Here is a 238,758-nt window from a genome sequence, read left to right on the forward strand (position 1 = left end):
TAGAGGATTGTTTTTGTGATTATGTACCTGCGATTAGTAGTTTTCCACAGGGACTAGTGCTGAGACCTTTACTGCTTGTAATATACATGAATGATCTGGAAGTTGATTTAGGTTTTATGATTAGTCAGTTTGGAGATAATACAGATATAGATGGAGGTGCTGAGAGAGTGCGGGGCGGGGTGTGGTATCTACCACTGTAGGAAGGGATCATTGTGTTTGTTAAATGAGCTGAGAAATCGAGTGTAATCTTGATAAATATGAGGCGCTGCATTACTAAAGGAAGCTAGGGGAGTATTGCAGAGCAGATCCAAATCTCCTGGAAGGTGGCAGGGCAGGCAGGTGACATGGTTAAGGAGGTATATGGGATGCAGCCTTTGTTAGGTAAGTCAGTGAACCCAAGGGCAGTGAAGTTATACTCCAGCTCTGAAGTCTGACCAATGTTTTATAAAGTGCCACTTGCAGTTCTGGTCGCCGCACCATAGGAAGCATGTGATTGTGATGGAAAAGGTGTAGAGGAGATTCATCAGGATATTGCCAGATGCGGAGTGTTTTAGTTATGAGAAGAGACTGTTCTCCCTTGAGCTGAGGAAGCTAAAATGGGCCATGAGTGACGTGTATAAAATTTGGAGGGGTATCGATAGGCTAGACTGCAGGCAACTTTTCCCTTTATCAAAGGCAGATAAGACCAGAGGGCATAGATTTAATGTTAGGAGTACGAGCTTTAGAATGGATCTGAGGGGGACCTCTTTCACAAAGATTGGTGAGAACCTGGTATGCACTACTAAGAGAGAGGTGAAGGAAGTTGCTGACAGCACTGAAGAGGCATCCAGATGAGCATCAGAATTGCCAAGCATTGACGTTATGGGCCAAGTGGTGGACGAAGGGGTTAATACAGACGGCTGCCCTCTGGTTAGTGTGGACATGGTGGGCTGAATGTGCTGTTTTCCTGCTGTATGACTCTGTTATCAGGACTGCACAGCCAGTAGAATGCCTGTAGGTGGTTCCCTGCAGACAGGACAATGCGGTAGCACTGAATGCACCCACATTGCTTTGGTGCATGTACCGTACCATCAGCTTGGCATCTTTGAGCACTATCATGGAACACCTACAATGCATAAGGAAGCTAACCAGCCCATTGAGTCTCTACAGGTTAACAAAGAGCAAACCACCCTCACCCCACCTTCCAGCACAAGATTAGACAGCTAAGCTAGTCAAGACTCAAGTACTCATCAATGTACTGGTGTAAAGAGAAAGGCATTCCATTTCTTCAATGTCTTATTTTTTGGCATACAGTGACAGGGTTGTTAGCATACCAGACCCTATATTATAATCCAAGTGTGAGTTCAAATGACCCCACTGCCATCAGTAAATAAAACACCAGTTTCAGAGATGGTGATTGTGGAGGGTTGCTTTGACCACCTAGCCAATTCTCATAACAAAAATGATTCATTCATTGTCATCTTTAAGTGAAGGAAACTTGGCCATGCTTACACAAACTGGCTCATGCAGAACTCCAGTCCAATGGCAAATGTGGCTGGCTGCCAACTAACTTGGCAGAAAACTCACTCCTCACATCCTTTCCCAGTGCAATTAGTATTGGTAATAAGTATTGCTGTTGCTAACCGCACCCATGTTTGGAAATTAATAAAGAGAAAGTTTGATTAATTAGGTCACCAACATAAACAAATGCTGCATTGAACTGAACACTTTCACAATCATCTGGAAATGTACCTTTGAGGGTATTCTGACTGGTGTGATATGGCAACTCAAATACGAAGAAATGTAAAAAGCTGCGGAGAGTGACAACTTAATCCTATACATCACTGTCATATTCCCCCCCCGCCCCATTAGAAGTAGCTACATGGTGTGGTACTTCAAAAGGCAACATTTGGGCCTTGCCATCTTCTTGCAAGTGTATAGAATATCAGAATCAAAATCAGGCTTATTGTCACTGACCTTATGACGTAACATTTGTTCTTCTGTGTTTAGAGTACAAGGCAAAGACATAAAAGTTACTATACAGTACAAGATAAACAGTGCAAGAAAAGGAGTAATGAGTAGTATTCATGGGTTCATGGACTGTTCAGAAATCTGATGGCAGAGGGGAAGGCGCTCTTCCCAAATTGTTGAGTGTGGGACTTCAGGCTCCTATACATCCTCTTCAATGGTAGTAATGTGAAAAGTGCATTTCCAGGATGGGGTGGAAGTGTTACCTTAATGGACGCTGCCTTCTTGAGGCATTGCCTGTTGAAGATATCCCCACTGGGGGGTAGGGTTGAGCCCTCGATGGAGCTGGTTGAGTCTATCGCCCTGTGCAGGTATTTGTGTCCTTACGAAGCTGTGATGGAATGTCAGAATGCTCTCCAGTGTACTTCTGTAGAATTTGCAAGAGTCTCTGGTGACATATCAAATCTCCTCACGCTCTTAATGAAGTAAAACCACTGTGCACCTTCTTCCTGTTTCATCACTGTGTTTGGCGCAAAGTAGACCTTCCATGCCATTGACATTCAGGAGCATGAAGCTGCCTACCTTTTCCACCACGGACCCCTCAATGCAGACTGGTGTGTGTTCTGTGGAATTTCCTTTCCACAATCAATTCCTTTCTCTTGCTTGGGCTGAGTTGTGAGTCTGTTGATGCAACATCACTGGGATCAGTGTATCTATCTCATTCCTGGATGCCTCCTTGTTACCGTCCGAAATCAGACACCACCAGGTTCGAGAGCAGCTGCCTCCCTTCAACCATTCAGTTCTTGAACCATCCTGAACAATCCTAATCACTATCTCAGCATAGTTACACGATTACCACTCTGCACTATATTGGGCTCTTTTTGTTCTGATTCTGTTCTTTCTTGTATAATTTTTATACAACTTATATTTTTCAGTGTTGTGTATTTGACGCTCTGGTGTCTGTGCTGCTGTTGCGAATCTTTTTTCATTGCACCTGCACATACATGTACCTGTGCATATGGAAATAATTTTGACTCATGACTTCGATTTTGAACTTGGTGTTATTCACCTCTGGAAGGGCAGGGTGCAACAAATGCACGGGGTAGGGTTTCTGAAATCTGTCAAGTTTCATTCTCCCACTCCAGTCTGCTGTGCCAAGCAGGGAGTACTACCTGGGCTGAATGCCGGCAGACAGGGCGTCCTGACAAGAGTCTGGAGGAAGGTGTAGAGTTGGCATATGAATGGGGTGGGGGGGGGTGCAGGAAGCTAATACCAATATTACATGCCAAGCAGACTGAGTGCTACCACTGTCTGCAACCCTCCGGAGTAACTCAGCCAGGGGCACTAACCTTGTATCCAGACTAATTATTAAATCTTCACAGTGATTTGGGACGAACCTTTATTGCTGAGTGAGAAGAAAGGAGGAAGCACAGTGGGTGGAAAGGCTGTAACTTCCTGAGAAAACTCTGTTCAGGAAACTACTCCATCACAGGGAACTCAGAGGAGACCGCTTTACCCTGACAGAGGTGAGAATGGATACTTCTGGGAATAATTGAAGTGAATTCTGTAGATATATTAAAAGGAAGACCAGCCCCATTAGGGTAGTAAAGGTCCACTATAAAAGATTTAGATGAGGGAAGTTAAGGAAGGCTCAAATAGAGAAACTAACTTGTTGAACTGAATGACCAACTCATTTGGCATATTCTGTGTAATTCCCAGTGTACCACAAGCTCATTAACTCTTGTTGATAAGTGTCCTCCTGACTGCCTTCCTCTGCCCTGCCTTGTTCCTGATCAAAATGGAGCCAAGCTATGGTCTCTGTCAAGATCAAGGCTCAGACTTGGTTTTAAGTTCATAGGGATGGTGTTAGAGACAAAGCGGGGAGTTAGGGGTCAGATTTGAGTTTAGGGCCAGAGATGTGGAGGAGTTAGAGATCAGGCCAGAGCCTAGGCTTCCACTCCATGTTCCGGTGTCCGTGACATGGATGGGCGACAAAAGGCATCTGGAATCTGGGCCTACGCTCCGCTCTCCCCCTTTGACGTCCAGTGGCATGGACAGGTGATGAAGGACATATGGAGCCTAGCCCTCTGCTCGGCGCTCAAAGGGTAATGACATGACGTGGGATGAAGGACATATGGAGCCTAGCCCTCTGCTCGGCGCTCAAAGGGTAATGACATGACGTGGGATGAAGGACATATGGAGCCTAGCCCTCTGCTCGGCGCTCAAAGGGTAATGACATGACGTGGGATGAAGGACATATGGAGCCTAGCCCTCTGCTCGGCGCTCAAAGGGTAATGACATGACGTGGGATGAAGGACATATGGAGCCTAGCCCTCTGCTCGGCGCTCAAAGGGTAATGACATGACGTGGGATGAAGGACATCTGGAGCCTAGCCCTCTGCTCGGCGCTCAAAGGGTAATGACATGACGTGGGATGAAGGACATATGGAGCCTAGCCCTCTGCTCGGCGCTCAAAGGGTAATGACATGACGTGGGATGAAGGACATCTGGTGTCTATGCCTCTGCTTTGCATTTGAAGGGCAACGACGTAGACAGGTGATGAAGGACATCCAGAGTTTAAGCCTCTACTCTGCGTTCAAAAACCCGTAATGTGAATATGGGATGAAGGACATCCGTGGATGTTGGACTGTCCCAGGTCAGTGGATTGGATATCTCTGCAAGCAGGAAGCACGATGGCTGGTCAGTTGGTGAGTCTGGAGTTCACAGCATGGAGTTTGGGGTCCTGTCATTGGTTAGTCTGGGGTCAATACAGAAATTGAAATCTGAAGGTTGGTTGAAAGTCTGATGGCCAAAGCCTGGAGACTGTTGACTGGGGCCTGTCCTGGAGTTGGAGAACTGTCCATGTGTGGGTGGGTGGGTGGGACGGAGGGTTGGAGATAAGAAAGGGGCTTGTTTTGCTGTTGTTCTTCTATTGTTTGTTATGTTCAGTTTTGTGTTTCTGTGTTGTTCTGTTGAGCATTGTGGATGTGCTATGTTGCTGCCAGAGTGTGTGGTCACATTTGTGAGCTGCCTCCAGCACGTCCTTAGGTGTGTTTGTTGTTAATGCAAATGATGCCTATCACCATAAGTTTCATTGTACATATGAGAGATAAATCCAAATCTGAATCCTTTTTGAGCTTATCCTCACTTTATGACTGACATTAAGATCAGAAGCCAAAGTAAAATGCTTGTCCATAGCTGGGAATAAATGTTCTGGTGATAATCTCATGAGATGCTGCTGGAACTCAGTGGATCAGGCAGCATCTATGTCGGGAAACCTGAGGGTGTCTGACTTCAGAAGATGATGAGGAGGCATACAGGAGTGAGATAGATTGGCTGATTGATGGTTTTGCATCAACAACCTCACACAAAATGTCAGCAAAACCAAGGAACTGTTTATGGACTTCAGGAAGGGGAAGTCAGGAGAAAACGTGCCAGTCGTCATCGACTGTGGGGGGGAAAGGTGAGCAACTTGAAGTTCCTGAATGTCAGCATCTTGGAGGATCAATCCTGGGCCTAACACATTGATACAATCATGAAGAATGAACACCAGCAGCTCTACTTCATTAGGAGTGTCAGGAGATTTGGGATGTCACCAAAGGTTCTCGTAAATGTCTACAGATGTGCGGCGGAGAACATTCTGATTGGTTGCATCATCATCTTGTATGGCAATTCCAATGAACAGGATTGAAAGAGGCCGCAGTGCTGTAGACTCAACCAGCTCCATCACGGGCACATCCCCACCACCAATGAGGACATCTTTAAGAAATGGTACTCAGGAAGGTGGCATCCATCATCAAAAACCCTCACCATCCCAGACATGCTCTTTTCTCCTTACTATAATTGGAGTAGGGGTACAGGAACCTGACAACCTACACTCAACATTTTAGAAACATCTTCTTTCCTTCTACCATCAGAATAGTCCAAGAATAGTTCATTATTCTTCTTCTGTAATATTTATTTACTTTTGTAATTTATAGTCATTTTTATGGAAATAATTCGGAAGATGTGTAGCTCGGTTGGTTGATGGTTGGGTTGAATTGTTCTCCGATCTTGGTAATTTACTTGCAAACATTTTGTCAGCATGTGAGGAGACATCATCAGAACACTGTTGATTGTGGTGTGGCCTCTGAATGCTTGGTCTTTATATACTTCTCATTCTGCTGATTGGACATCATTTCGGAAACTCAGTTATGATGTGGGGAGGAGATCTCGTCGCAGATTGGTTGTGTGGTGAACTTCGTGCGTTGTGGTCAGGAATTTTGCCCGCATTGGCTCATAAATAGGATCGAGGTCTACGTGTTCATTTACAGAATTGTTCTCGGAAAACCACGCTTCTAGGAATTCTCTTGCATACTGTGTGTTCACTTGCACCATGACTTTCACTGATGCCCGGTTGAATTTGTGCCCACATCACAACTAACTTTCCAAAATGATGTCCAATCAGCTGATTGAAAAGTAAATAAAGGTCAAGCGTTCTGAGGACACACCACAATCAACAGCGCTTTGATAATGTCTTCTTGCATGGTGATAAAACGTTTGCAAGTGAATTGCCAAGATCAGGGAACAACTCAACTCAAGCAGTCATTTTTATGTCTTGCATGGTACTGCTGCTGCTGAACAACATATTTCATGACATGTGTCAGTGGTAATAATAATAATTCTGAAATATGGCTTCTTCAAGTTAAGTCCTCCCCAAAATTAGTGGACACAACTTCTTTATCATGAAGGAGGACAAGCAGTAAAAACACGCCCAGCAATCAGCTGTGGTTATCTCCATGCATGCAGAAGACTGTGATTACAGGCTCAAAATACTCCAGAGTCCCACTAAAGGAGCTTAATCATTTCATTATAGCGTTTGCCATCAATGTTTAAAATGTGCCATTTCAAGGCAAGTTTTCATGCTGTAATTATAGGACAGACTTTCTCTCTCCCCCAACCAAAAAAGGTTTTCTAAAGAGTGTCCATAAAGTTGAGTCTGGTGATGATGATGGGAAAGGCTATGTGTGACACACAGGGGCGTAAAACTTACCATAGCTCCTGTTTGGAATTCTTCCTGCTGTGTCACAAATCAGATCATTTCTGTTTGCTATGTGTGAATTGATGGCTGAGTTCCCTTCAACTTAAATAAAGGTACTTGATTGGCTTAAAACCCCGTGGATGTCCTGAAGTCATCAATGTTGCTCTAGAAATGCAAGCCTTTCATTCTTCCAAGCAACAGACACAAAATGTTGGAGGAACTCAGGAGGCCAGGCAGCATCTATGGAAAAGAGAACAGTTGACATTCCGGGCCAAGTCTCTTCATCAGGACTCATTCTGCCATCGGTTCTTCCCTGTATCTTGGGCCTCAGTCAGTTGTTATGGCTGAGACTCAACACTTTCAAAGAGTCACCTATTTCCATAGGTGGCATAAGGATCTCTTAGCTCAGCTGTACGAGAAGTAAGAACTGAGTGAGTTCGAGGCTTCTGATTTAATGTCTGCATTGCTTTGTGAATCATGCTGATTGAGTATTTCCTAAAGATCAAATTCACTTGACCTGAAGGAAATTAAATCCAAAGCAACTTTTTAACATTGGCTTCAAGAGTGGTATTGCTCGAAGGAATAAAAAGTAGTAGACAAGCTTCACTTTGGACGCCACAGTAACAAAGCAGTTAGAATCAGAATCAGAACCAGGTTTAATACCGCATATGTTGTGAAGTTTGCTAACCTTGTGACAGCAGTACAATGAAATATATGATAATAGAGAAAAAAATTGAATTATAGTAAGTTTAAAAATGTATATTAAATAGTTAACTTAAAATTAGTGCAAAAACAGAAATTAAAAAAGTAGTGAGGTAGTGTTCAAGGGTTCAATGCCCATTTAGAAATACGATGGCAGAGGGGAAGAAGCTGTTCCTGAATCGCTGAGTGTGTGCTTTCAGGCTTCTGTACCTCCTCACTGATGGTAACGATGAGAAGAGGGCATACCGTGATGCTTCAACAGCTCGGGGATCCGGGTTCAGAGCTCAAATCCGATGTCATCTGTAAGGCTCTGTACATCCTCTCTGTGGGGGTACATGTGTTTTCTCTGGGTGGTCTGGTTTGCTTCCACAATCCAAAGAGCTACTCGTTAGTAGGTTAATTGGTCATTGTCAATTGTCCTGTGATTAGGCTAGCATTAAATTGGGGGTTCCTGAGTGGTGTAGCTCAAAAGGCCAGAAGGATCCATTTGGCACTGTACCTCAATAAATAAATAAGTAGAATATATTCTACTTTGAAGTTTTGCTAGTTACCAGTACCTCCTTCTCCGGGTGTAGCTTTTCATTCCAGTTTGTTTAGTGAACAAAATTATGAAGGCAAAATTTGACAGAATTTCTTGTTAGGAATGTGCTCTCTGCATTACCTGTAGGTGCTACCCAGCATTGCTGAGATGAGACATCTTGCAATTGGTTCACAGGGCATCAGTCTGCTGCAGCAGTTGGGGCTTCACGTTCCATAGGTGCAACTATTCTGTTTTATAGTGAGGACTTAGAATAAGTAACCCAGCGAAAGTTCGCACACCCTGATCCTGCTGCAGTGGTACAGTTCTATTGCTCAGCCTTCACTGAAGTATAAAATACCGTGATGGGTATTTTTATGAAAAATGAAACTAGAATTTGGTAACTTGCCTCTTGATTAACACCCTCACAATATAACTACCATGTTTTGGTAGCTCTCTTTCTGTCAGCACCTCCCTACACTCAATTTACTGTACCTGCAGAAGTTTCTTCAAGTTAGAAATTAGAACCAATGTTAAAAAGATGATTATCATTGTCTATTCCGGTCATTAAACCATAAGTGACTTGGTTTCAAAATTCATGGTTCTATTTTTGAAAGTTGAACTAACTTGAAATTCTGTCTCCCTCAACCTTTCTTAATTGTGGACTTGCTTTAATCCCCAGATGAATGTAGTTTCCAAGAGCTTATAAAGGCATGTCTTTCTTGGACTTAGATGGTCCCAGAGTGCTTTAAAAACAAACACTGAAAATCCTTTATGTTAACATCACATAAATAAACAGTTTAGAATTTGTTTTCTGATTTTTCTTTGAAAAGATGTGCTGAAATGTCTAGAGGCCAGGGAGAGATACTTCATCAGTACAAGTGACTGAACAACTCTTGAAAAACTGAGTCCATCACAAATTCTCAGGGAGCAGCATCTGAAGTCAGCTCCCAGAATAATAGTGGAGGCTCATGAAACTGCAGATGCTGGAAATCTGGAGCAACACAACCAAACTCAATAGGTCAGTCAGGCAGCATCTATGGAGCCAACGGAGCAATCAACGTTTCAGGTTAAGGTGAAGGATCTCAACCCAAAACTTTGTCCATTTCCCTTCAGAGATGCTGCCTGACATTTGTGTTCACACAGTTTATTGTGTGTTGTTCTAGGATCATAACCCCACACAAAGACATTGAGTAACTTCAGATTTGTTCTCTTCATTAGAACTTGCTGAGGTTTTCTGGCATCTTACCAAATATTTCCAGCATCTGCAAATTTATTTTGATTTTTATTCACAAGAAGCACTCAGGTGTTTGGAAGGGGCTGAGGACATGAAAACATTTTTAAAAAGTACATTATAACTGCTCAATTTAATCATGTCATTGTCAGATGAATGTTTTAAAATTTTAATTGAACAAAAACTCTTAAGACTGAGAAAATGTGTTTTTTTCTGATTCTACCACAGAATGGTGGGCAGCAATGCAAGCCTAGCATTTATCACCCATCCCTAACTGTCCTTGAACTGAGTGGCTTGCTGGGCCATTTTAGAGGAAGTTTAAGAGCCAACCAGATTTCTGTAGGTCTGAAGTTAAATTTAGACATGACCAAGTAAGGATAGTACATTTCTTTCTTCAAGAGAATTAGTGAACTAAATAGGATTTATAATAATCTGGCTGGCTGTCCCAGAATTTATTTACAAAACAGCCATAGAAGGATCTGAGAACCTATGTTTATGTCATTAGTCTAATGGCTGGTTAGCCCGAAACCAGTCAACATACAAGATGACATAATCTGTCACCAAATAACCATTATGATGTGCATTAGACTATGAAAAGGATTGTGTCACTTTTAAATTAACTCCATTCTCATGCTGGTTTGGCATGTCATAGAGTTATAACATGGGAAGATGTTCTTCAGCCCATCTGGTCAATACCAGCCAAGATGCCCATCCAAACAAGCCCTATTTTCCAGTGTTTGGCCAGTAACTTTCTAAGCCTTTCTGATCCATTTACCTGTCACCAAGCACTCTATCAATCTTCTACAGATGGACTGCTGAAAGTATGCTGACTGGTTGTATCATGGTCTGGTACAGCAATTTGAATGTGTACGAACATAGAAGCTCCAAAGAACAGTGAACTCAGACCAATATATCAAAGGGCACATCCCTCTCCATCATTGGTAATATGTACCACGAGGCACTGCCATAAGAACGTACTGTCTATCATCAAACACTCCTACCATCCAGGCAACATTCTCACAGCTACTATCCAGCAGGAGGTACAGGAGCCTGAAGTTGCATGCCACAGGCTTCAAGAACAGCTACTTCCCTTCAACCATTCGCTTCTTAACCCAACCTGAGCAACTTTAATCGCTACCTTGGTAAAGCAACACTGTGATCATGTTGATCACACAATGTAGTGATTTTTTTGTCTAATTATGTTTTGTTGCACAGATTATGTATAATTTATGTTTTAGCTTGTGAATGCTGCTGATTTGATGCAATGTGCCTGTAATTGCTGCTGAAAGTAAGTTTTTCATTGCAACTGTGCTTGTGTGTGTGACAATAAACTCAGCTTTGGAATCACAGGTCATCCAGATACTTAGAATGTGTTTTCAGTACAATGAGAAGCTACATACTGATGTACATTTATAAGATCAGTGAACAATTTAAAAACAAGAATATCGATTTATTTCTCTTAAAGCAAGATGCATACCGCAGATGCTAGAAATATGAAGTAAAACAAAAAATATGAAGATATTCAATATAATTTGTTTATGGGGAAATATAATGTAAATGACTTTTTATCATGGGAGTCCACATATTTTTTTTCAATGGCAGCACTGACTCAAGGGCTGAAACCTAGGTGACCAAGCCTATCCCACCGACGCCTGGACATATAACATTAATTCCAACATAGCATCCCTACAATGAAAGTGCCGCCAGTACTTACTCCAGGTGAGAATGCCTCTGTCCTCTCAAGGTGAAGTCCTGTGGTCTGATCTAGTCACTGGGCTTATTTTAAACTATTCTCAGGTGATGTGGATGTGGATTGCGGAACCCTGTGGAATATTGATTCCAGGAGTATCCAGTCAGTGGCTGAGGGACAACAGCGAGAGGAGCAGCACGATAAAAATCAGGCATCATCAGTTCCAGATGTGGCATGCTGCAGGAGGTACACAGTCATAGCCAAGGGATTCCCATGAATGTGTTCTCACAGAGAATCTTAAGGAAGCCATCCTCCTTGGCACCCCACTGCAGTTGAGAAACATATTCCTGTATTGGATTCATAATGGTGAATGGACAAAGTTGAAATCATACAGGGACCTGGCCAATACCCCATTCAAAACCATTCCAACTCATGATAAGGAGATGGATGAGAGGGCACTCTATTAGTGCAGGGCTGGGCACTCAAAACTCATCTCAATGACACACTGTTTATTGCATTGTGTGTCATTGAAATCCTGTACAGGCATATTATTGGGTGTAGTACATAATAAAAGTTTATCAAATCAATAAGGTTTCAAAGAAACCCCTTGGACCTATTGCTGTAGACCACTGCCAACGTGTAACAAGGAAGGCATAAAGCGTTATGGGGATAAGGTATTGTGATCAAAGGACTTTGCTAAGGCAATCGGGCTGCTGTTCATCAATCTCACTGAAAGATGACTGTTCTGGTACAAATATCCTGTTTTTCATTACAAGGCAAATCCTGACATTCTTTTGAAGTAATAGATTTAGTTAAAATATCTGATCTCCCAGGTAACATTTTTTCCAGGATGAGCAGGTGTTCGTCCTTAATGTTTTGGCCAATATTGTTCACTTATTACTGTAATTAACCATGTCTGATCTTTTACCTCAGTGTCAGTATTCTGGCCAACTTAGAGTTTCCCTCAATATCTAAAAAACTAAATCTCTTGGATATGCTCAATGACAGTTTTTTTTCCCTTTGGAACTACCTTGATATGTCGTTGGATGCAATGATCTGTCTGGATGTCAAGCAAACAAAGTTTTTCACTGCACGTGACAATAATAAACTGCCTTACGGTAAATAATTCCCAAGTTTTACGACTGACTTCGAGATGACATTCCTGTTCAATTCTGTCTGGAATGGCCAACCATTTTGAAACTATGACCTCATCCAAGGGAGAAATCAACACTGCATCTCCCCAGTCGAACTCAAGAATTGTCTACAGTTTATTAAAATCAGCTCTTATCCTTCTAAGCTCAAGAGCATCCAAGTCCAGCCTGCTTAGTCTGTCATCATGTTTAAATCAGGTTTAAGTTGCTCAGGTGTGAGCAAGGCTGGACACAGTCGTATAAAATATTCAGTCCTGAAGAAAGGTACTGGCCCAAAACATTGACTGTTTATTCATTTCCACAGATGCTGCTTGACCTGCTGAGTTCCTCCGGCAATTTGTATGTGTTGCTTCATATAAAATAATCACTATTAATGTGACTCTCCTGTACAAGCTGACAGAAAATGTACTATGGTCATGAATGGTGAAAGAATAGAAATAAACAAGATTTACAAGAATGACAGTAGAAGGGTCTCAACTCAAAACGCTGACTGTCCCTTTCCCTCCATAGATGCTGCCTGAATTTCACCAGCACCTTTTGTGTTGCAGTAGAACTGATGAGGAGAGGGGTAGTTGGAACTATCAGGAATGGCTAAAAGGGCTGGGGTTTATTTTTCTTGAAAACAATGACAATTAAACAGAGTAGATCCAGAGAAGCTGTGATTCAATGCCAGAGCCTTGAATATAAGATAATCACCGATATATCCATTTGGGAATTCCAGTTCCCAGTCAGAGAATGGAAGCAGCTCCCAAAGGAAGAACAGCAGGAGGAAAGCCCAATAGACACTTGAAGAAAGAAGTTCAAGTTCAATTATCATTCAATCTGACATGAATACATCTAAACAAAACAGCATTAGGGGCAGATCAATTGATTCACAGAGAGAAAGATTGAGAGAGAGAGAGAGAGAGAGAGAGAGAGCGCTTTGCACAGATTGGGGAGAAGAGTTTAAAAAAGAAATGTTTTGTGGGGCTTGAAGCATTAGCGGCAGACCAATTGATTCATGATTCATTAGCAGGAGCAAATAAAAGTAAAGCAGGGTCAAAGCAGAGCAGACACTGTGTGAGTGGACCAGTGTAGGAGTGGGAAATTGAGGCTCTGGGGAGGAGGCACAGATAAGTAGCAGGTAAGGCTTTTGTAGTGGTTGAATAAAGTCACTAAATTACAGCTAACTAAATAAAGTAAGGATGATGCAGGATCAGGTGATGTGCTGTAGCTGCTTGATGTGGGAGCTGTTGGACTCCATTGTGGTTCCTGGTGACCCCCTCTGCAGCAAGTGTTGGCTGCTCGAGGAACTCAGGCTCAAAGTTGACGATCTGGAATCTGAGCTTCAAACACTGCGGCATTCAGGTAGGGGGAGAGTTACCTGGGTTCTCTGTTTCAGGAGGTATTCACACCCATTAGATTAGCTGCCTCAAATTCAGTCTGTGGTCAGGGACAAAAGGGTGTGACTGCAAGTGGGATCCAAGAGACAGTGCTGGAGGAGCCTCAGCCCTTGAGCTTGTCCAACAGTTTGAGATTTTTGCTCCCTGTGTGGACGAGAGTGGGACTGTAGGAAGAATGAGCAACCTAACTGTGGCACCTTAGTTCAGGGAGCCATTGTAGTGGTAATTGGGGATAGTATAGTCAGGGCAAGTTCTCTGTCGCGAGGATAGAGTGCCCTGAAGGCTAAGTTACTTGCCTGGTGCCCGGGTTCAGGACACCTTATCTGACCTGCAGATACTGGAAAGATCCGGTTGTCATGGTCCGTGTGGGTACCAATGACATGGGTAGAATGAGGAAAGAGGTTCTGTTGAGGGAACATTTGAGCAGCTAGGGACTAAATTAGAAAGCAGAACCAAAAAGGTGGAATTACTACCTGAGCTATGTGCAAATTAGCATAGGGTCAAGAAGATTAGAGAGTTAAATGCGTGGCTCAGGGATTGGTGGGCGACAAGTGGGTTTGAGTTCATGGGAAATTGGCACCGGTATTGGGGAAGGAGGGGGCTGTACCAATGGGACGGGCTCCACCTGAACCGTGATGGGACCTGGATCCCAGTGAATTGCATAACTAGGGCTGTGGATAGGGCTTTAAACTAAATAGTAAAGGGTGAGTTCACAGATTGGAGAAGTATGGATAAAGTAAAAAAAAAGTGTGGATAAAGATAAAGTAAAAGCCAAAGATAAAAATGAGCGAAGTAAGAGTGGAGTAAAGAAAAGTCAAGTTCAAAAGAGTAAAAGATTACAAGATTTTAAAAGCACAATGAGTGTCAGGGCACTTAATATCTGAGTGCCCGCAGTATTCGAAACAAGGTCAGTGAACTTGTGGCACAGATCAGTACAAAGGGGTATGATCTAGTGGCAATTACAGAAACATGGTTGCAGGGTGGAGAGGATTGGGTATTAAATATCCAAGGATATCAGGTAATACAGGAGAATAGGCAGGAGGGTTAAGGAGGTGAGGTAGCACTCTTAATCAAAGATGAGATCAGGGTGATAGTAAGAGACAATAAGATCTAAGGAGTAGGATATTCAATCCATCTGGGTAGAGATTAGGAATAGTAAAGGGAAAAAAGTCATTAGTGGGAATTGTCTATCGCCCACCAAAAAATAACATTACAGTGGCATAGGCAATAAACAGAGAAATATCTGAGGCATGTAAGAATCGAGCAGCAGTTATCATGGGGGACTAACTTGCACATAGTTTGGGTGAATCAAGTTGGTCGAGGCAGTCTTCAGAAGGACTTCATAGAATGCATCTGTGATGGCTTTCTTGAACAGCATGTTACCGAACCTACAATGGAACGTGTTATCTTAGATCTGGTCCTGTGCAATGAATCATGTAATATTAGTGATCTTGTACAAATGTAATTAGGGACCCTCTTGGAAAGAGTGCTTGCAGTATGATTGAGTTTCTCATACAAATGGAGGGTGCAATAGTTTGATCTAAAACTGGTGTATTATGCCTAAACAATGGAGACTAAAATGAGATGAAGGAGGATTTGGCTAGTGTAGACTGGGAACACAGGCTATATGGTGGGACTGTTGAGGAACAGTGGAAGACTTTCAAAGAGATTTTTCACAGTGCTCAACAAAAGTATACTCGAGTTAAAAGCAACGACAGTAAAGTTGGGGAGAGCCAGCCTTGAATAACTAAGGAAATAAAAGAAGCTTTTGTGTACAAATTCACCAGGAGTAGAGGGAAACTGGAAGACTGAGACTTTAAAAAGCAACAAAGAACCACTAAGCGAGCAATAAAGAAAGAGAAGCTAGATTATGAAAATGAACGAGCACAAAACACAAAAATGGATAGTAAAAGCTTTTATAATTATATAAAGGAAAGGGGTGGCTAAATTGAACATAGATCCCCTGGAGGATGAGAAGGGGGAATTGATATTGGGTAATGAAGAAATGGCAGAGGCTTTGAATGACTATTATGTGTCAGTCTTCACAGTGGAGTTCACGCCTAACATGACAAACAGAGATGTTATGGATGCAATGGGAGGTGAGGACCTCAGTACAATAGTATCACTAAAGTAGTGCTGAACAAACTGGTGGGCCTAAAAATAAATAAATAAATCCCCTGTTCCTGATGGAATGCAGCCCAGGGTACTGAAAGAAATGGCAGAGGTTATAGTAGAGGCTTTGGGGGTGATAATTTACTAAAATTCTCTGGACTCTGGGCAGGTCCTGGCGGATTGGAAGATGGCAAATGTCACACCACTGTTCAAAAAAGGATGTAGAGAAAAGGCAGGTACTGTAACTATAGGCCGGTTAGTTTAACATCTGTATTTGGGAAAATGCTTGAAGCTATCATTAAAGAAGAAATAGTAAGGATGGCATCTGGAAAGAAATGGATCCATCAGGCAGATGCAGAATGGATTTAGCGAAGGCAGATCCTGTTTGACAAACTTACTGGAGTTCTTTGAGGATATAATGAGTGCAGTGGATAGTGGGGATGTTACTTACTTGGACAGAGTGGATAGATGGACGTTATTTACTTGGATTTCCAGAAGGCGTCCATAAGGTGCTGCATAAAAGGTTTATACGTAAGATAAGGATGCATAGAGTTGGGGGTGATGTATTAGCATGGATAGAGGATTGGTTAGCTAATAGAAAGCAGAGAGTTGGGATACATGGATGTTACTCTGGTTGGCAATCAGTGGTGAGTGGTGTGCTGCAGGGGTTGGTGTTGGGTCCGCAACTGATCACAAAATACATTAACGATCTGGAAGAGGGGACCGAATGTAGTCTATCTGAGTTTGCTGATGATACTAACTTGAGTGGAAAAGCAAATTGTGCAGAAGACACTGAGAGCCTGCAGAGAGTTATAGATAAGTGAGTGGGCAAGGGTCTGGCAGATGGAGTACAATGTTGGTAAATGCGCAGTCATCCACTTTGGAAGGAAAAATGGAAGAGCAGATTATTATTTAAATGGCAAAAGATTGCAGCATGCTGTTGTGCAGAGGGACTTGGGAGCGCTTGTGCATGAATCACAAAGGGTTGACTTGCAGGTGCAGCAGGCTATCAAGAAGGCAAATGGAATGTTGGCCTTCGTTGCTAGAGGGATTGAATTTAAGAGCAGGGGGATTATGCTGTGACTGTACAGCATACTGATGAGGCCACACCTGGAGTACTGCGTGCAGTTCTGGTCTCCTTACTTGAGGAGGCAGTGCAGAGGTGGTTCACCAGGTTGATTCCAGAGATGAGGGAGTTAGACTATGAGGAGAGATTGAGCTGCCTCAGACTGCACTCACTGGAATTCAAAAGAATTAGAAGAGATCTTATAGAAACATACTAAAGTATGGAAGGGATAGATAAGATAGAGGCAGGAAAGTTGTGAGGCTATAGCTAGGGGACATGGCCTCATGATTCGGGGGAGTAGATTTAGGATGGAGATGAGAAAGAACTGCTTTTCCCAGAGAGTGGTGAATCTGTGGAATTCTCTGCCTAATGAAACAGTGGATGCTACCTCAGTAAATACGAGGGGTGATTGATAAGTTCGTGTCCTAAGGTGGAAGGAGTCGATTTTAGAAAACCTAAGCACACTTACTTTTCAACATAGTCCCCTCCTACAATTGCACACTTTGTGCAGCGGTCGTGGAGCATACGGATCTTGGACCTCAGTGTCTGCAGATGGGTGATTGATCGGTTTGTGGCCTAAGGTAGAAGGAGATGAGTTATACGGCTCTCATTACATGTTCATGCAGGTCAACTCTTTGAGTGATTATGCAGAAAGTTTGAAGTTAATAACTCATCTCCATCTACCTAGGCCACAAACTTATCAATCATCCCTGATGTTATTAACTGATGAGTTATTAACTTCAAACTTTCTGCATAATCACTCAAAGAGTTGAACTGCATGTGCATGTAACGAGAGCTGTATAACATCTCCTTCTACCTTAGACCATGAACTTATCAATCACCCCTGCTGTGGACACTTTCTGGAGGTCCAAGATCCGTATGCTCCACGACCGCTGGACTGTGTGTGTAAATGTAGGCGGGAGCTATGTTGAAAAATAAATGTGCTAGGTTTTCTAAAATTGACTCCTTCTACCCTAGGCCACGAACTTATCAATCACCCCTTGTATATTTAAGAAAAGGTTGGATAGATTTTTGCACAGTAGGGAAACTAAGAGTTATGGGGAAAAGGCAGGTAGGTGGAGATGAGTCCATGGCCAGATCAGCCATGATCTTATTGAATGGTGGAGCAGGTTTAACGAGCCAGATGGCCTACTCCTGCTCCTATTTCTTATGCTCTTATGTGTTCCTCTGGAGCCAAGGTGAAAAACACATTACCAACAGCACATAGCACATAGCTATGATTTCAGAAAAACATACAGTCACAAAGAAAAACATAATATAGCCCAAGTCCCTGAGTGGCATGATTTTAGATTGATGGTAAGATGTCCTGTTCTTCCACCGAACAAATACTGGAGAGCAACACAGACATAAGGGGCCAGGCCCCAACCCAGTACAGATTCTATTGCACCCACAGAAGCCACTGCACTCTCCCATACCACCTCGGTGTACTCTCCCCTGGGCGACAGCCACAAGCAGCCTGTGGCAATGCAGCTCCTCCTTAGTCAGTCTCACCAATGAACTGGACTTGTAAAATTCTATGTTACCAATGTCCAACAGTGTCTTGTGATCACAATAAAAACATCCAAGACAAGAATATTGTCCAAGACAAAGAAAGGTACTACATAATAATGGGAGCTGGTGATGCCATTTGTGTGGGTGTCTGGTGGTGGGAAGGATGGGGTGGGTGGTGAATAAGGCAGAGAAACCAGCAAATCAAAAGTATTTGACTAGGCGCAGTTGGTCAGAGTTGCAATTTCCATAAGCATAGAAAAATACAAATCATATCGCTGAAAGTTTCTTTGGGAGAAAAACAAAATAAGTTTTGTGTGTTGCTATGGGAACACAGTCACGGTTGAGAGTATGTGGGCTGGGCCCAGCTGATAACAATAATGTATTGACAGAGGCGTGAGTAAACCTTTCAACTTTTTCAGAGTCTCTGTGAATGCAGTGAAGGGGAACTTTTACACTGGAATTCCTCCAATCTACTTATACCAAGATGCAGGATCCCTTATCTATTTGAGCGTAGCTGAAGATTTCAAACATGCAGTGCACATCCAGATGTCTGGTACAATCCAGAACAAAGCAGGACAAGGTAGTTTGGCTTTCTGAAGAGCAACAATTTATTTTTGTTCTGCTGAGCTCAGCGACCTTTTAGGAGCAAAGTATTCCACAGATGTTAAAACAATTACAAACAGCCTTCAAGCTTTTGAGAAAGACATATAATAATGACTGCTTACTCTTCCTATCAAAATATACCACCTCACATTTATCTGTGTTAAACAGAGCTATCAACACTTAACTTTAAATTATAAATGTTTATTGTGAACAGCAGAGGTCCCAGCACTGATCCACATAGAACAGCACTCCAACTCCTTTCACTGCAACTATCTGGCACACATTGCTTTCTGTCCTGAAACCAACTAGCAAACTGATTTTCTGCTTGTCCTTTGACTAAATTCTCTGACCTTAATCATTGTTCTGACATGGAGAACTATATCGATGACTTCTTGAAAATCTAGATAAATTACATCTAGTACATTATTATAGTCTACTCTTTCTGTAACCTCTTCAGAAAATTCAGAGCTGGCCAACTGAAAACTTTTCTTTTGAAATCTGTGCTGACTATTCCTTATTATATTTTTATTTCAAAATACTCGACTGTCTTCTTATTAGGGAGGCTCTTCATTTTATATTCGCCCACCGATATTAATCTGGCATTAATTTACTTGGACACATTTTATGCCACGTATCCTTGTACTCGTGTACATTCCACCTCTGGCTGAGGTCAAGCTAGCATTGGAGAGCTGAGCATCGGCATGATACAGTGCACTCTGATGCCTTCCCGATCATTGTGGGGGAATTCATGCAGGCCAGCTCTCTGGCAAACTACCAACATTATGTCACCTGCAGAACCAAAGGAGCCAACACCTTTGATCACTGTTACACCACCATCAAGAAAGCTTACAGTGCCATCCTGCACCCGCACTTTGCAAGTCCAATCACCTGGTTGTACTCTACATTAAGCATATAGGCAGAGACTGAAGTCAGCAGCACTAGTGGTGAGGACTGCGAAAGTATGGTCAATGGAGGTGTACAATTATTTACAGGAACTGCTTAGGTGAATTGGGCCATACTAAAGGATTCATCTTTGGATCTGAATGAATAAACCACGACCATCACCAGCCTCATTAAGAATTGCATGGACGAGCGTGTGCCTTCACAAAGGCAGGTGATGGGACTTAGTTGCATTCAACAGGCTGAGTATCAAAACATTAGGGATGCAGAAACAGAAATGGTAGCAAATTTGGTACTCAAGGTGTTGTATCTAAATGTGCGTAAAATAAGAAATAAGATCTTGTTGCACTATTACAAATTGCCAGGTATGATGTTGTGGCCATCACTGAATCGTGACTGAAGGATGGTTGTAGTTGGGAGCTGAATGTCCAAGGTTACACGTTATATCAGAGGGATAGGGAGGTAGGCAGAGGGGGTGATGTGGCTCTACTGGTAAAGAATGGCATCAAATCAGTAGAAAACAACAGGATGTGACCTAGGATTGGAAGATTTTGAATCCTTGTGGGTTGAGTTAAGAAACTGCAAGGGTAAAAGGATGATATAAATGGCAGTTATATACAGGCCTCCCAAAAGTGGCTGGGAGGTGGACCACAGGTTGCAACAGGAAACAGAAAAGGCGAGTCAAAAGGGCAATGTTATGGTAGTCATAGGAGATGTTAACATGCAGGTTAATTGGGAAAATCCGGTTGGTAATAGATCTCAAGAAAGTGAGTTTGTTGAATGCCTAAAAGATAGCTTTTTAGAGCAGTTTGTCGTTGAGCCTACTAGGGGGTCAGCTATACTGGATTGAGTGATACGTAATGAACCAGAGGTGATTAGAGAGCTTAAGGTAAAAGAACCCTAAGGGACCAGTGATTGCAAGATGATTGAGTTCAACTTGAAAGCTGATAGGGATAAAGTAAAGTCTGATATAGCAGTATTTCAGTGGAGTAAGGGAAATTACAGTGTTATGAGAGAGGAGTTGGCCAAAGTAAACAGGAAGGAGTTGCTGCCAGGGATGTCAGCAGATTAGCAATGGCGTAAGTTTCTGGGAAAAATGAGGAAGGTGCAGGACACATGTATTCCAAAAATGAAGAAATACTCATGGTAAAACTTCCAGGGCTGACAAGGGAAGTCAAAGCCATTGTAAAAGCAAAAGAAAGGGCATACAAGAAAGCAGATTAGTGGGAAGACAGAGGATTGGGAAGGTTTTAAAAATCTATAGTTTCTATGTTTTCTATGTTTCTATGTTTCTATGTTTCTATATAGAGTGCAACTAAACAAATCGTTAGAAGGGAAAAAGTGAAATATGAAAAGCTAGCAAATAATATCAAAGTGGATAGTAGAAGATTTTTCAAGTATGTTAAAACTAAAACAGAAATGAGGATGGATATAAGATCACTAGAAAATGAGGCAGGAGAAATAATAACTGGGGAAAAGGAGATGGCTGATGAACTAAATAAGTACTTTGCATCAGTCTTCACTGTGGAGGACACTAGCAGTATGCCTGATGTTGTAGTGTGTGAAGGAAGAGAAGTGAGTGCAGTTACTATTACAAAGAAGAAGGTGCAGAAAAAGCTGAAAGACCTAAAGGTACATAAGTCACCAGGACGAGAGGAACTGCACCCTGGGTCTTCGGGCCCACAGCAGTAGATTTTCCAACTTCCCCGACGACACACGGGTCTCCTGCCATGACACCGACCCTTGATCCGCCCGTCTCCAGAGCCCCGAAACCTTAGGCTTCCAAATCCTTGCTAATGTTGTTTACTAATACCATTGCCACTATTACAATCTGCTGTTGCTGTTAAGTATGTATGCTTGTTCCATGATGTTATATTTATGGGTTGGTACCCCAGCAGCACACTGCCCTCATTGAACCAAAATGGGTCCTTAGCTTTATGATAACTTTATGGTAGAGTGAGGGAGATGTTGAGCCACCTGGCTTAAAACTATTCATTCAAATTGCTCCAGTTTATTCTGGAAAGAATTTACCAAAAAAACCTCAAGAAAGGTAACATTATATAAACATATTCAGGTCTACATCTTCCAGCTACACAAGAATCAAAATGTGGTGTACCATCATGCCTGGTCTAGTCTTTGAAGTACAAGGATTGACGAAAGATTTGACATCACTTAGAACAGTGTTCCTGTTAACATCAACCAATGAATTGCAGGTAGTGTGGGCCATATGATGGAGCACATGGCCAATGACTTGCAGCAAACAGTCAGTGTAATCAAATACTGATTAGCCAATGAAACATAGCACATCCGCAAGAAGAGAAATGGGGTCAACGTTTCAGGTCAGAAACCCTTAATCAGTTCTGAAATGACTAGTTTTCTCTTCCCACAGATGCTGCATGACTTGCTGAGTAATTTCAGTATTTTCTGCTTTTGTTTTAGATTTCTAGCATCTGTAGTTCTTCAGTTTTTCAAAGAAACTGAACTTATGCAACCATTCCAATAAATACAGTTAATTTTGCCAAGTATGACAGAAGGAATTAAACTAAGCTAATTATTTACATAAAACCCATCTCAGTCTTCTATAGCAATGTGTCGCCAGGAAATTAGCCAATTATCTCCATTCTGGCAAAGGAGAGTAATCATGCAGTTACAGCTCTGAGCATGTCTCAGATCTTTATTAGTAATAGTCAAAAATAACAATTCCAATCAACAGTAGAGCTAAAAACAAACATTATCCTAATAGTTGCACAAGTGGTTACGTTATTAAGACCAGTGGTGTAAATTCATTTCAGAAGATCATTGAGATCTTTGACCATTCACTCCCAACATGCTGATTCCTGCCAAATAAAACTTCTGAGGTATTATATTTCATTCTAGGTTATGACACTACAATCTCCTCCAAAGCTTTCTGACCCTAACTCCATCCTGGGCAATTAGTTCCTGGCTGCCATCCCTATTTGAGTGAAAAAGTTCTTCCACATCTCCTCTCTAATCCTTCTGCCAATGATCTGCGTTTATACCCTGTAAGGGCTAAGGAAAAAAAGCCCCTTATATCTTGGTCTCTTATAATTTTATGTACTTCCTTTAAACCACCACACAACCTCCCCTGTTCTTTGAATTTAGAAAATTAAGGGGTGATCTAATCAAAGAGCTTAAGATGATTAAAGAATAGAAGAGTTACAGAGATACTACCTTCTCTAGTGGGTTTCATCAAAAACAATTGATTTAACATTAAATTCATTCAAAGACAATATAAAAGGCAGTTCTTCACAAGCATAATCACAACCTCGAACCCTCTCCTTTAAGAAAGTTTTGATTAATGGCTTGGTAATACATACAGTGGTTAGACAACTGCACTATGATCCAAGAACCTGGACCATTGATGCAGCAACATGACTTCCAATTCCATCATATGTCTCAACAATCAGAATTTAGTTACATGGTATATTTATATTTTGTCACGGAATGATTAAGTATACTAAAGTGTACAGCAAAATATTACTCGGAGAAATTCAATTCTGAGCGGCATGAGAAGATTTTGGCACAGATGGAGAGGATCTTCTTCAAAGAGGTAAGTTTTGTGAAATGTTTTAAAGGGGAAGAGTGAGGTGGAGAAAGGGTTTGTGGGCCAGAGAGGGATTTCCAGAGCGCAGGGCCTTGGTGCCTGACAATAGGAGAGCAGTGGAAAAATGGAATGCACATGGAAGATTACAGGGGAGCAAATACCTCAGAGCATTGCATTTCTGGAGAGGATTACAGAGACCCAGAGCACCAAGATCCTGGAGGAATTTGAAAATAATTGAAGTGGTTATTCTGCCTCTTGCCTCTATTTCGATGGCTTAAGGTAGAGAGAGCAGAAACACCAATGTCGAAGAAGGACACGTTTAGCAGACATTGTTCACAAGTGCTCACCTCTCTAAAGCTAGGAAAAATGTAGGACAACAGGCTCCATTACCTTGTTTGATGCCGCTATAATTATGGCAATTAGAGGCTATTTATTTGAAATGTCCATTCATGCAATATAATAAATAACCAGCATATTCCCATGAAAATCTGCGGAGTTCGTGGAAATGATATGGGTGAAATCGACCATTGGTAATGATGGCTGTATTTCAGTAAGCCTGTTCGCAGAGCATAATTTGTCATTGACAGGTAAACCTTTATGTTTTGGAATACTGAAGCATTACCTCCACTCAAATGCAATTTAGCATTTGAACTTTTATGCTGCCTAGCACGAGGATTTTCCATGTCCCAGGAGTTGAGGAGGCTCTTATCTTTCTTATCTTGCTCACATAGAAATGCAAAGCTTTCAGGATTCTGTTTCAAATAGTATATCATCTCAGATGACCCAGCATAGTTTATTCACTACAAACAGCATAATACCCCCATGTTTGCTGTTTGAGGTTACTGTGCATTTCTTCCACATTAGCGACACCCTGTTGCCTAATAATTAGCAAGGAACCATAGTCAATAGTGTTAGTGCCTCTGAGTCATAACTTTGTTAGTTGAAGTTTTACTTCGGAAACAAAGGGTCAAAAACCTGATCTGCCACTTGACTGCAGTGCTGAGGGAGTGCTGACTGCCAGAGGGGCCATATCTTACAAACGTTAGATGAAATGCTAAACTGTGGCCCAAACTGACCTGAGGGAATTTGAAAATAAGGCTCATTTGAAGTGATAGCTCTGACTCTGCCTCAGATTGGATGGCTTAGCATAGGGAAAGCAGATACTAAAGATCCTGTGGCATTATTCTGAAGATGAGTAAGGGAATTCTCCCGGATGTCCTGGCTAATTAGTCCCCCAACAACCATTGCTAAAAGCAGGTTACCTGACAGTGAGTGTTCTAGAGTTTATGTGATCTGTTATGAATGAACTGGCTGCCATCTTCTATTTTGTGTCAATAGCCATGCTTCAAAAGTAGTACATTTTGGGGTGTGGGGGGGGGGGCGGTAAAGCACAGGGATGTGACAGCTGTTTTTTAATGCAATTCTTTGCTTCTTCATTGCTAGCATGGAAGGGCATTGACGGGGATGCTGGTTTTGTTTTCCTCTTTGGCTGAAATGTCCCTCTTCATACTGCGTAAAAACAATAGAGGTGTTCATTATTTTTAGTGAAGACTAAAACCATGCATCAGTCTGTTTATCAGTAGATCTGATTTACATCATTATACAGTAAAATAAACAGGGGAAAAAATCTCATGGTCTATCTTCAAATTCCTGTGTTAATTCTCTGCAGTGAACAGGTAAATAGTCATAGTCATAGTCATACTTTATTGATCCCGGGGGAAATTGGTTTTCATTACAGTTGCACCATAAATAATAAATAGTAATAGAAATAGTAATATTACTATTAGTAAATAGTAATAGTCATGGAAGTAATAAATAGTAATAGAAAAATAGTAATAAATAGTTAAATAGTAATATGTAAATTATGCCAGTAAATTATGAAATAAGTCCAGGACCAGCCTATTGGCTCAGGGTGTCTGATCCTCCAAGGGAGGAGTTGTAAAGTTTGATGGCCACAAACAGGAATGACTTCCTATGACACTCTGTGCTGCATCTCAGAGGAATGAGTCTCTGGCTGAATGTACTCCTGTGCCCACCCAGTACATTATGTAGTGGATGGGAGACATTGACCAAGATGGCATGCAACTTGGACAGCATCCTCTTTTCAGACACCACCGTGAGAGAGTCCAGTTCCATCCCCACAACATCACTGGCCTTATGAATGAGTTTGTTGATTCTGTTGGTGTCTGCTACCCTGAGCCTGCTGCCCCAGCACACAACAGCAAACATGATAGCACTGGCCACCACAGACTCGTAGAACATCCTCAGCATCATCCGGCAGATGTTAAAGGACCTCAGTCTCCTCAGGAAATAGAGAGGGCTCTGACCCTTCTTGTAGACAGCCTCAGTGTTCTTAGACCAGTCCAGTTTATTGTCAATTCATATCCCCAGGTATTTGTAATCCTCCACCATGTCCACTCTGACCCCTTGGATAGAAACAGGGGTCACCGGTACCTTAGCTCTCCTCAGGTGTACCACCAGCTCCTTAGACTTTTTCTACAAATAACTACAAATTGACAACCAAACAATTCTGCTTGGAAAGGAGTCTTCCAACTTTGACTTTCTGCCTTGAAGCAATAAATGATATGGATTGTGAAATTTTTATTTATTTTCCCGGGATGTTTGACAGATGGAGTCAGGTGAATAAGATGAATGGAAGGAAAGAGAGTTTGGGGATACTGTGGGAGTAGATGACAAACACAGGTGTGGGTTACCTGAAATTGGAGAATTCTATATTCATACCACTAGGATGAAAACTATCCAAGTGGACTATGAAGTATTCTTCTAGTCTGCATTTGGCCTCACTGTGACACTGAAAGAGGCTAATGGCAGACAGGTCATTGATGGAATGGGAATGGGAAGGGAGTTGAAATGACATGAACAAGAGTTCAAGATCCCATTGCAACAAAGCACAGGTGCTTTACATAAGGGTCATCTCACTGATGTCGAGGAGGCTACACTGTGAGGACTAAATGCAATAGACCACTTTGGAAGAGGTGCATGTGGGATTAGACAATTAGAAGCTATCATAATTGTATAGAGCATAAGTGGAGTCAGCAAAGTGGGTGGGAAGAGTCTGGACAAGGAAGACAGTGTAGAGTGAAGATATAGTGTAGAAGTTCCTCAATGTGTAGAAAATGGGGATGCATGTATCAAACCCATAATCTGTAAATGAAAAGACAACTGCACTATAAACCTTCATCTTGGTGGTGAGACAGTTACTATGTTGAGGACATTGCCTAGAAGTCAGGCAAAGGCCCAACTATTCTGAAATACTTAAAATAATCCACATTTGTAAGCAGTATGACAACTAATTAATAATGATTCCTTTCTACTTATGGACTCTAGATTTACATTGGGAAGACATATTTCCCTTGCCACTCATTGAACCCATTCATTACACTAAACTCCTGTTATTTCAGCTCCTAGTCTTGCTCAAGGACTTAGCCTGTTCTCTTCTCTGCTGGTTATACTCTCAGCTGCAGTGTCCACTGCTGATTTCCAAGCATGAACCCAGTTTTTGTAATCCCACATTTCTGATTTCTGATCATAAACATAAAGACCAGAGCTTCCCTGGCAGGAGGGAGGAAAATGAATAGAGAGGAAGGTTAATTGACTGTTGTAAATAATGTGGATATGAATAATTATCACAGACTCTCAGCTTAACGTCACTTGAATGGAGCTTGATGTGCATATGTTAACCAATGAGACAGAATGCTATACTTAAAAGAGATCAATTTTATTGGAACTTATTTCAAAGGAATAAAATATTCAAAGGTTTTGTTATTGTTTACTAAGCCTTTGAAAAATCAAATCCAATTTGTGTTGACAGTTTTACTATAAAGTTTGACAATTTTTAAATAAGTATCGTGTTACAGTATGAAATGAAGATATTGAAACTGGTGGTTCAGTTGCAAAGTCACCAATTAATTTTAATCATGAATGAGCCCATAATCCCTTACATTACAGGTCAACGTGTTGGTCATATCTTCATTGTGTTCATCAGAAGAGTAAGGAGTTGCATTTACTATAATGAAAAGCTAATTGCCACAACTTGGAGTGCCCAAGTAGCAATAAACTGTCCTGCTGTATAATTCAGTAAGATTCATGTAAGAATAAAGCACCCAGTGCACTGTAATTAAAGAATAAGTGAGATTAAAAACAGAGGCAGGAATGTGTCACATGGGCCTGCAAGTTTTCAGTAAGAGCACATCTGACTCATGACACCACGTCTCCCTCCCATCTTCCATTGATCAGTGCTCGAGAGTGTATATTTCTCAGTATACATCGAATATAGGTTTCAAAGTTTCAAAGTACGTTTATTATCAAATAATGTATAAATTACACAGAGGTGTGAATGGATAGTTAATCTTGCAGGCAGATTTCATCCTAGAGTTGAACAGCAAGGCTTTGGATTGTACAAGGACCAGGTGCAATGTGGGTTAGGGTATACCCTGCCCACAAAACATTGCTTGACGGGAAAGTCTTGTCCCCCGGCTTGCTGCCTGTCAAAGTCATTAAGATTCCTCAAAGCCTTGCAATCCCCTGACATTCAGAAACATTTAGAAACTTACAAAATAAACCAATTGATTTCTAATATTAGAAATTTAAAAAATAAAATCACCAGAAATGCTTTTGAACAAAGAAAAATATTATATCATTAACTAAGCATAGCTTATTCCTGCTTTTATTCAACTTGAAAAAATCTCATTCTGATTAAATAGCAGGTGTAACCTGGTGCAGTGTCTAAGATCATGGCCCACTGCCTAAAGAGTTCTGTAGCATTAACACCACACAGAGTCCAGACAGGAGGTGGAACTTGGCTGGGGTTTAGGGCCTTCTGCATTTGCAATAGGAATGCTGAGTTTGCCAATACTTTTGCTGAGAATTGCCAGTCAGTCCATACAGACTGGCTGGTACATCCCTGTAAAATCTGAGCCAACGAGTGAAGAACCTTCTCTTATCTCAGTCCAAAATGACCAATGGTTTGTGTTGAAACTGGCTCTAAATAGAAGAGGAAGCGTGCAGTTAAACCTGGAGAGGTGGCAGCAAAATCTGCCTAAGCTGAAAAATTTAGCCTTTAGAAACAGATGAAATGTGCAGAGGGCTTAGTCTGATATCCATACTCTCCCCACTTTGCAGACTGAGAGAACTGCGCTACCGTGCTCTCTTCCTCATCCTGTACTACGTGCAGCCACAGTTCTGAGTAGATTTGGTTTATGTTAAGGAATTTGCTGTACTTGGCTGAAGACTGATGGCAGTGCTATAACCATACTGCAATCCAGTCGATAACATAATCCTGTTGTCTGCCTCCTGTCCTGTCTAGGTAATATACTTCTTTGCAATGGGTCTGAAGCACAGTCATTAGTAGTGTAGAGCAGAGCGTCTTTACTCTTGCACGTATTTAAATTGTAGTGAGGTGAGTGAAGCACTCTGTAACTCAGATCTGTCACTACTGAATCAACGTGCTGTGTATTCTCAGAAGGATGCGGTAGGGAGAAGCAGAATAACCCACAAGACAGCGCCATCATTCCGAATGGAGGAACAAACTATCTGCTGGAAGAACTCAGCAGTTCAAGCAGCATTCATGGGAGGAAAGGAACTGTCAACATTTTGGTTTGAAACCTTGCGTCAGGACTTGTGAATCCATCCCCTCTCTTCATTGCAAAGGTCATCTCCACTCAGAGAAATACTTTTCTGTTGTCTTTAGATTTCTAGCCTACACAGCTGAATTGCCTAAGCCAACACCTTGTTGGGTATGGAGGACAACACTGTGCAAAGTACAGCTGTACCTCCATCTCTCACTTGGAAGATCATATTTTTAAGTTCTACTCAAGCACAGAGAGCTAAGAAGACACTTTGTTGCAGCACTGAGATGCTGCTGCTCTTTGGAAATGTTAAACCAAAAGCACTTGGGTAGACATAACAGATCCCAAAATAGTTATTCCAAAGAAATATGACAGGGATATTTCCTTAATTACCTCTCAAACAACATCACTGAAAAAAAGAAATTAACTGGCCATTAGTATGTTCTCCTTCTGGGAATTTGCCACACGTGAATTGATTGTTCAGTTTCCTACAAAACTGTGATGGCTCTCTCTGTAGTTGCTACACCTTATCTTGCGTTCTATTATTGCTTTACGTTGTACTGCCTCAATGCAATGAATTGATCCGTATCACAGTATGCAAGACAAGTTTTTCACTCTACCTCGGTATATATGACAACAATAAACCAATTGCGATTCCAGAATTCCACAGAGTCAGGACACAGAACTCCTGATAGAAACTGAAACAGCACCCTCCTGTAAAGGCAGGCTTATTTTTAGAGCAAGGTGCCATAAATGGAGGATTATTACATAGTACAAATCCTCAACATAAAATTGATCCAAACACTTGAAGCAACAAAATCAGGGAAACATGTACTGTAGTCTTTAGCAAACTACCTCTGTAAATCAGAAATTGACACACTAGAGAACTATGCTGCATTGCATTAAATGAAGTAACTTGCTGCAGGCAATCTCGAAGATATGTGGTGCATCAAGCCGCTTTCTACAGATCTACTCATATCTTTTATTATAATCGTTTTACTCTCCAACAGCTAAATTCTAAGCCTTTCTCTTGTGCTATCTCTACGTACTGATGCCGTGAACTGACCTGATGGTCAGCGTGCAAAACAAAGTTTTTCACTGTACCTCGGTACATTTACAGTAATAAACCGATGTACATTTCCATGTGGCCTCTCGCACCCAGTGTGCATGGAGGGATCTGTTAAGCCAATAATGTGTATAGCACTCAGCAGAGAACGTTGAAAGTTCATCGCACAGTGGATAACACTCTCATTTTACAGAGCTTGTTTCATACAGAGGCTACCGGTTGGGTTGGAGTTGTGATTCTTCCTCTGTCACCAGCTACGCAATCTCTAGAGAATGTCTACACGTTTACTCAGCAGACTCTGCTCTTTAACAGGCAGAGCGCCTGTGGAATCCTGGTGCAAGTCGAGCTTTCATGCTAATTGCTGCACTCAGTCGCGGCACAAATAAATACAGCTATTCACAAGTGGAATCAATGGGAACGGTCAAGTTGTAGAGGCTCTTTTTCCCCAGACACTCTGCAAGCCACGGTTTCCTTTTGTGTCCACAACACCTTATTGTTGAAAGGAAGGCAAATGATTTCCATATGATTTAATTTCTTTTTCTTAAACACAGTACTGTTGTAGAGAAGGTGAACTCTAATAGCTGCTGTGTTGCTGTGTTGTCTGCCTATTCCTTCTATATATAAACCTCTTATTAATAATGTAGAGGTCCAGTCTTGGGGACCCTCAGGCAGTCAAGTGATCCATCACTCAATCTGACTGCTATCTCTAAGTCATGAGTGGCTTGCGAGGATGAGAAGCTACTTTGGGTGACCAACAAAGCAAAGGAAATCTGAAAAAACAATCTATCTGGGAAACAGGGCAAAATGGTACCTTCACACAGGTGAGTAATCAGTGACCTGGAGTATTGGTGCAGGAGTTCAAATTCTGCTCTGGGGAATTTAACTTCCATTCATTACAAATCTAATTTCACTAGTGGTAACTTTGAGATTACAAAATCTGAAAGATTCCTGCCGCCGTCCGTTAGGAATCTGTGACTGCTTGGGTTTTCTCCAGGAGCTCCGGTTTCCTCCCACAGTCCAAAGACGAAGGTTAATGGTCACATGGGTATAATTGGGTGGTGTGGGCTCAATGGGCCCCAAGGGCCTGTTACAGTGCTGCATCTCTAAATAAAATAAATCATTACTTGTGTCCTCCTTCTTTGGGAATGAAATTCTAGTCTGGTGAATACATAACGCCAGACCAACATCAATGCAGCCGACTTTGTGTAACAAAGTGTAACAACTGGTTAGTTCGGAGGTAAGGAGGGCCGGCCAATGAATGCCGGACACATCCCGTGTAAGGATAACAGGGAATTAACAAAACTATACTCTGTTCAATATCCTGGACTAAAATGGCTTTGCTCTTCAACTCTCTGATACCTGGGTCTGACTGAAGTGTTCAAAACAGTCCCTCATTATTGTTTGGACAACATCATAGGGACTAGAAACTCTTTGCTGGGTTTTTCCTGTCCGTTGCATCACTTCTATAATTTGGCCTGTTCTTTCTGAAATGTAAGCAAGTGCTTAAACATTTAACACTAGTCTAACAGTTCAATTCTATATTGGGGTAATTCTCTCTCTGAAAATTGGCCGAAGTTTTCCAGCGGAAATTCACCTGCACAAATACCTTTTCCTCTAATATTTATTTTTGAATAAGAAATACTACCAATATTTTAAAATTGCAACTGTGGTTAATAATTTCAAAGTTGATAGATTCAACCTAGGTTACAGAATCTGACAATACAGACCATTCAGCCCACAGTGGCTATGTTGCCTTTGAAAGAACTCACTGCCTTCTCTGTTGCCAGAACCCACATGATATCCTGTCTGGCACATTTCTAATTCTCATTAAGTCCCTTTCATCGTGGTTGGAACAATCTGCTGCCAGAAGAAAATCTTAGTTTTTGCCCCCAAAACTTTTGCCAAATATTATAAATTAGGATCGTTTGATTACTTAACGTCCCACTATTGGAGATAGTTCCCCTTTTCTTCTTTATTGAAGCCCTTCATAAAATGTCATCATAGATAACTTATTGAAAGTCCTATAATAATTGCAAAACATGTTCCAGACAGACATTAGGAGGGAAGTATCTGTAAAATTCAGCTTGAACTCGAGTGTCTTGGTTCTATAGTGCAGGGCCCCAGCTGGTGAAATGGAGATTTTGGGGTCAGAGTATCTAAGTGTCTGGTTGGCATGGCACGTGCTCTCACCGTCCAAAGTTAGACATGGTCAGGCTATCAGGGCAGCTGCTACAACACTCATCAATCTCGCAGGGTACACTAGTACGGAGGCCAGAGGTGAGTCAGACCGGGAGCGCAGTTGCCATCTTCTCATGCATACGCTTCAGGATGCGGTGAATGCTGGCGAAGCTCGGCCTGTCTGAGGGCATGTGGCTCCAGCAGAGGCGCATCAGGTTGTACAGCTCCGGCGGGCAGTTCCCGGGGCAGGACAGGATGTTGCCGTCTCGGACGTAGTAAATCACCTCCTCGTGCGCCATTCCATAGTAGGGCTGCATGCCGGATGAGAAGATTTCCCAAAGGACCACGCCATACGCCCAGACGTCAGATTCTGTGGTGTAGCGGTTGAAGAATATGGACTCTGGAGGCATCCACCTGATGGGGATGGCATCATTCTCGTTGGCCTTGTAATAGTCAGCGGAGTAGATGTTCCTGGAGAGGCCAAAGTCAGCAATCTTCACCACCAGATTCTCTCCGACCAGGCAGTTCCGGGTTGCCAGGTCCCGGTGAACAAACTTGCGCTCTGACAGGTAGCTCATGCCGGCTGAGATCTGCTTGGCGATATTCAGCTGGTCGGCGCAGCTGAGGGGTGCCAGGAGGCCACCCGGGCCCGTGGTCCACTCAGCGCAGCTGCTGTGGCTGACCGTGAGGCCACTGCTTGGTGACCGCCTGCGCAGATATTCGTTCAGGTCACCGTACGCCATGTACTCGAAGAGCAGGCACATTGGCTTTCCAATGGCGCACACTCCTGTGGAGAGAGACAGCAAGGAATCAGAGACACAAGAGATTCTGTAGACGCTGAAAGTCTTGAGCAACACACGGATAAAGTTGGAGGAGCTCTGTAAGTCAAGCAGCATCTGTGGAGGGGAATAAATAGTCAACGTTTCGGCCGAGATCCTTCGAGACTCAGGGTCTCAGCTTGCAATGTTGATTGTTCAGTTCCTTCCATACATGCCGCCTGACCTGCTGAGTTCCTCCACTGTTTTGTGAGAGCAGGAAATGCTTGGGTATAACATCTTCCTGTGTGAGAATAGCTTCTGTGGAAAAAAAAAGTAGCTTCAGATTGAAGACCCTTGATTAGATATGAAAATAAAACAAGTTAGTTTTAAGCAGGAGAGAGGGTGGAAGTGGGATGGATAGGAATTAGGAAATACTTCTGATGGGTTATGGTCCGAGACACTGCCATGATTCAGTTGGTTACAGCATTGCCTGATTAACAGGTCAATGAGGGCAATTGGATTGAGAAATTATTGAGGGATAGTCTCATTAAAACACACACAATTATTAATGAACTGATGTCTGGGGAGTCTAAATAAAGTGATTGCATTCTCAAAATAAATGTTGGGTCACTCAGTACTGGAATGGGAAGCAATTTCTTCATCTTAACTATTGTGAGTCTTTGGAATTATCTTCCCAACTGGTTTAGTTGCTGAGTAATTTCTGGACAGAACCCCATGGACTTTTGGATTGTTACGTATTCGATGGGTTATGGGGACAGTAGCACTGAGGTAAAAGAGCATCTGTGATTATACTAAGGAGCTATGGCAGGCTGAATGGCCTGCTCCTGCTTATATTTCTTGATGTTTTTAGTCCTTCAGCAGGCCTAGGTTCTTCTGGACCAGTTGGTGGGCAACAGAGGAGTCCGGAGGAAAATGCTAAGGGCAGAGCCTGTGGCAACATAGTCAAAGGACAACAGGGAGAGGAGGAAAAGGAGGAGTCAGGAGGAAGAGAAGGAGTCAGGAGATATCCAGCAGAAGTAGGTTAGTCTGTACTCACAGAGAGAAAATGCAAGGCAATACCACAGAGGGATGACAGATAGAGAAACTGATCTTCAGAAGTTATAGAATTCAACATTGTAGAACTTAGACTTTATCAATGATATTACCTCTTTACTTGCCGTCATTTCACAGCTTTTGTTTATGCTGTTTCCCCCTTACGGTCTCCACTTAACCATTAATCAGATGAACTTGTCTATAACTAACCCGTGCAGTAATCTATCAAAGATATTCATAGTTCCAAGTACATTTATTATCAAAGAATGCATACAATATACAACTTTGAGTTCCGGCTTCTTACAGGCAGCCACAAAACAAAGAAACCCAATAGAACCCATTAAAAAAAAGACCATCATACACCTAAAGTGTGAAAAAAGAACAAATCATGCAAACAATAAAAAATAAGCAAATAATACACAGACTAAATTTCAGGAAAGTGAGCTCACAGCCACAAAGCTAGTTCATCACTGCAATGGATCCAGGAGCCCATTAGTTACCGTCCGTAGCCTTAGTTCAGCACAGAGATGAGTAAACCTCATGGAGCAGTGAGCTGAACATTGGCCCGTCCTTCGACCCCAGCCAGAACACCCCGAACTTTTTAAGCTGGCCTTGCGATAAAATCAGCCAAACATCGGTGCGTTCCGTGCTCTTGGACCCTGCTACTTCGATTCGGCCCCAAGGCCACTCCATTAATGGCCAAACGTTGGTTTATTCGACATTCTCAGGCCTGGGCCCCACTGCTTGGATTCGGCCTATACTCAAACTTTGCAATTTGGCCTGGCACTTAAATCAGCCAAACATCAGCTCATTCCTTTACTCTTGGGCCTGGGACCTGCTGTCTCGATCTGGCTCCAGTTCCACTCTAGCGATGCCCAAACATTGGCTCATTCCTCTCTTCTGGGCACTGGCACCTCAATTTGGCTCGTACCCGCCATGCCGCAACCTTACTGCACCATCAAGACTTCAGTTCACACCATAGAGATGCCTGTTCTTACAGGGAGTTTAAAAACTCAACTCCGAAAGAGAAGTTACAAGCTATTGATTGCAATGATCATTGTCCTGAAACAATGTAATTAATAGAGTAGTTAGTAGATTGTTTTGCTGCCAGTAAGGCACTGCCATGTCTCCCAAGCACAGTAATTCCCTGTTTTCCTTTCATTCCATCCACATCCTCTCTGAAATTCTCTCTTTCTCACCTCTGATGAAGGATCTACAATTTGAAAGGTTGACTATGTTCCTCTCTGCAGAGATGCAGCCTCTCCTGCTGAGCGTTCCCGCCATTTGCTGCTTTTCCTTCAGATTTCAATCATCTATAATGTTGTTTTTGATTTGTATTAGGTTATGGGGCAATTTAAATGAAGCTTCCCGAATGTTAATAAGGACTGATGAGATAGATGAAGTGAAATTGAATTGGCTTGACAGTTCAGATGCAGGGAGAACCTTTCTCTTGGTTGAGAAGTCTAGGGCTAGGAGGCACAGATTCAGGATAAGTGGCAGAAAATGTAGGATTGAGGAGAATTTTTTTTTCACTCCATGGTGGACCTTTGAAATTCTTTACCTCTGAAACTTGTACAAGTTGAATTCTAATGTTCATTCAAAACTGAGAATAATGCATTTTTGGGCAGGACATAATTAAGTGATATGATGATAATGGCAGTGATGCAAAAAATCAGCTCTGATCTTGATGAATGACCGGGCAGATTTGAAGGGATATAAAGTTTGCGTTTATAATCTAATTCTTCTGCTTTTAAACCCTTAAACTATTCCTCTGGATTGATAGGACCAAGATTAGGAAGCATCATCCAAAGGAGTGAATTTGGGTTACATTCTAGACATAGATGGTTGTGGTAATGATGCTGGGTCAATTAAATCTGTGACTAAGCAATTCTTAATGTATATTTAAGATAGGGATAAACACTGTGATCTCACTGAATAGTGAGGCAGGCTTGAGGTTCTGTTCTTAATTACTTATATGATCACCGGTTCCTAAACTTCCCGTTACAATTGAGACCCAGGAGACTGTGTGTGCAGAATCTGGAACATAAAACAATCTGCTGGAGGAACACAGTGGATCAGGCAGCAACTGCGGAGGGAAACGGACAGGCCATGCTTTGGGTTGAAGCGAAAGGTCTTGACTGAAAACATTTGATCGTCTATTTCCCAGCCCAGATACAGCTTGACCCACTGAGTTCCTCCAGGGGTTGTTTTTGTTTTGATCTACCTGTTACAATCGCCAGTGCTTCAACTGTTTTCACACTGTAAAAGGACAAAGTCAGTGATGGGTTGGAGATAGAGTAAGTTTAGCAGGCTTGAAGGCCAGATGATAGCTGGTGCTGAGGTCAGGGAGTAACCACAACCAGCACATTTCCAAGTTCATGGCAGCAACTCAGCCAATAAACAACCAGAGATATGGAAACAATGCTATCTCTTCAAGGCTGTGCATCAAGAGCAACAATTTACTCATATAGAATTTATAATGTGGCATTATCCTTCAAACATATTACGATACTGAAAGTCTTAAAAGGAGAGAGCGTCCATGGAAAGAGAAACAGAATTAACATTTTTAGGATGGAGACCCTTCATTCTATAAAGGGTTTTTGATCTGAATCGTTAATCTGTTTCCCTTTCTACAGATGTTGTCTCACCTGTTGTGTGTTTCCAGCATTGTTTATTTTAATTATGCAGCACCTCAGAAGAACCTTAATGTCTGAAAGGCTCTCAGAAATAGGGTGGAAAATGCTCTAGAAATGCTCATCTTTCCATTAAATTTAATCTCAGGGATCACTCCTAGTGCAATCCTCGAGGAAATTGTCTTTGATCACAGCTAGAACCTTGGAACCAGAGTTCTGCACAACTCCATTGAAAAAATAAAGATGAACATCTGGGCATCATTTGTCATTTGCTGATGAGACCTTAACAGCCAGTTGTTAAAAGGAAAAAGGAAGGCACAGTTGCATTGAGAGGCTTTCTCTGGTGTCCTAGATATAACGTAATGTGATTGTATTTATTCGTGTCTGTAGTCAAGGGATTATCTCCTCAGATGGCTGCACTAATCACCATATGTTGTTTTAACTTGGCTTGGCAGTGAGTCACTGCCACTGCCACTGCCACCACTGGAATGGCACCCTTAGAGACCAGGGTTCCTTTCTGTGATAATGGGCAGCAAACAGCTGCAATTTCGTTTAATCACCCAAACTCAACAATTTAAAACTATTTGTGACTGCTTGCATTTTATTTAGCTACCCTCAGTCCTTTGCTGAGGGACCCGAATTAACTTGGCATCTCCCAGCATTAAAGACTAAGTGCACAGCTTTTGAGAGATGTTACCATTAAATCCACTGCAGACACCATTACAGGCAATTCCTATGGAATATTGTGAGCACCAGTTCATTAGAAGAAAGACTATTCTTCTCATCTCTCCCTTCAAATTTTACTGGAGTTAAACATATGTTGATCATAATACCTACAGTTCTGGTAAGAAGCATTTCAGGATATTTTCCCTTACTTTGGGAAAAGTAACCCAGGTCACTCAAAACTGGAAGCTAAACCACCAACATTATTAGCCCCAAAGTAGATTTCATAAACTCAATACAGCTCAATTTCAGACACAGCACCTATGACATTGAAATAGCAGCTGCTTGCGAAGAGGTGAATTGTGGGAATTCTTTTCAGAGGACATGCTCCAGTGCATCATTTCTTTGCCCTTGGTAACACCTTCAGTTTGACCACACTTCTAACTTTGTAGAATTTTCCCACAGGCTTGAAGAGCAGTTTTATAAAATAATGGTGGGGGATGGATTAGACTACATGAGGAGATACTGGGGCAAATGGCCATCAGCTGGGGCAAAAAGTGAGGTTTAAAGGAGGAACAAGAAGTAGAGAGGAGGAAATGTCTGCGGAGAGGGAGTTTCAGAAGTCAGGGCCTTAGAAGAGGAGGCCTATCGTTCAATAATTCAATACTTATGTTCATGGATAATGGAAGGCATGAACGAAAAGGGCAGAGTTGTCAGAGGGAGGAGATCTCAGGGATCAGGAAACCATGGGGGGGCAAGAATTTGAAAGCAAGGAAAAGAATGCAAAATGAGCCACTACTTGAGCAGAAGTTATTGTAAGTCACTGAGCACAGAGGTGATGGGTGACGGGGATGATATTTGCATAACCTCAGGATAATGGATAGCAGAATTTAGTTGATGGACTGTTAAATCTGAAGGCAACAAGGAAACATGAAAACGGATTGAGTGGCAGATGAGTCAACAGAGTTGTAGAGCACAGAAACAAGCCTTTCAGCCCAACTCATGCCAATCGATGTCTCTACACCAATCCTATTTGCATATATTAGGCCTCTATTCCTTTAATCCTTTCCTGTCCAACTACCTGTCCAAATGCCTTTTAAGCATCATAATTGTACCTCCTTTAACACTACCTCTGGTCACTCATTCCATACAACAACTACCAAATAACGTTCCTCTCAGATTTCCTTTATGCCTCTCACCTCACCTCAAACTTACACCCTCTAGTTTAAGACTTCTCAACTCACGGATAAAGACTGTGACTATCTACTCTACATTCACTCAAAAACAATATACACACCAAAAACAATGTCCCCAATACTTATATGAGAACATTTCTGTTGTCTAGCACTAAACGTGGCTCAGTTTAGACATAGTAAAGGGATTAAGAGTATTGGAGTAACGAAAGTTTAAAAAAAAATGGGGCCAGAAATTCTTTTATATAGAGCTTTAGTTTTCTACAGCAGTGCAGAATTAGCCTTCATAACACAAGTACGTTGAAGCAGATCCGAGTTAAAGAAATCTCCAATATCAGGCCCAAGTCAATGGAAACTGACATTTGTAGCCATTTACAGTCATGTGCCTTTAAATCACAATCTTACACCCCAACCTATTCACTACCCTAACCTTCCTCTCCCCAATCACTTACAGGCAAGGATGCATCCCAATAAACCACAATTTTCATCATAATGTTCCTGACACTGAAACGATTGATCCCACTGTTGCCTAAATTTGCATTTCAATGGCGAAGCTATTTCCTCTGTGTAGGAAGATCTTTGTTATTGTGATTTTAAAGCAGATTTTATTAGGTGAACAAGGATTATTTATTGGTCAGATATGGCCCTTGTGGCTACAGGGGTCAGGGGGTATGGAGGGAAGGCTGGGTTCTGAGTTGGATGATCAGCCATGATCATAATAAATGGCGGTGCAGGCTCGAAGGGCCGAATGGCCTACTCCTGCACCTATTTTCTATGTTTCTATGTCAAGTGGACCAGCAATTCTTCTTGTTATGAAGATATTTTATCAGACTCCTATCAGCTGGATTTTATTTTCAAATTTTCTGTCAATAATAAGCACATCATTGTTTCCATGATCTTGGAAATTCACTCGTCATTATTACTGCATTTAATAGTGTTTTTAATTATGTCATCTTGGCTGAACTTACTGATTGGGTAGCATGGTAGTGTAGTGGTTAGCACAACACTTTACAGTACCAGCGACTTGGGTTCAATTCCTGCCACTGATTGTATGCAGTTTGTACGTTCTCCCCGTGACTGTGTGGGTTTGCTCTGGGTGCTCCAGTTTCCTCCCACATTCCAAAGACCCACTGATTGGTAGGTTAATTGGACATTGTGAATTGTCCCATGATTAGGCTAGGGTTAGCTTGGGGGATTGCTGGGCAGCACAGCTCAAAAGGCTAGAAGAGCCTGCTCTGTACTGTACATCAATTGATCAATAAATAAATATTATCTTCTAAGATAGGAATATTTCATCCAAACAAATGCAGAATGAGTTGCTGGTGAATGCAGCAGGCCAGGCAGCATCTCTAGGAAGAGGTACAGTCAACGTTTCAGGCCGAGACCCTTCGTCAGGACTGCAGAATTCCTGTTTTTTGTGTTTTTTAAACTGCAGAATGAAAGGGGTTCGGCTTAAGACAAAGTGTAACTACAGGTGAACATATATGCTCTTGTAGCTACCATACCAGGCTATGGTAATTTCCACAGCCGAGTCCAAAAGCCATTCCTTGTACAACTATAAATAGTGGGGTCATATGTTTCTTAAACAAATATAAAGGTTACTATTGTCACAGTTTCAATGAAAAGCAGGGAAGCTCTCCTGAATTTCTGGGAGCTCAACATTTATCCTGCAATGAACCACACTAGAAACCAGTTCTGGGGTTATTTTTGGGAGCTTGCTATAGACAAATTGGCTTCCAAAGTTCCTGTGTTCCATTCTGAACTTGCGTAATGAACTAAATGAGAGGAACCTCATTGACATTGCATACATAAGCAAGAAAAAAAAGTCATTTTTCTTGCTAAGTTTTAGATTCCCACCCCAAGTGTGCTGGGAATTAGTTGCACTTCTCCCAATTTAGACCAAAATGCATTCAACCATCACCTTCTGCTCGCAATCCATATTACACAGCATCTTGACCTTCCACATCTCAAGCCGTATATTCAAAACCTTTCATGGCCTTACTTCTACTGGAATAGGTGAGCCACTATACCTTTCAAATCTACAGTGTTAGGGTTCTTGAGTGGATCATTTCATCTGGTTTTGGCAGTCTGTCATGGCTAAAGTAGGTAACTAAAGAGCCCTATGCTGCAGGTGGGGCAGGTGGAGATGATGGGTGGGTGAATGGTCAGTGTGAATTGTTGTGCACCCTTTGTACTTGTTCTGCATGTGCACCCATTCAAAGAGATCAGAGGTGCTGAATAGTTTCCTGAATCCACCAGGCTGAGTAATTTGCAGTCAAGTGTTCCAGTATTGAGGAAGTTATATGTTTTTATAAGGGAGATCTTGGTTAATGTTCCATGAATCACTTGCTGGAGAGCTGACTTCAGGAATTTCAGAACGTAGCCTGCCAGCTGGAGCTGGTTGATAGTAACCAATATTCTGGGAGAGTTTGTGACCCCGTTTGCTTACCCTGTAATTAGGTTTAAGGTTCAACATTCAAAGTTCAAGGTGCATTTTTTTTATCAATGTATGTATGCAGTATACAGCTCTGAGATTTGTCTTCTCCAGATGGCCACAAAACACTAAAAGCATGGAAGCCATTCAAAGAAAAACATCAACCACTCCATGCACAAAAAAATCACGCAAATGGCAACAAGAACATCCAAGCCCTCCCATGCACAAAACAATACCAAGTGATTTGTGAAGGGAGTGTTGGTATATTCCTCCATTGCCTTGACTAACCTGCTGAGTAGTATGTCCAAGAGAGTAGAGGTTCACTCTCCGTGGATCACACACTTTGTGGCAGGATATGAGCGCTTGGACACTCCATATGGCTGGCACACTGGAGATGATGAATTTTGTTATTGATGCTTGCCCAAATGGAGAGATAGCTCTCAAGATATGGAAAATAATCTACGTTGACCAAAGTCTTGTCATAGATATTAATTGTTTGTGGATGGTTTGAAGTAACTGGGCAGGATTGTAAAGGAACTTTGCCTTCTGGATATTTAACATAGAGGGTCCACCTTGCTAATAGCTTGGCCTCTGAGTGGGTTGATATGCTAATGTTGTCTTTATACTCCAGCTGAGTGACTGAGGTTGGAATGACATTGGTTCTGCAGTGGAAGAGACACATGCTGAACAGTTTCCTGTTCAACGGAGACATGACAAAATCTGAAGCAACAAGCAACCTGTTGGTGGAATTTAACGAGTCAAGCAGCATCTGTGGGAGGAAAGGAATTGTTGGTATTTTGAGTCGAAACCCTGTAAAGGTCTGGCGTAGCCATGTTTGACCTCGGTCTGTGCTGTTCCACTCACATCCGTGCCAGACCCTTTGGAGCTATTCATGTTGCTGTGAAGCAGATGGAGGATGATGATGAACTTTGAGGAGAGTCAGGTTCGAGAAGGATTCCACAATCCCTCTCAGCTGTCAAAGTAACAGGCTTTCCCATTGTGTTCATCATTAGCAATGGTTTGGCTTACACTGTCAGTGCAGAAACATCAGTTTTGATGATGCATTTTTTTCCTTCTCCTTTGCTACAAAGAATGGCAACTGTATAGACCCTGGGTCTGGGCCCTCTGTAAATTCCAAATGCCAAGCAGAACAGCTGTGACTCCGCATAAGATCTGCATTTTGTCTTACAAATAGCTTAAATACCTTTAGAAATCAATTAAGCACTGTACTGGAATGTAATCCAAAGCACTGGGTCATAAGCTTCAGCAGAATTAAGAAAGTCACATTAATTCCCCTCAACCACCTTCTAATGACAGCCTTTGCTGCTGAAGCTCTTCTACAAGCCTTCCAGCGTCAGTTCCCCTGGTCAGTCTCCATTTTGCACATAAGTATCTGAAACTCTCCTGCTCTGATCCTAACTTGCACTTTCCTTTCGCCAGTTGCATCAGAGTGCATTCAGCGACTTGCTCTTCTTGGAGATGATACAGCAAAGTGGTGCTGAGGTAAAGGATAATCTGTGCTCTTTTTGAAGCAATGATCTTATTTGGCATGGTGCGGGGGGGGGTGGGGGGATAATTGCCTATTCTTGCTTCTAATTTTTCTGTTCTTATTTGGTGCTGAGATCATCCCACTCCGTGGCCTTGTCTTTGGAAATTTCTCAATGGAGCCAAGCTGAAGACTTCATACAGCAGACAATGGCCAAGTGCATGAGCACACAGACCAATCGGATCCTGGAAGGTCCAAGTTCAGTCATCTACATCATGGGCCGTTGCCTGGAGACCTGATAATATTCATAAATTGCAAGAAAATCTAGATCTGGAAGAAGATATTGCCAGTGAATAATGCGACCAAGGGCGACATCCTCCAAATGGTTCACAAAACCACTTCTTTCACACCTTTTATATCTTCTTTTTTCTTTCAGATGTGGTTCTGCTTCTGTTGGGCCTGGTAACGGGGTGTGAGCCTGTGATTGACTTCATTTCTCGCCATCTCGCCAATTAAAGCGTCGAGGAAGATTGAAATCATCAAGCAGAAGGCGAGTGGATGTTCAGTACTTTCTAACAGCCTCTCGCTTGCTGCTGCCAAAGGAAGGTATCTGTGTGTGAAGGCCTGACTCCCCCTCTTTCTCTCGCTTGCTGTTCCCGAAGGAATATCCCTGCATTCGAATGGTCTCCCTCCCTCTCACTTGCTGCTGCCAGAGCATTGCGGTGGAGTCTTTGGGTCTTGCGCAAGGTTTAATCAACATAGTTTACGAATTAGACTCTGTAATTCATGTTATGATGTGTTCCTGGTTTCTGGTCGTTCCTTTTTTTGTTGCTATTTTTTACAATTTTGATTGAGGTGGCCTGCGGAAGGTGAGCAACACAGTGCTAGATTGAATTGCGCTGAATATGCATGGACTCTTTCATTTTGTGTTTTTATATTGTGTTTTTCACTATTTTTGCTGTTTGCATGATTTGGATTTTTTATACATTGGGGGTGGGGGTGTTTGATGTTTTCCCTCAATGGGTTCCAGGATTTTCTTTGTTTTGTGGCTATCTGTGGGAAGATAATTTTCAAGGTTGTTTACTGCATGCATACTTAGATAATAAATACATTGAACTTTGAATTCCTAAATACACCCAGTAGCCGCTTTATTAGGTACCTCCTGTACTCAATAGAGTGGCCACTGAGCATATGTTCATGATCTCCTGCTGCTGTAGCCCGTCCACTTCAATATCTGACATGTTGTGCATTCAGATGTTCTTCTGCATACTACTGTTGTAACACATGATTATTTGAGTTACTATTGCTTTTACGTCAGCTTGAATCAGTCTGGCTATACACCTCTGACCTCTCTCATCAACAAGACATTTTTGCCCACAGAACTGCCAATCACTGGATTTTTTTTTGCCTTTCGCACCATTCTTTGTGAACCATAGAGACCATTGTGTGTGAAAATTCCAGAACAGCTTTTTCTGCGATTACTCAAACCACCCTCTCTGGCACCAACAATCATTCCACAGTCAAAGTCACCTAGATCACATTTCTTCCCTACTCTGATGTTTGGTATGAGCAAACATCTGAACCTCTTGACAATGATTACATGCTTCTTATGCATTGAGTTGCTGCCACATGATTGACTGATTAGATACCTGCATTAACATGCAGGTGTACAGGTGTACCTGATAAAGAGGCTATTGACTCTTATTCACCCACTCTCCCCCTATTATGATAGAGTCAAACAGCACAAAAACAGACCCTTCAGCTCATGCTGACCATCGATTTTTCATCATACTAAGATCATTTGGTCTTGCATTAGTTGTCTACACCCTAAACTGGAATTCTTTTCCTGAACCTGCCTGTCTATTTATTACCTTGTAGATGCTCCTCAAAGCCTATAGTTTTGTTCACCCTTTCGATGAGCTTTTATGGCTTGGCATCAATTTGCGTTATTACATTCTCGTTAGAGCTGATAGTCGCAGGAGTTACCTAATAGCTTGACGATGTTTGGGTGGTCGAACTCTGCCATGAGGGCTGCTTCTCTCTGGAAGTCCGCTTGCATGTCAGGTGACGCTTCTTCCTTCAGCATCTTCACAGCCACCATGGTGGAGGACTCGTGCTGCAGCAGATGAGGGGCTCTAAAGGGAACAAAACAACTCTTTGTAACGAGGTAACTTACTCACAGACCAGCGGTGCTTCGCGCCACAGACAATATGGTCAAGCCGCAATAAAGTACCTGCTCTTTTTTTTTACTTCCTACAAGGCAAAATCTAACATCATGAATGGCTATGATGCTTCTTCCCCAGTTGAGCTCATGCTTTGAAAGGGAGAATAAAGCTAAACCTGTGCAAATCCCTGTAGCATCTGCTAACCCTGTGACCTCTGTCTTGCAGGCCGACTTCAGAGCATCTTTTAAGAGGGTGAACTTTTGCAAAGCATCAGGCCCTGATGGTGTACCTGGTAAGGCTCTGAAAAACTGTATTAACTAACTCGTGGTGTGTTCAAAAACTTCTTCAACCTCTCACTGCTGCAGGTAGAGATTCCCACCTCCTTCAAAAGGGTGACTATCATACCAGTGCCAAAGAGCAGGGTGAGCTTCTTCAACAATTATTATTCTTCAATGATTATTACTCTGTTACATTTACATCTACTGTGATGAAGTGCTTTGTGAGATTGTTCATGGTCAGAATCAGTTCCTGCCTAAACAAGTACCTGGACACACTGTAATTTGCCTCTTGCCACAATAGGTCTACTGCAGATGCCACCTCACTGGCTCTCCACTCCGCCTTGGTTCACCCAGACAATAACAATACTTACATCAGGCTGCTGCAGGCAGCATCCAACACAATCATGTGTTGATTCTCGTCAACAAGCTTCAAAACCTGGGTCTCCGTACCTCCCTCTGTAACTAGATCCTTGACTTCCTCACTGGGAGACACAATCAGTGCGGTTCAGAAATAGCATCTCCTCCTCGCTGACAATGAACACTGGTGCAACTCAACGACGCGTGCTCAGCCTGCTTCTCTCCTCTCTCTACACCCATGACTGTGTGGCTAGGCACAGTTCAATCATCATCTGTAAATTTGCCAATGACATGACTATTGTTTGAGAATTTCAGATGGTGATGAGGAGGCATAGAGGAATGAGATAGATCAGTTGGTTGAATAACAACAACCTTGAATTCAGCAGCAGTAAGACCAAGGAATTGATTGTGGACTTCAGGAAGATGAATTTGAGGGAACACACACCAGTCCTCATCGAGGGATCAGCAGTGGAGAGAGTGAGCACTTTTATATTCCTGGTGTCAACATCTCTGATGATCTATCCTGGGCCCAACATATTGATGCAATTACAACGAAGGCATGGCTATGGCTTTATTTCATTAAGAGTTTGAGGCAACTGGATATTTCACTAAAGACTCGTGAAAACATTTACAGATGTATGATGGAGAGCATTCGGACTTGTTGCATCACTGGCTTGTATGGAGGGGTCACTGCATAGGTTCGGCAAAAAGCTGCAAACTCAACCAGCTCCATGGTGGCACTAGGCTCTCCAGCATCGAGGATATCTTCAAAAGATGATGCCTCAAAAAGGCGGCATCTATCATTAAGGATTCCCGTCACCCAGGACATGCTCTCTTGGCATTGCCACTCTCAAGGAGTAGGTACAGGAGCCTGAAGACACACACTTAATGGCTCAGAAGCCTGTTTTTTTCCCTCCACCATCAGATTTCTGAACGGACGATGAACCCACCCATGAGCACTATCTCACCGTTTTTCCCTTTTTCTTGCTCTCTTTTTACATTATTTATTTAATTTATTTTATACGTAGTTTTTATTGTAACTTGTAGTATTTAAATTAGGTTTTGCAATGTGCTGTTTTTGCAAAACAAATTACATGACATATGCCTGGGTTATTAAACTTGATTCTGAATTCTGATGCTTTTTCAATAGACAATAGACAATAGGTGCAGGAGTAGGCTACTTGGCCCTTCGAGCCAGCACCGCCATTCACTGTGATCATGGCTGATCATCCACAATCAGTACCCTGTTCCTGCCTTGTCCCCATATCCCTTCACTCCGCTATCTTTAAGAGCTCTATCTAACTCTTTCTTGAAAGCATCCAGAGAATTGGCCTCCACTGTCTTCTGAGGCAGAGCATTCCACAAAACCACAACCCTCTGTGTGAAAAAGTTTTTCCTCAACTCCGTTCTAAATTGTCTACCTCTTATTCTTAAACTGTGGCCTCTGGTTCTGGACTCCCCCAACATCGGGAACATGTTTCCTGCCTCTAGCGTGTCCAATCCCTTAATAATCTTATATGTTTCAATAAGATCCCCTCTCAGCCTTCTAAATTCCAGAGTATACAAGCCCAGTCGCTCCAATCTTTCAACATATGACAGTCCCGCCATCCCGGGAATTAACCTCGTGAAACAACGCTGCACTCCCTCAATAGCAAGAATGTCCTTCCTCAAATTTGGAGACAAAAACTGTACACAATACTCCAGGTGTGGTCTCACCAGGGCCCTGTACAACTGCAGAAGGACCTCTTTGTTCCTATACTCAATTCCCCTTGTTATGAAAGCCAACATGCCATTAGCTTTCTTCACTGCCTGCTGTACCTGCATGCTTACTTTCAGTGACTGATGAACATGGACACCCAGATCTCGTTGCACTTCCCCTTTTTTTCCCTTAGCAAATAAATGATTGGTTATGCTCTGTTCCCCATTGTTACCAAAGAGATAGGCAGGCATTTGAGAAACTACATAAACAAAGAATGCAACCAGACTAGGGAGGTCCTAACTGTAACCCTTAGGAATGGTCGGCGGCGTTAGCCTGGGGAAGACAGTACCCTGCTGAGGGAGCCCCCCCACGCCTCCGATGCATTCTCTTCCTCCTCTACTTCTCTGATCAGCTCAACAAATGAAGGAGGGGGCAGTCGGAGACCCCAAGCAATTAGGTCCTGGGACTGGGCACCCTTTGCTATTTGGTCCATTCTTAACTGATCCACCTCAGCCGCCTGAATGGCTCCTCTGTGCTGCAAGCAACTTAGCTGCCTCTCTGGGCGAAAGATGTAGGCAGAAGGCTTCTGCCCCTTCTCCTGACGCATGTTCTGAAACCCCGTCATGAGCTCCATTGGGCCTCCTGTTGTGCCAAACGGATTTTCCAGTGCTTGCATGTAAGCGGCAGCAATGTGGCAATGGGGTACTGGGACTTTATGGTTCTCACAACGTCAGCAGCCCACCCCCTCAAACTCTCAACCAATCTCTGTCATTTTACATCATCAGAGCACCCACTCACCTAACAACTGAGAGGTCTGCTGTGCCCAAGCCTCATACTCCTCTTCCACCTTGGCGGTGGGCGCTATTCCAGAGAATATTTTTAGCTTCCAGTAACTAGGACCCTCTGCCTGTGCACTGGGCCATTTATTCACTAGAGAGGTAAGCTGATACCAACTCAGAACTCTCACTCTTGACTGGGGGACGGGGACTAATTAGACATTCCAAATCCGACCACTCCTCAGAAACGAGAGAACGCTGTCTTTGAAGTCTCCGCCCCCAGCCACGGGAGATCTCGACTTGTGATTCGGCCTGTTCTGCTACACTCCCCTCCTCCCAGAAAGTATGGACAGCCCCCGGCCCCCCCTCTCCTGGGGCCCCAATAGTACCAGGCAGTTCCACTGCTGTTACGTCAGCGCTAGTCTGAACTAAAACGAAGTCTGTGCCCTCCATTTTATCAAATTTCCATCCCACAATCGTAACTTTGCCTACAGCTTTAACAATACTCAAAAGTCGATTAACAATTCATCAGGAGTACGAATATCTACCCCGCTCAACACACACACATTCATTACCAGTAACCCAGTGGATGCACACCACCACTCAACCACGGCAGCATCCATACCAGCACAGACTTAAACACTAGCAAAGGCTCAAATCCACTGGTTCAATGCTCCAACAAAATCAATCCCGGAGCGATACCCCCACAATTGTAGCCCTTAGGTTCGGCGGGTGGTGTTAGTCTAGAGGAGGCAGTCTCTGGCCCCGCCAAACGTGTGAAATCTGAGGTGCAAAATCTCCCATTTGCATGGATGCTGTGTGATGTGTTACCCTTTTACAAATCAGTACCATGAAATAACCAGAGAGTACACCATATGCAATTAAATGAATTAGCTTTATAATTCCTAATTTGACTGAAGAGTTAGTAAAGTAAAACAAAAAGAAAAGGGCCCATTTTAATGAAACAGTCTAATGTGCACAAGATGGAGCTCATGCTTCCCTTCTGCTGGTCCTCCAATCAATTTCCCCGGGCTTCGTCAATACTCCAAGTCCTCTCCCTTCTGTGTCTACAACTTCTCCTTTCTGGCATCTTCTCTCCTCATCTTCCGCCGAACAAAAGACCCAGATCACCTCGGTTGTGGGCACACACAAGAAAAAACACTTCCTTCATTGGACAGCGCACGTTCCAAAGCCCCCCTTATCTCTAGCCGTAACCCTAATATTGCTGCTACAGAAAATCATTTACATTAGCAGTGAAACCTTTCTCGGGGGGTTACATAACTAACATGGGAAGTGAAATATTTGGGAAACTTTTCTCTGGAACCTCATAAAACCTCAAATGAACCCAGGCCATGCTCTCTTCTTGTTGCTGTCATCAGGTAGAAGGTACAAGTGTCTCAGGACTCTCACCAACAGGTTCAAGAACAGTTACTACCCCATAACCATCAGGCTCTTGAACGAAAGAGGATAACTACACTCATTTAAGGCAGACATCCCACCCTGCAAAAACTCATTTCAGAGAGGTAGCACCATCAATTTGCAGGAGACTTCCAGGAGAGGTGGAATGTCTGCAATAGAGTAGCTCCTTAGCAGCTAGCCAGCTAGTTTAAATAACGTTAGCTATGCTAATGAACGAATGACACCTGTTAAACTCACCTCAACATGTCTTTTACAGTCTTAACCCACCATGGGCAATAGAAAAGTCACTGTTGCAAACAGTGCAGCGAGCAACACTGTCATTATTTTTGACCCCTATTAGGCAGGGGTACACTTTAGGGTAGTCTGGGGTGACGTACGTTTTATTTTTTTTTGGAACACTCTGCAATGGCGCGCTCTCTCTCTCTCACTTGTTTTCGCTCTCGCTCACTCGCTGTCTCTCGCTCTCTCGCTTGCTTGCCTTCGTTCTCGCTCGCGCGCTCTCATTTGCTTGCCTTCTCTCTCGCTGTCTCTTGTGCGCATGCTCTCTCTCGTGCTCCCTCTTGCTTTTCTCTCGCTCGCTCTCAAAAAAATTGATTTCCGTGATATTGTATATAATTTGCGGGCATCAGGGAGCCACTATTAATATGCAGGAGACTCCCGGAATTTCCGGGAGAGGTGGGATGTCTGTTTAAGGACTCTTTTATCTTGTTATTTATTGCCATCTATTATCTGAATTTGCACAGTTTGTTTACCATTTACAGTTTCTGATATTTACATTTCACAAATCCTGCTTACATTTACTGTTCTCTGGACTTGCTAAATATGCCCACAGAAAAAGAATCTCAGGTTTGTATGTGATGACATGTATGTACTCTGATAATATATATTGCTTGAACTTTGAAATATGTGACAATAAACTATTTCCAATACTGGTAGTTGCATATTGTATGCAAAGACTTAGACACATGGCTGATGCTTTGTTTGCCCTTTCAAAAGTAAGAAACTTTGCACTTTGAGTAATTATAGTTTTGGCAGCCAGTTTGCTCAAATTGAAGCCTGAGAAGCAGCACACTGTATTGCCCTCAATACCGGGAAAATGGCCGTGTCTTTTGTATTCACTAGACAGGGCACGATGGGATCGTTGTCTGACATCTGATCCCAAGTACTGGCAGTGCAGTAAATGCAGTTTCTGATGAAGTCATTGGAATGAGATTTGAAAGCACAACCAGTTGACCTAGGGTGAGAGCACTGTTCATTGAAACAAGGCTGACATCTGATACATTGCAGTCGAGCTAATCGGAGAAATGATGCCTATTTAATTATGACTTAATGTCATGTGATGGATTTCAGCTGTGAGGTGGTTTGACAAGAAGACATGAAACTTTGAAAGGTATAATCATTAGGGATAAGTTTTGCCAATAAAGCTGTCAATTATCTAATGTAGATGTCCTGTGGTTTATTAAACTAATTCCTCAAATGGATTATCTTTTGGTATTAATCATTTTTAATCCATCAAAATAATAGTGAGTTCTCTTCAGAGTTAGGGACATTGTCAGCTGTAGATAGTTCTGTGACCTAAGATCAGAAGGCCTTGGATTCAAGCCGTACTCAAGGCTTGAGCAGAAAAAAAATTTGGGATGACATTCCAGTGAAGAACAGAACAAACTAAATGATGCCACAACGAAAACACAGATCAAAGTTCCAATAACAAACAAGATAACACCTGCAGATGCTGCAAATCCGAGCGGTGCACACAAAATGCTGGAGGAGCTCAGCAGGCCAGGCAGCATCTAGGAAAAGAGTACAGTTGATGTTTCGGGCTGAAGGCTGAGATCCTTCTTCAGGACTGGAGAAGAAAAGGTGAGGAGTCAGATTTAGAAGGTAGGGAGAGGGGAGGGAGAAATACAAGGTGATACTGGGGGGTGGGGGAGGAGGGGTGAAGTAAAGAGCTAGGAAGTTGGTTGATGAAAGAGATACAGGGCTGGAGAAGGGGGAATCTGATAGGAGAGGACAGAGGCAATGGAAGAAAAAAAGAGGGAGGAGCACCCGGGGGAGGTGAGAGAGGGAAATGAGAATGGGGAATGGTGAAAGGGGGAGGGCATTACAGAAGTTTGAGAAATCGATGTTCATGCCATCAGGTTGGAGGCTACCCAGACGCAATATAAGGTGTTTCGCCTCCAACCTGAGTGCAGCGTTAACACGACAGTAGAGGAGGCCAAGGACTGACATGCTGGAATGGGAATGGGAAGTGGAATTAAAATGGGTGGCCACTGGAAGATCCCACTTTTTCTGGTGGACGGAGCATAGGTGCTCGGTGAAGTGGTCTCCCAATCTATATGGGGTCTCACCGAGACACAGGAGGCCACACTGGGAGCACCAGATACAGTAGATGACCCCAACAGACTCACAGGTGAAGTGTTGCCTCACCTGGAATGACTGTTTGGGGCCCTGTGTAGGGGTAGGTGTAGCAGTTGTTCTGCTTGCAAGGATAAGTGCCACAAAGAAGATCAGTGGGGAGGGACATAAACATTGATTTCTTCATGTCTAACACATAATTTTCAATAACTTCCACCATCTCCAATGGGATCCACCAGCAAGCACATCCTTCCCCACCTCCCCCTCACTTTCCACTTTACACAACTCCCTTGTCCATTCATCCTTCCCCACTGTCTTCTTCCTGGCATTTATTCTTGCAAGCAGAACAAGTGCTACACCTGCCCCCACACCTCCTCCTTCACTACCATTCAGGCTTTTATAGTCTTCCTTGCTCTTCCTACACCCCAATCTTGGTGTCATCTGCAAGTTTACTGATCCAATTAAGCATATTATCAACCAAGTCTTCGATGTGGATGACAAACAACGACGTAGCCAGCATTGATCCCTGCAGTAGTCCACTAATCACAGGCCTCCAGTCAGAGAGGCAAACATCTACCACCTCTCTCTAGCTTTTCCCACAAAGGCAATGTCTAATCCAATTTACTACCCCATCTTGAATGTCAAGCGACTGAACCTTCTTGACTAATCTCCCATGTGGGACCTTGTCCCACATTCTAACGTCCATGTAGAGAACATCCATTGCCTTGCTTCATCAACTGTCCTAGTAACTTCCTCGAAAAACTCTATAAGATTGGTTGCGCATGACCTATCAGGCACAGAGCCATGCTGACTATCCATCATTAGTCCATGTCTGTTAAGAGACACTCCCAACCACACCAGCCTCCAGTAGTTAGACACTTTAACTCCCCGGAACATGGATAGCTGGTGCAGCCCTTTTGAGGGCTCAGTACGGTCCCTCTAATTGGTAATCGTGTTTTGGGCACCAAAAATTGAGTATTTAAGGAACACCTGTATTGTGGTTTGGTGCTCAGTTGTAAGCCTATATGAGATATTGTCTAGCATTTGTTTTGTGCTCAGATCCAGTTTGCTACTGTGTCTTGAACCTTGTTTTGGATACCCCAGCATTGTGTCCAAACCATCCTTGTCAAAGACTCTCGTCACAGTACGATTCAGCCAAAATGGAACCAGTGGGGTATTGGAGCCTTTCATCAGGGGGGGAGGCAAAAGAGGTGGGCACGAGGCACTGTGGATCAGAGATAGTGTCACAGCTGCAGAAAAGGAGGAAGACATGGGGGGGATTGTCTACAGAGTCTCTTTTGGTGGAAGTTAGGAACAGGAAGGAGTCAATAACTTTACTGGGTGTTTTCTTATAGATCACCCAATAGTAACAGGGACACCGAGGAGCAGATAGGGACACAGATTTGGAAAGCTGTAATAATAACAGGGTTGTCGTGGTGGGAGATTTTAATAGAGTGAGGGGTTTAGATGGGGGGGGAGAGTTTGTTAGGTGTATTCAAGAAGGTTTCTTGACACAATATATAGATAAGACGACAAGAGACGAGGCTGTACTTGATCTGGTATTGGGAAATGAACCTGATCAGATGTCAGATCTCTCAGTGGGAGAGCATTTTGGAGATAGTGATCATAATTCTATCTCCTTTACCATAGCATTGGAAAGGGATAGGAACAGACAAGTTAGGAAAGTGTTTAATTGGAGTAAGGGGATATATGAGGCAGGAACTTGGAGGCATAAATTGTGAACAGATGTTCTCAGGGAAATGTACAGAAGAAATGTTCAGGGAAACTGGAGGAGATAGCAGAGGTACACAATGAGTACTTTCCTTCAGTATTCACTACGGAAAAGGATCTTGGCAACTGTAGGAATGACTTACAGCAGACTGAAAAGCTTGAGCATATAGATATTAAGAAAGAGGATGTGCGAGAGATTTTGGAAAGCATCAAGTTGTTTAAGTCACCGGGACCAGACGAGATGTACCTCAGGCTACTGTGGGAAGTGAGGAAGGAGATTGCTGAGCCTCTGGCAATGATCTTTGCATCATCAGTGGGGACAGGAGAGGTTCTGGAGGATTGGAAGGTTGCGAATGTTGCTCCATTATTCAAGAAAGGGAGTAGAGATAGACCAGGAAATTATAGACCAGTGAGTCTTACCTCGGTGGTTGGCAAGTTGATGGAGAAGATCCTGAGAGGCAGGAATTATGAACATTTGGAGAGGCATAATATGATTAGGAATAGTCAGCATGGCTTTGTCAAAGGCAGGTCATACCTTATGAGCCTGATTGAATTTTTTGAGGATGTGACTAAATACATTGATGATGGTAGAGCCGTAGATGTAGTGTATATGGATTACAGCAAGGCATTTGACAAGGTAATCCATGTAAGGCTTATTGAGAAAGTAAGGAGGCATGGGATCCAAGGGGACATTGCCTTGTGGATCCAGAACTGGCTTACCCACAGAAGGCAAAGAATGGTTGGAGATGGGTCATTTTCTGCATGGAGTTCATTCACCAGTAGTGTGCCTCAGGGATCTGTTCTGGGACCCTTACTCTTCGTGATTTTTATATAGACCTGGATGAAGGAGTGGAGGGATGGGTTAGTAAATTTGCTGATGACACAAAGGTTGGAGGTGTTGTGGATAGTGTAGAGGGCTGTCAGAGGTTACAGCGGGACATTGATAGGATGCAAATCTGGGCTGAGAAGTGGCAGATGGAGTTCAACCCAGATAAGTGTGAGGTGGCTCATTTTGGTAGGTCAAATATGATGACAGAATATAGTATTAATGGTAAGACTCTTGGCAGTGTGGAGAATCAGACGGATCTTGTGGTCTGAGTCTATAGGACACCCAAAGCAGCTGCGCAGGTTGACTCTGTGGTTAAGAAAGAACCATAGTGCATTGACCTTCATCAGTTGTGGGATTGAGTTTAGGAGCCGAGAGGTAATGTTGCAGCTATATAGGACCCTGGTCAGACCCCACTTGAAGTACTGTGCTCAGTTCTGGTCGCCTCACTATAGGAAGGATGTGGAAACCATAGAAAGGGTGCAGAGGAGATTTACAAGGATGTTGCCTGGATTGGGGAGCATACCTTATGAGAATAGGTTGAGTGAACTTGGCCTTTTTTCTTTGGAGCAATGGAGGATTAGAGGTGACCTGATAGAGGTTTATAAGATGATGAGAGGCATTGATGTTGTGGATAGTCAGAGGCTTTTTCCTGGGGCTGTAATGGCTAGCACAAGAGGGTACAGTTTTAAGGTGCTTGGAAGTAGTTACAGAGGAGATGTCAGGGGTATTTTTTTTTTAAACGCAGAGTGGTGAGTGCATGGAATGGGCTTCTGATGACAGTGGTGAAGACGGATACAATAGGGTCTTTTAAGAGACTCCTGGACAGGTACATGGAGCTCAGAAAAATAGAGGGCTATGGGTAACCCTAGGTAATTTCTAAGGTAAGGACATGTTCGGCACAGCTTTGTGGGCTGATGGGCCTGTATTGCGCTGTAGATTTTCTATGTTTCATAGACATAGAAACATAGAAACATAGAAAATAGGTGCAGGAGTAGGCCATTCGGCCCTTCGAGCCTGCACCGCCATTTATTATGATCATGGCTGATCATCCAACTCAGAACCCCGCCCCAGCCTTCCCTCCATACCCCCTGACCCCTGTAGCCACAAGGGCCATATCTAACTCCCTCTTAAATATAGCCAATGAACTGGCCTCAACAGTTTGCTGTGGCAGAGAATTCCACAGATTCACCACTCTCTGTGTGAAGAAGTTTTTCCTAATCTCGGTCCTAAAAGGCTTCCCCTCTATCCTCAAACTGTGACCCCTCGTTCTGGACCTCCCCAACATCGGGAACAATCTTCCCGCATCTAGCCTGTCCAATCCCTTTAGGATCTTATACGTTTCAATCAGATCCCCCCTCAATCTTCTAAATTCCAACGAGTACAAGCCCAGTTCATCCAGTCTTTCTTCATATGAAAGACCTGCCATCCCAGGAATCAATCTGGTGAACCTTCTTTGTACTCCCTCTATGGCAAAGATGTCTTTCCTCAGATTAGGAGACCAAAACTGTACACAATACTCCAGGTGTGGTCTCACCAAGGCCTTGTACAACTGCAGTAGTACCTCCCTGCTCCTGTACTCGAATCCTCTCGCTATAAATGCCAGCATACCGTTCGCCTTTTTCACTGCCTGCTGTACCTGCATGCCCACTTTCAATGACTGGTGTATAATGACACCCAGGTCTCATTGCACCTCCCCTTTTCCTAATCAGCCACCATTCAGATAATAATCTGTTTTCCTATTTTTGCCACCAAAGTGGATAACTTCACATTTATCCACATTAAATTGCATCTGCCATGAGTTTGCCCACTCACCCAACCTATCCAAGTCACCCTGCATCCTCTTAGCATCCTCCTCACTGCTAACACTGCCACCCAGCTTCGTGTCATCCGCAAACTTGGAGATGCTGCATTTAATTCCCTCATCCAAGTCATTAATATATATTGTAAACAACTGGGGTCCCAGCACTGAGCCTTGCGGTACCCCACTAGTCACCGCCTGCCATTCTGAAAAGGTCCCGTTTATTCCCACTCTTTGCTTCCTGTCTGCTAACCAATTCTCCACCCACACCAATACCTTACCCCCAATACCTTGTGCTTTAAGTTTGCACACTAATCTCCTGTGTGGGACCTTGTCAAAAGCCTTTTGAAAATCCAAATATACCACATCCACTGGTTCTCCCCTATCCACTCTACTAGTTACATCCTCAAAAAATTCTATGAGATTCATCAGACATGATTTTCCTTTCACAAATCCATGCTGACTTTGTCCGATCATTTCACCGCTTTCCAAATGTGCTGTTATCACATCCTTGATAACTGACTCCAGCAGTTTCCCCACCACCGACGTTAGGCTAACCGGCCTATAATTCCCCGGTTTCTCTCTCCCTCCTTTTTTAAAAAGTGGGGTTACATTAGCCACCCTCCAATCCTCAGGAACTAGTCCAGAATCTAACGAGTTTTGAAAAATTATCACTAATGCATCCACTATTTCTTGGGCTACTTCCTTAAGCACTCTGGGATGCAGACCATCTGGCCCTGGGGATTTATCTGCCTTCAATCCCTTCAATTTACCTAACACCACTTCCCTACTAACATGTATTTCACTCAGTTCCTCCATCTCACTGGACCCTCTGTCCCTTACTATTTCTGGAAGATTATTTATGTCCTCCTTAGTGAAGACAGAATCAAAGTAATTATTCAATTGGTCTGCCATGTCCTTGCTCCCCATAATCAATTCACCTGTTTCTGTCTGCAGGGGACCTACATTTGTCTTTATCAGTCTTTTCCTTTTTACATATCTATAAAAGCTTTTACAGTCCGTTTTTATGTTCTCTGCCAGTTTTCTCTCATAATCTTTTTTCCCCTTCCTAATTAAGCCCTTTGTCCTCCTCTGCTGAACTCTGAATTTCTCCCAGTCCTCAGGTGAGCCACTTTCTCTGGCTAATTTGTATGCTACTTCTTTGGAATTGATGCTATCCCTAATTTCTCTTGTCAGCCACGGGTGCACTACCTTCCTTGATTTATTCTTTTGCCAAACTGGGATGAACAATTGTTGTAATTCATCCATGCAACCTTTAAATGCTTGCCATCTATCAGCTGTGGCCAGCCATAGTGAGAAAATCTCAAAGCAGAGCCCGGAGATACACAACCTCTAGGTCGCCATGTGCCAACTAATACAGGGAGGAAGCCAGACTTGCTCAGGTGAGGCTGTCAGTCGCTCTGCAGAGCCAGCCCATCTTCCAACCCCGGAGATATTCGATGGTGACCTGGGTTCCTGCCGCGGTTTCCTCGTCCAATGCTCATTAGTATTGAACTCCGGCTGTCCCGATTCCTTTCAGAGTGTGGAAAGGAAATCTTCATTATCTCTATTCTGACTGGAAGAGCCCTGGCCTGGGAATGGAGGTCAGAGATTTGCTTGGATTCGGAGGAATGCATAGCTGCCATGAGGAAGGTGTTTCATCACCCCACCAGAGCCAGCCAAGTGTTGGACTGCCTGATGAAGATTCAGCCGACTACGTGATCGAATTTCAGACCCTGGCTCAGGGGAGTGGTTAGAAGAAGGAGGGCTTGGCCATGCTATACCGCCATGGACTCCAAGATGAACTGAAGGATGCCTTTGCCTTGGGAGAGCCAGCAGAGAGTTTAGAAGTTCTGATCAACTAGTCTATCTGTCTTGATAATTGTCTGGCAGAGAGAAAATTAGACCAGTTCAGGGAGCAAGAACCTTCTGCAATGGCTCGCTGCGCTTGCCTGAGCATACATACAGGGATTTTATACTCTGATTTGGCCACTGTTTCTACGAGGAAATTGTAAGGTTAGGAAGAGGACACCCCGCCACCTAAGAAGCCTCCGCAGTCGTTCTCAAAGGAAGGAGCAGAGGAGATACAACACCCAATTCGGTCAAAATACCTTCTGTATACAAGGATGAGGAAGAGGTCTTCAACAAGAGAAAGGCCTTGACTCCACCACCACACCAACACTCATCATCATCATCAGGTGCCATACCCAGTTTGAGCTTTGACTGCCATGGCCCACACGCTCCTGTTTCGGGTCAAGTGGATCAAAGCATTGGTATTCATTTCCAGTTCTCTGGCTTCTGTCTCCATCATCATTTGTCTTTGTCTTCCTTTTGCTTTCTTCCCTTCAATCTTTCCCATAATTACCGTGCATTCTAACTCCTCTTTCCTAATCACATGTCCAATGAAGTTACGTTGCCTTTTCATGATCTCATACATGATTTCTCTTTTTGTGCTTACACTAACATTACAACTGTGCTATAGATCTGCTGCCCGGAATTTATCCCTTGTGGGGTCGATTGTATGGACTCTCAGGCCCAGAGAGAAGTACAATGGAGGAGAACATAAAGGAAGCTCTTGCCACGGGCTTCATTCAGCCCTCCACCTCACCTGCTGGTGCAGGCTTCTTCTTCGTACAAAGCAAAGATGGGAGCCTGCGACTGTGCATTGATTATAGGGGATTAAATTGCATAACAGCCAAGAATCGCTGCTCTCTTCCACTCATGAATACGGCCTTCAAGATGCTTCACAAAACTCAATCTACGGAGTGCATACAATCTGGTCTGTATTCAGGAAGGTGGTGAGTGGAAGTCTGCATTCAATACACTGACAGAACACTGCAAGTACCTAGTTATGCCCTTCAGCTTTGTGAATATTCCAGCCATTTTCCAGGCCTTTATAAACAATGTGCTCCGGGATGCTCTCCGTAAGTATGCCTTTATCTACTTGGATGATATCCTAATCTTCTAGAAGTCCATAGAGGAGCATGCTGCTGATGTTTGGGACATTTTGAAGAGGCTTCTAGACCATGGACTTTATGTTAAGTTGGAGAAGTCCAAGGTTCACGTGATGACTGTTTCATTTTTGGCTTCATGATCTCCAATGGCAATCTCAGGATGGACCCTACAAAGACCCAGGCAGTCAGAGACTAGACACCACCATTCAGTATCAAACACGTCCAGCGACTCCAGGTGTTTGCAAACTTCTACTGGAAGCTCATCAGCTCAGTGGTCGCTTTGCTGATGGTGCTAACTAAGAAATCCGTGGGCCCTTTTATCTGGATGACTGAAGCAGAGGCTGCTTTTTGCAGAGCATAAACAGCAGTTCACAACAGCTCCCATCTCCTAACCCAGACCTTCCTTTTATCGTGGAGGTGGAAGCCTCAGACATCGGAGTAGATACCATCTTGTCTCAACGATCACCTTCAGATGGTAAACTGCACCTGTGTGCATTCTTCTCCAGGTGGCTATCTCCAGCAGAGAGGAACTATGACATCAGGAATTGGGAGCTTCTTGCGGTTAAGTTGGCACCGGAGGAATGGTGTCATTGGCTAGAAGGGCTAAGAACTCTTTTATCATTTGGACAAACCACAAGAACCTGGCTTATATTCAAGAGGCCAAGAGGCTGAATTCCAGGCAGGCCAGGTGTGCTTTGTTCTTTAACCACTTTGAATTCATCCTGACCTATCGACCGGAGTCTAAGAACCAGAAGCCTGATACCCTGTCCTGTCAGTTTAATGAACCAAAACAAAAGGAGCAGCATACCACCATTTTGCCCAAGCCAGGATGGTGACAACAATTCACTGGGGAATCAGTGCTTTTGGTCACAAGGCCCGAGTGCAAAGGGGGATTTCTAACCACGGTCTTCAGAGTCGTCTGTTTGCTCCAAGTTCTGTCTCGTCCCAGGTACTCCAAACGGGGCATTCATTGAGAACGACCACACACACCCAGAGATTGCCAGGACCTTTGAGTTTATCAAGAGGAAGTATTAGTGGTCCAGGATGACGAAAGAGGTTCGGCAGTACGTGCAGTCATGCGAGATGAGCGCTCAGAACAAGGAGCCACATACCCGACCCCAAGGGCTCCTCCACCCCCTATCTGGGCACACATCTTCATGGAGCTTGTCATGGATCACCTGCCATCATGGTAGTTGTCGATCGGATTTCAAAAGCTTGAAAGTTCATTGCCTTGGCGAAGTTACCATCTGCAACAGAGATGGCCGAAATTCTCCTGGACCAGATCTTCAGGATCCGCAGATTCCCAGCGAACAATGTCTCGGTTCATGGTCCACAATTCACATTACACTTCTGGAGGGCATACTGTAAACTGATAGGGACAACAGCAAGTCTTTTCCCTGGGATTCATCCACAGTCCAATGGCCAGACAGAGCAGACCATCCAAGATTTAGAACATACCCTAAAATGTCTGGCCTCGGAAAGACCTGATGAATGGTGTGACTATTTGAGGAGGGCAGAGGTCACCCATAAAATCTTACAGCACGGTGCATGGGATATCACCATTCGAGTGCCAGTTCGATTACTGTCTGCCTTTCTTTCCGGAATAAGAGGCCGAGGTTGGGGTCCCTGTAGCTGAGGATCTCATCCAACGCTGCAAGCAAAATTGGATTAGGGAAAGAGAGATTTTCCTGGAGTCTACTCTGAAGTGGAGACCAAGATGAACCAAAAGAGAAGACAGGGACCTGCTTTAGAGCCTGGGCAAAAGGTCTGGCTGTCCACTCATGATTTGTCTCTTTGGGTGCAGTCTAGAAAGCTGGTGCCCAAGTTAATTGGACCCTTCAAAATCCCGAGGAAAGCAAACCTGGTGGCTTACACTTTGCAGCTCCCCAAGACCCTAAAGATCAATCCCACCTTCCACATCTCTAAATTAAAATCTGTCTGCACCAGCCCCTTGGTCCCACCACCATCGGCTCCATTGCCACCCAGGTTTATCAATGGGGAACAGATCTACACAGTGAGAAGACTTTTGGACTCACGTATTTTTCTAGGTGTTCGGCAACACCTCATGGATTGTGAAGGATTCAGACCCGGGGAGGAGCCTGAAAGAGACATCTTGGATCCAGCTCTCATTAACAATTACCTCCACTGTCTCTCCAAACAGACAGAGTCATCAGGAGTTGGCCGTAGGGGAGAGGTTCCTGTTACGAGATGCCCTCAACTGTGCCAGCTTCTGGGATTTAGGCACTCTAACTCCCTGGAGTACGGATAGCTGGTGTGGCCCCTTTAGGGGTTCAGGACAATCCAGTTAATTGGTAATCGTGTCGAGTACTTAAGGGGCCCCTGAACTGCTGTTCAGTGTTGAATTGAAAGCCTACCAGTGACATCGTCTCGAGTTTGTCTTGTGCTCAGATCCAGTTTGATACCATGCCTCAAACCTTGCTTCAGGTACCTCAGCATATGGGTCCAAACCATACTTGTTAAGGACTCCCGTCACACACGTCCAAATACTCTTATACTGTATCTGGTCCCTTAGAATATCTGCCAATAACTTTTGCGCTACTGATGTCAGGCTCGCGGGCCTCTAATTTCCTGGTTTATTTTTGGAGCTTTTCTTAGTCAGTGGAACAACATTAACTATCCTCCATTCCTCTGGTACGTCACCTGTCGCTAAGGATGTTTTAAGTATCTAGCTTGGTCCCCTGCAGTTTCTGCACTTGCCTACCACAGAGTCCAAGGGAACACCTTGTCACGTCCTGGGGATTTATCCACCCTAATTTGCCTTAAGACAGCAAACCCCTCCTCCTCTGCAATCTGTCTCGGGTCCCTGACCTTACTGCTGCTTCGCCTCACTCCTATAGATCCCGAGTTCATCTCCTGAGTAAACACAGGTGTAAGTAATCTATTTAAGATCTCCCTCATCCCTTTTGACTCCTTTTACTTTTCACCCTTAACCTATGACTTCTAGTTCTAGACTCACCTAAGCTCTGTGGTAAAAGCCTGTTTGCATTTACTCTATCTATACCTCTCATAAAGTTGTACACCTCTATCAAATCTCACCTTCATTCTCCTGTGCTCCTGAGACTAAAGTCCTAACCTATTTAAACTTACCCCGTAACCCTGTAATTCCTTATATCGCCATGTCACTCCTGTAGGAGTCCCAAACTTGGAGAGTCCCCGCCTGGAGAAATGCCCACAATTTCTAAGTAAACATCCATTTATTTGCTCAACAAACAGCTTCTGAGAATGGATGATCATTGCTCAGGTCAGGCTTTTACATGTACTCACCAGCCCTGCCTCACTAATAGTCTTTCAAATGAAGTTGAGCAAATGGGAAGTCCCTGTGCTGTGTCATCTTCACTAGACAGCTGTCTGGCAGGCTGACAGTTTACAGCCCAGCCATCCTCAGAGATGGAGTTTCCCTCTGCTGCTGACCAAGGTCGTGCAGTTTGTGCTCCTGTGTCTGGTCAATCTCAAATCAGATGTTAGTACTGTACAACAACGCCCCACTTAAGCCTTCTGTACAGATACTTCTTTAGCTGAATATTTCCCTTTCTCTTTGGGCTTCATATTAACATAGTAAGGCTGTTATTTGATATCTGTGAGGTCCTGAATCTTTACTAACTAGGAGGCACATGTTTAGATAATTGGTAGAAGGATTAGAGAGAAATTGATGAAGAAGTTCAGAACTCACTGTCTGCAAGGGTGGTCGAAGCCAAAACCTGCACTTGGTTGAAGAAGTGCCTAGATTAACCTTTTTACATGCGTAAAGGAGAAGATTATGGATAATAGGATTAGATTCAATAGCTCCTTTCATCTACCACTGACACATTAGGTTGAATAACTGTTAATTTCTACGTTTTTGTGATCTTACAGCAGAGGTTTTTTCTAAATAATAAAATAAGCTGGCGTTGCATCCTGTTAAGCAGAAACCTCTCTTTCGTGTGAATGCATAGGGGCATAAGGTGCTGCAGAGAATGGTGAACTCAGCCCAATACCTCACTGGCACATCTCACCCCACTATAGGAGGTATCTCCATGAGATGCTGACTCAAGAAAGTCGTCGTCGTGGCTATCTTGGAAGTACAGAGTGAAGATGCTGGGTACCAGTCACACTCCAGAGATTTGGGAGCAGACACCTATGCAGACACTCTACTCTCGTACTGTCAGAGACTTTATCTTTCGAGCATCATATCATATAAAGGCCCATATCTCTTCTCAAATGAAAATAAAAGTCCCACAATGTTATTTCACTGAAAGACAGTAAAGACATTCTGGGGGCTTTCCATCAATGTTTCTTCTCTGTAAGCAACACTAAAGCAGATTTTCTGGTCATTGTCATACTGCTGATAGTTAGTGTTTGCAATGCAAATTATCTATTGGATTTCCTACACTAGTTCTCTCATGGAGAAGCAGGACATTTTCCTGTCCTCTTCCTCTGATGATAGACCAGTTTCTCCCTGAACTACCCTCTACCAAAAAGATTCAGAGAAACTGAACTCCAAGTAGTCTGAATCAATTCAAGGAAACAGGTCAACAAACGAGAACAAGAAGAAAACCATTCATGTAGATGAATGAGATGGCTCCCAAGGAAAGTTTGATGCAGTAAGGTGGAAGAATACAAAAAGAATCGCTGTGAGTAGGCACACAGTGATTGAAGCCATTGGTACCAACAATGAAATGAAGATGTTCAGAAGTCTAGGCTGAGGAACAAGTGTGAATACTTCATCTGCTCAAGAGAATTGCAGAGACAGGCTAAATGAGCCTGTGATGAGAATTTTGACAGAGGGCAGGGAATTTACATTCATGATAATGGCAGATCTGTACAATAGGAACAGACTGCACTGGAGGAGAACCAAAATCCTGAGCAGGAAGTTCACTAGTGCTATTTGGGAGGGTTTGGCAAAAGAGATAGAAATCAGAGCACCAGGACAGAAAGTGGAGGGATTGAGAGAAACATCATGACCAGTAAGAACAGAGCAAAATAATAAACACAATGGGTTGGACGAATTGAAGGTTGTGTATTTTAATGTTAGGAGTATTATGGGTAAGGGTGGTGAATGTAAAGTACAGATCAGTACATGGAACTATGCTGCTGTGGCCAATCCAGGGACTTGACTGAGAGAGAAACAAGAATGGGTGCTTAATGTTCCATGGTTTCAATGTTTTAGAACAGATAGATCGGAAGCTATATGGTTGGAGGGTGGGTGGTTGTGAGAGACACACTATTAATCAGAGACACTGTCACAGCTGCACCCAGAGGGGAAATAATGGAGGCTTCATCCATGAATTTATATGGGTAGGATGCAAAACTAAGGAAGGCATAATCACTCTGATGGAATTATTCTATAGACACCATACCACCCCCTCACCATAGCATTGGTGGAACAGATACATGCAGGCAGATTAGGAAAAAGTGTAAAAGCAACAGGGTTGTGTTAGTGGGTGATTTTGACTTCCCTAATATAAGCTGAGTCGTCCTAAGTGCAAGAGGTTTAAATGGGCAGAATATGTTAGTTGAGGAAGGTTTCCTTAAATTAATATGTAGATAGTCCAAGAGGAGAGGGCATACTGGACCCAGTGTTGGGTAATGAGCTTGGCCTGGTGACTAACCTTTCAGTGGGAGAACTGTTATGGATCAGTGATCACAACTCCTTAACTTTTAAGATTGCTATAGAGAAGAGTAACTGTGGATCTATGAGAGAGTATTAAAACGTGGCAGGGCAAATTACAAGAATATTAGGCAGGATTAGGGACAGTTAATTGGAAACAGTGCTATATTGAGCCGATGGGTGGTCCCCAAGTCCAGGATGTTTCCAGCTGCCCTAAAGTCTGAGAAAGACATTCACCTCTTGTCAGTTCATACCCCAGCAGACCTCTGTCCTCAGCATGACACCAAAATCCGTGAGGCTGGCAGTAGTGGCTACTGCCATCACAGTCCTCCCAATACTGGACGGTCTGAACAGTTCTCCCGACAGCTGCGGCTTAGGGCACTCGGCCCACAGGTGACATGCTTCCCTGCAGTAATGGCAGCAATGTCCACTCCAATGGCGGAACCTTCTCTTTGGCAGAGATTCTTATATGACCGATTTGCAAGGGCTTGACAGAGTCCTGAGCAGGAGATGGACTGGTGACAGTCCAAGATCGGGGGATGAAGCAACAATGCGATGAGTCTGGGCTCACGCTAGCCCTCTTCAACCTCTCGATTTAGTCTCACTTACGCTCTGCCAGATGATTATCAAGATGAATGGACTAATCGATCAGAACTTCCAAGTCCTCAGTTGCTTTTCCCAAGGCGAGAGCATCCTTCAGTTCATCTCAGAGTCCGTGGTGGTATAGTGTGGTCAAGGCCTCCCCGTTCCAGCCACTGTCTAGGGCCAAGGTCTGGAATTCAATCATGTAGTCCACCCTGTTGAATTTTCATCAGCCGGTCCACCATTTGGCTGGCTCCAGTGGAGTGATGGAACATCTTCAATGCGGCCACGACTTCCTCCAAATCTGGGCAAATCTCTGACCTCCGTTCCCAATGTGCGGTGGCCCAGGCCAGGACTCTTCCAAACAGAAGCGAGATAACGAAGACCACCTTCCCACGCTCCGAAGGGAACCGAGATGGCTGGAGTTCAACTACTAATGAGCACTGGATGAGGAAACCGTGGCAAGAACCTGGGTCACTGTCGAATCTCTCCAGGGTTGGAAGATGGACTGGTTCCTCAGAGTGACCCACAGCATCACCTGAGCGCCTTTGGCTTCCTCCCTGTAATAGTATGCTCATGGAGATCTTGAAGTCATGTATCTCTGGGCTCTCTCTGGAAATATTTTTGCTATGGCTGGCCACAGCAAACGACAGGCTCCGATACCCCGCTGGGTCCATGTTGGCTGAATCGTACTGTGACGAGCCTCCTTGACGAGGAGGGCTTGGACCCAAATGCTGGATTATCCGAGACTAGGATTGAGACACAGTTTCAATCTGGATTGAGAATTGACGCAGCAAACAAACACTAGACAAAGTCACTAGTAGGCTTGCGATTGAGCCCTGAACTACAGTTCAGGTGTTCCTTAAATACTCAATTCCTGGCACTCAGAACATGATTACCAATTACCTAAAGGGCCCGCGCCAGCTATCCGTGCTCCAGGGAGTTTGAGTGTCTAAATCCCAGAAGCCGAGCGGTTGGGTGCATCTCATAACAATAGAGATTCCATACTGGGATCTCTGCTGGTTGCGACCTGGATGAGAATATAGATGAGGGGTTAGTGAGTTTGCAGACAATACGAAGGTTGGTGGTGTTGTGGATAGCATAGAAGACTGACAAAGGTACAGAGGGATATAGATCATTTGCATGTATGGATGGAGAAATAGCAGATGGAGCATAACCTGGCCCAAATGTGAAGTGTTACATTGTGGGAGACCAAATGAAAAGGGACAGCTCACCATTAACGGCAAGACCCTTAACAGTGCTGATGTGCTTTGGAAAGGGTGCAGAGGAAATTTACCAGGATGTTGCCTGGATTAGAGGGTATTTGTTATAAGAACAAATGTGGGTTGTTTTCACTGAAATGGTAAAAGCTGAGGGAGATCTGATAGAGGTTTGAGAGCCATAATATAATAGGTAGCTGCTATCTTTTTTCCTCAGGGCTGAAATGTCTATATGAGAGGGCATGCATTTAAGGTGAGATAAGGTAAGTTTAAAGGAGATGTGCGGGGCAGAGTGGAGAGTGACTAGAATGCATTGCTAGGGATAGTGGTGGAAGCAAATATTCAAGAGATGTGCAGGAAAAGGAAGCATATGGACATTATTGAAGGACATGGCAGAAGGAATTTGCTGAGCATTTGATTACTAATTTAATTGGGTCGGCACAGTATTGTGGGCCAAAGGACCAAAGGACCTCTTTCTGTGCTGTAGTATTCTATGTTCCATGTCATGCTTCTTGTAAAGCAGGAAAATGAATGACAAGTTTCACCACAAGAGAACTGGTGTCCAGTATAAATTGAGATTGGTCGAGGAAAGGAGACTATGTAAACAAAATAATCTATTTTGTTAACATAGTCATCTTTCCTAAACCAATGACAGACCAGGGTGAAGATTTATTAGTCTGTAGATTAATGATGGAGGTCTAGAGGCCCCTGAAGGTCTCACAGCTGTAAAAGGGCTGCCTCAGTCATGTGCAGCAGTTTGGATTTGAAACTCGGCTCATCTTTAAACAGGGTATCTAGAAATGTAAACACGTAATAAATCTTCACATTAGCAAAAATTGGTTAAAATTATTTATGGCTTTTGAGAAAGCTAACGAACAGACTTGGGATCCCTTGCCACCTGCTTTGCTTGCACGTGACCTTTAAGAATTGCTAACATCACTTGGTGCTTATTTTTTATTCTGGCTTCACTCTGGCCACAAGTCATGTGGAAGAGCATCTGTTCAAGGTTCATTAATGTTTCTTGCTTCCCCTATAGACTATATAAATTCTGCACCATCCTCATGGAACTACGACACCCTTTTTGCAATGACTCTGTTACTTTGAAACTATTGGCCCTCCTCTTGCCATATGTACTTTCATTACAAGCTCTAATGCAGACATAAATGTTTTCCCTGCCATAAATTTAAAGCTAGGATCCACAATTCTCAACAACATTGACGTCAGCTATATCTGAAAAGCAATTAGATAAAATACAGCCGTTACATTTTCCCTCATTCTTAGTTGTGAATTATCTTGAATTTACAGACTTATATAATTTATAATTGTTATTGCGTTGCTTCTGGGAGGATTGTTTATTTGGAGTTTGATACCGTTGACTGGTTTTGGTGATTTCTCAATACTATTCCCACTATTTGCACGGAGATATTGTGCAGCTGTAGCCCTGTGTCTAGTGGCAAAGAGGACAATCAGAAGGCATTTCTCATTGCTCTTCCTCAGACCTCCTAGTGACTCAGCCAGCTGTAGCAAGTTGTAGAAAGGCCAGAGAACAATAGCCAACCTACAGTACACACTGTATTAACACAATAGGAGTCTGTCGTAAGCTCAGTTTTATTGTAAGAACCCAACCAGCTCACAATAAGGAAGTCTGCTTGCTTTACCTGAGCAGGCCCAAATAGAAATCTTGCAGATGCTGGAAATCCAGGTAAAACACACAAAAATGCTGGAGGAACTCAGGAAAATCTATGGCAGCACCTATGGAAAAGAGTAAACAGTCGACGTTTCGGGCCGAGACCTTTCAGCAGGACTGGAGAAAAAAAATGAGGAGTCAGGGTAATGGGGGGGAGGGGTAGGGTGAGGGGAGGGGAGGGGGAAACACAAGGTCATAAGTGAAACTGGGAGGGGGAGGGGTAAAGTAAAGAGTTGGGAAGTTGATTGGTGAAAAAGACACAGGGCCGGAGAAGGGGGAATCTAATAGGAGAGGACAGAAGGCCATGGAAGAAAGAAAAAGGGGAGGAGCACTAGAGGGAGGCGATGGGCATGTAAGGAGATAAGGTGAGAGAGGGAGATGGGAAGTGAGGAATAGAGAAGGGGAGGTGCATTACTAGAAGTTGGAGAAATCGATGTTCATGCCATCAGGTTGGAGGCTACCCAAATGGAATATAAGCTGTAGCTCCTCCAACCTGAGTGTTGACTCATAGTGACAGTAGAGGAGGCCATGGATGGACATGTCGGAATGGGAATGGGACGTGGAATTAAAACTGTTGGCCACTGAGAGATCCCTCTTTTTCTGGTGGTTGGGACGTAAGTGCTTGGTGAAGCGGTCTCCCAATCTACTCCGGGTCTCATTGATATAGGGGAGGCCACACCGGGAGCACTGGATACAGTAGAAGATCTTAACAGACTCACAGGAGAAGCGTCGCCTCATCTGGAGGGACTGACGGGGCCCTGAGAGAGGAGGTGTAGGGGGCAGGTGTAGCATTTGTTCCACTTGCAAGGGTAAGTGCCAGGAGGGAGATCAGTGGGGAGGGACGAAGGGAGTCACGCTGGGTGCGATCCCAGTGGAAAGCAGAAAGTCAGGGGGAGGGAAAGATGTGCTCGATGGTGGGATCTTGTTGGAGATGGCAGAAGTTATGGAGAAATATATTTCCAGTCCTGAAAATGGCTGATGCAATCACCCCCTATCTATTCCCAGCAAGATGTGGCTCAGCATATTCTTTGGATAGCTTGGGATTTGTGCTGTGATTTCCCCCTTTTACTGGGGCATACAATGAGAAAGTGATTACAGTGAGTTCCTGATTCTGATTAATCACATCGGAATCAGTACATTTCGGCTCAATTAAGCAGCTGCCCCTATAAGCCCAAGTTTCATGGAAAAAAGCTAAACTACCATTTGACTGAGTAACAAGTTATGTAATTAAATGAAATACAGAACAAATGGAACACTATCAATACTACTACAGTGCTATAAGACTGTGTATTAATTCCTAATATTTATCGATAGAGGAATTCAGCCAGTATATGCATTCTTTAGATTTACTGTAAGTGAACAAAGTAAGTGTAGGCAACTAGTGTAGTTAATGGACTGTTTTCATTCAATCCTATCCATAATTGCATTCTCCAAATCTGTCTTTTTATTGTAACATTGAAAATGATCATTAATACCTTCAAATTCTTCATAGTTCCTGAATTATTGAAGTAATTAAATTGCTTCTTTCTCTCTCCTGTCCATTTCTCACATCTCCAAACCTCAAATCTTGAAACCGCAGTGAGCAAAACAGTTCTGACTTTTCTTACTGCCTATTTCTTGCCAACTATCAGTGATAAAAGTCACTGCTCTTTGAATACAAGCATATGCAACTGACATTATTTAAGAACTGTTCGCCCTAGGTACGGTGTAGTAACTAAAGGCCACACCAATGCAAACATCTGAAGCTAATTAGATACTGTTCCTGCCCCAAATAAGTGGCATGGTGGCCCAAATAAACGGAGAGAGTTCTGGCTATTTTCTCAATTAGTTTTGTTCTTTAAGAGTTGTCCCAAATAAGCTGCTGCCCCGATTAACCAATAGCCTAAGAAACTGGAATCCACTGTGTAAACATTGTCTGATGACGGGAAAGGTGATGATGGAGGTAAAGAGAAACAGCTGCGATGCATTGGAAGGTGATGCTGCAGTGGACGGTGGTAGTGACTAAGGGATCCTATATGAAGGTAGAGGGTCAGCCATTCCAGGCACATTCAAAGAGGAATTCCTTTTCCTTTATGCAGAAAGTTGTCAATCGCTATACTTCCATATCCCAGGAGGCTCTGTCATTGAACATATGCAAAGAACACTGTGTGATTCAGTTGATATGAAGATTGGGCAGAGGTGTCTTGAGGCACAGGGTCAGCCAGGAGCAGAGCTGAGGGGTCCGTGGACCTACTCCTGCTCCTAAATCACAAGTTTGTGTTGAAAATGGAGACGGTTATGATGATGATGATGATGGGAATGGGGCTTTCACTGATCTTGAGGAGAGGAATATTCACCTCACTCTGCTTAAACTGCAGTCTCTATTGACAATCAATCAGACCAATTTTTGATTGCAGCTTCACAAGTACCAGAATTTTGTCTGCAACCCTCAGCAGAGAAAAGTGAGTACCTACTAATCGTGGACAAACAAACTCAAGATGTACTGAATGGAGCAGGCTGCATCTGTAGAGAGAAAACATTTCCAGGGATAACACTTATCAAGTCAGAATCAGGTTTAATATCATCAGAAAATGTTGTGAAATTTGTTGTCTTTAACATATACATAATAACAGAGAAAAAACCTGTGAATTACCATAAATATATCTGCAGTAACTATATATATATATATATATATATATATATATATATATATATATATATATATATATATATATTCCTGGCATAATTTGCATATTATTATTTAATTATTTATAGTTTTATATTGCTATATTTACACTCTATTCTTGGTTGGTGCAACTGTAACAAAACTCAGTTTCCCTCGGGATCAATAAAGTATGACTATGACTATGACTATTTTGAGGAATCGCTCTTTGAAGATGTCCTGGACACTACAGAGGCTAGTGCACATGATGGAGCTGACTAAGTTTACAACTCTCCACAGCTTACTTCAACTGTTCACAATATCTGCTGTTTTTATTATGACTCATATAATGTGAGCTTTTCAGTTTGAGGATTAAAATTGGACCATATTGTCCTAATCAAAATTGGCGTCAGCGATTCACAAAACATAGAAGAGTACAGCACAGGAACAGGATCCATGGTTCACAATGTCCGGGCAGAATACGATGCCAAATGTTTCATGCCTTGCATAATCCATATCTCTCCATTCCCTGTATACTTATGTGTCTATCAAAAAACCTTTTAAATGCCACTCTGATACCTGCTTCCCACATTACTCACAGCAGCTCTTTCTCAGTACGTACAACTCTCTAAGTAAAAATCCTGCCATACGCATCTCCTTTAAATTTAACCTCTCTTAACTTAAATGCATGTCCTCCGGTATTCCTTGATGTCTAAGGATGAAGAGACTCTGCCCCAGGGTTAATGGAGAGTGGAGGATGCTCAGGCAGGCTGATAAAGAGTGAAAGCCTGGAATGTGGAGCCCTTACCTGTCTCAACATTATGGAACACTGGGAGCTGATATGCACTGAATATCTGGCCAGATCAACTAGTTAGCCTGCAAATATTTGGCAGCTGGTGATATATGTAAGGACAGTGAGGGGTCTGGGTGCTAGTAGCTTGTTTGTTCTATTACCCAGCACATTCTTCACCTCATCCAACTCACCAACATTAGAAAATGGGTAAATAAAATCAGGCAAGACACATCAAGGTTGCTGGTGAACGCAGCAGGCCAGGCAGCATCTCTAGGAAGAGGTACAGTCGACGTTTCAGGCCGAGACCCTTCGTCAGGAGTCCTGGCGAAGGGTCTCGGCCTGAAACGCCGACTGTACCTCTTCCTAGAGATGCTGCCTGGCCTGCTGCGTTCACCAGCAACTTTGATGTGTGTTGTTTGAATTTCCAGCATCTGCAGAATTCCTGTTGTTTGCGTTTTAAAATAAAATTAGTCCATCTTACAACAACTGACTGGTGAATCAAAACTGTTGGAGCAGCATTTGCCTTTGGAAAATTGCTGGATTACCTCCAGCATCCTAATTTGTCCAAGTCTTTTCTGTATTCTGAGCAATATTCAGGGTCAAATCTGGAAGCCAGCTGTCCTAGTAATAGCCTCCAGCTGCATCCTGTTATTTCTCCACCTAACACAGAAAAGAAGTTGTTGATGAAGTCATGACTGTTGGGTCCCAGTTGGTGCGTTGACTTCTTGGTGTCCTCCCTAGTGAGGGAATGAATAAAGGAGTGAAAAATATCTGTTGGCAAGGCAGAAGAAGTAGCCAAAGGATGTGTTTCATAATAGAGCTGATGAAAGAGAAGGAGAAAACAGGCTGGCAAGCAAGGGGAGGAATGGGATGAGCATCAGGGTTAGGAGCATCAGAGTATGGCACCTTCAACTTTGATTCCATTCCAGAGTCCTGAGCACAGAATTAATGCTGATACTTCAATGTAATATGGAGGAAAGGGCAGATGCACTATCTATTGTTAAGTCAAGATTCCAGCTGCCCTGAAGGATGTAAAATATCTCCTGATGCCACAGAATGCAGAAATGTTCTAACTAGTATCCTGGCCATTATCCACCCTTCAATCGACATTATTGTTATTTATTACTTTTTTACTCCGCTCCAGCTAGTAAAAGCTGAGGCACCGGCATAGCCAAGCACACTCATTTCTCAATTGCTAGGAACTTTCAGACTGTATTAGTGGTGTTTAGTATTGTGGCTTTCAGGAGATTTACATAAATATTGCTGTGTGGGCCTAATCGTTTAAAAGTGTTGTGTGGTGACTTTGGGATGATACCTGACGTAGCTATTACTATTGGGACAATGTATACCCTGTTCATGTTCATAAGTTTTTCAAGTTTCTCTTTTAATTCTACGTATTTCTGATGTTCTTCACTTATTGATTTCCGTATGTTCTGTGTGTTTGGAATGATTATATCTATTAAGTAAGTTGTTGTTGCTTGTTATTCTGTATTATTATGTTATTATGGATTGTCCTAGCTGTAATAAAGGATCAGTCGTAATATAATTTGTGGGACTCTGACTCTAAAACTGGAGCGGGCTTGTAGTTATAGTAAGGTATATGAGTTTGTATTCCAAAGCAAGATTTTGGTGTTACTATTATTATTCGTTACCAATAATAACAATGCTCTTCATAGTCAGAGCGGAAATGCTTGGTTAATTATCCTGTCAATCAAGCCAGACAACTGGCCAGCTGCAAGTGAAGGAGGTCGAAATTATACTAACTATACTGTCTGCTTCTTTTAGGGGAAATTAATCTTTTAACAGGAGAATTTGCTGTGGCTTCTGTCATTTTCTTATCCTTTAATTTTTAAATAAACTCTTTGAGCCCTCTCTCTCATCCAAATGATTAGCGGCACTGGTTTGTTAATAGACGCTGTAGTATTCTTGTGAATTGGCTGTTGAACTTTGATGGTGAATTTCCTTCGGCAAGTGTTTTGTTGGTTATAATGCCTATTAGGAAATGTAAAGCTAAGGGGAAGATTAGAGCATGTTAAAACACAGTCCATCCTGGTAAGAGAGGGGATAATTCCTGGACAAGAATAGTTCTAAGACTTTGTCTATATTAACCCTGCAGAGGAAGGAACTAGAGAGGGTCAGGATGATCTAATATAATTGGCATTGGGGAGTGCACAGGCTTAGACCTCGCAGAAGAGGCAGAGCAGAATTAACAGCGGCTTAGAGCAGGAGCAAGACCACAATAGGTCAATTTATTTGTAAGCGCAAGCGTAGAAAGCATAAAGGAAAGTAAAAAACAAAAGCATTCTGGGTTGATGAATTGAGGAAGAGGCAATCTGTTGTTGTCTTGCTGTTGTTAGAATACTCTACCACAGTTTTGAATGTTAGATTATGGAAAGACATCAAAAACTTGGCTCCCATAGGAAATTAGCAAATAATATGATATTATCTTCATTAGCATTATTTATTTATTAATTTATCCCTTCAAATCATTCCACCCAGCAACCGCCGACTTAACCCTTGCCTAATCATGGGATAATTTACAATGACCAATTAACCCACCAACTGGACATGTCTTTGGACTGTGGGAGGAAACCGGAGCACCCAGAGAGAACCCATGTGGTCACAGAGAGAACGTACAAACTCCTTACAGATTATTAGGGTGCTTTTGGGGTTGGGACATAAAGTGAATATTGACTTCAGTGACCAACCTTCAGATCTGAATATGCATTGAAGATTAAATTTGAAATGCAACTCTGAACAATGGGTAGACAATGCTGATTTAAATGTGTATTTGGGTGTCTGTAGTGTGGGTGTGAAGGAGGGAGTTGTGAAAGGGGTGTGCAGTTCAAAGGAAGCATTATAAATATGGATTTGTTTGAATTGTCTTGAACTTCCCTTCGATCTTTAGCATATAAAATGTTGTGTAGTCCTGAGCCAAGCAGACCTTCTTCTACCAAAAAGGGTCTCAATATGATGCCTGCTGTATCTCAATTTGTTGAATAAAGAGGCTGCTTAATTTCTACCAGTACTTTTCTCTGGTGACGTCATTCAGGCAACAACACATACAATGGCAGGAATTGAACCCTTGTCACTGGTACTGTAAAGCATTGTGCTAACCACTACACCACCGTGCTGCCCCAGGCTTTAGGTAGAGTTTAGTAAATAGTAAAATGTTGTCTCACTCCAAAGAATAGAAGCCAGACACAAAACCTAGGCTGACATTCCAGCTGGCTCATCTTTCAAAGATGGTATGAACGGACAGACCCTTCACTGTCTCCCTCAGTGGCTGCGGTGTGCAAATGGGCATAAAATACACTGTAGCAACTGACCAAGGCTTCTTTGACAACACCATCCGAACCTGTGTCCTCTAACTGTTAGAAGGACAGGCACCAGAAACCCAAGTAATGCTAGCAATTTCAGTTCCACCTCACATACAATCCTAATTTCAAAATATATGCACTCAGACATCATTGCCACTGGGTCTAAATCCCAGAAGTTTATGCAATTCTGTTGAAGGTTTACCTTCCTCGCAGATGCTGCAGTGGTTCAAGATGGCAGCTGATCACTACCTTCTTAAAGGCAAATGGGAAAAGATGTTACCTCCTGGTCTGAGCAGCAACCACCTCATCTTGTAATTGTATGAAAATGTGATAGTGCTGTTAGCGCAAATTTAAGCTGAGATATAGGGACACAAAACAAATAGATCACCTTGGTTACTTTGCCCAATATGAATTAGAATAGAACTGAAATTATTGTACAGTTAGCAGATCTGATGGTTACATCATTTTACCACACAGAAACTGGCTATTTAGCCTAACAGATTCATGCTGGTGTATTTGCTACCCACAACCTTCCTGCTGACCCCATTTATCTCAGACTTTTTTCTTCTGATGACCTGGGCTCCTTTTAATTGCAACTGTGATATTTTCCTCAATTGCTTGCATGAGTTACAGAGTCATTGGGTTATACAGAGTGCCATGAGAGTGTGGGATGAGATGCTGGATTTCAATGTTTAAGAGAAGTTTGAATAGGCACATGGCTGGTAGGGGTATGGAGGGCTATGGTCCTGGTGCAAGTCAATGGGAGTGGGCAGTTTAACTGGTTCGGCACAGACTAGATGGGCCAAAGGGTCTGATTCTGGGCTGTACTTCTCTACGACACAGGTCCTTCAGCTTACCTTGTCCATGCCAGACAAGAAGCCCATTTGAGCTAGTCCCATTTGCCCGCATTTTCCCCTTGTCCTGCTTGGCCTTTTTTTTTTAAATCCATGTACCTGCCTAAATGTCTCTTCAACATTGTATTTGTATCTTTTTTGTATTTTGTGTTGGTGAGTTCCCTAATTTATCCACTCCTTGCTAAAATGTTCCCAGCCAACTTCTTTTTACATTTATTATTGACAATCCTCTGACTAAGGATGTAAATTGTGGGGCAATCTGTTTGAAAAGATCAAGCTTTTTGACGATGGACTTTGGTATACTGATCCAATACTGAGCTAACATTTTATACCCAAAATAAATGACCTGAATGAATGAATATGAATAAAAATCTAAAAATAAGCAGCAAAAACTCTCTAAGGGGGAAATAAAAAAATATATAATGATGGAAATTGCAGAGCTGCAGTTTATCCAGTTGACTTTTGGCGACTGAGGGAGAGAGAGAGACAACTGAGATTGATTTTATTAGCAATAATTGAGGTCATCTCTTGCCAACACCTCCCTTTGTGGTGGGCTTGTTGGTTGTAAGTTGGAAATACCGTACTCAGCTCACTCCACAGCTGAAGTAATGATGGCAGCTGTCACCCTGAAGATCTGAACAATATTTGTGTTTAAGGCACAGCACTCCCATGGTAACAAGCCCAGCAAATACACCGTATAAATAGAAAAGGAAGCAATCCGATGATACTCTACCATCATTCACACAGCTGTCTCCATTAGGGGGCTTTAGTCTTTAACACATATTATGAAGGAATTTGAATTTTATTGAAAAGCAAGATACATTTTTGTTGGACTCTTATCCTGTGAACTGATACCACATACTCAGCAGAAAAGCATTTACCATTTGACTCTTATAATTCTGCTGCCTGCAGACATGTTTACGTGTTTAGTTAAGGTAAAAGGCTATCACTGATTCCTACCCCCCCCCCCCCCGTTTATTGCCCTTCCTGGAATGCCTGAGGCCATTTCTGAGGGTAGCTAAGAATCAGCTGCAGTAATGTGGGTCTGCTATCACCAACTGGTGAGATCAGAGAAGGGCTAATGAACCATAGATTTTTTTAAATTTAAAAAAAACCATTAAACCACAAGAAATAGGAGCAGAATAGGCCATTCAATCCATTGAGTCTGCTCTACCATTACGTCATCGCTGTTACATTTTCTCTCTTGATCCCATTCTCCTGCATTCTTCCCGTAATCTTTCACAACCTGACTAATCAAGAACGGATCAACCTCTGCCTTAAATACACCAAATGACTTAGCATGGCATGCTAAGTCCATGGCAGCCTGTGGCAACAAATTCCATACCATAAGACCATAAGGTATAGGAGCAGAATTAGGTCATTTGGCCCATCGAGTCTGCTCCACCATCCAATCATTGCTGATCCTTTTTTCCCTCCTCCTCAACCCCAGTTCTCGGCTTTCTCCCCAAAACCTTTGATGCCATGTCCAATCAAGAACCTATTAATCTCTGCCTTAAATACACCCAACGACCTGGACTCCACAGCTGCATGTGGCAACAAATTCCACAAATTCACCACCCTTTGGATAAAGGAATTTCTCCACATCTCTGTTTTGAATGGATGCCCCTCTATCCTGAGGCTGTGCTCTCTTGTCCTAGACTCTCCCACCATGGGAAACATCCATTACACATCTACTCTGTCTAGTCCTTTCAACATTTGAAAGGTTTCAATGAGATCCCCCCTCATTTTTCTAAATTCCAGTGAGTACAGACCCAGAGCCTTCAAATGTTCCTCGTATGAAAACCCTTTCATTCTTGGAATCATCTTTGTGAACCTTCTCTAGACCCTCTGCAATGCCAGCACATCTCTTCTAAGATTAGGAGCCCAAAACTGTACACAATACTCAAGGCGAGGCCTCACCAGTGCCTTATAAAGCCTCATCATCACATCCCTGCTCTTGTATTTTAGTTCTCTTGAAATGAATGCCTACACTGCATTTGCCTTCCTCAGCACTGACTCAAACTGCAAGTTAACCTTCAGGGGGTTCTGCACAAGGACTCCCAAGTCCCCTTGCATCTCAGATTTTTGGATTTTCTCCCCATTTAGAAAATAATCCACACATTTATTTCCACTACCAAAGTGCAGGACCATGCATTTTTCCAACATTACATTTCATTTGCCACTTTCTTGCCCATTCTGCTAACCTATCTGTCCTTCTGCATCCTACCTGTTTCCTCAACACTACCTGCTCCTCCACCAATCTTCGTATCATCTGCAAACTTGGCAACAAAGCCATTTATTTCATCATCTAAGTCATTTATATACAGGATAAAAAGAAGCGGTTTCAACACCAGCCCCTGCGGAATACCACTAGTTACTGGCAGCGAACTTGACAAAGATCCTTTTATTTCCACTCGCTGCCTTCTTCCAATCAGCCAATGCTCTAACCATCTTAGTAACTTTCTGGTAATACCACAGGATCCAAGTTGGTAAGCAGCCTCATGTGTGGCACTTTGTCAAAGGCCTTCTGAAAGTCCAAATATACAACATCCACTTCATCCCCTTTATCTATCCTACTTATAATCTTCTCAAAGAATTCCAATAAGCTCATCAGACAGGATTTTCCCTGAAGGAAACTATGCTGACTTTGTCCTATTTTGTCCCGTGTCAGTTAGCCTGACCACTGAGGTCAGGCTAACTGGTCTATAGTTTCTTTTCTGCTGCCGTCCTCCTTTTTTAAAGAGTGGAGTGACATTTGCAATTTTCCAGTCCTCTGGCATCATGCCAGAGTCCAATGATTTTTGAAAGATCATTTCTAATGCCGCCACAATCTCTAACGCTACCTTTTTCAGAACCCTAGGGTGCAGTTCATCTGGTCCGGGTGACTTACGTCCTTTTAGGTCTTTCAGCTTTTAGAGCACCTTCTTCATTGTAACAGTAACTGCACACACTTCTCTTCCTTCACACACTACAACATCTAGCACACTGCTAGTGTCTTCCACACATTTAGTTCATCTGCCATCTCCTTGTCCCTGTTTATTATTTCTCCTGCTTCATTTTCTAGTGGTCCTATAGCTACTCTCATCTCTCTTTTATTTTTTACATACTTGAAAAAGCTTTTACTATCCACTTTCATATTATTTGCAGGCTTGCTTTCATATTTCATCTTTTCCTTTCTAATGATTCTTTTAGTTGCTTTTAAAAACTTCCCAATCCTCCATCTTCCCATTAATTTTAGCTTTGTTGTATGCCCTCTCTTTTGTTTTTACATCAGCTTTGACTTCCCTTGTCAGCCACAGTTGTGCTATTATGGTATTTGAGTATTTCTTCACTCTTGGAATACGCATGTCCTTTACGTTCCTCATTTTTCCCAGAAACGCACACCATTGCTGCTCTGCTGACATCCCTGCCAGCAGCTCCTTCCAGTTTACTTCAGCCAACTCTTCTCTCATACCACTGTAATTTCCCTTTTTCCACTGACTTTACTTTCTCCCTATCAAATTTCAGAATGAACTCAATCATTTTGTGATTACTGGTTCCTGAGGGTTCTTTTACCTTAAGCTTAAGCTCTGTAATCGCCTCCAGTTCATTACATAATACCCAATCCAGTACAGCTGATCACCTAGCAGGCTCAACAATAAACTGCTCTAAAAAGCCATCTCTTAGGCATTCAACAAACTCACTCTCTTGAGATCCATTACCAACCTGATTTTCCCAATCGACCTGCATGTTAAAATCTCCCATGACTATAATAACATTGTCCTTTTGACTCGCTTTTTCTATTTCCTGTTGTAGTCTGTGGTCCACCTCTCAGCCACTGTTAGGAGGCCTGTATATAACTGCCAGCAACGTCCTTTTACCCTTGCAGTTTCCTAACTCAATCCACAAGGATTCAACATTTTCTGATCTTATGTCACATCTTTCTACTGATTTGATGCCATTCTTTACCATTAGAGCCACACCACCCCCTCTGCCTACCTTCCTATCCCTCCTATATAATGTGTAACCTTGGACATTCAGCTCCCAACTACAACCATCTTTCAACCACGATTCAGTGATGGCCACAACATCATACCTGGCAATCTGTAATAGTACAACAAGATCATCCACCTTATTTCTTATACTCTGCACATTGAAATACAACACCTTGAGTACCGTCTTTATGATTTTGCATCCCTAATGTAATGATACTCACCCTGTTGGCTGTGACTATGTCCCATCACCTGCCTGCCCTTCCTGACAGTCTGACTGCACGCTATCTTTACTTTTTTTACCACCCGTCCTATCCTGAGCCCCATCACTCCAGTTCCCACCCCCCTGCCAAATTAGTTTAAACCCTCCCCAACAGATCTAACAAACTTGCCCGGGAGAATATTGGTCCCCCTCGGGTTCAGGTGCAACCCGTCACTTTTGAACAGGTCATACCTCCCCCAAGAGACCCCAGTGATCCAAGAACCTGAAGCCCTGCCTCCTGCACCAGCTTCTCAGTCATGCATTCATCTGCCAGATCATCCTGTTTCTACCCTCACTGGCAGGTGGCACAGGTGGCAATCCAGAAATTACTACCCAGGAGGTTCTGCTTCTCAGCTTTCTAGCCAGCTCTCTAAAATCTCTTTTCAGGACCTCTTTGCTTTTCCTTCCTATGTCATTGGTACCAATATGTACCAAGACATCAGGCTGTTCTCCCTCCCTCTCCAAAATGTTGTGGATGCAGTCTGAGACACCCCTGACCCTGGCACCTGGGAGGCAACATACCATCTGGGTGTCCTGTTCACGTCCACAGAATCTCCTGTCTGTTCCTCTCACTATCAAGTCCCCTATCACTTCTGCTCCCTTCTTATCCCTCTTTCCCTTCTGCACCACGGACCCGTGCTCAGTGCCTGTAACCCGGTCACCATGGCATTCTCCTGGGAGGTCATCTCCCACAAAAGTATCCAAAACGGTATACTTATTTTTGAGGGGAATGGCCACAGGTGTCCTCTGCTCTAACTGCCTGTTTGCATTTCCATTCCTCCTGACAGTCACCCACCTCCTGCAACTTCAGGGTGACAACTTCCCTGTAACTCTGATCAATTATCTCCTCACTCTCCTGGCTTCTGGCTAATGAAATTCCTCCTCATCTCCATTTCAAATGGACATCCCTCTACCGTATTCTGAGGCTGTGCTCTCTGGTTTTAAACTCCTGCACTATAGGAAACATCTTCTCCATAAACACTTTGGGCCTTTTAATAATCTTGTAGTTTCACAGTCTTCTTTGCTGACAACATCCTTACTTTAAATTCCAGATCCACTCAATTGCTTAATTTTATATCCCCCACTAAATAGAGTAGGATTTGAATTTACATCATCTTCATGGTGGTCCAGGTCTCTGGATATTTGTTCAATAATTTACCAACAATGGAGTGAAATTATGCTATCATATTTTATTCAGATTCCAAATTCCCATAACGCCACAATAAATCTTATTATAACTAGTGTGTCAAAAGATACAGGAACATGAATTGCGCCTGTATTTAGAGTTAACATGCCAGGTCAGTATTTGGAGCTGTCAGAACATACTGCTCCAGAGTGAAGCAACCAAATATGGTGTATTTAAAACTGTATTGAACGTCTGACTTCATCTAGCAAACTGCAGAACAGGACATTTCTGGTAAACATATTTTTTCGACATTTGATCCCATTTAGGATCAAAACCAGAAAAACAGATGTTTCTAGGTGTAAAGGGTAAGGAACTTAATGAAATCCCTTTTTATGGCCATTAAGATATACTCAAGCTTTGGTCTTTTTTTTTAAAAATCACCTTTCACTGTATGTACGGTTTAAGGAACCGTGCAGAGCTTCTAAAAGCAGTAGCATAGATCAGTGCAAGTATTCCTAATATCCAAATCCATCCAACCTTCTCATGCAAGTCAGCTGAATAGGTTGGCCTGACCCTGTTTGATTATCTTTCCAGTCTTCGCTCAACTCCTCTAATCCCTCTGCTTTTCCAGACAGCTTTGCCAACATCCAGTACTGGATGAGTAGAAATTTCCTTCCACTAGGTATTTACAAGATGGAAACAATTTCATCAGCTCTTGCCAAAAGCTCCATTGTCACTTTTATCATTGACAATTCCAATTTTTAAAAAATTCCAGTGCTCTCCTCACCAGTCTCTCCTCTTTCACACTCAAAACCTGATCAGTTAAACTCTGTTGCTGGCATTATTCCCCTAATACTCCTGAGCTTCTGGATTTTTACTCACTCCTCATCTGGCAATACTTAGTTTGAACTATCCAACTCTTGTTTTCCAAAGCCCTCCACAGTAGGGTTGTCAGAACTCGTAAATAAGGGAGAGGTTATAGCTAATACTCTGTGCTCCCTCTCTCCCTCTTCCTACCCATCTTCCTTTCCCTACTTTTGTTCCTCATTCCTTGCCTCATTTCCCTCTCCTTCTCCTTTCTTCCCTGTTTCTTTTCTCTATCTCTCCTCTTTCTCCCACCATCTCTCTCCCCTCTTCTTCTTCTATTCTCCTCCTTTTCTCTCTCCTCCATTTCTCCCTCCTCCATTTCTCCCTCCTCCATCCTCCTTTCTTTCACATTTTCTTCATATTTCTCCCCTTTTCCATCCTTTCTCCCTCTTCCCTCCCATCCTCCTTCCTGCTTCCTTCCTCACTTCCTTCATATTGCTTCCACTTTCCCTCCTTTCTCCTCCTCCCTCCCACCATCTGCTTTTCTTCCTCTCTTCAAATTCTATCCCACTTTCCCTTCTTCATCCTTCCTTTCTCCAGGTACTCCCCTTTTCTCCTCTATTCCCTCATCCCATTCCCTTCCCAAATATTATCCTCCATCTGAACCCTCCACCCTCCCACCTCCTTCTTGCAGCTCAATATAGGTGCTTGACGGCTTTGAAAGCTGGCTGGAATGTGTTATGTGGCAGCTGGCCTCTCAAGAATCTGTGAGCAGGTTTGGCCTGCATAGCTATGAAGTTTCTCATATGGTCGTGAAATCTGTACTGGACTATTTCTGTGACGTAAGTTTTAATTTATTTTTGACCTCATCCCTGGTGAGAGCAGTATTCTAACCATTGTCCCTGTCAGGTAGCTCTAGAAAAAAGCATGTATCTAACACAGCCAATTTCTCATATTAATATGATGTTCGAGTGGAAATGGAACCTCTTCCGGCCCAGAGACCAACGTCCCCTCTAGCCCGGAGACCAGCGTCTCCCCAGGCCCAGGGACCGATGTCCCCTCCAGGCCCAGGGACAAACGTCCTGACGAAGGGTCTCGGTCCGAAACGTCGACTGTACCTGTTCCTAGAGATGCTGCCTGGCCTGCTGTGTTCACCAGCAACTTTTGATGTGTGTTGATTGGTTTACTTGCTGACATTTACAGGAAAAAGAAAGAAATACAATAGAATTTTTTGAAAAACTGTACATGAACAAGCAGAGACTGACAAATGCCAACAACAGGAATTCTGCAGATGCTGGAAATTCAAGCCCTTACACTTCCTCCCTTACCACCATTCAGGGCCCCAAACAGTCCTTCCAGGTGAGGCGACACTTCACCTGTGAGTCGGCTGGGGTGATATACTGCGTCCGGTGCTCCCGATGTGGCCTTCTATATATTGGTGAGACCCGACGCAGACTGGGAGACCGCTTTGCTGAACACCTACGCTCTGTCCGCCAGAGAAAGCAGGATCTCCCAGTGGCCACACATTTTAATTCCACATCCCATTCCCATTCTGACACGTCTATCCACGGCCTCCTCTGCTGTAAAGATGAAGCCACATTCAGGTTGGGGGAACAACACCTTATATTCCGTCTGGGTAGCCTCCAACCTGATGGCATGAACATCGACTTCTCTAACTTCCGCTAATGCCCCACCTCCCCCTCGTACCCCATCTGTTATTTATTTTTATACACACATTCTTTCTCTCACTCTCCTTTTTCTCCCTCTGTCCCTCTGACTATACTCCTTGCCCATCCTCTGGGTTCCACCCCCCGCCCCCCGCCTTTCTTCCCGGACCTCCTGTCCCATGATCCCCTTGTATCCCCTTTGCCAAACACCTGTCCAGCTCTTGGCTCCATCCCTCCCCCTCCTGTCTTCTCCTATTATTTTGGATCTCCCCCTCCCCCTCCCACTTTCAAATCTCTTACTAACTCTTCCTTCAGTTAGTCCTGACAAAGGGTCTCGGCCTGAAACGTCGACTGTACCTCTTCCTAGAGATGCTGCCTGGCCTGCTGCGTTCACCAGCAACTTTGATGTGTGTTGACTGACAAATGCCAATATGCAAAGAAAGACAAACTGCAAATAAAAATAATATTGAGAACATGAGTTGCAAGGAGCCTTGAAAATTCTGGATGTGGTCAGTCAAATTTCTGCAGTGACGAGAGGTGATCTGCAAAAGGCCAATATAGAAAGCTACTCCAGAAGTACTTGATGTTCAATTGTATGATGTCGAGAAAAAAATGTCTGAGCTGAATTTCCAGGCACATAATTTTAAAGAGGAGTCACTAACTCACTTTAACTATAATTTATGTTTAAGTTGTATATCATTGCCACAGATGTACTGAATTTCGCTAAACATAGAACACAGAAATCAACAGCACATTACAGGCCCTTTGGCCCACAATGTTGTGCTGATCATGTAACCTACTCTGGAAATTGCCCAGAGTTACCCTACCGCTTAGCCCTCTATTTTCCCAAGCTGCAGGTACCTCTCCAAGAGTCTCTTAAAAGATCCTATTGTATCAGCCTCCATCACCACTGCTGGCAGTACATTCCCCGCACCCACCACACATTTCTCTGTGTGAAAAACTTACCCCTGACATCCCCTCGGTACCTATTTCCAAGCACCTTAAAACTATGCCTCCTTGTGTTAGCCATTTCAGCCCTAGGAAAAAACCTCTGGCTATCTGCACGATCAATGCCCCTCATCATCTTATACACCTCTATCAGGTCACCTCTCATCCACCATCGTTTCAAGGAGAGAGGGCCAAGTTCACAACCTATCCTCATAAGACATGCTCCCCAATCCAGGCAACATCCTTGCAAATCTCCTCTGTATTCTTTCTATAGTATCCACATCCTTCCTGTAGAGAAGTGACCAGAACTGAACACAGTACTCCAAGAGGGGTCTGACCAAGGTCTTATATAGCTGTAACATTACCTCACAGCTCTTGAACTCAATCCCACTGTTGATGAATGCCAACGCACCATATGCCTTCTTAACACTGTCAACCTGCACAGCAGCTTTGGGTATCCTATGGACACGGACCCCAGTATTTCTCTGATCCTCCACACTGCCAAGAGTCTTACCATTAATACTATATTCTGCCATCATATTTGACCTACCAAAATGAACCACCTCACAGTTATTTGGGTTGAACTCCATCTGCCACTTCACACTATCTACAACACCCCCAACCTTTGTATCATCAGTAAACTTACTAACCCATCCCTTCTACTTCTTCATCCAGGTCATTTATAAAATTCACAAACAGGAGGGGTCCCAGAACAGACCCCTGCAGAACACCACTGGTCACTGACTTCCATGTCGAATACTAACCATCTACAACCATCCTTTGCCTTCTGTGGGCAAGCCAATTCTGGATCCACAAAGCAAGGTGTCCTTGGATCCCTTACCACCTTACTTTCTAAATGAACCTTGCATGGAGAACCTTATCAAATGCCTTACTGAAATCCATATACACTACATCCACTGCTCTAACTTCATCAATGTGTTTTGTTACATCCTCAAAGAATTCAATCAGGTTCCTAAGGCATGACCTGCCCTTGACAAAGCCATGTTGACAATCCCTAATCAGATTATGTCCCTCCAAATCTGCTCATAAATCAAGCCTCTCAGGATATTCGCCAACAACTTGCCCACCACTGAAATAAGATTTACTAGTCTGTAATTTCCTGGATTACCTCTACTCTCTGTCTTGAACAAGGAACAACATTTGCAACCCTCCAATCCAGGGGTGGCCAATGTTTTATATTCCATGCGTCAATTTTTTCACACACGAGTTTAGATGTGCCATACAACTCTTGTACCCCCACAGTTCTTGTAAAAATGTTAATATAGAACTCGTGCGTGAAAAAATTGACACATGGTATGTAAAAGGTTGGCCACCCCTGCTCCCTTCCTGTTTCCATCCATATTGATGATGCAAAGATTATCACTTGAAGCTCAGTAATCTCCTCCCTCACTACCCACAGTAGCTTGCTGTATAACTCGTCCTGTCCCGGTGACTTACTTAACTTAATGTTTTTCAAAAGCTCCAGAAACATCTTCTTTCTTAATGTCTATATGCTCAAGTGTTTCAGTCCACTGTAAGTCACCCCCACAAGTGCCAAGGTCCTTTTCCGTGGTGAATACTGAAGCAAAGTATTCATTAAGTACCTCCACTGCCTCCTCCGATTCCATGCATTCATTTCCACTATCACACCTGATTGGTCCTATTCTCACACAGCTCATCCTCTTGCCCTTCACATACTTGTAGAATGCCTTGGGGTTTTCCTTAATCCTGCTCACCAAGGCCTTCTCGTGACCCCTTCTAGTTCTCCTAATTTCATTCTTAAGCTCCTTCCTGGCAAACTTGTAATTTTCTAGAACTCTGTCAGTACCTAGTTTCTTGAACCTTTTGTAAGCTTTTCTTTTCTTCTTAACTAGATCTTCCACATCATTTGTACCCATGGTTCTTTTACCCTACCATCCTTTCCCTGCCTCAGTGGAACATACCAATACAGAATGCCATGCAAATATTCCCTGAACATTTGCCACATTTCTGCCATGCATTTCCCTGAAAACATCTGCTCCCAATTTATGCTTCCAAGCTCCTACCAATAGCATTATATTTCCCCCTACCCTAATTAAATGTTTTCCCAAATTGTCTGCTTCTATCCCTCTCCAGCGCTGTGGTGAAGGAGATAGAGTTATGGTCACTACCTCCAAAATGCTTTTCCACCAAAAGATCTGACACCTGACCAGGTTCATTTCCCAATACCAGATCAAGTACAGCCTCTCCACTAGTTGGCTTACCTATATATTGCATCAGGAAACCTTCTTGAACACACTTAACAAACTCCACCCCTTCTAAACCCTTTGCCCTAAGGAGATGCCAGTCAATATTAGGAAAGTTAAAATCTCCCACCACGACAACCCTATTATTATTGCACCACTCCAGAATCTGCCTCTCTCTCTGCTATTTGATGTCCCTGTTAATACTGTGGGGGCTATAAAAAACACCCAGTGGAGTTATTACCCCCTTCCTGTTTCTGACTTCCACCCACACTGACTCAGTAGATAATCCCTCCATGACTTCCTCCTTTTCTGCAGCCATGACACTATCCTTAATTAACCCCCACCTCTTTTGCCTCCCTCCCTGTCCTTTCTGAAACATCTAAAGCCTGGCACACTCAGCAGCCATTCCTGCCCCTGAGACAGCCAAGTCTCTGTAATGGCCACAATGTCATAGTTCTACTTATTGATCCACGCTCTAAGTTCACCTGCCTTTTTTTATGATACTCCTTACATTAAAACAGACACACCTCAAACCATCAGTCTTAGTGCATCTTTGCTCTGTCGTCTGCCTATCCTTCCTCACAAACTCCCTACAAGCTGTCACTACTTGTGCGCCAACCACCCCATCCTCGGCCTCTTCACATCAGTTCCACCCTGCTGCGAATCTAGTAAAACCCCTCCTAAATAGCATCAGCGTGAGATGCGGGAGATATATTTCACTGAATGATTTGAAGGCTCTTATAGCACAGGAGGAGACAGTTCGGCCCATCATGCCCATACCAACCCTTTGTAAGAGCTTGACAATTCATCTCACTAGCCCCTGAGTTTTTAAGGTTCCTTCTGGACATTTGTTTTTAAATTTTGTGCCTTATGAAACTTCCCCTTGAATCTGCGTTCAATGATCTTTTAGGGAATGCACTCCAGATCACAGCAATTCACTGCATCTAAATTTATCTCCCCTCTGTCCTCCCACCAAAATCACTGGTGAATCATTCTCCTAGCACTGGAAACTGCTTTTCCCTAAACACATTTGTACAAACTAGTTGGCTTATCTTTGATTTGTTTTATTTTATACAGTCAGCTCAGCATTTCCATCAGGTAATTTGAGATGCGCACCGTTTTGAGCGGTATGTAACTTGGCCCAATGCAAACCAGCTCTGGTCTTCAGCCCGATTTCTTGCTCACAGTTCTTCTGTTCACGTTTCATACTTTAATTGAACCCACCATTCTCCAGTTGGCTTTAAGGAACAATGGTGCTTGTAAGGGCAATGGGGAACAGGCGGGTGGGGGTGGGGGGGCGTGGTGTTCCTTCAAAGATCCAATACACTAACAAGTTCAGTCTCCATTTTCTCTGCTGCATGAATCCATGAGCTGTAGGTCTGCCAAAAATTCTGCATGAGTCAGACAACAAAAGTTCAGCTGGATGTCTCTTCTCCATGTGTTGCTATGCTAGACAAACCTGTATGCCTTCCAACATGAATTGTTATTCAATCCAGTTAGAAGATGTTAAAAAAAAAGTTAGACTTACACATAGACAGCATTTTTGTTGAACCTGAATCTTTTGGGACATCCCACAGTATTTTACAGCCAGTTAAGAATGTTTGAAGTCTGGTCATTGTGGTAGTGCAATAACAATGAAGAATTGTTTATAAAGATATAATTCGTGCTATTTCCTGGCACAATCGTTAAAGCAAGGCTGCAAAAACTATGTTTCAGAATTGGGAAAAGTTGCAAAAAATCAAGTTGTTTATCACAGAGAAAGTTATACTCCAACCATTCTTGATTCCACTGACTGATTCCCTTTCCACAGAAACCGCCTGACCTATGGAACATTTCCAGCATTTCCTGTTTTACTTTAGATTTCTTTCACAATGTTATTGTTCTTTGTATTTTAGTGTTGTTAAATCCCAAGAAATGGACCCCCCCTCCCCCCGAGGGTTCCCTTCCTTTTCTGAATCACTGTCTTCATCTCAGGAGACAATCTAGCCGCAGGTATCTATTAGAAACCCACAGACTCTTGCAGCTACTTTCTAAGAATGCCATACCATTTTGTCACTTTGTCCACCCCCACCACATTTGTTCTCAAGGTGAGGCTTTCTACTTGAAAACTTCTGAAATGTCTTTCTTTGGGAAAAATGACTCCCCCTCTGCCATAGTTGATGAAGTTCTCACACATTTCCCACTTATCCCCACACCCACCTCCCAGTCTCCCTAGGCAGAACAGTGATGGTGTTCTTTTGATCTTCTTCGTTCACCCCACTAGCCTTTGCATACAGTTCTGCCAGCTCTACTGGGATCCCACCACCAGCCACAACTTTTCCTTTTCTCCCTTTTCTGCTTTCAGCAGGGACTGCTCCCTCTGTAACTTTCTGATCCACCCACCCACCTCTCTCTATCCCTGTCCTTTTTCCCTGTAACAGTAGGAGGTACAAATCTTGCCTCTTCACCTCCTCCCTCACCACCACCCAAGGATCTGAATAGCCATAGCAAAGTTTCACGCGCACCTCCTCCAACCTGGTCTATTGTATTTGGTTTTCAAGATGAGGCTTCCTTGATGTCAATGAGACTAAGTATAGAGTAGGTGACCGTTCGGCAGAGCGCCTGCTCTCTGTCTGCAGCGGTCACCCTCAGCTCCATGCCATTTTACATTCTTTTCCCAATCCCTCACTGACTGTCGGTCCTTGTCCTTCTCTGATGGTGAGGACAAACAGAAAGTGGAGGAATGACACCTCATACTCTGCTTGGATAGCCTGCAGCCCAATGGTAACCCTTAGGAAACCATCACTGACCATGTTCCTTTCCCACTCCCACCTCTCCAACCAGGTTTTCTCTACCTTTGTGCACCTTTATCATCCCTTCCCTTCTCCTCCACTTGACTTCGGCTGGCCCCACCTCATCAAGTTCCATCGTTCAGCTACCAGCTGCTGGCCCATCCATCCCCCATTTCCCTACATCTTCCCCCCTTTCCTTCTGATATACTGAATCTCTTTTGTCAGATGCTAACTGCCCTGAGTCCCTCCACCGGTTTGATTTTGCAAGCAATAGTGTAGGATCTGCTGCAGTACTCAGCTTAAGGTATTCATTGAAGTCAACTGAACAGATCTCCAGAATTTCAGAAGCATCCCACAATGTATCTTATATTTGGCACATGCAACCAAAGACAATTTCTATGCTCTAGGTCTATTGAGTACTGATTGATCTGAAGCTTACCAGAAAACTAGGAAATAGGAGCCCGAGTTGGCTCCTCGACCCTCAAGCCTGTCCTGTCTATGAATGTGATTATGGCAGGTCTGTCCCAAATCCTCTGCTCTGCCTGTTTTCGATATCTCTTGATTTCCTGATCTTTGAAATGTTTACCTACCTCATCTTTAAATAGTCCAAGTGATATAGCTTGCGTTATACTTCTTTATGCTAAATTATGCAACAAGAAACTTTGATGAAGATTATTTTTGTTTTTATGCATTTCTGGTTGCTAAATATAAGAAAATAAACATGTAGGAGCAGCAGTAGACCTTTCACTCCTTGTGCCTTGTGCATCATTCAACAAGATTATAGTTGTTCTGACTACAACTCTCAAATTAACATTTCTTCCTATCTATGGTAACCGTCCACCCTTTGCTTATCAAGTATTCATCAAATTCTGCCTTAAAAGGATACAAAGGCTCTGCTTTCACCACACTTTGAGGAAGAAATGTTCAAGTTGACCTTCAGAGAGAAACCATTTTTTTTTGCCTCATCTCTATCATCAACAGGCAATCCTTATTTTAAAAAAAGTGACTCTCATCTCTGGATTCTCCTAGAAGAGGAAATATCTCCATCTCTACTCTGTTAAAAGATCTCAGGATCTTCTAAACTCCAGCAGGCGCAAACCTAGCCCGTCCAACCTTTCCTCATAAGACAACATGTTCATTCTGTGCATTAAACCAGTAAACCTTCTCTCGATTGCTTCGAGCACATTTATATCCTTCTTTAAATAAGATCAATACAGTACATAGAATTCCAGAAGTGGTTCCACTGATACCCAAAATAACCAAAGCATAATCCCCTATTTTTCTATTCCATTCTCCAGCAATAAACAATATACTGTTAGTTTTCGTAATAACTTTCTACACCTGCATGCTAACCTTCTGTCCATTATACATAAGGACATCCAGATTTTTCTGCATCTCTGAGCTCTGCAATCTCACACCATTTAGATGACCTCTTTTATTTCTCCACATTTGTGTTCTCCAGATCCTTGTCCAGTCACTCAACCTCCCTATATCCCTTTGTGGCCTCTTCTCAACTTACTTCCTCACCTCTATTTCCCAGGCTTTAAAAGATGCCTGAGGGACTTGGAAGTGTTTAATGAAGACACTCCTTCCATCGGAGGTGTTTCTTTTCAGAAAAATAAAAGAAATAGGAGCAAGGGTGATGATTTGGTGCCTTATGAATTCTCTGTTATTCAATAAGATCACAACTGATCTAATCCAGGTCTCGTCACCCCTTGCCTTCTCACTCACTGTAATTCTTGACTCCACTGCAGATCAAAAATTTGCCTTGTAAGTACTCATTGATCCAGCTCCTTGGGATAGGCATTACCAAATTCATATTTAAGACTGCTCTTTTTAGTGCCGGTATCACCCTCTGCTAGTTGTGGGATATGCCAAAGCACGCCCATCCGTGAACATGTGACTGATGCATAAACAGAGCTTGGCTCATCAAACCCAGAAAGGTAGTGAAATGCTTAACTTATTGCCCTTGGCAGCATCATTGGAAGTTCCTTGATGATGCCAGCCCACATCCCACCACCACCTCTCTTAGCCCCTCTCCTACCTCTGACTTAGTAAGTGATTTAGTCTCAGGCTAAATGAGCAGAAATCTCTCCATTAAGTTGCAGGAAAGCAGAAGCCATTGTTTAGTTTGCGCCCCCCCCCCCGCCAAGTTCCTGGCCCACAAACTCCATTTGGTGGTTACCAGTTTCACAAGTCTTTGTCTGAGACTGAACTCGTCTGTTTAGCCTAAGCTTTTCTACTCTGTGTTGTCTTCAGTGCCACGATGTCCTTTTTCCATCTTGATTCTGTGACCTATCCCACACTTGCTTCAGTATGTCTGTTACTGAAACTCATACAACATCTTTGATTTCTTCACATGAGCATTGGAAGGTTTCCATCCTGTATGAACATAAACTAATGCAAAACTTTGTAGCCCTTGTCCTAACCTACACCAAGTCACATTTACCTATTAGTCCCGTGCTCAATAATCTACAGTGACTCCCAACCCAGCAATAGTATTTCCAGTTACCTCCATAATTTTAACTCTTATTAGTTTAGTAAATTCCACCAAGATTTGTGCCCCACGAATTCCTTCCTTTGAATGTCAATTGCACCAACATCAGTGTCTGTCTTTTCAAGTGACTTTCAGGAACTCACTTCCTTGCTTTCTCTTTTTCTTGGTTTCTCTCTAAAATGCATTTCTTCGAACAAGCATTTGGCCACTTGTTCTATTATCTCTTGACGGGGATCGACATCAGAAACTTGCATGAAAAGGTGACTCTGACGTACTTAGTAGTATATTAAATGCAAAACTTAAATCCAAGTTGTCATTATCTTTTCTTGAGCTGTAAAACTTCAATTGACTTTAAACTGTTCAATACCAAGAGCATCAAATGCTTCCTGTTCGTGGGTCAAAATCTACCTTCAGAACTGCTGTAATATATGTTACCAATTTAAGGTTAAGCTGTGATGCTAAAGCTAGTATTTTGCAGAGCCAGAGTTGGCTGCTTGTTAAGAGTAAAATTTATGAGGGTTGATTTCAGGCTTAAAGTAACTAGGACAGGAAGTATTTCCATGGCAACAGGATCCTTTCCAGTGATACTAAAATCATTGGCCTCAAAGCAGAGTTTTAAGATTTTTTTTATATACTGAAGGACTAATGTTTAATCATTTTGCATCACCCAGCCAGTGAGCTACTTTACTGAAATGAATGAGTGTCATTGACTGCCAGTCCCCGAAAGTGGAGCTTGGTGAAATTCACTGTCTGTTTTTCTCTTGCAAGATTATGTTTTACTCTCCTCTCCCGTAAAAACCTTGATCTACACTTCACAATCACAGCCAACATGTGCTTTCTAATCCCACATCAAAAAGGAAACGCAGCCTTCTATTCCTTTCCTGCCTGTGGTGAAATGTGTGACCCCCTCTGAGTAGCATGGGGCCAGGCTAGGACTGAAACACTGAAGCATTACAGGTGGGATAGCATGCCCTGCCACTCCGTACTACAATGCATCTGATCTTTCCTTAGAGACTTCTTCTTCCCTTTGCTGTAGATTTAGTATAAGATCAGCTGGAAGCTGTTGATATTGTGGCATCACAAATTTGGAGTAAGACACAGGCCATTGATAAAACAGAGGCAAGGCTGCAGGTGGCGAGGTGGGCTAGGTGTTATTGAACAGGGCTGATGACACCTCATGAGGGGCTATGGACAAGTGAATAAAATTGACAGCCTCAGAACATGTAAGAAATGGGGCCACTAACTTGTAAATGTCCTCGAGATATGTGATGAAACAGCAACAAAGGGAGGATGTATGAAATAAGAAGGTGGAGAGGACTGCAGAGAAAGATTACCAGAGAGAGCATAGCAGAGTGGGGTGAGCAGGAGAATTCCTCTGATCCTTATGCTGCATCCGTAAAGCAAACAGCATTATGAAGGACTCCACGCACTCCTCATACAAACTCTTCTCCCTCCTGCCATCTGGCAAAAGGCACCGAAGTATTCGGGCTCTCACGACCAGACTATGTAACAGTTTCTTCCCCCCAAGCCATCAGACTCCTCAATACCCAGAGCCTGGACTGACACCAACCTACTGCCCTCTACTGTGCCTGTTGTCTTGTTTATTATTTATTGTAATGCCTGCACTGTTTTGTGCACTTTATGCAGTCCTGGGTAGGTCTGTAGTCTAGTGTAGTTTTGTGTTAATTTACGTAGTTCAGTGTAGTTTTTGTATTGTTCATGTAGCACCATGGTCCTGAAAAATGTTGTCTCTTTTTTACTGTGTACTGTACCAGCAGTTATGGTCAAAATGACAATAAAAAGTGACTTGACTTGTGTACTGTTGCATGGCATCATTTGATGACGATTTAACTCTTCTCAGGCTTCCAGCCAGTACAGGTATCGATTTTAACTGTTGTTTTGATGACAAACTCAGTCCACCTTCATCAGGGATGATGCCTGGGCATGTCTAGTTTGGTGGATTATATGCCCCAGTAGTCCATCCCTCCTGACTGGTTAGTCCTCATCAGGGACTTGAGCTCCCGATGAGGGGGAACCCATCACTACCAGCTATATTCTCACGGTTTCTGGAAGGATTGCCAGGATCCTGAAGAAATACCAGATTAATACCACCCATAAACCTGTAAGGAAGCTGAAATCACAGCTTACGCAGGTCATGGATGACCTGTGACTCAGGACTGCTGGCATTTACAGGATTCCCTATGAATGCGGAGCAGCGTATATCAGCTAGATAGGATGTACAGTGGAAAGCATATCAAGGAGCACAGGAGGTGCATCTGTTTGGGTTACCTGGAGAAATCAATGGTAGCAGAACACTGCATTCGCAATGGCCATAGGATTGACTTTGACAAAACTACTATGCTGAGCCAATGACTTTTGGGACTGCCTGGTGAAGGAAGCCATTGAAGTAAAACTAGAGAAAAAGAATTTCAACAAAGACGAAGGTCTCACTCTAAGAACTGGAATTCGATTGTAAACCTGATTGGATGAGGACTAGCCAATCAGGAGGGACAGACAACGGGGATATAAATACTGCCAGACTAGACATGGAATCATCCCTGATGAGGATGGCAGGGTTTGTCATCGAAACTTCAGTTTAAGTTAATACCTGTACTTGGCTGAAAGCCCGAGAAGAGTTTATTTGTCATACATGCTGGGAAAGCACCAGATCCTTTTTCTTCTTTTTATGATGTTTAAGCAGAACATGAATTTTCTCTTGGGTTTCTTAGAGTCAGAGGCTCATAGAAAATTACAGCACAGAATCAGGCCCTTTGGCCCATCTCATCCATGCTGATCCACTTCCATTTCTTGTTTTCATTTCTTTAATTTTTTTGGGATGTTAGGGACATCTTTTGAACTTCATGCTGCTGGTGGTGACCAAGAGCAGATAATGGAAATCATTTGCTTTTCGTAATATTGTATTGTTCTGATGTGCAAAAGGTGCTGGAAGCAGACTTAGTGTTAAGTAGCAGTCACAGACTTGGACAAATACAGAATGGGAAACAACTTGCAGAACCACAAGGAAGGACTGGGGAAATGGGGCATTTACAATCTGTGTATTGCTGCCATTATCACCCCTGATTCTCCTGAGACAGAGAGCTGTCTTCTTGAATCACTGCAGTCAGTATAGTGAAGGTGTGGAGTTTCAGGATTTCCAACCCAGATACCATGAAGGAATGGAAATACATTTCCAAGTGAGGGAGGTGTGTGATTTGGGGGAGAAGTGGCAGCAATGCTACTCACTTTAGTGACAGGAGTCAGAGATCCAAGAGATGCTGTTGAGGAAACCTTCACAGCTGCTGCAGATAGATGACACACCCAGTAACTATCATCTACCAGTGAGGGAGGGAAGCTGAGCTCAGTGGAGACAGTGAACTAACTGGATAGCACAGAGAGCTGGGAGAAGCAAAATGATTCGCGTGGCCTCTTTCTGTGCTAAATAAGTCAATGTTTTGATTCAAATGGAATGTTCTGCTTTGGCACCTGTCATACATGTCTTCACTATTTTGCTGGGAGAGCCACCTCAGAAGACAGGAGTCAGAGATCCAAGAGATGCTGTTGAGGAAACCTTCACAGCTGCTGCAGATGGATGACACACCCAGTAACTATCATCTACCAGTGAGGGAGGGAAGCTGAGCTCAGTGGAGACAGTGAACTAACTGGATAGCACAGAGAGCTGGGAGAAGCAAAATGATTCGCGTGGCCTCTTTCTGTGCTAAATAAGTCAATGTTTTGATTCAAATGGAATGTTCTGCTTTGGCACCTGTCATACATGTCTTCACTATTTTGCTGGGAGAGCCACCTCAGAAGATGGTCCACTGCGCTGTTACCCTTACTGGAAATGTCTGTCCGAGATGATCTTTGTGGAATTGACAGGAAATGCATTAGTAATTGTGAACTGTTGACAAAATACCCTGATATTTCAAGAGTTAGCAGAACCAATCCATTCCACATTTCTAAGCCTGTGCTTGCCTTACAAGATAACGGCATTGTGTTCTGGTAACAACTGTGCTAAATGTCCATCACATCATTGGACCGGGACTGAAGCCCATAGTCTCCAAGGAGTCCAGGCAGAGACAGAAGGAATACATGGTAAATGTCATGGTTAAGGACTTCCTGAATGTGCAATGAATCTAGAGATTCCACAGATGCTAGTGATTGTCGGGTCAACAACTCTGGTTTCTACACTTACTCATAAATAATTGATTTGGCAGGAGCACTTTCAACCACTGACAAGAAACTGTCTGAAGGGCTACTTCCTACTCGAACAGTATAGTTTGAAGAAGTCTGAATCAGGCATTTGACATAATATTTGATGAACATAAATTTCTCAATCCCACACGCTGCAGGACATACAACTCTGAATCTTTATACAGCCAAGATTCACGGAGTATCAGGATTGCTGGCTACTGGGCAACCAAGGAGCCTGAAGGGTGATTACCCTCACCTTTGTTCAACATGTGGAATCAACCTCATTTTAAAGTGCTAAACAAACTGAGTTTTAATTTGGAAGGTCTGGATAGTCCAGCAGTAAAGTACAAATGGAAAACAACTCTGTGGGGGTTGAGAATGGCCACAGGGCCATTAATAGCTTGGCCTTTTGCTACAGAACAAGTGATGTTGGTATTAAACGAAGCATTCACTCATCCGCTCTAATACCTCCCTGTGCAACTTGGTGTCAAATTTAGACTGATAACAATCTGCAAACATTTCACTTTGTCAAATTTGCCATATAAATGTAGGCTGATAACGCAAATAATTATGCGTAGCAGTATGCAATAATACATTTTCTTAGAAGACAATGTTTTTGTAAGAACATGGTGTTTACAAGGACATGCATCAAGAATGAATATCAGACTTGCTTGACTGTTGTTATTAATCCACTCTGCCAATCCCCATTTGGTGCACCATCAATTTTTTTTCTATTAGTGTTCTCCCTTTTCCTCTTCATCCCCTGCCTGCAGTTCCTACCAGAACTGCAGAAACCAAGGCCAGCAAATAAACTCTTCTCAGGCTTACAGCTGGGCTCAGGTATCCATTTTAGCCAACGTTTCGATGACAAACTCTGCCACATTCATGATATCTGTACCCAGGAAGCCCAAGAAAAGTTTATTCATCGTATATGCCAGGAAAGCACTCAAGACCAGTAAACGTCATTCCACCAACTGTTAATTTCCATTAGCATTTGTACCACAGCTAAGGGGAAGTTCTCACTCTTACTTTCAGTCTTCATCCTCCTGTTCTGCAACATTCAATAACTAGTCCAGCACTTGATGCAATTGCAGTACTTTAACAGCCAATCACTCCAGGTCCTCCAGTTTAGTACTCTGAGATTTCCACTTTCCTCCAATTCTGATCTTTTGTTCATTCCCAATTTCCTTTCCACTCTCCTCCAGCAGCAACACCTTCAGCAAAGTTTGCCTGTTCAGAAGTCCACTTCTACAATTCACTGTGCTTTTCCTTCTCTGAGATGTTTAATTGGAAGCACCTGCTGATCAAATTCTTTAGCTGCCTGACTTAATTGATGTGACTCAATATCAAGTGTTGCCTGGTGGCAAAGTATTGAGGGATCGACATATATTTTACTGCATTATAAATGATGCCAACATATTATTGCAATTGCAAATAAGAGGAACAAGTTTCCATCAATCCCACCAGTCTGCTAATCTCTATACAATCACCGATTTACTTTGTGGCTTATTTAAATAAACATTCTGGAATGCTGTTTTTCCATGTAGATCTATGTAACTTCCACTGCCATTGTGACATCTCAGTTTAGTGTTTACACCTCTGTCTCATGCAAGTGAATCATGAGTTCGGAAATACAGCAGTCATTTCTAGTTGTTCATACAGTACATACCCTTCCTTTCTCTGCATATCCACGTGCCTATCCAAAGCATCTTAAATGCCTCCAGCGTATCTGTCTCCACCGCCAACCCTGACAGCACACTCAGGGCATGGTAATGAAATGACAGAGACAAGTGATTGCAAATGCTGGAAGAAGGATCACAATAAACAAGATGCTAGAGGAAGCCAATGGGTCATTTTTACCCATGTATGGTGCAAAATGGACAGTCAACGTTTCAGGCGGACAGCATCAACCTGAATTGTCAACTGTACATTTCTCCCTATGCATTCTGTCTGACCCAGTGAATTCCTCCAGTATCTTTTTTTTAAATAAATACAGCATAAAAAAGCTGAGGTGGAGCAAAACCAATGCCATTGGGCTAAACTTAGGCCGGAGCAGAACTTAGCAGGTACTTCCCCTTGAAGATGCCCTCATGTGGATTTGATACTCTATGAAGACCATGCCACCCTCACATCCGATCACTTTACCTTGAAGAGCAGGGAAATTATGCTCAATATTTTCCCTTCAAACAACCCCCAAAAATAAAGATTATTTCTACCATTCTCATTTTGCTCTTTGTGAGAATTTGCTGTGGATATATCGCATGCCATATTGCCCATATGACAGCAGTGACCACATTTTAAAGGATATTTTGTCAGTTGTAAATGCTCTGGAATATTCTGTTTCTGGAAATGGTGCCACAGAGGTAAAAGAGTTAACTAAATGAAAGTCTTTCTTGCATCTGTTTGGTCAAATAACCTCCTTTCAGTTCAATGAAATCCTATGTATTAGAACAGCTACAATGTGGACTGGAACATTATAGTTACAAAGGGAGATTAGGTTTATTTTCCATTGAGCGGTGGCAGCCGAAGGGTGACCTGATAGAGGTAGATAAAATTATGAGGGGAGTAGATAGGCTAGTCTTTTCTCTTGGTGGACATACAGTATCTAGTGAAGAGGGCATTTATTTAAGATGAGAAGTACAAGGGATCCAAGAAGAGATTTTTTGCATACAGAGGGTGTTTTATATCTGGAATGTGTGCCTGAACAGGTGCTCAATGCAGATACCTTCATGACATTTAAGTAGTATGTAGATGAGTACTTGAATTACCATGGCACAGAAGGATACAGAGCTAGTGGTGTAACTGGGATTAATGTTGATAGGGATAATCAGCAACTTTGATATCCTGTGCTGAAGAGCTATATGAATCTAAGATTCTACCTATGACTCTATGTTAGAACAGCATTGACTCTGTTATAGTTACTGTTCTACAGGTTTGTTGAGTATGCCCACAAGAAAATGAATCTCAGGGTTGTAAATAGTGACATATATACACTTTGAACTTTGAACAAAGCTTGGCCCATTCGCTCATACTTCCTGAAAGCATCAAGTTGTTAGTTCCACACTGAGGGGGTGTTGACTGAAAATATAAAACCAGAGTCACTTTGGCACCATGTTTCAAACAACGCAACAGTTTAATCGATGGTGGAATGCATTGATGAATCTCACCCTGGCAGTTCTGGACATGACCCTGTAACTGAAGACAGCTCATGGCAGCCTGAGTAAATTCCTTTACACTTGACAGAGGCCAGAATGTCTTGATTTGTAAGGCAGCTTGGCTGACAAGCCCAATGACTCAACTGGCAATCTGCCTCGAGCTGATGGAACTTGGCCTAAGTACATACACCAAATGGATGAAGCAGTTAACCAGTGACGTTCACTTTGCTTTATACGCAAGTAGATGGGAGCAGCTGTAGGTAATGGGATGGATGATCCAATAGTTGTGGACAGACCAGTGACATTTTTACTCATGGAGCTGTGCAGCCCAAAACAGGCCCTTTGGTCCATGCTGCTGCCAGTCACCTACTTATTGTTCCTCTCCGTGTCTTGTGGCACATGGGCTGGCAACCTTGCTGTTTCTTTAGCATCTGTCTGTTTTTTTAAAAATGAGGCCAAGTTGCCAGCTCAACGCTCAACCCAGCGCAGATGGAAAGCATGCAAGGAGCCAGCTGGATTTGAACCTGGGACCACTTGCCTTGAAATCCGGTGCGGATGCCACAACACCGCCGGCCGGCTAATCATCTACTTACGCTCACCCTACTTCACCTGCTGTATTCCTGTTGAACCCCCTCCCCCTCATCTACACGAGGGACAATTTACAGCAGTCAATTTACCTGACAACTGGCATGACCTTGGCACCAGAGAGGAAACCAAGGCACGCAAAGGAAGCCCATGTGATAACCGGGGAGGACGCACAAACTGCACAGAGATTGCCTATAATCAGGATTGAACTCAGGTCTGTGGAGCTGGTAGGCATCAAGTTAAAGGGACTCTACTCTCTCATGTGGTCAGGAAGGATAGTTGTATCCAAGGGAATTATCCTTGTCATAACTGCTCAATTTTAAATCTCACACAATGTTACTGCAAACAGAATAGCTGAGATTTATCAGAGTTGTATGTGAGAGCTTATTGTATGCAGTATGGTTGCAATGTTTTCTATATTACAACAGAGGTGCACTTCTGGAAAGTATTTAATTACCTATAAAGTGTTTGGAATATGTGTAGCACCATTAAAATACAAATGCTTCTCTTTTTTCACATAAGAATTCAACTTCTCCCATACTGAAGATTGGAGACCTGCTCACCTTGCCTGGAACACTCTTCCGAAGGCTCCCTCTCCAATATCCCGCACATATTCTATGTTATTCCTTGGATATTCGAGGCTCAGTAGCTTAGCATTGAGAAGAAGAGGCAGACGCTGATACATTGGGTTGGGGTGAAGTCTGTCCAGAAGCAGCTCTGAAGGAAGAGCTGCAAGAGTCGGGGTCTCATTTCCTCTGTAACTGGAAGACAAAAAGGGTGAATGCATTTGGAATTTTCTAAAGAAAGAAACAAGGAAACTCTAGGTTTGATGTGAACTTGTTATCAGTTGATTGATCAGATTTATCCATTTTGACAAATCAGGATGTTACATCACAGGAGACAATTCCACTTAATGGCACCTGCCATGTCCCTGTGCTAAATTGATCCAATCGCTGCTTTTTCTTCCCTGATGTCCCTGCAGGTTCCTCCTCTTCAATTGTTTCCGATGGAAAAGTCACTCTCCCGGACTACAAGAACTCATTGCATTAAGTTCAATACACTATGAAGAATTGTCACGTTAGAATCTGGGTGGTATGGTAGCATAGTGGTTAGCACAACGCTTTACAGTACAGATGCCCCGAGTTCAATTCCCGCCACTGTCTGTAAGGGGTTTGTACATTCTCCCCGTAACCATGTGGGTTTCCTCTGGGTGCTCCAGTTTCCTCCCACATTCCAAAGACGTACTGGTTGGTGGGTTAATTGGCCATTGTAAGTTGTCCGGTGATTAGGCTAGGTTTAGTTTGGGGGTTGTTGAGCCATGCGGCTTGAAGGGCCAGAAGGACCTATTCTGCACTGTATCTCAATAAATAAATAAATGTTTCTTGACACATCTGTGACCTCTGGATCATCATGCTGATTGAAATATCTTGTTATGACTTTGACTTTAAGAAAGAGTCACAATTTTGAACAACACTCCTCTTAACATACTGCAGTAGAGCAAAACACACTAACAATTCCATTTTCTCCTCAGTTCCTCAGCCATGGGAATGGTTCTCCGAACCTTCACCAAGACCTTGATGCTCCTCCTTCTGCGTAATTCAAGGACTATAGAAATAAGAGCAGGAGCAGACCACCTGGCCTCTCAATCCCTCTTTATGATTCAATAAGATCATTGTTGGTCTGATTCTTGCAATCAATTCCACTTTCCAATCTGTTTCCAATAATGTTTGATCCCATGTGATTCAAAAATCTCACAGCCTCAGCTTGAATATACAGTCTCACCTTCCAGCTCTTTGGTGTGGAGAACTCTAAAAATTCCTCAATCCTCTGAGAGCGGTATTTTCTTCATGTCTCAGTTGCAAATGGGCATCTTTCAATAACATTACCTTAATTATTCCAAAAACCTTAGAGAATATAGAGCCATTACACTTAACCTTTCATCATAAGATCACCCATTCACCCAAGGAATTAATCTATCAAACCTTATGTGAACTGTGTTTAAAGCACATATATCCTTTGCTAAAAAATGGGTCAAAATTCTATGTAGTGTTCCAGTTATGGACTCACCAAAATCCTGTATTGTTGCAACAAGACCTAATGATTTTTTAAAAAATATTTTATTGAGATACAGCACGGAAGAGGCTCTTCCAGCCCTTCGAGCCATGGCACCCACAATCCTCCAGTTTAATCCTTGGTTAATCATGGGACAATTTACAATAACGAATTACTCTACCAGCTGGTACGACTTTGCACTATGGGAGGAAACTGGAGCATCCGGAGAAAACCCAAGCAGTCATGGGGAGAGTGTACAAACTCCTTACAGAGCACCAGCCCTCTTGCAGTAAAGGCTGCCATTTCATTCGCCTTCCTAGTTGCTTGCTGAATGTACCTGGTACCTTTCTACATTTTTTTTAAGCAAAGGCTCAGATTTCTCTGCACACCAGCATTTGTTAGTCTCACAACACTTAAATAATAATCTGCTTTTTCCTTCCTGCTAACACAATCTCACATTTCCACAGTTTATGCACCATCTGCTTTTTTTTTTAGTACTCAATTAAACTACTCATTGTGGAGGCATTTAAATCTCCTCCTTATTTATTTCCCCAGTTGACTTTGTATTGTCTACAAACTTGGATTCAATACACTCAGTGCCTTCACGTATGAAAGTAATAAAAAATGGACTTGGCCCTATGGTACTCCACTTCTTACACCATGAAATTGACCCATTTATTCCTCCTATTTACTGAGAAGACAAATATTGGAGTTGAATAGTACATACATACTTTGACAATAAAATGAACCTTCGAACCTCGCTTTTGTCAATTAACCAATCCTCTACCCCTGCAAGTATCTTGCCCTCAACTTTGTGATCCCTTTCTTTTGCAGTGACTTATTAGGTGGTTCTTTATCAAGTATCTCTTGTAAATCTATACATACCATATCCAGTAGTTCTCCTGCCAATGCAAAGAAGTCAAATAGACTTTGTTAACGTGATTTAAATATAATAAAAACCTTCCTAGAATTGGACCCAGTATTGCAGTCAATGATTTATGAAGGTTCACCATAACCTCCCTGCAAATGGATTATCAAACTGCTCATGATCCCTGCTCTGATGTCAGAAAGAAAAACAAACCTTTTACCTCTTTCTAGTCTGCCATTCCTTCTGGCGACGGTGGCAAGCAAAAATTGTAATTATTAACAGGACGGAGGCTGCAAGGCTTGAGATGATGGAAATGATGATGGTCAGGGAGTAAGTGGCAGAAGTGATGGGCATATTTGCTGTGTCTGCTTTCGGGTTCGCTCCTGATGCTGAGGTTACTGGAAAGAAGAAACAGATTGGAAAAGCAATAAGTACACTGTAAGCAATTTAACCTCAGGTATGGTACTGTGAGGGTTAAATAATTGCGCTAGAATCTTGAATCTTGGTATGAACATAGAATTCTCCAACTTCTGATAATTCCCTCCCCCTATCCCTATGTCACTCTGCTCCCTCCCCCAGCTGCCTATCACCTCCCTCTTGGTTCCGCCTCCTTCTACTACCCATTGTGTTTTCCCCTATTCCTTTTTCACCTTTCCTGCCTATCACCTCCCTGCCTCCCTTCCCTCACCCCTTTATCTTTCCCCTTACTGGTTTTTCACCTGGAACCTACCAGCCTTCTCCTTCCCAACCTCCCCCCACCTTCTTTATAGGGTGTCTGCCCCTTCCCTTTTCAGTTCTGACGAAGGGTTCCAGCCCAAAACGTCGACCGATCTTTTTCACGGATGCCGCCCGACCTGCTGAGTTCCTCCAGCGTGTTGTGAGTGTTATCTTGAATAATGACCTGCAGGCATGAGTCCAAATGTCGTGTGGCAACTGAACCAATTATAACCTATAGGACATTCAGCCTATAGGTTCAAACTCCAGTGCTACTGAATTCGATTATGTATGTATTGAGGTAGAGCATGAATCAGGCCCTTCTGGCCCTTCAAGCCACACTGCCCAGCAACTCCCCATATTTAATCCTAGCCTAATCACGGGACAATTTACAACGAATTAACTTACCCACCGGTATGTCTTTGGACTGTGGGAGGAAACCAGAGCACGCGGAGGAAACCCACGCAGTCACAGGGAGAATGTACAAACTCCGTACAGGCAGTGGCGGAAAATTGCTATTGTTTACTTTAATACCATGTACTCACCATGAAATCCCGTCCAAACAAAAACTTATTAGTCACTGTAAATAATTCTTTTCAGTTGACTCCTAACCTCAGCAATTTTTGCAGTGGAAGAAAGTTTTAGGTTTCTATTCAATTTCTGTGAAAAAATGCTTCTGTTCCATTTAAGTTTCTGCTCTGGGATTAACTATTACAATTTACTCATCATAAAGTTTGAGTGACCCTTTAGTTGCCTGTTTCTCCTATTGTTAAAAGTGCCTGTCTTTCCTTTTGTATTTTTCTGATGAACAGCCCATATCAAGTGTGGTAACACACATTGGACAACCTACATCTCACTGCCTTGCATTGCTTGCCTTTTGCTTTCTGTACTAACTACAATCAGCTCACATATTAAAAGATTAACATTGCATGTTCTTTGATTTAACTAAAACCATCACTACAGACATTCCCAAAGCTGCTGGTTGCATCTGATGTATCCAATGCCCATTATAGCGTCTGTCTGAGCCCACAACTGGCTTTCTTTTCCATTCCTGCTGCTTGTGAACATTTCTCTATGATTCTTACACTTGTTGGAAGCAGCCTAGTTTTTTTTTGTATGGAGAAGTTTAAAAAAGTACCTGCATTTCTCTATCACCCTTCAGGCCTTCAAAACATTCCAAAGTGCTATTGAGCCAGAGATGTGTATTTCCAGTTGTAAGACAACAGCACGAAGGTTAATTTGCTTCCAGTTAAATTCCACAAACAGCAACTTAACAATGAACATCATTTTATTAATAGTCTGTTTATACAGTGCCCATAAAAAGTATTAACCCCCCCTTGGAAGTTTTCAAGTTATATTGTTTTACAACTTTGAATCACAGTGGATTTAATTTGGCTTTTTTGACACCGATCAACAGAAAAAGATTATTTCATGTCAAAGTGAAAACAGATCTCTACAAAGTGATCTAAATTAATTACACATATAAATTACAAAATAATCAAATGCATAAGTATTCACCCCTTTTAATATACACACCAAATCATCATTGCTGCAGCCAATTGGTTTTAGAAGTCACAATTAGTTAAATGGAGATCACCTGTGTGCAGTCAAGGTGTATCAACTGATTGTAGTAAGAATACACCTATATCTGGAAGATTCAATTGCTGGTGAGTCAATATCCTGGCAAATACTACACCATGAAGACAAAAGAACACTTCAAGCAACTCCGCAAAAAAGTTATTGAAAAGCACAAGTCAGGAGATGGATACAAAAAAATTTCTAAGTTACTGAATATTACTTGGAGTACAGCTAAGTCAATCATCAAGAAATGGAAGGAATATGGCACAGCTATAAATCTGCCCATGTGAGGGAGTATTGCTGACACATTTCTGCTCTAATTAGTCTTTTAGATGTGGCGTGAGGGAGACTGCACATGCACCACTGTTGCCTGGGTGCTTCACCAGTTGCAGCTTTATGAGAGAGTAGCAAAGAGAAAGTCACTGTTGGAAAAAAAAACTCATGAAATCTTGGCTCTAGTTTGCCAGAAAGCATCTGGGAGACTCTGAAGTCAGTTGGAAGAAGGTTCAGTGGTCTGATGAAACCAAAATTGAACTTTTTGGCCATTAGACTAAACGCTATGTTTGGCAAAATCCAAATACCACACATCATCAAAAAAAAATCTTCCCTACCCTGAAGCATGGTGGTGGCTGCACTATGCTGTGGGGATGCTTCTCTGCAGCAGACCCTGGAAGGCTTGTGAAGGTAGAGGGTAAAATGAATGCAGCAAAATACAGGGAAATCCTGGAGGAAAACTAGATGCAGTCTGCAAGAGAACTGTGTCTTGGGAGATTATTTGTTTTCCAGCAAGACAATGACCCCAAGCATAAAGCCAAAACAACACAGGAAGGGCTTGTTGTGGCAAAGTTTGCAGATAATATGAAGGTAGGTGGAGGGGTAGGTAGTGCTGAGGAAGCAACGTGATTTCAGCAGGACTTAGACAAATTGGAAGAATGGGCAAAAAAAGTGGCAGATGGCATACAGTGTTGAGAAATGTATGATAATGCATTTTGGTAAAAGAAACAATAGTATAGACTATTTTTCTAAATGGGGAGAAGGTTCAAACATCAGAGGTGCAGAGGGACTTAGGAGTCTTTATGCAGGACTCCCAGAAGGTTAATTTATAGGTTGAGTCTGTGGTAAAGGCAGCAAATGCAATAATGGCATTTAATTCAAGGGGATTAGAATATAACAGCAAGGAGATAATGCTGAGCCTTTATAAGATACTAGTCATGCCTCACTTAATGTATTGTCAACAGTTTTGGGCCCCATATCTCAAAAAGGATGTTGTCATTGGAGAGAGTCCAGAAGAGGTTCGCGAGGATTATTCTGGGAATGAAGGGGTTAACATATGAGGAGCGTTTGGCAGCTTTGGGCCTGTGTTCACTGGAATTTACAAGAATGTGGGGGGGGGGATCTCATTGAAACCTAATGAATGTTGAAAGGACTATACAGGGTTGATGTGGAGAGAATGTTTCCTATGGTGGAAACACCCAGAACCAGAGGGCACAACCTCAAAATTGGGGCGACCCTTTAGAACAGAGGTATGGAAAAATATTTTTAGCCAGAGACTAGTGAATCTGTGCAATGCTCTGCCAAAGACTACGGTGGAGGCCAAGTCCATGTGTATATTTAAGGAAGAAGTTGATAATTTCCCGATCGGTCAGGGCATCAAAGGATAAGGCGAGAAGGCAGGTATATGGGGTTGAGTGGGATCCAGGATCAGCCATCATGCAATGGCAGATCAGACCCCATGGACTGAATGACCTAATTCTGCTCCTATGTCTTAAATCTTATTGTCTAGAAACAACTAATTTAATATCCTGGAGTGGCTAAGTCTAAGTCCAGACCTCAGTCCAATTGAGAATTTGTGGTTGGACTTGAAAAGGGCTGTTCACTCACGATCCCCGTGCAATCTGAGAGAGTTTGAGCAGTTTGGTAAAGAAGAATGGGGAAAAATTGCAGTGTCCAGATGTACAAAACTGATAGAGACCGATCCACACAGACTCAAGACTATAATTGCTGCCAAAGGTGCATTTAACAAATACTGACTTGAAAGGGGTGAATACTTATGCAATCAATTATTTTGTGTTTTATATTTGCAACTAATTTAGATCACTTTGTAGAATCTGTTTTCACTTTGACTCAAAAGAGTCTTCTGTTGATCAGAGTCAAAAGACCCAAATTAAATCCATTGTGACTCAATGTCGTAAAACAATAAAACATGAAAACTTCCGGGGGGGGGGCGCTGTGGATACTTTTTATAGGCACTGTACGTCAATTGAGGTCATGGGAGGAAAATCCTCTGCTCTTCCCCAAGACGATTCCATATGATATTTTCCATCCACTTGGAAGAGGATTCCACAGACGCCTTCAGTAAATTACTGAGATTGTCAGCTGAGTGTTTCTGTTCAATCCTCTAGTGAAAAATGTTTCTACAACCTTTGACTTCCCTTATTTCTGCATGGCAGATACAATTTTTGGTAACACATTTTATTTCTGACAAATGAAATGTTATTCTGTGCACTTCTGAAGGATTAATTGGATATTAGCCCAAGTTCTTGGTTGTTGCTCTCAGTTATGCTTTGCCCTAGTGTACATTGCAACACATACCATTCACACATAGAGGCACGTTGCAAAATTCCCACCGGATGTCTCGATTCATAGTATAGCACCAAGGTCGTTCACTCTCGCCTCCTGGGTTACGGCAAAAGTTGTCGGAATTTGCTAGTTCAGGAAATACCTCTGGCAGCCTCCGATGGAAATGGGGAATCTGTAATGGGGGAATGGTGGGAGAAGGAATTACACCATTAATCAATTCAAACTGCACAGTAAAGGACCAGGCACAAAGTCTTATCACGTAAGGATAAACACCTTAATGGAATTACCATTATACTTAGTTCCTCTGGGGGAATATCTTTACAGGAATTACAATTCGAGTTCAATTGAATTTTAGACAAATCAGCCACTACTGCCTGTTACACTGCTGCTGTTTAGGGCAGCAATGAAGATCCTCCATCTCTGGCGATGTTCAGGGCTTCCTTCATCATGCCAGTAGCTCAGTTTTCACTACTGTCAGTCAAGCAAGTCACAGATGGAGACTCTGGAATACCTTCCTATTCATAGAAACATAGTAAACCTAGCATAATACAGGCACTTTGGCCCACAAAGTTGTGCCGAACATGTCCCTACCTTAGAAATTACTAGACTTCCCCATAGCCCTCAATTTTTCTAAGCTCCATGCACCTATCCAAAAGTCTATCGTATCCACCTCCACCACCATTGCTGGCAGCCCATTCCATACATTCACCACTTCTCTGAGTTAAAAAAAAACTTACCCCTGACATCTCCTCTGTACTTACTCCCCAGCACCTTAAACCTGTGTCCTCTTGTGGCAACCATTTCAGCCCTGGGAAAAAGCCTCTGACTATCCACACGATCAATGCCTCTTATCATCTTATATACCTCTATCAGGTCACCTCTCATCCTCCGTCACTCCAAGGAGAAAAGGCCGAGTTCACTCAACCTATTCTCATAAGGCATTCTCCCCAATCCAGGCAACATCCTTGTAAATCTCCTCTGCACCCTTTCTATGGCTTCCACATCCTTCCTGTAGTAAAGCGACCAGAACTGAGCACAGTACTCCAAGTGTGGTCTGACCAGGGTCCTATATAGCTGGAACATTATCTCTAGGCTCCTAAGTTAAATTCCACGATTAATGAAGGCCAATACACAGTATACCTTCTTAACTACAGCGTCAACCTGCACAGCTGCTTTGTGCGTCCTATGGACTCGGACCCGAAGATCCCTCTGATCCTCCACACTGTCAAGAGTCTTACCATTAATACTATATTCTGCCATCATATTTGACCTACCAAAATGAACCACTTCACACTTATCTGGGTTGAACTCCATCTGCCACTTCTCTGCCCAGTTTTGCATCCTATGAAATGTCCCGCTGTAACCTCTGACAATCCTCCACACTATCCACAACACCTCCAACCTTTGTGTCATCAGCAAACTTACTAACCCATCCCTCCACTTCCTCATCCAGGTAATTTATAAAAATCAAGAGTAAGGGTCCCAGAACAGAACAGAACAGAGGCACACCACTGGTGACCGACGTCCATGCAGAATATAACCCGTCTACAACCATTCTTTGCCTTCTGTGGGCAAGCCAGTTCTGGATCCACCAAGCAATGTACCCTTGGATCCCATGCCTCCTTACTTGCTCAATAAGCCTTGAATGGGGTACCTTATCAAATTTCTTACTGAAATCCATAAACACTACATCCACTGATCTACCTTCAAAAATGTGTTTAGTCACATCCTCAATAAATTCAATCAGACACACTGGGTGCAGATATGGCCATCCGGGAGACTGGGAGACTTCAGGATCTCCCACATCTGACACCGAGCACAGAAAACCGGCCTCTCACACATACTACTTCCTTTCCGCAATTAACACATGTAAACCTACCTCGCCTTGTTTCCGCCTAAGCCCATTGAGCCAAAGCCCTATCACTCTGCTACCCATTCTGAATGCTGCCTGCTGGATATGGCGGTCTTCTTTTTAAACTTCTCCCACTTTACTGGCTGACGCCATGCGCCTCCTCAGTCTTGCCTCTCTTTTACCCCGAGTAGTAAAATGCCTTCGCTCCGGAAATCCTTAGCTGTTCCTCTCGCAGCCTTCTTGCTTTAAATCAGATGTAGGAGGATTCTTCATTGCTGTTTCTGTGGCCATTTTGTTTGACCAGTCATGGTTGTTAGTCCTGAGCAGCATCCCTGAACCTGGAGGACCAGTGGACCACTCTTAGTCTGGCCTCTACCCTTTGACCTGCTGGCATGGGTGACCCTACCAGGAGCCAAAACATAAAGCCCTGACTCCAGCCAGCATAGCTCTCCGGGTCACTGAGGCACACAAGTCTCTAAACCAGAACCAGGTTGTTGTCCTCTTGGAGGAAATCAGCAATAAATTATATGGAAAACGACATGGTGCCTACCACACAGTAAATGGCTGTCTACACCAACTATTCCATGCTGGCATTTGTGCTCTGCCTGAACCTTTTCCATTCCCACTTCTTCTCCAGCACATCAAATTCTTCCTTTCAACTTCACATCATCATGCAGCCTCCCCAACTTATTTCCAATTAGACAGTTGTTTGCTTTATTAACAAGGCTAGAGTAGTCAGCCATGGATTCCACACAATGTAAAAAAAAAAGGCCTGTGTGGCATGAATGAAAGAAATGGATCTATATCAAAATAGACCCTTTGCAAACTACTCCCACTTCTCTTATTTCCCCTTTATTCCTTTTTCTTTTTGGGCAGTTCCTCGAACCATTGTTTTCTCGACTGGTACAAGGAGATGGGGAGGAGGAAGCCAAGAAGCAGAACAATGAGGCACTCAATAAGGGATTGAACCCAGGATCTGCCCCACCCCAACTGACTCTCAATGCCAATTGGACACTCTGGTTAGTTGAGTCAAAAAAAAATGACTCAGATATTCTTCCACTTTCATCAGAACATTAGATAGGAGCAAAAGTTTTAGGGGATCCAACATATACTTCCACTAGAAGGCCAAGAATAAGATGCCTATTCATTCCTCAGTAAGACCAGGGTTCAAAGGTTTATCACCCTGTTTATACAGTCTGTAGCAATGTTAGCAAGCCTGAGGATCTAAACTGCAGGCTATTTCATATTGGCAGCAGCATTTATAGGTTAATGCTAAAGCTGTGCAGACCATTTGGCCCATTGAGTCTGCACCGTCATTTCATCATGGCTGATCCCTATTCCCTCTCAGCTCCAATCTTCTGCTTTCTTCCTGTATCCCTTCATGCCCTGACCAATCAAGAACCATCAGCATTAAATATACTCAATGACTTGGCTCTCACAACTGTCTGTGGCAATGAATTCCACACATTCATCACTCTCTGACTGAAACAATCCTCCTCATTTCCATTCTAAAAGAACACCCCTGTACTCTGAGCTTGTGTTCTCTGGCCTTAGACTTCCCCACTATAGGAAGCATCCTCTCCACAGCCGTTCTATCAAGGTCTTTCACCATTTAATAGGTTTCAATTAGGTTACCTTTCATTCTTCTGAATTCCAGTAAATACAGGCTCAGAGCCATCAAGTGCTCTTCATATCACAAACCTTTCAATTGTGGAATCATTTTTGTGTAGCTCCTTTGAACCCTCTCCAATGTTAGCACATCCTTTAGATAGGGGCCCAAAACTGCTCACAGTGCTCCAAGTGAGGCCTCACCAGTGCTTTATAAAGCCTCAACATTACATCCTCGCTTTTATATTCTAGTCCTCTCGAAATGAACGCTAACATCGCATTTTCCTTCCTCACCACCAGCTCAAACTGCAAACTAACAGAACAGCACGGGAACAAGCCGTTTGGCCCACAACGTTATGCTGAATCTTTATGGAATCCTGCACGAGGACTCCCAATTCCCTTTGCACCGCAGATTTCTGAAATTTCTCTCTATTTTGAAAATAGTTTATCCTTTATTTCTTCAACCAAAGAACATGACCATACACTTTCTGATACTATATTCCATCTGCCACTTCTTTGCCCATTCTCCTAATCTAAGTCCTTCTGTAGCCTCTCTACTTCCTCAAAACCACCTGCCCCTCTATTTATCTTCATATCATCCACACACTTGGCTGCAAAGCCATCAATTCTATCATCCAAGTCATAGATACATAACGTAAAAGGAGGCAGTCCCAGTACAGCCACCTGTGGAAAAGCGCTAGTCACCAGCAGCCAACCAGAAAAGGCTCCTTTTATTCCTTCGGCCATTCGGCCACTGCTTTATCCGTGCTAGTATCTTTGTTGTACTGCACTACCATAGGCTCTTAAGCAGCCTCATGTGTAGCAAGTTGTCAAGGTCCTGCTGAAAATCTGAGAACACAACATACACCAATTCTCCTTTGTCTATCCTGCTTGTTAATTCTTCAAGGAATTCCAACAGAATTGTCAGGCAAGATTTCCCCTTAAGGAAACCATGCTGACTACGGCTCATTTTATCATGTGCCTCCAAGTGGGATTTAGATCAACGGAAAAAAATAATTGAGCATAAATATGTGAATTGGAATTCTATAGCTGAATAAAGAAGTTTAGCAGAGGAAAGTAATGAATGGTGACATTAATTGAAGCTGATATTCTATGCAATTGCATGCATCAAATCTTTGCTAAAATATCCACAGATCTGACCTGCTCGCTCCACTTCTGACAGGGTATGCCCGATGCTGTGACATTCATCGATCCCTGGTAAAACCTCCCATTATTACTGTAGCACATCCCTGTCGAAATAGGGAAGAAAGTAAAAATATTTAAAACTAAGTAGTATATATAAATTATATAAGTACCACAGATATGAAAGCACAAAGCTTGATCAGTAAACTAATATGGAATCAGAGGTGTTAAAAGGCATCATAGATTACAAGGGGATATTGATCTTTCAGGGAAAGACACTAAGGAATGGCAAATGGATTTCAACACAGATAAATGTGAGGTGATACATTTTGGAAAGTCAAACCAGCGTGGATTTATACTATCAATGATAGGGCACGAGGGAATGCAATGGAAAATCAACTTAGGAGTACGAGTGCATAGTTTATTGAAAGAGGCGTCACATATAGGCAGGGTGGTGAAAAAGGCATTTGGCATGCTGGCCTTCATCAATCAGGGCATTGAGTCTTGAAGTTAGGAGTATTATGTTGCAGTTATGTAAGTCATTGGTGAGGCCACAATTGGAGTACAGTGTACAGTTTTGGTCACCCTGTTATAAGAGAAATGTAGTTAAACTACAAAGTGTGCAGAAAAGATTGATGAGGAATTTGCCAGGACTCGCCGGCCTGAGTTACAGGGGGAGGTTGGTCAGAATGTAGGAGAATGAGGGACGACCTTATAGAAATGTTTAAAATGTTGAGATACAGTGGATGACAGTCTTTTCCCAGGGTATGAGAGACCAAAACTGAGAGCATAAATATAGGGTGAGAGGGGAAAGGTTTAAAAGAGATTTGAGGGACAACTTTTTCTTGCAGAAGGTGGTGAGTACAGTATATGGAATGAACTGCTAGAACAGATGGTTGATACGATAGTATCATCTTTCTTTACTTATTGATTGAGATACAGGTGGAATAGACCCTTCTGGCTCTTCGAGCTACACCACCTCAGCAATCCTCAGATTTAATCCTAGCCTAATCACAAGACAATTTATAATGACCAATTAACCTACCAGCTGGTATGTCTTGCACTGTGGGAGGAAACCAGACCACCTGGAGGAAACCTACGCGGTCAAGGGAAGAATGTACAAACTCCTTGGAGCCAGCAGTGGGAATTGAACCTGGGCCACTTGTACTGCAAAGCGTTGTGCTAACCACCGCATTACCTTGCCACCTTCTAAGAAGCACTTCAATAGACATGTGGAGGGGTGGGGCCGAAAGCGATATAGGGTACGGGTTGAAAGCAGGAAACTGGAACTAGCTGGTCAGCAGGGACTCATTGGACTGAAGAGCCTGTATCTGTGCTGGATTGTTTGATGACTCTATAAACTAAGCATTATTTCTGAATGCAAACAGGAATTCTGCAGATGCTAGAAATTCAAGCAACACACATCAAAGTTGCTGGTGAATGCAGCAGGCCAGGCAGCATCTCTAGGAAGAGGTGCAGTCGACGTTTCAGGCCGAGACCCTTCGTCAGGACTAACTGAAGGAAGAGTGAGTAAGGGATTTGAAAGTTGGAGGGGGAGAGGGAGATCCAAAATGATAGGAGAAGACAGGAGGGGGAGGGATAGAGCCGAGAGCTGGACAGGTGATAGGCAAAAGGGGATACGAGAGGATCATGGGACAGGAGGTCCGGGAAGAAAGACAAGTGGGGGGGAGGAACCCAGAGGATGGGCAAGGGGTATATTCAGAGGGACGGAGGGAGAAAAAGGAGAGTGAGAGAAAGAATGTGTGTATAAAAATAAGTAACAGATGGGGTATGAAGGGGAGGTGGGGCATTAACGAAAGTTAGAGAAGTCGATATTCATGCCATCAGGTTGGAGGCTACCCAGACGGAATATAAGGTGTTGTTCCTCCAACCTGAGTGTGGCTTCATCTTTACAGTAGAGGAGGCCATGGATAGACATGTCAGAATGGGAATGGGATGTGGAATTAAAATGTGTGGCCACTGGGAGATCCTGCTTTCTCTGGCGGACAGAGCGTAGATGTTCAGCAAAGCGGTCTCCCAGTCTGCGTCGGGTCTCGCCAATATATCGAAGGCCACATCGGGAGCACCGGACGCAGTACATCACCCCAGTCGACTCACAAGTGACTCACAGGTGTGAGGACTCTCACAGCTATCTGGACTATTCCTCTTCTCACCCTGTCTCTTGCAAAAACGCCATCCCCTTCTCGCAATTCCTCCGTCTCCGCCGCATCTGCTCCCAGGATGAGGCTTTTCATTCTAGGACGAGGGGGATGTCTTCCTTTTTTAAAGAAAGGGGCTTCCCTTCCTCCACTATCAACTCTGCTCTTAAACTCATCTCCCCCATTTCACGTACATCTGCTCTCACTCCATCCTCCCGCCACCCCACTAGGAATAGGGTTCCCCTGGTCCTCACCTACCACCCCACCAGCCTCTGGGTCCAACATATTATTCTCCGTAACTTCCGCCACCTCCAACGGGATCCCACCACTAAGCACATCTTTCCCTCCCCCCCCCCTGCATTCCGCAGGGATCGCTCCCTACGCAACTCCCTTGTCCATTCGTCCCCTTCATCCCTCCCCACTGATCTCCCTCCTGGCACTTATCCGTCTAAGCGGAACAAGTGCTACACATGCCCTTACACTTCCTCCCTTACCACCATTCAGGGCCCCAAACAGTCCTTCCAGGTGAGGCAACACTTCACCTGTGAGTCGACTGGGGTGATATACTGCGTCCGATGCTCCCGATGTGGCCTTTTATATATTGGCGAGACCTGACGCAGACTGAGAGACCGCTTTGCTGAACATCTACGCTCTGTCCGCCAGAGAAAGCAGGATCTCCCAGTGGCCACACATTTTAATTCCACATCCCATTCCCATTCTGACATGTCTATCCACGGCCTCCTCTACTGTAAAGATGAAGCCACACTCAGGTTGGAGGAACAACACCTTATATTCCGTCTGGGTAGCCTCCAACCTGATGGCATGAACATCGACTTCTCTAACTTCCGCTGATGCCCGACCTCCCCCTCGTACCCCATCTGTTACTTATTTTTATACACATATTCTTTCTTTCACTCTCCTTTTTCTCCCTCCGTCCCTCTGAATATACCTCTTGCCCATCCTCTGGGTTCCTCCCCCCCCCTTGTCTTTCTTCCCGGACCTCCTGTCCCATGATCCTCTCGTATCCCCTTTTGCCAATCAACTGTCCAGCTCTTGGCTCCATCCCTCCCCCTCCTGTCTTCTCCTATCATTTTGGATCTCCCCCTCCCCCTCCAACTTTCAAATCCCTTACTCACTCTTCCTTCAGTTAGTCCTGACGAAGGGTCTCGGCCTGAAATGTCGACTGCACATTATTTCTGAATGTTGATTTTAATGGACACAAGATACATGTTAGAGTAATAGATGTTCCCCTGCCAGCTGGACAGACTGTCAGGATTGCTTGATTGATCCCTTTTGTTTCTGTTATGTTGAAATTCTCCTCACTGTTGTGATTGGGCAGATGAAGTTTGGCTTTAACTTCACAACTAACTTGCAACAATCACATAATTGTCAGATACTGCCACTGCACAGGAGGCAGAGTTGGGGGTGGCTGGTTGAGCATATTATCCACTACAGTTCCTCAATCACTGTTTCACTTGTGAGGAAAAGCTAGGATTCGAGCGAGTTTGACACAGTCGAGTTGTTCAATTTACACCTGACTTCAAAAGTATCTTTGCTCCAATAGTTTTATTTTCAGACATGAGGTCATTTTTAAGAGTATTTCTTACTGGCAGTTGGAGTGAATCCAAATTCACACACAGCCAGAACCAAACTGCATCTGTATAATCCTTACCCAGCGGGCAATGTTGGTGAACTTCCACCTCACATAAGCCAACTTACTCAGAACTTCACAGTGGGATATGATGTAAGTTTTTTGCAAGAAATACATTGATCAAACGGAGAAGTTAGAGGCTGGGGAACTGAAGCCCAGAAGACTGATGCTTTTGTTTTAAGTCTGATGATACACAACAGTCTATTCATGAAGCTCTATGTTGCTAAATACATAAATCATGGAGGGTATTCATATTCTGGGGGTGCAAAATGTATTCCAAGAGTAACCAGGGCAATTCAGCTCCTACCAGAGGAGGTAACACATATCACAGTGAACTCTCTTTTTGTCACTGTTACTGAGGAATCTCTTCCATTTGGAATTTATTTTAGAGCAATCAAGCAATCCTGACGGTCTGTCCAGCTGGCAGGGGAACATCTATTACTCTAACATGTATCTTGTGTCCATTCACTCAGCCCTCACACTTGGCCAGAACACAACCACCTATCAGTCAGCCTCACGCTCGCTCACACTATTACAGAGGAAAACCTCAGACACAGAAAAAACATTCACACATGCTCACAGAAAATCGTACACTCACACAGGTACACGTACGCTCAAACATGTATCTGGACACACACAGAAACACACCGCACTGACTGAGACCTGCTCACACACACAACCTACTCACAGACAAACTTGTTTATGCACCTTCACAGAAACAAAGTTCAAAGTTTAAACTAAATTTTATTGTCATGGTACATATATGTCACCATATTCATCCCTGAGATTCATTTTCCTGTGGGAATACTCAACAAACCTATAGAATAGTAACTATAACAGGATCAATGAAGGACTGCCCAGCTAGGGTGTTCAGCCATAGACAGACACACACAACCACAGACAAGGTTCACTGCACAAACAGATGCTTCCCAAGCCCCTAAAAATGATAGAACTCGAAAGGAAATTATCCATTTCAGTTCAGGGTTTGAACCATTTACTCGATGATCTCCTGTAGCTGGCGCAACAACCTACTGGAGGAATTCAGCAGCTTAAGAAATATCTGCAGGGGGGAAAGGAATTATCAAAGATTCAGTTTGAAACCCTGCGTCAGAACCAGATTTTCCTGTAGCTGGATTAGAATGATGCCTTAAGTGAAGCAGTTCATAGGAAAGAAACGATAGTTTGAAACCTATTTTGTTTTCTTTTCTACTATATGTTAGCATTAGGATAAACCATATAACAAACAAAAACCTTATTTATTGCACTTTTAATGTGATAAATCCTAGGGAGTATCAAATAAAAATCAGATTCTGAGCAAGTTTCTAAAAGTCAATTATTCAAGTTTTAAAGAAAGGGAGTCTGAGTTGCTCTGGGAAGAACTTTGAAAGCTGAGGAACGAGGCAAGTTGCAGTAGTGGAGCAATAAAATCCATGAAAATTGGGACTGAGTCAGAGTTCAGAATTGATGGAGTAAGGGGACCTCCAAAGGTTATGGTGTTGGAGGAAATTGCAGAGATGGAGATCACTGGAATATCTTAAATCAAGGCTAGTGAGTTAAAGCATCAAGACCAGTACAGCATAAATTCATTAAGCCATGTTATTCAGAGCAATCAGCCCAGTAAGATACACAACAACAAAAACATGAAACAGCTGAAAAAGATTAGAGATTGTGCTCCACAATTCACTCACGTGACTGATAATTACTGCACATATTTAGCTCTGAAATACTCCCACCAAGTTTACCCAGGCAAGGTAATTGTTTTCACAGAGTAACTGTAACTTATGATCACCGTTTTGTTTTAATGCAGTGATAATGTGTAAGTTGCTTCATAGAGGACAGGAACTGAGACAAGTGTCAATGACATAGATTTTGAGAGGGTTTTGAAGGCTTTGTTAGAGCTGGCAAGACACGGAATTTAAGTCAGTGGAGCCCCTGTGGTTACATGCAACTCTATGGCTGCATGAAACAGTTCAGAGAAATGTTGTCTCGTTTCTATATACGCCTGTGCGTTATATACGTGTATATAGTTAAATGACAATAAACTTGACCTGCCATGCACAAAAAAACTATTTGAATGAAAAACTAAAAGCAACTCTAATCATAAATTGTGTAATAATTATTCCAATATTTAACTGCTCTTCATAGGTACAGACAGAAACATAGTTAACAATAACTGGTAAAATGTAAAATCAAGCACAATTTATTTACTCACTGGTAATGAGTCCTTTCTTCATGTCTGCAAGGATAAATGGAAAATAATTATGAAATTATTCATAATTAGTGGAACATAAGGATTAGAGGAGGTTATTAAAACCCTAGAAAAATTGTTCTGCTATTATCGTGATCACTTCTGATCTGTGACCTGACCCCATTCTCCTGTTCTTTTCCATATCCGTTAGTCTTTGACTAGCAAACACTTATTTACCAATTGTAGAATGCCAAAGTTCCACCCCGTTTCTGTGTGTAGAGATAATTCCTAACTTTGCCCCTGAAATATCTGTCTCTAATACATAGACCATGTCTGCTAACCCTACACTTGGCCATCAGCAGGAATAGTTTCTTTCTATTCACATCTCTTTCCACCCTACCACTAAAAGATTCTACTAAAATCTTCAAAACTGTGATAGTCACTTGGTTTCCAAATGAGCCAGTTAACTGATTTTGACATTGCTTATGAAATTTGGTGAATTAGTTTGAGAAACTGCTTCATCTCAACTGATGATAGTTACCAAGAAAGGAAACTCTGGTGCATGCTTCCGGGTCATGGTGTATACTGGGAAGCTTCTGGCAGTCAGGTAGACTCAGACCTGCAGAGTAAACTCCCTTGCGTGAACTGTCCTCCATTGAGAGCCATTCTTTGTAACAATAAAGCTCTTTCACTGCCAGGCAGTGCTCACTAAAATAAAGAAAAAAAAACAAAATTTAATGCTTGGCTCCCTTTCTTTATAAAAATAACAATTGATCCTAAATGATACAAACAGCTATAACAACACAACACATATTTAGGTTGACCATATTTAATATGATTATTTTCACAATAAATATTTTGAAGGATCTAGATAAAGGAAGAAGTTTTGCTTCTTGCTACTTCAGGACATCTGACTATGATTTAGAGGCAAACGAGTATTTTTCTATGTGCAGTGACTGTGACAATCGAGGATACACAAATAGGACAGAGAGATGATTTGTCTTTAGTGCCAGCTGAATAATAAATATTAACCAGACTCGTGGGTTGACGCAGAGACACAGGAGATGGAAGATGCTGGAATCCAGGGCATTGAACAGTCTGCTGGAGGAACCAGAGTCAGGCAGCATCTGTGAAGGGAAATCAGCAGTTGATGTTTTGGATCAAAATTAAAGGTTAAGATGGAGTCCAGATGAATGGTCTCGAACAGAAATGAGTCATGTTAGCTGGGGGAACTCCCTGTACTTCCATCAGTAGCCAACCTTAACCACAGTGTCAATCGAGAATCTGTGTTCAGGTTCTGAAATGGCACATGTAGACATGATCTGACTTAGCGGGAGTTCAAATGAATGAGTGTGTTGGAGGAGATCCAGTCTAGCACTCTGCTGCACTGAATATAAAAGTCAACCCTGACTCTGTGGGTCACAGACTCATCTCTTAAATTATCAGCTTGTGGAGTCAAGCCCAGCTCCAATGTTTCACTACAAAATTGAACCGAATAAATGCTGAATTTTGGAAGCATTACCTTTTGCATGAGACTTTCAAAGCAAGTACCTACCTGCTGTCTCAGCTAGAGGTGAGGGATGGCATGATACTGTGCTGAGGAAGAACAGGGGAATCATTCCTGGCCAGTGCTAATCTCTCTGGCAAAATCACTGTTTGAGATCTTGGATCGTTTCTGCATGGCGGTTAGTTAGTTAATGAGGCTGTGACCTTTGCTACATAAAGTCAAAGAGCACTACAACACAGGAATAGGCTGTTCCATCCATCCAGTCCATGCTAAACTGTTATTCTTACTAGTCCCATTGACCCACACCTGGATCAGAGCCCTCTGCATCTCTCCCATTCACATATTTGCCCAAACTTCTATTCATCATCATCATCATCATCAGGTGCTATGCCCAGTTTGAGCTTTGACTGCCATGGCCCACATACTCCTGTTTCGGGTCAAGTGGATCAAATCATTGGTATTCATTTCCAGTTCTCTGGCTGCTGTCTCCATCACCATTTGTCTTTGTCTTCCTCTTGCTTTCTTCCCTTCAATCTTTCCCATAATTATCGTGCATTCTAACTCCTCTTTCCTAATCACATGTCCAAAGAAGTTACGTTGCCTTTTCATGATCTCATACATTACTTCTCTTTTTGTGTTTGCTCTGCTCATGACATCCTCGTTAGATATTCGTTTCGTCCATGATATTCTTTGCATCCTCAAAAACCACATTTCTGCTGCTACAATTCATTTCCTCATGTTACTAGATATTGTCTAACATTCTGAGCCATATAACGTAACTGGATAAATGTAACATTTCAGTACTCTGAGGCACGTCGTCATGCCTAATTTAGTATTGGTCAGTATACTCTTCATTCTTGTAAAGGTGTCTTTTGCCATCCCTATTCTTCTTTTGAAGTCCAAGTCGCACCTGCCGTCTGATATCACCCAGCTTCCCAAGTAGCAAAAGTTCTGTACTTGTTTTATGTCTTCCCCGTTTAAGCTCAACCTGCAGACAGGATTCTCCTTCTTTTTGGATATCACCATACATTCTGTCTTTTTGCAATTGATAGATAGACCCATTTTTGCACTTTCTTCAACAATTATATCAATTAAGTTTTGTAGTTCCTCCTCCGTACTTGCAATTAACACAATGTCATCTGTATATCTGAAATTATTGATGTTTTCACCGCCAACTTTGATTCCCAAGATGTCTCTTACTTTTTGTAATATTGTTTCACTGTATACATTAAATAAATCAGGGGAGAAAACACACCCTTGTCTAATGCCTCTCTTGATTTTTGTCAACTGACTCACTTCTCCATGTATTCTTACAGCGGCAGTTTGTTCCCAGTACAGATTTCTGATTAGGCAGAGGTCTTTCGAATCTAGATCTAGAGTTTTCTGTAATATTTAAAATAACTTATTGTGCTTCACTTTATCAAATGCTTTTGTGTAGTCGATAAAACAAACAAATCCTTTTGCACTTGAATAGCTCGTTCTGATAGTATCCTTAACATCAATATGGCGTTTCTTGTACCTTTGTCTTTCACAAAACATTGTTCTTTGCCTATTTCAGCTTGTGTCTTACTTTTAGCTCTCGTCATCAAAATCCACATCAAAATTCTTAGAAGTATCTTGGAGATATGACTCATTAAACTTATGGTCCTATGTAATTCACATCCTATTGCTCCAGCTTTAAGAAGAGTGATAAATACTGACTTTTTCATCTCTTCTGGTATTATTCCAGTCTCATAAATGTCATTGATTAAATCAGTAAGTTCTTCAATTCCATAATCTTCAAGGGCAATAATTTGTTCTATTACTAATTCATCAGGACCTGCTGCCTTTCCTTTCTTCATCTTATTTATTGCATTACGAACTTCAGATTTTAAAATACTTGGACCTTCAATGTTTTTCTTATTCCACACTCTGGGTGAAGAAGTTCCCCTTAAATACTTCACCTTTGACCTCCAGTTCTAGTCCTACTCAACCTCAGTGAAAAAGCCTGCTGATATTTACCCTATCTATACCCCTCATAATGTTGTAAATCTCTATCAAATCTCTCTTCATTCTCCCACACTCCAGGGAAAAAGGTCCTAACCTATTTAAACTTCCCCTATAACTCACGTCAAGTACCACAAATGTTAAGAAAGGTACTTTGTCGTGTATGAAGTGTTTCTGTCCTCCTGAGCTCATGGCATTATCACAGACTTGTATTCTTTTAAGCTCAGTTTTCAGGTTTGCAAAACGTGGCTGTTTGATATGTCAAGAATCGTGAAGCCTCCATTGGTCAGGATCGGCCATGGATTTTGCATCCCAGCTGTCTTGTTAGTACAAGATGGAGAGAAACAGGTTCCCCATGTAGTGAGCTCTCTTCTCCCTGTATCTGATAAACCCAAAGGATTGGCAGAGACTGATATAGTTTGGCAGCGGTAGCATCGCAAGAGCCTGCCAGTCAGTGTCGAACTCAACGTAGGACTGCCTTGGGGACTCCAGCTCTGGAATTTTCCCTTGTGGTTTACTTCCGATGCCCTCCTCATGAGCAGCAAAGGCTTGAGATCAGTCTTCCTTCTCCTAGATGAGCTGCCGACCACAGCTGACGAGCCCCATTAGCCCAAAGCGACTGGTTTTAAGGCATCTGTAACCCACCTTTGCCTCTCCTCCTGTCAGTAGAAATGGTTCCACTGGGCTTAGTAGGTGAGCCTCATGTAAAGGCTGGGAGCTGGACTTGGCTGTCAGAGACTATGTGAGGAGCATGCCATTTGGAGCATTTAGTAGATAGTGGGAGCTTGTCCCCATTACCATCCCCAGCTATAAAACCTTAAGGATACTTCAAGAATATTGTAGTTTAATATTAATTTATTTAAATGATCCATTAACTTATTTATCTTAAATATATTAATTTCTGTCATACTATAACAAATGTGAAATAAATATCATCTGTTAATATTAGTAACAGAACTCTGAATAAGATTATAATGAGATTATTCAGCCCATTGTGTCTGTGCTCCACAACTAACTCCTTTATCCTTTTCTTTCTCCAAGGCTCCGAAACTTTCCAGGTAATCAACTCTGGGACACACCTACCGGCATACAGGTTTGGGAGTAGGTCCCAATCCTGAAGGATTGCAGTCCTGGTAAATGAAATGGCAGAGTAGTGACTCAGCAGCTGGTTTGCACAGCAAGCTCACTCCATCCAACTCTGTCCACATGCTCCTGGCCATCATCGCTTGAGTACCCTCGGCATCTGCATAGGAAGAGTTGAAGAAAACCAGCTTGCCTTTCCCCAGGAGACCTTGACATACCTCACCATGGTATGTGCTGCAATAGCCCAAGTCACCTTTGTACAATCTGAAATCAGAAACAGAGACTTTCATTGAAAACATGTGGACAAGAGCTTGGGAAAGACCCTGGGCAGGACTCAGCGGCTGTAATAGTAGGGAAATCACTGGTAGTTATCATTAGTATTCTGTGAAACCAACTGCAACCCTGGGATTTCTGTGCATGTGCAGTTTAAATTCCAAAGCTTCCCTAAGTAATATATTCAATGCACCTTCACGGGTAGACCCATTTACACTTCTCCACCACAGTCAAGGGAAATCACTAAGATAGACATAAATCCAAGCTCCCTATTAATTATATGCCTGCAAAATACCTTAAGCATGTTACCCATGGTTATGTGAGATCTAAGTGAGTTTTTAAATGGCATTCTCAACCATAGTTTCTGCTTAGCAAACTATCAGCCTCAAAAAAATATAAATAGCTTGAGATGCCTTGCAAAGGTTCATTCAACATAGCAGGTATTTTAGATTTTTAAAAAACATTTGCCCAATATTTCATTTCCAATAACCATGTATGAATGTGCCAATCTTTATTTAGCACAGTGAATATTTTAGAAGTTAATATAAAGTTACCAGCCTAGTGTGCAATGTGAGAGAATTTTTCAGTGTAATCAGATACTCAGCCACCTTGATGACATCACTTCTTCAACTGATGTCTGACAACAGCAGATGTTGGGATAGGGTAAGGTCTTGCCACAGATAATACTGGATTGTTACAAGGAATTGTACTCAGGATCAGCAATTCACAGTATTGCTGTTCTGCTTGAATGCATTTTTCTCTTTCTATTTATTTCACTCCGTTTCTGTCTCAGCCTCTATCTGTTTCTCTCCCTCCCTCTCACTCAGTCAGTTTAGTACCTTTCTGAATTGCTTAAACCCAGAGCACTCATAGCATTTTGCACACTTTACCCTTCTCTAATATTATTCTTTCTATAATGCTACTCAGCCATTCAGCCAATTGAGTCTAAGCTATCCCATCTGACCACCCCATCAATCCCATTTCTCACTCAGATCCCTGTAACCTGGTCTCCCTCTAAGGAGGGGAGGAGAAGATGGCGGCACGTCACAGCGTGCGCAGCCGCTCCAGATTGATATCATATTTGTTAAATAGGGGCTGTGCACAATCCTGATTTGATGGAGACGGACGTGAGAAGCACAGAGGAACATCTGGAGAAACTTCTGAAATGCCTGCTTCACTGCCGCTGCTACTGTGCGATCGAGAATCTCCAGAGGGGAAGGCCCCAAATCCTCAGCTTTGCCTATTGCCTGTTGCCGGGGCCAGGGGTCGAAGTGCTCGGCAGAGATGGTGCTTTGTGCTCAGTGTCGGAGGGCTGGTCGGAGGTTCGAAGTTTTCAGACGGACTCAGAGTCGGACTGTGGTCGGATACTTCCAGGATGCTGCATCGGCAAGTTTGCGGTGCTGGAAGCTCATGGCAGGAAGACTTCCTCCCTTCACCCATCTGCGTGAGATGATGGGACATTTGAGAGACTTTGAGACTTTTTTTTTACCATGCCCATGGTCTGTTCTTCATCAAATTACGGTATTGCTTTGCACTGTTGTAACTATATGTTATAATTATGTGGTTTTTGTCAGTTTTTTTTTTAAGTCTTAGTTTGTCTTGTGTTTCTGTGATATCATTCCGGAGGAACATTGTATCATTTTTTAATGCATGCATTACTAAATAACAATAAAACAGGACTGCGTGTCTTCATAATCTAATCTAATCTTTTACATACGTATGAACTCCCCCCGATTCAGTCTTCAGCCACAAACACTGGGAGTAATTTGTGGTGGTCTGTTACTCCGTAGCACATCTCTGGGCTGTGGAGGGAAACCTGAGCAGACTAAGGACTCCCAGCTAGTGAATGGGTGAGCTCAAAACGTCACACAGAAAGTACCCAAGGTTAGAATTGAATCCACGTTGCAGGAGCTGTGTGTCAGTCACACTAGCTGCTGCACCATAACACTGTTCCTTCCATTCACTTGTATCTGCTTCGCTTTCATTGTTATCCTGAATTAAAAAGGTCAAATTTCAAAGTAAAATTTATCATCGGAGTACATACATGTCACGACATGCAACCCTGAGATTCTTTTTCTGCAGACATACTGAGTAAAACTATGGAACAGCAACTGTAAACAGGATCAATGAACAAACTGTGCAAATGCAGATATAAGTAAATAGCAATAAATAATGAGAACATGAAATAATAAGGAAAAGAGCCTTCACGGATATTTTCTTAAATTTTGTTTACGTAACTGTTAGAAATAACTGCTCAATGAAACCTTTAAGGATATTTAAATTTTCTTTATGTAGCTGTTAGAAATGACTGCTCAGTTTTTTTTTTAAGAAGTTTATATAATATACCAAAATTAACGTTCCAGCAGTAAAACTGACTTTATCATTAGAAAATCAGGGAATATGTGCAATCTAACTCACCAGGTAGAAAAGAGACCATTTAAGGGACAGAGCGTTAACCGCACTGTCACAAAGCATTAGAGACTGGCACCTAGACTAAAAAATTAGTTAAGCTGTATAAACGTTAAAGTGAAATGTCATATGGATTTTAATATTTAGTGTTGCATCTGTCTTTAGTACTGGTAGTGATGTAAGTAAATATGTCACATCATCATAAAGAAATAACTAGGGTAGGACGTAACCAAAAGACAAGCATTTCAAGGCGTTGACAAAAGACTTTGCCAGGATTGAAGAGATCTTTACTCAGTGAGTTTCCATTGCTTAGAATGACTGACTGAAGAGATGATGGAAGCAGAGTTAACCAAAACTTTCAAAAGGGCATTGACTATACAATCGTAGAAGGAACAACTGACATTTATAAAACATATTTGATTGGGTTAAATGCCCCTATATGATCTGCAGGAGTGTTAGATTCCACAGCCGTTAAAAAGATATGACTGGATGGGTAATCAAACAAATAATGAACCTATAAAAGACGAGAGAACAAGTGCTCAGGGGCAGAATGCCCTCCCCTTGTTCCATTTTGGAGTATGTAATTTGTTACAAGATGAAGCAGACTTGCTTTGATTTCCTGTGTGATTTCACTGATCTACCCATCTTGTGTTAAGGAGACCGCTTGTAGGAACTCGGAAGAAGAGCTTTACACACTTTTTTTTAAACTTACATCAGAGTTTCCACTAATTACCACACAGAAAATTCCATGCTTTTAGATGTTCATGGATCACATAAAGTCATAAGAAAGTACTGCACAGAAACAGGCCCTTCAGCCCATCTAGTCAATGCCCAACCATTTAAACTGCCTATTCCCATTGATCTGCACTGGAACCATAACCCTCCATACCCCTATCATCGATGTACCTATCCAAACTTCTCTTAAACGTTGAAATTGAGCTTGCATGCACCACTTGAGATTGCAACCCATTCCACACTCTCACCTGTATATTTTTGAAAGTTTCTGTTTACATTTAACACCTATTTACAATGCTGAGATAACAAACAAGGGAGGGGGCTCATAGATTTCAGCTTTTACTACCTGGAGAGGAGGTGTACTCGGATGGAGTACTCTTGCCTTCTTTACCAGAATCCTGTGTAAATTTCATTCCATCTAAACCCATTAAATTGCAAATTGGGCAATAACACTGAGAATGATCCTCAAACCCAATAACTACAGACTTAGACCAAGATTTAAAATTTAAACCCTACGAGTTTATTTGCATTTAAAATTTAACATTTAACTGCAAATACATTTGGACCCAAAATGTGAAAGAGATATTGGAACACGAGACTGGTCCCTTGGTTAAAGTGTTATGTTTTAAGAAGAGTCTTTGAAGATGAGAGGGAAAGGTAGAGGAAGAGGTGTGGGAGCTGAAGGCAGGAGCACCAATAGCAAAGCAATTATAATCAGTAACATGCACGAAGGCAGAACTGGAGGAAGTCAGAAGAATTGGGTGTTGTAGGGCTGTGGGACTTCACAGTTACAGGGAGAAGTTGAAGCTGTGGGGTGAGTGGGTGTCTCATGAACCTCATGGCATTTAAAATGGTTGCACTTTCCTAACACCTAACAAACATCTGAACAGGCATTTGGTGAAGTGGTGGTAAAGGTGATTGGTAGATGTAGGTACCTGATGGTCAGGATGGGCCTTTCTTTTGTGCTGTAATCACTCCATAATCTATAACTCTAGCTGCTGGGGATCAGAATTCAGTCTGGCTAGGGGTTAAAATGTATTCTTCCTTGTCCTTCGGGAATGGGAAATCGAATTCTGCTGCATTCTCATCAAAGTGTAAGGAATACAGGAAAGGCTTACGAGGATGTTGCGAGGACTCAGACTTGAGACTGAACAGGCCAGGACTTTATTCTTTGGAGTGTAGAAAACTGCGGGCTGATCTTATAGAGGTATATAGCACCATGGGGGGCATAGGCAGGGTGAATGTTCAAATTCAAGTTCAGTTTCAGATTATTGTCATTCAACCATAAACATGCATACCTCCAAATGAAACAACGTTTCTCCGGACCAACTATCTTTGTCTCAGGGCTGGGGAATCAAGAATTAGCGGGCATAGGTTTAAGGTAAGAGGGCATTGATTTAACAGGAACCTGAAAGGCAACGTTTTCACCCAGGGGGTGGTCCGTGAGATGGAGGAACTGAGCGAAATACATGTTAGTAGGGAAGTGGTGTTAGGTAAATTGAAGGGATTGAAGGCAGATAAATCCCCAGGGCCAGATGGTCTGCATCCTAGAGTGCTTAAGGAAGTAGCCCAAGAAATAGTGGATGCATTAGTGATAATTTTTCAAAACTCGTTAGATTCTGGACTAGTTCCCGAGGATTGGAGGGTGGCTAATGTAACCCCACTTTTTAAAAAAGGAGGGAGAGAGAAACCGGGGAATTATAGACCGGTTAGCCTAACGTCGGTGGTGGGGAAACTGCTGGAGTCAGTTATCAAGGATGTGATAACAGCACATTTGGAATGCGGTGAAATGATCGGACAAAGTCAGCATGGATTTGTGAAAGGAAAATCATGTCTGACGAATCTCACAGAATTTTTTGAGGATGTAACTAGTAGAGTGGATAGGGGAGAACCAGTGGATGTGGTATATTTGGATTTTCAAAAGGCTTTTGACAAGGTCCCACACAGGAGATTAGTGTGCAAACTTAAAGCACACGGTATTGGGGGTATGGTATTGATGTGGATAGAGGATTGGTTAGCAGACAGGAAGCAAAGAGTGGGAATAAACGGGACCTTTTCAGAATGGCAGGCGGTGACTAGTGGGGTACCGCAAGGCTCAGTGCTGGGACCCCAGTTGTTTACAATATATATTAATGACTTGGATGAGGGAATTAAATGCAGCATCTCCAAGTTTGCAGATGACACGAAGCTGGGCGGCAGTGTTAGCTGTGAGGAGGATGCTAAGAGGATGCACGGTGACTTGGATAGGTTGGGTGAGTGGGCAAATTCGTGGCAGATGCAATTTAATGTGGATAAATGTGAAGTTATCCACTTTGGTGGCAAAAATAGGAAAACAGATTATTATCTGAATGGTGGCCGATTAGGAAAAGGGGAGGTGCAACGAGACCTGGGTGTCATTATACACCAGTCATTGAAAGTGGGCATGCAGGTACAGCAGGCAGTGAAAAAGGTGAATGGTATGCTGGCATTTATAGCGAGAGGATTCGAGTACAGGAGCAGGGAGGTACTACTGCAGTTGTACAAGGCCTTGGTGAGACCACACCTGGAGTATTGTGTGCAGTTTTGGTCCCCTAATCTGAGGAAAGACATCCTTGCCATAGAGGGAGTACAAAGAAGGTTCACCAGATTGATTCCTGGGATGGCAGGACTTTCATATGAAGAAAGACTGGATGAACTGGGCTTGTACTCGTTGGAATTTAGAAGACTGAGGGGGGATCTGATTGAAACGTATAAAATCCTAAAGGGATTGGACAGGCTAGATGCAGGAAGATTGTTCCCGATGTTGGGGAAGTCCAGAATGAGGGGTCACAGTTTGAGGATAGAGGGGAAGCCTTTTAGGACCGAGATTAGGAAAAACTTCTTCACACAGAGTGGTGAATCTGTGGAATTCTCTGCCACAGGAAACTGTTGAGGCCAGTTCATTAGCTATGTTTAAGAGGGAGTTAGATATGGCCCTTGTGGCTACGGGGGTCAGGGGGTATGGTGGGAAGGCTGGGGCGGGGTTCTGAGTTGGATGATCAGCCATGATCATAATAAATGGCGATGCAGGCTCGAAGGGCCGAATGGCCTACTCCTGCACCTATTTTCTATGTTTCTATGTATGTGGAATGAGTTGCCAGAGGAAGCAGCTGAGGCAGCTCCATTCACAGCATTTATATGATATTCGGACAGGCACATGGATGGGAAGAGCTCAGAGGGATATGGGCCTAATGTGGGCAAATGGCACTGATTTAAATGATCACCTTGGTTGGCATGTACCAGCTGGGCCGACTTAAGCTGGACAATTTAAACACCTGGCCAGATTGAAATGACCACCGTGTCAGGGTCGGAGGTGAGAGATGGGCTCGCTGCTCCAATGGGGTTTGCTCATCTCTGTGCTGGACTGAGGCTGTGGCCTGCAACTAGTGGACTTCTGGATCAGCTGCAGTCAGGCCTGGCATTGCGAACTTCAGCTCTGAATGCAGTTTGCTTGCTTTGATTGTTTGCACGTTTTGTTTTCTTTCTCCCTCTCTGCATACTGGGTTTTGGGATGGTCTCTTGTTTTAAGTGGATTCTATTGGGTTTCTTTGTTTTGTGGTTGCCTGAAAGGAGACGAATCTCAAGGTTGTATAAAATATACATACCTGTACTTTGACCTTTGAACTTTGACTTAGGCAAGCAATCACTATTATACGTGCTGCATGCAGAGATTGTAACCTTACAGCGAAGTGAAGGGAGGCAAAGAGTGCATGCTGGTTTGAAACAGCTGAAGCTGCTGTCCTTTTGTGGTCTCAGCATTTCCTGCCCTGGCAGTAACCTCTCCTGCTAAACTGCAACAAGAACAAAACAAAGCATCCAGCTGCTGGCTCAAAGCCCAACTCCTTGATTTAATTCCACTTAAAGATGTTATTTATTTTATTTTAGCCAATCCTGGATGATAAGTTCAGCCAATAAAAACACTAGTGCCGAAAGTGAAGCGATCTAATCGTTGGGCTTCATGACTGGAGAGCCACAGATGACAAACTTCACCTTCTTGAGTAGAGGCATTCTCTCCAGCATACAGTGTTGTTAAACTTTCGACCCTATGAAGTTAGCTCATATGAATTAAAATCCATTAGCTCATTTCAGGTTTGAATTGTTAATCATAGGTTCCTTTGGCATACGTTAAATTGGCTACTGTCTGTGTTAAAACAAATCATTCACACTCAGACAGAGTTGCCCTGGAAATTAAAGTGACTCTTTCAGAACAACTCAAAACTCTTACCTCCATTCTTCTGGGAAGAAGCAGGTTGCGGGGGAGAGCCGATGTAGTGAATCCAAGAAAGAGAAAAAGAAGAAATATGTTATATTTCTATCCATTAATGACAAATAATCTGACTGTGTGTGTATGTACTACACTGTACAGTAATGTATATGGATCTATATATTGACAAGGTTATACAGCACCTTGCTCCTCTGTGCGCACACACACTGTGTGTGTGTGCATGTGCGTGCGTGCGCGTGTGTGCGCGTGTGTGCATGCGTGTGTGCGACATAAGAATTTGTTCGGATCTCTGATTATAAGGGTATATGTATGCTTGTGATTGCATGTGTATGTATACACAAATGTTCAAGAGGGTGCACGCGCATGTGATTTAGGGGGCCCTAGCTAGGGTTGGACAGGTGTACAAGCAACCAGACCCTGTGACGCAGCATCAGGTTTTCTGAGGTTGCACAGAGGAGACTGTGGTCAGGCCAGCAATATCCTACCACATCCTTAAATGTGTTGGGGGGTGGGGGGTGGTATGTTTTTGCAGGCAAAGCTTAATTGGAACTTGCAGCAAAGCACTGCTTGGTGACATGACTGAAACAGAAACCTAAGCTGTAAACATTGAGAATACACTAGGGACTAGAGCTCCGATGAAGGCAACAGGAAGCTTGGACCACAAGAAATTCAACAATAAGATACGGATGTAATTGATGGCATAAGACTAAAGTCAGAAACCAAGATGTTTTTCAGCAGTGATCCTTGAAAATAGTCATCAGATTTACTTGCTTGTTTCACTGATTAGGAGCAGAGTCAATGGGCCAAATAGCCCAATTCTGCTCCTATATCTTATCTTATTATTTGCATTAATGAGCAGCTGTACAGGTGTACTTAATAAAGTGGCCAATGCATGTATGATCTACAAACTGCACAGGAACAGGCCCTTCAGCCTACACATCTGTACCAGCTATGATACTAATCTAACCCAATCCCATCCACCTGCACGTCATCTATGTCCCTCTATTTCTTGGCTCCTCTGTGGAGAAAGTTGGGACACCACGTTTCTCAGAATGCACATAATGGTCCCTGGTCCCTCAACACCTCCTCTTTAGACAAGAAAGCACAGCAGCGCTTCCACTTCCCGACTGAGGCAAGTGAGGCTCCCTCCAGCTGAATTCTAAGCTATTTTTACAGGAGCACTATCGAGAGTGTCCTGACAAGGTGCATCGCCATCTGGTATGAGAATTGCAAGGCATCTGACCACAAGTCCCTACAAAGGACTGCAAGGACTGCTAACAGGATCCAGCAGGGTTTCTCTTCCACCATTCAGATATTTAGCAGGAGCACTGCATACTCAGGGCCTATAGCATTATCAATGATCTCTCCCATCTGTTCAACAATCTCCTTGACCCCCTACTATCAGTTAGGAGGTACCGTAGCATCAGCACAAGGACTGTTAGGATGGGAAACAGCTTTTCTCCCCAGGCTGTGAGACCACTGACCTACCTGCCACCACCCAGGTCTCATCACATATGAAGCACCAGTAGTGTTATACTGTTCACTTTTTAACTTGCATGATAAATGCACCTTTTTATTTGTTAATTGATTTGTGGTGATATTACTTTATGTGTTTTATGTGAGTTATTTGTACTGTGCTGTGCACCTTGGTCCAGAGCAATATTGTCTTATTTAACTGTATACATGTGTATGGCTGAATGATGATAAACTTGCACTTAATGTTCCTGCCTAAAGGCCTCTTAAACTTTACAACCTTATCTGCTTCCACTAGCTCCCCTGGCAGTACATTCCAAGCACTCTCTGAAATCTCCTTAAAATTTTCCCTTCTCACCTTATAAAGCTATGCCCTGTAGTATTTGATATTTCCACCCTAGAAAAATGACTGACTACCTATTCAATCTATGACTCTCATAATTTTAAATACTTCTATTATGCTACCTGACACTCAGCCTTTGATGCTTCAGAGAAAATAATCCAAGTCCATTTAACCTCTCTTTATAGCTTAATAGTCTCCAACCCAAAGGCCATTCTGGTGAATTTCTTCTGCCCACACTCCAAAGCCTCCACATCCTTCCTATAGTGTGATAACTGGAGCTGTACAGAATACTCTAAATGTGACTTAACTGAAGTTTTATACAGCTGCAACATCTCTTCCCAAAATTTATACCACATGCTCCAACCGATGAAGGTACAGTAAATGTGCCTTATAGCTTCTTGTGTTAACCACTTGTGATGCCACTTTCAGGGAGATATGGACTTGCACCCCAAGATCTCTCTGTATGTCAATGTGGTTAAGGGCCCTACCACTTTTTTGTATACTTTTCGCCTCACCTCACACTTGGCCATTTCTCTGCCCAGTTTCCAACATCTAAATTCTGTTGTATCCTTTGGCAACCTTCCTCACTATCCACAACTCCACCAATTACCTGTGGCTGGTACTTACCCTCTCACTAACCCTCGCCCATCCTACTGCCTATTCCCCTCACTCACTTTCCCTTCCCACACCCAATGTTGTCCCACCATTGCTCATTAGTGATAAAACTACACCACCCTCTCCCTACTTCTTCCTAACACTCAAAAAGCCAGTGCCACAGATCAAGATGAAAAAGCAGCTTTAAAAATATTTCCTTGTTCAGAAACATCTAATAAAAGTAAGCTAAACATTTTCTGAGTTAGATTCTCACAGGTCCGCTCTCCCAGAGAGGCAATTTGAATGAAAACTAACTGCAGCTTCCAGTCCTGGTCATCACAAGTCCAGTTCACTGTGTCCACACTGGATTACAAGCATCACCGGTCAGGCCACAGCTCGATGATTAAGTTTCCTTGTCTGTGAGCCTGTATGATCAAATGCCACTCAAGACTTGAATGCACTTATCTGAGTGAGGAGAAGTTCTACTATATTCTCTTGCCTGAGGAAATAGAGGCCCTGTTTTCTCCAGTGAACACCACTGTTAAACTTCACAAAATAACAGGAATATTTATTTATATATTGGAGTACCACAAAAATAGGCCCTTCCACCACCTCAAGTCACACCACCCAATTTAATCCAAGCCTAATCATAGGACAGTTTAGAATGGCGGAAAGTATGGATATGTAGAGGCCAGAAGGGAAACATATGTAAACGATTGAGAGTCATTGAATGATTTATTGTATCTAATCTTATTTTTGAATAAAGTATATTTTGAAATTATAAAAAATGCATTATACAGCCTATCTGTACTTTCCATTATGGGGAAATGTGATACACAAATAGACTGTTATGTCGTGCATTCAGGAAACTACTTGTACTTCAAAAACTTACTCCAATAATTGCAAAGCACTTTAGTGCTTCCTGGAGCTTTGAAAGGTGCTATATAGATTCAAACTAATATTTTGTTCGAATGGTCAATAACTTTAGGAGATTCCATGTGCACTGACGGGAGATTTACTTGCTGTAGAAAGAGCTCTCGGTTTCTTTTGGAACCTAAGCAGAGATTGGCCCAGCTGCCAGGATATGAATATTCCTTCACACAGCCTGTAAATTCTGACACAGAGCACCCAGAGCAGCAAGATTGCACGCAGCCTGAATGCACTGAAGATGAGAACTTGAAAAAGAGCAACTTTGTTCCAATTAACCACAAAAATTCTGCCTCCAGCTTTTGTTTTAAAGAGCAAATCCTGATCTGATTTATAGCCTAGGTTTTAGTCAGCACTCACATTTCTTTATGCATTCATCAAAAAATTGTTTCTTTTTAAATGCTCTGCACATTCAAAGGCCATTTCAGTGCACCTGCTGCCCAGCTGGGAATTCTGGTCGGTGGCAAATCAATTTGTCATTGGGATACCATTGCTTGAAATAGTTTATAGCCCGATTTCATCCCCAAATGGCTGTATGTTTGCTGAAATTTAGCAAACCAGTCCCAACATTGAGCTTAGAATGGGGAAGGTTAAGAGAAGATTTAAAATGCTTGCCTTCACAAAGCAGCTTCCTAGAGATGCAGAGGCAATTTCACAGCCAATGAGCTAGTTTTGAATTTTATCAGTGTTGTGATATAGGAAACCCAGGGGCTAAGTTTTTCACAGTAAACACTCAGAAGCAGCTAAAGGATAATAAACTACATTACCCAAACACAAGAGATTCTGCAGATGCTGACCATCCTGAGCAACACATACAAAATGGTGGAGGAACTCGGCAGGTCAGGCATCATCTTTGGAGAGGAATAAACAGTCGGCTTTTTGGGCTGAAACTTTAAAAGCAGGTGTAGAAAGATAAACAAGAAACCTGCTGGAAGAACTTACTGGGTCAGGCAGCGCTTGTGGGAGGAAGGGAATTGTCCAAACCCTGCAATGTTCCAGCAGATTTCTTGTTTTGCTGCTCCAGATTCCAGTCTGCAGTCTCCTGCATTTCTATTGAAGGTTAAATATTGGTCACAGCAGACATAACCATATAACAATCACAGCATGGAAACAGGCCACTTCCGCCCTTCTAGTCCATGTCAAATTCTTACTCTCACCTAGCCCCACCGACCTGCACTCAGCCCACAACCCTCCATTCCTTTCCTGTCCATATATCTATCCAATTTAACTTTAATTGACAACATCCAACCTGCCTCAACCACTTCTGCTGGAAGCTCGTTCCACACAGCTATCACTCTCTGAGTAAAGAAGTTCCCCCTCATGTTACCCCTAAACTTTTGCCCTTTAACTCTCAACTCATGTCCTCTTGTTTTCCAGATCTTTAAAGGTCCATGGAAATTTTCTCTATATTGGGAGAAAACTTTATTCCTGAATTATTCCTGTAAAACAGATGATCTGGCTGTAGTCACTTTGCTGTTATGGAAGTTTGTTGAGCACAAATTGACTGCTGCATGTTCCACAAAACAGCAATGAATGCTACTTCATTTTCTGTAAGCTACTCTAGGATGATCTGAAAAATGAATTAAAATGCATTCTTTTTAGAACCACCTTGAGATCAGGGAACTATTTGTTTGGCTCAGTGAGTTGCTCTAATTGAGAATGAGAAGGCAGAAAATAGTGCCGTTCAAAATGGAACTGGGTAAGTGTGTACAGTTTGAGTAATTGGTTTCTCTTTTGAGGATAAACGTAGGCACATTGGTCTGAACAGCCTTCACCAATGATTAGTTCTACGATTCAGTTCTCTGGGTAAGCTCTCTGGTTTGCTGTTCCTGAGGGAAGATCCTTGCATTTGAGTGATCTCTCTCTCCCTCGATGCCTTTGGGGATATAGTGCCAGCGCAAGGTTTAATTGACGCAGATTGTAGATTTAGACTCTAATTCGGGTTTATGATGTGTTCTAGTTTCTGGTTCTAGTTCTGGATGTTCTTTTTTGTTACTTCTTTTTGGGCAATTTTTGAATCAGGGCAGCCTACAGATAATGAACACTGAGGTGAACAGTATTGAAATATGCCTTTTCATAGGGGAATTAAGGGTTATGGGGAAAAGGCAAGTAGGTGGAGATGAGTCCATGGCCAGCCCAGCCATGATCTTATTAAATGGTGGAGCAGACTCTATGGGCCAGATGGCCTACTTCAGCTCTTATTTCTTATGTTCTGATTGTGTGTTTTAGATTGTGTTTTTTTTTGCTTATTTTGCCATTAGTGCAATTTTTTTGCGCGGGGGGGTGTTTGATGTTTTTCTTTGAATTTTGAACAGGGTCCATGGTTCTTCTTTGTTTCATGCCCGTCTGTGGAGAAGACAAATTTTAGGGTTGTGCTGGTGACGTAGAGGCATCAGTGCCAGACTTCGGGACGAAAGGTCCCGAGTTCGAATCCAGCAGCTGGCTCCCCTGCACGCTTTCCATCCGTGCTGGGTTACGAGCTGGTGATCTCTTTGGAAACTCACCCTTCAGAAGGCAATGGCAAACCACTACTGTAACTTGCCTGATATGCCGTTCTCCACTACGTCAGAGAGGCGTGGAGGGAAATCGTCTGCTAACCAGAGAAACTCCGGATGCGATGTACCTTTCCTTATACAACATACATACTATGACAACAAATGTACTTTGAATCTTAGAAGTATTAGTAACAGAGGTGAACTTTTTTCAATGTATTTTCTGATTGCTTAGATATGCACACTGCTTCTTCAGTGGCTGAACGAACTTCCAGTGAATTTTCCAATGTGTGTGTTAACTTGCTCCAGAATTTCTTCAGCAGTGACATTACTTAATAGTTCAACCACCTCTTCCTACATTATCTACTTCTTAGGGAGCTTCAGCAGCTAGCACAAGATGTCACCTGGTGACATTCAGCACATTGCTGTTCTCCCTCTTATTCTGCTCTCCAATCACGAGCATCACAAAGGTTCTAGCCCTGTTCAGCTATCTGCTGGGCTGGATGGAGAATGCTGTGTGAAATGAAAAACAATGAGAGTGAGTAAAATAGATTTTAATGACAGGAAGTAATCAAGGAAAAAGGGAGCTGAGGGGTTAGTCAGCAGAGGTCTTTAAAATGAGGCAGGGTTAAACCAATGAGGTGGACACCGTTTTTGCATGTAGGAGATATCAGATATCAGGATTTGAGGCATAAATAGTCACTAAAAATTCACAAGGAAACTCAGGAGAACCTTTTTTACTCCTGGGAGTGCAGCCAGAATGATGGCTCCGACTGGATGAGGAAACTTGATAGAAAAATATACTTCAGGGGAAGCTGGTTAAAGACAAGGGAGATAAGGGTATATTGCTAGTGAGAAATGAGAAGAGGGAGCTGGTTCAAATTGATTATAAACAGCAAACGGGCTGCTTCTGTACTGTCATGTAAATTGAAGCAAAGAATGCGAAGTGAGCATCTATTGCCAGAGCACCTTTGGCTGGATATTGCTCATAATATGACTTATAAAGGAATTGAGTTGCTAAGGCAGTTCTGAATCATCTTACTGACACTTAAGACAAAATATTCCAGAGCTCCATGGTGACTATATCAATGTCATTTCTTAAGGTCATAGAGTTGATGAATTAATGCAGAGATCATCTAGTGGTCTCTGTCCTTCAACCTCACAGCCATTGACAGCTGTCAGAACTGTGTGTTCCATGGCAAGTGTTAGCAATGGGGTCGTGAACAGTTCAACTGCTACAAGGGATCAGACTCTTGGTGGAAGGAGGGGGGCGGGAAAAAGGCTAGCTATTGTTTTATTTGGCCTCAGGTAATTCCTCAATACTAATGCCAGAAGCTGCAGAACTTCGGAGTTTTGCTGCCTGGTTTATGTTTCTTACTTTGGAAAGCAAATATTTTGGCTGGCTTCCATTGTATTATGCCAGTTTGCTATCTTATTCAGAAGGTTCAGTGCTAAAAAGCACCCCATGTTCATCCCAACCAGCTCCTTTGCAGTATGGTTGAGATAAAGTGCCTCTAAACCACCTTGAACTACTCCAAGGTCATTGTGGGTACAAGCATGAAATGAAGTTATCACTGCTGTAGCTCCCTTTACCACATCCCAAGACGCTTTCTAATCAATTGAGTGCCTTTAGCCGACAGCCTCAGCTATAATGAAGGAATTGCTGAAGTCTATTTGTGTACAGCCACTTCAACAAACAGCAGTTCAACAATGATCAGAAGATCTGTCCTGACTTATATTGCTGACAGGCAGGTACTGTAATATTGGCAATGGAGACTCTTTTCTTCATTATACAGGTGACTCCTGGACGAAGCCAGTCAGATAATGGAAAATCCTTCTTAGTGAATTCACAAATCATTCTCCAAAAATTTCAAATACGCAATAAAATTCGTTATTGCAGAATTTATGTGGGAAAGTTAGTAAGCAAGAAATGCAAAAGGGACAACAAATGCTGTTGATTTTTAGTTTTTCATCACTCAATATTGTGGGGCAATAATATTTGGATCTGGCATCTCAACGCATCTCATCTCAAGATTCAGGATTCAAGATCCAGGTTTGTCATGTGTACATCCAAACATACAGTGAAATGTTTATGTTATTAACAACCTACACAGCCTGGGTGTGCTGGGGGCAACCTGCAAGTCTTGCCACACATTCTGGTGCCTGCATAGCAATGCTCAGCAGATCCCAGTTCATGCCGATCACGGATCGCCAGGCTTGCCAATGACAGAACCCTGAATACAAGGTCTCAAACTCCGGTCTCGTCAATTTGTGATCCCAGGGAGTCAATGGAACTTGTTCTGCCTTCCTGCATGGATCTGACCCCAAAACCACTGACAACTCACTGACCTGACTGTCCACTGTCTGCTGGTCTAAACATCAGATGCCCACGTCCATGTCACTGGTCTTCGAACATGGAGTGGAGATTTAGACTCTGAAATGACCTCCAATTCTCTCCGATCCATAGTTCTAAATGCTAGCCTGACCTCTAACTCCTACTCTGTCCCCAAAACCATCCTTATGAACCCTAAAACACAACTAAATCTGAACTGCGACTCAATGAAGGTCGTAGATCAGCGCCCTCTTGGATTTGATGCCAATTGGGTTGGCAGTCACAGTGGAGTCCCTCCTTTGCTGCACTCTCTCCAGTCCGAGGATACGTGAATGGACAATTTCTCTGATGTGCTCTACTCTCATGCCCACTCCCTAACTTGATCCATGGTTCTTTCACTTCCACCAAGTCACACACTTTAACCCATTATCTTCCGAACTCTTTCTAAACCACCTTTCTCTCATGACCCCCAATCCTTGAATCTCATCTGTCTTCCTGATATCTCTTATCCCTTTCCAAATTCACAAGAGAAAACACCTCACAGTGTGCTGCACTCTGTGGCATTTGTTCATATATCCTTGCACAGGATAGAATGCAGCAAAGGAAGCACTCAGCTGTGACTGTCAATCCAGTTGACACAGCAATGTCCTATTCAGATCTTATTTCCCCACAGAATTGAATGCCTATAAAGAAGAATTTTTTCTTTGCCTCTAGCATTGTCCATCCTTTGAGTCAAATATTGGCTTTAGCTGTTAAAGTAACGGCAATTGGCTTCACTGTCATCATGGATAACCTGGTTCAAGATGAGTGAAAAATGTCACGAATAAACATTTAGGGCGCTTCCTTGGCACAGCGGTTAGCATGACAGCTTGGGGTGTCAGAGTTCAGTTCTAGTGCTGTCTGTAAGGAGCTTGTACACTCTTCCTGTGACCACTCTTTCCTCTGGGTGCTCTGGTTTCCCCCCCACAGTCCAAAGATGTCCTGGTGAGTAGGTTAATTGGTCATTGTACTGTGACTAGGTTGGGTTAAATAGGTGGGCTGCCAGTATGGTTGCTGGGTTGTGCGGCTTGTTGCACTGTAAGGGCCTGTTCTCCGTTTTATCTCTAAATAACTATCCCATAGGAACACACCTCTGTTTATATCAGGAAAAAGAAACTTCATATTACAGAAAGTTGTGGTACGGTCAGTTCTTTATTATGGAGGGCTTCAATTCCTAAAGGGACTTCCCATAGTGTAACAGGATATACTGTATTTATGTAGACCAGAAAGAATCTCGGTTAACATTTCATTCAGTAGTCAGCAACTTCAACCATGGAGTGCTTGTTCAGTGCTGCACTGGAGTTGTCCATCTAGACACTGGCTTATGGGTATCAGGATTGAGACTGGAACCCCAGACAGGAGACAGGAGTGCACCATAGCCTCAGGCAGCAGTTCAAACTTATCCTTAGGCCTGTCTCCATCAGCACTATTGGAAATATGACTGAATGTGTGTACCTGCACTGCACTTTCTCTACAATCACAACTTTAACACTGTATTCTGCTATTGCTTTTCCCCTGTGCTACCTCAACAGCAAGCCTCCTCTTGTCAGGTTTCGGTGGGACTCAGGTGCAGACCAGTAAATACTCTTTCACCAGGATTTATTAGGGAGCACGAAGGCAACAGTCTTTCAAAAACAGAAGGCAGGCACGAATCCAAAATGGCAGGCAGAGGTCTTACCAGGAAAGGCAGTCAGGCGAGGGCAGACAATCCAGAGCGCACAGGCAAAAATCAGGTCCAAGAACAGGCAAAATCCAAAACACAGAATCAGGCAAAATCAGTTGGCAGAAGTCGCAACAATAGGCTAGAACAACACAGGTCAGAACTAGGATGAACTGTCAGAGAATGCTAGTCAAAGCAGGGTTTAAATGGACAGGGTAATGAGTGAAAATTAGAAACAGGTGGGTGCAAATGAGGAGACAAACAGGTAATTGGAGGAAGTCCAAAAAGGAAAGGGAAGGAAAAGGAAAGAGGCTGGGCCAGAACCCACATGGCCAGGTGGAAGAAAACAGAAATTAAAGACTGTCGTGATCCAGAGCTACCAGCAGAGGCCCTTCGACCCAGTGTTCAGGCCGGATCCTTAACAGTACCCCCCCACTCCCACGGGCGTCTCCAGGCGCCCTTCCTGCTGGTAGGGGGTATGAAAGTCCTTAATGAGAGAGGGATCCAGGATATCCCAACCCCTCTCTTCGGGGCTATAGCCCTCCCAATCAACGAGGTATTGCAGTCCACGACTTCTGCGTCGAACGTCCGGTAATCGGCACACAATGAAGGTCTCTGAGCCATCGATGAGATGGGGAGGGGGAGGGGGAGGGGGAGGGGGCTTGGGGGTGGGACACAGGGGGCTGCAGACAAAGGGCTTAATCCTTGAAACATGGAATGTAGGATGGATTCTGCGAAGGGTAGGAGGTAGTTTTAGACGTACTGCCGAAGGGCTGATCACCTTGGTGATGGGGAAAGGTCCAATGTAGCGTGGCACCAGCTTGCGGGAGTCTACCTTCAAGGGGTTGTTCTGACCCTGGCGGTAATGGGGAGCCTCGATGCGGTGACGGTCTGCTTGCTGCTTCATTCTGGCTGTAATTTGAAGCAGCGCCTTTCGGGCTTGTCTCCAGGTCCGTGAACACCTCTGGACAAACGCTTTGGCTGAGGGAACGCCCACTTCCTCCTCCTGAGATGCAAATAAGGGAGGTTGATAGCCAAGACAGCACTGGAATGGTGATAAACCTGATGAAGCAGAAGGCAAAGAATTAATGGCGTACTCGACCCAGGGAAGTTGCTGACTCCAAGAGGAAGATTCCTGAGACGTCACACAACGGAGCATCACCTCCATCTGCTGATTAGCCCGCTCGGTCTGGCCATTACTCTGTGGATGAAACCCAGATGAGAGGTTAACCCTGATCCCGAGTAGTTTGCAAAAGGCCCTCCAAAAGTGGGAGGTAAATTGCGAACCTCTATCGGATACCACTTCAACGGGGAGACCGCAAATACAGAAAACATGCTGAATCACCAGGTTGGCAGCCTCCTTGGCAGAGGGCAGCTTGGGAAGGGGAACTAAGTGGACCGATTTGGGAAAACGATCCACTATGGTAAGAACGGTAGTGTTACTGTCGGACGGAGGGAGTCCGGTGACAAAGTCCAGTGCAATGTGTGACCAGGGCCTTCTAGGAACAGGCAGGGGTTGCAGGAGACCAGTTGGTGGCTGGCTGGAGGCCTTGTTCTGTGCACAGACTTGGCAGGCAGAAATGAAGCTCTCAACATCCTTCCTCAGGGATGGCCACCAAAATCTTCGACTGATAAAAGCCGTCGTGCATCTGATGCCAGGATGACATGCCAGTCTGGAGGTGTGTCCCCACTGGAGAACCTGGGAGCGGACAGACTGGGGAACATACAGTAGATTAGCACAGACTCACCCTGCTGGGCAGACTGGACCACAGATTCAATCTCCCACTGTGCTGCGGCGACCAGACATTGCTCGGGGAGAATGGTCGTAACCTTGGGCGCCTCGTCGGTTGTTGGAAACTGCCTGAAGAGCGCGTCAGGCTTGCCGATCTTAGAGCCAGGACGGTAGGCCAGGGTGAATCTAAAACAGGCAAAAAACAGGGACCATCGGGCCTGGCGGGAGTTGAGGCGTTTGGCTGAACGGATATATTCCAGGTTCTTGTGATCCGTCCAGACTAGAAAAGGAGTAGTTGTTCCCTCAAGCCAATGCCGCCATTCCTCAAGAGCAAGTTTAACAGCCAATAACTCTCGATTGCCGATGTCATAGTCACGTTCTGCGGGCGAAAATTTGTGAGGAAAAAAGGTGCACGGGTGTAGCTTGTCATCCTCTGCTGAACGCTGTGACAGTATAGCCCCTACTCCTACATCAGAGGTGTCAGTCTCTGCAATAAACTACCTTGCAGGATCGGGCTGAAGGAAGATAGATGCCGTGGTGAAATGAGTCTTTAGATCAGAAAAGGCTTTCTCAGCCGCTGGATTCCAGGTGATCTTCGACTTGGAGGAAGTTAGAGCAGTCAGCGGGGCGGCCAGGATGCTGAAATTTCGAATGAATCAGCAATAGAAGTTGGCAAACCCAAGAAAGCGTTGGACATCTCGTTGAGAGGCGGGTTGTGGCCACTCCTCTACCGCCTTGATCTTCTGAGGGTCCATCTGGACTCTTCAAGCACTGATCACATATCCCGGAAACGAATTTGAATTCCGGTGAAATTCACACTTTTCCGCCTTCACAAATAACTGATTCTCCAGGAGTCATTGGAGCACCCAACGGACGCACTGGATGTGTTCAGAGAGGGACCCAGAAAATATCAGAATGTCATCTGAGTACACAAATACAAATTGATTTAGCATATCTGAGGATGTCATTCACCATGGACTAGAACACAGCAGGACCATTAGAAAGTCCGAAAGGCATTACCAGATATTCTTAGTGCCCAGATGGCGTATTGAATGCTCATCCCCCTCTCTTATGCGGACCAGATGGTAAGCGTTGCAGAGGTCGAACTTGGAGAAGATAGAAGCACCCTGAAGCAATTCAAATGCAGATGACATAAGAGGAAGAGGATAGCGGTTCTTAATGGTGACCTCATTGAGACCTCTATAGTCCACGCAAGGACGCAGAGACCCGTCCTTCTTGGCTACAAAGAAGAACCCTGTGCCTGCTGGGGAGAAAGAGGGATGGATAATTCCTGCAGCCAAGGCCTCCTGGATATACTCGTCCATCGCTTCCCTTTCAGGTGGAGACAGGGAATACAGACAGCCCCTAGGTGGCGAGGTACCGGAAGGAGATCTATAGCACAGTCATAGGGGCGATGTCGGGGTAAGGTGGTGGTCCGAGTCTTGCTGAGTACCAGCTCGAAGTCCAGATATTCAGGGGGTACAGAGGACAGATCGAGAAACTCATCTGTTGGTAGAGGAACCGGACTTAGAGCAGCGTGAACAACACGCAGACAATGATTTAGGCAGAAAGGACTCCAGCTTAACACTCTGTTATTAGACAAATCAATGTGTGGACCGTGCTGAGCTAGCCATGGGTGGCCTAACACAACATCAGCTTTGGGGGAATCTATTACATGGAAGGCAATGCTCTCCTGGTGATTGCCAGAAATGAGGAGGCTCACCGGAGCTGTAGAGTGGGCAACCATGGCAAGTTTCACTCCGGTTAAGCCGCTGGCCTCCAGGGGTTGCTTCAGACGGGAGAGTGGCATCCCGAGATTGGCGGCAAAACTGGAACTGATAAAATTTTCCTCAGCCCCAGAGTTGATAAGAACTGAAACGGCACGTCTCCTCCCTTCAGCCAGTATAAAAGTGGGTAACAGGGTTCGAGTGACGGGGAAAAAGGGGGAAGGAAGTACTGCTCGCCCATAGTCCCCTATTTATGAGCGAGTGTTGGCTTTTACGGGGACAGGTAGATACATAGTGACCAGCCTGACCACAATACAGACAGGAGTTGGTACTGACTCTCCTCCTTCTTTCTGAAGGAGACAGACGGGTACGATCAATCTACATGAGCTCCATTGGGCTGGATGGGGGTGACTGAAGACTCGGGGAAGGGGATCTGGGGTGCTGGTTGGGAAGAGGTCAGACACCCCCTGGTGGTTCTTCATGACCCCCGGACATCACACTCCTGCTGACGCTGTTTTATGTGGCTGTCAATCGTAATGGCCAAATCGACCAGCTCTTGGAAGCCAGCAGGTAGGTTGCGGGTGGCTAGTTCATCCTTAACCTCTTCGCTAAGCCCATAGAGGAACACGCCAGTCTGGGCCGCCGAATTCCAGTTAGTAGTGGCGGCTAGTGTGCGGAGCAGAATGGCGTAGTCCAAAACAGAACAGTTACCCTGGCAAACTCGCAACATCTCCCTTGTTGCCTCTCGCCCCTGCTGGGAACGGTCAAAGACTCTTCTCATCTCCTCACAAAAGTCCTTAAACGTGTGGCAAAAAGGGGCTCTGCTGTCCCACACAGCCGTACCCCACTCTCTTGCTCTTCCAGACAGCAGCATGATAACATAAGCAATACAGGATCGATCAGTGGGAAAGGTAGTGGGCTGCAGCTCAAAAATCAGTGAGCATTAAGACAGGAAGGATCTGCAGGTGCCTGGTTCACCATTGTAAAGTTCAGGTGGAGGTAACTGGGGCTCTTGGGCTGGTTGTGTTGGAGTCTGTGGGGCTGTTGGCGCAGCAAGAGAAGGTGGGTTAGAGCTCAGCGCCAGCTGAATCTGCTGTAGCTGGGAGGCTATGCTGGTCAGAGTGGCGGAGAAGGGTTCCATCGACTGGTTGACAGAGGCGAACTGCATTTCATGTCTCCCTAACAACACGCCCTGTCGGGAGAGGGCCTCACATACCTGGTTGGGGTCCATTGAGTCCATCTTGGCCAGTTCGTTCTGTCGGGTTCTGTCGGGTTTCGGCAGGACTCAAGTGTAGACCAATGAATACTATTTCACCAGGATTATTAGGGAGCACAAAGGCAACAGTCTTTCAAAAACAGAAGGCAGGCACGAATCCAAATGGCAGGCAGAGGTCTTACCAGGAAAGGCAGTCAGGCGAGGGCAGACAATCCAGAGCGCACAGGCAAAAATCAGGTCCAGGAACAGGCAAAATCCAAAACACAGAATCAGGCAAAATTGGTTGACAGAAGTCGCAATGACAGGCTGGAATGACACAGGTCAGAACTGGGACAAACTGGCAGAGGATGCTAGTCAAGGCAGGGTTTAAATAGACAGGGTAATGAGTGAAAATTAGAAAAGGTGGGTGCAAATGAGGAGACAAGCAGGTAATTGGAGGAAGTCCAAAAAGGAAAGGAAAGGAAATGAAAAGGAAAGGGGCTGGGCCAGAACCCACATGGCCAGGTGAAAGAAAACAGAAATTAAAGACTGTCGTGATCCAGAGCTACCAGCAGAGGCCCTTTGACCCAGTGTTCAGGCCGGATCCTTAACACTTCTGTAGTGCCTCCTCACTGGCGACACACGGAAACTGAACTCTTTTCGGACTCAGGCTGAACTGCACAGGATGGGGAGGAGGTCTGGCCTCTGCATATGTAGCACGCAGGCCCACTTGTGAACTAGATCCCCAGAGAGACGAAGGCAGCAAATCTGGAGTGGGGCCCTCGGGCAGCTGGAAGTCATTGAACATCCTTCCGGCAGCTCCTGTAGCTAAGCTGGTGCCAAATGTATTGCTTCATAAGCTTTCCTTTGGACTACACTGCTGAGGCCGAGAGGGGGATCTTGACGACTGGGTATCTCAGGGTTTCCATACCTTCCACACAGGCTTGTGATGATGATCATCATCACCCTGTCACCTTCGAGACAGACTGAATGCCAACCAACAACAACCTCAAAGTACTTACTCCTCGAAATAATCTGTACTGACAGCATGAAAAACAAAGTTCTTCACTGTATCTCAATCAATGTAACAATAACAAAGACATTCCCGTTTAAACTGGACATTAGCCAGTCTGAAACATTCAGCTTCAAACTCCGCCAACTCCCATGTGCACCAAGTCTAGGACTTGATAAAATCTGGAGTTCACTCTCACTTGGAGTGGCTGAGATATGTTGAGACTCTGATGGGGAGGAGCTGGATAAAGAACTAAGTGGATTCAGTGGCAATGCCTTTTAATGTTAGGGAGTGATAGCTGGATTTTCTCTCGTTGGATATTGTCATGTCTTGGCACCTGAGCTGCGTGGCCTGCTTTTGTGCTGCACATAACAATTAAATCAGAAGTTCCAATTGTGCCTGCTGTTTGTGGCTCTAGATATTCATCTAACTTCAATGTCAGGAATTCTAGATTTCGAAACGACTCGCAGAACAATGAGACATTGATAGCTGATTTATTCTGTACTATTTATGTAGGTTGCATCCCCGGTGGCTCAGTTTAGAAGGGCGATGCCTTTTTCCAGAAACCTCAGAGCATCGAGTTCTGCCAACTATTGGGGCAAATGCTTGGCTGTCCAAGGCCATCTGCTTCCGGAGAGTCTAAACTGTGGCTTCCGAGACTCCATACGGCTCGATTTGAAGAGGGTCAGCTGAGTGTCTAGGCTCTTGTTTAATACTCCATCAACAATCATGTGCATAGAATATTTCAGTGGTGAACGTGCAGCCCCACTACATGCTGATTGGCTACACTGTTCTTCCTGCACTGAAATAGCAGGTACTTTTCCAAAACACACTAACAGTGGCACACGCTGGAATGGTGAAAGACACAACCTTAACATGATTTTCAGTGTGTTGCTTTGGATTTCCAGCTTTTGCAGACTTCCTTGTGTTTATGAGCTTTTATTGACAGTTCCAGGCTACTCAGGCCCAGCCTTGGCCTGACTGTTGAAGTTGGCCAATTTATGGGAAGGTCCTCGATTTAGAGGAAAACATTCTGAGATCTTTTATGGACTTATTAGAAGTTCTTTAAAAAAAATAAGTCTGGTAATGTTGGCAAAGCCAGTATTTATCCCCTTTCCTTTATTTCTCTTGGGATTTGGTGATGAGCTGGCTTCCAAAACCATTCACCATGTCATGCAGGCTCTCCCATAAGTGTTGTCAGGTCAGGAATTGAGTTGCAGGATTTCAACCCAGACATGACAAGGGAACAGTAGTATGTCTCTAAGTCAGGATCCTATGTGGCATGGGGAGAGGAGGAGGAGGTGGTGTTTACATGCACTTGATGCCCTTAGTTCTGGTATCATCACTATGTTTGCTGTTCTTTGTGCTATTGTCACCACAGACCTGGAGGTTGCCCAAATGCGGCTCCACTAACGTCAGACAAATTTTTGGCTTGGACTGTGCTTAAACTGGCTCGCTTCCTCGCAGCTGCATTTGACCTTTTGGGCCTGCTTGTCTTCCAGTGGCCTCAAGCCCCCTCTGATTGGGCTGCCTTGGAAGCAGAAACTTTGGACTGGGGCAACTAGGCCTTATGTGAGCCTGTATCCTCCTGCTTCGTCCTCAGGTCCCTAGACAGCCGATAGATAGTGTCAAATGACTGATTAGAAACGGCTGAAATAAAATTAAATAGTTTCAAAAATTAAAAGTTGCCTTCAGGGAACTGTGATATTAAAAACTAATAAATGTAGTTAAAATGCACATACATAAATTCACTGAAATAATTTATATTGATTGATATAAAAGGGAATTATAAACAGATACTTAATCTTGGTTGCCAGTTTACTGAAGTTTGAAGATCTAGGTATGTCAAGGTGGCTGGTGTAAAGCTGATGGGTCAAGTATGAGGCCAGCCAGCTCAGGGCGATTAGAAACAATGAGTTCAGAGGCACAGCAAAAGGAACCAGCATCTGACCCCCCCACAATACATTGTATTCTTGCAAGTTGCAATACATGGTATTGGTTAAGGTGGTAGACATGGTCAACACATGAGAATTCTTGGCAGAGCCATCAGTATGATTAGATGCAATGTGTAAATTTGTTCATTGGAAACCTACAGGGTGAAGTTTGTACACACACCAGGGTTTCTGTCTTTCTAGTACCTCATAAGAGGTATTAAAAGGTATTAAGAGATATTTTCTTGTAAGAAGCCTGTCAAAGTCTTTTTTACTTCTCCATAACAGAAGGGAACCATTGGTCTATCGTGCTTGTGCCAGTCTTTGAAACCTATTCAATCTGTCACCAAACCTACTTTTTTCTCTCATTAACCCAGCAAATGATTCCTTGACAAATTTATTAATTGAGTTTGCTCCCCTTTGGATCTTTTACACTTCCCAGCAGTATCTCGGCTTTAGTCCCATACTAATGGACACTTAGAGATTTGTTTTAGGTCATTCTGCAGATTCCTTCCAGGCTAAACATCTGCAGTTGCTTGGATCACGGGAGCAGGATGTGGATATTCAGCCTTTGGAGCCGCTTCAGGCCTCACTGGAATCGTACTTGGTCGGTGACGTAACTCCAAAGGCCTGGCTTTTCTCCAAATACTTTTGCATTAGACAAATATTTTGGTCTCAGATTTAAGCTAGCAATTGATATGTTATCGATTGCCATCTACAGAAAAATTTTGCAAACTTCTAGGTTCCATTGCATGTGGAAGTGCCTCCAAATTCACCCTCGAAGAGCCTGGCTCAAAACCACATCCCTTAGGTCTAGATTCCTCAACCAAAAGATAGAGTTTCTCTTCATCTGCCCTATCAATTCCCCTTATTATCTTGAAAAATTTCTTATTCAATCTTTCCAGCCGGATTTTACCACTTATTCTAGTATTTATGTTGATAATTAGGACCATAAGAAAAAGGAGCAGAATTAGACCTTTTGGAATTAGAGTCTGCTCTGCCATTTCATCATGACTGATCCACTTCCTTCTCAACCCCATTCTCCTGCCCCCTCTCCATAACCATTCATGCCTTGACTAATCAAGAATCTACAGTATCAACCTCCACCTTAAATGTACCCAGTAACCTGGCCTCCACAGCTGCCTGTGGTCATGAATTCCACAGACTCACCACCCTCTGGCTAAAGAAATACCTCCCTCATCTCTAGTTATGTTTGGCTAATTTTACTAAGGTAATGAAAATGACATTGGCTCTTGTTATTATTAAATAACATTGATTCTTTTTGTTTTAAGTACACAGTATGTGTGTTTCTTCTATAAGTCTTTGTATGGTTCTATGGCAGTAAAGAAGACAGCAATCCTTTATACTGTGCTCAGAAGGATATCAGTACAATCTCCCAGTAATTATTGACAGAGTGGTTATGACACTTTAGTTCACAATGACAATCTAGTTTAAATACAAAAGAAAAACGACTCAGCTAATCTATAGAATTTGTGCAAATTGAAACTTATAGAATTGTGCCAAAGATTTACAAGGATGATATTTAATCAGAGAGGTTCCTCTCATCGGGAAAAGTTGAGCATATTGGAGACTGTCCAAATGAGAACTTTAAGGTGGAACGAGTTGAGACGGTTGACGTGGAACTTTAAGATGGAAGCAGCTGAGGGGATTGATGTGGAACTTTAAGGTGGAAAGAATTGAGAGGGTTGACATGGAACTTTAAGGAGGGAAGAGTTGAGAGAGTTGACATGGAACGTTAAGGAGGGAAGAGTTGAGAGAGTTTACGTGGAACTGTAAGGTGAGAAGAGTTGAGAGGTTTGACATGGAGAAAATGTTTGAATTTATGAGGGACAACACCAAGGACCATAAGTATTTAAGAATTCCATGAGACATTCGAGAAACAATGCTCACCCAGACCGAATCTATAAGACTGACATAGCATTCACAACATGATCCCATGATACCATTTCAAAGAGGAAAAACAGAATTCATGTTGGTGCCTTGGCCAAACTTGTATTCACTCCTCATCATGGAAAACTTATCGTTTGGACATTATCATGTTTCTGAAAGAGAGAACTTACTGTGGAAAATTTGGATTAAGTGAGCAATTGCACTCCAACAGAACTTCATTGCTGTCAAAGAGATGCGTGAAGTGCCATAGAAATGCAAGTCCCTTTTTGCATGTCTTTTCCCAATGAGACAGAATACATTTGCAGGCTGGGTCCCAAAAAAAAATTCTATTACTGCACAAGTTTTCCTCTTGAAACAATCGTCCTAAGGTAATGACCATTATCATGAAATAGGGCCAAACATGAGGTAAGTTAAGAAGCTGCCAGCACAATGGAAAATGGCCAGGCACATATTAGTGAGGATCTTTACCAGCTGTCCATTCTTTTTGACTTCACAGCTGAGAGCATAAACAATAGTCTGTGGCCTCCCACACGTTGTTATTAAGTTTTTAATTGCCCACGGGGAGTATTAACACTTCAATGTTGGCCAATGAATTGGAAGCAAGGACAGAGGAAAGAGATTCATTGAATGCCAAGCCAACTGCAGTAAACAGAGTCTCTGAGTTCATAACCATCCAGTCTCCATTGTCTGACACACTTTATTCGATCAATGTCTGACTATCTCATGCAGAGAGTGACACTCTCAGCCTCTCTGCCTAGACACTGTCTGACATTCTCCACCCAGACAACTCTAACCATCTCTACCCTGAGTGTCTGACCTAATCCACTCAGACAGTGTCTTACTCTCTCTACGCAGATAGTGTCTGACCTATTCCACAGAGACAAAGTTTAACGCTTTCCATCCTGACAGTGTCTGACGTTCTCTACCTAAACATTGTCTGACCTCTCCACTCAGACATTGTCTGGCCCTCTCCACACCATGCCTGATGCTCTCCCCACAGTGTCTGACTGTCTACTCAAACAGTGTCTGACCCTCTTCACTCAGACAGTGTCTGAGCAACTTCATTCAGACTGTTTGATCTATTCCATCCAGATGTTGTCTGACACTCTCCATACAGATGGTACCTGCCTGCCTTCAGTCAAGTCAGTGTGTGATTCACTAGTGTTATTGCCTCCATCATTACAATTAGCCAATGTGTCACCATTATGCGACTCTCTGTATCTGACCAGTACAATTCCACAACTAGTCTTATTATTAAACAAATGATCATGTCACCCATTCTGATTGGATCCTGAAGAAGAGTGTCGACTATTTACTCTTTTCCATAGACACTGCCTGGCCTGCCGAGTTCCTCTAGTATTTTGTGTGTGTTGCTTGGATTTCAAGCATCTGCAGATTTTCTCTTGTTTGTAACCATCTCACCCATTCATCAGTGCATTCATCCCATGTTAAAGACTGCATATAGAATGGGCAACTTACAAATTTTTGATGTTGTAATTGTCCAGAACTGTTGTGAAATCTGTATTTATCTGGGATTTATTGCCTGCTGTAGATGGAGTGCTGTAGAGAACGCAAAATTCAATTCCGATCACCTTTTCGCAGTGAGGAAAATTCCTTTCCCAGAACATCTATCTGTGATTGATGCTAACTAAATTATTAAAAGAAACAAAGCACGTATACAGACATTCTGTGTGGAGCGCTCTTCACTGACCTATGATATCCACAGTAGCAGTGGCTTTTGCTGTGGAACTTCCTTCACTGTGTTTGTTGGTGGTCAAGCAAGTGAACAGCGAAGGTCTAGTAACATAAACTCGCAGCCTAGACTCCACCATCTCTCCCTTGATACGATTCTGCATTGACCCCTTGGGGACCTGGAGAAAGCATAAAATAAAAGTGGGGATAACTTCCAGTAATTTCTTCCTCCTCCCCTTTCTTGCTTTTCAATTCCCCACTCTGGCCCTCCTCTTACCCCTTCTCATCACATCCTTCTGGTGCCCTTCCTCCTTCTATTTCTTACATGGTCCACTTTCTTCTCCTATCAGTTTTTTTTATCTTCAGCCCTTCACCTTTCCATCCATCACTTTCCAGCTTCTGACTTCATTTCCCCCTCCTCCACCCACCCATCTTCCCCCCTCACTTATCACCTGCCAGCTTGTACTTCTTTCCCCTCCCCCAATCCCACACCTTATTCAGGATTCTTCCCCCTTCCTTCCCAGTCCTGGTCAATGGTTTTGGCTCGAAATAGTGACTGTTTATTCCCTTCCACAGATGCTGCTTGACCTGCTGAGTTCTTCCAGCAGTTTGTATCTGTTGCTCTGGATTTCCAGCATCTGCCTGAACCCAGTATCAATCAGCCAAGCCTTTCCTCCCTCTTGCCTGTGGGAAATTACTGACTGCACAAACTGCCATATATTGCAAAAGCTGGATTCAAAATCATCACACAATACAGCCCTGGAAGAGGTACTTAGGTCCATTCAGATTGTGACAGCTCATTCTCTAGCTCCTTCTAATATTTATTTATCCTTCAAATTTTTACCCATTTCCCAAAATAGAATACAATTAGATCTGCCCATAAATTACCCCTTGGAGATTTTGAACTCAATGCCTGATCTTAAAGCCTATCATCCAGGGATCTCCAGATGTCATTGCTTTAATTGCAAGGTAAGTGACACATTCTCGTAATGTCTAGTGCAGGAACACAACATGTACTCTCCGGCTTAAAGGATTAGAGTGACTCACTAGCAACCACCAACCACACCATTGAAAACTGCACTAAAGAGACTCACTGCTCTCCCGTTCTCCAACCACCTGATGGTGGGGATTGGAAACCCGGTAGCTTTGCACTGCAGAGTCACTTCGGAACCAAAGCTGACATTTTGTGATGTGGGCGCCTTTACAATTCTTGCAGGGACTATGGGATAAACAACAAAGATATAAAGAACATCACTCAGGTTAACGTTTCAAACAGTGGCCTGGAGGCTAGCTGGCTTTATTATGTTTTCATTGAAATCAGAGGGCATCTTTCATTACCTCAGGCTGTGGCAGGATGAATATTGGCACCTTTGTAATGCAGGAAATAAAGCAGACAATTTCGGGTCAGCAAGCATCCACACACTGGAATCTGATGACAATGTGAACAGTCCTTTTCCCAGTGTTGGTGAATCAAGAATTAGAGAAGGTTGTTTTAAGTTGAGAGGGGAGACATTCAATGGGAACCTGAGGGGTAACTTTTTTTTTCACCCAGAGGGTGGTCAGTGTATGGAATGAGCTCCTGGAGGAAGTGGTTGAAGCAGATACGTTAATATTTAAAAGGTACTTGGACAGATGCACAGCTAGGGAAGGTTCCACGGGATATGGACTAAACTCAGGTAAACGGGATTAGTTTAGAGGGGAATTTTGGTCATTATGGACCAGCTAGTTCAACAGGCCTGTTTCCCGACAATAGGTTCTCTATGACTCCAATAATCATATACTCTGTTTTAGTGGGTCATTAAGAGATTGCACTACTAAACAACTCTCCTGTTCTTCTTATGCCTCCTCCTACACCTCCATTCAGGGCCCCAGACAGTCCTTCCAGGTGAGACAACACTTCACCTGTGAATCTGCTGGGGTCATCTATTGTGTTTGATGCTACCGATGTGGCCTCCTCTACATTAGTGAGGCCCATCGTAAATTGGGGGACCACTTCGTCGAGCACCTCTGCTCCATCCGCCAAAAATGGGACTCCTTGGAGGTCAAACAATTAAATTCCGATTCCCATTCCCATTCAGATGTGTCTGTCTTGTGCCAAGATGAAGCCACTCTCAGGGTGGAGGAGCAACACCTTATATTCCATCTGGGTAGTCTCCAATCTGATGGCATGAATATTGATTTCTCCTTCTGGTAAAAAAAAATCCCTCGCCCTCCCCTCTTCTTTCCACTCTGGTCTTTTACCTCTTCTTACCTGCCGGTCACTTACCACAGGGTCCCCTCCTCCTTCCCTTTCTCCTATGGTCCACTCTCCTCTCCTATCAGATTCCTTCTTCTCCAGCCCTTGACTTTCCCCACCCACCTGGCTTCACCTATTATTTTCTAGCTATCCTCCTTCCCCTCCCCTGATATTTTTATTCTGGCGTCTTTCCCCTTCCTTCTCAGTCCTGAAGAAGGGTCTCGGCTCAAAACGTCAGCTGTTTATTCATTTCCATAGGTGCTGCCTGACCTGCTGAGTTCTTCCGGAATTTTGTGCGTGATGTTTATGAAGTCTTTTACATTCATCAAGAGTACTAGACTGGGCCTTAGTTTGAAGTCTCATTCATATGGAGTCTAGGCTCCAGGATCAAACCTTTAGCGGCAACATTTTGCAACAAATTTAATTGTTTTGGAACTACTTCCTCAGCTTCAGCTGGCAGGAGATCTTCCCCGGCATGCCAGCACTTGGCAATATCATAAGAACAGATTGAATACTTGGTACCGACAGGCCTTCCTGCACTTGGATTTTGCCTGCAACCTTATCCCCAACTGGCAGTGTAAGATTCAAGTAAACGCCCAAGGCATCCTGAAGGGCTGTAATTACAATAAAGTAGAACGCTCTCATTATGGCTGAAGAATAATGTCCAAGGATCCCACTTGGTTGGTAACCCGCCCATAACCGTAACAGTCCACACCCTCCACAGCCAGAGGAAGTGGTGGAGATGGGCACAGATGGTTTTAAAAGACATTGGAACAGGTATATGGAGAGGAAAGGTTGAGAGGGGTATAGCCCATATGCAGCTCAGGTGGGTACGGTGCTTGACATGGGTGAGCTCGGCCAAAGGGAGACACAAGAGACCGCTGATCTGGGAATCAAGAGCAACAAACAATGTAATGACCAATCCAGCAGATCAAGCAGCATCTGGGGAGGCAATGTTTTGGGTCAGGACGTTTCATCTGGACGGAAGGGCCTATGTCCATGCTGTGACAATAAACAACCTTGAATCGTTTACAGGTGAGGTGACCCACGTGGGCTCTGTTCAATGCCTTTACTTGCTAAGTATTCTGATGTAGCACAGAAAAACGTTGCATCCTTCATCAGCCCCATGCTGACCCATTCAATGAGAGGTTTTGCTCTTATTGTTCATGGCCATATCCTCTAATTATTCAATTTCATTTTTCAAATGAGATGGTTTCACTCTTTCAGGTGGAGACTTCCTAAACCCAGCAAATCCATGAATGGAATAAAATCATTTACTTTTTCTAAAAACTGTTGATGCTGGAAATCTTACGCAACGGAAAATGTTGGAAATGCTCACTAGGTCAGGCTGCATCTGCGGGAAGGGAAACAGGCCAGTGATCTTTTATCAGGATCTCTGTTAATATCGACTGTTTCTCTATTGCATGACCTGTTAATTATTTTCAGCATTTTCTGTTTTCATTTCAGTTTGTCTACATTTACGGTAATTTCAGAACATGAGGAAATGCAGGTCAGCAAGCTTAGACTAAAAAGATTGCACTCAGTTGGAGGGAGCTAAGGCAGCAAAAGTTGTAACATATCTGTGAATTTAACAGGAATGATTTGCAAACAAAAATTTTATTCCATTCTCCCTGCTCTATTCATTCTTTGACTGAGGGGCAAGAGCAGGCAATGTAGTCTCGGCAAAGACCACTGGCTCCACAGCATTACCCATGTCAGGCCCCACTGCCAACATCCTCACTCCTGATTTAGTTCTTCCTAGACGAGGCTATTCTGAAGTTCTCCTGGCCCATCTTCTCCCTCGCACATCAGCAGCTCTGAAATGGCCCTGAAATTTAAACTTCATGTCTCCACAGATGCTGGCTGACCTGCTGAGCATTCCAGCATTTTTGATTTTATGTCAAATTTTCAGTATTTACATTTTATTTGCTTTTAGAGCTGGGAAAATCAAGAAAGCTGGGGAAAAAAATGAATCCTCTTGCACTACATTGACTATTCTCTGGTTGTGCTTTTTACACTATTGTCTTGTGCCCTGTGACACTGTTGCAAGTTTTTCCTTGTATCTGTATTCCACCGCAGTTGCACACATGGCAATACATTTGACATGATTTTTGCTGTCTCTGACTTAGCTTACTTCAACTGACTTCATTCTTTTTTGTCAATACTTGCTGACCTGTATTACCCTATGTTCAGAATTTGCCTCAACTGTAGAATCATTGTCCCTATTTTATTTCAAAATTATACTTTATCCATGATAATATATGCAGGAAATTCAATCTGTACATGTAGTTCTCTAAATTCGTTGTGCCATTTAGTTAATACATTCTCTGCAATGCATTAATTCCACTTACTTCTCTATCTTAAGCCATGTATGTAATCCTCATTCCTATTTCCAAGTCCTTCCCATCCCATATCACCTCACTGAGTTCCCGACATCCTGGCTTGCCCTGTGCTTACTTTCAGTTCTAAGTGGAACAAAATACATCTGGGGATGCACAATAATGTTAAATGTTTCCAACATTTACCTAAAAAGCTTGCGCATAATTGCACTGTGCAAAGGACACAAGCCTCAAGTACTGCAACAAATTCCTAACCAGAGGATTGAGACTTGCTGTCAGTTAAAGGGCTGGCCATCTACCAGACTAACACCCATCTATCTCAACTCTCTGCTTTCTAATATTTAACCAATCCTCTATCCATCCTAATACATCACCCCCAACTCTACGCACCTTTTTATGGTCTTTTAAGCGGCACCTTGTCGAACACCTTCTGGAAATCCAAATAAATAATGTCCATCTGTTCCCTTCTATCCACTGTGCTCAGTATATCCTCAAAGAACTCCAGTAAGTTTGTCACACAGGACCTGCCTTCGCTGAATCCATGCTGCGCCTGTCTGATGGATCTATTTCTTTCCAGATGCCTCGCCATTTCTTCTTTAATGATAGCTGTATTTCCCAAATACAAATGTTGAACTAACTGGCCTAAAAGGCAGGTAACTATAGGCCAGTTAGTTTTCACCATCTCTGTCAGAACCTGGTGTGGTGTTGGAGCATGAGGAATATGTGTTGACAGATTATCCATTGTGCTCAATAATGAACTGAATGATTGCTATTTATTTCCCCCTCCCCATTTTCAAACGGCTCTGACTCACAATGGGATGTGCTTCCAACTATTTTATAGGTCCTTAATTAAATCATTCCTGAGAGACTTAATAATGCTGCAAACATCTCAAACACCAGTGGGGAAAATTATTTACTGAGTCCGTGTGTAATTGATGTCAACATATGAACCAAAAGGCTTTCACAATCTTTGAAGATGCCACAAAGTGCTTACAGCTGATGAAGTCTGCATACTATTGTAATGTAGGAAGCATAATTTGCTATGTCCAGTGATAATACCCAGATAATTATCTAGAAATCCTGTTGCAATAACAACTAGCTACAGGTTGCTTTGCATTACTGTAGAAATTGGAACAGCCACTTTCCAGTCAGTAAAGTTTTGTTTGGAGCATTGCCAGGATGTTAGGGAAAGTGAGAGACAAGTACAGAAAGAATGAGCAGGAATAGGCTTTTGGCCCTTCAGACCTCATCAAGGACTCCTACCATCCAGCCCATGCTCTCTTCTTGCTACTAACATTGAGGAGGAGGTACAGGAGCCTTCGGTCCCACACCACTAGGTTCAGTAACAGGCTCATGAACCAGTACGGATAACTTCACTCACCTCAGCTCTGAACTGATTCCATAACCTACGGACTTACTTTCAAGGACTTCACAACTCTTACTCTCAGAATGAAATATTTATCTTTTTATTTGCACATTTTACCTTCTTTTGCACATAGGTCGTCTGTCAGTCTTTGTATATTCTTTCATAAATTCTACTGTGCTTTACTTTCCTATATATGTCTACAAGAAAATGAATCCCAGGGTAGTATATGGTGACGTATATGTACTTTGATAATAAACTTACATTGATTTTGACCTGCTTCATCATCCAATACCATCATGACTGGTCATTCCCTCCACCGCCCTGACCCTATCTGCTCCAATTTGACATGAAGAATTGTGCCTACCTGCTTCTTGAACTAATTTATCGGCTTAGCCTCCACTGCCTTTTGTAGGTAAAGAAACATCTCTTTCTCCCACAAAACAATGGATTTCCAGGATATCTAAGGCAATGAAAATAATTGCGATTCTGATGACTCATCTACAGCATGTGACCAGTTGCTCCCGTGCTGTTGTTGTATTCATTTATTTTTTGAGATACAGTGTGGAACAGGCCCTTCTGGTCCTTTGAGCCGCACTGCCCAGCAACCTCCTGATTTAATCCTAGCCTAATCACAGGACAATTAACAGTGACTTAATTAACCTACCAACCGGTATGTCTGTGGCATGTGGGAGGAAACCAGAGCACCTGGAGGAAACCCATGTGGTCTTTAGGAGAATGTACAAATTCCTTACAGGCAGCAGTGGGAATTGAATCCTGGTCACTGGTACTGTAAAGTGTTGTGCTAACCACTATGCTATTGTACTGTCAATCTCTGTGACCTACGCTCATAAAAAAATGTTATCCTCTCTGTCCGTATGTTTCTTTTAGTAGCAAAGTGCAAAGAACTTTTTTGGCTGCCCTTCTCTATCTACCTCCAGTCTTACACTCTCGTAAACAGGAGATATCATTTTCTCCATTTGCTCAATGCGTGCAAGTTAGTATCTTGACAATTTCAGAGTATTCTTGACAACTGCCCTCTTAACCTTTTAAATTCCAGGGAATCTAACCTTACTCAAGGTGGGAGCTGTTCAACTGACTGGCGTGCCTTATTTCTTAGGTGGATGAAAATAGCTTCAGTCTCTTTCTGTCAAATGGTCTCACCCTATCATTAAGTCAAAAGTAAACAACAATTTGGTGCAGCTCACTAAAACCACAGGGTTACAGTTTTAACATGAAATCTATTTCTGGACTATAGACTTCAGTCTGCCACATCTCTCCACACAGACCCTAACCTGGGCAGCTACTGTACTAGGTCACTGACTAAGTGATCCACGGGAGTCACAGATTTCATGTGTCCTGTCTATGTTGATGGAATAACACTAATTTGGAAATTCTATTTAGAAGTCCTGCTGAAGGGTTTTGGCCCAAAATGTTGACTGTACTTTTTTTCCATAGATGCTGCCTGGCCTGCTGAGTTCCTCCAGCATTTTGTGTGTGTTGCTCAGATTACCAGCATCTGCAGATTTTCTCTTGCTAGTATTTTTATAGTTGACACATCTTCTAAAGAAATATGTGCATTTCTACAGCACAAGTCACTGCCTGTGTACACGCTGTATCATTTTTGCTTATGGGGACCACAGCAGTGAATGTGTGCACAAGAGGATCGCACAGTGTGATAATTACTTGATAATCTGTCACAATAATGTTGATTCAGTGATAAATATTAAATGAGAGAGTAGGAAGAAGCCCACAGCTTCTCTGAAAATGGTTCAAGGAGCCTTTTACACCACCCAAGATGGCGGATGGAACTCGGTACAGTGTCTCATCCAAAACAAGTCCTAGATCCATACAGAACCAGTCCCCTCAGTCGAACGAGCTCACGTTGATCAGCAACCAATCCTACACTAATCCCATTTTATTCTCAGCACACTAACTCTCTACAGATTCAGCACCTACCTACACACTAGGGGCAACTTGCAGTGGTTAGTTAACCTATGGTCAGACAAAGTACCTGCAAACTGCAGCTGGGATCAGGATTGAATCGGGGTCTTTGTAGCTGTAATACATATTCCCTACTACTGGCACCACCACCCTCTCTGGAGAGGGCACCAGTTCTGATAGCCTGGATGTGCCTCTGTAATGCTGACAAGTGTCAGCCCCGGAAATGGTGCTTTGTTCAGATAGTGGTCTTAAACCCATAAGCTCTTATTCAGAGTCTGACGGGCTTCCCAACAGAGATTCAGCTGAGTCGTAAGTGAAAGTGAGCGAGGGACATCTGACATATCTTTGGAAGTGGTGGAAGTAAATGAGGTGAACTGTTACCCGAAGCGGCAGAGAGGCTGTAACGGAGAGTGCTCGGTAAACGCACTCCACACACGTGCATATTTACATGCACAAACGTTGCCTTGCGATTCTGCTGTTGTTGTGCTGAGTGTGCGCACTTCAATGTCTTTCCCCGGTATATTCTAATAATGGGTCCTAAAGTGTTTGGCTTTATGATGCCTTTCCAGCCATACATGTAGGAATGTTCCATTTCTTTAGTAATGTGGATGTGTAAATGGCTTTATATTATTTATGTACAATATTTAAGATAGATAGTTCAGTTTATTTTGTAATATGAATGGAACTACATTGTGGGGTGCATCATTTTCTGATTCCTGCGCAGTCTGAAGTTAACTTTAAAAAGAGTGGTTCACTCTCAGAAGTAGAGGGAGAGAGATCGATTGAGATGTTCAGAGTTTACACTGGATAAATTATGGAGTTATTTGCTGTGTTTTCTGATAGACATCTTTTTGTAAATATTGGCAGTTTTCTTTTTGTTAATTTTTGTAAGTTTGAATGTTTTGACGCACTGAATAAACACACTTGCACAAAAATGCTTAGCGACTCCAGCCATCTTTTGTCCAGTCAAAACCCATGTATGTCACAGTAGGACAGGTGGTAGAGCTGCTACCTCACATCTCTGTGAGTTCAATCCTGATCTCCTCACATATCCAAGATATGTGTCTTGGCATCTTAATTAGTCCCTGTAAAATTTGCCTAGAAGAGTGGTCGAATCTGGGAGAAGTTGGTGTGCTTAGAATAAAATAAAACCAGCATCTGCAGATTTTCTCTTGTTTGTAAAATAGAATTAATGTAGGTTAGTGTAAATGTGCAGATGATGGTCAATATGAACTCTTGTGGCCAAACGGGTTGTTTCTATGCTGTATCTCTCCCTAAGTTAAAGCAAATATTTAACCAACTCAAGTCACGGACATTCAGATATTCTGACTGCTTTTGGAGAATTGATTGAGCTCTCATTGTCCAGTTTCTATTTAAATTCATATGAAAATATGGATGTACACTTAGAAAGGAAAAGAACAGGAAACTTGCACAAAGTGAATGGAAGACAATTAAGTTTGGAAGCAACTTACTGACTTAAGATCATAACAAGATAGAAGGAGGCTATTTGGTCCAACGAGCCCCCACCATGAAACTATAGCAGCATAACTGTTTGTTGCATAGGCCAGATGGACCAAATGTGAATAAGTTATCCTGGCTCTTCAAGGAAAAGTCAGGAAACACCCCCTTATACAAAGGAAAGAGGGAATTTGAAATTCTTTCCCTCCAAAGTGCTCAGGGTTAGTTATAAACATTCAAGACTGAGAATGATGGACACACGAGGAATTCTGAAGATGCTGGAAATTCAAGCAACACACATCAAAGTTGCTGGTGAATGCAGCAGGCGAGGCAGCATCTCTAGGAAGAGGTACAGTCAACGTTTCGGGCCAAGGCCCTTCGTCAGGACTAACTGAAGGAAGAGCTAGTAAGAGATTTGAAAGTGGGAGGGGGAGGGGGAGGGGGAGATCCAAAATGATAGGAGAAGACAGGAGGGGGAGGGATGGAGCCAAGAGCTGGACAGGTGATTGGCGAAAGGGATATGAGAGGATCATGGGACAGGAGGCCCAGACAGAAGGAAAAGTGGGAGGGGGGGGAAACCCGGAGGATGGGCAAGGGGTATAGTCAGAGGGACAGAGGGAGAAAAAGGAGAGAGAGAGAGAGAGAGAGAGAGAGAAAAAATGTGTGTATATAAATAAATAACGGATGGGGTATGAGGGGGAGGTGGGGCATTTGCGGAAGTTAGAGAAGTCAATGTTCATGCCATCAGGTTGGAGGCTACCCAAACGGAATATAAGGTGTTGTTCCTCCAACCTGAGTGTGGCTTCACCTTTACAGTAGAGGAGGCCGTGGATAGACATATCAGAATGAGAATGGGATGTGGAATTAAAATGTGTGGCCACTGGGAGATCCTGCTTTCTCTGGCGGACAGAGCGTAGGTGTTCAGCAAAACGATCTCCCAGTCTGCGTCGGGTCTCACCAATATATAGAAGGCCACATCGGGAGCACCGGACACAGTATATCACCCCAGCTGACTCACAGGTGAAGTGTCGCCTCACCTGGAAGGACTGTCTGGGGCCCTGAATGGTGGTGAGGGAGGAAGTGTAAGGGGATGTGTAGCACTTGTTCCGCTTACAGGGATAAGTGCCAGGAGGGAGATTAGTGGGGAGGGATGGGGGGGACGAATGGACAAGGGAGTTGCGTAGGGAGCGATATTTGCAGAAAGCAGAGGGGGGGAGGGAAAGATGTGCTTAGTGCTGGGATCCCGTTGGAGGTGGTGGAAGTTACGGAGAATAATATGTTGGACCCGGAGGCTGGTGGGGTGGTAGGTGAGGACCAGAGGAACCCTATTCCTAGTGGGGTGGCGGGAGGATGGAGTGAGAGCAGATGTGCGTGAAATGGGGGAGATGCGTTTGAGAGCAGAGTTGATGGTGGAGGAAGGGAAGCCCCTTTCTTTAAAAAAGGAGGACATCTCCCTCGTCCTGGAACGCCCTGGCTCCCCCTTCTGTCTTCTCCTATCATTTTGGATCTCCCCCTCCCCCTCCCACTTTCAAATCTCTTACTAGCTCTTCCTTCAGTTAGTTCTGACGAAGGGTCTCGGCCCGAAATGTCGACTGTACCTCTTCCTAGAGATGCTGCCTGGCCTGCTGTGAGAATGATGGAGTCTGGTTATCCAGATAGTATTAAAGGATATTGAATTAGTTTGGGTGAGATTCATAGCCACCATTAAATTAATTGGTAGAACAAATCTGAAGGAATAAATTGCCTCTTTCTTGTTCCTTTCTTTCAAGTAAAGTGTGTGGAGTGGGCAAAGGTTTAACATGGCAGTACCAGGCAGGCATATACACTCAGTGGCCATTTTGTTAGTTACAGAAGTGGAACTGTGTTGTCTTCTGCTGCTATAGCCCATCCAATTCAAGGTTCAACATGTTGTGCATTCAGAGATGCTCTTCTACACACCACTGTTGTAATGTGTGGTTATTTGAGTTACTGTCGCCTTCCTGTCAGCTTGAACCAGTCTGGTCATTCTCCTCTGACCTCCTTCATCACCGAATATTTTATATATTTTTCACCAGTCTCTGTAAAATCTAGAGACTATTGTGTATGAAAATCCCAGGAGATCAGCAGTTTCTGAGACACTCAAGCTACCCCATCTGGCGCCCACAGTCATACCACAGTCAGAATCACTTAGATCACATTTCTTCCCCATTCTGATGTTTGGTCTGCTCAATAACTTGACCATATCTGCAAACTTTTATGCATTGAGTTCCTGTCACATGATTGGCTGATTAGATACCTGCATTAACAAGCAGGTGTACAGGTGTAGCTAATAAAGTGACCTCTGAGTGTACTTCCATTCTCTCAGTTCAATGAAGGCTATCTGTTCTGCCTAATTGACCAATTTTACTGATTTAGACCAACTTTTATGCTTTCGAATTTCTGATTTTGGTATTACAATATTTTGCAGATAGCCACATTTAATGTAAGATAAAAACAATGTAAATTCATCAAAGCAATGTATCTGGTATGATAATCTATTTCCACTAGACACAGTTGACATGGACATGCTGAGGATACCTTTGAAGTCCTGCAGAGTTTCATTTCCTTCTATCACCATAAAGAAACAAAAAAAATGTTACGAGTAAATCTTCCAGAACACCAGAAGAGAAGAAATAAGGTTAAACGTGGGCACTGTAATCAAAGCTGTTAATCAAGCCACAGGAGCAGATTCGTAAGTGAAACATTAGTCCACACATACTTAACCACCATTATATTGATAATTCACCCTTAAGTCAACAGTGCATCCTGAGATAATGAGATGTGACAGGAGTGGGTTGATGTCTGAGTGTATTCATTGCTCATAGATGATTTGAGATTAGTGCAGAGTGTGGGGGAAGCAGATGATTAGGGGTGGGGGTTGGACAAATGGTAAAACTCTTGAGAATCGGATGTTGGAGGTGTTGATGTAATTCATAGAACGTATTAATGTGCCATGATGGAATTGTTGACTACCTAGTGTTTTGTAGAGATTTGAGATGATACTGATGGTAAGGAAACGTCCTGTCAACATGGTCAAGCAGTCAGCGTCAAGGCTAAAAACAGATGGAGAGCAAGCAAGCTCATTGCCAGGCTAGCTAATTACTGGTGATGATTTTAACAGAGGCAAATATTAGCAGCTATGGTTGAAGATGGCGATTGGTATTAACCCTCTGCATCTCCCCAACTCCAATGGACCAGAGCAAGTGAAGAAGGCATTTAATTAATAAAAAGCACAACACATCTTAAATGGCAGCTAGCATATGCATGCATTGGACAAGGTTTTGCTTCTCCAAGGGAGGTGGCACGCTTCATTACCATATGTAAATCAGCTTCTTACCACACATTTGGGAGCTCGACAAATTCAAATGCATCTGGTCCAGTAATTCTCAATTTTGAGAGGTATGTCAACAGAACTCAGCACTTTTAGGGTGGTTTTCCTTCAGGCTACGGGTAACTGAGGTACAGCTTCATCAAGAATTAGCTGTTCACCAGAAATGACAGGTGTTTGACCAGAATATTTGTCTCTTTATCACGAACTACCTGACTGTTCAGCAAACAGGTATCAGGACCTGCCTATCCTGGAGGGGCCAGTCCCTTCCATATGTCTACTGAGGGCTGAGTGATGGGCAAACTTTCCTTGCCCCTTGCCATGTGGAAGTCTTTGAGTTCTAGCAATGATCAAGCTGGGAAACAGAGAAGTAGAGGTTCCAATGAGGGCGTGACATGAATTCTAACCAACCCTCATACTACACACAAAATGCTGAAGGAACTCAGCAGGCCAGGCAGCACCTATGGAAAGGAGTAAACAGTGGACGTTTTGGGCCTTTATCAGGACTGAAAAAAAGAGATGAGAAGTCAGAGTAAGAAGGTGGGGGTAGGGGAGGAAGGTGTACAAGGTAGTAAGTGATAGGTGAATTCAGGAGCAGGGGAGGGGGTGAAGCAAAGAGCTGGGAAGTTGTTTCGTGAAAGAGATAAAGGGCTGGAGAAGGGGGACTCTGATAGCAGACAACAGAAGGCAATGGAAGAAAGGAAAAGGGGAAGAGCACAAGAGAGATGTGATGGGCAGGTAAGGAGATAGGGTGAGAGAGGGAAATGAGAATGGGGAAGGGTGAAGGGGGCAATTACTGGAGGTTCGCGAAATCAATGTTCATTTATTTTTTTTAAAATATCAGTGGACAGAAGAAATCAGAGAGGGGGAGCAGTGAGAGAAGGTTTCAATAAACTCCCATCAAAGGGAAGATTTAATCTTCAAAAGGGTTTCCCTTGTTTCTAACAGAACCTCTATCACTTGCCCCTTGCCAGTCCACCCAGCTGCCTGAGTTTCTCTATATTTGCTCACATCTTCCACTGCCCTTTCACTCCCTCTCTATGAGCACAAGTATCAGTGTATGGTTCTGCTCTTCAATCACATCTCAAACAGAGAAGGGCAAATTCCTTCACCAAGTAACCTTTATTACCACAAAACCATCAGAGTTCATGGTCTGTATGGTAGGTATGACGGGAGGATTACCCTTCAAAGACAGCTGGATGGCATTTCGTCAATAGTAGAGTAGACTTGCCCAGTGGGGTGATAGTGATACATACTGAATTCAGGCCTAAATGACAAATTAGCCTGTTCTAATTATTCCCAGTTTTGAAGTGAATCAGTAGGATTCAGCATTTAGTTGAATTTAGGATGGTTTTGCCCGAGGCTACGGGTTTGTCTGAGTTAAGGCTTCATTAAGAATCAGTTGTTCATCAGAAGTGACAAGAAGTGATTCGACAGTAGGTTTAGGTTTTCGGCAAAAACTGACCAACTGTTCCCAGCATTTCTACTCTTGTTGAAGAGATTCCACTTTGTAGAGTTTGTAATTTAAAAGGCAGATCCTGACATGGAACTTTATCCGCACAATGTATTGAAATACAGTGTTGCATAGATGAAATGGGCAATTTTGTTTACCTTTCTGAGTAAGTTAAAGTTCAAATTTTAAAGTAAATTTATATTCAATGTACAGATATGTCACTGTATACAATTCTGAAATTCATTTTCTTGTGGACATACTCAATAAATCATTAATAGAATAATAACCACAATAGAATCAATGAAAGACCACACCGGCTTGGGCATTCAACCACTGTGCAAAAGGCACAAGTTGTGCAAATACAAAAAGAAAGAAATAATAATAATAACATAGCCATTTCCAACTCACATAACTTACAGAAATCAGTAAGTGAAAAACACCAGAAATGTGCTAAATTAAAAGAGGAAATTAAAAGACTTTGGAACATGAATAAGGTATACGTTGTCCCAATAGTAAGTATCTACTACACCTGGTGTCATCCCAAAGGCACTACACAATAGCATTAAACAATTAGGCCTACACAGTAATATCTATGTAAATCTCCAGAAAGCCAGAATACTAAACACCACAAGAATAATCCGAAAATTCCTAGAAATTGAGAAATGACCATACTTGGCCACACCCTACCTCAGGTTTTATAACCATATAACCATATAACAATCACAGCACGGAAACAGGCCATCTTGGCCCTTCTAGTCTGTGCCGAACTCTTACTCTCACCTAGTCCCACCGACCTGCACTCAGCCCATAACCCTCCATTCTTTTCCTGTCCATATAGCTGTCCAATTTAACTCTAAACGACAACATCGAACCTGCCTCAACCACTTCTGCTGGAAGCTCGTTCCACACAGCTACCACTCTCTGAGTAAAGAAGTTCCCCCTCATGTTACCCCTAAACTTTTGTCCTTTAACTCTCAACTCATGTCCTCTTGTTTGAATCTTCCCCACTCTCAATGGAAAAAGCCTATCCACGTCAACTCTATCTATCCCCATCATAATTTTAAACACCTCTATCAAGTCCCCCCTCAACCTTCTACATTCCAAAGAATAAAGACCCAACTTGTTCAACCTTTCTCTGTAACTTAAGGTGATGAAACCCAGGTAACCAGCTTCAGGTGAGAAAAAAATAAAGATAATAAATAAGCAATAAATATCATGAACGTGAGGTAAAGAGTCCTTGAAAGCAAATCCATAATTTGTGGGATCATTTCAATGACGGGGCAAGTGAAGTTGAGTGAAGTTATCCCCCTTTGGTTCAAGAGCCTGGCTGAGGGGTAATAACTGTTCCTGAACCTGGTGGTGAGAGTCCTGAGGCTCCTGTAGCTTTTTCCTGATGGCATCAATGCAAAGAAAAGAAGTTAAGCCTCATTAATAAGTTATGGTGGACTCCTTGGTATAATGGTTTTGTGTACCCCAGCACTGTTTTACTAATTTGCAGTTCATCCAGATATCATCAGTGGTATTATAATTGTCAGTGTTACTCCCTGGAAAGAAGGCTGGCGCAGTGGCATAGTTAGGTGGAGCTGCTGTCTCACAGCTTCCAAAGCCACGTTCAATTCTGACCTCTGGTGCTGTTTGTGTGGAGTTTTCATGTTCTCCATGTGCCTCTGGGTGTTCCAGTTTCCTCTCACAGCTCATAGCAACAATTATGCCTATCTGTGCTAATCCCACCTTCCACCATTAAACGGCACAAGTGCCTTTTTAACATTGTAATTATATCTGCTTCTACTTCCTCTCCAGTCAGTTATTCGAGCTATTCATCACCCGCTGTAGGTAAAACTTGCTTCTCAGATCTCTTTTAAATTTCTCCCCACTCAACTTGAACCTAAACTGTCTGATTTCAGACACAACTACCCTGGGAAAAAGACTCTTACTATCTACCCTATCTATGCACCTCATAGTCTTATATATTTCTAATGGGTCAGATAGGATCGTCCCCCAGCCTTGTAACCACGACTCTCAGTTCCCAGCACCATACTAGTGTTTTTCTTCCTCGCCCTTTGTAATGCTACCACATCCTGCTTGTAGAGTGGCAATCGAATCTGCACACGGTACTCCAAGTGCAGTCTTGCCAACATTTTGGAAAGCTGAAACACGACACCCCAGCACTTATACTCAATGCCTCAGCCATCGAGGCAAACATGCCAAATGCCTTCTTCAGCATCTTATCCACCCGTATCACCATTCCCAGCAAACTATGAACCTGCACCTTAAGGTCACTCTGTTAACACTCCCAAGGTCCATGCCATTTACTATCTGTACTCTGCTGGCATTTAACATCCCATTAATACGAAGAAAAATATGCAGGAGAATAATTAAATACCATCACCATCACTAGCGAATTAATATCAAGCAAAATAATGTGTCTTAAGGCTGATAGGTCCCCATTCCTGAAGGTTTTATTCTGAGGATCTCAGAAGTGGTATTTCATATAATGAGTACATTACCTGAAATCTTACAAACATCTTTAGATTTTGGCGAGGTACAGTACTAAAATAAAACAATGTAATACTATTGATCAAAAAAAAAGGAGAGGGGCACAAAATAGGTAACCACCTACTGGATGGCCTAATGTCTATTATTGGAAAAACATTGTTAGTAAGAAATTAAGCATAACATCTGGGAAATCATACACTGATCAAACAGAATCAGTGTGACTTCATGAGACAAAAATCATGCCTGACAAAGTTATTAGAGTTCTTTGAGGAATTAACAACCAGCGTGATGGGGGGGAACTAGCTGATTTAATAAGTTTCGGGCTTTCAAAAGACATTCGGCAAGCTGCCCCAGGAAAGGTTATTTTGCAAAATAAGAGCACATGGCATTGGACGCAATTTATTAGCATGGATAGAGAATTAACTAACGAGCAGAAGCAGTGGGTAAGGTGAAGGGGTTTGCAATCTGTGAGCAGTGGGGTGCACAGGGTTAAGTGCCGGGAGTGCAAGTGTTTGGAATATAAAAATAAGGAGATCTTACTACATCTGATTAGGACAAAACTGAAATGACGTTCAGGGTACTCTGCAGAATTCTAATCACTTTATTTAAATAAAGATTTTGGAAGCAGTTCAGAAAGGCTTTATTAGGATCATCATCTCTTCTGATGAAAGGTTGAGAGATTGGGGCTCTACCCGGTGGAATTTAGAAAAATGAAGGACTATCATATTGCAGCATATAACATTTTTAGGGGCTGGGGAAATGCTGGGAGGATGTTTAATTAAGGAGAGTCTAGAACCAGAGTGCTCACAACTCCTCATTGTTATTATTTCGGAGGACCCTGTCCTGGGCACAGCACATAGATGCAATTACAAAGAAAGCACGACAGTGCCTCTACTTCCTTAGGAGTTCACCGAGATTTGATATGACATCTAAAACTTTGACAAACTTCTACAGATCTCTGGAGGAGAGTATATTGACTGGTGGCATCACAGCCTGGTATGGAAACAGCTACGCCCTTCAAATGGAAAGTCCTACAAAAGGTAGTGGTTACAGCCCAGTGCATCACGGGGAAAGCCCTCCCCACCATTAAGCACATTTACTTGTGACACTGTCACAGGAAAGCAGCATCCATCATCAGGACCCCACCACCACCCAGAACGTGCTCTTTTCTCACTGCTGCCATCAGAAACAAGCCATAGGAGCCTCAGGGCTCACACCACCGAGTTCAGGAACAGTTATTACCCCTCAACAATCAGGCTCTTGAACCAAAGGGAATAACTTCACTCAACTTCATCATTGAAATGTTCCTGCAATGGGCTCACTTTCAAGGACTCTTCATCTCATCTTCTTGCTTATCTATTTATTACCATTATTTCTTTCTTTTTGTATTTGCACAGTCTGTTGTCTTTTGCACAGTGGTTGAACGCCCAGGCTGGTGTGGTCTTTCATTGATTCTATTATGGTTATTATTCTATTACGGATTTATTGAGAATGTCCACAAGAAAATAAATCTAATGGTTGTATATGGCGACACCATATGAACTTTGATATTAAATAAATTTACTTTACTTTGAAAGACACTCTTATTTAGTCTGATGAAGCATTTCTTCCCTTGAAGGGAGCTATGAAGATGAATCCTGAAATGAATTCAAAGCTGAGACAGATTTTTGAATGAATGAATGAATGATGAATGCATGAAATTTATTTCGGTCAGTACAAACCTAACAAAAAACATCAGTTTCAACGATGATTTTATAGGACAAAATTACAACAAAAAAATAGATATTCTTTAAAACAGACCGAAAGGGTGTAGGTTGAAGCTACAGCTTATATTACGCCTACCCCTCTTACTTATACAACAACATATCTGGCATCAATCATCAAATCAAAATGAAAAATTTCATAATCTTTTAACACAAAATCCAATTCCAATTGTCATTTATTTGCATTACTCCCATTGATTTTAAATCATGAGGGAATCAAAAGTTATGGGGAAAGAGAACTTTAGGAAAGTTGGATCAGCCATGATCTTATTGAACGGTGGACAAGCTTGAGGAAACCACTTCTATGCTTACTTTGTGTGGCCTTATTTATTTGCATCACATTTTTAACATCGTGATGTGCTCTGTTGCATTTACTGCAATATTATCAAACTTAGCCACATGGGTATCTCCAGAAACACAAGAGATCACAGATGCTGGAATCTGGCGTAAAACATAAGCTGCTGGAAGAACTCAGTAGGTCAAACAGCCTCTGTTGATACAAAGGTGAGAAACACAAGAGATTCAGCAGATGCTGGAAATCCAGAGCAACACAAACAAATGCTGGAGGAACTCAGCAGATCAGGCAGCATCTATGGAAGTGAACAAGCTGTCAACCTTTCAGGCCGAGATTCTTCTTCAGGACTGGAAAGGAAAAGGGAAGATGTCTGAATACAAAGGTGAGGGAGGGGAAGGAGGACAAACTAGAAGGTGATAGGTGAAGCCAGGTGGGTGGTGGAGGGGGATGAAGTAAGAAGCTGGGAGGTGATATGTGGAAAAGGTAAAGGGATGGAGGAGAAAGAATCTGACAGAAGGGAGTCGACCATAGGAGAAAGGGAAGGAGGAGGGACACCAGGGGAAGGTGGTACTCAGGTGAGGAGAAGAGGTAAGAGGGTGACCAGTGGGGAAAAGAAGAGAGAAGTGGGGGATATTATCGGAAGCTTGAGAAATCAATGCTCATGCTATCAGGTTGAAGGCTATCTAGACGCAACAGGCTATAGTCTTGGTAGCCTCCAACCTGATGGCATGAACATTCTCCAGTCCTGATGAAGGACTCAGCCCAAAACGTTGGCTGTTTATTAATTTCCATAGATGCTGTCTGACCTACTAATTTCCTCCAGCATTTTGAGTGTGTTATTTTGGATTGAGATCCTGCTTTAAAAAATATGAGTGCCATGGCTCCATCTTTGATTTGTAAAAACTGTGATGAATTGAAAGAAAAGTTATTGAGGGTTAGTACATCTTATAGGGTACCAAGTCAGATAATCACAGAGAAAGTTTTCACAATCATCTTAAAGGAAAGTTATCACTGTATGGTCCACACTGCATGGCGGCAACATTTAACCTTACAGGAGATGCCACAGTATTGCATCTTACCATTGCCACATAGCTGTACCAAGACTGCAGTGATGTTGGTGACTTCATGAGTGTGTTTGATGACTATGAGTCTCATGGTACATTGTAGTTTTGACCTATTGACATCCTGTGACTGGAGTGTTGCCATGGAAACATTCAACAGCATACCACTGTTGGGTGTGACTCAGCTGGAAGTCCCTTATTCCAGACCTGGAAGGTTGTGGATTCAGCAAACTCCAGAGGCTGACACTAAGTGTTGAGAGGACATTGCACTGTTGGAGCTAATCAATTTTCATCCCTCAACCAGTTTTACATCGGTCAATATCGCACCGTTGTGTCAGACAGTGCATATTAAAAGTACTTTGCAAACCAACTGGCATGTCTTGAAGAGGGACAAAGAAGGAGTTCTATAAGTGAAAGTATTTTTTCTGTTACTCAAATAGTTTTGGCCATTGGCTATGGTTCCAGCTTCCTTTAGGAAACTGGTTTTCCATAAAGACCAGGGTTGTATTGAGCTGAAGCAGGTTCGCCATTCTCCTGAGATATGAGAGCTAATAGACTTTCATAGACTAAGCTGCTGATATACAGGTCACAAACAAGAGAAAATCTGCAGATGCTGGAAATCAAAGCAACACACACAAAATGCTGGAGGAACTCAGCATGTCAGGCAGCATCTATGGAAAAGAGTAAACAGTCGACTTCCAGGCCAAGACCCTTCATCCCAAACATTGACTGTTTAACCTTCTCCATAGACACCACCTGTCCTGCTGAGTTTCTCCAGCATTTTGTGTGTGTTGATATATAGGTCAGATGGACATGGATGGGAGAAGCTACAGGAATGAATCAGTCGAATGGTAGCTATAGAAACTATGAGCTCATCAGACTTTTGGAAGCATAGCTGACTGTGCAAGAAAGCATTGGCATTTAAGAAAGCAACATGCATATACAGTGAGTGGCAATATGGACAGGAACGTGGTATGGGAAACACTAGGCAGGAAGTGGGAACTTGAATATCAAACCATTCTGGTTAGTTATTCAAACATCATAAGCACAAAGCCAAAACAAGCAACTCAGGCTAAATGAACCAGTTCCATAAAGAATGGTTATTTTATTGAGGAAGCAGAGGCCAGAGCAGTACTTAATTATTATAATCACCTCCTCACTAATAATATAATAATTAATAAAGATTACAGATTATGATGATGAATCAGATTTTCTTAATTCACCAGTCCTAAACTGTCCTAATCCATCCGTTTCTGTATACCTAGGGAGTTCTCCTCCATAATCCTGACCGCAGTTTACGTACCACCAGTGACCAATGATAAACAAGCGGGTGAGATACTGCATGATGCCATCTCCAAACAAGAGGCTGCCCATCCCAACTCATTTCAAATTATCATCACGGACTTCTACCAGGCTTGTCTGAAGAAAGTCCTGCCCAATTACAATCAACATAAGGAGGGAGGAGAAGATGGCGACGCAGCGCATGCAGCCGTTCCGAATGATATCGTATCTGTGAAGTAGGATGCCGTGCACAATCCTGATTTGATGGAGACAGACATGAGAAGCATGGAGGAACATCTGGAGAAACTTCTGAAATGCCTGCTTTGCTGCCACTGCTACTGTGTGATCCAGAATCTCTGGAGGGGAAGGCCCCAGATCCTCGGCTTTGCCTATTGCCTGTTGCCAGGGCTGGGGTCGAAGCGCTCGGCAGAGATGGTGCTCGGTTCTCGGTGTCGGAGAGCTGGTCGGAGGCTCGGAGTTTTCGGATGGACTCAGAGTCAGACTGTGGTCGGATGCTTCCGGAATGCTGCATCGGCAAGTTTGTGGCGCTGGAGGTTCACCGTCTGCGTGAGATGATGGGACTTTGAAGAGACTTTGAGATTTTTACCGTGCCCATGGTCTGTTCTTATCAAATCACGGTATTGCTTTGCACTGTTATAACTATATGTTATAATTATGCGGTTTTGTCAGTTTTTCAGTCTTGGTTTGTCATGTGTTTCTGTGATATCATTCTGGAAAAACATTGTATCATTTCTTAATGCATGTATTACTAAATGACGATAAAGGAGGACTGTGTGTCCTCATAATCTAATCTAATCTAGCATATAACCTGTAGCACCAGGTGTCCCAACATACTAGACAACTGTTATACTGAGATAAGGAATGCCTGCCATTCCATGCCCAGACTGCATCTGGTAAATCTGATCACTTGGTTGTCCTTCTCCCATCTGCATACAGGCAGGGGCAAAAGAGCAAGGCTCCAGAGATTAGGACAACAAAGAGGTTGTCACGGGTAGCAGAGGATTGCTTCAAGTCTTCAAGAGGACTGGGCCATGTTCAAAGACTCATCCCTGGATCTGAATGAACACACCACAGTTGTAATGGACTTTATTAAAACAGTGGTAGGTGAGTTTGTCCAGAAAAAATCATTCAGAGTCTTCCCCAATAAGAAGCCCTCGATGAACCATGAGATCCACAATCTGCCGAGAGCCAGATTAGAGGCATTCAGATCTGGTGACCAAGGAAATTACAAGAGATCCAGGTACGATTTCTGGAAAGCCATCTCACGGGTGAAGTGGCAATGCCAGACTAAATTTGAATCGACAAAGGATGATCAACAGTTGTGGCAGGGCTTGAATACTATCACCGCTATAAAGTTAAATTGTGACATAGGCGACCATCCAGATGACTTCCAGATCACTTCCATCACTTCCAGATGAGCTCCATGCCATCTAGGCTCACTTTGGCTGTCAAGACATGAAGGAACTGTCATAAGCTCACTTGTGTCCAATGAAACTGTGATTTCAGTCTCTGAGGCCACATGTGAGCAGCCTTCAGGAGGGTGAACCTACGGAAAGCATCCAGCCCAAGCAGGGTACCTGGCCTTGCACTAAAGACCTGAGCTGACCAACTGGCTGGAGTATTCACTGAGATCATTAAACTCTTGCTTCAGCAGTCTGATGTTCCCACCTGCTTCAAGAAGGGTACAATTATACCGGTGCCCAAGAACAACATGGTAACCTGCCACAATGACTGTCGTCCAATAGCACTTACATTCTCAGTGATGAAGTTTGTTGAAAGGTTGCTGATAAAAAATATCAACTCCTGCCTGAGAAGTGACTTAGATCTGCTCCAATTTGCCTACTGGCACAACAGATGCACAGCAGGTGCTATCTCATTGGCTCTTCACTCAACCCTGGAACAACTGGACAGTAAAGGCGCATACATCAAGATGCTCTTTATCAACTACAGTTCAGCATTCAATACCATCATCCCTCAAAACTATTCAATAAGCTCCTAGACCTTGGCCTCAGTATCTCCTCGCGCAATTGGATCCTCTATTTCCTCACTTGCAGACCCCAGTCAGTTCGGAGTGGCAACAACATCTCCCCCTCAACCTCTATGAGCACAGGTGCACCACAAGGCTGTGTGCTCAGCCCCATGCTCTACTTCCTTTACACTTGTGACTACATGGCTAAACACTGCTCCATTACCATATTCAAGTTTGCTGGCGACAGCGCTGTCATAGGCTGAATCAAAGGTGGTTGATTCAGTAAAGGAGGGAGATTGAAAATCTGGCTGGTGGTGCCATAACACCTTTAACTCAATGTCAGCAAGATCATGGAGCTGATTATTAACTTCTGGAGAAGGAAACCAGAGGTCCTTGAGCCATTCCTCATCAAAGGATCAGTGGTGTAGAGGGTCAGCAACTTTAGATTCCTCAGTGTTATTATTTCGGAGGACCTGTCCTAAGCTCAGCATGTAAGTGCATTTACAAAAGAAGCGCAGCAGCGCATCTACTTCCTTAGGAGTTTGCGGATAATTGGCACGACAGCTAATACTTTGACAGACTTCTATAGATGTCTGGTGGGGAGTGTACTGAGTGGCTGCATCACAGCCCGGTATGGAAACACCAATGCTGTTGAACAGAAAATCCTACAAAAAGTAGTGGATACGGCCCTGTCCATCGCAGGTTAAGCTCTCTGCACCATTGAACACCTCTACTTGTGATACTGTTGCAGGAAACAGCATCCACAGTCAGAGACCCCCACCACCCAGGACATGCTCTCATCTCACTGCTGCCATCAGGAAGATGGCACAGGAGCCTCAGAAACTCACACCACCAGGTTCATGAACAATTACTACCCCTCAACCATCAGATTCTTGAACCAAAGAGGATAACTTCACTTAACTTCTTTTGCCCCATCATTGAAATGTTCCCACAATCAATGGTCTCTCTTTCAAGGACTCTTCCCCCTGTGTTCTTGATATTATTGCTTATTTATTTATGATTATTCTTTCTTTCTTTTTTTATTTGCACAGTTTGTGGTCTTTTGCACCTTGGTTGAATGCAAAGCTGGTGCGGGCTTTCATTGATTCTATTAATGTTATTATTTTATAGACTTATTGAGTATGCCTGCAAAAAAATGAATCTCAGGGTTATATATAGTGACATATATGTACTTCGATAATAAATTTACTTTGAATTTTGTACTTTCCCACTGCAACATGCACCTTCAATATTTCTAGTGTTTATCCTTTGACCCTCTGGATATTCTGCCTGTTTCCTATGATTTCATTGTCAAAATCGTATCACCTTTCAGCTATCATTTCCTTCTTTAGAAAGTTTACTTTTGTACTTAGATGCCCTAATTGCTGTCCAGTGTTACATGGTTTGAAGCCTCAAATCCAGTGTAGGAAGTTACCATATTCAGTCACTCAGAATATACATTCCCAAAATACTTCTGTTCAGTCTTCAGAAACCCTTGAGAACTGCCCATTTAAATTGGTAAATTCGTAAAATGGTAAGTTGGTTTATTATTGTCATACGGTGAAAAACTTGTCTTGTTTTACATCTATGGAGATCATTTCACTATAACAGGGCATTGGGAGAGTTCAGTGTATAGTAATGACAGAATTCAGATACACTTACGGAGAAAGCTCAGTGCAGGCAGACAAAAAGGTGCAAAGCCATGAGGAGGTAGGTCGTGAGGGCAAGAGTCCTTTTTATCGCGTCATAGTTTTAAGGAGAACAAAATTCATTACACAGGTGGTGTAATTCAGTATTGGAACAGTCAAATAGTTACTGCAATGACATTTTCATTCATGTTCCCTCACTGAGAGTTAAAGGATGACCTGATGGTGGTTGGGGGGCGGGAGTCTTCAAAGTGGTAAAAGGATTCTCTAGGATTGATGCAGAGAAGATGTTTCCACCTGTGGGAGAGAACAAAGCAGGGGTGGGGGGTATCACCATAAGTCAGTCAGAGGAAACGCCGCTATTGCTACTAGTTTCCACAGGGAGCGAGCTTTGCAATTAACAGAGAGATATTTAAGGGGATGTTGTATAAATATGTGAGGGAGAAAGGGAAAAAAGGGATATGCTGATTTTCTGTGATTGGGGGTGATCGTGGGAAGCCTGTTCGAAGCAGATGCACTGATGTGGAATGTTTTGACTGAATGGTTTGTTTCTGTGCTGGACGCTGTGCCATTTCTTTATTTATATTCTATTATGTTGGTGATGCTCCAAAATGTTCGACATCTTTGTGTTTTATGAAATGAGCAAGCTGATTTTCACACCCTAGGTAAACACTCAGTGCATTTTAAAATATTGGAGGCAGCACACAAAGCTTGAGGTGATGAAAAGAGAAGGTGCATGTCTAGAGTGTAGATACTATTTATAATGAATATTAACGGGATACCATATACCCAGGCAATCATAAGCCATTAAGAGCCCACGTGTTCACAGCTGTTTTTGCAAATAGCACACCAATGCAAAAGGAGCAGGGAATAGCAAGCAGCAAGTACAGAGCCAGTGCAAGATGCAGAATTTCTGTCTGTATATTAAAAGCACCTTATTGGGAGAAATGAACCTTGTAAATCAATGTAACTGGCAAAATACTGCCTACTGGAACTCCAGAGAACATGGAAAATCCCATCAATACTCAGCTTTTCCACCTTTCACTGTCATTTAATTCCTCAGTCTGTCATGTCAAACATCTTCCCTTCCTCCCTTTCTCCGCATTTGTAACATGTTTTATTCCCACTTCCAGTGAGAGGCAATTGACCTGGTGCTAACTCTGTATCTCTCTCCATTAATGCTGCTTATCCTGCTGAGTATTTCCAGCATTATTTTCTTATCTGTTGTCTTTTGCAAAATGGAGCTGAGTATATTACCCCTGTATACAATTACTTATGAAGAGCTCTCCCAATAAGTTGTGACTGCTATATTAGTGACACCACTCACAGCACACATGCATTGAGCTGATAAGCAAAATACCTCTTTCAGTTGCATTTGTCATATTAAAATCTGCACAATGAATGAGGGAGAAAAGCAAATAAGTATTGGAAAAATAATCTGTCGTGCAAAATAAAATAACCACATTTGCAGAAAGCAATACTGCACTGATTGAGAGTTTTTGACTATTGATTATCAGGTTATTGATTTGGACCAGGAATGGGTTCTAGGAAAGAGATAGGAACAGTCTGATTCATAAGGCATCTTCAATATAGGAGAATGAGTCAAGGTACCTTACAGGACCTTTAACAAAGAGGCTCATAAAGGGTGATCAGAATGGACGATCAAACCAAGAGTTAAATAGTTAAGTTTCAGAGAGGCGTCTTCAAGGAGATGAAGGAGATAGAGAAGCAGGGAGATTTATGGAGGCAATTCTGAGCTCTATCAGCTGGAAGCACAGCTGCTAATGATTTAAAGGTTTTAATTCAAAGATATGCTTCCTGTGCATGTGTTATACTTGTGATACCACTGTCAACATATTCAATGATTCAGAATTAGTATTCAGTTATTCCAGGCATTCTAATCCCTTTCCTAAAAGCTAAGTGATGATTAAAAAAAGCAGTCCTGTGTCATGGATAGAAATGGTGCTGTGAGAGAGAGAAAGAAAGAGAGAGAGAAAATGAGAAAGAGAGAGAGAGAGAGAGTTAATTGTTCAAAAATATTCCCATTTAAAGATCCTGAACCATATTCATAGAAAATACATTGTAATTCCTGTGCCCATCCATTTTAATAAAGATGTTAATCCATTTATTAACTTTTTAAATAGTATAATACTTATATTATAACAAGGGAAAGAGAAATTTCATAGCTAATCACGATAAGTGATTCAACAGGAACACAAAAGCATTACATTTGTTAGTTCAAAGGACACTGTACTTATCGGGATAATTATTTCCTGAGAGATCGTTCTTTGATACTAGACCTACCTTGTACTTCCAGAGTCACAGATCTGGAATACTCGAAGCCCAGGCTGTTTCTTGCCAAACACCGATACTTTCCTGCATCTTCAAGCTGAACAGTACGAATTCTTAAGTTCCCGGACTCAAGCACTGAAGTTCGAGGCTGGTCCTTCTATGAGCAAATGCATTACTTTGATATTGCATTCAAAACAAAAGGTACAAATTTTTCGTGCTTTACGAGAAGGAAAATAGCAAATAAGTCACATTTTGAAGTCCCTTGTCGTAAAGTCATTTGGATGGTTCAAGAAACACACAAACCTTATAAAGCCAAGGAGGGCCTTTATAAGGCCAGAAAGGCATACATCAATGCAATTTAGAATGTGGAACACTACAGCACAGTACAGGTCCTGAAGCAAGACAATGTTTGCTGATCTTTTAACCTACTCTAAGATCAATATAACTCTTCCCTCCTACACAGCCCTCCATTTTCCTATCACCCACATGCTTATCTATGAGTTTCTACTGTATCTGCTTCTACCACCACCCCTGGCAGTGTGTTCCTCGCACTCACCACTCCCCCTGTAAAAAACTTACCTCTGACATCCCACTATAGTTTCTTTCAATTACCTTAACATTATGGCCACTAGTATCGCCGTTTCCACCCTGGGAAAATGTCTCTGGCTGTCCACTCGATCTATGCCTCCTATCATCTTGTACACTTCTACGAAGTCACCTCTCATCTTTCTTCACTCCAAAGAGGAAAGCCCTAGCTCACTCAACCTATCTTCATATGACATGTTCTCTAACCCAGGCAGCATCCTGGTAAATCTCCTCTGCACCTACTCTAAATCTTCTACTTCCTTCCTACAATGAGTTATCCAGAACTGCACACAACCAGATTAAATAACCTAATTGGAAGGGAAATAGCTTAATATAGACTGACACAATGGACTCAAAATGTGAATGCTCCCAAAGGATGGTCCTTTATGAGTTTTACTTCCAATGATATGGGAATTGGAATATAATCTTGAAACTAGGTCACAAGGAAGATTTTCCAACCAAGTGAAGTTTGACAGATCTTCATTAGAGATTGTCTATACTTTTCAAAGCTGTGCTCTTGTGCATCAAATAGAAACTTAGTCAAATGGGAAGCTAGGTTTTTTTACATATTCCCTTGCTCTCCCACATCCCTCCAGCCCGCTCACTGCCTCTACCCATTATCACAGATTCCACAGATTCCAGCTCCAGTTGATGCCAAATCTCATCCAATGCCCTGATTTTCCATCTCACATTGTCCTGAATTTCTTCCCTATGTGACTCTCCCATTCCTCTTCTCCCATGCCGCAGGACGAACATTATCCAGGAAACATGTAACACTATAATATGGCCTTGGGTTTTGTGCATAATATGATTTGTTTGGAAGGATCTTACATTCATACAGTGGGGAATCAGGCCTTTGACCCATTATGTCAATGCCATCAGTTACTCATTTCCTTCTGCCCACATTCCAACTGTCTTCCTCCCTGATGTTTCTACTCCACCCATTGCATATTGATATGTGATACAACCCTTAAACCATAGAGAAGAAATAAGAATGTTTTGTTACTTTCTGATTCGGATTCATTGCTCTGATTTACCATGGTTGAACGGGAATCTTTATTGAAAGCCCCTACCCCCAGTGCTGCCTTGATAACAGGGTATTTTACCATGTGCGCTCGCCTGTGAAAATAAGAGATTCCTGCGACAATTATACTGAAGAAGGGACTGGAAATACAGTCACATAATTCAGCTTTTTTGTGCACCAGGACATAGCTTTGAAGCCAGAATTGTTTGGTATCTCTGCATGTGCATAATTCACAGAGGATGGTTCTCCAAGCAGTAATGCATGAGGGCCCTTGGACTGTGATGTCAGCCATTGGTTATTATCTGATTGCAGACACTACTTCAGTATTGTAACTCCAGTGAGAAAGGTCTTGAGTTCAGGACCAGGGCCTTCACCACTCCTTCTGACCTGTGCTCTTTCGTGGAGTGCACCACTGGAACAAATGGAGAGTCAATGTTTCGGGCCGAGACCCTCCATCTTGAAATGTACTTTACTACTTCTGTTGCTGTCCAGATCGAATAAAAGCTTGTCCGATTGTCCATTAGAGAATCGTGATGGCCACTCCCATCATGCACCTGCCTCTTTTGGGAAAGCCTTGCATCCAAATAGGTCTCCATTGCTGCAACTTCCCCAAGGGACTGAATCCGAAAGGCTGTGCTTCTCATGCAGATGTTCAGGTGATCCAGACCACAATGCCTGGATGCACAAAGCATTGCATGCCATGTATATAGGATCCCCTGCAACCCAGAGTGAAGGTCACATCTGGTTTAATTCCATCCGCTGCCCACCACAATTTCTGCCCCTCCCACCCTTCTTCCCAAGAGTCAAGTTAGTGCAACTGGACCAGCCTGGAAGAATTTCTGTGCTGAGAGTTCACCCTAATATCCTGGGCTGATATTTCTCCCTCAAATCAACATCAACTGGTCATTTACCTAACAAGTGTTTGTGGAAACCTTCTGTGCAAAATTTGGCTGCAAAGAATCCTGCATTAGAACACATTAATGTACAAAGCTTCGAGGGAAATTTGAAATCATTTAAACTTATAAAATGTATATCTTTCATACTTTCTTTTAACCAGTGAGAAATAACATTATATAGAACAACCTGATATGACACCATTCAAAAGTTTCCCTGAGGTTCTAAATTTTGGAATCTCTGAACTCTTTTGAAATCCGTTCAAGATCAAATCCATTACAAACGATGTGAAGATCAAAATGGAAACCAAAAGAAGATGCAGATGCTGGAATACGAAGCAACACACAAAAATATGGAGAAACTCAGCAGATCAGGGAGTATCTATGCAGAGAAACTGGCAATCGATGTTTCAGGTTTAGGGTCTCCATTGACCCAAAAGATTAACTGTCTATTTCAGGGGTCCCCAACCTTTTTTGCACTGCAGACTGGTTTAATATTGACTTTATACTTGCGGACTAGCCGAGCCGGGGGGGCGGGGGGCGCGGGTAGGGTTGCCAATGGATAAGAGTAGCAGTCAAATACGTTGTGTTTACCCAAGAAAGACTACAATGACCATGAAGCCTTGCGTGGGCACCAGTGTGCGTGCGTGTACCTGCCGATTTTTTTTTCTGCAAATTGTTTTTGGCGATTCTGTTTGGGGAGGGGTTAATCACGTCTGGAATATAGGTGATAAGTGGCTAATACACTCAATTTCGTTTCTAAAAGGGTTTATCTAACGAATTTAATATTAAACACACAGCGCATATTTTCCTCGCATGAATATAGCGATAAGCCAATTATCAGGGGAGAACGGGGAGCTTGAAATAAGTGTTGAACGAACTTCCAGTAGAAGTAGTAGAGGCAGGTTTGATATTATCATTTAAAGAAAAATTGGATAGGTATATGGACAGGAAAGGAATGGAGGGTTATGGGTTGATTGCAGGTCAGTGGGACTAGGTGAGAGTAGCGTTCGGCATGGACTAGAAGGGCAGAGATGGCCTGTTTTTGTGCTGTAATTGTTATATGGTTATATAAGTAAGTTAATAGCATCATAACATTTTAAGTAACATTTGGATATTAAACACACAGCACATATTTTTCCCGTATGAACATATAAAATCATTGCAACACACCAATATCGCTGAATTAGTGGGAGCCCTGGGCTTGTTTCCCTGCAACAAGACGGTCCCATCGAGGGGTGATGGGAGACAGTGATACTCGAAGGGGGTTCCTTATGTCCAGTCTATTCCACAATTTAGTTTTCGTTGCATTCATTGCAGAAAACTTCACTAAGCAGAAAAATGTTGGAAATGGAAGTAACGTTTTCAGTGCTTTCGTGGCTATCTCAGGATACTTAGCCTTGACTTTGATCCAGAATGCCTGTATAGATGTTATGTCAAACATACTTTTCAGCCCGTCGTCATTTGCAAGCTGGAGGAGTTGATCTCCTTCCCACGCTGACATGGATGAAGCGCGGGTAATGACCTCGCGTGCGTTCAAGCTCAACAGTGGGCGTGACAGGGAATGAGGAAAGGTGCAGCTGACTCATATCGCCAAATCATATCGTTTCCTCGCGGCTCAGTAGCGCATGCTTTGCGGCCCAGTACCGGTCCACTGCCCGGTGGCTGGGGACCGCTGGTCTATTTCATGCCATAAATCCAGCCTGGCCCACTGAGTTCCTCCAGCTTTTTGTGTTTAGACCAGAGATGGTTGTGAATGATCTGAGTATCTGAACAGTCCAGAAGAGGCTTTTGAGCTTACCTTCAGCGCATTTTCATCTTTGATCCATGAAATGGTTGGTTTTGGATTCCCCATGGTACTGCAAGGTAACACGACCTTCGATCCCAGCAAAGCTCTGACATCAGTGGGTGGCCTAATAATTTTTGGCTCTGAGGAGACATTGTGTAAGCATAGAGTCACTTAAATGTAGAATTCAAACCTCACTGTACAGATTCTGTACCTATGATGCTCTTTCTGAAGACACTTCATAGTCACTAAGTTAGAATTTTCAGGCTTAGATTCCACTCCAGGGATCTGAGCACAGAATTTCCAGGCCAGTGTCAATCTCAGTACAGCACTGCTTTTTGGTTGTGACATTAAGCCCAGGTGCACATAAAAAATCCCATAGAATTATTTCAGGTTCAAGAACAGCTACTTCCTTTCAACTATTCAGATTTTGAACTAACCTGCACAGTCCTAATCATTACCTCAGTAATTGATCGCTTTGCACTACAGAAGGCTTTTTTTTGTTCTAGTTGTATTCATTCTTTTAAAAATTATGTATAATTTATGCTTAATTTATGTTTTCCTAATGAATGTTGTGTGTCTATCGCTATGTGCCAGTCATGCTGTTCAAGTAAGCTTTTCGTTACACCTGTGCACACATGTACTTGCACTTATGACAATAAACTTGACTTAATCAATGCCAGTAAACCAGATGATCTGGTTATTATCACGTTGCTGTTTGTAAGTTTGTGGCAAGCTAATTGGTTGCAATTCTTCCCATATTACCTCACAGGTGTGAAAACTTTGTGAGATCTTGGAAGTTGTGAAAGGTGCTATAGAAATGCAATTCCTTATTATTTTTAATAGTCTATTGAGACTTTTGTCTCATTGAAACTATCAGAAAAGACTCAGCATTTTCAGTATTTATTTCAGATCTTTAGCTTCTGTACATTTCTTTATATTTTAAAATCTCATTAGGTTATCCTCAGGAAATTATAAAACTGTTCTACGAAGTTCAAGGCTTTTGAATAGTGATTTACCACAGTGAAACACGGGATTTGGGAGGGAAGTGGGTTGGGGGGAGTGGAAGGGAAAGTTTTTGTGGACAACTAAGATTGATCGTTTTAAAACAGGGAAGGTAAAGGGGAGATTTACTAAAGGCGTCGAAATAATACAAGCTGGTGATCGTAAATAGGACGAAGCTATTTCGACTGCCAGAACGTTGCTCATCAAAGGAGACAAATAATTGAAAAAGGTTCAGAATGAAGAAAAGGAGAAATGAGAAGAAAGGTATTGAGCCTTTCAGGTGACTGATGCCATGTACATCAAAGATCAGACTTCTGAGGAACTTAACAGGTCAGGTAGTATCTGTGGAGGGAAATGGGTAATCAACAATTTATATTGAGACCCTTCATCTGGACAGATCAGTAGTCTACATATTCATTAGTCTACACATGAAATGTAGCCAGTGGGTAAGATGTCAAAAGCCGCTTAATGTAAATGGAGACGCAAGAAATTTAAATGCTGCCTGACATGCTAGGTTGCTTCAGCAGTTTTTTTTTGTGGTCCAAATTCCAGATTTAGCTGTCTCTTTTGTCACCATTTATATCAAACAGCTTTTGACATCTTGCTTCATGTTTTTGCCAGTAAATTCTGGGAGTAATATCAATAACTAAGAGCAGGCCTGCCTGACTTTGGGGTCAAAGCTTATGAATCGGGAGTGAAATTCCCAATCTCTATTTCTCTACTCCCACTTTCTGAAGTGCTGAAGAAGGTGCATTGCCAATTCAACCATTTTCATTGACTGAGATCAACTGGCATCCCACAGCTCAGTGAATGGACCCCATTACTGAGAAATAACCTTATATGTAGCACCATAAAAGAGCCAAAAAAAACCTCAAGGCACCTGACAAAAATAGCTTCTCACTAGGTTTAACAGAGAACCTCTTGAGATTTGGGGCTTAATGTAGAAAAGAGAGTAAGTGGCAAAAAGTTATTTATGGCTCAAGGGAGCAAATAGCCTATGCCTACTTCTATTTCTTAAAAAAAGCAGGCTGAGGCTATGTTTTTAGTTGATTCTTAAAGGTAGAGAGGTGTTGGGCAGAGACTCCAGAGATTAGGACCTCAGTGACAGAAGACTCAGCCAACGGTGATTGTTTGATTATATTTAATGATACTTAACAAGGTGCACAGGTGACTCTTTGCCAAACTATTCCACTAATGGTTATCTTGTCCACTTGACAACGTTGTGCTCTTACAGCTGAAGCATTAACTTGTTTACCAAGATTGCAAAGGGTTATCACAAAATAATGAGCAACACATCAGGAATTCTAAGACCAAGGTGTTTCTTTTCTCACATTTAACTACATTTCAGCAAAGCTTCATATGCCCCTGATTCCCTATGTTCTGAATTCTCAAATTTAACCACCCCAAAAAATACAGGTGACAGGAAAAGCTGGGAAGGAGCAGATCTGGCGCTGCCCTGGGGAATCTTATTAGCAGTTGAGGTTTGCTCATTGAATATTCATAGGGAGGCACTGTGAGGCATGATAAAGTTAGAAAGAACCAAAAAAAAATTATAAGAAAAAATGTCCCAGACAAAGGAAAAAAACAACTCACTGAAGATCTCACTTTACTAAAGTGAAGTGATACTGTGCTCAATATTGTGATACTATCTCAGCAAATAACTTACCCATCTCACCAGAGTAGTCTACACCCTGACCCCATGAACATTGAAATTTCCACCTTCCAGTGAACTTCTTCTCCTCTGTCCCATTTCTCTCCCCTCCTGATCTACCCAGTACTTCCTACACTCACCTCAGCCTCCATGACCTGGTTCTTTCCCCTTCTTCACACTCTCCAGCTGTCCAACACCCATACACTCCTCCCGTTTGTTCCCCTCTGTTCCAATTTGCCTTCCCAATCTCCCTCATTTGATTCCGTGCTCCACCTTCCCCTCCTCAGATTCCTTTATCTTCACCCCTTGGCCTCTTCCACCTGTCACCTCTCTGTTTCTGTCACCACTTCCATTCTTTATCTCCTCCATTGCCTATCATCCCCTGCTCTCGATCCACCTATCACTTGCTCCTCTCCTTCCCTCCACTTTTTTATACTGGCTCTCTCCCATTTACCTTTCAGTCCACATGAAGGATCTTAACCCAAAATATTGATTAATCATTTCCTTCCATAGATGCTACCTGATACACTCAATTCCTCCAGCATCTTGTCTGTTTCTCATCTCTCAGATCAAGTGCCATTGCCTTGAGTACACAACGCTAGCCCAACACAAGGGACATCTGAAGTGATGTGGAACTGTTGGACCTGTCATGTTTCAGGTGAAATGCTAAACTAAAGATTGGCTGTGACTCTTGGGAAAACCACAAAGATCCCATGGCATTACTTCAAAGAAAAACAGTAGTTTTCTCCTTGGTATCACTGGCCAATACCTGTTCCTCAAGCGAACAGATTAAACAAAGTTCTGGTTATAATCTCATTTGTAGAGCTTGTAGTGAGCACATTGTCTCCTACATTGCAACAATGAGTACACTTTCTTGGTATTAAAGCATATCTGATAATGGATGGAACATTATGAAAGTACACGTAAGCCTTTTTGTGAGAGGTGAGTTGGATTTTAAGCAGTTGGTTTAAGGAATCCCACAGATGCTGGAAGTCCTGTTTCCTATCACTTTAATCCTCTGTCCCACTCACTCTGTGACCTCTCTGTCTTTGACCTGCTATAGTTTCCAGGAATCCCCAATGTAAGTTTAAGAAATGGTACCAGATATTGCCCTTTGGAATTAGTAAAAACAGAAAAATATTGGAAATAATAACAAATATGTGAAAATCTGCAGATGCTAGAAATCCAAAGTAACACACAAAATGCCGGAGGAAAAACATCAATTGATCTTTCCAAATGCGATGGAAAAGTGTAAACAGTCGAGGTTTCCAGGCCAAGATCCTTCATTAGGAAGAAGTATAAGTTTGCAGGTGATAGGTGAAACCAGTCCTCTCTTCCCCTCCACCTTCTACGCTGACTTCTACCTTTACTTTCCAGTCCTGAAGAAGGGTCTTGGCCCGAAATGTTGACTGTTTACTCTTTTCCATTGATGCTGCCTGGCTTGCTGAGTTCCTGAGCATCTGGTGTCTGCAAATAATCAGCAGGTCAGGTGGCATCTGTGGATATGGTGGCCGTAGTCAGAAAAAGTGAAGAATCATCTTAGCTTAAGTTTTCACAGAGATTAGGAGAAGGGTGGAGAGAACAAGCCAGGGTTACCATAGTGATCCCAGTGTTAACTCAGTGGGTACAGGCAGGATTAACATTAAATCTAACCATTTCAAATAAACACGTCAATTTTTCACAGGTACCCTCAGTTTCTATTTTCTGTGTCACTTTATTTGAACTAATGGTTTTTAAAATGGTTGTTATCTTCAGAATTTTGTTCTGCACCTGACATAAGCATTTTGGTGCCCTCTTCCTCTCTCACTTTTCCATTTCTGAAGGGGAGTTCATTGACCCAGACCCTGTTTTCTCTCCACAAATGCTTTCTGATCTGCTGAGTTCTGCCGGCATCTTTGTTTTTGTTTCTATTTCACATGTCTCTGTTTAGATGAAAAAGTATGAGACTCACTCATTTTCACCTGGAGGGCACCACAGCTTTGAGCAGAACTCCCTACGCCGTTGTTAGCAGTGCAGCAGTACACTCCATTATCTGTATCTTCAACACTGTGGATGGTTAGTATCTGGCCATTTTCTTTTGTACTGTAGCGAATGTCAAAGGGTCTGTGAATTGTGACAAGCATAGTCAAGGAGGGTTAATTCCCAAAATCGTTGCCGTGAACAAAAACGTCTCCAGCTTGAAGCTGATTATTTAGAGAAGCCTACAAATAACATAAAATAGACAAGAGAAAGTTACTCCATTCATACATATTGATCTAGAGTAGCATTCATACTGCATGGGTCTCCTCCCACATCCCAAAGAGGGCATGTTGATCAGTTAAATGGCCACTGTTAATTTCTCATGGTGGATAGGTGAATGTCCAGAAGTCCAGAAGACACAGGAGCAGAATGAGGTAATTCAACCCATCGAATCTGCTCCACCATTCAATCATAGCTTTATTTTTAAAACCTAGTCTTCCATCTTCTCCATCTAACCCCCACACTAATCAAGAACCGATCAATCTCTGTCTTAAATATTCCTAATGACTTGCCCTTCACAGCCCTTCGTGGCAATAAAATTCCACAAAATTACTACCATCTGGCTGAAGAAATTCCTCATTTGTAAAGATATGTCCCTTTATTCTAAGGCTCTGCCCTCAGATGCTAGAATCTTCTACTAATGGAAATATCCTCTCTACCCAGGCCTTTCAGTATTCAGTAGGTTTCAATGAGATTTGCCTCACCACCACTCCCCCATCCTTATGAACTCTGAGACATTGAAGACTTCTCATATGTTAAGTCTTCTATTCCTCAAATCATTCTTGTGATTCTCCTCCAGATCGTCACAAGGGAATAGTAGAATCTTGGGAAAATTTATGGAAAAATGGCAGGATAAAAGATGGGATTAATGTAGGATGACTAACCAAGTGGCTGATGGTTGGTGCAGATTCAGAGGGCTAAAGGGCTTGTTCCATATCATTTTTCTCTACGATTCTATAACTACAATATGATGTTTCACCAGGGTAAGACTCATTTTGCTTTAGTTTTATGTTCAACAGTTCACATCAGAGCAGCAAAGATTAAATGTAACTTTTTTGAGCTAATCAATCCCACTGAAGTGTAAGATGAGAGAAACGTTTTCGATTGGTAGACTGAGGTGACTAGATGTCATTGGCAAAGACAAAGTAAAGGGAATTGTTATTAAAGGCATCAAATTGTGACCTAGAACTCAACATTTCCAAGTCAGATGGTAAGGGTTTCTGAAAAAGGAACTTGATATAAACTTGAAGCGAGCAAAGAAAGCACAAGGAGAAGCTACAATTCTATTAGAGAGTCCATGGAGGTATAATAGATAGAGTTAGCTCCACAATACCTTCTGCGGTCCTACAATTAAATCAAACCTTGTCTTAAATTAGAATTATAAATTCACCCCTGATATTAAGCTTGAAGAAATTGGCTTTACTTGCTTTGATCTTCCAACTAATGTTTTTTCCTCAACATTTGATTCTAGCATATGAGCATCAACAGCAAGGCCTAACTATTTCCATCTAGGTTCCACCTACATTGCTGTGTGGATGGTCCACCTGTACTTCCTTCTGAGAAGTTAGGCTCCCATCATTTCAGTCACTCCATGTGATAACCAGAGTGACCGAGTGTACTGGATACATCAAAGTTAATGGGACCAGACAACCTACTGTGGTGCTAAGGACCTATGATCCGGAACATTCATAGTTTCATTGATCCTGCTTAGTTATAACATCAGCAATTACCTTGGTATTGGGAAATTGATCGGGTACTTCTTTCCACCTATCCTGTTGTTGTAAGCCTATTGACTCAACCTCTTATACGAATTAACCATCCAATCTATCTCATCATCTCATCATGGCCATACACCTTAATATCTACCTACACTGCACTTTGTCTGTAACTGCAACACATTATTCTGCATTCTGATACTGATGTTGTGAAATGACCTGTTTAGATGACCATAAGACCATAAGATCATAAGACATAGGAGCAGAACTAGGCCATTCAGCCCAACAAGTCAGCGCCACCATTCCATCAAGGCTGATCCCAGATCCCTCTCAACCCCATACATCTGCCTCCTCACCATATCCTTTGATGCCCCGGCTGATCAGGAAACTGTCAACTTCTGCCTTCAATATACTCACGGACTTGGCCTCCACTGCAGAACATTCCACAGATTCTCTACTCCCTGGTTAAAAGTATTCTTCCTTACCTCTGTTCTAAAGGGCCGCCCCTCAATTTTGAGGTTGTGCCCTCTGGTTCTGGATACCCCCACCACAGGAAACAACCTCTCCACATCCATCTTATCTAGTCCTTTCAACATTCGATAGGTTTCAATGAGATACCCCCCCCCCTGCATTTTTCAAGATTGCAGTGAGTACAGGCCCAAAGCTGCCAAACACTCCTCATATGTTAACCCCCTCATTCCTGGAATCAATTTTGTGAGCCTCCTCTGGACTCTTTCCAATGACAACACATCCTTTCTGAGACATGAGGCCCAAAACTGTTTTCAATATTTCAAGCGCGGCCTGACTAGTGTCTTATAAAGGCTCAACATTTCTCCTTGCTTTCATACTCTATTCCCCTTGAAATAAATGCCAAAATTGCATTTGATTTCTTTACCACAGACTCAACCTGTAAATTAACCTCCTGGGAGTCTTGCACAAGGACCACCAAGTCCCTCTGCACCTCTGATGTTTGAACCTTCTCCCCATTTAGATAATGGTCTGCACTATTGTTCCTGTTACCAACATGCATTATTGTACATTTCCCAAAACTGTATTCTATCTGCCACTTTTTTTGCTCATCCTTTCAATTTGTCTAATTCTTGCCACAATTGCATTGCTTCCTCAACACTACCTACCCCTCCACCTATCTTTGTATCACCCACAATCTTTGCCACAAAGCCGTCAATTCCATTATCTGAATCATTAACAAACAATGTGAAAAGTAGTGGTCCCAATACTGACATCTGTGGGACTCCACTTGCCACTGGCAGCCAACCAGAAAAGGCCCCTTTATTCCCACTCGCTGCCTGTCAGCTATTCCTCTATCTACACCAGTATCTTTCCTGTAATGCCATAGGATTTTATCTTGTTAAGCAGGATATGCAAAGCAGGGCTCTTCCCTGTACCACACTATATCTTAATAGGCATCCATTAGTCTCATGAGACCATGGATTTGTGCCTTGGAAAGTTTCTGGGCAAGGTTGAATGGAAGACGGGCAGTTGCCCATGCTGCAAGTCTCCCCTCTCCATGCCACCGATGTTGTCCAAGGGAAGGGCATTAGGACCCATACAGCTTGACACCGGTGTCGTCGCAGGGCAATGTGTGGTTAAGTGCCTTGCTCAAGGACACACACGCTGCCTCAGCCAAGGCTCGAACTAGCGACCTTCAAATCACCAGATGAACGCCTTAACCACTTGGCCACGTGCCAACACTATATAGGACAATAATAAACAAATACCAATTACCAAAACTGGGACAAATCTAGTCCAGTCTTTACTGTCCAATTGGTCTCCTGTTAATCATCAGCAAAGTGGTAGTAGTCATTCCCGACAGTGCTTGACAAGTGGCAGTTCCTTTCCAACAATCTGCTCAACAATATCCAGTTTGGGTTTTCTGCTTGAGATTGCTGCAGATCTTACCTTGCTCCCTCAAGATAAGGTTCTATGCTGGGACCTTATTAACCTGAGTTCAGCTGAAACAGCCACATACCTATACTGTGTGCATTGACCGGATAGGCTGCAGGTCCTGTGAGTAGCAACTTGCTTCCTTCAAAATCTTTCCGCAAATCACAGAAGCTCAACGTCTAGCAGGAGAAAGCAACCTTCCTGACTGGCAAACACGAGGAAATCTGCAGATGCTGGAATTCCACACACATAAAAGTTTCTGGTGAACGCAGCAGGCCAGGCAGCATCTCTAGGAAGAGGTACAGTCTACGTTTCGGGCCGAGACCCTTCGTCAGGACTAAGTGAAAGAAGAGCTAGTAAGAGATTTGAAAATGGGAGGGGGGAGGGGGAGATCCAAAATGATAGGAGAAGACAGGAGGGGGAGGGATGGAGCCAAGAGCTGGACAGTTGATTGGCAAAAGGGATATGAGAGGATCATGGGACAGGAGGCCCAGGGAGAAAGAAAAGGGCGAGAGGGGGAAACCAGAGGATGGGCAAGGGGTATAGTGAGGGGGACAGAGGGAGAAAAAGGAGAGAGAGAAAAAGAATGTGTGTATATAAATAAATAACGGATGGGTTACGAGGGGGAGATGGGCATTAGCGGAAGTTAGAGAAGTCAATGTTCATGCCATCAGGTTGGAGGCTACCCAAACAGAATATAAGGTGTTGTTCCTCCAACCTGAGTGTGGCTTCATCATTACAGTAGAGGAGGCCGTGGACAGACATATCAGAATGAGAATGGGACATGGAATTAAAATGTGTGGCCACTGGGAGATCCTGCTTTCTCTGGCGGACAGAGCGTAGATGTTCAGCAAAACGATCTCCCAGTCTATGTCGGGTCTCACCAATATATAGGAGGCCACATCAGGAGCACCGGACGCAGTATATCATCCCAGCCGACTCACAGGTGAAGTGTCGCCTCACCTGGAAGGACTGTCTGGGGCCCTGAATGGTGGTGAGGGAGGAAGTGTAAGGGCATGTGTAGCACTTGTTCCACTTACAAGGATAAGTGCCAGGATATTGATGAGACCCGACGCAGACTAGGAGATCGTTTTGCTGAACACCTACGCTCTGTCCGCCAGAGAAAGCAGGATCTCCCAGTTGCCACACATTTTAATTCCACGTCCCATTCTCATTCTGATATGTCTATCCATGGCCTCCTCTACTGTAAAGATGAAGCCACACTCAGGTTGGAGGAACAACACCTTATATTCAGTCTGGGTAGCCTCCAACCTGATGGCATGAACATTGACTTCTCTAACTTCCGCTAATGCCCCACCTCCCCCTCGTAACCCATCCGTTATTTATTTTTATACACACATTCTTTCTCTCTCTCTCCTTTTTCTCCCTCTGTCCCCCTCACTATACCCCTTGCCCATCCTCTGGTTTTTCCCCCCCTCCCCCTTTTCTTTCTCCCCGGGCCTCCTGTCCCATGATCCTCTCATATCCCTTTTGCCAATCAACTTTCCAGCTCTTGGCTCCATCCCTCCCCCTCCTGTCTTCTCCTATCATTTCGGATCTCCCCCTCCCCCTCTCCCTCCCACTTTCAAATCTCTTACTGACTCTTCCTTCAGTTAGTCCTGATGAAGGGTCTCGGCCCGAAACGTAGACTGTACCTCTTCCTAGAGATGCTGCCTGGCCTGCTGTGTTCACCAGCAACTTTTATGTGTGTTGCCTGACTGGCATCGCCTCTATTACCTGTGCACAGTGGCTACAGTGTATACCATCTACAGAATGCAGTTACGCACTATGATGTGACTGGCAACACCTCCCAAACTATCACTATCTATTGCCAAGAAGAGCAAAGGCAGTAGGGGCATAAATCACCAGCAGCAAGTTTTCATCCGAGTCATGCACCAGCCTGACCTGGGAAATATAATACCAGCCCTTGTGCATCGCTGATTCTAGCTTCCAAAACTCCCTACCAAACAGCACTGTGAATGCAAATGGCAGAAATGGATTTCTGTGGAAGATTGATATGCACATGAGGGAAAAAGGAAGATGGTGATGAGCAGAGATGAATCGAGGTGGGAGAGGCTCATGTGGATTATAAACATCAGCACAAACCATTTGGACTATACGGCCTATTTCTAATCTGTAATCTCATTTAATTCCAATTTGTGTCATCTCTTCCTCTTGGCATCTCCTTCCATTCTTTCCTCCCTTACGCATCAATGTTGTTTGCCCCAGCCACTCTCTGTGGGAGCAAGTTCCAATTCCCGTAGCCATTTGAGCAAAAGGCTTCCTCTTAGTTTCCCTTTGGGATGTGTGAGCGCTTGTCCCTTTTTGTTTTAGGTAATCTGACAAGTAGAACTTACTTCCATTCTGCCAAATCTATTTGAATTTTGCAGACCTCAAATGAACTGTGTTCACCCTTCCCTGTTCTAGAATAGCAATTTCATGATGTTGATTCTTTAATGATGCTAGAAGTTGAAAGACATAAATAATAACGTTCAAAACACATCTGGATAATAGGTGGATAGGAGGTACTCAGGGAAATAAGAGCCAAATGCAGATAAATGAGATTAGCTTGAAAAGCACCATGGTTGGCGTGGATGAGTTGGACTGAATGGCCTGTTTCTATGCTATGTTATTCTATGACTCTATAACACCCAAGTTCTTGATCTGTTATTCTTGTCAATCTGTTTTACACCAAATCAGACTTGGAGTTACTGTGCAACCTGTGCGACAGATGGTTTTATTTAGCTTATGACGTAATAAGTGCCGTTATTTCCACATAAAGCACTATGTGTTATTTTCTTGTTTTTTTTTGTTGCCAATTGCAAGTAATATTAAGCAATAAGGCACATCAAAAGAAAAAAAAACAAAAAAAATTGTGGAATAAAAGTCCATTATTGCACAACCTTCTCTGAGCATATACCACGAAGTGATTCATGGAGACAGTAGCTTCTTCCAGTAGCTCTCTGCTTGCTTAGTGACATTTATTCTTTCATGGCATGTGGGTATCTGTGACTAGGTCAGGAATTATTGGGCACCCATGTAACTGTTCTTGAGAAACACATTGTTGATCCATTGCTTTCCTTCTGTAATCCTTCCTTGCATGATTTGGACCCAGTAGATATGACCATCTCCTTGGCAACTTTGGAAGGTGTGTGAGACTTACAAAGAAATCAAGCAAAAATTTAGGAGGGCTTAAAGGTGTCATGAAATTTCCTTGTCAAGTAGGATTAATCTGACTCTCAAGGTATTTTATGTATGTTATATATACATTTATATTTTTACAGAGGAAGTGGGTGAGATTCTTAATGAACACTTTGCACTGGTATTTACGAAGGAGAAGGAAGTGGATAATTGTGAGATTAGAGAGGAGTATTTTGATATTCTAGGGCATGCTGGTATTCAGAAGGAGGGAGTATTGGCTGTCTTGAAAGACATTAAGGTGATAAGTTGAAAGGGCCTGAAGAGATTTCTCCCAGATTATTGAGAGAAATAAGGAAAGAGTCTGCTGAGGCCTTGACAGATATTAATGTATCCTCCTTACATACGGGCAAAGTGCCAGAGAGACTGGAGAATACAAGATATTTTTCTTTGGTTAAGAAGGGCAACATGGACAAACCAGGATACTATAAGCTACTGATGGGAAGTAATTGGAGAATAATCTTAGGTATATGTTTTACTTGAATTTGAAAAGACATGGACATATTAGGGATGTTCAGCATGGCTTTGTACCGTCAAGTCCTATCTCACAAATTTGACTGAATTTTTGAGGAAGTGATGAAAATGATTAATGAGGGTAGGATAGTGAATGTTATCTACATGGATATTAGCAAAATATTTGACAAGGACCATCTTGGTAAACTAATCCAGGGAATTAAGGTTCATGGAATTCATAGTGAATAGTATAAACTAGATCTAAAATTGCTTTTATCATAGAAGACAGAGAAGGGTGTTGTCATGACAGGATGTCTGTGACTAATGGTTCAACAATGATCAGTGCTGGGACTTCCATTGTTTACAGCATATGTTGGGGAAAATGTAGTTGGTGTAGTTAGTACATTTGCAGACGACAAGAACAACATGGAGTTGTGGATGGTGAGAAAGATTATCAAAGGACGCAGCAGGATGTAAATCAACTGGAAATTTGGGCAGAGATATTTCAGATGGATTTTAATCCATAAAATGTGAGATGTTGTACTTCGGGAAGTCAAAAGCTAAACTATGTATGCAGTAAACGGCAGGAGCCACGGAACAATTGATCTAGAGAGATATGTTGGATGCAAGCGCATAGTTCCTTGAAAATGGCCACAAGTGGATAACATGGTAAAGAAGAGGCACAGTATGCTTTCCTATATTGGTTGGGGCACTGAGCATAAAAGCTTGGATGACATATTGCAATGCATAAAATCTTGAAGTATACTGTGCAGTGCTGATTGTACACAATGGGAAGGAAGGATGTGGTTGCCTTGGAGAGGGTGCAGAAGAGGTTCCGCAAGGTGTTGCCTGGACAAGAGTATATTAATCATTAAAGAAGGTTAAACTTGCTTTTTTTTCTGGACTATCGAGGGTGAGGGCAACCTGATAGAACTTTGTAAATTAAGAAAAGGTTTAAAGGTTCAAAGGTTTATTTATTATCAAAGCATGTCACTCTGAAATTTGTCTTCTCCAGATAGCCACGAAACAAAGAAAGAAGATGAAAGTCATTCAGAGAGAAACATCAAACCCACCCCCTGCCTCTGCACAATAAAAGAACGGCAACCCGATTCATCAGCCCCTAAACCCCTCTCTCCCTGCACAAGATGGAACAGGAACATCGACCCCCCCCAAAAAAAAACCCTCCCTCGCACAAAAAAACAAACAGAACAGAACAGAACATCAACCCCTCCCCAAGCACCGTCCCCTCACTCAACAAAATGGAAAAAGAATGGGCAATCTAAAGCACAGAAAGTAAAAACCATAAGCCTGAAAAAGTCCACAGACAATAAACACAATAGTGCAATCCATAAACGCAGACCGCGATACCATCCTACCATATCACCGACATTCGTCGATTGAGAGGGACACCACATGAGACAGACAGGCCTGCCCAGCTGCCACAGTGACCCACACACAGATAGGCCAAATATAAGGGGCAGAAATAGGGTAGAGAGTCTCCCAGGGTGGAAATGTTGAACATTAGAGAACACAGGTTCGAGGTAAGAGGGGGAAACTTTAAAAGAGATTTGGGAGGTAAGTTTTTTTACACAGAGTTATTGGCGCATGGAGGACACCGCCAGAGACAGGGTAAAATCTTCAAGCGTCTTTAGGCAGCTACATGAACAGGTAAGGGACAGAAGGGTACAGATCAAGTACAGGCAATAGGATTAGTTTAAAGGGGCATTATTGTCAGTGCAAACATAGTGGGCAGAAGGGCATGTTCCTGTGCTGTACTCTTCTATGTTTCTGTGATAAGAGGGTGATGCATTAATGCGGCTAGTTGAGCCACTGCCTTACAGCTCCAGCAAGTCTGGTTCAATCCTGACTGTGGTGCTGTCTAAGTGAAGTTTGTACATTCTCCCTGTGACCAAATAGGCATCTCCTGAGTGTTCTGGTTTCTTCCAGTATCTCAGATGGTGGTGTGTCAGTTAGTTGATTGGTCACTGCATATTGCCTCTAATGTCAGTCAGTAATACAATTCAAGGTGTTTGATTTTTATTTTACTCTTTTTTTGCAACATCTCAGTACCATAATACATTTTCCAGTGAATCTAATAACTCTGAGGGAAGCAAATGTTTTTCATTCATTCAAGGGAGGTAGGGTTTGCAGACTGAATTGGTATTTAATTGTCCAGCCTTAGTTACTCTTGAAGGGGTTTTGGTGAGCTGCTTTTTTGAGCCTCTGCAGCCCTTGAGGTGTGGGTATACCCATAATTCCGTTTAAGGGTATAGCTATAATTCTGTTTAAGGGTATATCCATAATACCCGTAATGCTGATAGGGAGAGAATTCAGGGATTGTAACCAAGCAATCGTGAAAGAATGGCAATACATTTTCAAGCCAAGATGGTAAGTGGCTTAGGAGAGAACTTCTGTGACGGCATTTCTATGCTTCTGCTGGCCTTGTCCTTCTAGCTAGTGACCTACAGGCCATTCTGGCCACAAACTACCCAAATCCTGACCTCCAGTGTTCCGGAGCCCAATCCCAGGATCATCTGCAGGCACGGCCCACAGTCTTGTTCCCAGCCGACACTGGACTCAGGACCCTCGGCTCTTATAAAGGCTAAGTCACAGGCTGAAGCATCAGGAGTGCAGGCAATTGGAATGTGGATCGTTGGACTTTTACTGTGCACAGTAAAATAATAAATATTCCTGTGAACTCGGTAAGGTTCACGGTGAGTTGGAAGGAAGTGCATGAACTATGGAGGGGAATACAGGAACCGGGACCCTAGTGAGTCAGAATAGTGTGTGGGAACAGGACCCAGTGTGTAGAGGGCCAATAAGCTAAAGGGAAATTCAGTAGGCGAAGGGAATTGTTTAGTAAGCTGAACAAGACCAAACGCGCTCACAAATACCTGTGAAGAAGTAGGGAAATTTGGAGACTGCTGGTCTTGGCATTTGTTGACCTTGTGGATCTGTTGACCTTGACCTCCAAGGTAGGAAGGGTTTATGAACTGACAACTTCATTAAAGCTAACCCCCCCCCACCCCCAGTCCTCTTTTCACCCTTACAGTAACTCTCACCTTCCTGCGTCTGCCTGCACAGTGACTGACGGGACTGGTTTATTCTGAGCACATGCCAGAGCAGCTGTGGAAAAATCGCAGAATCTAGGACTGCTCAGGGCACACAGGGGATGAAAGCTGGCAACATCTAAATGATTCTGCATTAAAAAGCGGGGAAAGAGAAGGCACTTGAAGATGAAGTTAAATATAAAAAATGAGAACAGAAAGAATTGGCAAAAATGAATGATTCCTTCATGGAAGAATGATGGACAAATGCAAAGATCACAATAAAAATGCATTCTCTGGTGCGTTGGATCATTTCCTTCCCTCTGGATTTAGAAAGGGAAATTTGACACAAGTTCTGACTCTTGACTGTCATCCAAGGGCCTAATATCTTGTGCGTTCTCACCTTACAGGAATGCTACTATGCATCTTGATATTCTTAACTGTGGTGAAAGGTCTGCCAGCATCCATTCAGTGAGCTGCAGAAGAAAAGCTCCAGCACACGAGTGCCCTTTAGGACAGGAGGGACATTTCCAAGAAATTCCCAACACTGTTCTGCATATTAATTATTTGCTTACGTTTCACTTTGCTTCTCTACTTCTTGCCTCATAGGTTACACTGGACACTGTAGTCAGCATAGGTTCGTTGGGCCAAAAGGCCTGCACCCATGCTATACTGTTCTAAGACTATAATTGCAACCCTGCAATTTTCCCTTTTCATGTTGAATACCGGAGAAAGAATAGAAATTGTCAGTAAAAGAGCTCCTGTAACCTTAAAATATTATCATATCCTTCTTTTTTGCTACCCAAAATTTATACTTTGAGGAGATTTGAGTTGGAAAAACTCCTATTCTTGGCAATCTAGAAGAATGACAGGTAAGTTCCTTTAAAAAAAAAATAAGATTTTTAGAACTGCATGTGCCAAATGACCAGTTCTTGGCTGTAGTGTGTAGAGCTAGAGACATGATATCTGTGTTGGTTATTGAAGACTAAGATAAGCAGAATGTTTATAAATCCCTGGAATTCCAGGGTGTGCTGATGCTCATGTGTTAAGTATATCCACATTTTGGAATTCTGAGCATAAAAGAAGCTAACTAACACGGGGATAGGGAGGAGGTATGTGGGAAGAAGGTCAAAGATCACTTGATCTTTTTGAATAGCAGAGCAGGCCAAGAAACTGTGAGGCTTATTCCAGCTCCTATTTCTCAATGGTAGCATTTTCAGGATACCCCTGGGCTGCAACCCAATCTCAAGGAAAACAAGAATTGCATAGGCCAGAGTCTGACTCTCATGCAACTTTGTTCTACCGTTATCCTGTGAGTTAAGCCAAATCCTACTCCTTTCAGTCATAAGAGTGATCTCACCTTATGGGAATATTATTACGGGTCCAAGTTATCTCGGCTGCTGGATATGAATCCACCGCACACAGGAAAGAGGCTTCTTCCTCAACCAATGCATCCACTGTCTCCAAAGGGCTGCTGATCTGTGGAGCTGGGAGATCAGAAACATTTTCAGCAGTTACAGTTCAACTCATCTGACAGCAAATCTGAAATTTTTATCACTATGCCTTTCTTCTTTTCCCTTTTCCTTTCACGTCCAAGAAATCGTCAGGTTAAAATGAGATGAAATTAAAGCCAGCCATTTTACAGCAAAGATGGCACAAGATAATTGCTGTTGTTCGAAACTTTCATACAGTTCCTTCTCTAACATAGATCTTGGAGAATCCACAAAGTAATTTGGTCTCCTTAAAAAGTTCCTACGGTGAGCTGGAAGACTGAAATTCATGGTCCAAATTAAAAACCATCAAACCACAGCTTTAAATGTTATGAATAACAACTTTCATATATTTCATATGCCTTTAATGAAGTATTCTAGGTGCCTTATGGCGCTACTGTGACAGAGAGAGAATAATGGGCCATAAAAAGAGAGGACAGGTTAAAAGCTGGGTCAAAGAGGTAAATTTGAAGGAGATTCTTAAAGACAGGGAGAAGCAAAGGGAGGGAATTCCAGAAGTTAGGGCCCTGGTATTAGGGGGCTGTTATTGGTAAAGCGATTAAAATTAGAGATGAGGAACAGGCCAGAATTGGCAAAGCAGTTAAAATGGAAAAATTTGTAAGGGTGGAGGCAACTATAGATATATATTTCATGTAACACATGATCTAATGGAAATATGTGATAAAGGCTAGATTATACTGTATTTAGTCTCTCATTTATTGTATTCATGCCTTAAGTAGGTATCACCCAGAACATTGTAGGTACCAGGTTACTGAGAGTAAACCATGTGCTTCAAACTACTTAAAAGGCAACCCTATTGAACTCTACCTCACTAATGCCGCAGGCTATAGAAACACCTGTATATGAAAACATTAGACCCAGTTTCAGTCTGTTCCTGGGTCTGTAAACTTTAGCCTCCAATCCAAGAGCAGACTATTTTAACAGCTGAGGAGTTCAGTGATTTTTTTTTTTAGCAGTCACAACGGAAAGAAAGAAATCCTTTATATTGCATATGGTTTTCATGTGTATAAACAGGGCAAAATCCCATGAGGTTAAACTTAATACTTTATAAAATTCTTCCCAAATGAGCAAAAATTCAGATTTTTAATGATAATATTCATGGACCTTTAATTGATCCAAAATTTATTTTTGTTAGTTCCTTTTCCAAATGGAGGAATTTTTTTAAGGGAAATACTTGAACTTTATGGTTTGGCTAGGAGTGGAAAGATTAGCACTTCACTAATGGACCCACACGTTTCTGGAGCACTTGTTCTGGAGTACTTGTGCAAAGTACCAATAAGCACCCAGGGATCAATGGCATAGAGTACACACTAAACTGGCTCCACATCCCCTCACATGGACACAACATTGCTTACGTTTATCAGATTGATTCCTGGGACGAGAGGGTGGAGGGGTTCATCAATGCAAAGAAACTGAGTAAGACTGGCCTTTTACTGCAGTTTAGAATAATGAGAAGGTATCTCATTACAATAAATAAGGGAGAGTGGTGGGGTCTTACTCCTGAAAGTCTCTTGTATACCCTGTGGGAGTATCTTCACAAAAAGGACTACAGTGCTTCAAGAAGGCACTCACTAAGGGAAATTAAAGATAGACGGTACATACTAGACACAAAGGAATGCAGATGTTGCAATCTGGAGCTGCAAACAGTCTGCACAGGGAACTCAGCAAGTCAAGCAGCATCTGCGAGAGGAAAGGACTTGTCGATGTTCTGGATCAAAACCAGGCTGCAGGGTTTTGACTAGAAATGTCGACGACTCCTTTCCTCCCAGCTAAGTTCCTCCAGCAGTCTGATTGTGCATGCTGACTTTGTCAATAGCACCCAATTCCCCCAAATGATTTATTTTTTAAATGAAGGCTTCAGGGTCAATACCAACAATTATTTCCCATTCTCAGTTGAGAAGGTGATGATGAACTTCTTCTGGAAGTGTTGCAGTCCTCCAGTGGATATCTTTCCAGCACGGTTGTGTACGGAATTCCAGAATTTAAGTCCAATGATGAAGAATGAGAGCCCAGTACTTCCAAGTCAAGAAGCCTCATAACTTGCAAGAAAACCGAGAGGTGATCCATGTGCATCTGCACTTGTCCTTCCTGGGTAGTTGTTGAGACCACTTATTTAGGAGGCACAGTCAGAAAAATGCTGAGAGACTGTCTCTTCTCACTGGAGAGGATACCATTTTGGGATAAAGGACTGCCCATTCATTACTGGGAAAGTTTTGTCAATTCATCTTGCTAGTGAAGGCAGCCATGACCAAATCAATGAGTAACTTTATGATCTTGGGCTTTCGACTCTGTTTTTCGAATCATGCTCATGATCACTGACATAGGTCGTGACGTTTGTTGTTTGATGGCACCAGAAAGATAAAATTAACAAGAAGTTACAATAAGTAAATAGTGCAAAAGAGGAATAGCGAAGTAGTGTTCATGAGTTCATGAACTGTTCAGAAATCTGATGGCAAAGAGGAAGAAGCTAAAACGTTTAGTGTGGAAGTTGCTGCATATTTGCAGTGTAACGGCAGGGATCACCAGCTGTTTAACCTGTCATTGCAACCACCAAACCAAGGCCCTGGAATTCTCTAACATAGATTGCATTTCTGCCTGGTTCCAGTTTCCCCTGGTTTCATGGACCTGCTATTGAACTCTGTGAGGAATCACTGTCAAAATCTTTCAACTTATCCTCTGAAAATACAGTGAAGAGGCCACAGAACCAGTAACAATCTACATTAATGTTGCAGCACAGCTTTGGTCACCCCATTATAGGAAGGATGTCGAGGCTTTGGAGAAGGTGCAGAAGGGGTTTACTAAGATGTTGCCTGGATTAGGGGGCATGTGCTATAACGAGAGGTCGGACAAACTTGGGTTGTTTTCTCTGGAGAGGTAGAGCCTGAGGAGAGATCTGATAGAGGTTTCTAGATTATGAGAGGCATAGATAGAGTGGGCAGGGAGCATCTTTTTCCAAGTGTTGAAATGTCTAAGTTAAGGTGAGGGGGGGTAATTTCAAAGGAGATGTGAGGGCAAGTATTTTACACAGAGGATGGTGGGCACTTGGAATGTGGTGCCTGGGGTGGGGGTAGAGGCAAAAAGCATTAGAGATTTTTTAAGAGTTGTTTAGATAGGCAAATGAATGTGATGAAAATGGAAGAATATGGGCATTGTGTAGACAGAAGAAATGAGTTTAGTTAGCCATTTGATTACTAATTAATTGGTTCGGCAAAACATTGTAGGCTGAAGGGCCTGTTCTGTGTCCTAGACTATTTAACATGTAAAAATCTTCAAATTAAAACAACCTTCAATTTTTTTTTTGCTTGTGCTTTATACTTTAGTCATTAGTGTCCCAGGCTTGATCAGTTTTATGCTAGCATTTGTGATTTGATGTTCTGCAGAGGCTTGAGCTAACAGTTTGAGAATAGGAGTGCCAATTCCACCATGACAACTAGGAATGTGAATTCAGATAATTGAAAAAATTTGGGAATTAGAAAGCTATTATCTGTAATGGAGACCTTGAAACGACAGATTGTTGTTAAAACACATCTGGTTCATTGTGTCCTTTGGGGGAAAAAATCTGCCGTCCACTTGGGCTGTAAAGACTCCAGACCCACAGCTCTGTGTTTGACTCTTAAATGCCCTCTGAAATAGCCCAATAAGCCTCCAAGTCTCTGGACAATTAGAGATGGACAATAATGTGGCCTTGCCAACAATGCTTTTATCCGTTGAATGAATGAAATAACACCTGGATGTTTAAAGTCTGTTGCTCTTCCACAGCTCCTTAACTCTCACCATTAAGAAAATATTCCAGTATATTTATCTTGGATGCAAAGTGAATGACCTCACATTTCTCCATTTGAGCTCCATCTGCCCAGAGTTTTGTGTGGTGACTTCATCTGTCTATCTCCCTTTGAAACTTCCTGTTTGCATCTACACAGTTTCCACTACATTTCTCACTTTTGCTCTTAAATATCTGGATAATGTTCCCTTTCCTCTAACACCTAACATAACTCCCAAATGCATTTTCTTCCGCACTTGGAAAGTTCCAGAATGTGCATCAAGTATTTATACAGTAATTAATTCTTTATTTTTACAGAATTGCATGCAATATACTGCAGAGAATCAGGCTATTCAGCTCAATCAGCCTATTCTGATGGTAATCCTTTGCAGAGTTCTCTTACCTCTCTCTCTCTAGCCCTGTCTTTCTCTCTCTTCCCCCCTCTCTCTCATTAATCTCAGTGCACCTGCATTATATTAGTAATGATTTTTGTACATGTTGTTGAGGTCATTTGAGTGGACTGCAATGAATTCACACTATTTGCTGGCATAATTGATACAAAGAGTTATATTTTCAGCTTCTGGGATTTCCTGAACTGCTTCAAGTCATATCTTAAGCCCCTGCCATATTTCTCATGTCCCTTTTTGTTCATGCAGATCCAATTTGTCTTCCTCTTCCACTCATCCCTCAGATTGAGGGAATTGCTAAGAACTTCAGGAATGCTGTATCCTGCATCTTTGTAGGGAGCAGAGAATGGATATTTACATCATTAGTTAGACCATAAACCTAATATTTCTGTGGCAACAGCTAACACTGAGTGACATCACAATTAATACGGCCTGTACCCATTGGCATCTCCTGGATCATGACAATGAGATTAGACCCTACACACTCATGAGCCTACTTTGCCATTCAGATAGACAACACCCCAACCCCATCTACTCACCTTGATGTCATATTTCTATATCCCTGCTGGTTAAGAAAATATTTTAGCTCTGCCATTCTCAGTTGACACCAAGCCTGTGAGAATCACCAAGCACAGAAAGAGACCCTTGGGCTTTGTCAAAGACCATCCGTCTCGGTTAGTGGGTAGAGAATTTGTGTGGCTGGATGTTCCTGTGCTGAGATTTCCCAGCTTCAGTCCTACCCAGGATCATGTTGCTATAGGTTGAGAAGTGGCATATCTGCCTTTAGATGTCAGCTCACTAGTGGTGCACGTAGGAGGGCATTACAAAGGGCAAAGAATAATTGGACAAAGGGATAGAATTTGGAGCTCCTAGTCTTTGGGCAAGTAGGCACCTGAGATATACCCATTGGGTCCAAGTGCCCAATGCTCCCATGTAGATGAGGTGCCCGCCAACAGATCCTCTACCAAGGTTAATACTAAAGTGTCTCACCAGATGTGCTTTCTGTGTTAATTCTGAGATTGTAATTTATGTACATTTTGGCAATTAATGCCTCAGAACAGCAAATTGCAGCACCAGCTAAGTAATATTTTCTCAGAAACAGAAGCAGAACCGGGTTTATTATCACTGGCATGTGTCGTGAAATTTGTTAACTTAGCAGCACCAGTACAATGCAATACATGATAATATGGAAAGAAAAAAATAACTGAATCAGTAAGTATATGATGGCTGGCTCTTCGTTTGCGAAGATCAGGACGGAAGAGAGTCCTCAGGAGCGATGGCACGATCGTTGGTGACTGTAGAGGTACCCCTTCTCCATCGCTGTAGGACTTTTCTCTTCCCACCTGCGTTGCATAGGTTTATGGTGAGGATGGATGTACTCAGGCTGATTCCACACTCTAGGCCACGAGCTGTTCCACAATGGCGCAGTGAGCTGCGATGACTGCAGCCACCGCACGGCTGTAGGTTGAGTAGTGGAGATTTCTGTTCCCTAGGCAGACTGCCTGGCAAGGCTAACAAGTCTCATCTGCTCAGGTTTGGAACTGGAGTTGTCCTTCTTCTCGGCTGGCTGCCGGTCAAGGCTGACGAGCCCAGCCTGCCCACCCAGTTATACCTCTGGACACTCAGGCATGCCATGACATAGCAAACTCAGCAAGAACAAGGCCACCTTGAGAAGGCGTTGCTATGGACACAGTGGTGTAGGAGAGGCCATATGTGAGTAACCTCTGGCATGGCGAGCCAAACAGTGGTCCTGCAGTGATCTCTACATTAGAAAAGGAGAGGCTATGGAAAACACTTCAGCTTAAGTGAGCACTATATCCAGCCCAGGAATCACCCGTCTACTTCTGATCCCTCTATGACGATTAGTTCATGTTCCCTTGTCTTAGCTTTCCTGAAGTCCACATTCAGCTCTTTTGTCTTACTGGCATTGAGTACAAGGTTGTTGCTGTGACACCACTCAACTAGCTGGTATATCTCGCTCCTTTCATCTCCATCTGAGATTCTATCAGCAATGATTGTATTATCAGCAAATTTATGGATGGAATTTGATCTATACCTAGCCACACAGTCATGAGTATAGAAGGAGTAGAGCAGTGGGCTAAGCACACACCCCTGAGCTGTGTTAGTCTTGATCACAGCGAAGAGAAGATATTATTACCAAGCCGCACAGATTGTGATCTTCCAGTTAGGAAGTCAAGGATCCAAATGCAGAGGAAGGTATAGAGGCCCAGGTTCTGTAGCTTACAATGAGGACTGTGGGAATGATGGTCTTAAACGCCGAGCTATAGTCAAGGAACAGCATCCTGACATAGTGTTTGTATCATCCAAGTGATCCAAGGCCGTGTGAAGAGCTATTGAGATTGCATCTGCTGTAGACTATTGTGGCAAAAAGCATATTGCAATGGATCCAGGTCCTTGTTGAGACAGGAGTTCATTCTAGCTATGACCAACCTCTCAAAGCATTTCATCACCGTAGATGGGAGTGCTACTGGACGACAGTCATTAAGGCAGCTCACACTGGTACAATTGCCTTCTTAGGCAATGATATAATTGTTGCCTTTTTGAAGCAGGTGGGAGCTTCCGACCAAAGCAGTGAGAAGTTGAAAATGTCCTTGAATACTCCCGCCAGTTGGTTGCCACAAGTTTTCAGAGCCTTACCAGGGACTCCATTGGAGCCTGCTGCCATGTGAGGGTTCACCCTCCTGAAAGACAACCTGACATTGGCCTCCGAGACGGAGATCACAGGGTCATCGGGTGCAGCAGGGACCTTCACAGCTGCAGTTATATTCTCCTTTTCGAAGTGGGCATAGAAGGCATTGAGCTCATCTGGTAGTGAAGCCTCGCTGCCAATCACGCTATTAGATATCGCTTTGCAGGAAGTAATGTGCTGCAAGGTCTGCCAGAGTTGACGTGCATCCGATGTCGCCCCCAACCTCACTCAGAATTGTTTCTTCACTCTTGAAATAGCCCTCTGAAAGTTATACCTGGTTTTCTTGTACAGATCTGGGTCACCAGACTCAAATGCCACAGATCTATCCCTCAGCAGCCGACGAACCTCCTGCTTCATTCCTGGCTTTTGATTTGAGAATCTAAAGAAAGTTTTTGTAGTCACACACTCATCCACACAGGTTTTAATGAAGTTGGGAACAACTGTAGCATACTCATCCAGATTCGAAGATGAATCCCTGAATACAGTCCAGTCCACCGATTCAAAGCAGTCCTGTAGGCGCTCCTGTGCTTCCCTTGACCAAACCTTCTTGGTCTTCACTACTGGTGCTGCAGTCTTCAGTGTCTGCCTATACTCAGGGAGTAGAAGTACAGCCAGGTGATCAGACTTCCCGAAGTGAGGACATGCAATCGCACGGTAGGCATTCTTGATGGTGGTGTAACAATAGTCCAGTGTGTTGTTTCCTCTGGTACTACAAGTGATTTGTTGATGGTAATTATTTAATGACTTTTTCAAGCTGGCCTGGTTAAAGTTACCCAAAATGATGGTGAAGGCATCAGCATGTGCTGTTTTGTGCATGTTGATCCCATTGCTCAGATCATCTAGAGCCTGTTTGACTTTGGCCTGAGGTGGAATGTACACTGCTAACAAAATGTTTGCTGAAATCTCTTACAGCAGCTAAAATGGACTGCATTTAATTATGAGATATTCCAGGGCTGGGGAGCAGAATTGGGACAACACTGATATATTTGTGCACAAGAGGAGATGATCATGAGAAGTCTCTGCTTCTGTGAGACTCTACAGTCCTATCCTGACGGTGTATAGTGAACGCGGCAATCTGATTCACTGCACCCGGTACAGAAGGGGTTAACAGGGTTTCCTTGAAACAAAGGATGCAAGCATTCCTAATGTCCTAATGGATAGAGCACCCTAGCTTTGAGATCTTCAATTTTATTTCCTACAGTTGGTACATTTGCCAGCAAGATCATCAGTATTGGGAGTCGAAACCCCATTTTCTTAAACGCACCTATATCCCTGATCAGCAGCCACATTTTCTTCGGGGAGTCTGACGAGACGTATGGCCACAATCAGCATTGTTTCCATCAGTTTTAGGCAATGATAGATAGTTCAATTACATTAAAACATCTTTATTGACTGTATAGACTTTGAAATTGTGATTCTCAGCTGTATCAGGCTGAAACGGGAATATTTAATCGTATCTATCTAGCTGCGTTGCAATGAGATCGCCTCCAAGGTGCCCCGGAAGTACATCAAATCTGTTGGATGTAGCCTTAAAGACACACTGGATGCTTAGGAAAGAGGTCAAGAAGCATTGCACACTAAATGTAGAGATCAAAAATGCCTTCCTCCAAAAAGCTGTAATCAATGTCAATGCCAAGGCTCCCTTTTCTGGCTATTGAAAGCCTGAACACCATATACCTTATTCACCACATTAACTACCTTCAAAGACTTTCAGACTTGTATATTGCTCTGTTTTTGTACGCTATCAATTCTCCCTAATGGTCTAACATATAAGAAACATATAGGATATAGGAAACATATTGAACATATAGGATGTTCAACCCTTCTTTCTGTCCTCTTATCATACATCCTCTCACACTAATCTGGATTGAATTCCAAATGCCATTGCTCTGCCATGTTAACAGCAGACCAACATCATTCTGTACCCTGTGAGAATTCTCTTCACTCTCAACAACAGCAAAATGAATTAGTTTCATCTACAAATTAACCAATCATACCTCTTACAATCATATTCCAATCTTTAACGCAATTATACACAATACAGATTCCAGTCCAATCGCTGTGGTACACCTCTGGTCACAATCACAAAACAACTCTATATCACCACTAACTACACCAGCACATTTTGGATTCAGTGCGCCAATTCACCCTGAATAGTATGAGTACTGACATTTTCAACTCGTTTCTCATGTCAGACTTTGTCGAAGACTTACTAAAGTCCATGTAGACTACATCCAGCACACTATCCTCATTAATGCACTTAGTTACTTCTTTGTTAAAAAAAGTCAGATTAATAAGACGGGATCTCCCACTAACAAATCCATTCCAACTGTATTTGATTAACTCCAGCCTTTCCAAATGTTAATCCTATCCCTCAGAAAGTTACCCAAGCACTGACGTCAGACTCATGGGCCTGTAATTACCAGTGTTTTCCTCATTGCCCTCTCAAATAAGGATACCACTCTACTACATTCCAATATGCATCTTACCTGTGACCAACAAAGATCTTAAAAATGTCTGTCAGGGCCCCAGAAATCTCTACCCCTACCATACATGAACCTCATCAAGACAAGGAGACATTCACTGTTAAGTCATCTTAGACTTGTAATATGTCCTCCTTTTAATGATAACATAATCTAAGATTACATTATCTTACTCTCTGAATTCAATAATTACAATGTTGTTCTCCTTTCACAAAGGAATCACAGAAAAAGGCTGAAAAGGGAGCCTTGGCATTGGCATTGATTACAACTTTTTCAATGTTCTTGCATTTTAGATCTGCACAAGAAAATGGGTATCAGTCTGAACTCAGTTCAACACCCTAGCTGAAGGATAGTACCCGCAATATTCCAGAATTGCATCTCTGCAGGGGGGTTTGCATCCTACAAAGCGAAACCTGACATGAATGTTAGTGATGGTTCACTCCCAGATGAGCTCAGCGCCTTGTATGCACGCTTTGAGAGGGAGAGTAAATTTACAGCTATGAGGATCCCTGCAGCGTCCGTTGACCTCTGTCTTGGAGTCCAATGTCAGAATGTCTTTCAAGCAAGTGAATCCTTGCAAGGTGGCAAGCCCTAATGGACAGCCTAGCAGGGCTCTGAAAACTAGTGCCAACCAACTGCCAGGTGTGTTCAAAGACACTTTCAATCTCTCTTTGCTACAGGTGGAAGTTCCCACCTGTTTCAAAAGGGCAACAGTCATACCAGTGCCCAAAAAAAGCAGGGTGAACTCCCATCCAGTAGCACTCACATCTATGGTGATGAAGTGCTTTGAGAGATTGGGAGCGGCCAGAAACAACTCCTGTCTCACCAAGGAACTGGACCCACTGCGATTTGCCTATCGCCACAAAAGACTCACAGTGGATACAATCTCATTGGCTTTTCCTGCGGCCTTGGATCACCTGGACAATGCTAATACTGATGTCAGGATGCTGTTTATTGGCCTCAGCTCAGCGTTTAACACAATCATTCCTACAGTTCTGATCAAAAAGCTCCAAAACCTGAGGCCTCTGTACCTCCCTCTGCAGCTGGATCCTCAACTTCCTCACCGGAAGACTGCAATCTGTATGGATTGGAATTAGCATCTCCACCTTGCTGACAATCAACAACGGTGTACCTCAAGCTTAGCCCACTGTTCTACTCTCTAAACACCCACGACTGTGTGGCTAGGCACAGCTCAAGTGCTATCTATAAATTTGATGGTGACACAATTATTGTTGGCAGAATTTTGAGTGGTGATGAGAGGGTGTACAGGAATGAGATAGATCAGCTGGTTGAGGGTGTCACAGCAGCAACCTTGCACTCAATGTCAGTAACACCAAAGAGCTGATTGTGGACTTCAGAAGGGGTAAAACGAGGGAACACAAACCAATCCTCATAGAGGGACCAGAAGTAAGAAGGGTGAGCTACTTCAAGTTACTGTGTGTCAACATCTCTGAGAATATATCCTGCATCCAGCATATTGATTCAGTTACAAAGAAGGCATGACAGTGGCTATAATTCATTAGGAGGTTTGAGGAGATTTAGAATGTCACCAAAGACACTCCCAAATTTCTACAGATGCACCGTGGACTGCATTCTAACTGGCTGCATCACCTTCTGTCGTGGAGGGGATCTAGCGTACAGGATCAAAAGAAGCTGCAGAAAGGTGTAAACTCAGTCAGTTCCATCGTGGGCACCAGCCTCCCCAGCATCCAGGACAGCCAGATTTAAGGTGCAATGTCTCAAATAGGTGGCATCCATCATTAAAGATCCCCATCTCACAGGACATGTCCTCTTCTCATTGTTACCATCAGGAAGGAGGTACAAGAGCCTGAAGGGTCACACTCGACGATTCAGGAACAGCTTCTTCCCCTCTGAATGGAAATTGAACCTGTGAACACTACCTCACTACTTTCTTTTTCTCTTTTAACTTAAAAAAATACAAAAACAAAAACAGGAATTCTGCAGATGCTGGAAATTCAAGCAACACACATCAAAGTTGCTGGTGAACGCAGCAGGCCAGGCAGCATCTGTAGGAAGAGGTGCAGTCGACGTTTCAGGCCGACGAAGGGTCTCGGCCTGAAACGTCGACTGCACCTCTTCCTACAGATGCTGCCTGGCCTGCTGCGTTCACCAGCAACTTTGATGTGTGTTGCTTAAAAAAAATACACACTTCTTACTGTAATTTACAGTTTTAATTATCATGTATTGCTGCATAACAACAAATTTGACAACATATGCTGGTGATATTAAACCTAATTCTGATTCTGATTCTGATTGAATTCCTATGTGCTTACTGACACTTCTAATAAAGGAATAAAAGGAGAAAACATTAATACAGATTCTTGTGAATTAGAAACTCCTAAATTTCATCTTAAGTTAGTTCTGTTGACTTACACACCCTTCCTTTCAAGACCCTACATATAGAATGACACAAACCTTGGTCAAATACTATAATTTCTAGGGTGCATAGGTCTATTTGAACGTGAGATATTTGGAGCAGAGGATCATAATATTAACTCGGCTCATCTACTAGGGATCTGTTAATATTGATTCTGATCATGAGAGGTTGTGATATACAAATTGGCTATTGTGTTTCATACATGGTAAGTTACTGCACTTAATATGTTGGGATGTCCTGAAAGGATCTATAGAATACTTGTCTTCACTGCTTGTGTTAAACATTTCTCTCTGACTTACAATATTGGTTATAAAGCCTTCAGAGTCAAAGTAAATCTTAACAGAACACAGAAGTTTTTTGTTAAAATTGGGTCTTAACTATGGCCCAAACAATCCCTGTTTCTTTTCACTAACTTCCTTTACCACAGAAATCTGACATCATACATGGTGGCCTATCTCTCTTTTCCCTTGTTCTGACTGCCTGGATATGCTACCTTATCCAGTGTCCAGGGAATTAATGGGGGTGGGATCCAGGGAGGAGAGTGTGTGGATGAACTGACAGTCAAAATCAGACTCCTTTAATGCATGTTCTCAGCTGCATCTCGGCTGGTCAACTGGTCTACCTTGGCACTGAGCAGGGAGTGGGTCGCTGATGCTGGGTGTGAGATGAACTTTAGGCAGTGAATGAGTGAGAACTGCTCTGCTCTTTATCAAAAGATTCCCAGGGGTTTCATTTCTACCTGATGGGGCAGATGGGGCTTGGGTTTATCTCATCTGAGAAACAGCACCTATATTCCCTTTGTGTTGCACTAGAGTGTGGGCACAGAGAGTTTATACAACACACATCAAAGTTGCTGGTGAACACAGCAGGCCAGGCAGCATCTCTAGGAAGAGGTACAGTCAACGTTTCAGGCCGAGACCCTTCGTCAGGATGCTGCGTTCACCAGCAACTTTGATGTGTGTTGCTTGAATTTCCAGCATCTGCAGAATTCCTGTTGTTTACAGAGAGTTTATATACTGTTTACTAGTTTGTGAGATCCTGTACACAAGTGGGAAGGGACCTCAGGCTGCCCCATGCCCCAAAACATCAGAATGAGGCCAGGGAAGGGCTGCCATTTAGTAGGAGTGGAACAATCTGCAGGCATTCTTGAAAGAAGCAAAGTGATGGGAAAGGGTTAAGCATTCTCTGTCCATATTCTCTGAAGCAACCATTTATCCCTCTGGAGCCAATCACTCCTGCTCTCCCCACACTGCCTGCCTCGGAACAACCCAGGCGTCTGCAGTGAGCTTTAACACATGACTGTCAAGAACACTACAGAGCCCGGAGCTCTCCACCTCGCTATAGCAAGGTAGTCTTATAACAGTTGCTCAGTCCAGTGGGTAGGGGGAATGGATGAGGGTTTCCTTTTACCTAATTCACCTTTTGACTTTCTTCCTCTAATACCAAACCCTTCTGCTCTCCTACAATTCTTTCAGAGGATATCTAGACTTCTTTTTTCCGTGTTAGTCTTATGGCTTCAAAGTTCAAAATATGTATACCTTATATGACCTTGAGCTTCATCTCCTTACAGGCAGCCACAAAACAAAGCAACCCAAAATGGCCCATAAAAAAAAAAGACCATCAAACACCCAACGTGCAGAGAGAAAAATACAGTAAGCAAGTAGCATTCAGAACTAAAGTGAGTCCACAGACACAAAGCCCTGAGCAGGCCATAGCCTCAGCCCCAGTTCAGCGCAGAGCTGAGTAAATGCCTCGGAGTAGCAAGCACAGCCGGACCCTCCTCTGGTCCCGATACCCTGCCTTTCCAATCTGACCCGGTGTTTAAATTGTCCAAACATTGTTCCTCGTTCTAGGACCCGGACCCTGTCGCTTTGATACGTTCTGGGCCGTCACATTTTGGCCCGTACCCAACCTTTCCAAATCAGTCTGGTGCTTAGATCGATCAAACACGGGCCTTTCCTCGGTTTAGGTGGACGGATCTTGACTTCTCCTCGCCTCAACGTTGCCCTGCCTCGACTTCACCTCACCTTTGCCTGTTCAACCCTCAACTCTTCCTTGCCTCTGCCTACCTCTCCATTGTTTCTGGTGATGATTTACCGTAAATTTTACCCGAAAGCATGTTATTATTAAAGTATTCAGTTATATTCTTTGTTTTGCTCACCAATACCATCTTAAAGAGAGGGGTTCACTTAATGGTCATTCGAAATCAAAAACACAGGACAAGCTGTTGTAATCAGCAAACTTCCCAGCCCATTACTCCTGCTACAGATCGAATGGCAATTCAAGATCAATCAAACCAAATATGATTTGTTTTAGTTAATTAACAAACTATGGCATTCTCTATTTAATATATAATTAACACAATATTCCACACTGATAAACTTTGGTAATAAATAATCAAAGAACATTTATCAGAGGAGACCTGAAGCAATAGACATATTGTAATGAGCCACAGAGTGTCCCACTTTTCCCTGGCCTTGTGCTATTTTAACCAACCATTGCATCTTGTTTCAAATAAATCAAGTTTGTTACAGATAAATTAACTCATAAACCTGTAGTTCAAAAGGTTGTTGAGAAACTGTACACAGAAATCTCCACCAAATACAAAGCAATCACTTAATTTAAATTAAACAATTCAGTGACTGAAGCAAACCTTTGGGAAGGTTCCTGTCAGCTGAGTCCCCGGCTATCATAAGGAAGACCATCAGGAGTGGAATGTCGGCTGGGGTAAAGTTCATGATGAGCGCCGATCAGAAGTGATTTTTTTCTGCCCAACAGGCTGATACACCCTTGTATCCTGTGTTCAAATCAGAGTTTTAAAAAGTTAGCTTCTCAGGACTCACTGACAGACCCGTAAAGAGGCCCATGCTGATCAAAGTATAAATAGGAAATTTCAAAAGACTGGGGCTGAGAAGTGATGGACGTGAGCAGATGGTCCTTATCCTATCCAGCTATCTGCTGGCATGTAAGCTTACTGCCTCCTGTATCAAGAGTAAGTGAATCTCTCTTTTAGGCAGCCATGGATTAATCCCAACAATAGGCTTTTGCTAACTTCTCCATCATATTAAATCAACTGTCAGATATAACAAGCCTCCAATTTTCAGCTAGCAATATCATGGTTCAAATCAATTTGGGCCGCTTTAATTAGATTTGGCCATTACTCCATTGACCTCTCTTGAAATATCTTCTTACACTGAATCCAGTAGCCTTTGTGTGGACTTCCACCTGTTTCCTGATTGATGGTGAGTGTAGATTTATTTTGGATTGGGAATGTTGCATTATCATCCTTGCTAAGAGTGATTAACGTTGTTTCATTACACGTTTGAGTGTGAGTCAATGGTGCGCCTCATTACATTGCAAACTATATATTGATGTGTTAAACCATTGACCTAAAAATCTAAATGGAGTTCTTCTGCAATTACTGACTGACATGTTTGTGTTTCTGTGCTATTTATTGACTGGAGGTCAAAGGTTTAAGTTGTCAAAATGCAATGGCCATTAATCTATCCCACTTAGAATGAGCTGATGGTGTTGGGGATATTTCTTTTAACAAGGCTGTGAAAGATCATGTCCCTCATCGGTTAACTCAACATCTGCAATCCCTCTGGATGCAGATGGTGATGTGGTGAATCAGAATAGATATACACAAAGCAACACACACAAAGTTCTGGAGGGACTCAGCAGGCCTGGCAGCATCTATGGAAATGAGTAGACAGTCGACGTTTCGGGCCGAGACCCTTCTTCAGGACTGAGAAGGAACGGAGACGACACTAGAATAAAAAGGTGGGGGGAGGGGAAAGAGGATAGCTAGAAAGAGCCAGGTGAAGACAGGTGAATGGGAAAGGTCAAGGGTTGGAGAGGAAGGAATCTGATGGCAGAGGGGATTGAACCATGGGGAAAAGGGAAGAAGGAGAGGACCCAAGGGGGAGGAATAATCAGGTGGGAAGAGGTGAAAGGTCAAGTGGTTAATGGAGGAAGCGGTGGGGGACGGGGGGGGGGTGGAATCTGTTTATAAACAAACCAGGCGACAATAAATGAGTGGCAGCATGTTTAGTTGCGAATGCAACTACTCTTAAAAGGGAAAGTCAACAGTTGAAGCACAAAGGTTTTATTCTGTATTGCTTCTCACAGCACTAAGTGTTTTACAATGAGCGAGGTACCTCGAAAAGTTACCAAAGGCAGCATTTTTACTTCTCACTTAGAAAGTGGGGGATCAAGTCACAGTCCAGCCAACCTAGGCTGATGACACCAAAGAATGGTCTAACCCAGATGTTACCAACCTTTATTATGCCATGGACCCTCACCACTAACTGAGGGGTCCGTGGACCCCCAGTCGGAAACCCCTGGTCTAACCTCTTCAGCATAATATGGTTTGGTGTACTGCCATTCCCACCAGCTTGAACATTCACTTTCCAACATTGATTCCTTGGACCATCACCACCCCATGCTCCTGGGTGTATCACGCTGGCTTTCAGACTGCCCCACAGGAGACCTCATCTGACATCTCTGGGATGGGGCAGGTATGTGAACTCGTCCACTGGCATCTCCATCTCCACGGGGTTACAGCAGATCTATGTTAGCTGCCATGCAAGGACAAGATACTTTCCCAGAACCAATGGGTGCAAGTGCCAGGTGGCATGAAATGAACTCACTGAATGGGATAGCCCTGCTACCAAGGTAGTATTGCTTCTTTGAGAAAAGTGCAAGGATACCGACATGGGATGGAACACGTGAGAGCAGCATGTTTGAAATATGAGTGTGCTTGTAAAGCAGAAGAAACACTGGAATGAGAACTGGTGGGGTAGGAAAAGAACTGAAAATGAGAATACTCCTGTGCTAATTAATCTTCAAACCTCCACTGTCCATTGTCCCTCAATAATCTCCAGTCCCCACTGACTATTGTCCCTTAATAATCTCCAGAACCCACTGACCATTGTCCCTCAATAATCTCTAGTCCCCACTGACCATTGTCATTCAATAATCTCCAGTCCCCACTGACCATTGTCCACCAATATTCTCCAGTCCCCACTGACTATTGTCCCTTAATAATCTCCAGAACCCACTGACCATTGTCCCTCAATAATCTCTAGTCCCCACTGACCATTGTCATTCAATAATCTCCAGTCCCCACTGACCATTGTCCACCAATATTCTCGTCCCCACTGACTATTGTCCCTCAATAATCTCCAGTCCCCACTGACCATTGTCCCTCAATAATCTCCAGTCCCCAGTGACCATTGTCACTCAATAATCTCCAGTCCCCACTGACCATTGTCCCTTAATAATCTCCAATCCCCACTGACCATTGTCCCCCAATAATCTCCAGTACCAACTGACCATTGTCCCTCAATACTTTCCGGTAATCTTTCAATGACCTCCCAACATCCGATAACAATTGATGCTCAGTTATTTTCAAGCTTCCACTCACCATTGTCTCTGTGGTAGTGTGTGTTACCAATCTTAAGGTCTGAGTTGTGTTTGTGAATAATTGGTTTATAGATTGGATACACTGGGGGCTACAGAGGGGTCAGGGGGCATTCATTGCTGTATCTCTAAACTAGATGTAGCAGGTTATTAAACTTCTTCTTACTTAGGGGAATGATTTTGGGTATTTACCTATCAGTCACCTCCTTTCATTGCTCTTGGTATTTTCCTGCTGGAGTCTTCTGCAGATCTGTACCGAGATGCTGAGGGCTGAGTTTGTGAAGCAGGATGCCTGCTCCATGTCTATGTTTGTGTGAAACTCCACAAACTGTACTCTGAATTCCAGTAATTGTTGCACTGGTCGTTCACCTCCCTTTTAAAAGGTGCAAGAATGCTGTCAATTGCACAGGTTGACTTTAAATGGTGCATTTGATTTCTGGAGTCATACTTAGATTGCATAAATAAGAGAACATAGACATCAATGCTTCCTTGTCTCTCAAGTCCTGAATAAAATGAAGGTATGAAAATCAGCATTTATTCCTTGTTTGTGTCCCATTTCAACATAAGCTATTACACTTCTAATCTATGTGCCACATGCTAATCTAATGACTTTTGATCACCTTCTTTCTTCACGATTGAAATTAACAATGCTAGTTTATTAATAAAAATGGAAAATTCAGGGAGTACTCAGCAATGGCTGTGAAAAGAGAAATTAGATCTGAGGTTGAAGTTTCCTCATCAAACTGTTCTGCTGAATGGTTAACAAACCATTAAATAAATTAACTAGAATGAATCAAACCTTAAAGCAGGCTAAAGACAGAACATGCTGGAAACACTCTGCAAGTTAGGCAGCATCTAAAATGGAGCTAGCATATCGTTAATTCTATTCCAAGTGCTGCTTAACCTAATGAGGTTTTCAGCATGTTCTGTTTTAATTCAGATTTCCAGTATCTATAATCTTTGATTTTCTATATTTTATGGGATGTCCTGATGCTCTTTGTGATAGACACATAGAACATAGAACAGTACACCACAGCACAGGCCTTTCACCCAACGATGTTGTCCCAACATTTAACCTACTCCAGGATCAATCTAATACGCTATCAACCGCACCACCAACCTTGGTCTCATCTGCAAACTTACTAACCCACTATTCCACTTTCTCATCCAAGTAATTTATAAAAATTGTAAAGAGCAGGGGTCCCAGAACAGCTGCCTGTGGAACACCACTGCCCACCAACCTCCAGGCAGATTATGCTCCATCTACTTCCCTCTGCCCTCTATGGACAAGGCTCCTGCCTTTCTGATTGAGCCTACCAAGGGAAACCTTGTCAAACACCTTACCAAAATCTACATACACCACATCCTCTGCACTACCTTCATCAATTTGTTTTGTCACTTCCTCGACAAATGCCATCATGCTCGTGAGGCACAACCTGCCCCACACAAAGCCACGTTGACGATCTCCAATCAGATTATGCTTCTCCAAACGCTTGTAAATCCTGACTCTAAGAATCTTCCTCTACTGATATAAGACTCATGTTCTATAATTATCAGGGTTATTTCTATTAACTTTCTTGAACAAAGGAATAAAATTTGCCACCCTCCTATCTTCTTGTACTGTTCCAGTGGCCTGTGGGGGATGCAAAGATCTTCACCAAAGTTGCAACAGTCTCTTCTCTCACTTTCTATAATAATATAGAACGTAGAACATAGAACAGTACCACACAGGAACAGGCCATTCATCCCACCATGTTGTGCCCAACCAGCTAAAAACCAAATCAAAAATGCCCAAACAAAAATCCCTTCTACTCACACCATGTCCATATCCCTCAATGTTCCTTATATCCATGTGCCTATTTCTTAAAAGTCTCCAATGTATTTGCCCCTATCACCATACCAGGCAGTACACTCCAGGCATCCATAACTCTCTGAGGCATGTCTCATGTCTCATCCAGCCCCAGTGATCTAAGTACTGTATCCTAATGTTTTGCAAAAGTTCCAGCCTATCCTCTTTGACATGATCCATCACATTAATCTGTTCTATGCTGATCTCACATTCATCAAGGTCCCTTTTACTGATTAATACTGAAGGAAAGTATTCATTAAGGACCTCCCCTATATCCACTGACTCCAGGCCCTTTTCCTCTTTTGTTCCTGATTAGTCCTACCCTCACTCTAGTCATCCTCCTGTTCTTCACCTATGTGTCAAATGCCTTGGGATTTTCCGTAATCCTACTCACCAAGGTCTTCTCATGTCCTCTTCTGGCTCTCCTACGTCCATTCCTGGCTTAGTTATTTAAGTCTCCAGATCCTTATTTCCTGAACCTTAAGCATGCTTCTTGTTTCTTCTGGACTAAACTTTCCACGTTGCTTGTAAACAAGGTTATCTCAGCCTACCATCCTTTCCCTACCTCAATGGGACACACCTGTACAGAGTCCCATGCAAGTGCTCTCTAAGCAACCTCCACATTTCTGTTGTGAATTTTTCTGTGTATATCTGTTCCCAATTTATTGTCCCAAGTTCCTACCTAATAGTGTCATAATTTACCCTCCTCAAATTAAATACTTTTCCATACCATCTGATGTTGTCCTTGTCCAAGGCTATGGTAAGATCTGGGAGTTGTATTCACTGTCTCTGAAATGCTCACCCACCAACAGATCTGTCACCTGACCAGGTTCATTGCTTAATACCAGATCTCTTACAGCTCCCCTCCAGTTGGCCTGGACTGTCTACGTATTGTATCAGGAATCTTCCTGGTCGAATCTAAATTTTTTGCACTAAGGAGGTACTAATCAAAATTGGGGAAGTTGAACTTATCCATGACAACAACCCTGTTATTTTTGCACCTCCTGATCTGCTCCTCAGTGTCTCTGTTGCTATAGTGGGGAGAGGTCTATACAATACCAACTATTGAATTCCCTATCTCCACTGCACTCCTCTTCACCCCTCCTTCCTTCTGAGCCATAGAGCCAGACTCAGTGCCAGGAACCTGTTCACAGTGGCTTCCCCCGGTAGGTCATTCCCACATGCAACTCTATCCAAACAGTACGAATGTTATTGAGGGGAGCAGCCACAGGGTTACTCTGTACTATCAGCATATTCCCTTTCCCTCTCCTAACAGACACCCAGCTATCAATGAGTCTGCCTCCCATAGGTCCTATCTGCATTCTCCCAAATGATCCGTTGGTCATCCAGCTCCAACTCTACTTCCCTAACACACTCTGTAAGGATACACCCAGATGCACTTCTCATAGTTGGAGCAATCAGAGATTGGAATTCTCCCAGATCTTGCAAGATGAGCACACCACTTCCCCAGGATCCACTCGCTCTACCCTAGCTATGAATGAATAAAGGAAGAAAAACCTGACAGAAACTTCAATCTAGCCTCCACCTCTCTCGCTGAAGCTCTTAAGCTAAAACCTTAGTTACCCACTCTAACTCCATCCAGTTACAATACAGCCACTCCCACAATGGCTGCTCCTCTTAAACCTGCTTTCTTTTTATTGGCTCTTGCCGAGTGCCCAATTACCCAATGATCTCAAGCTCTGTCAAATATCCCAACAAGCCCCACACATTTTTTAAACCTGGCACACTCACCATAAAGCAATGGTTCCCATGACCTTGGCTCTACAGAATTCAGAATCGGGTTTAATATTAGATTATGAAGACACTCAGTCCTTGTTTATTGTCATTTAGAAGTGTATGCATTAAAAAATGATACAATGTTCCTCTAGAATGATATCACAAAAAATACAGTACAAACCAAGACTAAAACTGACAGAACCACATAATTATAACATATAGTTACAACAGTGCAAAGCAATACCATAATTTGATAAAGAGCAGACCATGGGCACGGTAAAAAAAAGTCTCAAAGTCCCGATAGCCTCATCATCTCACGCAGACGGTAGAAGGGAGAAACTCTCCCTGCCATGAACCTCCAAATGCTGCAAACTTGCCGATGCAGCACCATTGGAAGCACCCGACCGCAGCAGACTCTGAGTCTGTCCGAAAACTTCAAGCTTCCGAGCTTCTGACACAGCCTCTCTGAGCACCATCCTCTGCCGAGCACTTTGACCCCACCCCAGCCACCAAGCAACAAGCAAAGCCGAGGACTCAGGGCCTTCCCCTCCGGAGATTCTGGATCACACAGTAGCAGCAGCAGCGAAGTAGGTATTTCAGAATTTTCACCAGATGTTCCTCCGTTCTCTCACGTCCGTCTCCATCAAATCAGGATTGTGCACGGCACCCTACTTGACAAATAACAGACATCACCACCGGAGTGGCCACTGCGAGTTGCGTCGCGTCGCCATCTTCTCCTCCCTCCCTGAATATCACTGGCATATATCATGAAATTTGTTGTTTTACAGCATCAGTACATTGTAATACATAATAATAAAAACTATAAGCTCCAATAAGTATATTGTAATAAGTCTATTATATAAATATTGATATATATATACATTAAATTAATTAAGAAGATCATAAAGAGGAAAAAAATAGTGAGGCAATGTTAATGAGTTCATTGTCCATTCAACAAACTGATGGCGGAGGGGAAGAAGCTGTTCCTGAAATGTTGAGTGTATGTCTTCAGGAAAATCTCAAGTGCCATAGAAGACAACACATTTGTCACTCATGCCCCATTTTATATTATTTCATGTAAAGCTCGTGGTGAGTAATTGCAGGTTGCACTTGGTTGCTAAGCCAATCTTCTGAAACAATGTGCGCAAACAGAGCCTCTGTGTTTTTTCTATTTACAATCTGGAGTAAATCCTACAATAACATATACATAAAGCTATATAAGTGTATGTTATCGTAGGATTGACTCCAAATTGCTTCAGCCTGTTAAACCATGTTACCAGGCTAAACCTTATGTTAATTAACAAGACAGATTCTAATAATAGATAGAATTCACCCTTGCTCAAAGTGATAGACCGTAAAGAATGGTTTAGAAGAAAGGAATAAAGAGGTGAAGAACATTAGATGAGGGGTTCCAGATCTTGGCAACGTGAAAGCCTGGTTGCTACTGGTTGCAGGGTATTCTTGGGTGGAGAGGATAATTTTAAGTTTCAATGCCATTACTGGTTTTCAGTGCCTGCTTTGTTGGAGAATAGCAAGCCACTTTTATAGATACTTAACTGTGAGACCTTTCGCATGTTGCTGGCATGCATAAAACAAGCTCTTTGTTTCATGTTGGTTTGGTAATCCTCTGAAATATAACTGGTACTGAAACCAAAAGCCACCAGCAGAAATGCGGCATTGCACAATTAAACTCATTTTATATCATTAGAGTATGACTGATGTCAAATTAATGTCTCTCCATTATAACTTTAGAGCAAGAGAAACTGAGATACTCTTCTCACTTAAGCATTCACAAGGAATTTGCCATTAACTCATTCACATATGGATTGGAAACAAATAAGGAACAATTTTATAATCTGTCTTGCAACAGAGTTCTAATATGAAGTTCTCTCTTATTCCTATCTGTCCCTGGAAAAAACAAATAGACTCAGATAATCAGGAGGCCTAAAAGGAGGCATGAGTTTGCTCAGGATGAAGGAGAATCCCAAGGGTTTCTACAGATATACTTAAAGCAAAAGGATAACAAGTGACAAAATTGGTTCTCTTGAGCATCAGTGTGGTTATCTATGCATGAAGCTGAAATATTTGGGGGTGATCTTAAACAGACTTTTTCTGCATCTGTATTTGCTCAGGAGACAGACACAGGGTCTAAGGCTCGCAAGAAAATGGATCTCAGTGTTGTATATGGTAACATATTGTATATGTAGTGTACTTTGATAATAAATTTACTTTGAACTTTAAATAACCGTGAGATTATGGATCTCTTCATGACTACAGAAGAGGAGGTGCTTTCTGTCTTGAAGCACATTAGCATGGATAAATCCCTAGGGCCTGACAAGGTGTCTGTCCCCTTGGACCTTCTGGGAGGGTAGTGCAGAAATTGCAGGGGCCTAGCAGAGGTATTGAAAATGTCCTTGGCCACAGATGAGGTGCCAGAACATTGGAGGATGGCTAAAGTTCCATTGCTTAAGAAGGGCTCAAAGAGTAAGCTGGCAAGTTATAGGCTGGTGAGCCTGATATCAATAGTGGGTAAATTGTTGGAAAATATTTCAAGGGAACAGATATATAAGTATTTGGATACAGGGGGACTAATTAGGGATCTTCAACATGACTTTGTGTATACTAGGTCATGTCTAACCAATCTTCGAGAGGTTTTTTTTGAGCAAGTTACCAGGTAAGTTGATAAAGACGTGGCAGAAGGTGTTGTCCACATGGCCTTTAACAAGGCCTTTGAAAAGGTCCCACATGGGAGGCTAGTCAAGAAGGTTCAGTCACTTGGCATTCAGGATGAGGTTGTGAATTGGATTTGGGATTGGCTTTACAAGGGAATCTAGAGAATGATTGTAGAGGGCTGCCTCTCTGACTGGAGGCCTGTGACTAGGTGTGTGCCACAGGGACTGGTGCTGGGTCTGTTGTTGTTTGTCATCTATATTAACAATCTGGATGATACTATGGTAAACTGGATCAGCAAATTTGTGGATGACACCAAGTTTGGGTGTGTAATGGACAGCGAGGTAGGGGATCTTGGCTTACAATGGGATTTGGACCAGTGGAAAAAATGGGCTGAAAAATGGCAGATGGAATTTAATTTAGACAAGTGTGTGGTATTGTACTTTGGGAGGATAAACCAGAGAAGGACTTACACTGTAAGCAGTCGGGCTCTGAAAAGTGCAGTAGAACAGAGGGACTTGGGAATACAGATCCATAATTCCTTGACAGTAGCATCACATGTTGATAGGATTGTAAAGAGAGCTTTAGGCATATTGGCCTTCATACACCAAAGTATTATGTACTGGAGTTGGGATGTTAATTTGAAGTTGTATAAGACATTGCTGAGTCCTAATTTGGAGAATTGTGTACAGTTCTGGTCACGTACCTAGAGGAAGGATATCAATAAGATTGAAAGAGTACAGAGAAGATTTGCAAGGATGCTGCTGGTGTTAAGTATTCACGGGGCAATAATGATAACAGAGTAGAATGATGAAAGAGTTTTACCAGGTCATGTTAGAAATGGTACACGCTGTGTAGCTTACGACAAACTGGGCCCACGAAGACAAAAGACACACTCACTTGAAAACTCCCGCCCAAAAGATGTCCTTTGTGCATCAGAGTCTAAATCGATTCACCACGCGATAAGTCGGCCACACACACAGTCAACGTTCTCACAATCAGTCTGATATCATACAGTTGGGACTTGAGGACCAGAGTTATAGGGAAAGATTGAATAGGTTAGGACTTTATTCCTTGAAGCACAGGAGAATAACGGGAGATTTGTTAGAGGTATATTATATTATGAGGGATATAGATACGGTAAACGTAAGCAGGCTTTTTCCACAGTAGTTGGATGAGACAAGAACTAGATGTCATAGGTTAAGGGTGAAGGGTTAAATAGTTAAGTACAACCTGTGGAGGAATTTTTCACTCAGTGGGTGGTTAGAGTGTGGAATGAGCTGCCAGTGGAAGTGATGGATGCAGGTTTATAATTTCAACATCAAAGAGAGGTTTGGATAAATACTGGATGGGAGAGGTAGAGAGGGCTATGATCCAAGTTCAGGCCAATGAGATTAGGCAGAATAATTCATAGAGCACCCATTTGCCATGGACTAGAAGAGCCTGTTTCTGTGTTGTAGTGCTCTATGTCTCTATAACTCCTAAAATACCATAATTTTCAATAAGAAATTTGTTGTCATAGTTACTTTCTCCCCGAGAGTACTTTGGGAATACTTTCAGCTGAAAGGCTGCAGCATGTGAATGCCAGTATATTTTCAAACCAAGGCATTGCTAAGCTAGCAAATATTTTTTACATTGATTTAATTATGTTAAAATCAATGTATAACATTGCATGTGAAATGAAGAATTTTATTTGCATTTGTTACAGATTTTCTCTATTGCTGCATTATTGCTCCTCTGAATTACTCATGAGCTCGCCACCACCTTCTCAAGAATAATTTAAATGAATCAAAAGAAAAACAAAAACTTCAGACCTTGATAGCTAAAGACCTGACCACTAACAGCAAAACAATACTTTATACTTTATACTTTACTTTATTGTTGCCAAACAATTGATACTAGAACGTACAATCATCACAGCGATATTTGATTCTGCGCTTTCCGCTCCCTGGATTACAAATACTAAATATTAAAAATAGTGAAAATTAGTAAATATTTAAATTATAAATCATAAATAGAAAATAGAAAAATGGAAAGTAAGGTAGTGCAAAAAAAAAACCGAGAGGCAGGTCCGGATATTTGGAGGGTACGGCCCGGATCCGGGTCAGGATCGGTTCAGCAGTCTTATCACAGTTGGAAAGAAGCTGTTCTCAAATCTGGCCGTACAAGTCTTCAAGCTCCTAAGCCTTATGCTGGAGGGAAGAGGGACGAAAAGTCTATTGGCTGGTTGGGTCATGTTCTTGATTATCCTGGCAGCACTGCTCCGACAGCATGCGGTGTAAAGTGAGTCCAAGGATGGAAGATTGGTTTGTGTGATGTGCTTCACTGTGTTCATGATCTTCTGCAGCTTCTTTCGGTCTTGGACAGGACAACTTCCATACCAGGTTGTGATGCACCCTAGAAGAATGCTTTCTACGGTGTATCTATAAAAATTAGTGAGGGTTTTAGTGGACAGGCCAAACTTCTTTAGTTTTCTCAGGAAGTAAAGGCGCTGGTGGGCCTTCTTGGCAGTGAACTCTGCTTGATTGGACCAAGTCAGGCCATTTGTGATATTGACCCCGAGGAACTTAAAGCTTTTGACCTGTTCCACTTGCGCACCACCGATGTAAATTGGGTCGTGCGGTCCGCTACTCCTTCTGAAGTCAACAACCAATTCCTTCGTCTTGCTGACGTTGAGGGATAGGTTATTGTCTTTGCACCATGCTACCAGGTTCTTAATTTCCCCTCTGTACTCAAACTCATCATTACCCGAGATACGGCCTACAATTGTTGTGTCATCAGCAAACTTATATATTGAGTTCGGTGGAAACTTGGCTACACAATCATGGGTGTACAGTGAGTACAGCAGGAGGCTGAGTACACAGCCTTGTGGGGCACCGGTGCTCAGAGTGATTGTAGAGGAGAGCTTGTCCCCTATTTTTACAGCCTGGGTCCTGTCTGTGAGGAAGTTGAAGATCCAGCTGCAGATCTGAGTGCTAAGGCCTAGGTTCCGGAGCTTAGGAATCAGTTTATTTGGAATGATGGTATTAAAGGCAGAGCTGTGGTCAATGAAAAGGAGCCTTACATATGCATCTTTATTCTCCAGGTGTTCTAAGGAGGAATGTAGGGCCAGAGAGATGGCATCTGCTGTTGACCTGTTGCTCCGTTAGGCAAATTGCAAAGCGTCGAGGTTGACCGGTAGGCTGTGGTTGATGTGTGCCATAACCCATCTCTTGAAGCACTTCATAGCAATTGATGTCAGAGCCACAGGTCGATAGTCATTCAGGCATGCCACCTTGCTCTTCTTCGGCACTGGGATTATCATTGCCTTCTTAAAACACGAGGGGATCTTAGACTGAAGCAAGGAGCAGTTGAAGATGTCAGCAAACACTCCAGCTAGCTCGCTTGCACAGGCCCGAAGAACCAGTCCCGGGACACCATCTGGGCCCGTCGCCTTCCTTGGATTTATCTTCAGGAAGGCCCTTCTAATGTCCTCCTCGGTGACGATGAATCTCGATGCCACCAGGTCCTGTTCATCCAGAGGGAGCGGAATGCTCCTCTTCTGTTCGAATTTTGCGTAAAATACGTTAAGTTCGTCAGGAAGAGAAGCGCCACAGTTATTGATATTCCCAGCCTTTTCTTTGCGCCTAGTGATCTCATTTAGACCCTGCCATAGTCTACCTGCATCCCTCTGGTTAGCCTGGGTTTCCAACTTGGCTCGATATTGCCTCTTGGAGCCCTTAATGGCTTTCCGGAGTTCACGCCTGGATTCCGTGTAGCGACTGGTATCCCCGGACCTAAAAGCCACAGCTCTAGCCTTTAAAAGGGACTTGACCTCATAATTCATCCAAGGTTTCCGGTTAGGGAATACCCGGATCGTCTTGCGAGACACACAGTCCTCCGTGCATTTCCAAATAAAGGCCGTGACAGCTGAGGCATATTCATCGAGGTTAGCTGGCGAGTCCTTGAATACTAACCAGTCCACTGATTCAAAGCAGTCACGGAGGACCTCATCCGTTTCCTCTGTCCAACACGACACTACTTTTGACACTGTGACCTCCCGCTTCAGTTTCTGTTTGTAAGCCTGGAGGAGGAGTACGGCCTGATGGTCCAATTTTCCGAAGTGAGGTCGTGGGATGGAACGGTAGGCATCCTTGACTGCTGTGTAGCAGTGGTCAGGAATATTCGGGCCTCTAGTGGGGCAGGAGACGTGTTGGTATAACTTTGGCAGCACCTATCTGAGGTTGGCCGGGTTAAGGTCCCCGGCTGTAATGAGCAAAGCCTCTGGATACCTGGTCTCAGGTTCACTGATGTTGGCATACAGTATGTTCAGAGCACACTCCACGTGCGCCGGGGGGGGGGGAATGTAGACCTCTGTCAATATGACCAAGGTGAATTCCCGTGGCAGATAGTAGGGACGACACTTCACCGACAGGTGTTCCACATTCGGGCTGCAGGAGCTTGTTAGTGCCACTGTGTCCAAGCACCACCCAGTGTTGAACAGTAGGCAGACACCACCTCCGCTTGTCTTACCTGAAAATGCCGTGTGGTCCATCTGATGGATGGAAAATCCCTCCAGTCGGATGGCACAGTCGGGGGTGGCAGGGGAGAGCCAGGTCTCGGTGAAACAGGATACACAGCAGTTCTCATCTCCCTGCAGTAGGTGAGTATCCCTTTAAGATCATCCACCTGGTTCTCTATGGCTTGCACATTAGCTAGTAGGATGGTGGACATAAGGACCCTGAAGCCCCTCAGCTTCAATCTGACTAGCAGCCCAGCTCTTTTCCCACGCTTCCTCAGTAAATAGTGCATCTTTCCAGGTTTCCATCGATTCAGTGTGTTGTTCTCAGCTCTTTGAGGTTGGTGGATGCGTCCCGCGGGGATCGATCGGTGGGTCGCGTCGTCCGGCGCTCCGGGTCGGGCCGAGTGACGGGGGAGGCTCCGCTGCCACTTCCAGCTGCCAGAGGCCCAGGCTGTCGATTGTGTCCGGCCTTGAAGCCCACACTTAATCCCGGATGGCCAGACTCCTGGCTGAAACAAGTCCGTAAGCCGAGTCATGGTTGTGGAGGCCTCCGCTCCAGCCGAGCCTCGGGCTCGATTTCCGAGGTCGGCGGTGGAGGCCTCACTTCCAGCAGCTGTGGATGGCCACCAACGGGGCTTTACGGTGGTCGCTCCAGGGAAGCGTCTGGGGCACCTTGAGGTCTCCGCCGTCACTTCTGTGTGGTCGTCTGCTCTGGAGAGGTGCTGGTCAGAATGGGCCGTGTCTCCAAGCTCTCTGGCACGGTAGCAGACCACGGGTCTCCTGGAATGTGGTGGGACTCGCTGGTCGGGTCCAGGCACAGTCCGGAGTTTCAGAATAGAGCTTAAATCGATAGTAAATATTAAAAATTTAAATTATAAATCATAAATAGAAAATATAAAATGGAAAGTAAGGTAGTACAAAAAAACCAAGAGGCAGGTCCGGATATTTGGAGGGTACAGCCCAGATCCGGGTCAGGATCCGTTCAGCAGTCTTATCACAGTTGGAAAGAAGCTGCTCCCAAATTTGGCCGTACGAGTCTTCAAGCTCCTGAGCCTTCTCCCGGAGGGAAGAGGGATGAAAAGTGTGTTGGCTGGGTGGGTCGTGTCCTTGATTATCCTGGCAGCACTGCTCCGACAATACAAAGATGACCAGCAGCTTGGTCAAAGAGGTAGAGTTAAAGGATCAGCTTAATTCAGGAAAGGAAAGTGAAGGCAGAGAGATTTAACAAGAAAATGCTGGAGTTTCACACCTCCACAGCTAAAGTCATGGGCATAGCTGCAAAACAACTGTATTTTGCAATACCTGAGATACGAGAGGTGGAGAATTTTAGTATCTTCAACATTGCAGAGGTGAAGGAAGTTCATGGATTTGAATGGAATAATGATTTTAAAACAAGGCATTGCCATACTAGCCAACATTGTTGACATTGATTTCAAAGTTCAAAGTAAATTTTATTATCAAAGCATATGTATGTCACCAAATACAACCCTGAGATTCATTTTTCTGTGGGCATACTCAGCAAATCTATAAAATAATAACTGTAACAGGATCAATGAAAAATCAGCTAGAGTGCAGAAGACAACAAACTGCAAATGCAAATATAAATAAAAAGCAATAAATAATGAGAACATGAAATAACAAGATAAAGAGTTCTTAAAGTGAAAGCATTGGTTATAGGAACATCTCAATGGTTGGGCAAGTGAGTGTAGTTATCCCCTTTTGTTCAACAGCCTGATGGTTGTGGGGTAGTAACTGTTCTTGAAGCTGGTGAAACAAGTCCTGAGGCTCTTGTACCTTCTACCTGATGGCAGCAATGAGAAAAGCGCATGGCCTGGGTGGTGAGGATCTCTGATGATGGATGCTGCTTTCCTACTACAGCATTTCATGTAGATGTGTTCAATGGTTGGGAGGGCTTTACCCATGATGTACTGGGCCAAATTCTCTGCCTTTTGTAGGATTTTCTGTTCAAAGGCATTGGTGTTTCCATACCCCTACACATCAAAAGAAGATTGTCAAAGTTTTAGATATTTAAAAAGTGTTAAAATCAAGGTATAATATACAATGAAGGGATACAACATAGGCAGAAGCTGTTCCAAACAATCAAGCAGCTCTACACCAAAGTCAGAGGCGTGGTACTTGTCCAAGGCTCAGTTGGAGAGTGGTTCTACACATCAGTCGGAGTCCAACAAGGCTGCCTCCTTTCACCCATGCAGTTCAACATTTTCCTAAAGCAAATGATGACAGATGCCCTGGGAGACCATATCAGCACAGTCAGCATTGGAGCACAGACCATAACCAACCTCAGGTTCACCAATGACGTTGATGGGCTGGCAGGGAGTGAAGATGAATTGGCCTGCCTTATGAACTGTCTGGATGATACCTCTACCAGATATGGCATAGAGATCAGTGCAGAGAAAACCAGGCTGATGAGAAATGGTGAGGAGCCAATCATGACAAAAATCAGAGTCAGTGGACAAGAACTATGGACTGTCAAGCAGTTCAAGTATCTTGGTGCCATCATCAGCCAAGAAGGATCAGAGCCTGAAGCCCTTGCAAGGACAGCCCAAGCAACAGCAACACTGGCTAAACTAAAACCAATCTGGAGAGAAAATAACATCACTCTCAGGTCTCCAAGTTGGAAATCTTGCATGCTCTTGTGTTCTCCATCTTCTTGTATGTATGCGAATCATGGACTTTGACAGCAGAACTGCAAAGGAAAATCCAGCCAGTAGAAATGAGATGCTTCAGAAGGCTCCTTGGCAACTCCTATACAGACCATGTCTCAAACAACGAAGTATGAAGAACCATCACCCAGCACATGAGACACTATGAAGATCTACTGTCCAAAGTAAAGAAGAGGAAATTATGATGGTATGGCCACATAACAAGATTAACTAGACTCTCAGAGACCATTCTTCAGAGAACAATGCAGGAGAAAAGAAAAAGGGGCAGACATCGGAAGAAATGAACACACAACATCACAGAGTGAACCGAAGAGAGCTTTTCCACAACCCAGGTACTCACCCACAACCGTGAGAAATGGAAGCAACTGGTGCAGCGCTCACCTGTACAGCGCCCCTACGACCCAGGCAGGTTGCGGCATCCATAACCGTAACCGTAATATTGCATGTGGAATAGAGAATTTTGTTTGCGTTCAAAATGGATTTTCTCTTTAACGCTGCATTAGGAATTGTTTAAAAACAACTGGAATTTTAAAAAGGAATTATAAGAAACTTGTTTGATTTGGCCATTGAGGTAATGAAAGCCATGTGTAATACAGAACAATGCATTTCCAACCATCTGAGGTTTGCAAAGAATCATTAGTACACCCAATCGATGATATTGCAGTAGTGTAGCAACCTTTTATCCTCTTTTAGTTGCCACATCAAAAGAGTGTTATGGTTCAAATATCCCATTTGTAAGAGACATCTCTGCCAACTGCCTGTGTTACATCCTTACAAATGATACTTCAGCGTTCCCTTTTACAAAAACAAACCATCAACTCATGGAGCTAAAATTAAACTTCCATTTCCAAGACAGTTTTATTAAAAGCAAAATAAACTGGTTTTGATTTACGCAGTGATCATTGAGAAAGTGCCTAAAAACAGAATTTATTGCATTTCAGTGGCATTAAGTGGTTCAAATTCTTGGTGTCAATGTATTTTTCTGCTTGTGGTCAGATTCCTTCTATCCTCAGGTCATCTAAAACTTCACTTCCTGTGAATTAACTCACACCACATCATCACTCCTGCATTTGCTGATGTTCATCAGCATCTAATTAAGCAAGCCCCATTCAAAAAAAAATAAGCACCCTTTCCTTCTAGTCCCTTCATAACGTTATCCTTCCTAATTTTTGTAATTCCAGCTGACTTGTAACCTGTCAAAATATCTATACTTCTGACCTCTGGATCATCCTTGAATTTATCCCCTCCACCATCAGTTCACGATTCAAGATTGTTTAATGTCATTTCCAGTACACAAGAGTCAAGGAGAACAAAAATAATTGTTATTCTGGATTTGATGCAGCACAAAAAAACACACAATAAGATAAAGAACACAATAAAAACACAATAAATGTAAATACATAAGATTGCTTATATGTATAGATTGATTGTATGTCCATGAAGTGACATTAGGCCTGGAGGACTTTTTCTGGCACCTTTCTGTATATATGTCCTTGATGGCGATGCTTTGGGCAGCTTTCACCACTCATTGTAGAGCCTTCCGGTCCGCTGCACTGCAGTTTCTGTACCATGCAGTGATGCAGCTTGTTAGGATGCTCTCTACTTCTCATCTGAGTGTAGGTGTGTGTAGACCAGCTCTCTTCAACCTCCTCAGAAAGTAGAGGTGTTGGTGAACTTTCCTGATTGTGTAGAATGTGTCCTAGGACCATGAGAAGTTGTGCGAGATGAGCACTCCCGGGAGTCTGAAACTACTCGCAGTTTCCACTGCTGTGCCACCAATGTAAGGAGGGGTGTGTATGGTGTGAGTTCTCCTGAAGTCAGTTGCCATGCCTTCAGTGGCCTATGTTCTGGAATTTCCTCCTTAACCCTTTCCCTCTCTCTTTCTTCCTTTACGAGATCCCTTATAGCCTACCTCTTTGGTCGATATTTTATGGTCCAGTGCCCTAATATCAACTCATGTGCCTTCTTTCCTGTGAAGAGCCTTGGGTTTTTTCCACTGTTTTAATGTCACAGTATAAATATACATCTATGTTCTTTTAACCTAAATCCCTTGCAGACTTTTCCAGAGAAGCTTTAAGTGAAATACTAGGAAGAAATGTAACCAGTAAAGGCAATTCCTTTTCTGGCTGGTTGCTAAAATATTAACAAATTCAGAATCAGAATCAGAATCAGGTTTATTATCACCGGCATGTGACATGAAATTTGTTAACTTAGCAGCCGCATTTCAATGCAATATATCATCTAGCAGAGAGAGAACAAAAAATAATAATCAATAAAATAAAACATAATAAATAAACAAGTAAATCAATTACATATATTCAATAGATTATTTTAAAATGTGCAAAAACAGAAATACTGTATATTAAAAAAAAGTGAGGTAGTGTCCAAAGCTTCAAAGTCCATTTAGGAATTGGATGGCAGAGAGGAAGAAGCAGTTCTTGAATTGCTGAGTGTATGCCTTCAGGTTTCTGTATCTCCTACCTGATGGTAACAGTGAGAAAAGGGCATGCCCTGGGTTCTGGAGGTCCTTAATAATGGACGCTGCCTTTCTGAGACACCGCTTCCTAAAAATGTCCTGGATACTTTGTAGGCTAGTACCTAAGATGGAGCTGACCAGGTTTACAACCTTCTGCAGCTTCTTTTGGTCCTGTGCAGTAGCCCCTCCATACCAGACAGTGATGCAGCCTGTCAGAATGCTCTCCACGGTGTAGAAGTTTTTGAGCGTATTTGTTGACATGCCAAATCGCTTCAAACTCCTAATAAAGTATAGCCACTGTCTTGCCTTCTTTATGTTGGGACCAGGTTAGATCCTCAGAGATCTTGACACCCAGGAACTTGAAGCTGCTCACTCTCTCCACTTCTGATCCCTCTATGAGCATAGGTAAAAGTTCCTTCGACTTATTCTTCCAGAAGTCCACAATCAGCTCTTTCATTTTACTGACGTTGAGTGCCAGGTTGTTGCTGTGGCACCATTTCACTAACTGGCATATCTCGCTCCTGTATGCCCTCTCGTCACACCTGAGATTCTGAAAAATTGTTCCAAGGCTGGGAGCTCATTTGGAGGTCAGTTCATTATTATTGGTGATTCTCAAAAAGGAAAATGAATTCTTTTAACTACATTGTTTGATTCTTTGCTTTGCCAAAGAGGCTTTGGCTTTGGAGTGACTATTTAGCTTTTTTAAGGACTGAACATTAAAATGGTCAATATTTTCAGTGCAGTACTGAGGATGTGTCATCTTTGTGGTGAGATGTTTAACCAAATTACCTTCTGCTCTCAGGCTTACGAAAAAAATCTTATGGTCTCTGATCTGAAGAAAAGCAAGAGTGTCTGGGCCAATATATGTGTCATCACAAAAGCAAATTACAGGCTCCCGTGAAGGTGATCTGCTTTTACAAATGTCTGTAAGTTCATTTTGTCTGTAGGTCAGAAAATGCGCAAAGACGACAAAGACTCAAAGTGGAGAGAGATAGAAAACTAGTTCTGCTGTTCACAGAAGCAAATGCATGCACGTACATCAGACTACAGGTTTAATAATATTACGGAAGCTCCTTTGTCAGGCGTTTGTAACCTGGGAAGATGTGTATTTGAGGGAGTTGCAATTCTTAAATTGGCCACTACTCTGCCTAAATTAATACAGAGACTACTTTTTAAGAAGTTTCTCATTGGCTCTAAAACATTTTGGAATATTGCAAGGTTATGAAAGGTGCTATAGAAATGCATGCCTTTTTTTGTCTGCTCAAATAGACAAGCTACCTACTGACCTGAAGATATAAAAATACTATTTATTTATTTATTGAGATACAGCACGAACTAGGCCCTTCCAGCCCTTTGATCTGCGTTGCCTGGCAATCCCCCAATTTAATCCTGGCCTAATCACAGGACTATTTACAATGCCAAATTAACCTACCAACCTGTACACCTTTGGACTGTGGGAAAAAACTGGAGCACCCGGAGGAAACTCACGCGGTCATGAGGAGAACGTACAAACTCCTTACAGTTTCTGAAGTCTGATGTACGTGTATGCATTTGTTCCTATGAACAGGCAGCGACAGGAATTGAACCCTTGTCATCTGTACTGTAAAGCATTGTGTTAACCATTACACTATTGGGCTGTTGGCTTAGATAGAGAATGAATAGAATGAACCTGCCATCACGCAGGCCCTTAAACAGCTAATGATACACTCTGTAAGTTTAAGTACTTCTAGGACCACGACAGCTAATTTATGCATAGCTGCTTTTCACAAATAGTAAAGCAATACGTAATTAGCCAGTCTGTATTTTTTTAAGAAATACTTTTTGAAGGATAAATCTTGGCTCAGAAGAACTCCCCTGTACTTCCTTGAATGGCGCTAGAGTACTTTTATATACTCCTGAATAGCCAATGGGACTTTGATTTAACATCTGATCTGAAGCAATGCACAGCTGACAACAGAGCACTCCCTCAGCACGGACCTGAATTTTATTCTCAAGCCTTTGGAATGAGTGTGAACTCAAGAATCTCTGCCTTGCAGGACACAGTACTGAGACATTAGTGAACCGATTTCAGATTGGGATATTAAAGCTGCCATAAAATTAACATGACCCAGAGTGCAGAAAGTAATTCATCAAGTTTAAGATGTAATAATATTGTGTTACCAGCTGTATGGTATTAATAACAGTAACTTTGGTTACTGTTTGAACCCAGTTTAAGATGGTGCTGGTGAAACACAGCGACAACCTACTGGCAGCAAACGAAACTACTAACTACTCTTATTAATCACAATTTTTCTGAAAAATAGTCACTACACTCAAGAGTTTGTAACTTTCCTCTCAAAGTTGAGCTTTCGAACTGCCTGTACTACTTGGTATTTTTGCAGTGTGAACTGAAGTTTCGAAGGTGCAGGACAGTTGTGGTATGACGTGTACTGGCCTAATTGAGGCAGTGGGGCCTGAGCCTGAGAGTGAGGAATGAGCCAATGTTTGACCACTTCAAATGCCAGGGCAGATTGCAAAAGGTCGGGTACAGGCCGAATCGAAGTGGCAGGGCCTGGATCCGAGAGCGAGGAATTTAAGCACCAGGTCAGATTGAAAAGGTCAGGGTCGGGTGTTGGGACGGGGTCGAGGAATGAGCCAGTGTTCAGCTTGCTGCTCTGTGAGGTTTACTTTTCTCTGCACTGCACTGAGGCTGTGGCCTGCAAATAACAGGCTTCTGGACTGACTGTGACTGGCTTCATGGCTGTAAACTCACTTTTATGAGCTTTAGTTCTGAACGTTATTTGCTGTTTTTTTTTATTGTTAGCATGATATGTTTTTTTTCTCTCATTGGGTGTTTGACGGTCTTTTTTAATGGATTCTGTTGGGCTTCTTTGTTTTGTGGCTGTCTGTAAGGAGATGAATCTCAAGATTGTCTATAGTATACATACTTAGATAATAAATGTACTTTGAACTTACCGATGTGAGATCATTCAACTTTGAATGCCCTTATTTAGTTTCTCCACGATATACTTCTACATACTTTTACCACTTATATGTCAGACTATCTGCACCAGGATTGACTTCCACCAAGAAATAAATGGCAGACTTTAACCAGTCACGCCGGGTTGAGCAAGCGTTTACCTGAAAGTTCACAGCCAGGATTCACTGGGAGCTGAGCGGAAATGTGTCAGATTTAGTTTGGATAATGCATTCTCTTCAGCAGTCCCAGACAGCTGACGGCCATTCCCAAAGGGAACATCCAAGGTCGGAGGTTAACTTTCTCAAACTGTCTGCACACTGAACCAATGACCTCAATTTAATGTTCCTAAAATAGTTGATGGCAAAGCCTTTATTTGGGAATTGCTGCATTTGCAAAAATTTCATTATGGATTGCCTGGTTTATGCAGCAGTAAGGACAATTTTTATGCTGTATAAAGACATGAGTGATTTTATCTGAATCCAGGCCAACTCAGACTTAAGTGGACCATGAGTGGCATCATGATTGGCACTGGAGTTGATTCAGAGCAGCCCAGACCTTCTATAGTTCAATGAATCTGTCTCTTCTCTGTCAAAACCATAACATGTTGCCAGAGAGTAATAGAGATGTTTTTGCCAAAGGAAAAGCAGAATGCTACAACCTGGTCAAAAACACTTGAACTTACCAGAAGTAGCTGTACTGCCTGCTGTCCAGCTACAAAGACGGCAATTATCCTCAGTGATGTATCGGCTCTGAAATCTGACCCTGCTGTGGCACACATGGAAGAATCGCTGATACACAGGAGTTCTTGAGCCTCAGCAAATGAAGCTAAAAAGACAAGGACGCAATGAGTAATCCTGAACACCAATTCTGAGTGCACGCCTGACTTGATTCCAAAATAGTAACTCTTCACAAGTCAAAAGTAGTCAAAAAGACATAATTTAATGTTCAACCAAACCCCTTTTTAATTGTTAAACACTTAGTACTTCATGTATACTAAAAAGGAAGGAATGTTGTTTAACATAAAATTTGATCAGCTTGAATAAGTTAATTACATACATGATGATTAGTTATGGAAGTGTTTTGCATTTTATTTTCTATAATTGGGAAATAGTACAGCAAATTGATGAGCTTCACACTGTCAGCCAACTGAATCAGAGTCCAAAGGAAACTATTTATTAGTCTGGAGATGGTTCAAAAATACAGTCACTTTGACCATCTTCTCTTTATTGCAGACCTAAAAGCAATGAAATAAAATTTATTGTAGAGAATGCCCAGCACAATGGTCCATTCGACTCAACCAACACATGCAGTCTATGTGTTCCGGACCAGCTTCCTCCTCTCACCCTACAAACATTATCTCAAATACCTGTTTCCCCTTAAATACATTTTTGGAATTTACTGTAACTATTCTCTGTGTTAGTGAGTTCAAGTTGGTAGGTTAATTTGATGGTGTAAGTTACTCTTGGTGAGTGAGGGGGCTGATAGGAAATTCAGATGGGGGTGATTGACATGTGAGACAAAGCAGATTACAGGGAAATAAGGGAATCAGGGAATCGGTGAGATTGATGGGTTTGTCTGTCAGCTGGTGTCGACTCAGCTAGACAATCCATCTCCTTCTAAGTCATAAAATTATTTGAGAAACGTTCTCCCTTCTCTCTGGATTATCAGAGACTATTTCATATTTATAATTGTTAGTTTTGGCTTCTCCAACAATTGGAAATATCTCCTCTACATCCATCTTATTCTGAATACATCAGGAGTGATGGGGAGCCTAGTTTTGCAAATGTACAATAGAGTCCAAACTGAGTTACTTAAGAAGTACTATAGAGATCAGAAGCATGCATGATATCCTAAACGTTGGAGAGACCAAATCTTTGTACAACACTTCAAGTGTGATGACATGGAGACCAGAACTGTGTGTGGCAATCCGAGTGAGAAATTTGAGTCAGAGATGTGCATAATAATGCAAATACAATCAAACTTAATTTGTAGCCCGAAATATAGAGTGCCTATAAAAAGTGTTCACCCTTCCCCTCTCCCCGGAAGTTTTCATGTTTTATCCTTTTACAACATTGAATCACAATGGATTTAATTTGGCTTTTTTGACACTGATCAATGAAAAAAGACTCTTTCGTGTCAAAGTGAAAGCAGATCCCTACAAAGTGATCTAAATTAATTACAAATATATAACATAAAATAATTGACGGTATAAGTATTAATACCCTTTAATCTGACACACCAAATCATCACTAGTGTAGCCAATTGGTTTTCAGAAGTTACATAATTAGTTAAATGGAGATCTGTATTTGGAGACCTGTGTGCAGTCAAGGTCTTTCAATTCATTGGGGAATCTGGAAGGTCTAACTGCTGGGGACTCAGTATCCTAGCAAAAACTGCACCCTCAGAGCACAGTTAAGTCAATCATCAAGAAATGGAAAGAATATGGCAAGCTGTAAATCTGCCTAGAGCAGGCTATTCTCAAAAACTGAGTGACCATGCAAGAAGGGGACTAGTGAGGGAGGCCACCAAGAGACCTATGACATCTCTGGAGGAGTTACAAGCCTCAGTGGCTGAGATGGGAGAGACTGCCCATATGACAACTTTTGCCTGGGTCCCTCACCAGTTGCAGTTTTATGGGAGAGTGGCAAAGGGAAAGCTGCTGTTGAAAGCAATTCACATGAAATCTTGGCTAGAGTTTGTCACAATGTATATGGGAGGCTCTGAAGTCGGCTGGAAGTAGGTTATATGGTCTGATGAAACCAGAACTGAGCTTTTTGGCCATCAGACTAAACGCTATGTTTGGCATAAGCAAAACACAACACATCATCAAAAATACACCATGGCTACTGTGAAGCATGGTGGTGGCTGCATCGTGCTGTGGGAATGCTTCACTGCAGCAGGCCCTGGAAGGCTTGTGAAGGTAGAGGGTAAAATGAATGCAGCAAAATACGAGGAATTCCTGGAGGAAAACCTGATGCAGTCTACAAGAGAACTGTGACTTGGGAGAACATTTCTTCTCTAGCAAGACAATGACACCAAGCATAAAACCAGGGCTACACAGGAATGGCTTTAAAACAGCAAAGTTAATGTCCTGGAGTGGCCAAGTAGGAGTCCAGACCTCAATCCAATTGAGAATTTGTGGCTGGACTTAAATAACGCTGTTCACTCACGACCTCCATGCAATCTGAGAGAGCTTGAGCAGTTTGGTAGAGAAGAATGGGGAAAGATTGCAGTGTCCAGATGCACAAAGCTGATAAAGACCTATCCTCACAGACTCAAGGCTGTAACTGCTGCCAAAGGTACATCTACTAGATCCTGACATGAAGGGAGTGAATACTTATGCAATCAATTATTTTGTTTTTATATTCATGATTAATTTAGATCACCTTGTACAGTTCTGTTTTCACTTTGACACAAAAGAGTCATTTTCCGTTGCTCAGTGTCAAAAAAAGCCATATTAAAGCCACTGTGATTCAATATTGCAAAACAATAAAACATGAAAACTTCCAAGGTGGGTGAATATTTTTTACAGG

The 238,758-nt window shown here is 42.9% G+C and overlaps 1 protein-coding gene across 1 annotated transcript; it reads right to left on the reverse strand.

Annotated features, from left to right (window-relative positions):
* Positions 1–27,194: 27,194 nt before the first annotated feature.
* musk (muscle, skeletal, receptor tyrosine kinase) lies at positions 27,195–235,941 on the reverse strand. The gene is made up of 18 exons (XM_063048989.1): positions 235,908–235,941; positions 213,579–213,722; positions 199,017–199,143; positions 187,271–187,422; positions 182,679–182,806; positions 178,388–178,532; positions 152,507–152,631; positions 151,432–151,591; positions 130,353–130,359; positions 122,693–122,956; positions 118,658–118,824; positions 118,141–118,164; positions 112,137–112,225; positions 107,528–107,687; positions 102,864–103,041; positions 100,287–100,484; positions 44,439–44,587; positions 27,195–33,019 (listed from the first exon to the last, which is right to left on the reverse strand). Exons 2-18 carry the CDS (start codon positions 213,661–213,663, stop codon positions 32,337–32,339), a joined length of 2,841 nt encoding a protein of 946 aa, XP_062905059.1. The 5' UTR covers positions 213,664–213,722; positions 235,908–235,941; the 3' UTR covers positions 27,195–32,336.
* Between the last annotated feature and the right edge of the window lie 2,817 nt (positions 235,942–238,758).

The sequence above is a fragment of the Mobula hypostoma genome, chromosome 5 (assembly GCF_963921235.1).
Source record: "Mobula hypostoma chromosome 5, sMobHyp1.1, whole genome shotgun sequence".
Taxonomy (NCBI): Eukaryota; Metazoa; Chordata; class Chondrichthyes; order Myliobatiformes; family Myliobatidae; genus Mobula; species Mobula hypostoma.

Coding starts and splice junctions, on each gene's coding strand:
- musk (XM_063048989.1), bottom strand. CDS start 213,663: ATGAACTTTACCCCAGCCGACATTCCACTCCTGATGGTCTTCCTTATG. Junction 178,533..182,678: donor AAGATGAAAATGCGCTGAAG/GTAAGCTCAAAA, acceptor ATTTGCTCATAG/AAGGACCAGCCTCGAACTTC. Junction 152,632..178,387: donor TGTGACTCTGGAAGTACAAG/GTAGGTCTAGTA, acceptor TTTATCCCATAG/TCCCTGCAAGAATTGTAAAG.